At 35.8% G+C, this 288358-nt stretch overlaps 1 protein-coding gene across 2 annotated transcripts; it reads left to right on the top strand.

Annotated features, from left to right (window-relative positions):
* The first annotated feature begins 71548 nt into the window (after positions 1-71548).
* FUT9 (fucosyltransferase 9) lies at positions 71549-240602 on the top strand. Of its 2 annotated transcripts, none has more exons than XR_009522008.1 (3): positions 71549-71737; positions 164737-164825; positions 168232-168273. XR_009522008.1 is itself a non-coding variant. In XM_060030604.1 (3 exons), the coding sequence occupies exon 3, from the start codon at positions 239523-239525 to the stop codon at positions 240600-240602; it is 1080 nt and encodes a 359-aa protein (XP_059886587.1). In that variant the 5' UTR covers positions 71549-71737; positions 164737-164825; positions 239515-239522. The 2 variants fall into 2 exon arrangements, 1 of the variants encoding a protein (XP_059886587.1); XM_060030604.1 differs by lacking the exon at positions 168232-168273 and adding an exon at positions 239515-240602.
* Positions 240603-288358: the final 47756 nt, after the last annotated feature.

Below are 288358 nucleotides of genomic sequence, written 5' to 3'. Positions count from 1 at the left end.
TACTTTTATTAACTTCCAATTTTACTCCTTGGCCTTATCTCAAGAGTTCAGCTTATACACCAGATTTTGGAGTTCAAAGTGATAGGGAACTGAAGCTGCCCGCGTTGGCCAGACACGATGATAACCACTTGCATGAGTTGTCTCACAGCAGGAAGTCCCAATAAGGAACACGGTGTTGCCTCTGAAAACTAACCAGGAGAATTCAGGAGGGGCCAAAAGGAGGAGGGAGGAGACAATACATCCTCCCAACCTCCCAGGAAACCCTCACATTAGAATCCATCTTGGCTGAGAGATGTGTGCGCCACAAGGGAGGACCCTGAGTGGGACCACATATGGGCCAAGCAAGATGATTGGCCAGAGACAATTCGGAAACTAAGCTCATTACCATAAATCCTGAGACAGCGAGGCACGTGGCAGAGCAGTTCTGTGTTCCCTTGCCCTGCTGCTCTCCACCTGGGGGCCCCTTCCCAATACAGTTTTTTGCTTTGACGGTATGTGTGTCTCCTCAGACAATTCATTTCTGAGTGTTAGACAAGAGTCCACTCCTGGGCCCTGGAAGGGGTCCCCCTTCCTGCAATAGAAGTGACCAATACAAATCAGTTGTCTTCTATACATGAGTTCTGAATGAACTGATACATCAAATAAATGAATGGAGAAATGGGAGATAAAATTATCACCTTTATTTTATTGATAAAATTTAGTTTAAAAAAATGCAGCTTAGGGCTTCCCTGGTGGTGCAGTGGTTGAGAGTCTGCCTGCCGATGCAGGGGACACGGGTTCGTGCCCCAGTCTGGGAAGATCCCACGTGCTGCGGAGCGGCTGGGCCCGTGAGCCATGGCCGCTGAGCCTGTGCGTCCGGAGCCTGTGCTCCGCAACGGGAGAGGCCACAACCGTGAGAGGCCCACGTACAGAAAAAAAAAAAAAAAAGGAAGGGGCTAGAAAAGAGGAGTACATATCCAGTTCCTTATCATAATTTACCATCAGCCATAAGCTTCAGTGACCCAGGGTGAAAATCCCATAAGCCTAAAGTTTGATGTTAAATCTACCCACACACATGGTAAAGCAGCTACACTCTACAACATAGGCTGCAGCAAACTGCCAAGGTCAAAAGGCTTATAATAGAACAGTGTTCCCATTGGCTTAAAAGCCACATGTTCTGACTGCCAAAATCTCATCTCTACAGGTTATCTTTCTGCTGCAAAACTCTGCTTCCTTCTATCTTCCCAAGCACCAAATACTGATATTTGAGGAGAACAACACATAACATTCCTCCCTCCTATCCCACTCCTTCATGTTCTTATGAAATTAAAAGATAAAACAAGAGATAAAGGCAGACGGAAAGCCAACTATCACCTTTACTACTGATGAAGCTGATTTTGAAGATTAGGTTGAGGAGGGAAACAACAACACATTTACTATTATTGAAACGCGAAAAGAAGTCAGTGTATCCACTGAGGCTGGCCCTGCTGAGCCCAGAGGACAGACCCCTACTGCGACCCACACTGCTAAGAAGAGGCGGGCACGAGCTCTCTCACCAGGCCAGTTCCCCAGAGGAATCGGGAGGAACTGAATTGACAATGTACCGTTTATTTATCTATCAAATCATCCCTACTTGCCTAGAGAAAGCGAAGGAAGGACGGGAAAAGGGAAAAAACGGAATTGTTTAGAAAAACCTCTCTTTGGGCTTCCCTGGTGGCGCAGTGGTTGAGAGTCCGCCTACCGATACAGGAGACACGGGTTCGTGCCCCGGTCCAGGAAGATCCCACATGCCGCGGAGCGGCTGGGCCAGTGAGCCATGGCTGCTGAGCCTGCGCGCCCCAGCTGGGCCCGTGAGCCATGGCTGCTGAGCCTGTGCGTCCGGAGCTTGTGCTCCGCAACGGGAGAGGCCACAACAGTGAGAGGCCCGCGTACCACAAAAAAAAAAAAAAAACCAAAAAACCTCTCTTTATGAAAGTCAGAATTATGAAAGATATATTACTAGCTACGAGTCCATTTTGTTCAATTTTTCAAATTCATTGGCATGAATTGCTTATTGTCTTATATAAGTTTCTGGAAGCAAAAGCATTTTATATAGTGATGAAGTGCAACATAGCTGTTAAGCAAAAAGACCCTAGAGACACACTGCCCCAAGTTAATTCCTGACTTGTGTGTGACCTTGTCAGATCTGTGACCCTGGGCAACAGTAAATTGAGAATAGTAATACTCTCTAATCTGTTAGGTGTGTGAAAATTAAATGACTTAATACATGTGAAATATAAGATGTTATTGTTTTACTTCACTCTGTATGACAGTCTCTAGGTCCATCTACCTGACTACAAATAATTTTGTTTCTTTTTACGGCTGAATAATAGTGAGTTAGAAAGAGTAAAACAAATACTGTATGCTAACACATATATATGGAATCTAAAAAAAAAAAAAATGGTTCTGAAGAACCTAGGGGCAGGACAGGAATAAAGACGCAGACTCAGAGAATGGACTTGAGGACACGGGGTGGGGGGGGGGAAGGGTAAGCTGGGACGAAGTGAGAGTGGCATGGACATATATACACTACCAAATGTAAAATAGATAGCTAGTGGGAAGCAGCCATATAGCACAGGGAGATCAGCTTGGTGCTTTGTGTCTACCTAGGGGGGTGGGATAGAGGGGGTGGGATAGAGAGGGTGGGAGGGAGATGCAAGAGGGAGAGGATATGGGGATATATGTATACGTATAGTTGATTCACTTTGTTACACAGAGGAAACTAACACACCATTGTAAAGCAATTATACTCCAATAAAGATGTTAAAAGAAGTTATTGTTATCTGCGCATTTTCTCTTAGCTTATTTGTTTCTGTTGTTTTTGCTCAATTTGACAAAAATTAGATCATTTTTTCAAAAAACTTTGCTACTTTTAAAATTTTATTCTTTTTTGCCTCATTGTTTACTTCTATCTTTATATCTTTTTTCCTGTTTATCTTTTTTGAATTTATATATGAATGATTATGTCAATAATTTTCAATCTTTCAAAAAATTTCATTTTAAATACCTGCATTTAAGGTTGTAAATTTTCCTCTAAACTGCTGATTAGATTCATCCTGAAGTTTTAATATCTCATATTTTCATTGCTGTTTAGTTTTAAGTATGTCTCATTTTTTTGACTCCTGAATTTCTTATAAAGATGATTTTTAATTTTTAAATATATGGAATTATTTTACTTTTAGGTTTCTCACTCTCTTTAACGCATTTCTAATTTTACCATTAAGCTCAGAGATGGAGGTACAATTCACATTGTATTCTACGTACTGTATTCTGTAAAATCAAATATCCATTTTTAAAAGAATGCAATTTTTTTGTTGCAGTTATTTTTATCTATTATCAGAGTTATCACCAATAAAGAGATTTATGAATAAATCTATCAACACATACAGTTTGTATTCTCATAGCCTCAAATGTGAGCACATCTAAACCATGCTGCTTATATTGCATATTTTTTACCCAAAATAACTAGATCTGCAGACAAATGATTTAAAAAATATAAAACAGCCTGTGAGCATATTTTGAAAGCAGGTATTAGATTAAATTTTCTAACATTTGTTTTAAAGTGAAAACAAAATAAAGCATTTGCTATCCACAGATAGCAAAGAGCCAAAAATAGCGCTATTTCAAATTGCTATTAGTATATTTCCATTTATTTCCTCAAATCATCATATTCAAGTACTTAATAAAAACAGGTCTTTAATAAGTATTGAGTATAAAGAAATTTTAAAATATTTCTATTACTAATATGTACAACCAATGAGGATATGAAAAAGTGAACTTAATTTTAGGTTCTTATGAGAAAAATAAGTACAATATAAAAACGGAAAATTTAGAATTTTCACATTGACATACTATCCTCGTACAAGTTGACTAAAAGTCTAACATCTTTAGAACTTTATTTTTCTTTTTATAAAATAGGATTAAACTCACCTTTATCGAAGTAGATGTAGGAATAAAGTACATAGGTTAAAAAAATCACTATTGGTGAATGCTGCTAAAATGTAAACCTAATGAGTTTTTTTTTTTTTTTTACTATTTTTATTTTATTTTTTGGCCATGCCACGTGACATGTGGGATATTAGTTCCCTGTCCAGGGATTCAACCTGTGCTCCCTGCAGTGGAAGCATGGAGTCTTAACCACTGGACTACCAGGGAAGTCCTAAACCTAATGAGTTTTAATAATTTATGTTTTTAATTCAAGTTTCTTGTTTAAGAGAGTATAATATGATTTCACAAAATTATACTGGAAAATATATATTTCTCCAGAAATCTTTATACCATTTCAAGCATATTTTTTAAAGGGATTCCTTCAGGTTTTATATTCATGAGAAAAACTTTGTAAGGGACAAAAACTTTTCTCACAATATGATACTGACATGTTAATTTAGCAGAAAAACAAAATAAAACACATTAAATATGTAAAATGCATATAGAAACTCAAATTTCATTTGAGCTCAATCTGCAAAACCCATTCATACAATGTCACTTTTGGATTTTATTTCATTATAAAGTGGTAAATGAGACCTGGTAGAGCATTTACTTCGGCACACCTTGGTTTCCCTAGCACTCTGTTGTATGTGTTGAGTTTTGCAAATGTCCCTATTGTCCATTTCATCAGTGCCTCCAGCTGAACTCTTTTCTATCATATTGCCTATTGTAATTCCCAGCTCTACATAGATCGCTGGTTGCTTAGCTTGTAATCTGTTTGCTTAACTACCAGAAAATCACCTGAACCACCATTTATTCCCAAACTCTCTGTGATATTATCAAAGGTAGTTATTATTCCTGGTAGTTGTCTCCTTTTCTAAATTATCCTCATTGATATCTTTGTTTTGGGCAAGAAATAATTTGTGACCCCATTCAATATTCCATCTTAAAACAACCCACCTGTATTTATTTTTGTAACTCTGTTACTATTTGCCCAGAGGTAAATGAGTATCTTTCCTTCTTTTATGCACAACCCACCCAGTGCTTATATTGTGGTGCTCAAAGGGCAATGCCGAGGACCCAGGCACTCTTCTAGTTTGCAGGAAGCAAAGCTCCTCTGCCGAAAGCAGTAGAAACTCTGGAGATACAGAATGATTATGAGTACTGACATCACAGTCCTACCATATCTTTGTCTCTACTTTGAAACTTTAATGTCTCCAAATCTACATTTGTAAAATGAAGATAATATATTCTTATACGAGAGCAGCATTTAGTCAGCAAAACAGTAACCACTCTAGATATTCCAGGTAGAATGGGCTTTACTTTAGTAAATGATGCACTTACAAAGTGCTCCATATTCTCGTCAGTATACTGGTATTACCAGTATTTTTTTTTTAGCTGCAGCCATTCTAATAAGTATGTAGTAGTATCTTCAATTTGTTTCTCATGAAAAATCCCCACACATCTTATAGCATATTCTCACTGCAACTTTAAATTACAGTGTCTTACAAAGATGGTTTATTGGGCTTCCCTGGTGGCACAGTGGTTGAGAGTCCGCCTGCTGATGCAGGGGACACAGGTTCGTGCCCCGGTCCGGGAAGATCCCACATGCCGCAGAGCGGCTGGGCCCGTGAGCCATGGCCGCTGAGCCTGCGAGTCCGGAGCCTGTGCTCCGCAACGGGAGAGGCCACAACAGTGAGAGGCCCGTATAGCGGTAAAAAAAAAAAAAAAAAAGATGGTTTCTTTTTCTCCATATATTTAAGCTATGTATAAACTCAAAATTAACCCCTATTTTTGCAATCGAAACAAGAAGATAGTGTAAGAACACTGTAGATATCTCAAAGCATGGAGATGATTTTATTGTTCTTTAGGAAATAACTAAAATTTACTCCTACAAGGTTTTCTTGGAATCACATTCACTTTGAGGTTTAATATAAATGACACACTTTGCTTTTAGAAAGAACTAACAAACACCAACTATCTTCTAAGTTTACAATGACTTGTCACCATGGATTTAAATTCAAAGCAAAGAAATTTAAATATTCAAAATTAGAACAAATTTGTTTTCCTTTATGTATTTATAAAGACATGTAACATTTTGTATTGATAACCTTACAGATGAGTGTGTAATTTAATGACAGTAAATAGTTCTAAGGTCTCTTTCTTTGTTTCCCAAAGCACCTCTTAAAAAGAGTAATTCAGAACCAAGAAGATAAATTAAAATTAGGTGATAGATGCATTGAGAAAATCATAGAACTTAATAATTTAATCAAAATATTTACCAAGACTCATTCTGCGAAGGAGTTAGATGGACTGGAAACTCATATTGGCTGCAAACAGTTATTGATGCTAAATGCTGGTGAAGTCCTCATCTGGTAAATCTTCACATGTGTAAAGTGATAAAGCTGTGTTCTGAAAGAGATGAAGTGAAGGGCAATCAATACTCATTCCTTTGTTGTGGATTTTGAGAGAAATCCAGAAATAATAGAGCATGTGGCGCTAAAATCCTCAACTGCTTTTTAGTCAATGAAGAGGGTCAAATTACGAATTAATTTGAACAGAGATTCAGTCAGCGTGTTTTAATATGTTTATTAAGAGGAAATATAAATAGATTCAGAGGCACGTAGACATATTTCATATGTTAATGAACCTAGTATTGAAAGAATTACTACTGTTGGGACTCAAGTATCTCTGGAGATAAGAAGAGACATTTTAAATATCACTGGGCTAGTTACAGTGTCAAGATACTGAAGAAAAAGAAAAAAAAACTCTCAATTTTTAAAAATAAATTTATTTATTCGTTTGTTTATTTATTTTTGGCTGCATTGGGTCTTCGTTGCTGCACGCGGGCTTTCTCTAGTTGCGTTGAGCGGGGGCTACTCTTCGTTGTGGTACGCGAGCTTCTCACTGTGGTGGCTTCTCTTGTTGCAGAGCACAAGCTCTAGGCACGCAGGCTTCAGTAGTTGTGGCACATGAGCTCAGTAGTAGTGGCTTGCAGCCTCTAGAGCGCAGACTCAGTAGTTGTGATGCACGGACTTAGTTGCTCCACAGCATGTGGGATCTTCCTGGACCAGGGCTCGAACCCATGTCCCCTGCATTGGCAGGTGGATCCTTAACCCCTGCACCACCAGGGAAGTCCCAAACCCTCTCAGTTTAAAGGCTCTCCCTCACCTTTACAATCTCAGTTCTTCCCTTTAGATGTCAACAGAAAGAAATTCTGAAAAAAAATGAGGCAATAAGAGTTGAGGCCTGCATTGGATTCTGATTATCAGGAAGACATTTGATGACAATGCAGAATGAGTGGTGTCTGTGTGGGTGGTGGTACCCATGCTGACTAAGAAAAAAGTCTTTGGAGCTTCAGCACTCCCTATATGTGTGGCCCAGATGGGACAATATAATATCACATCACCAAAACCCTCAGGTTCTCCATGTGAGATGAAAGTATCTAAATTATAGAGCTGAGATGAGAATGAAATGAGAGAATTGATATAATTTTCTAGTGTATAGTAAGTGCTCAAGTAATATTAGCAGTTTCTATATTGACATTTATTATTCCTGCAGATGAAAGACAGTCTGCCAGGCTGGATATTTTCCAGTTCCTGTTCCTTTTATTTCTATACTGACAGGTTTATTGTAGAATTCAAACAAATATATATATATATATATATATATACACACAAATATATGTGTGTGTATATATATATATATACACACAACCTGGTGAGCATATGTTATGTCAGCATACCTATACCCAGCATACTAAGCTGGTGCAAATTATGATGCAAAATATGATCAAGAGAAGCTAAAATCAGTAACTACTGTCACTTGAATGTTCTGTTTGTATTGATTTTGTTTTGGCTTTGGCAAACTCATTACATCTGAACCTAAAACTCTTGAAGTTTGAGATTAGGGTTTATCTTCCATATTGCTGTTTCAATTTAGTTTTTCTTCAATTTTCTTTCTCTTTAAGAATCTGTCAAATATCAACTCTCCAAGTGTTCTCTGGTGTCAGCACCTGATCTGAGGTACAAGAGATATTAAATTTGTCCATTAAATCATCAAATATGCAATATACCTAAAATATTCTTATTTTATATAGAAAATGGACATTCAACAGGTAGAGAGAAATGTAATGTGAAAATATGTTCACAATGGTCATGTATCAGACTTTTTGTCAACTCATAGACCCTTCTATAAAACATTAGTCCACTCTATTACATTGGCAAGTATAGTATTCCACATACAAATCAAGCATGATTTCTTGATGGAAAGATATTTCAGTTCTCAGAGTTCACTTTTAGATAAATAAATTATAGGAGACTGTATATGTGGTTGCCAAGATGTGGGGGGAGGGAAGGATTAGGAGTTTGGGATTAGCAGAGGCAAACTATTATATATAGGATGGATAAACAACAAGGTCCTACTGTAGAGCACAGGGAACTGTATTCAGTATCCTGTGATAACCCATAAAGGAAAAGAACATGAAAAAGAATATAACAAAAAAAAAAGCCATAGGAGATTAGACTAAAACTACAAGGACCTATGAGGCATGCTGTTTAACCTGTTTCTGTTTAAAATAACCTTCAGTTAATACTCTTAACTTATTATCATTAAAATTAACCACATTTTAGGAGCATTTGGCAATATGTTTACATTTGTTAAAATACATTTAACAACAATGAAACTAGGAAATCATTGTTTCAAGATGGCTTAGTCACCACATTTTTCATAATTATTTCATATCTCATTTTTCTCTTCATGGTTCTGGAGCACCTGAAAGCAGATTCTGTTGCTTCCTTTGTATTTTAGTGCCTCTTCTCACAAAATGCTTGACTTGTACTTCACACTGACATTCATCATCACCAGTTGCTATATGTAAGCCATTAAAGGTGATGTTTTTGACAGTAAATGATGGCTTTGTGGCTTAAAACTAAGTGATGCCTGAATCTTACTGTGCCAATTGCCTTTAACCATCACTCTACCTCCCTTTCAGCCCCCACCTTCAATGCAAATCTAAAGGAGCTGTTTACAAAGAAGAGTTGCTGAATAGGAATCAAAGTACCACTTTCAAAAGCTACTCAATTTTGGAAACTTCTGTGCATACTTCTAGGTTGGGGGTGTGGGCTGTTCCTGGATAATACTCAAGGAAGTGTTTCTATTTACTCAGATTTAAATCTTGGACCCATCAGGCTCTGCTTTACTTGTGGGGAGAAAGAGAAATATAGATGACTAATATGCATAGAAATTTCTTGAAAAACCACCTCCCTGGAAGAGGGTGGGCTAGAAGTGAAATAAGAGAGTTACAATTCATGGTTCTTGCTGATGGCAGACCTTACATAGCTCTGCTCACTGCATGGATAAAGAATGAGCAACAGTGGACAATACTTGGGCACTGCCCCTTAAGCACAGTAATCCCACTACTTAACTTCATAGTTACATCAGTATTTGACATTCTGCTCAATCAAACTGGAAATGTGTTTTCTCTTGAAAGTGATTTAAGAAGGAAAACATGGAACTTCCCGGAGTCACAAGGGCAAGAAGCCTCTTTCTTTGTGAATTTTATCAGGACTATTATCACTGTTTCTGAGTTAAGGGTAATTTCTTCCTTACCTCCATATATTTTATAATTATTTGAAAGAAGCCAGTTTTTTTTCTCAAGAGAAATTACATAACTAATTAAATTTTTAAAAGGCCATATACTGCAACCCAAACTCTTAGTGTGTTTGGTATTTTTCAAATGGATAACAGGGCCTGGCCTGGCCCAAACAGTTCTGAAACTTCTGAATCATTCTGAAGGGCAAAATGGCATCAGGAAGATATAAGCCTTTGTTGTACAGGAATTTTGTGGCCGACTTACGTGTTTCCTGTTATATAATAACTCATCATAATGGAACAGTAAAATAGTGTTAAGCTTTCTAATATGATCATATATGATTCATGTTAATTTAGTCTCAAACTCCTCAAGTATAATATATTACTAATATTCAAATATTCCCACCAACATTCTGACAAAAAGTTCAGATTTGAAAGTATAGCTGTCCCAATTGAGGAAGGTGCTAAGAAGGACCCACTTTTGTGGATCCTGCATGGCTATATGATTAAAATCCTATTCATTCCATGAGTTCTTACATATGCAGTTGACACCAAATGTTATTCTGCCATTTGACTCATCGGTACATCATAAGCCAAAACTTAAAATGGCCATAGAGTGGATGAAGGACTCAGAGAACTGAAAATAGAGCCTTGGAGACTGATTGAAACAAGGAGAAGAAAATTACTTTTTGATGAACAAAGTATTAAAGAAAGAGAGCAATAATATAGTAACTGTTAGTAAAAGGAATGAAGGTCCTTTACCTTTGGTAATTGGAAAACTAAGAATGTGTAGACAAAATTGAGAACAGACTAAGCAAGTCGTGGTTGCCCCATGATGTGAGGAGTTTCAGAAATCTTGGAAAGTAAAGTATAAGCAGCAGCAACATAGGGCTAGGGGCAGAGAAGGAGAGAGAATGTATGTCAGGTGAGATGAAACAAAGTTTTCTCATCTATATCCATGAATTGATGGGTGCCGAATGTGGGAGAGGGAGTGAGCTACAACTGTAGTGCAAAGTAGCCAAGTTGTGTCTTTGAGGGCATAGAAGTTCATGCATGCAATGAAGTTCTAGGAAAATCAAAATTGTCTATACCTTGAACAGAGAAGGAAGGGTACAAGAGCTCCTGGATGTAAATTCTAGCATCTGAAAGTTTATCAGTGGTTAAGGATGAAGTTAGTACATTTTAAAAACTGAGGTCACTGATGAATTCCAGAAATATATAGACCATACTTATACCTATAATGATGGACTTAGTATATTTCTTCCCATTAAAATTTTTAACATGACTCTGGGTTAAGCAAGTAATCAATCAATCAATAGTACAGAAAGAAGTTTAGATAAGTTATTTTCATGTATGAGAACGTAAATATTAGAAAAAAATATTGATAGTATAAAAAACAAGATTGGATTAATCATTAAAAATAGATTTAGTCTAAGTACTGTTGAAAGTGATGTATTTTTCTTTGACAGCATTTACTCTGACAATTGCTTGACGTATACTAATGGCTGTTCATGTATTGATATATGTATACATACCATTTAGAATGAAATCTTGCCTTGGAGAAAGAACAATAAAATATACAACAAACTTAGGTTAATAGTTTTATGGAAAAAAGTTATGCTATAAATGTTGTAAAGATAGATCTTACAAATAAAATCTTGCAGATTGGATTCCCTCAACTGAGACCAAACTGTTGATAGTCATTTATATTTGAAACTTGAATGTTAATAAATGCCTAAAGTTCATACTGTTAGAGAAGGCCATATGTTATTATTAAGAACAAGATTGATCTGCAATTACACTACTGTATTGAATTTAGTACATGACTACAAATCCTTTTTTCTCTCCCATTTTTAATATGCTTTATGAAGAATAAAGAAAACTGAATGCATTAATAAAGGAGGTAAAATAATCTTGTTCTCTCAACACTAGTCTTTTAAAATTGTTTGAGAAATGACTTGAGTCCCTCGATTAAATCTCTAATATTAAATATCTTATGACCTTCTTGAAATTTAAAACATAGATTGAAAATTCTTTATAGGAATTAAAGATTACTTTAATGATTTTCTCCCAAACTCTCCATGTCATAAATCTGGCTATTTAAAATACAAAATCTACAGTGTATTTAATAATTTATACTTTTGCTATTTCCCTAATGCATAGCTTAATGCCTTTTTAATTCCTTCTTTAGGTTTTTGGGTTCTTTATGCAGAACTATCATTAATGAAGACAATTTCTTTTTAAAAGCCCTTCACTTACTTTATGAATCCAGGATAAAACACAAATAAATTCTATTGTTCATTTAAGTGTCAGGACAATATCTTTGGTTGGTGTAACATATGTTATAGAACAGGATGAGAATTATTAAGTAATGAGTATGTGGGAAAATCAGAGCCCTCTGGCTATCGTTCCAGTACATGGAGAAAGGACAAATAAAATAGGGAGAGAGAGAGAGAAAAAAAAACTGATGATATCATTTGAGTAGCCAGATAGAGTTTTGTCTGAGGCTAGTGCTACTCCTAGACTCTTCAGTTCTGGAAACCAATGAGTTTCTCCTTTTACTTCAGTCAGTTTGAGTTGATTTTTCAATGACTTACATCTAAAAGTGTCCTAATGTATGTGCTTAAAACATTTAAGCCCTTCACATGACAGGCACTTTGTGAAGCACTGAGAGCCAAATATGAACAATGGAGAATCAGTTCTCTAGAACAATGGCTCTTAAGGACACTGTCCCAAGTGTCCAGGTATTTTGTGATAAGTTGGAACTAATTTATTACTGAGAGTAGTTAAATTTTTTATTCGTACAAGAATTTTTAATACATTAGTGTTATTTCAAGGATATTTCTATGTAACATTTTCCCTCTTTTCTTCTAAGAAAAAGTGACTCCAATTAAAAATTATAAAATAGTATTCCTCTGCACCATATGCACCAACTCTGCAGAATACGAACACTCAGGATTCTCCCAATAGTTCTGGGAGTTCCCAGGTGATGCTCTCTCACAAGCAATATCACACATTCTCTAACCCAGGACTTCTTGCTGGGCCATGGTAACCACTGACTTGTGTCTAAGTCATGACAGTGGGATCAATAAAGCATAGATCACTGCACTAAATGCCCAGTGCTGCTGCTAATCATGATAAATGTATGCTCAGAGGCTCTTTGGTCAGCCATTACCAAGACATGAATATCCACTTAACTGTAGTTTCTTCTCCATTCCAAATGGAGGAGATGATCTTGGGATGATCTATGCTTCCATACCTATTCCCAGGATTACATATCAGGACTTCTTTATGCTTCTAATGTGTTACAAACGTTTGTGAGGATTTGATGGAGTAGCAGGAATTCTCCTTCATTGCTGGTGAGAATTCAAAATGGTACAGCTATTCTGGAAGGCAGTTTGGTTGTTTCTTAGAAATCTAGACATACTCTTACCATATGATCCAATAATTGCACTCCTTGGTATTCAACCAAATGAATTGAAAACTTATGCCTACACAAAAATCTGCATACAGATGTTTATAGCAGTTTTATTCATAATTAGCAAAACTTGGAAAGAACGAAGATTTCCTTCAGTAACTGGATGGATAAACTGTGGTACATTCAGACAATGGGATATTATTTAATGCTAAAAACAAAAGTGCTAATGAACTATGAAAATACATGGAAGAGCTTTAAATGCACTTTACTAAGTGAAAGAAGCCAATCTAAAAAGGCTACATACTGTATAATTCCAACTATATGGCATTCTAGAAAATGCAAAACTAAGGAGATGATGAAAAGGTCAGTACTTGTAGAGGGTTGGGGAGGTTGGGATTAATTGGCAGAGCAAAGAGGACATTATGGGACAGTGAAAATTTTCTGTATGTAATTACAATAATGGATATATGTCATTATGCATTTGCCCAAAGCCATAGAAGGTACAACACCAAAAGTAAACCCTAAGATAAACTATGAACTTTGGGTGATAATGATGCGTCAAATATAAGTTCATCAGTTGTGACAAATGTACCACTCTCGTGAGTGATATTGGTAATGAGGGAGGCTATGCGTGTGATGGTGAAAATTCGTTGATAATGAGGGAGGCTATGCGTGTGATGGTGAAAATTCTGTGGAACACAATGTGCCAATATCTAACAAAATTGCATGTACATTTGCACTTTGATCCAGAAATCCTACTTCTAAGGCTCTACCTTGTATATATATATATCCGCAAATACAAAATAACGAATACACTAGGTTATTCATTGCACCATCATTTGAATTAGCAAATTTCAAATAAAAACCAAATACCGGGATAGGGAGGCTGGGAGGGAGAAGCAAGAGGGAGGGGATATGGGGATATATGTGTACGTATAGCTGATCCACTTTGTGATACAGCAGAAACTAACACACCATTGTAAAGCGATTATATTCCAATAAAGATGTTAAAAAAAAAACAACTAAATACCCATTCATAGAAGATATATTCATATAGAACAGCCACACAATGGAGCACTATTCAGTCATATAATAAAAAGGTAATTAACTTTGAAATTAACTTTGAATTAACTCAGATACATCAAGAGTTTATATAGTATGATACCCTTTGTATAAGAAAATATATATACATGTATATCCTCTTATATATGCATATATAATTGTAATATGTAATATATTACACACATAGAGAAAGGATAAACAGTAAATAATGCAAATGGTTAATTTGAAGGTGGGTATAAAGAAAACGGAAAGGATGAAGGGATGGAGATAAGGATTCACAGATGAACAGCAACTAATAAATGTGGAAGGAATGACAGAAAAATAAACATCTTCAACCTCTAATGTAAAAATTAAGTCAGACAAGCATTATCAATAGATGCTGAAACCACTGTGTGAAAAGTTGTTGGAAACAAGGATATTTCTACCTCTTCAAGATATAACACAAGAGATTACTTATTAATTATTAACACAAATAAATGGCTCTTTACAAATGAATGGTTTGGTGGCCAAACTTTGTATCATCAATGATAGGACAACCTGATACAATGTTCCTATTATTGTGAAACAGTAAGAAACATATAATAACACCTCTTTACTATTCTTGCCAAAATTATTAATCTAAATCTATTCATGTGGAAACAATAAGAAAAAACAAGAATGTGATGCATTCTAACAGATCAAAGGCCTGGATTTATCAAAAAAAATTCAATATTATGAGAAATTTAAAAGATAGAGGGACAGTTCAACATTGAAAGAAACTAAAGAGATCAAAAAAGAACAAATATAATTCGCCAACTGCAATTGGATCCTGGAGTTTTACCAAAAAGATTCTTAAAAATTTTAAGAACAATTAAGACATGAATATGGACAGCATATTAAATTGTATCTTTAAAATAGCATTAATTTTTTAGATATGACATTGATATAGTGGTTATATGAAAGAATGCTTTTATTCTTAAGAGATCCATGCCAATATATTCATTAGAGAAATTATAGAATGGCTATAAATTACTTTCAAATGGTTCAGGAAATGAAAAAAAATATGTCCATGTATTTAGAGAAAGAAAAAATTTTGAAGAAAATATTAATGTGTAAATCTAGCTATGTAATGGTTGCATACGTACCTGTTGTAAAATTCCTCCAATTTTTCTATAGGTTTATTTTTGTCAAAGATAGAAATAAGATGCAAAACTTCTTACTGGAATTTCTAATTTGAAAAGATGCCTTTTTTTTTTAAATTAAAACATAAAATAGAGATAATTTATCTGGTGAATCAATATATCCAAAGAAGATTTTTCTAATACAATCCTAATATGTATACTTCTCCACCCCCCACCCCTCAGCCCGCCATTTGCTGAAATCCCTGCAGAAGACATAGTTGCAAAGTTGACATTTAAATTAAGGGACATCACAAAAATTAAACAATTTATGAAACATTTTCTTAATGGTTTTACTCGAATATAGACGTTAGCAGAAAGCCTGTTTGCAAGATACTCATCTCCAAATGCCTCAACCTCCCTCAGGAGTTCTGCATCATTCAGGGATTGGAGTTGTAAGAGAAACAAAAACAAAGGTCAAAGATCAGGCATAACTGGATTCTGAAGGGTCATATGACATCATCAGAACTTGGTCTTGCCCTCTCCATCTCTTAGTTTTGCCTTGTATTGGTGGAGTTGTCAGGCCGGCTGTCCACTTCTGCTGACCAGGTTTATGCCAGCAGCTTGAGTCTGGCTCCTTCCCACCCTCTTGCAACTCCAATAGCTGGAGATAGTTTCCTCTTTCCTCTGATTATTCTCTCTTGGATCAGATACTAATCCTGAAGAAATCCTTGTGGCCAGGGACATGAGACTGATTTCCTGGGCTCACATTGCCCAAATCTAAAAGAGCACAGACATCATAGCACCTGGGCTACCGAAACTGAAAAAAAGAGAATGCTCCCCACCCCCAAGTTAGAATTTTTTAACATGAACAGTGAGAATGAGAGCCGAGCAGGCAAAACCAACAGCTGTCAACTACAAGTGCCATGGCCATTTCTGGCCACCGGAACTGCACACTTTATTTTCTTCACACTTTGTGACTTCCAATAAGCTACATGAATAATATCTGGAGATTTAAATTTTCTCTTCTAATCAGTGTTCTCCCATATATTTTTATTTTTATAGAATGAACTATCTTTGACTACAATTTTCTTGATTTCACACTCATCTTTATTGAGCTGAACATATGTAATATTTGTTCGTTATAAATTATTAATCTTTTCTGTATTAATTTGTTTCTCATTATTTTTTGTACTATTCAATTTCTAGTCATATTTCTACAGAGTTAAATTAATATTAAGGGTGAGATACTAATCTCTAAGGCAAAGAGATTCTGATTCAAGGAGGATACATTTTTAATACAGAACAAAGTTGTCACAGTAATACATTAATTTTCTGGAGCATAAGGTGACTTTTACTCTAGAAGCAGCATATATTCATCACTTTTGCCCTTCATTAGTGAGATAAAATCATTCTTGATGGGCATGAAAGAGCACCATGTTATAAACTATCATATTTCTTTTCATATAAAATGAACAGAAAATATAAAAATCATCTTGTAAATATGCGTTTTATACTCTCCTTATTAGGGTTCAAAATACCCATGTACTTAACAATTCATTATGTTTTTCAATGATTCATATATACTAACTACTGATCCATTGGATCTTTCTGAATTTTTTCTTTTATAGAATTATATCAAGCAACTTTTTCTCCATCAAGAGACAACCCTAAAATCTCAAAGGCTGACAACACTATTTAGTTCTCACATATGTTACACAAATGCTGAGGGTTGGCTTCACTTGGCTGGGTTTTGCTGGAATTGGTGGGCTGCCACTAGGTCTTTCTGTGTTTGGCTTTGCTCCACATGACCAGGACCCAGGCTGAAAAATCAGCCACTACTACAATGTACTGCTGTAATGGCAGAATGCAGAAGTTCAAGGTGATTGACAGAAACCTGCAATACTTCTAACGACTTCTGATAAGATGAGGCATCTGTTATATCTGTTCAAATCCGATTGGCCAAGACAAGTCACATGGCAAAGCCCAACATCATTGGGGCATGGAATTATACTTCTCCCATGAGTGGGGGCAGGTGTAAGTAAGTGGGTGGTGAATATTTGGAGACTAATAATACTATCTACCACAGAAGGTAACCAAGAAGCTGACTTATTTTACTATACTTGTTAGTAGATAGGCAACTATTCATCCACCTACTAATTTATACACACATTGTTTGAATGTCATTCAGATTTACCTTCATCTATTTGTGAACACTGTGAGATGTATAAGCATGTTTGTAGTTGCAAGTGTTCAAAAAACTGCTATCTGTGAGAATCTTAAAAAAATGATAGCAACCTGGCACATTTATATACCACAGGAGTAATGAACAAATGTATTTATTTGTAAACATTTCACCTTCAAGTTCCTGCCCTTCAGCCATACAAACATGATTTGAAGACTTTAAACATACAGCAATTTAATCACAAATATCTTCCAGCTGCTGGCCAGTAATGACATTTCTTATTGTCTCTCTTTTTCTTTTTCTTCTCTCAAGGAAAAGAGAGTATAAGAAAAACTGCCAGATGTCACAAGTTGCAACCCTGATAAACACGGTGCAGTCTCAAAAACAGGTGGAGGTGTCTGAGGCTCACTGCATGCCGTGATTCTGCTCTTTCTCTGGTGTGATTCACTAGAGGTGATTATCGTGGAACCCAGATGCTGGCTCTGCAGCTGCCGCCCAGAGCTGCACCCTCTCTCTGTGTCCTCTACTTTGTACAATGAGTTTGAAAACATTCAGGCCCTGCTGGGCATGTGTTTTTGTTTTCATTTTTTATGATTAGTCAGTAGTGAAGTGAAATGGGCTCTGAAGATAATAAATCAAATTTAACAAGGAAGCAAAGACAATTTTTTCCTGAGGCAATGCTAGCATTTTGTGTAAGTACAACACAGGAGAGCTTGGTAACTATGTAAGATGCAAGTTGAGGCAAATTCCAAGAGATTGAACTGACTTTAATGATAACGGCATTCTAGGATGTAAGCCTAAAAGATAGATCTTCTTGAGAGCAAGAATTTTAGCTACATCTAGTCCACCTAAGATCTATTCTACCACATGAAGTAGGTGTTTTGGGGTCAGATGATTTACATGTGAGAATGGAGAAAAGCAGTAAGAGTAAATTAAATAGTAGTAGACCAGAAATTCCAAGTAGTCAACCAATATTATAATTGGAGGAATCAAGGAAAGATGTTATTGACTCAGGGATGAGACAGAATATTGAATTTTTAATATTACAACCTGTTTCAAGCACCCAACTTTAACAAGTGCTAGGTAGACTAGATGCCCAGGGGAAGTTTAAGGATGAACACAAGGCACAATTCAGTAGAGTTACTTCCCTGCATAACACGTGGAATGTGGCACACACAAGGAGGGGGATTAGATTTGTTAAGGGAATTAGCAATTATTTGCTACTTACATATATTTTTTTGAAGTGGATGACAGGATAGCAGATTAGAGGAAAGGAGAGAAAATCAGCTTACAATCTCAAAGTAACTAACACTCTGATTCAGGAGCTAAGACATATACCCAAGAGACAGTAGCACCCCATAGGAACCAAGTACTTCTGCACAAATATCAATATAAGTTTCTTATTAAGGGCAAGGATCATGTCTTTCTTATGAATATTATGGCTCTAGCACTAGTCTTTATTAGGTAACTAACGAATATTCATTGAATAAACACAAAGTAGGCTAAATTAGAGTAAAATTCTTATTGGTCAATACTTCAAGGAGTAATGAGCATGATTTGGCAGAAAAGAATGGGAGAGAAATCCATGTGGGAGAAATTGTTAGAAAATAAAAGGCGAATTACATATAGCATTTAAATTTGCAAATTCTAAAAAATATAGACTGAATTTCTGACTTTAAATTCAAGACCATAGGGAAAAGGAAGTACCATAAGTTTATTTAAGTGACTAAAGAGGAATAAATGCTACCTCAGGAAAAGTGTTCTTGGAACCAGATGTAGCCTGAGTTGTAATAGGAATAACAGAAGGCAGAAAAACTACTTGAAGACTCATAAATATTCCAGCATTAGTTGAAGACGGGCTAGTGTAGGTCATGGGAAAGGAATACAATGATCAGACATAGTCTGTGAGAACTGATTTACATGTGAAAATTGAGAAAAACAATGAAAATAGACAGTACTAGACACCCTAAGCAGTCCATCAATATTATAATGGGAAGAAATGCGGAAAGATGTGTTATTGACTGAAGAGATGGTTAGGAGAAGACAGCACACTGAATTTTTAATATTACAACTTGTTGCAAGCATACGGATTTAAAGAATGCTATAGTTTTGTCATATTTGTTTACACTCCTCTCTTTTAAACAAATAAAACAATACAGATGCCTTTGAACTTCTTTATCCCATTAATTTCTCCCCATGATCAAAGGCAGGCATTAAATTTGATTCATGTTTACAGTCTATGTTTTTATACTTTTTCTTAAATCTGTGTGATTCCATAAAGTATGGATTATGGTATTTAAAATTTATCTAAATATTTCATTTTGCAGCTTGCTTTTTTACAGTCAGTATCTTTGGTTACCTATGTAGATACTTGTAATACAGGCATATGTTGGCAATGTTGCAGGTTCAGTTCTAGACCACCACAATAAAGTGAATCACATGAATTTTTTGATTTCCCAGGGCATATAAAAATTGTTTACACTATACTGTAGTCTGTTAAGTATTCAATAGCATAATGTCTAAAAACACAATGTACATCCCTTAATCAAAAAATAATTTATTGCTAAAAAGTGCTTACCATCATCTGAGCCTTCAGGAAGTTGTAATATTTTTGCTGGTGGAGGGTCTTGCCTCAGTGTTGGTGGCTGCTCACTGATCAGGCTAGTGGTTGATGAAGGCTGAGGCACTATGGAAATTTCTTAAAATAAGATAACAATGAAGTCAGCCACACCAATTGACTCTTCCTTTCCCGAATGATTTCTCTGTAGCATACAATGCTATTTGATAGCATTTTACCCACTAGAGCTTCTTTCAAAATTGGAGTCAATCCTTCCAAATGCTGCTACTGCTTTATCAGCTAAGTTTATGTAATATTCTAAATATTTGTTGTCATTTTAATAATCTTCACAGTATCTTCACCACGAGTAGTTTCCTTCTCAAGAAACCACTTTCTTTGCTCATCCATAAGAAGCAACTCCTTGTCCAGTAGTTCCATCATGAGATTGCAGCAATTTAGTCACCTCTTCAGGCTCCACTTCTAATTCTAGTTTGTTTCCTATTTCCACCGTATCTGCAGTTACTTCCTCCACTGAAGTCTTAAGTCCCTCAAAGTGATCTATGGGGGTTGGAATCAACTTCTTCCGAATCTCCCATTAATGTTGATATTTTGAACTCTTCCCATGTTCTTAACGGCATCTAGAATGGTGGATATTTTTCAGAAAGTTTTCAATTTACTTTGCCCAGATCCATCAAAGGAATCAATATCTATGGCAGTTGTAGAACTACGAAATGTATTTTTTAAATAATAAGACTTGAAAGTCAAAATGACTGTTTGATCCATGAGCTGCAGAATAGATGTTGTGTTAGCAGGCATTAGAACAACATGAGTCTTCTTGTACATCTCCATTGGCACTCTTGAGTGACCAAGGTGCATTGTCAATGAGTGGTAATATACTGAAAGGAATCATTTTTTTTCTAAGCAGTAGAACTCAACAGTGAGCTTAACATATTCGGTAAACCATGTTGTAAACAGATGTGTTGTCATCCAGGCTTTGTTGTTCTATTTATAGAACACAGGCAGAGTAGACTTAGCATAATTCTTAAGGGACCTACGATTTTTGCAATGCTAAATAAGCATTGGCTTCAACTTAAAGTCACCAGCTGCATTAGCTCCTAAGACAAGAGAATCTGCCTGTCCTTTGAAGCTTTGAAATCAGGCATTGATTTCTCCTCTCTAGCTATGAAAGTCCTAGATGACATCCTCTTCCAATAGAATCCTGCTTCATCTACCTTGAATATCTATTGTTTAGTGTAGTCACCTTCATGAATTATCTTAGCTAGATCTTATGTGTAACTTGCTGCAGGCAGCAGCTTCTACATTGGCACTTGCTGCTTCACCTTGCACTTTTATGTGATGGAGATGACTTTTTTCCTTAAATCTCAGGAATCAACCTCTGCTAGATTCAAACTTTTCTTCTGCAACTTCCTCACCTCTTTCAGTTTTCAGAGAATGGAAGAGAGTTAGAGTCTTGCTCTGGGTTAGGCTTTGGCTTAACAGAATGTTGTGGCTGATTTGATCTATCCAGACCACTAAAACTTTCTTCCTATTGGCAATAAGGCTGTTTGGCTTTCTTATCATTCGTGTGTTCCCTGGGGTAGTACTTCTAATTTCCTTCAAGAACTTTTCCTTTGCATTCACAATGTAGCTGTTTGGGGCAAGAAGCCTAGCTTTCTGCCTATCTTCACTTTCCATATGCCTTACTCACTAAGCTTAATCATTTCTAACTTTTGATTTAAAGTGAGAGATGTGAGACTCTTCCTTTCGTATGAACACTTAGAGACTGTTGTAGGGTTATTAATGGTCCTAATTTCAATATTTTTGTGTCTTGGGGAATAGGGAGGGCCGAGGAGAGGGAGAGAAACAGAGTTATGGCTAGTTCGTGGAGCAGTCAGAACACAGACAACAATTATCAATTAAATTAATTGCCTTATATGGGGGCAGTCCTTGGTGCCCCAAAACAAATTAACAATAGTAACATCAAAGACTGCTGATCACAGATCACCACAGCAAGTAAATGGTAATTTAAAAGTTTAAAATATTGTGAGAATTATGAAAATGTGACAGAGACACGAAGTGAGCCAATGCTGTTGGAAAAATGGTACTGATAGACTTGCCTGGTGCAGGGTTGCCACAAACCTTCAATATGTAAAAAATGCAGTGTCTGAGAAATGTAATAAAGGTATATCTGTACAAGTTTCACTCAGTCTGCTTCATCCTCTGTCATTGATTTATTGACTTTGTTTATGGTATCTTTGGCCATACAGAAAGTTTCAACTGTAATGTCTAATTTATCAATCTGTTCTTGTAGGGTTTGTACTTTGTGTGTCTTGTCTAAGAGATTCATCCTTGGCTTGAAGTAATAGTGCTCTTCTTTATTGTTTGTTTATTGTATTTGTTGTTTCAAATTTACTTCTAAAATGTGGGACTTAGAAATTAATTTATAGTATGTTGTGTGAGTTAGGGATATAATTTTCTGCTTTTCAATATGGATAATCCAATTATCCATTTACTAAACAGTCAATATTTTCTCCACTTACTTTTAATGTCACCTCTATCATACAGAAAGTTGTCTTATATCTGTAGGTGATATTTTCTTTCTGATGTATTTGTTATCCTTGCACTAACACCGCAATTATTTCCATTTTTATAACATCATTAGTATTGGTGAGATCACCACTTGTAAGTATCTACCAAAATCTTGCTGGGAATTTGATTGGATTATGTTGAATTTATGGACTGATTTTGGGAGATATGACACTTTTATGGTATCGTCTTCCCATTCATGAAAAATATCTCTCAGTTTATTTAGTTCTGACTTATAGTCATCACAAATTTTTTATAATATCCTATATAAAATTCTATTATATTTAGCTACATTTATATACAGATTATAACTTTAGTTGCTATTTTTAACAGGATCACTTTAAAATTTCAATTTCTATTTGACTTTTACAGGTGAACAGAAACACTGTTGATTTTTTTGTATTCCTTTCTTATACATATCAAACCATAAAACTCCCTGAGGGGTTCTAATATTTTGCATTTGTTGTTTTTAATTGTCTATGTAAGCAGTCTAGTCATTATGAAAATGTGTAACTTTTAATAAGAATTATGACTTAGACTTTTTATTTACTTATTGCATTGGCTAGAACTGTCCACTCTATTTAGCCACCAACCATATATGGCTATTTAAATATGTCAGTTAAATTTAAATAAAATTAACTACTCAGTTCCTCAATTGCTATAGAGATATTTCAAGTGTTCCATAGCCACATGTGGCTACTGGCTACCATATTGTACAACACAGAAATAGAACATTTCCATCATCACAGGAAGTTTAGTGGGCAGTCCCAGGCTAGAACCTTCAGTGTAATAAGGAATAGCACATACAAGATTCCTCACTATATTAATTTCATATTGCTGTATAATTATCACAAACTTTGTGGCTTAAAACAGCACAAATTTATTATCTCACAGTTTCTGCAGGTCAGATACCTGAGCACAGAGCACAGTGTGATGGGATTCTCTAATCAGTGTCTTACTAGGCTGATATCAAGTTGTGGACCAGGGGTGCATTTCTCACCAAGATAGTGACATCTTCCAAGCTGACTGGTTCTGGCAGCATTAATTCCTTTGCGATTGTAGGAATGAGGGCCCCAGTTTCCTACCAGCTATTGCCCACGACTACTTTCAGCTACCCGAAGCCACGTGCAGTTCCTTGCCATGTGGCCCCCATGGGCAGTTTACAACATGGATGTCTGATACAGTAGTATTGTATAGTATGAGTTAACCACGACGTGCTTATACATTCTCCTCTGTGGGTTGTTTACAGCTTGTTCACATCTGTGAACATTCTTATATTAGTCTTTTAAACATATATTTTTATCTAGCTTGGATAAATATGTAGAAATGGAATGTTTAGGTCACAAGGGTATGGATGTTTAATTTCCTTAAGCTTATCAACGGCCAGTTTTTCAAGGTAATGGTACCATTTTATATTCTCATCAGGATTGTATAAAGAAATAATTCCTTTTTAAATCCTTTAAGATTGTTCTATTATTCATATTGCTTCAAGAATAAATTTTCCTAGTTGTTCAATTTGGGACTACCTTTTATTGCATATATTACACTTATTTTTCTTCTTGTACTTTAAAACTTTAATTTTTATCTCATTTGAGTGGTAGTTATCCCCTCCTCATCGAGCAGTTTTGTAGCCCCTACCTAGCCTCCTGGAGGCCTCATCTTTGAAACAGTTTTTATTGTGACTCTCAGCCCCTGAGAGTCATATACTAATTGAAATGTATCTGGTGTATTTACCAGCTTTGCTAAAGTCTATTTGCGCAACTCTCTGCTTTCTTCAGGTTCTTCAGGTAGAAGTTCAAACTTTAGACTGGGCAAGAATTTCAACTCTTTTCAGCATCCTTTCCCTGGAGGGCTAGAAGGACAGAAGCCATTGATTCCACCTTCAGTCTGGCTCTGGTCCCCTGACATGTGTGGCCTATTTTCCATTTTATTTAATCAGAAGGAAAAAAAAACTCCAGGCCACCTTTTCCTGGGTTCATTTCCAAGAGTCCAGTAAGCACACAGAGTTAGCTGTCAGTCACTGTTCTTTTTATGTTCATTGTATTTCATGTTAATACATTGTCCTTGGAGATGTATAGCTTGCTCTCATACATAGCTATGCCTTTTAAATGTAATTAAACATTTCTATCATTGCTGTTTGTTTGGAGTTGCAAGTAGTTGATTAACGTTTGAAGTCTCAGAATCATCTTGACTGGAATGTCTGTGAAGTTTTTAACTTTAGCTATCGAAATTAATATAATTATGTTCATGATGATTGAAAATGTATATAAGGGAAATACATAATCAACCAAAAACTTCTCATACAAATTTACCTATGTTTACCTGGAAAATTTATTTCCTTATCTTTGTTCTTACTTATGACTCTTTGCATCACTTACACAGAATCTTAAATGGAGAACATTGATAAGATAGATATTTTGAAAAAAAAAGATAGATATTTTGTTTTGATTTATTTTTATTAACCAATTTAATGGAATGAAGACTCAGAGTGTGAAATACGTTTTCAATTATTGTTTTCTTATAGCAGTGACGTAATTGCACTTATCCCTTTATATTCGCTTTCCAAAGACCCCTTATAGCCAATAATAAATACTTTCATAACAGCTAGCTATGATTATGATATACAGCCTGTATAGAGGTTAAACCAATGATTTTGATGAAACAGCTATACATTAATCATCTTGTCACAGAGAACCATGATTAATAAATTGCCGTAAATGGTTTACCCTGATGGTTTCTTAAAATGAAACAGTTATATGAGGTAACAACTGAAATGAATGTTTAAAAGTCCAGAGAGAAAATTGGTTTACATTTGCTATACAAATATTTCAATACAATCCACTTAAGTTTTATTGATTTCTTGCAACATTGATATCGTGGGAAAGCCCTTCTAGGTAGTATTATCCATTTCAAGAAGGTGAAGGTGAACAAGATTTCAATGGACTGAGAGAACTAGAATTCATTACCTTCATAGCTATTACTACTAGAGACTTCATAACATAAAGTCTAATGGAATACTTTTGAGAAACAAAAAGTCTGGGTGAACAAATAAAGATAAAGAAAGGGGGAAAAGACTGTCCAATTCAGTAAATATTTCCAGCCCTACTGGAAAGTTGAGATGCTGGCTAAACCACTTAAAAATTTCATTTGAGTTTTTTGAAAATATTTGGAGACCAAAATCAAAAATTTTTACTAGAGTCACAGTCTAGTTTAGTAGAAAGGAATATAGTAGAAATAGATGAATTAAATGCTCTACAATTGAAATAATAAAAATTATTTAAGACCTGGAAAATATTAAAGGTAATGAGTAAATGACAAAAATTCTAGTGGAGAATGCATGGCAGAGATATTAGTCCTCACTAGACACGTGTGAGCACAAGCTTCAGGTATAGCAACTACAGCTTTGGCTCAGGAGTACGTTGCTGATGATTCCCCAAATGATGCAAAAGTACAAATTATGGATAACCTACTGGAAGGTGCCTTTATAACTAGCTGGAGCAGAGATCAAAGCAGGATGTTGGGAATTCGGAGAAATCAAGTGTAACACTCTGTTAGTGGGTAGTACTCATGAGAGAAGGTGCGTCCTGTGTTCCTGTGTCCCATGGTCAATTCAATATTGGCCTGCATCAGAGACACAAAGCTTAAAGTAGAAAAAGAATTAAGAAGCTGATGTTATAAGGGAGTGTCAAGTAAGACTTCAAAATAATAGATGCCCTGAGGGCAAAATTCTAGTTTCTTTGGAAGATGGATATGTTTCAAATAACACTTAATGAGAGATGATTATACATTAGCAGCCCTTTTTTTTGTCTTCTCAAATGGTAGGCAGAGTAGGGGCTCCACAAATAGATTCATGTCCTAATCTCCAAAATCTCAGAATACATTACTTTATATGGCAGATGGACTTTTCAGATGAGACTAAGTTAAGCGTCTTCAAATGGGAAAATTTTCCTGGATGTATCTGGGTGGGCCCAATATAAGACCCTTACAGGGATCCTTATAAGAGGGAGGCAGGAGAGTCAGACTCAAGAGAAAAATGTTAGAAAAGCAGATGTTGAAGTGATGCAGTCAAGTCAAGCAATGCAGTGGCCTCTTAAAGCTGAAAAAGGCAAGGAACAGGTTCTCTCCTAGGGCTTCCAAAGGAATACAGTCCTGCTGACTCGCTGTAGAATTTTGTTTTGTTTTGTTTTTGTTTTTTGTTTGTTTGTTTGTTTTGCGGTACGCGGGCCTCTCACTGTTGTGGCCTCTCCCCTTGTGGAGCACAGGCTCCGACGCGCAGGCCCAGCGGCCATGGCTCACGGGCCCAGCCGCTCCACGGCATGTGGGATCTTCCCGGACCGGGGCACGAACCCGCGTCCCCTGCATCGGCAGGCGGACTCTCAACCACTGCGCCACCAGGGAAGCCCTCGCTGTAGAATCTGACCTCCAGAACGATAAGAGAAAAATTTGTTGTTTTAAGACATGAAATTTTTGGTAATTTGTTACAGCAACAATAGGAAACTAGCACAAATATGTAGTCATACTTTCCCCAATTGATTTGATCTCACAGATCAAATATTCTACAAACCTAGGACAAATTGATCAGTCTTGTGATGAGGCTGAAAGCCACATTTTGTCTGTCCACCTTTCTTTCTTCATATTCTGCTTTCATCTTAACCAGAGTCTGGGAACTTTATCTTTCCTGTGATAATTTCTCTGGGAGCTAAGATTAACTTTTTCTAATTTTACTATTTGCAGAACCAGCTTTATGATAGTATTACATGCTCTATGAAGAAGTAAAATACATGAGATTCTCTGGAGAGATTGATTGGTTGCATCTACCCTTGCTCTACACAGAGAATCTGAATGAGACCCCTATCCAAGACTAAGAACTAGAAGTTGGTTAGAAACAAACTGAGCTCTTACCCTCCTTTAGGTTTTAATAATGTTAGGCTTTTAATATCTTGAACTTTGACAATAATAAAGTGATTACATTTTTGGATTTTAATTTCTGCCTTGATATTTGGTTATGAGAAGGACATTACCATTTTCAACTTTGGGTCATTTTATGAAACATCAGTTCAATGTCAAGGTAACTGATGTTATGAAAAGATCTCTATAAAAAATACAGAGAACTATCTTGGACCATGCATTAGTCTGCTTGAGCTGCCATAGAAAAATTCTATGTACTTAGTGGATTAAACAACAGAAATTTATTTTTTAACAGTTTGGAGGCTGGAAGCACAAGATCAGAGTGCCAGCATGATGAGGTTCTAGAAAGGGCTCTCTTCCTGGCTTATAGATGACCATGTTCTCATCATGTCCTCACATGGCACAGAGAGCACGTGAGCAAGCTCTCTGCTGTCTCTTCTTATAAAGAACTAATACCACATCATGACAATCCCACTCTCATGACACCAACTAAGTACCTCCCAAAGCCTTATCTCCAAATACCATCAGTTTTAGGGTTAGAGCTTCAACATATAAATTTTCAGGGGATACAAATATTCAAACCATATGGTCCATAACAAACCATATGGTGGGGCACTATTTGAATATGAACTTAGAATAAGGATGAATTTTCAATTTGAGGTACAGTGGGAACATGTATTTACTTTAATTAATACATTTGCCTTAACAATATCAAAGCCTTTTGTGTCAAAAATCTGAACTGTTCAATAATGGGTGCTAGAAAATGCATAAAAGATCAGTGGGTGATATTTGGTGTGAGGGCTACTGAAAGTGGAAACAGGATGTCCACGTAAGAGAGCAAAGAGCTTGTCAGGATTATGAGAAAAGTCCTTATTTTTCATTTCTCATGTTTCCCTTTGTGAGGAAGAATTGTGTCTTCACTCCCAGAAGGAAAACCAGGAAAAATTTTTTTAAAAGTCTAGCCTTTTCTTATCCAAACCTACTGCTCAGATGCTAAGTGAGATTGGGAGAAGGAACTGGATGCCTGCTCATGAGTCTTATCTGAGATCTCTCTTGTTAAAGCAGCTTATCCTCAGAAATTATGCTTTTTCTGCTTATGTGTGATACACTTATTAAGGTACTTTGGGAGGCATATTATTCTGGTAATTTAAGGATTATGAAAGCCTAGTTTTGGCTATAGATCCAAGCCATATTTTCCAGTTCAGCTTTATCAATAATAACTCATTATCTCAGTTTATCTGTGTCTTAGTCCAATCAGGCTGCTACAACAAAAATACCATAGACTGGGTGGCTTAAACAACAAACATTTGTTTTCACAGTTCTGGAGGCTGGGAAGTCCAAGATCAAAGTGCAGGCAGATTTGGTGTCTGGTGCAAGCCTGCATCCTGGTTCACAGATTATCATCTTCTTGTTATGTTTTCACATGATAAAAGGAGTGAAAGAGCTCTGTGGGGTCTTTTTTATAAGGGGACTAATCCCATTCCTGGAGGTTCCACACTCATGACCTAACTATCTCCCCAAGACCCCAGCTCCTAATACTATCACATTGGGGCTTAGGATTTCCACGTGTGAGTTTTGAAGGGACACATTCAATTCATAACAATCTGGTTCTTTTGCCGCTTTTTCACTTTGTCTAGAAATTATATTGGAGAGAAAAGAATGAATAGTTATCACTCCTAAAACTCGGTTCCTAAAATTTGTAAATCAACAGGTTCTGCTGTAAAGAGAAGAATGTTTTATAATTACACAAATAAAAGCACCAGCCTAATTTTTGCTGAACTGTCTTATCGTGCGATGTTGTTCCTTGTAAGAGTAATAATACTTCATATTTGTTCATCTTTTCCAGTTTTTAAGTTGATTATACATCTTTTCTCCCCTGATCTTTCTAGACCTTGTAATATAAGAAGGCAGGTATTTTGCCTCATTTTATACATGAGGAAATGCAATTTTGGAGACTCTAAGAGTGGCATTGTAAGAACTAGAAAATGATTGAGATGGAAAATGGAACCCACACTTGTAACTCTGAGTTCACTGCCCATTAACTCATTAACTCATTAATAAATTAATTCAATAAACTCGATTGATTGTCAGGCACTGTTTAAAGTCCTACAGATACATTGATGAGCTAGAGAGAAATAATAACTGCTCTTACAGAATGTTTACAGTCCATAAGGAAAAAACAGACCATAACATTTTTTAAGTCAATAAAGTTAAAAATGTGCAATCATAGGACAAGCTTGTCATGAGATCATGACATGAATCAGGATGTCATAAGATCATACAATAGAGAATACTTAAGCCAGCCTATACCTTTGACACTTCTCTAAATAATAGAATTTTAATGCTGAAGATGTATCCAAAGGTCATCACTATTAAACATAAAGGATCAGAGTAGCTACTATTTCTGTCTAACAAAAACTATTACAAAGAAACTCTTATCATTCTTCATTTTTTTCATTCATAAAACTATTCAATACAAAGGATACAAAGATGAATATGACATGGTTTCCATCCTCAAAGAATTCACAACCTTGTGGAAGAGACAGATATGTAAGTGTATAGTTGCAACAAAATATGGCACATTTTAAATTAATTTTTGTGCTTTGGAAACATAGAGGAGAGTATGGAAAACTATCTGGGAGTATCCAGAGAGGTATCACTAAGAAAGTAAATTTTGAGCTAGTTCCTGAAAGGTATGTAAAAATTGGTCAAGTAAAGATGATGATGAAATATACAGAAAGAGACAGAATGTGAAAAGACAATCTACTGTTAAGAGTCATGATATATGCAGAAGATGGGAAATGTTTACTTTGCTTTCACTGCTGGATACTTCGAAGGAATATTTAAAGAGGTCCAGAGGTCTATGGGGAGTTATGCTGAGATGAGATTGCAAAGACAATATGATTATAACCTTAACAAGGATGCAACAGGGAGCCATTAAAGCTCTTTAAATATAGGATTATTATGAAGATATTTTAGGATTCTGCATTGTAGGTGGGTTGTAGTAGAAAGACTCGTGCAGGGAGACTAATTAGGAAGCTGTGGCAATAGTTCAGTCAAGAGACAGTGAGGGACTTTACAAAGGAAGTCAATGAGTGTAGATAATAGAGGCAGAATTTAGGACAGTTTCTAGAAGAATTTTCAGCACTTTAGTGCTTGTGATGAAGAGAACTTATGATTAATGCCCAGTTGCTACAAACATTTTAGGTAGAATACATACTCAGGTATGGGGTTGTGGCTACTGTAATAATTTAATTAAATGAAACCATTGAATATTTAGTGATACCAATAATAGATTTTTCCAGAGAGCAAACTGCATCAGTTCAAAGCTTCTAGAATATATGACTTGGTTGAACTTAAGTTGAACTTCAAGATTTGAAGGATAAGAAGATATATGGGTTTCAACAATGGAATTACATTGTATCTTTAGAGACTAAATATGGTCTAAGTATAGGAGTTTTGGAGAAAACAAGTGTCTAAAAAATGTAAACAAATAGAATAACTAGTCTTTGGTTAATCTTACTTTAGGGTGACTAGTGTTCTAAATTTAAATGTTTTATTTTACTAAGATGAGTACATTCTTTGTTTTTATTAGATAGGATATAAAATTTACACAACTTATGTGTGTAAAGAATGCAGTTTATTGCATTTCTTTTATACTTTATTTTTTTTCAGTTAATCGAATAAGTTGCTATTTTAGGAAAAATATTTGTACTGTGTGGTCAAAATCAGAAATAATAATTTAAGCACAGAATTGGTGATCCTCACCGTTTTATTTAATGTATTCTGTTGATCTCCTAAAGGTAAAGAACCATCATATGCTTATACTATATAAATATAATGAATTTCTGTAAATTATTTAAAAATAAAATTTAAAAAATTGGATATTAAAGTCACATAAATAATTATTAATTAATAACACAAAATATTGTGACAATGAATATGTAAACAACTTCATGCTAAGATAAAAATTTAAAACTAAAAAGAGTATTTTCATTTGCGTCTCTGTAAAGTGCAAAAATATAATCATATAAACGTAGGGAACTTAGCAAATAGATGACAATAGCTTTTAGGAATAAATTTTCCACTTTCTAAAAATGAAATTACTAAAACAGTTGTAAAATCCTAGTGGTAGATTTTCAACAACATAATCCCATGACTGTTTCCATCTATTTCTAAGAGTGTGGTTTTTAAAGTGACTCATTTTAGTTTAGCAGGAGATATTCGTTGAATCACACATAAATTATCATCAGAAATACCTAGCCTATTTTAAGCTCAGCTGAGGTTCAAAAGGAGTGCATGAGAGGGCAGGGGTAAAAATTCACAAGAGCGCAAATCTGCTAAGAGTGCAGCTTCTGGAATCAGAAAGACTCAGGTCCCATGCCTGTTCTAGCACTTTCTGGCTGCGTGGCCTTGAGAATTTAACACTTCATGCCTAATCTCCTATTTGTAGAATGAGCCTACTAATAGTAACTCACAGGAATGTCATGAAAATTAATGATATGAAAGAAGTACATATATTGGTATAGTACCTGGTACCTTGTAGGTGTTCATTAATAGTAGTCAGCAATGCGACTTATAGTATTTTTCTTTTTTTAAATGACAAATAAAGTGGAAGAGAGGCAAAGGAAGAAAAGCACATAAAAATAGCAGTGGAAAAAGATAGATCACCCATGAAAGAGTCAATTATTTTGATAACAGACTTGTCAAAAGCAACAATGAAAGGCAGAAAATAGTAAAATATTTTTGAACTACTGTGAGAAAATAACTGTCTACCTAAAATTAGGTACTCAATAAAAGTATTTTCAAGGACAAGGACAAAATAAAGAATTTTTAGATGAATAAATCTCGAGTGTTTATTGCCAAGGATCTTTCAGTAACAGAAATTCTAAAGATTGCTATTTAGGGAGAATGAAAATGATCCCAGAAAGAAGACTGAGGTGGTTAAACACGAAGAACAAACAAGCAAAAAATTGTTAATCAGGTACATATATATCTATAAAAAGTCTATATGTGATGATGATGATTATGATGTCTAATTTATAGGGTTAAAATATCAGGAAAAAAAAGCCTTGATGACAAAATAATGTAAATCCAGTTGCAGTGTCCATCTGCCTGATAGTGTATGCTTCATTAGATTTCTTCCTGCCTCTGTCTTACTAACTAAATAAAATACTTTTATTCAAAATTCAACATCATTAGTAATTAGGATAACTCAAATCAAAGCCACAATGAGATAATAAGGGATATAATTTTAAAGGCAAATAATAAGTGTTGACAATGATAAATAAAATGTGATACATCCATACAATGGAATATTATTCTGCCAAAAAAAGGACAGATGTACTGACATATAGCATTACATGGATGGACCTTGAAAACATTATGCTAAGTCTAAGAAGCCAATTTCAGAAAAAAAGTAGATATTTTATGACTGTATTTATATGAAATACCCAGAATAGGAAACTCTATAAGACAGAATATAGATTAGTGGTTGTTCAGGGCTGGGGAGGGTGGAGGAACTGTGCAGTTTTTGCTAATGAGTATTTTTTTTTATTAGAGTGGTCAAAATGATCTAAAATTGACTGTAATAATGGTTGCATAACTCTGAATACAATCACGATCATTGAACTGTACATTTTGAAATGATTAATTATATCATACATGAATTATATGTATATATTACATTCTCAATAAAGCATACATACATTTAAATATATTAGTTTTTTAAAAATGAAAACAAATTGTCAATGTACTTATAAAGTGTTGTTCAATCATACAAAAAGAAACATAAGATAACAATGAATATTTAGCACCAACTAGATAGGCAAAACTTAATAAATCTGATAACAATAAGTGTTGTTGAAAATGGGGTCAAGTAGAAGGATTATTGCCAGGGGCTGGGCGAAGGGGAGAATGGGGAGTTTGCGTTGAATGGGTACAGAGTTCCAGTTGGGAAACATGAAAAAGTGCTGAAGATGGATGGTGGTGATGGTTGTGATACAATGTCAATGTCATTAATGTTAGAGAACTGTACACTTAAAAATTGTTAAAACGGTAAATTTTGTTATGTATATAATAATAATACATTTTTTAAAAAGCAGAAAAAAAGAAAAGGAAGGAAGGAGGGGGAAGGAAAGAAGCAAAAGTGAAAATCGATGGAAATTTTTATCCACTGGTGACCACAGTGTATATCAGAAAATAAACTAAAAAGCTGAGAACCAGATTGAGAACCTGGTATGTGATGTAGAAACCTTCCCCTCCTATTTCTATCTTCCCACTTCAGCTCATATGTGGTGGACTCACTGGCTTGTTAAGCACCAGAGTGAATGCTTCACTGCCTGTAGCTACTGAGGAAAGTTTTCTCCCTTTCTTATTCAAGGAAGAATCACTGAATTGAAATCAGGGACCCATAGACTTATCTCTCTCTGACTTTGTTCTGTGGACTTCGCTGTCCTTAAGCAAGCATGCTTTGTGCCTTCACTTTCTATCCTCATTTATTAAGCCGATTGTGGAAGGTTAATGAGGGGATACAATGCTGATACCCTCATTCTCCACCTACAGGTATCCCTCTCATTGGCCTGAATTGTGCGGTATCAGAGTTGAATAATACTCTAATTCTTGGATTTCTAGTTGCATCTAGAACTAAAAAGAAAAACAATAGCTCTGGTATTAGAGAAATCAAGGAGAGTAACATCGATCTTTCCCTTCCTATTGCAAGAGGACTGACAAAAAATTAGCCATAAATTTCTTTCTGGTTCATCAAGAAAAACATAAAGCAACAAACACAATTCTATTTTGACTGTGAAGTTTAGAGAGAAAGAGAGCAATTTGGCGAAAGTATTGTGCTTTTGTTCCTATGTATTCTCATTATTGACACATTCATTGTGTTGTAAGAAATTGAAATATTTACTTCTTATAATGTTGCTTGGACCCAATACATTTGGAATTAAACAAGAGATTTAAAGAAAAAAATAGCCATTAAATATCTACTAATATCTGTCAGAAGGATATCTCATTAGAGTCAATAAGTTTCTTTTCAAGAGTTTTAGCATATTTCCTGCAGGTGAGGTTTATAGGGTAGTAAAAATACAGATGAAAATAGAAAGTGACCTTGAAATAGTAAAATAAATAAATTAAAAATTTTTAAAAATAACAGTGAGGCAGTGTTTGAGTTCTAGCTAAAATTCTATCACTAACTAATAATGGGATCTTGGAAAATTTGTTAAAGCTACGTAGGGTGCAAAGTGATCTGTTAGATTGGAAGATATCTAGAGCTTCTTCCAGTTTTAGTTTCATAGTCTTTACAATTTTGTCAAGTATCCAAGTTGATGCTTTCCACAAAGTTAAAATCTACACCTTAGGAAATAACTGCAAGACTGCCATGTTTTCAATCTATTATTTGGAGCTCTGTAGACAAAACTTCAATCATCAAGCAAATTAGTTTATCCTCATTTCTCAAGCAATAAAAATGCTGCTCTGCATAGAATCCATTGTTTCTATACTTCAAAATCATGCTTATGTTTGACTTCCCATTATGACAACACATTCACTATGAATAACTTAGCTTTTTATTCTCTTTCTTCCCAATCTTTCTGATCTAGTCCTTTGTTGTAATAAAGGACTGATCAATAAAAGAATGCTAAGACTGCCTTATATGGTTCATCCCTAAAAAGAACTTTAGAAAAGAAGTGCATTTAGATTTTTTTCCAGAGTTTTTTATCTCTCACTGGAGATTGGAAACAGAATTAACTGCGCTCAATAATATCCTCCATAAGATGTATAGTCCACAGAGTTATGTTTAGTCTAATGACATCCCTCAGGGCTGGAATGAGATTCTCTTCATTTTGGAGTCTCCACTATCTAGCACCAGGCAAAAAACATGACAGATTTTTCTATAAATATGTGTTGAACCGAATTTAAAGGAAGGGATCAAGGAAAAGAATTTAAAAAAAAAAAAACACTTCAAATTAATTGGGCTAGACACTTCGTGAGTACTTTACAAAAGTTATCCCACAAAGGTTACCAACTTTATGTAGATATTTTCAATAAACACACCGAAGCTGCATTTGTTCAGGGAAAAAGGACCCTATTCTCATGGATTTCATTAATGTGTTAGAGCAAAGTCTCATATCTCTGGCTTGATAAACCAGTTTCCCCTTAGATTCAAGGTTTGGTCCCATGTTCACTCTACCTCATAATCTGCCTGTAATTCAATGTTTTCCATAAGCACTTTGGACTTCATTAGAGGGTAGAAAAATAAAACTTGTAGGTTAATAGAAATGAACGTAATACATGCATTTTAAGAATTATTTGTAAAGTTGTAGAATTCTCAATTTATAAGAACTTGACTTTGCCTTCTTTGAGTGTTAATCGGTAACAATCTTTTTCAAAGGAATCAAAGAATAGATAGTGAAAAATGAGTACGGTTCATTCAATCCCAGCAGCATTTTAAATACTGGCTGAACATACAGCCATGACAGGACCACAGATTTAAGTTAAAAAAAAAAAAAAAAGGCATTGTGAAAATGAAATACTGAATATACCAAAGTTTTATCAGGTTAGTACTTAGTTCCAAGTACATTCTCTTTTGGCCTATAATTTATAGAATCATTTGTGGAATATTTGCTTCAGTTGAAGTGTCAATGTATTCTGCAGGAACTTTCTATACAAAGGGCATCATATTTACACTCCTGAGGATCTACAACAAATATTTATAGAGCGGCTTCTATGTGCTGAGTATCGCTTTAGGGTTAAGCCCTGGAGATAAAGCTTCAACTGCACTTGAGAGCCACACTCTAGTAAACTACACTCAAACAGGGAGATATAAACCTCCGAAAAGTAAAAAAAAATGTGTACAATTAAAACTAAAAATAACATAAACAGATAAATAGGATATATTCAGTAAAAAAATAAACCAAGTCTATGGGAAAAAAATTGATCGATGATTTAGAAAGATAGTGATTAAAAAGGTCTTCTCTGGGCTTCCCTGGTGGCGCAGTGCTTGAGAGTCCGCCTGCCGATGCAGGGGACACGGGTACGTGCCCCGGTCCGGGAAGATCCCACATGCCGCGGAGTGGCTGGGCCCGTAAGCCATGGCCGCTGAGCCTGCGCGTGCTCCGCAACGGGAGAGGCCACAGCAGTGAGAGGCCCGCGTACCGCAAAAAAAAAAAAAAAAAAAAGGTCTTCTCTGAAGAGGAGTCAGCCATGTGAAGATCTGGTGAAAAAGCATTCTAGGCAGAGAAAAAACCAAGTGCCAAACCTCAAGTACAGACTAGATTGATCTTGTTTGAAATACAGAACTACCAGTGTTCCTGGAATTTCTCATGTGAGAGGAAGGGAGGTTGGAGATGAAGTCAGTGAAGGAGGCACAGATAAATCAGGTCAGGGACCTCCCCTTTCTAGGCAAAGGGGAGGAAGGTGGATTTTACTTGACTTGAATTACAATGGGAAACCATCGAAGTAGGGTACATTCCAAGCATGGGGGAGGGGTGAGGAGCCTCCAATTGCCCAGGTCCAGCTGGAGGGTAAACCAGTGATCACATCCTCTTGATGACCTCCTCCAACAATATGATTGTTATTCTGTTTCCAAAACAGAGGCAAGTACTAGCATCACCATGGCCCAAATGTATCAAGGGTAGTATAAAGAATCTCCTTTCTCTGATTTTCATGCTAATATAAGAAACTAACAATCATGTGTGACGGAGTCACAGAGCAGAAGATGCAGACAATAAGCATGTATATTTAACTGAGTACTATATAACTGGCATTTAATCAGGTGCTTTGAATGCATTACCTATTTAATTTTCACAGTAATCCTGAGTTAGGTATATTTCTTCATTTGGAAAATAAAACAGAGATCAAGCATCTTGACCCAAGGCATACAATCGATACATGTCAGAGCCAGAATTCAAACTGTGTGTCTCCAAAGTAAAAACTCTTAACCAGTAAGTCATGCTGTTTCCATGATCATAAAAAGAGAGGTAAAGTGATAGAAAAATGAAAAAAAACAGTCACTAGTATCCCAGAGTGGCTTCGCTACATCTAAAGCATTGACAGAAACTGACTCAAAATCAGCCATACTTTTAAGAGGATAGCAGTTTCTCAAATAAAATTTAATGTAACCTACTTTTGTGTTTGATAATATCAAGTTTCTTTTCTCAGTGAGGTCAAAAGACCTAAAAGATCCTTAGTCCTAATAGACTTAGAGTACCTCTGAGTAATATTTATGAATGCATCAATATAGTGTCAAAGTTTAAAAATTAATCAGCTGGATTTTTTTTCCACAAAAATACCAAACGACTTACTTATTGCTTTTGCCTAATTATCTGTTCTGTCCTACTGGTTTGACAAAATTGGCCTTTTATTTTGGCATAAGGTAAACAAGTATTAATAAATTATAGGAAAGTGGAGCCTCCAAGGCATATTTCAGAAGCAACAAGTTCTTTTCACTCATTTATAACCAACTGCAGTGGGATATATCCAGCAGGTGAGACGCCATTACCTACAAGCAGATTAATCACATTAAATATCATGCTTTTATGTACCATTCAAAATATTGCCTGAATAAATCACTTTCAGTATCGGTTAGAAAACAGGTGAACTGTAATAGTTAGCATCTCTAAAATTTTCAGGGATAGCCCTTAGTTTCCTTTCCTCTTGTAGGGATGGTCGAATTCAAACAGACCACAGCTATAAAATAACACTAGAGAAAATTCACAACTAGCACCAGGACTAATATAGTGTTAGTATGGTGAACTAACACTAACCATGAGTATGGTGAACACTAAATATAGGTATGGTGTGACTGCTAGAACCAGAGCTCATAAGTATGTGTAAAAGTCACAGGTCCTCCCTTAAGAAGCTCCCACAAAGTATGAGCTTGTTACCTCTGAAGAAGCCATAGAACCTGATGATAGATGAAAAGTCAGTGATCAGAGTTAACATCACCAATATTGGTACAAACCAATCATATGTGCTTCTTGGTGTGATGCACTGACGATCCAGCATAAGGTCAGTGGTTTTCTTGCCCAAAATTCATAACCTGAACTAGAGAGGAAAACATCAGACAATCCCAAAGTGAAGGAGATTCTACAGAATAACTGGCCTGTACTCTTCAAAAATGTCAAGATAAATAAACACAAAGAAAAGCTGAAGAATTTTTCCTGATTAAATGAGAATAAACAAATACAGTTACTGAGTGCAATGGGTAATCCGATTGAGTCCTGGACCAAGAAAAAAAATGAGTATAGAGGACATTATGGGAGAAATTGATGAAATTTGAATAGGGACTGTGGATTAAATATGAAATGATGTAAGATATAGGATGATGTAAGAACATGTTTTTGTTCTGTAAAATTCAACTACTTCTATAGAAGTATTTAAGGTCAAAGGAGCCTGGTGTCTCTAACTTGCTCTGGAATGGTTCAAAAAAATGTACTTATGTTTTGATTTACATGAATATACATAGTTTTTGTCTTACAAAAATGGGATTAAGTACACTGTTCTGCAATTGGGTGTTTTCACCTGACAAGTATCTTGAAGATATTTCCTTGTTAGGGATACGTAATCTTATTTTATTCCTTTTAATTGTGCCATTGTATTTTATAAGCATTGATGACTAAGTAGTTTTGATTTTTCAATATTATACACAATATATGATTAACCTTTATTATGCCTGTATCTTTATAACCCTGTCCCAGTATTTCTGTGGGATTAGTTACTAGAAGTAGAATTATTAGATCAAATGATATAAGCAGTTTAAATCCTGGTAAATGGTACAAGTCACCCTCCAAAAATTTACCATAGTCTTTAACAGTGTATGAGATTTGCCTTCAGACTCCTCACCACTGAATATTAACCATTTATATTTTATCCAATTTATCTGCATTATTATTGGTTTAATTTGGCTTTTGCAGATTACTGATGAGGTTAAACATTTTTTAATTCATGTATTGGTCATTTGTACTTATTTTCTATAATGTCTGTGCTATCACTTGCCCATTTTTTTCTTTTGCCATTTTCTTGTTGAATCATAAAGCTTCCTGTGTATTATGATTATTACTCTTTTGCAGCATTTAAACTAAAAAAAAAAAAGACTTTCTTCCATACTGTGCTTGTCCTTTACCTTTGTTTATGATGTCTATTAAGAATTTTAAGTTTTGTGTAGTGAATTCTTTATCTTTTATTTATGTATTATTGGTTTGATATCTTGTTTAGGAACTTTTTCCTATCCCTAAAAATAGCCTTCTATATTTTCTTCTATTACTTTAAAAATATTTACATCCTAATCTACTAGTAGTTTTTATATAGTATGAGATAGTAATTGAAATCAAATTTTATTTCCAAATAAATGTCCATCCCTATTTCATTTAATGCTTGCTTAATTTTACTTTCCTTACTAACTTGAAATTTAATCTTTTTCATATATTAAATTACCACATAGATATTGCCTGTTTCTGTTCTCCTTATTCAATATCATCTATGTAATTCTGAAACAATACTGTGTTATTTTAGCTCTGTGATATATTAAAGTTTATGTCAGAACAATACCCTGCCTCCATTCCCTGTCTTATACATGTGATGTAATAATTAAGAATACAGATTCCAGACCCAGTCCTGATCATAGCACTTTCTGCCACTGGCATGTCAGTTGAACTTTCTGTACCTCCTATTCCTTAGCTGTAAAATTTGCAAGAGTATAGGATTACTACCATAATTATAGAATTGCTAAGATTATAGCATTATTATTCACTGTGATAAATAAATGAGTTAATACATGTAAAATTATTAGATCACTATTTATCATATAATAAATACCCTATTGATGATGCCTATTACTATTACCCCCTTACATTTTATTTTTGAAAAATATGGTCATTCTTCTGCAATTCTTGCTTCATGTAAACTTCTGCATCAGTTTTCCAATTTCCATAAATATTACCATGTACTTATACTTTGTTAGGGCAGTGAGCACTAGGTTAATTATACCTGAAATCCTTTTTGTGTAGCTTGGTATTACTGAATAATGGAGCCCTGTCTTCACATGAAAGTATAAATAGAGTCAAATATATCACTCTCTTTACTCTGGACTTTCTATGGTTAAAGCTGCCCCCTCCGACCACTGACGAACAGCTCCCAGGACGCTGAGGAGAATGGTTTGAAAATCTCTGCTCTGGAATAATTTTTGTCTTACTACACAATCTCTCAACAAATGTATGTTTGTTTCAGTGAACTGTGACTTAGTTATTGTGTTTTATCATCTGAGAGGAGTTGCCATTTGGTGTGCTTCATAAGAAAATCATCTTTAGACGATATTCCAGAATTTGCAATTTCAGAAAAGAAAGAAATAAATGACCACCATTCCCATCTGTTCCAAGGCTGCATTTTACTAAAAAGGCATAATAGATTAATGTGCACCATATGAACGAATTTTTGTTTAACCAAATTCAGTAAAGCCTGTTTTTAGGGGTTCTCACTGTAACATATGGTTAGGTGAGATGATATTATAATTATATCCACATCGCTATGGTAAATATGCTAACTGCACTAGTCTTTTTTATAAAACACACTACTGGATTTTGTGGTCCAGTAGGACTGTTATTGGTTGTCTTCTTGATTTAATATAAATAGCTCCCTAAACTATAAGTAATCTAATAAGCTTTTTGTATTTTTATATTTATGTCATCACTTCTGTGAAGCTAAAAATGCAGTTCACTAGTTACTGTCATAACCGTAGTCCACTGAGTACAAGGAATGAAAATAGGCTGCATTTGTTCTATTGTTATACTTTGTTCGACCAAGTGACAGCATGAACTTGCATCTAAAACACAAGTTATTGTATACTGAAGGCCAAAACATAGGCTGGTTTTGGAGTATGAGCTAATAGTTCAGACATGGGATAACAGTGAATGGCTCTCTGGGTTCCAATGAGTAGGGCAACTTTCCAGTTCATCTGAGAGAAGCACAGTCCAGCATCATCACAGCGATGTAGTCATCTGAGAGTCTTAGTAGCTCTGAAAGAGCACATTGCAGAGACTGTGGCTAGTTAGCCAGTTACTGAATGTTGCACACTGCTTTGCCTGTGTGTTAATAAAAGGGAGCACGGATGGGACTATTGTTTTAGGAGGGTACCAATAGTGGGTATCCTGATGCATTGTGTCATCAAAATATACAATGTCACAGAAAAAAAATGGATGACTTTCAACAGAGGGCTATTATGTTGAGCCATGCTAGGTACTTTGAGCCACTTGTGTAGAAGAGTAAATTTCAATTATTCACCAGAGGTAGTCTCCTAGATGTCTTGTAATTATTGGATAGGTCATTATAAATATGACTCACATAACATGCATTTTGCTATGTAGAGATGAAAATCAATGGTTTTTAGTTGAACAATAAACAATAACTACAAAAGTTGAACTTAGAGTCTTTAGAATTCACTGAACTCTTTGAGCATTTTCTTTGCTCTAACTTACAGAAACACATCTGCAATATGATTATATCCCCATGTGACATACAAGATAAATGAGTCTTAGAAGTGAATAGATTTGGCCAATATCACAACTAACAGTTTTGGAGCAAAATTTAAATTGGTTTGTCTAATTTCAAAGTCTTTAACCTAACTTGAAAAGAAAGACATAAAATCTTCTTCAGGTTTTATATTTGAGCTTGAGTCTAGGTACTTCTGTGTTTAATTTTCTAAACCTCAAATATATAGGGGCTTTTTTTGTCTATTTGTTATCAATGTCTAATTTAATGGCATAGTATCCAAGAAAAATATTCTGTGTTATATTAATTTTTGAATAAAATTTTGATATGCAAAATTTGATTAATTTTCTATAAAGCTTCAATTGTAGAAAATAATTTGAGAACATACAAAAAGATTCAGTTGCAAGGACTTTCTATACATTGTTCTTTATAAACACAAAAATTTTGAGGAAAAATATTGTTACGTGAGTTATGAAAAAAAGCACAAAATAGATCACTCTGTAGTTGTTAAAAATCATGATTCAAAGAAATTTAATAACATGGAAATACATTTTTAAATTAAATAAAAATAATACATTTTCAAAACGTAAATTTACTATGGTCTCATTGTGCGTGTATCTGGAAGGCAAAATTCAGAAATGTTAACATTATTGTTTGGCAAGATTGGGAATGATCTTTATTTTTTTTACTTTTCTGTATTTCTAAAGTTTCTAACATCTATTAGTTTTGTTTTTTTAATATTGCTTTTAAAGCCTTATATTAATATAAACTATACACAGAACTAAAGTTTTAAAGTTCCTTTTGATTTGGTTTACCCTGACTTTTTAGGTCAAAGTAATGCAAATAGGAACTTTCATTGGCCCTGAAGAGGGACTGTTGAAACTTTTGGTTCAAAACACATCATAATTTCTGATATATTTAAAACAGAAAACACACACATTTCCAAAAAATTTCTACTCCTACTGCTGAAAGTTGTTTCAATTGGCCAGATATACCCAGCCTGTACTACCCAATTTAATCAGAACTTTGGGTTACTAGAATTGCTTCAATACTACCCCAAAACTTTAAAACAAATGTAGACTTCTATTGTTAATTGATATTGTCTAGCAAACATTAATTGATATTATATCATAAAAATTTAATATAACAATAGAAAATTTTCACAAAGTTCTGCAGAAGTTATATGCTGTAGAAGCCCAGTACAATTTTTCTTGGCATCTCTTCTTATACTGATTAATATTTCTTTTGTGCATCATTACTCTTCTAGAGACCAAATGAACTTAAAATTTATTACTCAGTTTAACTCTATTGCTTGTAAGTCAACAAAATTCAAAATAGAGGAAGAAAATTGTACTTACTTGCTAATCAGTCAACATGACAAAATATAAACATAGGTTGACTTAAAATAATATTTTTGACCTGTAATAAAATGCTTGGTAATACTCTAAATAAAATAGAATTTCAGCTTTTAAAGGGCTTCAAACCAGAAGATTAAATTTAAAAAAATCAGACTTAAAAAAATTATAAAACAGAATGATAGCTTAGATGTGGAGAAAAAAGGCATCCTCATTAAGCTCTTATTTGGAGTTATAGCCTTTCTGACCCTCGATGTCAGCATAGAGAACAGTCAGCTATCAATATGAATAATAGCCCAGGACCATTAGATGAGAAAGAAATAAGCTTTCTTTTAAGGCACTGAAATTTTGGTGTCTATTCAGTCAGCCTACTAATCATTAATGTAGTCTCCATCTCTCCCCTCATCTACCTTTCTCTCTAGCCTCATCTTTTTAAATTAGGATTACTTGTGGTGTTACTCTATGCCTTTTATCTACTTTCCTGAGAAACTATCTGCCTTCAGTGCCTGGAGACTTATAAAAACTCTCATCTGTAATATAGCTAATAGAATTTGTCCAAATTTAGAGTAATATTGGCATTTTCCCCCAGCTTCGAAGCTGAAAAATTATTTTTTACATACTTATTTTTATATGGACATTCCTATTGTTTAATGAAAGAAGACTAAATGCCTGTTCTTACATTGACATACTTTACTAAAACTTTGATTTGGAATTCTTTTTTTCTTCTTTTTATTAGTATTAATTTTTCAGTAATATATGTGAATTATGCAATTTTTAATGAAAAAAGGGGGAAAAAGTTTTGTTACAGTAGGTATTTATCCCACTGCTCATGCACAGTGTTGAATTTAATTAAACTTAAGTTCAGGTATAGACAAAAATTTCTGGCATTCTCAATCTGGCTTTCATTTCTTGGCAAAATCTTCTGCACGGGCCTGTCACAGTCACAAATATTGGCAAGACAGTGTACATCCAGAGGTTGCTCTCTCTTTCTAGTTTTCATCTTCAATTCTCTTTGTCCAGAATTAGGAACTGAAAAGCTATGCCTTACTTCAAAATCTCTCATATGTAACTACTGAAACAATATTCCTGCCCATGGGAGCCAAACTTCCAACTCTGATTTTCCAAAGTCCCTAGATCATTCAAGGTCCATCTCTACTGTTGCCTGCTCTAGGAAGGTTCCGTGACTCCTCAAACAGATGTATTTAACATCTCCATTCATACAATTTTATTTAACACTTGCATGTGGTGCTTTCCAGACCAGGCCTTTTATCAGAGGAATCCTAATCTTTCTGTGCTTCTCAAATTGCAAGCTCCTCGAGCTCAGAGTCTATGTCTTGTTTGTCTTGATATCCTCTATACCCCTTAGACTGTAGAATACATATAAATGATGTTTGCTGAATTTAATTAATTTCCTTGAATTAAACTGAGCAAATATTCAACATAAGTCAATATTTCTGCTGTTTACCTGCCCCTGAAACTCTGCTTTCATGACATTTTCAGGTGATAGGATTACTTTCTTCCAAGAGAAAGATAAGATGATAGTGGGCAAGAAGTACTGAAGTCTTAGATGGAATAAGCGGAAAGAAACTTGTTTCTGAAATCACTAATAGGAATATCTTTAGAAAAAAAAAACTTGAACAGCAGTTTTGGTGGCACAAAATCTAGAATTTTTAGATTTAGTTATGTATCAATTAACAAGATTGCTAGGGAGCCCAAGTAGTTTTTCAGACATTATGTCATTAGGAAATATATTCTAAGCTTCAAATACCTGGCTGAAACTGTGTTTCTGGAATAAAATACTTCCTTAGTAACAAATTATTATAGTAAAAAACAACTGGCACTGTCAGTAGCACAATCTATGAACAATCCTAAGAAGTGTATTCTCTGCAGTTCTCTCAATTTAGTTGATATACCGAGCTATATACAACGATAGATCTTTCTGAAATTTTATGATCCATCTTGAGTAGAAGGTTTTGTAGTGTTGTCAGGCATAAGAGTGATGTGTACTCCACAAATATTTGTCATATCATAGAAAGCTTAAACTTTGGGAGGAAGAATACAACTGTCCTTGTTCTATTTAATCTCACTGAGTCACCATGTTTTGTTCTATATTTCAAGAGCACCTATAACTAACAAGGCAGCACTTTATTAAAATTACAGTGAAAATCCAGAAGTGGTATTTCCTAATCTGGACTTTGTTAGTCTATAATTTCCACCATAGGCTTTTTAAAAAAGTAAAGCAAACGGTTACAATCATTTGTTATTATTCACTAACTTTCACTCCAACAGAAGGAATTTCTACATTGCCCAAATTTAGAGGGATTTTTGTTTTCAAAAATTGCAATTAAATGTATTATATACATACAATGAAATATTATCCGTCCAATAAAAGAAGTGAAGTTCTGATATATGCTACAACCTCGATGAAATTTGAAAATATTATGCTGAATGAAATAGACCAGATGAAGGACAAACATTGTGTGATTCCATTTACATGTAATAGCTAGAAGAGGGAATTTAATACAAGCAAAAAGTAGCTTAGAGGTGACCTGGAGCTGGGGAGAAGAAGGGAAGGGAGTTATTTAACAGTTACTGCTTAATGGTTACAGAATTTCTATTTGAGCTGACAAAGTTTTGCAAACAGATAGTGATGATGGTTGTACAACATGGCAAATGTGATTAATGCCACTGAATTACACACTTAGAAATGGTTAAAATGTCAAAAATTTTACGTTACATATTTTACCACAATTTAAAAAAACTGGAAAATTTCAATTAATGAATGGTGGCATGACCAAAAAAATAGCATAACATTGAATTTTATGCTTGTTACCACTCTGATTACACTAAAATTTTAAAAGTTCTTCCCCAAATATTGGAGTTAAATTTTTGAAACTGGTGGAAGAATTATCAATTAAAGAAATTAAGAATTTATTTGTAGGGGGTGGAATATGAATAATCTTATTAAACTGTTAAAATAAATTTTAAGTATGTACTTATATACCCATAATAAAGAATACTAAATAATTTACAAAATATAAAAAATAAAGGCAGAATGCTAAATAAAAAGGCAATCAGTGATATTTTACTTTTCCTAATTTAATTGATTATTATCCAATATCTCTACTTTGATATTTGATTCCAAGAGATTTCTTTGAAATGATGCCAATAAATTTTTCACGACCATCATGAAAAAGGTAGTAAAGGTAATCAAACACAGCAGAGGGAGAAAAGTAGTTGAGACAAAGCAGTCCTCTCATTGTTCTTCCTCTCACAATATAATGAAAGCATTCAAGATTGTTAGAATCGAACTGTGAAAATTTAATTGTTCAATTATCTGTTTGTGGTTTCAGCCGGTTCATATCCCTTGACCAACCAGTTTTTAGCATGTGAGATGGACGGAGGGCTTCTGAGTGGCCTTTTACTTTTGTAGAAAGTATGATACCCATGCACAGAGGTCATTCTTTTTCTCATTTACAGGCTACTTTGCAGCCACTTACACATGTGTAGAAAATATTTCAAGTCTTACTTAGAGGTCAATGTTTTTCTTAAATCCCACTACTTTGTTAGATAGTCTTAAATTATAGTGTAAAAAATTCAACTATTTTTGTAGTTTTTTCCCATTGATCCCAAAGCTCCTTTCTCTCTTATCACTTGATATAATCAAATCTTTAAGATTTCTTCTAATAGATTCTAAGAATGAGAATTTAACAATTGGAACTACCACTTGGTTCAATGTCACTGAATCTTTTCCAATCAAAAAAAAATTGTTTCGGTCACTATAGTGATATTTAATTTTCTTTTTCCACCAGAGAAAACCTGCAAAATCATTTTAAAGCTTCTGCCATTTTGCATGATAAAAAGATTATTTTACTTCATACATCAACTCCTTTATTCTCTAAAGAATAAAAAATGGAATAAGTATTTCATCCTTTGGATATAAATTGTGTGTTGATTTCAGTGAGATAAGTGATATGATTCAGCAGGTGTCTGGGACAATCTCTCTTTAGTCTTTTTTTGTCATAGGACTGGCTTCGTTGTGGGAGAATTGTTTTTGCCCGTGTTTTTCTGCCAATCCCAACTAAGTAGAGGAGAGTTATGCAATTTTGATACCCTCATCTATTCTTTTGACTTTTCCTCCTTAATGTTAGCATTCCTCACATCCCACCTGTACCAACAGCACTACTTTGAAGAGTTAAAGTAGAAAAGGAAGGAGAGTTTGAAAGAGAGAAAGCAACACAAAAGTTGACAAAAATATTTGATTTTAGAAGGTGCGAGAAAATTTAAAAATGTATCTCTATGAGAATAGTCTTAAATTTACAAATAAAAATTTGAGAAGATAGTGCAGATTTCCAATATACAACACCCAGTTTTTCCCATTATCAAAACACTGCATTAGTATGATATTTGTTATAGTTAAAAAGTCAATATTGATACTCTACTATCAGGTAAAGTCCATTGTTTATTCACATTTTTAAGTTTTTATTTAATATCTCTTTTCTGTTCCAGGATCATATTGATGATACCACATTACATTTAGTTGTCATACCTCCTTAGGTTCTTTCTGACTATGACAATTTATCAAACTTTTCCTGGTTTTAGTGATGCTGACTATTTTGAGTAGTACTGATCAGGTATTTTTGTAAGATGCCTCTCTATTGGATTTTGTTTTATGTTTTTCTCATGATTAGAATCGCGTTATAGGTTTAGGGTAGGAAGGTCACAGAGATAAAGTGGCATTTTCATCACATCAGATCAAGAGTAAAAGCAATCAACATGATTTATCATTGTTGATGTTGACCTTGATCACTTGCTGAGGTAGTGACTGTCAAATTTCTCCTCTATAAAGTTCTATTTTTCCCCTTTTTGGAAGAAAATAAAACTCACAGACTACATTTAAGGGATGAGGAGTTATGGTCTCTCTGCTTGAGGGCAGAGTATGTACATAAATTATTTGGAACTCTTCTACATGGGATATTTGCTTATTTTTCTCACCTATTAAGTTATCCAAACTTTTATTTATATAACTATGTATTCGTAGACCCTTATTTTATACTTTATTTTATTGCTCAAAGTGTTCCAGAATTGGCCATTGGTAGCTCTTTCAGTTGGCTTCTGTGTCCCTTTGATATACCCCATAAACATATTTGTGCTTTTTATTTTTTACCACTTTGTTACTTTCTGATACTTCAAGATACTATAGGCTCATCTTGTGTATTTCCTGCCCCAATCCTAGAAGCTGGCATTTCCCCAGGGAGCCCTGGTTCCAGTCATTGGAGAATGCTATTAAGAAACCAAGATCTGGGCACTAGGTCTACTTGCTACTAAAGGAGTGTCATTCCTTTTAGGCTCTTTCAGCTGCATAAATTAAGCTCTTTCTTTGCGTAAATTAAGTTTTCTTCTTTGGCTGTAAAGTTCTACATGTTTTGACACATGCATAATGTGTCACCATTGTGCCACCATTGTGCCATGCATAATGTGCCACCATTATAGTATCATACAGGATAGTTTCACTACCCTAAAAAATCCCTGTATTTTGATTATTCAGTTCTTCTTCTATACTCCCAACCCCCTGGCAACCACTCATCTTTTTACTGTCTCTATAGTTTGTCTTTTTCAGAATGTCATACAGTTGTAATCATTATACTTCAGACTGGATTCTTTCGCAGAGCCATATGATTTAAGTTTCCTCCATGTTTTTTCATCATGTGATAACTCATCTTTTTATCATTGAATACTAATGCATTGTATGGATGTGCTGCAGTCTGTTTATACATTCACCTTGCAGGTTTTTACATATACATAAATTTTTAATCAATTGGGAAAATACCTAGAAGTTCAATTGCTGAATTATATGGTAAAATTATGCTTCCTTTTTTTATTTCTAAATTTTTCTCTCTCCACTAGCCAACTAAATATGGCATTGTGCGATGTTTGTCTCAGGTGATTTCTCCTTTATGGCAATTAGGACTTCATTGACTTTAACGACTATGTTAAAGGTTAAGAAACTTTTGAAAAAAATTTAAATTAGAGATATCTGGTAAGATATGATTGATGAAAGTCATGCTTATTCTATTTTTTCCTATGATAGGGAAGTCTACCAAAATGAATATAAAGAGAAAAGAATATCTACAATGCAACTAGGAAATTGTTACAATTTTAAAAAGTAGTTTCTCTGGAAGTTATTCACTGAACACATTACAGTTTGGACCAAATTAATAAAGTATACCAAGAGATGATATGTATTTCTCAAGGTCTTTAACAATTACAGATTTACCTCATTTCAAATAGCAAAGACCTGCAAGACTCAAATAATGATATATTTTTGGAACAAGGAAGAATGATAAGAAAGGTGGACAGGCAAAGGAGAAAACAAAAAAATACCTGAGTGGGCCATTTTCACTATACAGAACAAAACATGTTTAAATGAATATACCTAAAAAGGAACAAACAAAGTGAAAATGATGAGAAAGAGATGGTAGATATAGGAAAAGCAAAAGGAGATCTAAAATATAGAGAAGAAAACAGAGTAAATGGAGCAGAAAAAAATTTAAAGATGTAAATGAAGTAAAGGAGAGCTGAGTTTGTTAATCAAAAAAAATGCTGTTCCCCCCAAAAATTATTTTGACGTTATTGAATATCAAACATGGGTATTAGGTGGAAAACTAACATTCATATACAAGAAGAATTAAAAATCAGTTTGTATAAGTAAAACTATTTTTAAAAAGAATATCAAGACTGAAATATAACACTGATGTGAATCTACTGGGAAATATATATATATATATATATATATATATATATATTTCATATTAAAATTAAGGCAACCAAGACATTAATCTAAATAAAGAATTCTGGAATGGAGAATCTTTGTTTTAATCATTTCAGAAAAAAAGGTATTGATAGATATTAATAATGTTAGGATAAAAAAACTAAGAAAATTCAGGTGTTTGGAGGATAGAAGTTGAGAGTATGTGCATACACGTGTTAATATATGCATATTTCAGAATACAGAATAAATCAATACCATCCTAAGTAGGTAAATTTTTTAAAAACCCTCCCCTTCACCCTAGTGAAATGGACTGCAAAGGTGTCAATCACCCAGAAGGCTTCCAGATGTTATCTTTGCTTTGTAAACAACAGTTTTGAACAATCAGTTTCAAGTCTTTGGATGAAACCTCCCCCTGAACAGCTGACAGCTAATCTGAATACTTCTCTATCCCTCACCAAATATTTGCAAGGCCATTCTCCCCCAGTCCTAGAAAAAGTTAGTATTAAGATGATGACAGAGTCTCGTTCCTGGATCAGTGTCCTTTGCAATTTCCCATTGTAGTTTCACTGCATGCCTCTCTGAGAAAAGATAAGAATGTAAAGGAACAACATGCTTCATCTTACTGTCCCTCTGATTATAAATTTCCCCAATAATACCTATTTTTGTGCCTATACAAGGTGGCCTTGTGACATGTGCCTTTGCCTACCACTCTGCAAGACTGTACCACTCTACAGGACAAATTCATGTTTCAGTTCTCTTTAAAATATTTATATCCCTTTAAGCACCAAAGTTCTATTTGGCATATAACAGTTAATTAGGTCATAAATTCACTAGTTACATTTTAGTGTTCTTAATAAGATTTAAGAGAAACCAAATTCTCATCAGCAATACATCCACAAATCACATTTCAGAATGTTACTTCTGAAGGCAATAAGTTCAATACTTTATTGATTCTAATTACATGCAATTTGAAGGGCACAATTTTCTATACTGACAATGAGTTCTGGGGGTGCACCAGATCTAGCCCTCAATATCTCATATATGATGTGGGAAAGTGATCATTAACCTGTCATTGAAAGTCATCTATAACTATGATTCATAAACTGAAGAAAAAGTAGAAATACATAAAGTACAAAAGATAAGCATTCTTTAAATGGTAGTAGAAATATAATATAATAGTTTGCCTAAATTTTAAATTTCTTGCAATAAATAATTATGCGTTAGGTAGTGTACATCTGTGCTACTTTAACTAAGAGAACTTACAACACAGTTCTTCAAGCAAAAATGGAAGCTTATTCTCGCTCATATAACAGCCTCAGGTGGAGGGGCTATCAAAGTAGTTCTCTATGAAGTCATACAAGGATGCAGATTCCATCCTGCTGCTTTGTCATGTCCTCAGTTAGTTTTCATCTACATGATTATAGCAAACTCACACCATAACTTCTGTGTTTCAATTTAAGCCAAGAGTGGAAAAAGAAGTGAATGGTAACCGGTTTCCTCTTTAGAGGCTGTGACTGCTTTAGAGGTTGTGACTGCACACATAACTTACCTTCGCATTCCATGAGCCAGAATGAAGTCATGTAGCTACACCTGGCTCCAGGGGAGGCTGGGAAATATAGTCTGTAGCTGGATAGATGCAGTTGAACTTGAACTTGGAGGTTTCTGTTACTGCAGGGAAAAAAAGAACATATACTAGAGACGATTAATCTGTGTGTGTGTGTGTGTGTGTGTGTGTGTGTGTGTGTGTGTGTGTGTTGAAGATTGCTACCCTGCCTTCTGTGCAGGGAGAAGCAGTAAAAAGGTCTTTTGTATAGATGTTTTCTGAAAATTTTTAAACAGGCCACTGACAAACAGCCAGAATGCAGGATATGAAATGTTTCACCATGTTTTTCTTGTCTAATTCCAATTATTTTCTTTAAGATCTCTTATTTTAAGCTTCGCTTCCTAGTTCATGTTTCCTGAAGAAAACTCAGCAAAAAGCAGAAAGGGTTTACTCCTCAACCCAAATTGACCTCAAAGAAATGAAACTGCTAGAGTTTGGGTATCCCACCCAAGCACCCCACAACTAACCTTCGCAGCAGTATTCCTGTGTGTAGTAAGCTGTGATGACCCAATGACACTAAAGTTGCATTCATTCATTTACTACTATGCATTCTGAACCCCACCACTTCTTACCCTCCACTGCTACAGTCCTACATCAAGCTATGACTGTCAATCACCAGGGATGCTGCAACTGGTCACCCCACTTCTATCTCTCCTTCTAAGAGGAATTTTCCACGTAGTACCCCAAACGATTATGAATCAGATCACATCGCCATCCTACTGAAGTTCTCCACTGAAATCCCCATCACAATTAAGATAAATCCCAAATTCTTTACCATGACTCTCCATGTTTTAGCCCAAGCCTACCTCTTAAAACCCCATTTTCTACCACTCTGCTGAACAACTAGACCTCCTGTGTTAACTCTTCCATTGCATAAAGGATGAAATAGATCACAATATTTCCTCTTCTTATGACCAAAGAACTCATTTCTGTGCTTTCATAATTGAAGATTGTAGTAACCCCAACCTTAAGCCCTGTCATAGACCTCCCATTTTTAACATTTGGAGTATTCTCTAGCTAAAAAGAAATAGGTCAGGGACATCAGCCTGGGTTTGAACTTTTAACTAACTAGTAACCAGGAGTCATGTCTACGGCCTTTGAGATAATCATGTTACAGATAGTTACTCTGTTTTCTAACTTCTTCCTCATATTTCTCTTCATTACTGGGCTCCATTGGAAGTTAAATATTTTCTTATGGAAGAAGTAAAGCTAGGTGCCAATATGCTGTAGAAGGGAAGCATAGAAAATTGTGGACTAGTATAATGAACTCAATCTCTTATGTCTCCACAGGCAGAGCAAGATCTCAGTATGGAGACTGGAGGAGGTTCCACTGAATGTCCTTTACCGCTAATGTAATACATGTGTATTGCTACAGAATAGTTGGTATTTCATAAATGTCACATTGCTTTATTATTTTTATATGTGATTTGAACCCTATTTACCAAGATTACTTTTAAAAATTTCCATGTCAGTAATATTTCTAGGTTGTTTACCACTCTTTTGATTTGGGTTATGCAGGGTCCCAGAAAATGGGGAAGAGCTCTTGTCTTCAATTGGTGGTATCAAGAAAGAGGTCACTCCTCACTTCAGTCTTTGACATAACTTGCCTCCTCGCCAGAACTTTGTACAATCCCAAAGTATAAGGCTTCCAACTACAAAAACCCATATTTTCTCCCAGTGATTTCTTTTTCCAGAGGAGGCAATATATAATGGCTAATAATATAGAACTTGGAATCAGGCTGCCCCAAGATTTGAATCCTGGCACCAGGCAACTTATTGGCTACGTGATCTTAGACATGTCATTTAACCTTTCTTTCTCTCAGTTGCCTCACCTATAAACTGAGGATAATAATAATAGCACCTATCTCAAGGTTTTTATGAAGATCAAATAGGATAAAATCCTTGAAGACCTTCTCAGATTTTGCACAGTGTAAGTCCTCAGTAAATGTTAGTTTGTTATTGTTGTTGTGCTGGACATATTCTGAAACCCAGATCAGAGAACCACCCTATTGTGTCTCCTAGCCCATCCCCAGGGGGAAAGAGGCTCATGAATTTCCCAGGTAGGAGGAAAGGTGGAAAGTGAGCTAATGATGCTATAGTTGGAGAAAAAATGATGAAATTAGATTTGCACTGTTATTCTGCAGCCTTTACCTATTAATAAATGACTTTGCTACATTAATCTCTCCCTCTCCTCCAATACTCCCTTTCATGCCCCCCCAACTTTGTCCTCACTGTCTAAGGTCTTTGACCCCTTCCTCAGGTCAGACACACACTACCCCTACCTAAAGGATAGCAGGTCCTAGTCCCTTCTTATATCTTATAAACTGTAATCTCTGCTGCTTTGAGCCATGTCCAGATGCCACCTTCTCTGTTCCTGGAGACTGCAGTGGGAAGGCATTAGGTTGATTCCCATAGGGTGGGAAACAGAAGGACTGAGGGCTGCAACCCTAGCCTCTCTTTAGCCACTGTGAAGATCTGCAGCTAAATTATCTTTCTACAAATATGACTCAAATTATGAGATTCAAATTATTTCTTGAAAATCAGCCAATCTAGTCTACACATTGTATACGTATTTATTCATTCATTATGTAACATAATGAAAAGGCCAACCAAATTGACTAAATTATTTGCATGTTCACCTGGACAAAAGGCACCATGTCCATATAATTATTTTATAATCTGGTTATTTTTTAACAATAGTTACAGTTTTATGCCAACACACCCTGGAAAAGGCAATTTCACAGTACTTTATATATGGGTACATGTTACACAGTTCATAGTCCTCAATTTTCTCTCTAGAAGGATTGGCCTGAGGGGCAAGGATATGACAGTAGAAGGATTACAAAGGGTATATGAAAACAAAAGTGCAGAAATATCCCTATTTTAAACACCAAGTCACCATTTATAAGTTATATGACCTTAATCATGGTTTAATCTTTCTGAGCCTCAGTTTTCCTGGTTCTAAAAATGTGGCTATTTATATTAATTATTTAAAATTAGATCTAAATAAAAGCTATACGAGCTTACGGGAAGATGGCGGAAGGGTAAGACGCGGTGACCACTTTCCGCCCCACAGATACACCAGACATACATCTACATGTGGAACAACTCCTACAGAACACCTACTGAACGCTGGCAGAAGACCTCAGACCTCCCAAAAGGCAAGAAAACCCCACGTACCTGGGTAGGGCGAAAGAAAAAAGAATAAACAGCGACCAAAGGATAGGGACGGCACCTGCACCAGTGGGAGGCAGCCGTGAAGGACGAAAAGTTTCCACTCACTAGGAAGCCCCTTTTCGGGCGGAGACTGCGGGTGGCGGAGGCGGGAAGCTTCGGAGCCACGGAGGAGAGCACAGCCACAGGGGTGCGGAGGGCAAAGCGGAGAGATTTCCACACAGAGGATCGGTGCCGACCGGCACTCACCAGCCCGAGAGGCTTGTCTGCTCACCCTCCGGGGCGGGCGGGGCTCGGAGCTGAGGCTCGGGCTTTGGTCGGAGGACCGGGAGAGGACTGGGGTTGGCGGCGTGAACACAGCCTGCAAGGGGTTAGTGCGCCACAGCTAGCCGGGAGGGAGTCCGGGGAAAAGTCTGGACCTGACGAAGAGGAAAGAGACTTTTTCTTACCTCTTTGTTTCCTGGTGCGCAAGGAGAGGGGATTAAGAGCGCTGCTTAAACGACCTCCAGAGACGGGCGCGAGCCGCGGCTAAAAGCGCGGACCCCGGAGACGGGCATGACACTAAGGCTGCTGCTGCCGCCACCAAGAAGCCTGTGTGCGAGCACAGGTCACTGTCCACATCCCCATTCCGGGGAGCCTGTGCAGCCTGCCTCGGCCAGGGTCCCGAGATCGAGGGACAACCCCCGCCCCCCCCCCCCCCCCCCCCGGGAGAACGCACGGCACGCCTCACGCTGGTGCAACGTCACGCAGGCCTCTGCCGCCGCAGGCTCGCCCCGCATAACGTGCCCCTCCCTCCCCTCCGGCTTGAGTGAGCCAGAGCCTCAGAATCAGCGGCTCCTTTAACCCTGTCCTGTCTGAGCGAAGAACAGAAGCCCTCTGGCGACCTACACGTAGAGGCGGGGCCAAATCCAAAGCTGAGCCCTTGGGAGCTATGAGAACAAAGAAGAGAAAGGGAAGTCTCTCCCAGCAGCCTCAGAAGCAGCGGATTAAAGCTGCACAATCAACTTGATGTACCCTGCATCTGTGGAATACGTGAATAGACACGAATCATCCCAAATTGAGGACGTGGACTTTGAGAGCAAGATTTATGATTTTTCCCCTTTTCCTCTTTTTGTGAGTGTGTATGTGTATGCTTCTGGGTGAGATTTTGTCTGTATAGCTTTGCTGTCACCATTTGTCCTAGGGTTCTATCCGTCCGTTTTTTTTTCATTTTTTTCCTTTTTTTCCTTAATAATTATTTTTTATTTTAATAACTTTACTATAGTTTATCTTCCTTTATTTTATTTTACTTTATCTTCTTTCTTTCGTTTTTCCTTCCTTCCTCCCTCTTTCCCTCCCTCCTTCCTTCCTTCCTTCCTTTCTTTCTTTCTTTCTTTCTTTCTACTTCTACTAATTCTTTCTTTCTACTTTTTCTCCCTTTTATTCTGAGCCATGTGGATGAAAGGCTCTTGGTGCTGCAGCCAGGAGTCTCTGCTGTGCCTCTGAGGTGGGAGAGCCAACTTCAGGACACTGGTCCACAAGAGACCTCCCAGCTCCACATAATATCAAATGGTGAAAATCTCCCAGAGATCTCCATCTCAACACCAGCACCCAGCTTCACTCAACGAACAGCAAGCTACAGTGCTGGACATCCTATGCCAAACAACTAGCAAGACAGGAACACAACCCCACCCATTAGCAGAGAGGCTGCCTAAAATCATAATAAGGCCACAGACACCCCAAAACACACCACCAGAGGTGGACCTGCCCACCAGAAAGACAAGATCCAGCCTCATACATCAGAACACAGGCACTAGTCCCCTCCACCAGGAAGCCTATACAACCCACTGAAACAATCTTAGCCACTGGGGACAGACGCCAAAAACAATGGGAACTACGAACCTGCAGCCTGCAAAAAGGAGACCCCAAACACAGTAAGATAAGCAAAATGAGAAGACAGAAAAACACACAGCAGATGAAGGAGCAAGATAAAAACCCACCAGACCTAACAAATGAAGAGGAAATAGGCAGTCTACCTGAAAAAGAATTCAGAATAATGATAGTAAAGATGATCCAAAATCTTGGAAATAGAATAGACAAAATGCAAGGAACATTTAACAAGGACCTAGAAGAACTAAAGATGAAACAAACAGTGATGAACAACACAATAAATGAAATGAAAAATACTCTAGAGGGGATCAATAGCAGAATAACTGAGGCAGACGAACGGATAAGTGACCTGGAAGATAAAATAGTGGAAATAACTACTGCAGAGCAGAATAAAGAAAAAAGAATGAAAAGAACTGAGGACAGTCTCAGAGACCCCTGGGACAACATTAAATACACCCACATTGGAATTATAGGGGTTCCAGAAGAAGAAGAGAAAAAGAAAGGGACTGAGAAGATATTTGAAGAGATTATAGTTGAAAACTTCCCTAATACGGGAAAGGAAATAGTTAATCAAGTCCAGGAAGCACAGAGAGTCCCATACAAGATAAATCCAAGGAGAAATACACCAAGACACATATTAATCAAACTGTCAAAAATTAAATACAAAGAAAACATACTAAAAGCAGCAAGGGAAAAACAACAAATAACACACAAGGGAATCCCCATAAGGTTAACAGCTGATCTTTCAGCAGAAACTGTGCAAGCCAGAAGGGACTGGCAGGACATATTTAAAGTGATGAAGGAGAAAAACCTGCAACCAAGATTACCCAGCAAGGATCTCATTCAGATGTGATGGAGAAATTAAAACCTTTACAGACAAGCAAAAGCTGAGAGAGTTCAGCACCACCAAACCATCTTTACAACAATTGCTAAAGGAACTTCTCTAGGTAAGAAACACAAAAGGAAAAGACCTACAATAACGAACCAAAAACAATTAAGAAAATGGGAATAGGAACATACATATCGATAATTACCTTAAATGTAAATGGACTAAATGCTCCCACCAAAATACACAGATTAGCTGAATGGATACAAAAAAAAGACCCATATGTTTGCTGTCTACAAGAGACCCACTTCAGACCTAGAGACACATACAGACTGAAAGTAAGGGGATGGAAAAAGATATTCCATGCAAATGGCAACCAAAAGAAAGCTGCAGTAGCAATTTTCATATCAGACAAAATCGACTTTAAAATAAAGAACATTAGAAGAGACAAAGAAGGACACTACACAATGATCAAGGGATTGATCCAAGAAGAAGATATAACAATTGTAAATATTTATGCACCCAACATAGGAGCACCTCAATACATAAGGCAAATACTAACAGCCATAAAAGGGGAAATCGACTGTAACACATTCATAGTAGGGGACTTTAACACCCCACTTTCACCAATGGACAGATCATCCAAAATGAAAATAAATAAGGAAACACAATCTTTAAAAGATACATTAAACAAGATGGACCAAATTGATATTTATTGGACATTTCATCCAAAAACAACAGAATACACATTTTTCTCAAGTGCTCATGGAACATTCTCCAGGATAGATCATATCTTGGGTCACAAATCAAGCCTTGGTAAATTTAAGAAAATTGTAATTGTATCAGGTATCTTTTCCGACCACAACGCTATGAGACAAGATATCAATTACAGGAAAAGATCTGTAAAAAAATACAAACACATGGAGGCTAAACAATACACTACTTAATAACGAAGTGATCACTGAAGAACTCAAAGTGGAAATAAAAAACTACCTAGAAACAAATGACAATGGAGACACAACGGCCCAAAATCTATGGGATGCAGCAAAAGCACTTCTAAGAGGGAAGTTTATTGCAATACAATCCTACCTTAAGAAACAGGAAACATCTCGAATAAACAACCTAACCTTGCACCTAAAGCAATTAGAGAAAGAAGAACAAAAAACCCCAAAGTTAGCAGAAAGAAAGAAATCATAAAAATCAGATCAGAAATAAATGAAAAAGAAATGAAGGAAATGGTAGCAAAGATCAATAAAACTAAAAGCTGGTTCTTTGAGAAGATAAACAAAATTGATAAACCATTAGCCAGACTCATCAAGAAAAAAAGGGAGAAGACTCAAATCAATAGAATTAGAAATGAAAAAGGAGAAATAACAACTGACACTGCAGAAATACAAAAGATCATGAGAGTTTACTACAAGCAACTCTATGCCAATAAGATGGACAACCTGGAAGAAATGGACAAATTCTTAGAAATGTACAACCTGCCAAGACTGAATCAGGAAGAAATAGAAAATATGAACAGACCAATCACAAGCACTGAAATTGAAACTGTGATTAAAAATCTTCCAAAAAACAAAAGCCAAGGACCAGATGGCTTCACAGGCGAATTCTATCAAACATTTAGAGAAGAGCTCACACCTATCCTTCTCAAACTCTTCCAAAATATAGCAGAGGGAGGAACACTCCCAAACTCATTCTACGAGGCCACCATCACCTTGATGCCAAAACCAGACAAGGATGTCACAAAGAAAGAAAACTACAGGCCAATATCACTGATTCACTTTGTTATAAAGCAGAAACTAACACACCATGGTAAAGCAATTATACTCCAATAAAGATGTAAAAAAAATAAATAAATAAGAAGCTTTGGTATAAACTCCAAAAGAAAAAAAAAAAACCTATACCCAGCAGTAAGTTAGACTTCAGAACATCCATTTTAATCTTGGTAATCTAGATCAGAAAACACTGGTTAAATTCTACAGTCAAAATTAGGTATATTATTACTTTCCTCCCAACCAAACAAAGCAGTTGGAATAGTATTAGTACTTTCCACACAGGACAAGAGAAGCAGGCAGCCCTCAGAAGAGGCTGTATCCTACACATGCTGAGTTCTTCTAGTTTCACTACTTATATATATATGGTTTTTCTTTCCATAAAGAAATGTGAGTGAAAGGGCAGGATGGAAGTGAGACCAGCGACTTTCCCTCCAATATTGTTTTCTCCTGGAAAGAGTAGCTACTCAGCTGTAAAGAAAATTGTCAAGTGAAAGACAAGAACTACTCTCCAATGTCAAGTTCATTGGATACTTCTAAAGACTAAAGAAGAGAGCAGTAAATGTTTAGCAGAGCACTGGTAATACAAAGGAAGCTCAGTATATTATGAGTTTTGTCACTGTGTTGTTGTTACAAGAAAGTCTAAGTCTGAAATGAAGTTGGCCAAGAATTTATTTTAATATACAATGGGCCTGTTGCTTCCCTAATGTAGTAAATCCAACTTTGTTGATCTACCCAAACCATGTTGTAGTCCCTCCACCCTATCCCCATCACTAGCTTCATGTAGCTTTAACTTTAATTTTAGTCAATTTCTGACCTTCTAGAGGAGAACATAATTCACTCTTCCAGTGCCCTACTTTCTCGAATCCTATAGATTTTAGCTACTTAAAAGTTCTACTAAATACAGTTTTAAGCTAAACTTAGTCTTCATTTAATATAGGAGACATAAAACAAATATTCATTATTTGGGAAGGGCCTTGCAGATAATTTAATTTAATTCTACTGTATATTCTTCAGTTTGTATACCCTTTTCTTTTACAGTGATAATATATTTCTGACTCTAGAAATATATATTCATTAAAAACATCTTTCTCTGTGAATATCTCATTTTACCTTGTCAGAACCACAAACCACATTTTTGAAATTAGTTAACAAGAGGTCACCATCACCTCCACCAGTCAACCCAACACTCACTCCCACAAATATCATACTTATAAATGACAATGTTTTTCTATAGTGTTACAGTCATTCATGTAGAGAAAGTAGGTTACTCATAGGAAAAATTATTTAAAATTTTAAGCACGGGTTTCATAGCTGGAAAATAATCTTTAAACTGTAAACTTCTCAATTTTTAGCAAAGAATTATTGAAATACCTTTATCAAGTTCATATCCATTTATTGTTCCATGCTACAAATATTTCTAGAGTACTTCCTCTGCTATTTATTAGAGATAGAGCATTAAAAATGTGCCTAAAAATTTGTTTTTCCTCTGGAGTCCTCACAATCTCATAAGGGAGATAACAACTTATTTACACTACGAGGAAGGCAGTGATTAGTAGTAAGATAGAGTTGTGAAAAAAGTAATATGGGAACACAGAGCAAAGAGCTATTAGTTCTACCTTTGGGGACTGGGTAATATTTACAAAGATGCCATCTGAATTGGTCATTTCAATTGTTGCTCTTCAGTGTCTACTTCTGATGTCAGTATTTTTTAAAACTTTGCCCTACTTACCTTTTCTGTGTTTTCATATTGACACCTACGGCTATGTTCACTTTGAGGATTTCACAAGAAAAATGGTCTCAGGACTCCCAATTGTGCCTCTTGGAAACCTGAGATTTTATGAAGTTGTTTCAAGAATTCTACAACTGTTTGACTCAAGTAGATATTAAATCTGTTATATATTAAGAAACTCTACTAAGAAGTAACCTATCCAAATTTATTATATACTGTAAGCACATTAAGTTTTCAGGCAGGTTATATTACATTTTTTTTCAAATATTGAAATAGGGGCTCTTTTGCTATCTCTGTGTATATATCTGAAAATACATGCCTATTGCCATTGGTTAGAAAAGTTGCATTACTGCCCGTTTTTTAATTAATGACTGCCTTCAAGAGAGAATAAGTGCACTGTTAGAATACATACACCCCATTCTTTCTAAAATAACAGACAAAACTCAGACAATGCTCTTACGATGGTGTAAAAGATGCACAAAAAATAAATAAATGAAATTATAACAATATGGTATAGTAGATAATTTTAATGCTTATGGTCTAATTTTAATATTACAGCTAAACATACATAAAATATAAGTAGAGATGTTTGCTAGCTATTGGTTAGAAACTAGAAATCATTTTCTGAGTAGAAACAGATAATTTATGAATAAATTTGACTACGATAATTATATTGATAAGGATCAGCATGACAAAACAATTTGAAATATACTAGACTCAACTGATTTTTCAAGTAACTTCTAACACATTCACTGTAGTGGTTGGTATTTATTAGAGCCATTCAAAAATCAAAAATAAGCAATGAAAGCACAGTCAAAAATTGTGAAAATCAACTTTTTAAAAACTTTAGAAATTAACCAAAGGCTTGCACCAATCTGGGGAGCAGTTGTTAAAGAACAAAAAGGGTTGAATCTCCATAAGAAGAATTTTGCCCCATTTCAACTTCTCCTATTCCAAATTCCCTCTCTCCAGCTTTGCAGAAGCCTTGAAACCAACAGCTTTGTAACCTTACTAGCTGTGAAAATCAGCAGCCTAGCAGCCACTAGAGGAGGTAAATTGGGTAGGAACTCCACCAAGAATCCCATGCCAAGAGAATTTTTGGTGATTTGATCTGTCTGGCAGCTACCTCAAAAAGTTTCAATCACAGAGATTTTCTTTATTTGGCCTGACTCAGTGCTCACACTAACATGGTGGGAAGTATCTTCACCCCAGGGTATTTGTCAAAAACGAATCACATCACATCACATTTGCCTGAAGCAGTGATACAATTTCAAGCAAGAAGCTGGACAAAAATTTAAAACTGATATCTGGGAATTGAGATGTTCATAGTGATGTTTTAATAGCTTCAATATATTCCTGGGGATCAAAAAGGATCTAAATATGTAGAGAACAAACTTACAGCTACCAAGGGAGGAATTGGGAGATTGGGATTGACATATATACACTATTATGTATAAAATAGATAACTAATGAGAACCTATTGTATAGCAGAGGGAACTCTATTCAATGATCTGTGGTGACCTAAATGGGAAGGAAAACTAAAAAAGAGGGGATATATGTATACATATAACTGATTCACTTTGCAGCAGAAACTAACACAATATTCTAAAGCAACTACACTCCAATAGAAAAGAAAGAAAGAAAGAAAGAAAGGAAGGAAGGAAGGATTTAAATAAACATAAATTAATATATATTACATAGTCTCTCATAAAGCATAATGCTAAAAAAACAGACAAAAAGAAAATTTACATGAATAAGAGATATAAATGTTAAGGAAAATACAGATATAAGCAAGGGCAAATTATACACAGATTTTCTGGTGGTTGAGATGTCACTGAATTCATGGCATTGGTGCTTAACCAATGTTAACAGTTAAACCACAGTTTCCTCCCTCTATTTTCTCCCTACTTCTCCCTTGCAAGGTCAAGGGTGAAACGATGCCACATTAAGTAGCTAGAGATTGCATGGTCATAAAGCCATCACTTCTCATCTTGTCAGTTGTATACCATGAGTTAATTGATTAATTAATTAAGACACAGATATTTTCCAGCAGATTACATCACAACCATCAGACAACAGCCTACATATGAAAAGAGACAATATTCTCGATAAAAGAAAAATTTATTCTTATGGAAATGATAACATCATAATCTGAAAAAAACTTTAAATACCCATATATACTTCTACACAGAGATAAAGTATGTAATTATTTCTATGAAGCAAGAATAGTAAGTGACGTAACAAGCACAAGTGGCTATGAATCAAGAAGAGGCAATTTTGCAAAAGAACCAAAAATTTTGCAAAGAACCAAATCAAGACCCTGTTAATGGAAAACATAATTATTGAAATAAACAATAACAAAACCTTTCAATAGACAGGATAAATAGATGGCCAGATTTGTTTACATGGAAAATTGGCAAACTAGAAATTAAATTAAGAAATAATTTCAAATGACAGCAAGGATAAAAAGAGATTAAAAGTTTGAAAGAAGTCTGAGAGAAAATAGAAGCTAGATTCAAATGTTTCAACATTTGTTGTTTTGGGGGTCTCAATACCACACAAGTTTGATTCACAGAATTCCAAAAAATTTTACTCCTGGCTAAGGCTTATTATAGCAAACAGATACAGAGTAGAAGTAATATGAAAAATATATGCATTGGATGTAGTCCAGAGAGATCAGGTGTAATTTATTGAGTCTTTCTATGTCTCAGCACAAGATGTGCTTTGTGGTGAACCACAGTAACCTGTGTGAAATATCTCTGCTCAAGGAAATCTACTCAAGTCTTCAATGTCTGAGGATTTTAGGGGCCTGTCACATAGGCATATCCTTCTAAGTAACCAATCATGATAACTGAAACCTAGGACCCCAACAATGAAACTCAGGTACACATCTCCAATCTTGATTTTTGTGTAAAGCAATCCTGATGAGGTAGAATAGCATAGTCCACTCCTCTAGGTGTGTAAAAGAATACCTTTAATCATTAACTTGAAAAGCTTTCTGAGGGCTGCATTCAAAGAAATTGTGGGTCAATCATAGAACCAGGTTTACATGGAGACATATGAAAACTGAGCAATCAGAGACGTTATATTAACTCTTTCTTCACATTTGTCTAAGACAATTCAGAAGAAGAAAATGGAAAAAATAGACAAGAAAGTGTTCTAAAAATTGTTGGTAATAATTTTCTAGAACCAAAGATTTAATTACTTTTAGATGGGAAAAGACTACCAAGTATCAAACAGTATAAAACATTAAAGTGACACTTCTGAAAAGAACAAATAGAAATAAATAAATATTCCTACAAGTGAACAACGAGAAAAGAGAGATTGCTTAAAGATAAAGAAAGGTTAGACTAACACGCTAGTGTTAGTATTGGAAACAAGATATCAATAGATCATTAACATTCTGAGGAATGCAACAGTGAACCTAGAATAATAAATTATAATAACTTTCCATAATTCAAGAGCAGAAATAAGGTAAATATCCTTTCAGCTACACAAGGTCATTTAAATGGTATATATATATATATATATATATATATATATATATATATATATATAGTTTATATTACATATAATAATAAATAGCATATGTTATATAAAAATATATAACCATTATATATATAACTACTATTATACATATTAATTATATATAACATATAAAATTATATAAAAACTACATTATATATATATTTCAATGACTCATATATCTGAAAGTATTTTTTATCTTTGCTCTTGAATATATACATATTTTGAATATATATATACACATTTAGAAATTAGTACCCACAGATTCCTTCAGCAAAGACTTTGAAAACAGTAGTATAATAAATAAAAATGGAAAAAAGGAATGAATAAAGGTACTGAAATGATTTAGTAATAATTTAGAACTAAATTCCAAGATAATGGGCCAAGAAGTGAGTTGGATTAAAATGGGGTCTTGAAGTAGTTAAAATGATAGTCATGTTGTCTTCTTCAGGGGTAGAATATTACCAATGATCAATTTTTGTGATTGATATAGCAATTAATTTGACATCAAAGATGTTGATGTCAAAAACTTGAGGATAGACTAGAATAGAAATAAATATAGGAATAGAAATAAAACTAGAATAGAAATAAACATAGGAATAAAAAGAAATAAAATGAAAAGGAAAATAAATGCTAAACCAATAAAAAATGGAAAAAAAGTAATTTAAAAGGAAAAAATAGAAAAAAGGAATAAGCATAGTAAACTATGTTGATCCATAGATAATATACTTCATGAAAATAAAGTTAAACTCATCTACTAAAAAGAACTTTCATGGTATCTTACAAAAGACATTCTGAATATATGTCTCTTATAAGACACCTGTGAAGCAAAAACTCAGAATATTATGCACACACACACACACAATAAGGTATAGTAGCCCCAAATTAGCAAAAACAAAGTTAGTAACAATCTAAATATTTTAAAAAGTAGAATTCAATAGGGGAAAAAAAGCTATGAAAAGACAGGAAAGAATCTTAAATACGTATTACTAAGTGAAAGGAGCCAATCTGAAAAGGCTACATATACTGTGTGATTCCAACTATATGATATTCTGGAAAAGTCAAAACTATGGAGGAAGTGAAAAAAATCAGTGGTTGCCAGGGGTTAGGGAAGAGGGAGGGATAAATTGGTGGAGCACAGGATTTTTAGGGCAGTGAAACTACTCTGTATGATATTCCAGTGGTGGACATATGTCATTATACATCTGTCAAACCTACAGAATGTACAACACCAAGACTGAACTCTAATGTAAACTATAGACTTAGGGCAATGCTGCTTCAACATAGGTTCATCATTTGGAACAAATGTACCACTCTTGTGCAGAATGTAAATATTGAGAGAGATTGTGTGTAAAAAGGGAACACAAGTATATGGGAACTCTCTGTACCTTCTGTTCAATTTTGCTGAACCTAAAACTTTTCTAAAAAATAAAGTCTAAAAAAAAAGGGAGAAAGAAAGAGAGAGAATGCACTCATATATTAGCATTATAATTCAAAATTATTTTTAAATGGATAATTTTCAGTACACTCAGAATTTGCAAATTGGTTTTAATGCTTAACAGTATTTTCATAATAATACAGAAAGAACACAGGACCTAAAAATTAATAATGAAAACCTGAGAAGAAGGGACAAAAGATGAGAACACAACATTAATAAATCAGCACAAGTTTGTTATTCAAGAAAATGAAAACAAGATTTATAGTATTATCACCCACATAGTCATTTTTAATATATTTTGAAAGCTGATAAACACAACAGATAACATTTATGAAGGGCTAACTATATTCCAGGCATGCTTGCTAAAGATTTTGTGTGCAATAACTCTTAAAATCATTGTAAAAATTCCCATAAAGTGGGTACTGATGTTTTATTTTCATTTTATAGGTGAGGGAAGTGATGAAGTGTGTTAATGACTTTTCTAGTATAGAAACACACATTCTTGGGGAAAAAATCACACTTGATGATGACATTGTATTCGTTTAATGTTCTTTTAATCACTCAATGTGTTAGGGTCTATTAGTTAATATTTTAACTAGGATTTTCCATTGATGCTCCTATGTCAGGTTGGGCTGGAAAAAGTAAATAATATTTAAACTTTAATATCTTTATTTATTATCTGTACATGTGAACTCTCATATATTAAAAGTATTAAGACTCCTGCTAATAGTGGGCTTCATGCTATCTTCTTGTATATATTATAATTTCTGATATACTTATGTTGGCGCTATACTATTTGGTACATAGATATTCATAATTGTTTTGTATGCATAGGAAAGTACGCATTACTATAACCATAGAATATCCTTCTTCATCTTGTTTAACAGGTTTTGGGTTTGCATGACATGTAGTTTCCAATCAAGATTGCAATTCCCACTTGCTTTTTGTGTGTATTTGCCTGTAATATGTCTGTCTATCTTTTTATTTTCCAAACATTCTGAGTTTTCTTGTAGATATAAACCATAAAATTATATTTGTTTTGTGATCTAATCTAAAAATCTCTACTTTTTCATAGAGAATGAGATAATCTTATTCACATTTAATGATATGAAGAGTATGTTTATTCTTAGTTCTGCCATATTACTTTACGTTAGGTTTTTGCTTTTTAACTTTGTAAAATTCCTTCACTCTGGTCTATTTTTTAAAATTTATTTCTGTGCGTGTGTATTCTCAATGTTTACGGTTTTTATTTTGTTCCTTGTTACTTTTATTTCTTTAGAAATAACTGCATTTTCCCATTATTATAGGCTGTATCTGTTAGTTTGCTAAAATAAGTAATGATAAAAATTAGCATTTAATATCATCTTGGTTATAGTTTATCCTTGTATTGTTAAATATGTTAGATGACTTAATTGTTCCTTTGAATGATTTTCTTTGACTTTCAGCCATTAGACAATCAATGCCTTTATATCTCATCTTTTTTTGCCCTTCTCATCCAAATTCTGTTTAGACAAATTAGTATTATATTGTCTGGGTCTATGAGATCTATATTCTATTATTTTGTTCTAATTCTTACATTCTCATATTTCAGGTCAATAGTTAATACATTCAATGCTCACAGCCAGTCCTTGATCCAAGATATCTCTTCCATTTATCTCTTAGAAAGCTAAATTCCATTCTCTATTCTGAAGACAGGTTCATGAGGATAATATTCCCTTAGTTCTTGCATGTTCAAAACTTTGTTTACACCTATGATATTTGAAGGACTGGCTAAATAGAAAAAGACTTAACTCTCATGCTGGTATCTTGTGGGCTTTGGTATCTTGTGGGCTTTCCTCCATTGATACTGGATGGCTCTATTCTGCTATGAATGTTATAGTGAGGCCAATCTCAATATTTTCCTTTATAAGTTATTGGTTTTTTTTGCCTGTATACCCCAAATATTTTTTTATTATATTTAAATTCTAGTTACTGTACTAGGATACATCTTGGTGGTGACAATTTCCTTTAGTGATCATTGTGTCCTTTAAAAATGAAATTTCAAGTCTTTCACTTCAAGAATTTTTTCTTTAATAACATTAAAGATTTATTCTTTTCCATTATTTATATTTTCAACTTCTCTAATTATGTACGTGTTGGATTACCTTTGCCTGTCTTCTCCATTTTTCATATTCTCTCTAATCCTGTTCACTTCTTAATTTCCAGTTCATTTTACTAGACTTTCTTATTTTTTGCCCTCCTTCCCTTACTGTGTTTACCTCTGTGTGTATTCTTCCATATTAAGTCTTAATTTGTGATGGTTTTAATTTTAGCTTCACCTTTTTCCTAAGTTTTACCAGCTTTCGGTCATCAGCTCCTATTGTGGCTTCAACCTTGCCCAACCAAGCTCTTGCATAAAGCCTTGTAGTTTTCATTCATGGAAGCAATTCTTTCATTGTTCCCTTATGAACATTCATGGCAGAATGTTAGGACAAATTTTTCAATTTCTCCATGGCAACATTGTTATGGTGTGTGTTTTTCAACAATTTGGTACATTTTGGTGCTCCTCTGTAAGTCTTTTCTTATATTATTTTTGTGTTGATACTGTGCCTGTTCTTTTTTTTGTTATTACTCATAATTAACCGAGTTAAATTCTTCTCCTCCAGTTTCCTGGGAAAAGGAGAGGGGAAAATTGTCATCCGGGATTTACAAAGGGTCTGCATTCCTTTACCCTTAATCTTGTTGATGTCTATAATTTAATTAATAAATATTTCTTCTTTGGGCTTAAAATTTATCATAATCATCATAACACCTTTCTTAGTGATAAAACACTTTTACTGGATCACTAGACTCTAAGCTTCACAAGGGCACAGTTACCAATTTTCTTCACTGTGGTATCCCTGGAGCCTAACATGGTACCTGCCCACAAGGGGTGCTTATTAAATATGTGTTCAATAAATAGATAAATTATATTTTCTTTGCTAACCAATCTTTGACACCAGTGCAGTACTTGTTCAAAGACAGAGTTTTCAATCTTTCTAATTTCAGAAAACTTTAATGTGAGAATTTGTTTTCAACTAAGTAAATACAAGTCGGTGTTTAAAACGAAGCTTTGTATTTTACTTACTTACTTGGCTTCCTAGGTTGTAAAGCAACATGTAGTTCAATGAAACAATGTAATAGCACAATGCAACACTAATAAAGATGTAAAAAGGGAAGGAAATACAAAAGGGAAAGAATGCTGTGGTAGAGGTGACAGAAAAGTTTTCATCCAGCCTGAGAATTTAAGTTGAAATCCAAGTCCTCCAGCAGGAAAACTGGGAGGCCATTCCATCTTTTATCATCCTATTCTTGTCTCTGGTGGGCCAAGTGGGTGGGGAGTAAGGAGTTAGAACCTGGTCTTGCTGTGCTCTATATGTCACCCCGTCTTTTGTTTGGCTTTAAAGCATTTTAGTTTGCTTTTTTTTTTTTTTTTTACCTTTTACAAGCATAAAATCAGACTATACAGATATCGCTATTATAGTTTGATAATCAAATATAGGAGGAAAATAGTAGAAATTTTCCAAGTTGAATTACCTTAGCAAGGGAGGAATGGGGAATATCCTAAACAGGGGTAAGAAAATAGAGATTTAATTCTCCGTAACCACTCTTTGCTCAAATAGCTACTAGTATTTGAAAAATGCACTGCTCACTTCTGTAATACAGACACAACTGAGAAGGCTTAGAGAGTCAAATGAGCTGTAAGTCTTCACCAACCATTTCCTTTCTATGGTCTTCTTTGAAAGAACAGCATATGGCAAATTTGCATGGTACAACAGTGAACACCTGGAGACAGTAACATGCTTTTTAAAGCTGAGGTGTGTTAGGAGAGTTTAATATATCTTGTTCCCTTAATGAGGAGGTGCTTCTCTCATTCAGATTATCAGATAAATGAGAAAACAAATATTTTGATTAGCAGATAAACTCTGCAGGACAGATTCTAGTAAGTTGAGAATACGTAGACCATCCAGTACTACTTTATCACCAACATTTTTTTTTCTCATATGAATGTATATGGGAAAAGCTAGAGGCTTTTCATCAATATTTGGGTATGCCTTATTGCGTTAAAAATGTTTCTCCATACTGCATTTACAATTGAGTGTGAAACTGTTTTAACATGAGTACATTTGTTATAATTGTAAAACAGCTTAGGTAAAATAAAATGCCTATTTCATTTATTCTAATGGATAAGATTCTTTTGGCATTTAAAAGATGACTCTTAAGTAACTGAAAGCCTAATAATTTAAATACATATGAACAAACAAAATCAGAAACTTTCCACAGGGAGTAAATCTGTCACTTTACATGTTATATTATTTGAGGAGAGTTTTACTAAACTTTTTTTTCTAGTCATATCTTTTACACAGATAATCTACCTGCTCCCTGCTTATCTTCAACTAACACGTGAAGATTATGAAACACAATATGGTTCACGAAAATCAGTCAATAATGTCCAGTTGTTTTTATATTTACCGAATGTGTGGATTCACCCCCTCAATCTTATGAGTGAACAGGCGCTAAATACAGTATTTTCATAGGAGTCTTTGTAGTTTGCGATTAAACAGGACTGATTCACAGTCTAATAAAGCCAAGCAAGTCCTAACAAGAAAGCAAGGCCAATCTTAAGAGAATCTGGATAAAAACGAAAAGCTCTGCAATTATAAAAAAATTAGAAATATTTCGATTAAACTGGCTAAGTCGTGTCCTGATTTTTTAGGATATTGAGAAAAGGGAGGAGGAGAGCCAGGACAGAGGGCAATAGACTGCCCCTGTGCCCTTCATACTGAAACCTTCCTGTATCACCAAGAATGGTCCCAAGCAATCGAGTCATAGGATTACTAATATTATTATTTATATATATATATATATATATTTTACCGCGTTAGTTGGTCAACTCGGGAGGCAAATAAACACCGCCACCCGTGCCCAAGCAACTGCTCCAAGGAGCTGGCGATGGTTGCCTGCATTGAGCTTCCCGCCGGCGGCTCCTTCTGGCCGGACACCCTGTGCCAAAGAGCGCCCGGGGAAGCAAATAGCAATGGGGGGGAGGTACACAGATGTCATGGATGCACATGCATGATCATAATCTGACCAGAAAGGAGAGCGAGGCAAGGCGACTGCCAGCAGATCCGAGCCGGGGAGCCGCCGCAAAGGGGCGGGCGGCGGTGTGTGCGCGCACAGGTGCCTAAGGCCGGCGGCGCTGGGAGCTGGCGCGGCCGCCTCGCGGCCTCAGCACTCTTACACGCGCGCTGAAGCCCAGGCTGCTGCCGAGCCTGGCCGCCCCCCAGCCCGAGCCACTGGAGGAAGAGCCCAGGGAAAGGGCGCGAAGGGGGAAGGAGGGGAGAGGAGGTGGGGGGCGGGGGAGAGACCCAACACCTCCTCACGGAGATCTCCTCCCCGAGCCTTTCTGGTGCGAACCTTTGCGGGGGTCGCGCGCGCCTGCCTTCCTCCTCCCCACTCTGGGCGTCCGTCTCCCGTCTCCCCTCGCTGTCCCCCACCTCCCTTCGCTTCCCTCCCTCCCAGCCGCGTGCTTCCTCCCCTCCCCCTCGCCTCCCTCCCTCGCGGAGCGGGCAGCAGTAGCCGCTTCAGCCGTGCTGGAGATGGGAAGTGAGCGCGCGCCGCGCAGCAGCTCGGGATCCTCCGCCCTCCCCGCCCGCTGCTCCCCGCGCCCCCGCCGCCGCTGTCGCCGCCTCGGCGTCCCCCGGCTCCAGTCCCTCTTCTAGGACAGCGCCGCCGCCACCGCTCGGCCCTGCCCGCCGCCTGCGCCGCGCAGCCCTCACGCGCTCCCGGATGGCGCCTTCCTCCCCGGACCGGTGAGTAGCCTGGAGAGCGCAGGGGGTCGGGCGCCCAGGCAGCAAGCTGAGATAACCTCTTTGGCGTTAGGGGGTATCCCCAAACCACCTGCTGTGCTTCTTCAACCTCCAGGCAGGGTCTCGGAAGGGCACTGCTCCGTGATTCCCCGGGGGCTTTTTGATTTCAACTCCACCTGCTGGCGACCCCTCTCCCTCCCGGGGACAGCTGGGGCAGCTCGCGGTCCCGCCTCACCTTCCAGCCCCCGAGCTCCCACTTTCGCAGCAGCCGTGGATGGCCCTGACCCTCCCGTCACCCCATCAGCGTCCCCTCAGCCCTCACCGTCTCCGCATCTCCCCCTGCTGATTTCCCGCTTCTGGAAGCCCGCAGACGCCCGCATCTGCCACCCTGTGCCCGGTTTCGCGCTGACAAAGCCTTCCCCACAAAGTCCGCCCCTGACCCACCTTCCCTCCTTTTCCAAAGCCCGGCTGCGGAGCCCCACCGTCCCGCCGTATTCCTTCGCAGAGGAAACGGTTCTGTCGGTGAATTCTGACCTCATTCCCTCGAAAACGGTGGTACCTTCTCAGCTTTTTCTGACCGTCACCTCAGAAAACTGACACAGACGCGCGGTGGTCCTGGCTTCTGTACAGTTACTTTATGTGTTTCTTAGCACCTGGGCTGTTTAGGGGATGATCAAGCACGAAAAAAAGAAAGACAAAAACCAAACCTATTCCGACTAAACTTTTTGCTATTGTTGCTTTAAAGGGCACAACTATTTACGTCGCTCAGATTCGTTGGATTAATTTAGAGGAGTCAGCTGGGTACAGGGAACGCCCCTATTTTTACTTGTTCCTCCGGAATCGGTCTTAATTCCAGGTTGAGAACCGTGCACCCGGCTGGGTGATGAATCTGCTTTAGCAACAACACTATCAAAAGCCCAGCAACTCTTGAGAATAAAGAAGCTTTTTCTTGAAAGAGAGGAGAGTAGCACCAAACTCACCCTTTAAAATCTTCTCTGAGTTTGCAATAAGCCAAAGCCCTTATTTTTCTTTAGGTGTAGTGGCTAAGAAAGGGATAGAGGAGGATCAGAAAACGTTGCACTAAAAAGCTTCTGCACTATATGGGTGCTTCAGGTGTTGTGAGTATCTTAGCATACAGTCTTTCTGTAGAAGTTTTCTTAGGGCAGCAGACCTTTCTTCTGAAACCATGTTTAATGTTTTAGTATTTCTAGTTGGTTTGACAGGAAAGGGGGTTGTGGTCAATGAATGAATATGAGCAAGGTGATGAGGGGATGAGTGGTGCAGGGAGAGATGATTTAAACACTAAAATGTGTGCTCCTCGTTCCTTGTGTATTGAAATCTTAAAAACAAAGCTACCCACACACAATTTTTGATTTAATTTTTAAAGAAGTGATGAAAGTGTATTGATTTCAGCATATTTTACTCTCTAGAACCCTTGGTCATAGGGCTTGAGTTCTAAGCAATGCAGATAAGAGTATTCAGAAATAGATGTTAGAAACTTTGAAAGCTGTCCCATTTGAGTATGTAGTATGTGAATATAAATTTCCCGGTGATACTATTTTTATTCTTTTAAATAATTTTGAAAAAGTAATCAAATTGGCATTCTTCTTCTTGAAGTTGATGGAGAGAGAATGCTTCCTCATCTTAAACAAGCAAATCTCTGCCTACACAAGAAATAGAAAGGGAAGGTTGAGCAATTACCTAGAGAATTTGTTTAGTGAAGATTGTCTTAAAACCTTACCTTCCCCGATGTCAAGATTTTTAAAAATTTTGTTTTAACTCAAACTGTATCCGAGCCTTTATTCCTCTTTTCTTGTGTAGACATAGGTAGAAATGCATTGAGCAACTCACTGGCAAGGGATGGTTTTCAGTAAATATTTTTCAGCTGCATCTAAAATCAGGAGAGGCTGTGAATAATGACTTTATTATTGGTTTTCTAAATTCAGAAATTTTAGTTGGTTAAATTTAGTGCTTCACTATGAAGAATATTCAAGCTAAGTATTTAAACTTGAAATTACTGCAAATATGCACACATGGTCATATCAGGTAGCTAGAGATTAGGTAAGTTATGAGCTGAATCAAAAGATCATTTAAGTTTTTCTTTAAATACGTTTACCTTTCGGATAACAGTGGAATGCTTACTATATGCAATATGTCCAACAATTATGAAGCTGTATTGGAAAATATACATTTCCATTAAACAAAAGGGAAAGCAAGTACAACGCTGACTTTGATCAATTATTGCCCACAGTTGTGTTAATGATAAGTTCAAAGCAGTATATGCTAATATAATTCTAATTAACATCAAATTCTAAACAATGTCAGAAGTGCACACCTTTTGTAAGGATGTATGCTCATAAAGTGTGCAACGTTCAAATGGCCTTTGATTTGTCTCTGAGAATGCAAATAATCAGTCTGCCATAAACAGTGGCAGGATTTCTGTTAAGAACTCTTGGTGAGCGGGAACTCAGGAAGATCTGCCTAAACTTAATGCCATTGTCATTATTAAGTCTCTGCCAAAACAGTTAAGTATAGCACATGGGGAGACAAGGCATACCAATATTTGAATGGCATATCTTTGCATTTCTTTAAGTTGCATCTTACAATTCTCATAAGAGGATGGGGTGGGTTGAAATTAAACATTTACAGTGGTAAAGAGGAATCACAAATTGGTAAAGAGAAATTAAAAATTGTGGAAATGATATAGATTATTTCACTAATAGACTGCTACTAGTTGAATGTTCCACGTAAAACTGTATTTTGGCTTGTGCATAGTGAAGAGAGAGAGGGAAGGGTGCCTAGCAAGAGAAAGCAGGCAAGAAGGGAGAGATAGAAAGGATACATACCTGTGGATACTTACTTAAATTCTTTACTCAAGTAAAGCTAACTAAATACAAGCTGTATTATTTTGGTATGTGGGATAACAGCTGTTTTCCAACTTGGAGTTTAAGAAATGTCTCCTTAATTACAGCAATAAAAATACAAATATTTTTTAATGAAGTGGCACATTGATTTTATTCAGTAAAACTTGGGGATTATAGGCAAACTATTTTATGTGAACTAATTGACCTAAATAAAATTCTAAACAAATTTAAAAGCAAAACCTTGAAAGAAAACGCACATACTCACACACACCTATAATTACAATATTAGATAAAGAGTCAAGTGATTTTGTGTCTTATGAAGGCAAGAAGATTTGGTCAAGGGACGACTACACAAAATATTTTCATAGCTTAATATATATTTCTCTTATTTTGCTGTTTACATTTGTGGATATATTATTCAATATTTATGGATATTTGCATTTTATTTACAAACTCATGAGTCTGTATATTACAAAATGCTGCAAATTTTATGAATTCAAAATAATCCTGAAATTGTTCTTGTAAGTATCAAATGATTACATAAATTTTACAAATGACTTTGTTTTCTAACTTTATTCTATAGTGCAAGGACTATTTAACAAAAAGCATTCTCAAAGAGCAAATAAGCAAAACGAACTTTTCAAAACTAGCATGATGATTCAACCAAAGTTTTACAACAGTGTTGTCAAAGTGATACTCTCATAAGATCAACTCTAGTGTACAATGAAAAGTCCTACAAAAAAGAAACATTTAGATTCTCTGATTTTACATGTGATTGACTGTGAAATTCACTCTTCCTCATTTAGCTGCAAATGGAATGCTTGGCTCTTACTAGAAAGAATCACAGAATTTAGGTATCAATTAGAAGATGTAAAGGGCATCCATTCCCATCATTTTACTAATAATTTACTCAAGGTTCGTAAGTAGTTAATAGAAACAGAATTAGAATCCAAGTCTCTTGACTTCATCCTAAATATCTTTTTATAAAATAAACATTAGTTTTCCCCCTTATTTTATTTTAGGAAGGTAATAAGGGAGAAATCAGTTTAAGATTAAAGAAAACCCAAAATGAAATGAAGTAAAAGTCTGTGCTTCCTCAGGTAATGCCTAGGTCCCATAACCATCATAGTTGAAAAAAAGGTTTTCTGCTTACTCTTTCCCACCTTCAGGTTAAAACTTGGGAAATATTTTAAATATTTAAACATTTTAATTGTCATTGGTCCACCTAAACATCTTTTAATATTTTTGTTTAATCTTTAATAATTTAATATTTTGTTTAATGATGTTGTTTAATTGGCATTATAAATTCTAATAAGGGATAATAAGGTATACATTTCTTTCATGGTAATCATATGTCATGGACAGTTCCATTTTAATTTTTAATAGAAAGTTCACTGGAAAATATACCTTAAAACAGATTTTTGTTTCAGTAATCAAAACAGTGGAAATAAACTTAGAGTTTCTTATAGTTTCACCTCTATGCATATTCAGTATTTTGCCACCATAGAGAAAGTTAGTGCATACACGTGTTTGGGGTTTTTTGTCACCATAGTTTGTGAATAGCTCAGGTGGTCAGGGAAGATAAATTTGTGTCACCAAGTTTCAAGTTCACAGTTGAAAGTCCTGGCACTTTTAGTTTTCTCTTCACTGATGGCCAGAGAAATTGGTGAAAGTAAATGCCTAAATCAATGGGGAACTGTCATCATTACTGGGTAAAAAAAATAAACATTCAAATGTATTGTTTGGTGATGGTGGCTCATCACTGTCATCTCATCTAGGAAGAGTAAAATGGTAATATAGATTGATATCTCAACTACATTGTCTAGAACAATACTGCATTATCTAAGGGTGCCTGGGTTAATGGAAGTTAGGGGAATCTGCCATCTTGGACTGCTGGGTGGCTGGTTTAAAAGCTGAGGAAGAAGCCTTGTCTCAGGAACTGGCCTTCTCTAAACCAATTAAGATGCAGATTTAACTGAAAGGAGAACTACATCTCTAAGACTCCCTTGACCTAATTTCTTGGGAGTGTAAATCATCCTCCACTCATTGAGGGCCTAGTACATGGCAAGAACTGAAGTGGTGACCATAGACACAAGGACAAACGTGATATAGGTTCTGATCTCAAGCAGCTTACAATATAACTGGAGAGACAGATAAGAGCAAACATGTTGCTGAACAAGGTTGTCCAGAGAAAAATCAAAAAGACTACAGCTTAATCATAATATGCCTTGCCAAAATGGATGGAGGTGTGCCATGGCTAAGTCTTGGCACAAAAATAATCTATATTCTTAAAAAAGCATGTTTCCATTGCTTCCCATATTAATTCTAACTCTGACAAAGATTTTTTGACAATGTGACTATTTATTAATATGAATTGACATAAATAGCCTCATACTAATGAACCCAATGGTTGATTCACTCCTTGTAGGTCCTAAGGTAATTTTTCTAACAGATATGTAACTAATTATCCACTTTTAATATAAGTTTGAAATATCAAGTTTGTCTTTTAAGAAACCTAAATCTTCAAGGAACATTCAAAGGAACAGAATGTAAAGAAGAAAGAAGAAATGAAGGCAGTGGACAATATATGTGATATCTATTCAATAATTAAAAGTTTACAAACTACTTTAACAAAATATATTTAAACACATAATTTAAATCTCTGTACTCTATTTACTCTGATGGTGAACACTTATTAAGTATGACTGTATGATACATAGGGACATAGGACTGTTAGTGTTAACGATGGCTTCACTGCCTTAACCTGTAAGAGACAACTGAGCTATTTCAGTAACCAATTTCTGCTGATTTTCAAGACCCATGAGGGGTCTGAGATTTTACCCTCTAAGTTAGGCATGAATAATTGATTGTAGTCCTTGCTTTGGAGTGACTGCATGAGGGCAGTTAATCTAACTTGCTCTGTTTGTCTACATCAGCAGCCTGGTGGCATTTGCCTACCCCACCGAATGGCTAAGCAGTAGTTACAGAAATGGGAGCAGGAAAGACATCCAGAAGTGTTGACAGGTATTTCACAAGGGAAATGCAGGAGCTGGGGCCATATTCTGCTAGTTCCAGTACATTTCTTGCTAAGATTAAGGGGACTGTAGATCAAATCATGGTAAGAGCTCTCTGGCTGAGGAATGGCAGATTCAGCAGAGAGTTAAATTTAGGATGCTTGCAACAGTTTGGGAGAGCCATTTTTTCCTGTAAAACTAAGATGCCACTGGAGCCAGGCAAACTGAAAGCTTAAACATACCATTTCCATTTCCAGGTAGGTCTGTACGTGAGGTCTGTAGGACCCTTTCTCACATTGAGTCATTGGGTCTGAGTTGACCCATCCCCAAATGAAAAGAGCAGGCTGGACAGTCATCAGACCTCTATGGGTCGGGAGTTCAGTTTTGACAAGAGCTCAATAGCAGGCTAATAGCTGCTTTTCAAAAGAAATGTACCTGGTAGGGGTGTGCCCTGCAAATTAGGGAGGTGACCAGTCCAAAACCCTCAAAAGAACCTACGAATGGAGGCTGCCTCCCTTTTCCAGAGGCTCTAGTCAGCAAAAGTATTGGTCACAGAGACTTGTATCTCATAGCTTTATTCATGATGTGGGGCTCCAAATACAGAGAGCATGCCACAGCCTATTGGAAAACCTCCAACACAATGTATTTGTTTGGTCCTCACTCAAAGGGTGCTAGTGTTGATACTGGCCAATGTAAAGGTCCAAGTAGAAAGTCCAGGTGACGCACATACTGTTACCAGTACTCAAACATTTCAGGAAGATTCTGGTGTCTTTTTTGTTGGTTGGAGTTGAATACACAGAAGATTTGTTTTGTTTTGGGTGTTGTTGTTGTTTGGTTTTTTTTTTTTTGACTGCTAGAGGGATTGAATATTGTGAATCTGCCCATGTAATCCCATGAAACTTTATTTAACAAGCAAAGCCCTGAGTTTTGTGAGGGCTCATCAGCTATCCCGTCCGATGGGAGTGTGTGACACCACAGTCAAGACCTTGCTAATAGAAGCCTCTGACTTTGTCATCAACAGGGTATCATTAAATAGTTAAAGCTTTGTACTATAAAGGGTAGAGGCAATCATACTACCCATTCTATTGATGGCAAATGACAGAGGAATTTAGCTACCTCTGGAGATAACCAGTAATAATTTGAGGGATTACTACAAGTGTATATTGGCGGTCGTGACACATGAATGTGAGTTGGTCTTTGCCCCAGAAGTCACTGACACAGTCCAAGGTAGTATAGCAAACGTTTCCTCTGTGCAGTGGGTTCAGTTACATGAGCAGTTGGAAATAATCCATTCTGAGCTTTCATTTCTAGTCTTTTTCACTGCCCATACAGGGCTGTTAAAGATTCTGTGTCTCCTCCTACCCATGTTGTCTTCAAGTCTGTAATCAGAGCTGTGGTTTCCTTTTCTCCTCTAGGGATTTTGTACTGTTTATGGGGAGAAACAGGGAGAAGATTGGAAAGTGATTTACATGTTGCATTAGCACTTTGCTACATGTGGCCTGTCCCAGTTTTGATCACCTTTTCAGGCACTTAATGGATGATAAAATATGAACATATAAAACATTAATTCCTGCTATACTATCAGATATTGAAACAACAAAATGGTACATTTAATTGGCCCAAAGGTCTGTCTCCACAAGATCGTGTTGGCTTGTCTTTCCCACTGTGAATCCTAAACCTCATTAGCTGAATCTGAGTGTTCTATAAATCCAAGTGGGAGAGCAACTGGGCATCCGTATCCAACATACCCATAAAAGTTTGATTCCTTATCCTTCCTGAAATTTTCCAGCATACTCAAGTGGGTGCATGTGTCCCTTGATCCCTGTTGGGCATAAGGATACCTTGGCCTCTGATCGTGATTCTCTTTAAACGATAAGTCAAAGGATAGGAGAAGAGAGGAATCAGGGAGCAGGGAAAGAGAGAGGCTTCATGTGTACTTTAAAGTGATGTAACGATGGCTCGTGGAATAACCAAAAGAACTTTGAACGAATTTTGACCCATCCAATACTCTATATGGGGGAGAAAGGTCTTCGTGGCTGACACCATCTATTTCAGCCTTGGGAATTCCTAGACTCAGAAAGCGTAGCCACATTGCTTTTTTGCTAGGGCCCTGGGCTTGCAACTTCTGGCTGACTCAATCTCGGCTGCACAGTGGTGACCTTCTTTAAGGAATCCGCCTTAACTCCGGGCATTAGTTTCCCCATTGTCTAGATGACATCTCTTAAGTTCTTGATAGTATCAATATCAGTGCTGGGAAAGTTTTCCTACACAGCGGTGGTGACCTCAGGATTTATCTAGATTTCTTTGGGTCTCTTTCTCATTCTGTGGTGGGTCAACTCCATCAGAATTCTAAACTCAATCCAGGACAGTAAGAGCTCACATACTAGGCAAGGCTTCATCTATGGCTTTCCACAGGAGTTTTTCTATCTCAGGAAAATCTCCTCAAGAGAGCTAAAGCTCCTTTAGAGCTGCCAGAACCCACTGTAAAAAACTGAGAGATTTTACTGTCACTTCCAAGTGGATCTGAGTTTGGCATGATAGAACGAAGGAGAGGTTTAGCCATAAGACAACCCACTACTTGTCATTATTCCTTAATAAGAAATGTGCCCCATGCCTCCTTCTTTCCCATGTGAACCAGTCAAAGTTCTAATGATTTACCTGGTTTCTGGTCATGGAGTTCTCCCTTTCACACTCCATGTGTGTGTCCATCTCTCTAACTATTGTCTGAAGTGGAGAGAAACTGTCTGCTTACCCAGTACAAATCTTAGTACGAAGTTGTAAGTGGTGCGGCAGATCAGAGGCTGGTCGCCAGATTGGCAAGACTGTCCTTTCACCTAGAGGAAAATTCACAACAGAGCAGCATTTTGACATCTGTATTTACCTATTTCCTGTTACTTAGCCTGCGGTAACCTCCTCAATTCCTCTTCATTAACAGACAAAAAAGTGGAGGGCCATTTATTGCTCAGTTGACTGTATAATTTACTACTGATTCCCACAGACTTTTCTTGAATCCCATTAATGGACCTGTGAGGTCCTTATCCTTCATTTTCCAGAAAGAAATCCATGTCTCTGTTAGCATCCCATCCTCATCACAAACATTATCAAAAACTGTGAAGGGCCTGAGATGTTACCCTGCTTGCATACTGACATAAAAGCCTACCACAGATTCATGGATGCTTTTAGAAGACGTTAGACTCCTGGATCAGAGATGAAGGATAATTTATTTTTCACGACAATAGCAGTAGCAAGTGTATCAGCTTTTTTGTATTGGTTCCCTGAGCCCCAATTTCCCCAAGCAACACAAATCAGACCATATGATACCTAAACATTACAAGAAAGGGACCCTGAACTTAAGGAATGCAATTCTTTTATGATGGATGGCAAGTATGCCTCCCTTTGCTGTAGAAGGAGATGCTATTTCTGGGCTGTTTGCTTTACAAACATCTTTTAAAAATAGTTCAGAACAAAAGCAGCCACTGCTTCTTTCATAAGATGTTCAGAAATGTAAGAAATTCATGGGAAATTGTTTCCCAACCGTGACAAAAGACTCCAATAAATGCTTGTTTTGGTAGGCTCCTTATCTATGGTATGATATATGTTCATCCTTGAGACTTCCTAATGATGGAATGCTTTAAACATGTGAGAACTGAGATTGATTAATTTCTCACTAAGACAGAAACCAAGAAGGAAGATTTTAAAGCACATATATTTAAAGTGCAACGTTAGAGTCTTAGTTACTCCTGACTATATAGATTATAGTGTAAGGCAGATTAAGGAATTGAGAATTTCTATGTCAGGAAATTAAAAATTTGAGCCTAAACCACAGGATATAAGAAATGTCTATGATGTGTAATTATAATAGATTTTAAATAAAAATCATTAAACAAAAATGGGGTATATTCATGTTTCCCCATGGCCTTAATGTTTCTCCAATACTTTACAGTTTTAAGGATAAACTTTTCCAAATAATCAAAGGAAAAAAGGTGCATTGCTGTTTTATTTTGCTTACTTGTAGACTGTTGGTTCAAGACTGAGCATAGCTGTCATTTTTCTCTAATAGGCATCTCTTATACCTCATTCTGGGACACATACCCTTTCTCTGTATTGGTATAATGTGCAGGCTTATCTGTACAATATTGTGACCTTACAACGTCACAATGGCCTGATATGTTTATATACGTTTCACCCACTGGATTACTCTGAAACTGGTTTTCTTACTAATCTTCGTAGTCCTAGTGTCTAGCTCCCCAACTAATACATGGTGGGTATTCAATAAGTATTTGTAGAGGTGAACTGAAATAACAATGTCCATTGACAATGAACTTGCAATCAAATATTTTAGAAAATCATGTCCCATGGGGAAGAACTGAATGGAAGTTGTGTAGAATATTTGAGCTGGAATATTCTTTCAAAGTTCTTAGTGACCACTGGTTTAGTTATAGTCATGTAAATATCCAAACTCTGATGCTCCTTCTTAGTTTTGTAACATTCTAGAGCATTTTAAATTATTTCATATTTATATAATATCACTGAAGAACAAATTATAATCATACTTTCCATGACAAAATTAAGTAGACACTTGGAAAATAAATTCTGTACTTCAATTATTATTAGGTTAGTGTGATACAAAACTTTTCCCCGAGAATTACAACTCATCAACTGAAGGATTCTTACTCTACTTAAAGTAAACACTGCTGGAAAGGGTGCGTACCCTGCACTAACAATAAGAAAAAGCCAGGTGAACTAGAAAATAATAACTTTTCTTGTACTCATCAGAAATCTGAGTTCATAGGGCAAATAAATACCCAGAATTTTTAGCCCATGGGGAGATCCCTTCATGGAGAAATTGGTCATGGTGATGTTGTCATATGTGGCAGAGAACAAAAGAATACCTGGCCATAATACAAGGGGCTAAAATGAAATCAGCTAAAATTTTAATAAATTGCTAAAAGCTGTAAGTAGACTATAATGAGAGCCCCTGTGTGTCCCCTGACACAAGGGGGGTTTGAACTCACAAGTGCTTTTATGTGGACCTCCATCAGGTGCTTATGAGAAATATTAGAAGCAGGGTAGGAGACGAGGGAATAATGTACGTGCAGAGTAGAGGATTGGCCACCACTGTAGGAAGTAAAAAGCCCACCCACTCCAAGTCTCCAGCCCCCATCCTAATTACAAAGTAATTTTAGAGGAATTTGAAGCATTTGGTGAGCTGAAGCTCAGCTCCTGAGTAGGTTTACTCAATGCCACAAACTAATGGCCTTAGAATAGAAGAGGCATGCCCTATTGCCAAGCAGAAATAATTTTCACCTGTCTCAATTGTTTTACACTTGATGTTTGGCATTTAATAAAAAGTGACAAGCTATACAGAAATGCAAGGAAAAAACAATCCATTGTCAAGAGTCAAACAATGGAGAAAACCAGATTGAGGTGATCCAGTGTTGGAATTACCTGACAGAGACTTTAATATAACTATTATTAATGTGTTAAAAGACCTAGTGGAACAGGTGAACAATATGCATGAACAGATGGAGAATTTCAGCAGAAAAATGAAAACTGTAAGAAAGGTTTAAATGAACGTGATAGAAATAAAAGGAAATGTTATCACAGATCATAAATTCTTTCAATGTGCTTATTAGTAGACTCAGTATCCCTGAGAAAAGAATCTGTGAACATGAAAACAGGTCATTAGATATTATACAAACAAACAAACAAATAAAAAGAGACAAAAAGAGTATAAGGGAAAACAAAAAGTTGGAACAAGGCGTCCAAGAATTCTGGAACAATATCAAATAGTCTATTATATATGCAATGGAATTCCAAAAGAATAAGAGCGAGAGACAAAACCAGGAGAAATATTTGAAGAGTTAAAAGAAATCTTCTTTACAAAAACAGGCAATGGGCTAGACTTTTCCTGAGAATTTTTTAGAATAATGAAATTCATCAAATCACATATGCAAAAAATCAAGAGAACTCCAAACAAGATAACTAAACACAAAAGTAATTTATTTTTTATTATATTTTACAAAACAACTGATTCATGATGGGTAGGAAACTTAAAAATGAAACTAGCATTTCACTACAATTAGTTTGAGAAACACTGATCCCTAGACATGCAAACTAACTAAATAAAAATAAGATGAATGAAATAGATCTATGGCCAAACTTGGCTGATGCCTTTTCAATTTCCAATCCTGCCTTAGATGTTCTAAATTTGAGACCTATGCACCAGGGATAACATTGTTCTTGCCTCTTCCAGAACTGATTTCACTGAACTATGCTTTACCGTTATGTTTTCAGTCTCCATTAAGCTCTATGAAACGTATTGTTGAATTTAAAACAAAGATGTTATGAAAAACCCAGTTTACTACATTACACAGGGTCCTTTTATGATGATCTACTATAAATGTTTCTCACTTTGTTTTTCAGAGGAGTCATACTGATTTTATTACTGATCATATTGAATGAGTAATTTTCTTTTTCAATGGTTGCTAGGAAGTTGAGTCAAATTTCTGTCCCTAATGACTATAAAGAGACTTACATTACATATATTTTTAATTATATGATTTAATTTATGAATGAATTTCATGTCTCCTACCCTATTTGGTCAGTAAAAGTTTTTTTTTTCTGATAATGTATTTAAATTTGTAGCAAAGTAAGGAGCAACTAGAAAGATGATGGGTAGTAGAGAAGGAAGGAAGGAAGGGACACATATACTTGGACATGTTTGTATATTGTATATTAAATATCTGAATAAATCTAAAGTACAGTAGTTCTTCATTACATTGTACTTGCCTTGATACCTAGTTGAAAAGAATCTATGAAAATATAAGTTAGAAATTTCAATGTAAAAATAAATGCAGTGGGGGAAATTTACAGCATATTTTACACATAAAAGTAGGCAGTAAAATTTAGCCATGTTTCCTCCATTCAGATCTGTCTGTTCTTAACCAAGTATGAAAATTGGGAGTCACTTCATGATTATCTCCATGTCCATGTGGTCTCACAGTATTTTCAGGTTCCCAATTTAAGGCAGGCCCTATCTGTAGGCAGGCTGCATAACCAAAGAGATAATAGCATCCTACTGAGGTAATATGCTTTTATTCTTAATGGCAACCTGAGGAGTAGATGAACAGTACATATTATTACAGCAATTGTAAGAAAACTTCAGGCCAGATTTGCATCCTGTTCAACTCGGCATGACAATTCTGTGATTCCCGGAAAAGAAGTTTTTATGCTGCTAACCAGGGAAAGAATCCAACCTATTAAGAACAATTACATGTGGTTTTCAGCTCTCTACAATGGGAGTTGAAACTCTGTATAATTAATTATACTTTATGCAGATAAAAAGAAAAGTTTAAAAGCAAACTGCTCTGCTGGTAAAAGTATGAAAAATATTGAAAGCCCATTTATTATCAGTAGTTTCATAACCATTGCTAAGCTTTGTTCTAAGATTTTGAATATGTTAGGTTGAATTTTATGGAAGAAAAAGTAATTGTAATACTTTTAGCTTACATGACCTTCCTTTTAAGACTCATTGAGAACTTCTTGATCACTAATTAAAGTTGCTAAACAGTGAACTTCTATTGCATAAGAGCATTTTTCCGGCTGTTGAGACAGAGCCACCTCTAAAACAGGGTATAGCAACCCACAGACAAAATAAAAATTGCTTATAAAAGGAAAGGACTCTTCATTCAATTGAAACAGCAAGGTCCAGAAAACATACAAGTCATAGTTACCTAGTCTGAAAATTGTCCAAATCCTTGGAAAACTGTCCAAAGTCAATTTCTCTTTATCCCATAATTATTCTCCTGAAGCACATGAAATGTTTATTGACATACACGAGGTATAAAGAGTCCAGAATGTACTAGAAAGTTCATTTTTTCAAACCAAACAATTGTATAGATGAGCTATGTACTTTCTTAAATTTATGTGTCTTCTGATACATCAAAATACAGACATATGTATACACATGTAGATATTATGTACATACAAACAGAAACTGCCGAATGAATAAATACACATAAATATACTCTCATGCCAAGGCAATACATATACTTGAAAATATACTTACACATAAAAACACACATCAGTAAACATATACACAGGTACATAGATACACACACATAGGCATGCCTAACTTATTTAAATATTTGAAATTCAGAAAATGTCAATTCCTAAATTTGCTATAAAGACAAACACAAATACTTTCAACTTGGGAGGGGAACCCATGGGACAAACAAAAAGACATGAAAGATAAACCCTATACAAAGCTAGATGAACAAGGTAAATCTGACTTGTTTGTAGTATTTTTTCAGTATTCTCTTCTAATTTCCATCTTAGTTCTTGATCCTTGTGGATTCATTCTTTTCTTCTGTTCCTTCTTTGAGCACATCAGCCCTCAGAATGAAGCAGCCCCAGGAGCAGAGGCAATCTCTGCATCTACTTTAGAAGGGGTAGAAATAGATCATCATTATAATTATTAAAAGTGGTAGAGGAGTACATCATCATTATAACAGTTATTAAAAGATAATTGTACGTGACATTATTGTTAGGCGCTATAAAACTCTATTATTCACTTAGTCCCTGCTTTACCTAGGAAATTATATCCAATATGAAATCAAATCTACAGAGCAAAAAATGTAGAAAAAATAATAAATCGACATCTAAATGGACTGTAAAATATAATTCATGTAGAACAGTGCATGTTCTCACATCATTTGCTAAAATTATTGTCTTTATTCCACAAACATCTATTATACTAGTATGTGAAAGTTTCAGTGCAAGATAAATGACTTGGATTAGCAAATGAATAAACTGGCATGACTCAATTTAAGATGCAACAGAACAGAATGGCTCTTTACCAGATGCTTACTATTCATAAGGGCAGTTTCATTCTGTGATTAGGAAACCACCAGCTACATCCTTTTACTTTTGCCTCCCTGGACCCAAACCTTGCCCTTATACTGAACTCAGTGTGCTTGTTTAAGAGGTGCAAAGAGAGTTCTAAAAACTCTTAACTAGAGTTGAAGTAAGAGAAATTAGCCTTATTTTTCTTGCTTTTTCAACTTTTAAATTTTTAAGAAAGATCTGTTTTGGCAGCAACTGCCCCTTACTTACAAAGCAGAAACATGAGATAAATGGGTTAGAAATTAGGAGGTACTGGTGGCTTAGATAAGAGGAGATAAGCAAGACTTAAATAAAAGAGCATAGGCAAATGAGCTGTAGTTTTCTAAAAGCTCTGATCAGAGAGGGATGAGTAACCATCAACTCAACTCACATAAGCTCATAGAGTTACTACAGATAGAAATCTTTATTGGAAATAAAATGATACAGCCATCTTCTCTAATATGTTATGCCCTTGAGACTGGAGAGAGGGAAGGTGAAGGAGGAGGGAGGGATTTAATTATGGAACATTATTGACTGACTATTATTTGTATGACAAAAGATTCATGAACACTTTAAAAACATCTTATTTCCTCCTCTGTCTTTCTTGGCTCAGTAAATGTCACTCTGCATTTATGCATGAAGGTCCATGCATAAATTATCTGTCTCCTTTGCCACCCATAACTTTATTTCCTCTTTACCTTAATTGTTTTCCTCTTATCCCTTAGTCCCTATTTCTCCCATGCTTCTAATACGTTTAGTTTCTTCCATTTTAAGAAGTCATTTTGGAAATACAGGAGCTCACAGTCTTGTAGACCAATGTGGCATCTACCTAGGAGCACTTTAAAAGTTACCTCAATTTTAGGCAGATATAATGTCAAAATTCAAGTTTAACATCTGCAAATGAATACCTGTGGCTTTAAATTTCTTTTATATGTTTGAACCAAAACATTTACACTTCAGAATAAAGATCTTATATAAATACTAAATAGCTTTATATAAAAAACTAACTTTCATCTTCAACATGTCCTTTTTAAACTAATATTTGCCCTAATTTGGAAAGGTTCTGAGTAGATTTATATGCTGCAAGAGTAGCAAATTATGAAGACTAAATGTATCTCTAAGATTTGCCACTATAATTAAATAAAATCTACAGCAATGTTAATCTAAAACATTGAATCTGTCTATGGATTTCATAATATTACTACACTGCATACTTATTAGGCATAAATGTTGTCATTCACATAAATGACTGTCATTAAGAATTACTTTTGGGCTTCCCTGGTGGCGCAGTGGTTGAGAGTCCGCCTGCCGATGCAGGGGACACGGGTTCGTGCCCCGGTCCGGGAGGATCCCACGTGCCGCGGAGCGGCTGGGCCCTTGAGCCATGGCCGCTGAGCCTGCATGTCCGGAGCCTGTGCTCTGCAACGGGAGAGGCCACAACAGTGAGAGGCCCGCGTACCGCAAAAAAAAAGGAATTACTTTTATACAGCCAAACTAACTTTTTGATTTTCCTCTTTCTATTTTGTCAGTGGGGCCATTAGTGGTGATAGCTTCCCCAAATACCATATGTATTTAATCATGATTATCATTAACACAAACATCATAACATAAATAAACGCTTCTTCCATGAATAAAACAAAATCCAGGATCTTAAGTTTCTTTTATTGGAAGGTTCTTCACGGATCCAGAGTCTGTGATTAATAATCCTTGCTGTGGTTTGTATTTTGAGACATCTTGAAGAAGATGAGAGAGGAAAGCACCTCTAATCCATTCTAACCATCATCATCCTCCTTTCTGCTTTTACATGAAATTTATTTAAACCAAACTTGATAACTGTGCTTCTCAAATTTTAATGTCCATATGAATCACCTAAAGATACTGTTAAGATGCAAATTCTTATTCAGTAGGCCTGAGGCAGGACCTGGGATTTACAGGGAACTCCTAGGTGAACTGCTACTCTGTGAACTACACTTTGTAGAGCAAGGCTCTATGGAACTCTGAAGGCAAAGACCATCTACTTCAATGGCTCCTAACCAGGAGCCTATGAATCTCCCATGTTCATACACAGGTTTTAAAATTCCATGAGTCTCAAGGAATCAAATGCAAAATTTTATAGGTATATGGATATGAGCATTTTTTTCTTTTCTGGAGAGTGAGTTCATAGTTATCAGATTCTGCAGGAGGCCTATGACCTAATTAAGATAAGGGGCAACTGATTTAATCTGTTCCATTTTTAGATGAGTGAACCAAGTTCTAAGGAGGTTAAATGCTCTGGCTCAATTAATCAAAGCTAGGACTTGCTTGCATCCAGGTCTCTGGTGCCTAGACCAGGGGCTTTCAGTGGTACTAGATTGTCTTTCAAGTGATGATTAGAGAGGATGAAGGTTTAATAATTCAGTAAATGAATGAAATAATGAAGGAACAAATAAACAGGTGAATATGAGCACATTCATGCAAATGAGGTAGGTTTTTTAAAATTTTTTTTTTCTTCTAGGGAAAAGCATACTTGGTCTTGGCATAGATTGGAGGAGAAACTGTGGTATCAATGAGATTTAATGGCTTTGATATGGAAGAAGGTGGAGAAACAGAAAAGGGACAGAATTTAAAGATGAACCCCTCAATTTACCTTTATCTCTATCTGGATAAAACTATGCAAATGCTCAATTAACTAGCCTCTAGTGTGAAAAAAATCAATTGTTAAATGTTGAAAATGAAAAACAAATCTTTGAATCTTCAGAGAAATGTACTCACAAACTATACAATGATGTTTTCATTAGCCATTTATGCCTAATTATGAGGACAGAATGGCAGAATTACAGGTTCTTAAAAGAATTACTCCAGTGATGTGTGAGGTGACTGGTACAGTAGTTTAATAATGGATTTATAATATCAGTGAAACCTGCATATCAATACTGACCAAGACTTTACTCTGGGCTATGATTCTAAAGGTGTTAGAAGTTTCCAGATAAGATAGCTAATTAGGGCCTAAAACAGATGCTTGAAGCATACACGGGTTACCACCTCACCATGGGTGGATGGTGCCCTTGAACAGACAGAGAGCAATGCTTCCATGCCTTGCCTAAAAGTCAATGGACTAGTAAGATGTTTAAGATAACAATGGACACTTTCAGATAAAAGAAATGCAAAATTTATAGTCATAAGAGTTTTAAGAAGGTGTGGTTTTCTATTTAAGTACCAATTATAGAATCAAATCAGAAGAGGAGTAAAATTGTTCAGAGGAAAGGTGCAAAAAGATTGCAGATATTCATCACAGAGGATCCCATGTCATATCTGGGTCAGATGAATTCACTCTATCTTGGAATCGAAGACAGTTTTCTAAGTAATATTAGAAAACTAAGGACATCTCAGGCTTCTGTTAGCAGAATGTCTGGCTAATAAGGCAAACAACCACTTTTTTATTTTCCCTCTTTGCCATTCATTATCCATCTAAACTATAAAGTTAATTTGGAAAAGGAGAAATGTTGGAGACTATGAGGAAAATATTAGGTAAGTCTCTTTAAAACTGTTCTATCATAGTTGAATGCTATTTAAAGAATTCAGAAGAGGTTTGGCATTTCTAGAAAAGCAGTTCTCTTTCAAGAATAGTAGCTGGGGAAAAAAAATATGTCCAAGATGTTCCCCATCAGCTGCCAGAGATCTATTTAAATTGCAAATCTGACTAGGTCCAGTCTGCTCTTCAACATCCATCAGTGGCTTCTAATTGACCTCAGGATAGTGTTTGAACAGCTTGAAGTGGCCTTGAAACCTTTCCTGATCTGTTTCTAGTTTATGTCCCAAATCTCATCTCCCACTGGTCCTCAGTTCATATTTTAAGCTATAGTAATACTGACTTGAAAGTTTTTCCTTGCACTCATCTATATGAAAATGTTTTTCTTTTCTTTAGCTTATACTCTCTTTGTACATGTAGCTCCCTTCTTGGCCTGGTTAATTAATTCAAAACTAAGCTATTACCTCTTCCAGGAACACTTCCACAAACAACCAGCCTGGGATAATTGATCCTCACCCCAGGTTTTCAATATCTCTACCATAGCAGTTAATGTATTATTCTAAAATTATGTTAACTGTGCCTGTCTTTCCCTCTACATTGTATAATAAGACAAGAACCATGTTTTCATCTTTGTATCCCTATCCCTAAGCTCAGTGATGGGCACATAGTAGGTGCATATGGAATGTTTGTTTTTTCAGCTTTATTTGGGTATAATTGACAAAATTGCAAGATATTTAAAGTATACATTGTGGTGACTTGATATACCTGTACATTGTGAAAGGATTCCCACCATAGTTATTTAACACACCCATCACCTCACATATTTATCTTTTCTTTCTTTTTTTTTGTGGTGAAAGCATTTAAGTTCTACTCTTTTAGCAAATTTCAATTATATAATTCAGTGTTATCAACTATAGTCAGCATGTTATACTTTAGGTTCTCAGACTTTATTCCTCTAATAGCTGAAAGTTTGTGCCTTTTACCAACTTCTCCCTATATCTCCCATCCACCTAGTCCCTGGCAATCATTTTTCTACTCTCTGTTTCTATGAGTTTTAATCTTAATATATTGTTTAAGATTCCACATATTATAAATCATACCATGCAGTATTTGTCTTTCTCTGTCTGACTTATATCACTTAACATAATGCCCTCAAGTTTCATCCATGTTGTTGTAAATGCAAGGAGTGAGAATTTTCTTCTCCTTCATGGCTGAATAATATTCCACTGTGCATGTGTGTGTATGACATCTTCTTTATCCATTCAACCCTCAATGGACAGTTAGGTTGTTTTGCTATCTTGCCTATTGTGAATAATGCTGCTGTGAACATATGAGTGCAGAAATCTGTTAGATATCCAGTTTTCATTTCTTTTAGGTATATACCCAAAAGTGGATTGCTGGATCATATGGTAATTTTTAAAAATTTTTTGAGGGCTCTCCATGCTATTTTCCATCCTGGCTATAACAATTTACATTCCCACCAACAGTGCCCAAGGATTCCCTTTTCTCCACATCCTTATACAAACTTGTTATCTCTTATCATTTGGATGATAGCCATTTTAACAGGTGTGAGGTGGTATCTCATTGTGGTTTTGATTTGCATTTCTCTGATGATTAGTGATGTCAAGCCCCTTTTCATATACCTGTTGACCATTTATATTTCTTCTTTGGAAAAATGTCTGTTTAGATCCTCTGACTTTTTAAAAATCAGATTAGTGTTTTTTGGGTTTGTTTTTGGTTTTTGTTTGCTATTGAGTTTGTATAAGTTTCTTATATATTTTAGATATTAACCCCTTATCAGATATATGATTTGCAAACATTTTTTCCCTTTCCATAGGTTGTCTTTTCATTTTATGGATGGTTTCCTTTGTTGTGAAGAAGCTTTTTAGTTTGATGTAATCCTACTTGTTCATTTTTGCTTTTGATGCCTCTGATTTTGTCATCAAATTCAATTAACCATTGCCAAGACCTATATTATAGAGAGGAAATGCTTTTTTAATTGAACTGAGCACCACATTATATATGCCATTGATTGAAACCAAGGTGAGGGAGTTCAGCTAGTGCCAATTATGTGAATTGCAGGCATGAAACATGGAGGAACTTCTCAGCCCTCAGAGTTTGTGGTGGTGACTCACCCCTTCTTCAACAACAGTCATGTCCATGCTTACTGCCTACTCTCCACTAGCTTCCCATCAGTTCATTAACATGCCTCTAAGTCCCTTTAATCACTGGACCTAACACTCCATCCTCATTTAATACCATTTACCCTTTTCCTCATTTTTGTTCATTCCATTTCTTGAACTTGACAAGTTTGTTTTCACTACAGGGCCTGTGCATGTGATATTCTCTCTGTCTGGGTTCCTCTTCATGTATCTGGGTCTCAACTCAAGCATTACTTCCTCTTCACAGAGGAGGTCTTAATCACTGTATCAAAAGTAGCCAAACTCCCTGTCTCAGTCACAATATCCTGTTCTGTCATGTTCATATTACTTACACCATTTGAAAGTTTCTCTTGTTTATTATCTGTCTTCACTGCTACACGTTAAGCTCCAAGAGGAGAGCAATCTTGTTCTTTGCTATATCTCTGTCACCTAACACAGTCCAAGCATTAGCACATGATCAATAAGTATGTGTAGACCTAATGGAATAAATAATATATTTCCTTTACATATTGGGTTTCTTATAAAATATTATCTGTACAAGGGGTTTTTGGATTAAAAATATGTGGGAAGATCATACCTCTTGGACTTTTGAATTCAAAGTATTTCTCTGTCTCTTCCTCTCCTTCTTGCTTGCTTCCTTTCCTACTTTCTTTCCTTTTTAGTTTCAAATATTTATCAGATTTACGTTACATGCCATGTACCAATAATTAATACATCATTCTATGTACTGTGACCTTAAATAAGATATTTAAAAATTTTAACTTGTTCAGAATATTGTACATTATCTTGTTAAGCAGCGATTATAAATGATTTGTCCTTGTTATTCAAGTTCATAACATAATGCCTATACATACTTGTTTAAATGGTCCATGTATCTAAGGTTCATTTAGGAGAACAAAACACATACTATTTGAGATCCTGAAAAATGCCAACGGAGAAGGACAACAATAAATTCATTTATTTATCTATCAAGTCGCTAGTGCAGTCATGTGGTCTAAATAGAACATTGCCTACAGCTGGTAGTCCAAAAGTGAAAAGGCACAGCAGTGCAAAGCCATGGCATGTTCCTGGAACTACAAGTATTCAATGTTCTTGGAGAAAAAAGACAGAAGTAGAAAAGGAAAGGAAGTGGTGGGAGGTAAGGTGATACAGATAAGGATCAGATCACAAAATACCTTTAGTGACAGGCAGTTGATCTTAAATTTTATACTGCAGGTGACGACTCCAATTCTGTAGGCTCCTGGGAAACAGAGTAGAGTGGTAGACAGGGTAAACCCAGATACAGTACTCCAAATGAAAGAAATGAGGAGGATGAGAGTGGTGCAGTGTGGATGGAGGAGTGTCCATGTAACAAATACCTATTTTGGAGGTAGTATCATTGGAACTTGAATGATGCAATGTGGGGTTGAAGGTCAAGGAGCAATCAATCTCTGATTATTTCCTGGTTTTGGCTTGGTGGTGACATTTAAAAAGATACCGGAAGGGGGTCAAATTCGTTGGGGTTGATGTTAAAGCACTTTCTCTGTACTTGAACTTTATCATTTTTCCTTGCTTTTAATCTGTAGAAGGTATAGTGAGAGGTGGAAGAGGAGAAACTGATCCACCAGAATTCTCAGGTTTTGAACCAAAGTGTTTGCTCTTTGCCTGCTGCAACTGCCCACTCCTCCGCCAGCTGTAGCCCAGTTCCTTAGTCTTCCTGCTTCTTTCCCCTGTACTTGGCGGGTGTGCATCCTAATGTCTGCCTATTCCTCTCTCCAGTTTTCACTCCCCTGGCCAATCTTGCAAAACACAAGTCTCTAAACACTCTGTCTACACCTGTATCTTTCCCATCTAGTAGATTGCCAACTTCTTGAGGGCAGGGTTTATGTGTACCAGGAAGCAACCACCAAAGTGTCTGACAAAATGAATATTTGATGCACTGAATTCTTATTTAACTGTTCTCAAGCCCCCAAAAAACAGGGAGAAGGATTCTCTATCACTCTTAGTTCTTCTCTATTGTGCTTTGTACAATATATGATTTACGATTTATAATCTGTATGTAAATTGCATATACCTTGTATAAATGAGTCAAAATTAAATATTACCTTGTTGCTAGTCCCTGAATATAAACAGACATCTATCCATATTAAGATAAATGATTTTCATATGGTTTTCCTTCCGAAGTCATGTTTCTGCATAGTAAAATAATGGCAACCCTGCAGAGGCATTGGCCGCATAGGGTGGGAGATATATTACTGGGCCAAGTGACTCTGCCACTAACCTGGCCCTGAGACGGACTTGAGAGGTGCATCTTTTAACAGTCCTGGACATTAGTTTTCTCGTTGATAAAAGCACATTTCTAAGGGCATCTCTAGCTCCAAATTTCTCTGATCTATGTTTTTTTTTTATTTGAATAGGACACTAAACAATCTGTTAATATATTTATAGTCACCACTTCTACCTCTTATTAATCCTGATGAGTCTCTTCTTGTCATAGCCTAACCCTATTGTGGAAAAATATCATTGAAGAACAGTATTTTCCCTGATATTATGTTTCTATGGAAATAAAGAAAAGAACAGCAATTATTATATGGATAATTGAGAAAAAAGGTTTACTGGAAGTGTCCAAGAGATTAAAGCATAATTTTTTTTGACTGAAATTGACCTTCACTTCATTATTTGCTCATAGGGAAGAATACACTGTTGTATTTCATATTTTGACAATCAAAAATAAAATAGTTGGCATCCACAAGAATACATATCACTAAAATATCTAGAAACTTTCTACAGAATGCCAAATATTTGCATAATTGACTTCCATTTTTCTCTTTTTAAAAATTGGATTTTTTGAACATCTGAAGTACTTTTTTCTATTTCTAAAATAAAATTATAATTCTTTCCTGGTGACATTACAATAATTTCAACAATAACTGGCTCTGATTTCACACTGAGTTATTCTTTAGGTTTTAATCGCCATAACATGTCTCAAACAGTTGGGAAAACAAACAAAAAATCTTTAGCACTATTTTGGTTGAGATTATAAAGAGAAAATAATTGTGAAAAATAGCAACATATAAAATATAAGATAGTTACAGTTTCACAGAGCCATTAGGTTTCCAATATATAGATATATACATATTTATGTGTTTATATATGTGTATATATATACATATCTGTGTATATATATTTGTGTGGGTATATATACAAACACATACACACACATATATGTTTATTTTTCTTTAACAAAGGAATAAAACTGTACCATGCCAGATGTTTTGTAGCAAGTTGTATAGTTAGCACGTTTTCATTTTGTTTCACATTTTTGCTACTAATGCAATATTTCTTTTGGGCATTATCATCAAAATTTGTACTTTTCAAGAACCTGACTCCAGACTGGAGACCGACTTACAACTCTCATGCTCACGCCCACACGTCCCCAGGTTCAATCTGGTTGAATCAGAGCTGGATGCCCCATTGTGTCCACAGGACCTAGGGTCTCCTGCAACCTCTGACACATGGCTGAAGTGGGGGTCAGGGCAAACATGGTTATGCCTATAGTGGCACCATCAAAACTAGCAATTCTGGATCTAGAGGCAAGCAGCAGAAATCCTGCCCTTAGATATAAATATGGTACCCCCAGATAGGTGTTAGGAACGATGCCTAAATCTGGTAGCTTCTTATTTTAACGAATAGGTGCTTAAATTTTTAAGATTGTTTCTTTAAAATTTTAAATCCTTTAATTTTTTTTCCATCTTATTTTGAGATATGTAAAACATAGAAAATTTGAAGGAATTTTATATACACCCACTACCTAGATTTTACAAGTAGCATTATATTATATTTATTTTGTGCTTGGGTATCTATTGATTTCATCTTCCTGTTTTGGATGCAAAGTCAATTGGAGACATCACACACTTTACCTGTACACTTCAGCAGGTGTATCATTAACTAGAGTTTTCAGTGTCTCTTGATGGTTCTTTTCTTTCCCTTTTGAGTTATTTAATGTGGATTTGAGAGATGGATACTTTAGAGTTTAACCAAGTCTTAGAAATAATGAGACCCTAAGTCCTACTTTGACAATAAGAACAATATCTAACATTTATTGAGCTCTTACTGTGTATGACAGACCCTGTTTTAAAATTTTATGTATATTACTTCATTGAATTCTCACAAAATCTCGATGACGTGGGTCCTATTATTATTCTCATTTAGAATTAGAATTAGGGAGTTAGAGCCTACAACAGGTATTAATTAAGGCTTCTTTGATTAACCTCTCTTTGTGCAAATAAAATATGCACTCAGCATTTTAGATGTCTCTATAATAGTGGTTATCCGACATCAGTCTGCCATTGTGCTTCTTGACTAAACTTTTGTGGGTGTGACAAAATAAAATACATTTAAAAAGTAGTGAGTTTTGGGCTTCCCTGGTGCCGCAGTGGTTGGGAGTCAGCCTGCCGATGCAGCGGACGCAGGTTCGTTCCCCGGCCCGGGAGGATCCCACGTGCCGCGGAGCGGCTAGGCCCGTGAGCCGTGGCCGCTGAGCCTGCGCGTCCGGAGCCTGTGCTCCGCAACGGGAGAGGCCACAACAGTGAGAGGCCCGTGTACCACAAAAAAAAAAAAAAAAAGTAGTGAGTTTTTATAACCTTTATTTGAATCAGTTCATAAGATTCTCATTTATTCTAATATTATACCTCATAATTGTTTGATGTCAAATGACATTGCTTTTATTAAATTATAATAACAATAGATGGCAGGCATATTTTGTATGGTTGGCTGTTTTTCTTTAATTGTTTTATTGTTCTTACTGGAAAGAAAATATCAATATTATTTTATTTGAAGATTTTCTGGTCCATAAAATCCCCAAATCTGATAACCCTCGGTTTTTAGCACTATATATAGTGCTTATATATATATTTCTATGTATATATTCTCTCTATATATATAGAATATATTCTATATATATATTCTATATATATTCTTATATATTTCTATATATAAGAAATCTTATATATTTAATTTTTGATTTAAGAAAATTAACAAGGTTATGATTATTAGTTATTCAAGAACAAAGTTGCTTTGAATGATTAATCTTGTCTGAATAGCATACTGTATTCTCTTTTAATGGTTGGAAAGAATGATCCCACCGGCCTTTTTATAATCTCCCAGGGCTCAAGTCAAATAGTCTCTTAGGTTCCTGTTCTGACACTTGACTCTCTTATATCCAAGGGATTTCTTTTTGAAGAGCATATGATAGAGAAGCTGCAAATACATTTTTAAATGACAAAAAGGATAGGGATATCAGTATCATTGAAAAAAAAATGATTTAAAAAAAACCCAACACTCTGTTGCTATCTGATCAAGAGTTGGCAGCCTATACAGATTCAGGTTTCAACCACCTTGGAGTAATCTTGTTGTCTTTGACTCCATTTCATTTTGTCTGCTTTAATGTGACTTTAGCTTGGACTTGTACCTTTCAAAAGTAATATTTGATGTAAAAAAAAATAAACCATAACAGTAATTTATATGACTATGTGGGTAAATAGATATGGGGAAGAGGGAGGAACAAAAGTACCAGAGACATTATAACTTACATAATTTTTGTACATATTCCACATTCAAAAGAAAATTAATGTACATGTGTACAAATTAAAGCCTTTCTTCTCAGTGATTTTTTCCATTATCTATAATTTGCTTCTAAATTGAAGGAATGAGCAAAGACCAAGTTAAGGCAGCATGACCCAAATAATTGTCCTTAAACCCAACTTTGATTCCTCATTAAATTTTCTAAATTTAGTCATTTAACTTTTGTTGGCACAAAGAAACAGACCTTACTTAACAGCCCATTTGCATTTACAATTACTTACATTTCAGTGGAAATATTCCAAAAATCCTTATCTCTTGAAAAGCTCAATCATGCTTGATATAAACCATGCAAATAAAGAACCAAACTTTATTTGCCAGCAGTGCTGCTGGATCAAATATTTGACATATTTTCTTCTTACATTGTTTGACATTTTTATTGACACAGAATCTCTCAACTAACAAACAGGAATGAATTGAAACTCTTGGATTAGATCAGTAGTTTGTTCAGTTTATTTTCCTAATTTAAAATCACATTATTAAGAGCCATACTCTAAGTCTTCACGATAAAAATTATTTTATTTGGAAATACTTTTAAAAATTATTTAATTACCATATTGAAGAGTAATATGAGTTTTAAGTTATACTTTTGTTATTCTAGTTCTGAAAGTACTGTATAAATTAATCATTTTAGTTAAACAATAACAATCTTAGCATAAGTCAATTCACCTGTTTATTTTAACATTAATGACTGCTGATGCGTACAGTCTTATATGTTCTACCTGTCATACGAATATTTCAAAATGCTTGATAGGTGACTGATCTCATTTGATAAAGGAAGGCACAATACAGGAAGTCAATCTAGATCGGGTTCATGAAAGGGGCAATATGGGCCAGTCTCATTGGAGGAGAGAATGTTGGGACTCGGCGAGTTAGGCATGTGGCAGATGGATCCTTTGGCAGGATGAGATGGGCCAAATTGTTCCATCAACCATGATAATCAGGGGGCAAACCAAGAGGTAAAAATCAGAAAGCAAAGGCAAATCATGCTGGAACAAAGTGACCAGTGGAAATGTCAGAACAGGGGCTCAGCAAATGGAGACAGTCAAACTGGAAGAAAGATAAGTGGGTACTGTTGGAAAAGCAAGAGCAAAAATCAAGAAGTAAGAGTAAAAAAAAAGAGTAAAAAAAAAAAAGAAGTAAGAGTAAGCTGAAGCAGGTGGGACCTAGATGAACTTTCAGAGTGTCAGGTAGTACTTGGCCTGGCTCTCAGATGCTCTTCCAGATGTCTTTTATTTTAGGTTGTTTCGTTTGCAACCTACGTCTGGTTTCTGATATCATCATTTAATATATTCACTTTTTTGATTCCTAGATAGTTAATTATTCAATTATGTGCTTCATTTTTTTTTTATGTGCTTCATTTTTGAGCATAATTTTAAACCAGACACTATACTCAGTACTGCTGTTGCCTAAAAATCCCATGGAATGAGAAGTAACTAATGACCATCCAAAAAACAAATTACTATTTGGAATTTGACTAGTAAGGTATGAGGCAGAGAAGATTCAGGGGATGTCCAGGGATCCTACATAATATTATATAGTTCCTGCAGGGTAAATGATTAACAAAAAGGAGTAAGGGATAGAAAGGAGAAAAAAGCTACTCCCAAGTTTTTTACTTGGGCAGAGGGTGAAATGGTAGTTCCAGTCATAAATCTGGGAGCTAGAAGACAAGATAATGAAAAGTGAGTTTATTTTGTTATAGTGACTTAAGGTAACTGTGATACTGTGTTGCATCTAGATGAAAAAGTGCATGTTCCCATGGAACTGAAGCTCAGGAAAAAAAAGAATAATCTGCCCTGGAGATTCTGATTAGCATATATTCACTCATTCAGCAAATATTTCTGATCACCACCTGTGTACCTGGTGTGCAAAATCGGGGAAACTAAGCAAAGTACATCGGAGCTGGTCCAAAGTCTGGTTTTTGGGTGAGTGTGGTGCAGACTCAGTAAAGCCAGATGTTAAGACCAGGGACCTTTAAGTCAGATTTCCTGCAACTGAATCCTGATTCTGCTACCTCCTACTAGGGTCTTCTTCAACAAATTATTTTATCTTACTGTGCTTCAGTTTCCTATCCTCTAAAATAGACATAATGATAGAAGTATCTTCTTCGTAGTTTTGTAGTGAGTTAATGTATATAAAGTTTCTAGAAAAGTGCCTGACACGTGGTAGCATTTTAATAAATACTAATGATAATTATGGAAAGGCAAGAAGGCAACCATGACAAGGGTGTTACTGAAGGAAGAGTTCGGTTGGTTTATGCCAGGAAGTAGTGGGTGAGAAGTAGAGGGGGACATACGGAGTCTCAGGAAATAGTCCCTTCTTCACAAGGGTGTAGCCTCGTCATCATTATCCTCCAGAATCCCTAGTTCCCAGGCTACTATCCTGTAGCCTCTAAGAATCATATAAGCCAGTAACATCTTTTCATGAGATACCAGTCACCCATATACTAAAACACATGCTACCCACTGATAAAATTCAGTATTTAAATTACATAATAAAAACATGTATTTATGCACAATTGATGTATTTCAGTCTAATAAAGGAATTATACTTAATCTTATTATTAAGTCAGTAAACAAATCCTTACTTCTTCCTTGTCTCATGTGAATGAATCCATGCTGTTTCAAAGTCAACATCCAAGGGAAGCTATCAGTGATAGATTTGAACAGGAAGGGTGATTTTAATACTTGTCCATGTGTGGTTCAGTGGAAACGAACAGGAGATCTACCAGATTGTTGGCCCCAACATTTTCAAGTTTGGGAAGGAAAAACACTAATTGGAAAATATTTTTTACTTTTTAAAAACTCTCTGTTACACCTATCTTTATTATTTCCTTTGGGTTATGAATTATTTGAGCATCTCTCTATTTTCATTTACAGAAAAGAGAGAACTAGGGACTTGGATTGTAAGAAGACCTTGGTGAAAGGGTGAAATTCTCAACATATTGACATAGCTAACATGGACTGAACAGTTATCAGGTGTCAGACACTGTATGAAATACTATATGTCATTTATTCCTCATAATAATTCTATGAGACAGATATGATATTTATTTTCAATTGAGGAAAGTGAGAAATAAAGTAACTGCCTAATGGAAGAAGTCAAGGTAGGAATCCAGGCTGTACTTGAGCTGTTTTTCATTTTGGTTTATGATTATCATGTTCATTCATTTCTGCCATGTTTATTGAGCACTTAATACATGCCAGGTAATTATGAGTAACAATATCTCTATTCCTATGACATATTCAGTGTTTTATTTTTGTTAATCCGTGGCGAACAGCAAGATCTCCAAAAATTTTAGAAAAGAATTTATGATGCAAATCTAACTATATTGCTCCCATGGAGCAGCCTCTCAATATATACCTGATGGATTTGGAAAAAAATACAGTAATAAAATTAAGTATGTAGTAGGTACTTGGCACATGCTAGAAGATTTAATCTTTATAATCAACATTAATTTAGTCATTCTATTTGCAGGAGAAACTGACATTCAAAGAAGTTAAATAACTTACAGAGCTAATGAGAAGTGGAGACAGAATTGCCCAATATATTCAAGGGAAGGTTTGTCTAAGCAAATGGCTCTGCAAAGGTTCAAGGGAAGGTTTGTCTAAGCAAATAAGGGAGCATATGCAGCCTACTCTAAGTCCTCATTAGTTCTTCACAGTGTATGTTGCCCTGCTGAAGTTGTTAAGAAACTGCTGTAGTAATGAACCCTGTTTAGTATTATTTTAGTACCTTTTTTTTCCTAACATCTTTATTGGAGTATAATTGCTTTACAATGGGGTGTTAGTTTCTGCTTTATAACAAAGTAAATCAGCTATACATGTACATATATCCCCATATCCCCTCCCTCTTGCGTCTCCCTCCCTCCCACCCTCCTTTTCCCACCCCTCTAGGTGGTCACAAAGCACCGAGCTGATCTCCTTGTACTATGCGGCTGCTTCCCACTAGCTATCTCTTTTACATTTGGCAGTGTATATATGTCCATGCCACTCTCTCACTTTGTCACAGCTTACCCTTCCCTCTCCCTGTGACCTCAAGCCCATTCTCTAGTAGGTCTATGTCTTTATTCCCATCCTGCCCCTCGGTGGATGGACCTAGAGTCTGTCATACAGAGTGAAGTAAGTCAGATAGAGAAAGACAAATACCGTATGCTAACACATATATATGGAATCTGTTTAGTATTATTGAAGCTATCATCCCTAAATTTATATAAGCAGATCTAGGCTGAATAATAGCAAATGGCACCATTTAATCCAAGCACCACACATACTGTTTAACCAGGGTCAGCTACATAATTTGTGGAACCAAGTGCAAAATGAAAACGTAGAGGCCCTTGTTCAAAATGTAGGAAAAATGTGCCATTAAAAGTATTAAATATAAATTTTTTCCTTTCTTCTGCAGTCTTTCTCTTGACATGTCATGATGCATATTATTTGTTATTTGGTATTAGTCTAAGTAAAGAAAAATTAAAGTTGTAAATTATTAGCATGAGTTTTACTATTCTTTATATTGTGTAACGCCAGTCATAAATGCAAATGTCAGAATATTTAATTTACATGTGAAATCACCAAAAATCATAATTCATGTCTCATAGTCATACATGCATGTATATTCCATTCTTATTAGAACAATGAAAATTCTGCCCAAAATTATCTCAAGTGTTTTTATTTTACTTTTTGATATGTACACATTCTACCAACACGTTCTTACTCATGAGTAAGAAAGAACTGAAAAGGAAAGGAACTATGGGTTGCCCTATCTTTAACTTTCATGCTGTGTGATCATTTTTAGTGTAGATGATTGGCTTATCCAGAGAAGTAACAAGAATAAGAAGGAATATGATAAGATTTCTTAGTTGTTTGTGTTTCTTAGAATAACATTGCCTCTGTCTGCATTCAAAGCAAGTTCTGGTTCAAATAGAAAACAGTGCCTCTTGGCGTTGTCATTGCCAGCCTCTCCCCTTGCTCAGCCATAGACGTAACACTTTTACCTTGAACTCACTTTGAGTTTTGTTGAACTTCCACATGTTGTGGGTCCACCAAAATTCTGCACTCATGGGGAATCAGGAAGGCTAATGCAAATAGGGTTGCCAGGAATGGTGACCATGCATATCTGCTTATATGAATGCTGTATTGTCACGTTGGATTTCACATGCAAAACACAAGTTCAAAGACAAAGTTCTCAAGAATTTTAAGGCAGCAATAGTGGAGCGTTAAACCAAGTATGGGGCCCTCTGAGAACAGGACTCTGTGTGACTGCGGTGGTCACAAGCCTGTTGACCTTAAACAAATATTTTCAGTTATTTATGTAGCAAGAATGGTTTTATTCTGGATCAACAAAGAATTGCAATCTGGGGTCTACACCCGTGGTGAGCCATGTGTAAGTCCTCTGAAACAAGGAGAGGAGAACTTTTGCAAAGTGGGGGGTGGAGGGACTTGGGAGGGCTATAATAAACAAAGAGTCCATTGGAGGAATTGAGAGTTCAAAATATAGTGGCTTTTCATTGGCTGAATTGTGACAGTCTCTCACTTGCAGAGCTGTTGCCAGGCAAAAAGAGAAAGTCTTTCTTCATCCTGTTGGGTTCTGCTATCATTGTTGGGCATGAGAGCTCCCTCTTCTGGCCTTCTGACTCTATTTTAATGGAAGTTATTTTTTATTAATTTTTACATTTTCCCCTTTTGATCAAGATCTTTCTCTGAAAGCATTGCTAATGAAAAGTCAGGTTTTTTGGATTCTTTGTTCTTCAATGCCAGGAGGACCTCTTCTGGGTGTAGTGTCCCACGTTAGAGGGAAGGTGCACAGACTGGAAACATTTTGAGATCACATTTGAGTAACAAGGAGGGGTAAGAAGGAAAGCACTCAGGCACTTTTTTAAATCTAAAATCCATATATTATCAAGATCATAGACACTGGAGCATTATGTCATCATCGAAGACAAACTTCCAAGAGGCCTGCTCCAGATATCTTGAGAAAGCTGTCTCATCAGATGTGGTCTGTTTCAATTTCTGGGATTCTTTAATTTCAGGTCACAAGATAAATGCAAGTCTAGTCAGTGTTTGGTGCTTTCTTCAGTGTGTCACATGAATCTAAGAGTCTATTCCCAGGATTTTGGTGGAAAAAGTGTTGGTTAACAGTATCTGATAGGGGCCTTTCCAGCAAGGTTAAAGAAAGTCTTTCTGGAGGTGTCTTCCCAATAGAAAAAATCTCCATGGTGCCAGGTGTGATGCTTGACGTCTTTGTGTCCTGTGAGTGCACTGTGAAGAGATTGCTCTATCAAAACCTGCTTATTTTTAATGGAAGCAATTAGGCATTTGAAATATTGGAATATCATTCCTTTTATAAGTTGTGGGTCAAAAACTTGACTTACAGGGGTCAAGTGCATTGGGTGTCCTACAACTATCTCAAAGGCTGAGAGTTTATGAGATCCAAAAGGGGTGGATCTGAGATTTAGGAGGAGTAATGGCAATGTTTATGACCAAGGTATTTGGAGTGCCTCTAAAATGTTGCCAGTTGAGTCAATAATACCTTTAGTACATGCAACTAAACCAGAGGATTGGAGGTGTTAAGGGCAGTGCAGTTAAAGTGTTGAAAAACCAGCGAAACAGAACAGACTTGTCAAAGTACCTGACCAATAAAATGGGTTCTTTAGTCACTGTGCAGTTCAAGAGGAGTCCCCCAGGTAGGGATGATCTTTTAGAAAAGGACTTTACCTACAGAAGAGGTAGTAGCCTATCTTCAAGAGAAGGCCTCAGTCCAGTGTATAAACAAACAAACCATGAGTAAAACATACCTATATCCATGAGATGGATGAAGTTGTATGAAATCCAATTGTCAGACCTCAAATGGTCCATTAGGCAGTTTAAAATATCTGGAAACAATACAAATAGGCTTCCCTGGGTTATATTTTGGACAAGTGAGACAAGTGAGGTAGGCAAATTTTGTGACCTTGTTAATGTTTCCCCACCAATATTGATTCATGGAGTCTATTGTGACCAATGATTTAATGCATGGACAGTGATTAGGAGTGGGGATTTTAGAGTTTCCGGTAGGACTGGGTTGTTATTTGGTCCAAACTAAAACTTTTTCTTTTTACCAGACCAACAATTGAATTTCCAATCTTGTTTTTCTTTATTTGAAGCCAATTGTTGGGCTTCTCTAATCAGTTTTTTAAAGTTGTCATTTGGGGAAATAACTCTTTGGACCATGACACAGATTTGCTGCTGCTTGTTCCTTTAAGGGCAGCATTTCTTACAGAAATGAGAGCAAGATGATTTCCCTTAGCTTCTAGAGAGTCAAGTTTAGAATGCCCCGGAATCCTAACAATAGCTAATATGGCAGGTAAAAGTATTGTATCCAGTAATTCCTAAACATAGGGGATATTTTTAATTTTATTTTGCCTGGTTGTAAGGAAGCCATTTTGCTTCTGCAACATGCCCAAATCATAAGCTACTCTGAAAGCATATCTACTGTCAGTATAAATATTGTCAGGTTTGCCCTTGGCTAAAGTACGAGCCCATGTAAGAGCATTTAATGAAGCCCTTTGAGGTGAAATAGCCATAGGTAAATGTGCTGCCCCAATAACATCAAAAAGAGTTGCAATAGCATATCCAGCACAATATTTGCCGTTGTCAAATTTTAAATAAGAACCATCAGTGAACCATGAAAAGTCAGTGTTACCCAAATGAATTTCCTGCCCATCATCATGAGGAGCCAGGAGGTGATCTGTCAGCATTAAGCACTCATGAAAGACTTTGTTGGTGATGGAAGGGAGAAGAGTAGCTCGATTAAGGTTATACAATATAATAGAGTTATGTGATGAACCAAAGGGCTTCATAGGAGGTGAGCTGGCTGACTGAGAAATGTTGAGTGTGATGAGAATTCAGGAGGGCTTCTACAGCACGAGGTGCAAAAATGGTTAAAGGGGATCCCACAATGGTTTTCTTGGTGGCATTAACCAAAAAGGGCAGTGGCAGTAATGACTCTAAGGCAAGGGCTGTATCCCCATTCCACAGGGTCCAGATGCTAGTTATATCATATGGGTTGATGGTGGTCCCTGGTTTTTTGCTTTGTTTTCTGGTTTGTTTGTTTGTTTGGTGAGTACCCCAAGGTCATTCCTTTCCCTTTCCTATACAGAAAAGGAAAAAGGGAATCTGATAATTAGGCTGCCTGAGGGCAGGGGGGTCATCAAATTCTCCTGTAAGGCTTTAAAGGCTATGTCATCTAGATCCGCCAATGAAGAATTGAGTGAAGATTGTTCTTCTTTAGTAAAACATACCTATATTTGGCATAAGGGAGAAATTTGTAATCCAACAACCAATTAGCCTGAGAAAGCCTCACAGTTGGCACTTAGTTTGGGTTTCAGGAAACTTAGGACACCATGTAGTCTCTGTGGATCTAGGTGTAGCCCCTGTTCTGATATTAGATGCCCTAAATATCAAACCTGGGTTTGGGCGAACTGCAATTTTTCCTTGGTCACCTTAGGTCCCTTTAAGTGTAAAAGCTTTAGCAAGTGGATGCTGTCTTGCTGTGAGGAGGCTTGAGGAGAGCAAACAAATCATCCCCATATTGCAACAAAGTAGAACCTCTAGGGAACTTCATATCATTCAGATCAGCCTTCAGGATTTGTGAGAAAGAAGGAGGACTCTCTTAAAATCCTGAGACATTCTTGTCCAAGTGAATTGTTTTTCTTTACAACTGAAGGCAAAAAGGTATTTGCTGCCTTCATCAACTGGAACACTAAAGAATGCACTGCCTAAATCAGTTGTAGTAAAGAATTTGCTTCCATAGGGAATGGATATCAGCAGCCTATGAGAGTTAGGAACAACAGGGTTTTGGGAGATTACAGTGTTGCTTATTGCTCAGAGGTCCTGGACAAATCTTTACCCTTGGCCCTTAGATTTTCTTAGCAGTAAATGGATTGTTACAGGCACTAGTACAAGGGATAATGAGGTCTTGAGCCTTCTAATCTTCCATTATGGGCTTTATACCTTGAAGGGCCTCTTTACTTATACGGTGTTGATTAGTTCTGGGGAGAGGTTTTGAGGGATCTGTTTGACTTTTGATGGGAGGTGTGCTGTGAATTTTGCCAATATCAGTTGGAGATTTTGCCCTTAAGGAGGATGGTAGCTGATTCAATAGGGACAAATGATCAGTGTTTCCAGAATCAGCTCTTGTATCATCATAGATGGAGCAAATAAAAGAGGTCAAAGCGTTATTTAATTGACCTGATTGGTTACTTTGATGACTGCTGTCAAGTTCTAGAATGATTTTCTCCTTTTGGGAGAAAGAAATTCCAGCATGATACTTCTCTAAGAGTTCTCAGCCTAATAAATGGATAGGGGTGGGGGAAATAAGAAGAATAGGGTGTATATCTCTCAAAAGGCTTAAACAAAAGGGAATAGGTTCAGAGGCAGGGACATCCTGAGGATAATCAGAGATCCACACTAGTTGAAGTGTTTTAGTTCTCCAAAGTAGGGACTGCTTTATAGTAGTGGGGTTGAGAACCAAGAGTGTGGCTCCAGTGTCAGTTAGGACTAGAAGAGACTCATCCCCAATCTGGAGAAATGTTTCTCCAAGTCAGGTTAGAGGAAAGATTGGGAAGAGCCCCTGTAGTTCCTTGGAACCCCTTCATTGAGAATTGGAAGGATGTCAGAAAGGCTGGTTGGAGGGCTGAAGGAACCTAAAGTGCTTAAATTTGTAATAACTTCTTTTCGAATATCCTGGCTCTTTGCAGTAATAGCAGAAACTAGGAAGAACTGAGAGCTCAAAGTATAGTGGCTTTTCATTCACTGAGTTATGACAACCTCTCATTGGCTGAGCTCTTGCCAGGAAGAAGAGTGTCTTCTTCCTGTTGGGCTTTGCTGTTGTCATAAGGTGTGATAGTGCCCCCTTCTGGCCTCCTGACTATTTTAATTGATGTTTCTATTTATTAATTTTTACAAGCCCATGAAGCTGTCTCAGTTTTTAACCCAATTGAGATAAAATTATATATATCTATATCTATATCTATCTATCTATCTATCTATCTATCTATAAAACAGAAACGATGCTCTGTTTAGCATCAATTCCCTCAATTTAAAATGCAATCCACGTTCAGGTTTGTGGTTTAGTGTTCCCTTCATGAGAAACTTCACACTTCATTATCTAATTCAAATGCTTTTCAAGCTCTCTTAACAGGAAGAGGTTTTTCCTTCCAGTCCATCACCAACTAATATTTTTGTAAAACACAGAACCACATATTTGAATATCCTGATGTCAAATTGCTATAAAAGTATCTAAATACTTATTCTCTCTTTCTCAACTTTGTGATTGGAACAAATAGTTTGCATGCTATAACACACTTTGAGTAGCACTGATCTAGGGATATCCCATTGTATTTTAATTGTGAAGATGATTGTTTTATGTCAGTGCCCAGTAAGGAACTGATTAGAAATATCTCAGTCTTTTAATTCACTTATGAATGATAAAGGAATATATAGCTGTCATGTCTCTTTTACATTTCTATCCTATGAAATAGTATGAAAGGATTTTTTAAAATGTTAATTCTTGATCATCCAGATACGGTTACCTGGCTTACTTGACATTCTCTTTTATAAACAAAAAACTAATAGTAAAAGTAGTTAATTAAAATTTTGCAAATCAGTATTATATATTAAATGCATGATTTTTCCTTTGATTAGAATCCTGATGTAGAAAGCAAACATCTGGACCCACTGACTGTCTCTGCAGAAGTACTGGTGATTTCCCAGAACCCTTTGGGAAGTGTGGTGGGATTGGAAAGACTTACTAAAAAGAACTGGAAAGTCTGGCCACCTTTGTCACTCCTTCTCCCACTGATATTGATTCTCGGCAGAGTTATCTGTTGGGTATTCCCACACTCAATCACCCCTGAGCTTTTTAGAAAACTTATCATAAGTTTCCAGGTGTTTGGCAGTTATTGCTATTAAGCACAATTACTTTTTCTCAACTCCCAGTTGGCTAAGTTGAGACAGAAGGAAAGAAAGCTGGATGGCCAAACCTCTTGTGCTCCCTAACATGGCCACATTGCCATAAAAAGGAAACAGGAGCAGGAAGGAGATCATTACAGGATTTTCCAAATGCAACCAACTTGACCTCACTATGGTCATTCAGATGCCAAGTGTCAGAAGATGTTGGGGAGTAATGGATTCCTATTTCTAGCATCATACTTAAAATGAAAGGTTTTCACTTCTTTAATATTTCTTGAAACATCAAGAAAGAATCTCTGAAAAGGAAAGTACTTATCAACTTTTCTTTATGAAGGTGGTGTGCAGAGACAGATACATGGGGAAAAATTAGGCAGTAAGTTAATATTTAATAAATTCAAAAAAATTAAAACTATAAAAATAAAGTCCTGATGATAATCTTCTGTCTTCGCTTAATCACCACTTAGCCAAGCAAACCAGAAAGCCCAACCATGCCTGAAAATTTACCAAGAGTGAAGTAATTTTTAAATTCTTTTAAAACCAAGTACCAAATCAGATTAATTAGCAAGGCTTTTTCTTGGTCCACGGAAGAATATTTTCTACATGGATCTAAAAGATATAAAAATGACTCAGAAGTTTATAAAAAAAAAAGTAAACTTTAAAGTAAAATGAATTTACTTTATACTCAGTCTTCAGGATTGTCCTAGATTTTAGAGATTTTACATGTCTAAGAAGCAGTAAATCAATGCATTTTTCCCCCAACCATTTGGTCATTTCAATTACTTTTGTAGTTTACAAACTTTACAAAAATAACATCGAAAGTACTATTAGAGGTAGACTACATGGGAAAAGAAAGTTTTCTATTCTCTAATAATAATAAAAAAAAAAAGAAGAAAATCCTGAACCATTAAAACCAAGGAAAGTAAATTTGTTAGTAGATACATTTAAATAAATAATCAATTCAGCACTAGCCAAAATATCATGCTTCATATTAATTATCAATTTTGCAAGATTCTCTTGGAAAGCTATTCAGTATTTGGTTGGGTACTCCAGTAGCATAAATTATACAAAATATTTTTTTATTTCTAGTATTAGATTATGCTTCTAGGGAAATTTTGAAGCTGTATTATTTGTGAACACAATATGATATGAGATACAGAATTAATAAATCAGACTAATCAGATGTATTTTTAACTTTTAGATATGTTTAATAGTGCTACATAAAGTACAGGATATCCTAAGGTGTCACAATATCATTTTGCTGTGGTGAGTGTGGTAGCCAGAGGACTAAATCTGCCTGTTTCAGGGTCTACCTCACCAAGTGATCATAGCTGTTAAGGCTTTTTGGCCTGGAGGTCTTGCACTTGGATGATGAGTGGACAAACTCACCAACTCATTCAGTCAATCGGCTCTTCTTTCCTAAGCCCTTACTTTGGGCTGGGTATTGTGCTCAGTGCTGGGTTTATAACAAATATGAAGGAGTTACAGTGGTGTTGGACTTTATGGATCATTACATCTAGCAGCTATTTGCAGTTTACCAGATGTTACAACCCAAGACCAAGCCCACATGCTAGCGTACAACGTGAGATGCGCTCTAGGAATTCATTCATTCACTTATTTAGTCAACAATTTTTTTTTTTTTAAAGAGCCGGACTTTTTAAAAAAAATTATTTATTTTATTTATTTATTTTTGGCTGTATTGGGGCTTTACTGCTGCACGCAGCTTTCTCAAGTTGCGGCAGTGGGGGCTACTCTTCTTCGAGGTGCACAGGCTTCTCATTGCGGTGGCTTCTCTTGTTGCGGAGCATTGGCTCTAGGTGAGCGTGGGCTTCAGTAGTTGTGGCACACGGGTTCAGTAGTTGTGGCTCGCGGGCTCTAGGGCGCAGGCTTAGTAGTTGTGGTGCACGGGCCCAGTTGCTCCGTGGCATGTGGGATCTTCCCGGACCAGGGCTCAAACCCATGTCCCCTGTACTGGCAGGCGGATTCTTAACCACTGCGCTACCAGGGAAGCCCAGTCAACAATTTTTGAGTAACTATTATGATCCAAGCACTCTGTTAAATCTTTGGACTGTTGATACAAAGGTAAACAATTCCTTGAAGGATTTACAATCTAATGAAAAATAATAATTAAAAAAACCCACTACTATCAGCTATTTAAATAAAGGATATATTACACAATACAGGGAATAATATAAGAAAATTAACAAGTGAATGGATTCAAAGGTAAAGCACCTACTGTACCTGAAGAAGTTTAGGGAGAAATACTTATATCAGCACATGGAAGAGCCCACCCAAATATTGCCTTTTGATCGTGGGCTTGGTCCTAATCTCCTTATGTTTCAGAGTTTCACATGTTTAAAAGAGGAAAAAGGATAGTGCCTACCTCACAGGGTTTAAAAGTGAAGCTTTAACAAGATAACTCGATATTGTACTTATAAGACTAAATAAATAGTAAGTACTAAATAAATATTAGTTATCATTATTTTTATTTTTACCTATCCTGATTTTGTACTTTTGTTTCCCTTTTCTTCATTAGTTTTGCAAGGATTCTTTAAATACCTTTATATTGTGTCAAAAAACTATGCCCCTTGATTTATTAATTTAATTTATTGTTTTATATTTCCTGATTCATTAAATTCTGCTCTTATATTTAACATTTTATTTTTCCTAATGGTTGTTTACTTTATAAATTATGAGAGGTCTGCTTAGTGCACTAAGTTATTTTCATTCATGTTTAATAATGAAAACATTTAATGTTACAAATTTACCTTTGAATGTAGCCTTAGTCATATCACATAATTTTGATGTGCAGTATACGTATGCTCATTAATTTATAAATAGATTTGATTATATTTTTATATGATCACAATAACTTTGACCCAATAACTAAGGATAATGATTTAAATCTCTAGTTAATGGCTGTTTGTTGTTTTACTTTTCTTTAACTTTTTGTGGTTGGAAGACTTAGGTTAATATCTAATTTTAATATGTCTTAGTGATAAATTATAGCATGTGCAACTTCTCCTATTATAATTTATTTAGAATTTATTTTTATTTAGATGGTGTGGTCTTTTTCAAACTACATAGACTATAGATATTTGGGAAAAGAAACAAACCTGTGTAGTTCTATGGCACAAAGTTTAGTATACAGTTTTTCTATTTCTATTATAATTTGTTATTTGTCAACTTCATATGCAATTAATAGCTGAAATAGTATGCTGAAGTCTTGCATTTTAGTCCTATTTCTATTTGGTTTCAAGTTTACTTTTTAAAAATAATTTCTGGTTTAGATAAGTTGAGTCTCTGTTAATGCTTGAAGTTTCATGCCTGTCATACCTTCATTACATGTTGTCCTTAATAAAGTAATTTGTGTCCCATTTAATGCTTTTTGTCTTGGAAACTCTCTTGCCCAGGACAGAAACAACAATCAACATCTTTTTTAAACTTCTCAAATATCTGCATACCCTGCTTCCATCCAATGATGGAGTAGGGAAGGATAAATAGAATTTGGTTAACCTCTACGTCAAAGTCATACATATGAGATCTAGAAACTTGGTTTTTTCTTCTGCCAAGGGTATTAAAATAGCAGATGGAGAATCAGCCCTAAAAACATGCATATGGCTTTTAGTTTGCTTTTATTAATTGTTCATGTAATTTAGACTGAACTTCTATTGATTAAAAATAAAAGACATACAAGGAGTTTCAAGACCTTCTCTTTTTCATGACCATCACTGATCAAATTCTCAAGATGTTACTAGCTGAGAAGAAAACGCAACTTTGACGCAAGTATATCTAATGTCTAAAACCTTTACTAAGTAATCATCTAATACAATAATTAGATGTAATTAGATTAATCTCACACAGTTACAATATACATAGTTCTTGATTATGTCTAGTAATAATAAAAAAAGAGCTTGAATAGATGAAAACAGCTGCATTTCATTTCTTTACTATCTTTTTTTTTAAATGGTTAACAAGTTAGAAAAGTGGTAAGCTATTTAGTTTGTGTCCACTTCTTTCCTTGTATGTCTAACATTAGGAAGTGCTAAAGAGCAGTAAACCAGACCGTTCTGGAAGGCAGAGAAGAAAAAGCCCCATCAAACCCCACTATCCACACAGTCCCTGAATAACAGAGAAATAGAAAGGAAAATAAAAACTCAATTGCTAAAGCAATCATATTGCCACTCACTTCTAAGAAACTCAATATTATCCGAGTAATAATGGGCACATTTTACAGCACTGATTTTATAAACTTATACTTGAAAAGTTCTAAATTATTCTCTCTCAACCTCTAAAGCTTGGTGAAAACCTCCTGCTTCCAAATGCCAAACTGGGGGAATTCTTTTCTACAGAAAATTAATTTAATCACAGGATAAAAAAACAATACATCCATGGAAAGCTGCTTTTGGAGAATACTAAATATGAGACATCAAAAGCGGCAATGCCACTCTGGATAAATCAGAAGTCTTAAGCAATGTAAGGAAGACTCCTTGAAAAACCTAGCCTCCCTTACATTCCATGATGTCTGTAAGAAAGCTGATATTAAAGTATATGTCTTGGATTTTAGGAAAGAAAGGGAGAGAAAACAAAAACTACTACAAATAATTATAATTAAACATAAGAAAAACTATGGAAAATATCTAAAGTTAAGATTTCACCTTCTCCACTTTGTACATATGTACTTTAGGTGACCGTGTATGAGGTAATCAGAATGTTTTCTCATTTTCAAGAATAGAACTGACCAGAAAAAGTAGCTTCTTTTGATTCATGTTCACAGAAAATAATATGTTCCTTTTTGCACTGGGAGTCTGTTCAGTATATAGCCAAGAAACTTGATGTGTTTATGCTTTAATAGAAAACACACTGATATTTCTTAGAGTTGACTTTACCACTTACTAATAGTGGGGTCCTGGACAACAGCACCAGAAGGAATCTAAGGTCCCTCCTTATTAGAAAACTTCCTGTCTCTTCTCTAAAATATTCTGTTTGTCTCTCCATATACCCACTATATTCTACTCTTGTCTCACATCTGCTACCACCTTCCTCCCCTGCATTTTTTTGAATTTTTTAAATTGAAGTATAGATGATTTACAATATCGTGTTAGGTTTGGGCATACATAAAAGTGACTCAGTTATATATATATATATTTTTTTAGATTCTTTTCAATTATAGGTTATTACAAGATGTTGAATATAGTTCCCTGTGCTATACAGTAGATCCTTGTGGTTTATCTATTTTATATATAGTAGTGTGTATATGTTAATCTCATACTCGTAATTTATACCCCCCCTTCCCTTTTGGTAATTATAAGTTTGTTTTATATGTCTGTGAGTCCATTTCTGTTTTGTGAATAATTTCATTTGTATTATTTTTTAGATTCCACATGTAAGTGGTATCATATAATATTTGTCTTTCTCTGATTTACTTCATTCAGTATTATTATCTCTAGGTTCATTCATGTTATGGAAAATGGCAATATTTCATTCTTTTTTATGCCTGAGTAATATTCCATTGTGTGTGTGTATGTATGTATATATATACACACACCACATCCTCTTTATCCATTCATCTGTTGATAGACATTTAGATGCTTCCATGTCTTGGCTTTTGTGAATAGTGCTGTTATGAACATTGGGGTGCATGTATCTTTTCAAATTAGAGTTTTCATCTTTTCCAGATACATGCCCAGGAGTAGAATTGCTGAATCATCTGGTAGCTCTATTTGTAGTTTTTCAAGGAACCTCCAGACTATTTTCCATAGTGGCTGGGCCAATCCCTTGCATTTTTTTTTTTTTTTGATCTTCCTTTCTTTATAAGTCCAAGGTCTTTGTAGCTACCACTGAAACCCAACTGTGCACCAGGGAGGGATTAAATGGGAAGGGGAAGGAAGGGGAGAAGTAGGTAAGATGGCCCAGAGAGTGAAAGAACCCCAACCCTGTCTGCCTCTGAGGGCCCTGCCCACTTTTTTTCACCAATAGAATCAAGAATAGGATGAAGTAGCATTGACATATATACACTACCAAATGTAAAATAGATAGCTAGTGGGAAGCAGCTGCATAGCACAGGGAGATCAGCTCGGTGCTTTGTGACCACCTAGAGGGGTGGAATAGGGAGGGTGGGAGGGAGACGTAAGAGGGAAGGGATATGGGGTTATATGTATACAAATAGCTGATTCACTTTGTTATACAGCAGAAACTAACACAAGATTGTAAAGCAATTATACTCCAATAAAGATGTTTAAAAAATTAAAAATAATAAAATAAATAAAAAAGAAAAAAATAGATGAAGAAATTGAAATACTTTCTCATCTAAACACAAACCAGTAGTCATGATGGCTCAATCTAGTGAGAAAGATAAAGCAAAACATTTTTTATTTGTTTCTAATTGGTTCACCTACATCATAGAATGAGAGAGGCCAATAAATAGCTGGAGAGGTTGACACAGATGATATTCATGAGGTTAGTATTTTTTTCAGTGGCCTTTGAAAGTTTTGAGACCTAAATGATATTACATAAAACTAAACTTTGAAGTAACTGTTAAAGCTATTTATATACACTAGACAATTTTCTCAAGATTTATTCTTTCTGTCTCTCAGATTCTCACTAGAGTTCCATCATCAAGTTTTAATTCACACATGGGGCTAAGCCTCCAACCTCTCCAAACATTTTTAAAATCTGTGAATTAAAGACATTTAAAAGGAAGGCGCATGATCTCATCTGGACTGTCGCTTGATCTTGTTTCATATTCTTCAGCGTTCTTCTTTTTATATCGGGTCAATGGCAGAGGGGCTGTAACTGATCCCCTCATTTCAGCGCTGGAAAAACGTGAGGCACTTTGCCTTGGGTTCAGTTCTATTCTGTTATGCTACTCCCATTTGTCAGTAGGTAAAAACTTTTCCCATTCCCCAGAAGGCAGTACCTTCTGTGAATAGTTGCTTTAGACAAGCATTCATTGTTCAGAGGGTTTGATTCCTCACTGAGCAAAAGCTACTGGCATTATAAAGATGCCAGTTAAATTTTTTTTTTAAAGCTTGAATTTTTTAAAGCTAGAAAGGAACTCTCACTGTTGAGGCAGTCATGAAAGAAACCCTCTTTTCACAACCCCTGGAACAAGTAGATGAAGAGAGTAAGAGTAAAAGTGCAAAGACTGGGAAACTGGCTTTTTTCCAAGAAACAGAAAAAGCCACAGTTAGAAGAAGTAATTGAACACTTTGGAAATCTCTTTGAAGACCTAATGCAGTGGAACTTTTTTAAATGAATAAAAGCTAAATGCATAATAATTCCATGTAAGAAAATATAAATGAATGTTTGAAGTACTAAGTAATGAATTTATAAATGTTTAATGTAGTGAGACCTAGCAGTAGCTGCCTTTGTTAATGTTTTTATCATTAGCAATGTTGTTACTTGGAGGAGATCAACGCAAAACCTGACAAAGTTTTACCTCTTGTTATTTTGTGTCTTGAATGCTCTGTCTGGCTCATGGTAATGATATTTGCTGTATTGATCATCCTTATTCAGTGGAATTTTGTGCTTTTGCAAATTGAATTTTGAACATACCAAAAAAAAAGATAAAATAATTAGACTAACTATCAAAATTCTCCACTCTTTCATATTTGTACTGATGACACATTAAAGAGTCTTATACATCAGAATATATATAAACAGTAGGGTCAGTTGCATTCACACGGAAAATGTAGAGATAGATTTTAGCTCTGTTAATGGAACACACAATAAGAGATTTTAATACCTTGCTACATGTGGTATTTTTTATTACAAAAGGTACAGAAATCATTGGTAGTTAAAGAATGATGATATAAAAACAAATGTGTGTAGAGGATAGTGGAGTTTGAGATCTAAAATGGAAAATGCCTCAAGAGTGTTTCTCACACTGAAAGAGAATGTGTTTTCTGCTAAATGTAATAGAAGATGTTACGTATTTAGTAGACAGGATCAGGTGCCGGCAATCTTCCCAAAATATCCTCATGGTTCCTTTGTGCCAGCTTTCTGGAGACTCATTTCTCCATTGTGATCTGAAGTGACTCTATCTGCAGGAAGTCAGAGAACAGGGTTAGGCCCACCATCAGCAGACATGGATACCTGCACACGTGCGTACCCGCAGGCTCATATCGTTCTATTATACTTTGGAGCAATGATTTCACTCTGGACCATGGAGCTACTGCAGAGGAATCATAGTCAACCAGCACACAGGGGTCTAAAAAGAAGGGGGAACTCCGCTAAGGTAGAGTGTGACAGAATCCTGAACCAGACAATAATAATAAAAGAATCTTTGGGTTGGAAGGGATTTTAAAAATCTTCTAAATCAACTGTTCACCTTTACCTCATTCATCACTCTGAAGCCCAGTTCTGACTCATGTTACCTTGGAAGACCACTCATTTCTAGTTCTTGTTTTGACTTTAGCTTGTGGAATGATTTCCCAGCGTGTCCCAAAATATCTCCTCTGAATGAAAAAAATGTTCTCTTCCCCACCCCCACCCCCCGGCCCAAGTGTGAAAATAAAGCAAGGAGGCTGATTTTGTGAGTCATAGCCAATCTCTAAAAGTAGTTGCCAAAATGGAGTTGCCAAAATATTCCACAGCAAGGCAGTGTGGTCGGAGTAGGCTTGTAGGCGTGAGTGTCTCAAATGGTATCTCAGTTCTCACTTTATAGTTTCCCATCTCTGTAATCACATACTGAACTGTAATGCTAAACTTTAGTAACTTTAAAAGGGATACATGAAGACACATTGTGTCTATTGTTTGCATAGAACAGTAGCATAATGTCTTTATTAGTAGGTCTCATTTTGCGAAAGCAGAGTCTGACAAAATTTCATCTTGCTTTCACTCAGTTATCTATACACAAGGAATGATCCTGTTCTGAATTAAAACTCTCTGTTTAGTGTCAAATTGAAGATGCAAACTCACTTATGGGGGGGCTTCGCTTGGAAATAAACTCTTTAATTCAATAACTCTCTAATCCCAGAATATTCCACAGAATATGAATACCTAGTTAAATTCATTTCAAGTACCAAGGAATATTTCAGCAATAGCATTTACATACTAACTTAAATTTAATGACACAACATAAAACATTTAGAACCATTAAATATGCAAAGGTTATTTTGAATTGTTATGGGCTTCTATCATCATTAGCATATTAATATAATATTTAAAGTAATGAATTAAATATTTAAGTAGACCCTTATCATTTTATTTAAGGTTATTTGGAACTTGCAGTACACTTGCCATCTGCAGAGACATTACTAGCTGGACACCTACATCACATAACTCAATTAATAAAAAAGACCTTTTTTTAACATTGAAACAGAGCATTTAAAGAAAGTAACTGTGTTGTCATTTTGTTTTATTTTGCTTTGTTTTGGCAAAAGGGTTATAAAAGGCCACAAACATAGGTGGGTGAGTATACATTACAATGCATTTTATATCTAATGATCATTAAACTTGAACTTCACTAGTAATTCCATGGGTTTTTTAATCATGGAATTACAGGAATAGGAGAGGATATATATCTTTCTCTCATTTTATAATTTACCTATTATGGTACATGAATATTAATCTACTCCATAACAGTGTCGTTGAAGCAAATTCTGCAACAGATTTTATTTTATTTATTTATTTTATGGAGGTATAGTTGATTTACAATGTTGTGTTAGTTTCTGCTGCACAACAAAGTGATTCAGTTATATACATATATATATATATATATATATATATATATATATATATATATATATATATACATTCTTTTCCATTATGGTTTATCACAGGATATTGAATATAGTTCCCTGTGCTATACACTAAGACCTTGTTGTTTATACATTCTATGATATAATAGTTTGCATCTGCTAACCCTAAACTCCCAATACATCCCTCCCAGATTTTAGTACAGGCATACCTTGTTTTATTCTGCTTTGCTTTACTGTGCTTCACAGATCTTGAATTTTTCACAAATTGAAGGTCTGTGGCAACTATTAGTCCAGCAAATCTATTGGTGCAATTTTTCCAACAACATTTGCTCACTTTGTTTCTCTGTGTCACATTTTGGTAATTCTTGCAATGTTTCAAACTTTTTCATTATTATTATATTATGGTGCTCTGTGATCAGTGATCTTTGATGTTACTATTGCACAAAGATTACAACTTGCCGAAGGCTCAGATAATGGCTAGCATTTTTTAGTAATAAAGTATTTTTTAACTAAGCTATGTACATTGTTTTTTTTAGACCTAATACTATTGCTCGCTAAATTGACTATAGTGTAGTATAAACATAACTTTTATATGCACTGGGAAACCAGAAATTTTGCATGACCTGCTTTATTGTGATATTTGCTTTACTGCAGTGGTCTGGAACCTAGCCCACAATATCTTCCAGGTATGCCTATAGATCATTCTAGTATTTAACCATATTTCCTGTTAAGAATGAATTTATCACTAGTTGTTCTTTAAACATCTCATGACACTTCTTAAGCTCCATTCTCTCTGGAGAGAGAGAATTCAATTCTAATAATCATACCATATATTATTATCTTAGAAATCATTAAGCCTTTCTTCTCTAGATATTTTTGGCATTCCTGGTTTCTCATGGATCTAGTTTTACTAACTTTTCTACTCTTTGTATTGCTCTTCATTTCATATTCGCCTTTACCAGAGAAGCATCTGCTGCTTATCTGCTTAGAATCACCACTTCTTATGACCTTAGAATTAGGTGAATTAGGCAAGGTCACAGGGAATTTTTTTATGCTTTTTGTATATTATTCTCTTTTTTTCCTCATTTTATTTTGTGAAACTGGCTTGCACTGTGATACTGAGACCTTTTCTCTCATGCTATATGGCTGCCCACGTACGCCCCGTGTTCCTGTTCCTCATTCTAACAGCGTCCGGCTATTCTTACACGGTGAACGTTATTTATTTGTAATCTTCTCTTCTCAGAAGCTGATGATCTAACCATACTTAATCATCAGCAGACTCAGAAAGTTCTTGGGCTCCTCTGTTTTATAAGAAGCACTCTCTCAGACTATTTCTTTCCAGGAAACTAAAAAGAAAAAGTGAACCAATGCCACTGTTGAGTTACAGAAACAAGAAGCACTGTGGATTATCTAGTAGGCAGAGATGTTATTCTCTTGCTTGGTCTATACTCTGGATGTCAAGTTGATTTTAATCGTTTCCAAGGAGTGGCTGATTTAATTTAATAACTTAATTTCTAACTGTGCCACAGTTATGATAGCGTTATGATAGTGTTCAGAGTGCCTTCAGTTAAATTATCTCTTAATACCAGGAGGAAGGAGTTAAAGTAGCTGACCTATGATCCATTCACACACATGGTAAAGGAGAAGAAATAAGAATGTTGTAAGGAGAAGCCAAGAGCAGGTAATTTATTATAGTATCCTTGGAAAAGAGCTGAAAACTGGCCCTCTTGGTAAATGAACTAATACTATTTGCAGGAAAAAGAGACCTTATCTGTGGAATGCTTTTAGCAAGATATTCCTGGTTTAGGATTGCTTAGTGTAAATAAACTCAGAATCTATGGATTTATGGAGCGGGAGAAATACAGAAGTTTGCTGACTCTCCAGAGTAACAAATTTAGATATTTCATGTCCTAAATGCCCTACTGCTGTGTGAGACAAGTAAAAGCAATGAAGCATTAGAGGGTTGCAGATAGACAATGTTATGGCTACAGTGGGTATACAAAGTCGGGAGCAATCAGTTTTACCTTTGGAGAGAGAAATTAGGCAAGGATCCTGTAGCTGCCATCAGTGCTCTGTGCACAAGGCAGATGCACCAAAGCACCTCAGCCAATTTCATCAATGTACATTCAGGCTGGCAAGTAACCCATAGGAAAAATTCTATATAATTAAACCAAAAAAAATTAAGTAATTCTTTCTGTTATTTAGACTCACTGGAAAAGACTGGAACTGAGACAACAGGATGACTTGACTGTTTGAACCAGCAAACTCTTGGTGACATTTTCAGGGTTGCCACCTATGTGGATCCATTTTCAACTTATAATGGCACAATTGCTGCCACCATGCATAGGAGATTTGGGGTTCGACATCCAGAAATACTGGCATCGAAGAGGAATAATTAGCTCATATTTTTGTTAGCTCAGGTTAAGCACTGGTAGAGAAGTTGCTTGTCCATACCAGCTGTCTATAATAGGAAACTCATCCTGCCTCTTAATATGATTATCATGGAATTTGACTTATAGTCTCATAGCTCCCTGGGAAACAAGTTATCTATGAACTGACTACTACAACCTGTCTAATGGGGATGAGTGCTGAATGGAGGTCACAGGGAGCATAGTACAGGATCATGTGGAAAGTGATGTTGTGATCATACCACAAAGGCAATGCACAAATAGGATGTGACTAACATATAAGTGTATGGTAAGGACAGCAATGAAAAAACAAGGGCTGATGGCATCATTAGAATAAGGCACTCTTAATGGATTCTTCTCGTTCCCTATGGTAGAAGTTGGCACTGACCTCAACTTTAAGTAATCTTTCTTTGGCTCCCAACACACGTGCTTATCTACATTCTAAAAAACTACATATAAAAGTAGTTCTAATATGCAGTTGTTCCTCATTATTTTCAGGGAATTGGGGCCAGAACCCCTGGAGGGTACCAAAATCCATGGATGTTCAAGTCCCTTATATACTGGGGGCCCCCATATCCCCAGGTTCTGCATCTGCTGAACTTGGGTTGATAGTTGGTTGAATCCAAAGACACAAAACCTGTGGATAGGGAGGATCAACTGTATAACAATGTCAGGGTCTTGAATCAATTTGCTTTTTTTTCTCTATGATGGTCTTGGCTTATTTGAGATCAAGGTCCTACCAAAACCCTTCTTCATCTTTAACTTTCACCCCCCCACACACACACAGCACTCCATCCCCTCCCCGCTTCAGTCTGCATTAGATATTTCTAAAGCTGAACGGTTAGGAAGTCCCACTACTGATAAATCTAGCATGCCGGCCAAAGCAGTGAGGAAGATGATCTTATATTTATGAAGTATTTCTCAAATTCATTATTAGACCAGTTACGTCAGAATCCTCTAGACATTAGAATCTCTTGGACTGTAAAACTGTAGATTCCTTGGCCTCACCCCAAATTTGGAGTAAGGATCAAGAAATCCATATTTTTAGCAAGTGGTCCATGTGACTTCTAAGAATAATGATTAGTAGAAAGAACACTGAATTAAATGTTTCTGGAAGAGTCATTAGTTTCACATGAAGGCTTTTCCTTTCTTTCTATCTAAGTAGCCTTAAACATGTTATAAAAATGTTCTGGACTTTAGTTTCCTCCTCGATAAAACAGAACAGTTAAATTGGATGGTCATGGAGCCTAGTGCAGGTCTCATCAGTACAATTCATTGTCTAGTTGTTCTAGTTTAAATGTTTTAAGAGGAATGATCCAAACAAACAATACTCTCTTAGAGGATTTGCCCTACAATTCTGCTGTCTCTGGTGTGCTCCGGTAAGCCTCCTATAGACACAAGAGCAACAGCACTTAAGGAAGAAAAAAAATATGTTTAGTGAGGGGAATGCCAATGGTTACAAATTCTTGGCAACCTGCTCCGTTTTCTAAGGAATTGGCAAAGTGGCTACTCCGTCTAATACAATGGGGTGTGATCAGTATGGTAATAAGCTAAATATTGCTGTGTCTCTTTGAGCTGCCAGACTGTGAACTTTCTGAGGAATTCATATGCAGCTTAAAGAAGTTTGAATTTTTAAAACTGTCAGCATTTACTTTGCTTTGTACCATTTCCCCTATAGAGGTTATGTGCATAAAATGTCACAAAACTGTTCTAGGCCTATTTTTTTTTTTAATTTCAGTTATAAGCCATATGCCTAAAATACTTCATTTGAAATTTTCGGCCTATATGTCATAAATTACAAAATTTATAGGACGTCTTCAATAAGAAGACTTAACAATTATGACCTGCAAGATAACAGAAAGAAATAGATTGTTGTCACAAGATAATGGCCATTGACTGTGAAATAAATGTCAAGGCAAAGTCATGGCAAAGTCTGGCCATTTATCAAACATAAACACTGAAGAAAAGGAGGATACATTTATCAAGCACTGTTCTAGTCCCCCAAATTTTATTTTTCTCGTCCTAGCTGATCTATGATTTAGATGCTGTCATTTTACCTGCCAGATGTTTGAGCAGCTAAATGACTTGGGTCACTGCTGCATTATTTAGGGTTATATAACCTTGATTTTTTTGAGCGATATTTTGTTTAGTCCAAAAAAATCTTATAGTAAGAAAATAATTAAGAAAGTTAACTGATTTGTCTTACTTTTAGTGTCTTTTTTCTTTGTACTTAGAATTTTTATATGCCTTCATTTATTTCCTAAATGTGCTTTAGTAAGGTTCACATTAAAATGCATATTCAATAGATCAGTAGGCTAGAAATTCAAATAAAAAACTAGAACTAAGGAGAATTATACTCAAAATTATTTTAATATTGGTAAAATGATTCTAACAAATATAATGATTGGTTCTTCACCTCTTACTCCCTGATATGTGTCACCTATTGAACCATGGGTCTAATATTATCATTTGATACTGACAGCTCTATTGTCATCCATAGCTATTTATACCCATCACCACTCCTAAATTACTGCTAAAAGAGGCCACCATTCTCCTAATTTAACATATTCTTCTATGTTCTGACCATGATGGTAAATTTGGAATCCATTTAACTTCTTAAAACAATGGGGCCCCCATATGCAAGCTTCCTCAAGTGGAGAGCAAGCCACCAGTAATTGGTAAGCTGAGAAAGTATGGGGAAATCATTGTATAACTGATATAAGTATATATACTGTGTTTCCAGATCCACTTGAGAATGGTGTTACTTGGAGTATATACATGGTAAAGATTTTCCTCATGCTACTCCCTAAATATTCAAAGAGCTGAGTATGGTGTACCCCCTTCCAGAATTTTGCCTAATTCCTGAATCTTACACACTCCTCCTCTCTCAGTTATGAGAGAGTTTGAAACAAATTAATGACTATCATGGACCATAAAAGATGGTTACCTAAAAACTTTTCCTTCCTTCCTTCCTTCTTTCCTTCATTGCTTTCTTAATTTATTCATGTATTCAACCAAAACTTACTCAATAGCTGTCATGTGTGGGGTATTGTATTTTGTTAAAATCAAAAATATATATACAGATGAATAAGACACAATCCTAGCCCAATGAATATATATATATGTATATATTCATGAGGTTGTATAAATACACATATACATATATGTACACAACCTATATATACACACACAACCTAATGAATGTGTATTGAATACATATATACATATATATACATACACACATACACACAAGTGTATATATATGTTTAGGTAAGGACCAGTAGTTCAGTATGACTAGGAACATATATTAGGGGTGAGGTTGAGGAGCAAGTGGGAAATGTCTGGAAACATAAAACAACTTTAGAATATAAAACATCTTGTGTATTTTGCCAAGCAGTTTAAATTCTATCCTGTAGAGAACAAAAGTCATGGAAAGATTTCAAACATAAGAATGATTGAATCATGCCTGACCATGTTAAAGGCATCACTGAGGCAATCAAATATTGGAGATGGTAAATCTTTGTCACATTTCAAGAGCTGGAGGTTGCTTGAAAAATCAAAGGGGCAGTAGAGGTGATGAGAAGGACATTGCCTAAGGATATGTGAGAGACCAAAGTGACATGCCTTGGTAAACTATTTAGGGATATAAGAAGAAAGAATGACTCAGGGATGCCTCTGATGTTTTTAGCTTGGAAGTATAGAATTTTGGTTCAAAAAAGAAAAAAACACTGAACAAAAGAGTCTGTAGTGAGATGACGCTCCAAAACTGTTTTCACCACTTTTGATGTATCAGTGGGCAATTGCTCAAACTCTTTGGGCCTAAATTTTCTTACTTGTAAATTAGTATGATAACTATTTCTACCTCATAGGATTTTTCGGAGGATTCATGAATTAATATATGCAATGCTCTTAAAATGGTGCCTGGAATATAGTAAGTGTTGAATAAAATATTTCTTGTTGTTGTTGTTACTGTTATATCACTGTTATTATCATAGAACATCATTATTATCTAGTGTGGCCATGATGCCATTACCCAAAATAAAGAATTCCAACAAAGATGATTTTGAGAAAAAGATAATGAACTCCATTTTGGACTGATCAAACATTTTTGTCAAACGTCTAGGTAGAAGTGACAAGTACATAATTAGCAATGCAGTTCTAGAAAGAGATGATAGCTAATATAAAAATTTGGGAGTCAGTCATGTACAGGTCACATTTGAGGCTGTGAAACAGTTTGGATTGCTCAAGGGGGAAGTACAGGAAAAGGGGGGAAAGGGAGGAATAATGAGAAACAAATAAACCCCCATGGAAATACCAATATTTAAGCAATGGGTAGAAGATAAACCATCACAGTAGCCTGAAGATCACTCAGAGATATAATGGAAGAATGTGGAAAGATGGGGGAGATAACCAATAGATAGAACCCAGTAATGAAGATGAAGAAAACTGCACTGTCAAGTTCTAAAAATATGATATAGCCTAAAGAGTGCTCATTGGAATTCAACAAGTGATTATTATAAATTAAGTAATTAACTAAGTTGATAATTGGGAAATCACTGGTGACCTAGCAAGCTATTTTCATCCTGTTCCTATCACATTGATTAGCATGCGAATATATTGAAAATAAATATTAGACTCAAAAAAGTAGTTTAAGGGGTGTTAGGTAGTAGGCAGTTCAGATTTCTGAAGACTAAGTTATTAATAGAGAAGTGAGGAAAGCTATGCTTTGGTAAAAAATTATTGTAGACATATTTTTCTGTTAAGGTGAATTATATTCCATCTAAATTTGCTCCCATGCTATTATTTGCACCATTGTAAGAGCAGATGAGACAGCGAATTTTGTCCATGGGCTGAGGAAAGTAAACACTTGTATATGGAAAACCTAAGAAGTTAACTGGAGACAAAAAGAAGTAAAATTTTTGAATCAAGTATACTGTCTAGATACAACAAGCCAAAATCCAAAGATTTCTTTATCTATAGGAACAACTGTGAAACATCACTAAGAATCACCTTAACAAAAAATTAATAAGACCTACAGTATTTTGCTTGGCTTAATGCAATAAATAAACAGCTTTTTGAATGGGCAGATTGGAAAAAAAAATTTACTTCCAGATTTGTTTATATATTTAATTTAATATCAAACAAAATCCCAATAGAATACCTATAGGAAATTTAAAAATCAATCCTAAAATTCACACAAACAACTTTTTTTTTCACACACACACACACACACTGTGTTTTATTTTTACAAGAGATAAATAAACTGACACCAAGCATTGTAAATGGATGACCACAACAAACAACTTTTGATAAGGTAATTTGGAGAGAGATGAGTAAATAAATATGCAGAACAAGTTACTAAAGCACATTTTTTTAAAACAAAATAATTAAAGCTTAGAACTCAATTAAAGAGAAATAAAGAATCTCAATAGGCATAGTTCATGAATAAATTATAAAGTATTCATTAATTTAGAAACATAGTCACTAATGAAATAAAGAATATTTAACTATTAATAATGAAAGATATGCAAGTAAAAAGCACAATGAGAAATATCATCTTACATTTTTGATTAGCTGATATATGAGGGGCACTTATCCTATTTGACAAAAATAATATTTTTTAAATGTTTATATTGTCATAGTAATTATATTTCTATGCTGCTATTTTTTTTAAATTGAAATATAAAAAAGACATTTATTTAAGTATACTTATTAAAACATTATTTATAACATCAAAATATTGGAAGCAACGTAAATGTCCTATAAAACAAAAAATGTTAATTGTGGAATCCATATTATGTAATATTATGCAGGCATTAAAATTATAATTACTTAGGAAATCATTTTTATAAAAGTTTGAGTTAAAAGCTAGATGCAGAAATATATATTCAATTTGATTTCAACCAGAATATTTGTAATATCTCCTAGATATTCTTTAAACCATTTTTCTCTTGGGATCTGAATTATACATTGCTTTGCTAAGAATACTGTAATCTCAATAGAAAAATTGAAGTGTATATAATTAAAGGATTATCAGATAGCTATTCACCTGCACATTTAAATTCAGTGCATGTATTTAATATTACTGCCCAGACTAAAATAAGTATTAGCACTTTCCAAAATTAATTGACCAAAAGTGATATTAAAACAATGTTGGTCAATTAAAGTAGCTAATGTATACAACAAAAAATTCTCAGATTTCCCTGGCAATCCAGTGGTTAAGACTTCGCCTTCCAGTGCAGGGGGTGCGGGTTCAATCCCTGGTCGGGGAGCTAAGATCCCACATGCCTTGTGGCCAAAAACCAGAAACATAAAACAGAAACAATATTGTATTGTTCAATAAAGACTTTAAAAATGGTCCACATCAAATATATATATATATATATATATATATATATATATATATATATATATAAATTCTTTGAGATCTAATTTTGCATTTTATGAATCAATTAAAAGCAAATAAGAAACTTGAAAGGTAGTAGAGGAGTTTCCAGAATTAGAGCAAGTGGTCAAATTCTGAAAGCTGATGTGTCTACAGCAGAAACTGACTGCAGGTTAGGGACTGGTTTAGAGGGACAGGTACTAGAACAGCATCCTTAAGTAAATATGTATGTGGACCTATCTCTGGGTGCAAATTATCTCAGATGGGATTTTTTTCTACTTGTTTGGCAAGAGATAATGTTTTCTGGGAGGTGGGTATGATGGGGAGGCTGAGGATGAAAAACATGATGTGAACTAAAGAACTTACAACAATTTTCACAGTTTGCCCAAATATCATGGTCATTAGTTTTCTGCCACTTTTTTCACTCAAGTAAACCATCACAAAGCAAATAATTCTGGAAGTAAGAAATAGTTTTGTTTATGGCAAATCAATTATGTAGAAAATGAATTTTAATACTTATTTTAGTGAAGGATATAAAGAGTGTCGGCCTGCAATTCTGTGGACACTTGGAAGCTCTGCAGAAGTAAGTTTAACAATTACTACATAAGCAAACTTGAGCAAGACTCACAGTTGTTCTAAATGTCAATTTCCTCAACTGTAAAATAAAGGATTTGTTTTAAAATTATCACTGAGGTCCCTTCTGTTCTTAAATTAGTATGCCTGTAATTCCAATAACAGCCACTCCATAATTATACTGAATAACAGTAACAGTTAATTTCATTTATTGTTACTATTTAGCTAAGTGTGGTGCAAAATATTTTTTATGCATTATTCTATTTAACTGTTGTAATGACTTTATAAAATAGGTTCTATTATTAGCTTTATTTTTAATGAGAAAACTGGACTTTAAAGAGGTTAATTAACTTGCCCAAGGTCACCTAGCTGCAACTGGCAGAGTAATGACTCAAACAACTGACAGCAAATCCCAAACTCAGAACCAATGCACTGTACTTACTTCCTCTGTGTCTCTACCAGTATCTCATTTCTAAGCAACGAGAGTATTTTAACAGCTTGTTGAAAGTGTGTAAGATGTTCATTAAATTCACTTGACAGTATAGAAAGTTGTATCTTATTCCTGTATTCTCTGCAGCATCTCGTAGATTGTCTTACAGGTATGTCTTTGTTGCATACACTGAAAGACAGCAATTTTTTCTCCTTGCACCCACTAGGATGGGATCTTTAAAAAAAGTAGTAGGGAGGATCATGTTAAAAATTAGTAGTCAATAATAGTTGATATACACAATTTTCTATAAGCACATACTTCAACATGGTATTAACATAGTTACTTTAATAATGTCCTTACTACAATTTTTCATAAAGGGACCACAATTTTTTCTGTCTGAATAAAGTTTACTAGTCAATTTATTAGCAAAATACAAAATTTTCTGAAGCTACCATTTTGCACTATATTTTACTTAACATATTTTGCCGTAAGCAATGCACAAATGTAGCTAAGTAAAGTTTATGATTACTCTGACTGTGAATACAATTGGATAACAGATACTTTTAGTATTTTGAGCAGATCATGATTATACATCACATACAAAGCCTTACGTGGCAGTCAGATTGAGGTCAGACCTATGCAGGCAGTGGAATTACAAAGAGGAACTAGAGACTCTTCCTTGGGAGTGTTCCAGTCTAGTTGGATAGACACTCATGAACAATCAATCAGAACAGAAGACAAATGCTATAACTTGTAACATAACAGCACATTATTTCTACCTGAACATGGCAGGGGATGGAAATCAGGAGATGCTTCACAGAAGCTGAGGTTTGTATTGCTCCTTGAAGAAACATTGAAAAGAGAGAGGGTGGTATTACTGATAAATATGAAGGTCAACTAAAGACCTAAAGGTCTGTGAGTGTGTAGTTGTCAATAGAAAATAGGAAAAGTAGGTCTGAATATCAAAAGTGAGATTGGGTTAGAGAAATGGGTTGAGCATCATCAATATCTAGCTATTCATTAAAATCTTTGCACAGCACAAGGAGTCTGGAAAAACTGAGGTTGGAAGGGAAGTGGTGACCACAAACATTAAAGGGGGGATGCTGAGGAAAAAGTGCTAATGACAGGTCGATTGTGCTTTCTCAAATCAATTCTCCTTTTATATTTGTTCTCTCTCCAATGTGACCTCTCTTTAGCTGTGCAACCTTGAACAACCCTCATATGACACTGGCACAACGTTTGTCATCTATAGAGTTAGGGAATGAGACTAATTCATTAATTCCCAACCTGAGTCCCCAAATGTAGTGACAGAGTTCTTCATAAATTAAAACCCCATATGGTTTTCAAAATTACAAATAACAGTATACATTGCAGCTTGTCCACTCATTTTAAATCCTTCAAAATCTCTAGGATCTGCAATTAAAATAATAAAATAATTGTTACTGGTGAAAACATTGCAAACCATTAGCCCAGATGGTTACTAGAGTCCCGTCCATCTCTGAAAACTTATTATTCTAACATCTCAGTGAATACTTGCAATAGTTGGTTTTTCTACATAAAATTTATACTGCACCAAACGATATTCACACTGTCCCCAGCCCTGAGAATGTAGCCTGCCTGGCAGCTGCACATGGGCCATTAGCACTGCAGTTTACATAAAACGCAATGATATCCGTTTTCTTTGGTTTGTTAAAATACGAAATGCAGGATTTAAAATCAGAGTAATTTCTTGAAAGGAAGGCAAATGGCATAATGAAAGACCTAGTTTGGAACATGAGTTTCCTGAAGAAGCCTAGTTTATTGATACCTAGTTAGGAGTCAGATTTTCATTTAATTATAAGATTCTTAGAAGAAACTAAAATTAGCCTTCTGGCATATTACTTCCTTCTTTGTAAAAAGGATGGGATCGTATAATTGCTCTCACCTAATACTTCACGAAGATTTCCTAAAGAGCATTTTGAAAACAGTCTTTTTGCTCTTTCGAATACTGGAGTTCAAAACCAAGATCATTTAAAAATAATGTCATCACCGACATAGCCATATTTATTAGAAGAAAATTATTTTCACCACTAAAAATTTGCTCTTGTAAAAATACCAAATATTGTAACTGTGTAGTATATAACCAATATATTTCAGTTTTAGACAGTGCACTTATGTATATATATATTTTATATATAATATAAATTTTAATTTTAGACATTGCATATATAAATAAATATGTATTTCTGCCTCATTAAGAAGATTCAATTACTATCAGAAAGCTACTGCGTAACATAAATCAGAAACACATCAAAAAGTTGGTGGTGTTGAGAGCCAAGTTTGAAACTAACGATGGTGAAAATTTTAAACAGTAGGGAAACAATGGAGGCTTCATGTTCTCTTTGGATACACAGTAACATAGTTACTGACCAGGAATTGATGCCAAGAAAACTTGAGAAAGTTTGGAGTCCCCAAATTTTAACTTTTTACCATTTCAGACTTAGGATCTAGAGGAAAATGACAGAAATCCTGTGCTCCAGAAATGAATCCCACTTTTCTGACAAATAAATGTGTTAGTTTTCTTTCTTGCAGACACTGGTCTGCCAAATACAAAAACTCAAGTCACATATAATTTTCATTTTCTTAACTTTTAGTAATTCATTCATTTCATTATATTTTGAAAGGAGAATTAATGGATTAAATATTTTATAGACCAGGATATTCTTGTAATATGAATGTTAAGTGAACCTAATGGAAATTAAAACACATTTTAAACCTTTAAACTTTTCAAACTGCCAATCTTATTCAGTCTGTTGCTTCATCAGTTGAATATTAATATCAGCTGCTTCTTTGAATTTCATTTCAACTTAAGTCCACTGATTTGACAGTAGTTCAATAAAAGAGCCCTATAGGATTCTAAAATTTAATATGCACATTAAGTTAATTAAGAAAAATGACATTTCTCCTTTTACATGTTTTGCAGTAGGTATTAAATATTTATAGCCCCAAATAGCCTGTTGTTAGAGCAGCCTTTGTTCTTCTTCCTCTTAAAACATACCAAGAAAGGATACTTACACAAGCTATGCTATTCACGTTGTGTCCCTAGCTTATTATTGACTATAAATAATGAAATGACTGGGTGAGTGTCTGAAGTGAGCTGTGACTCAGGGCAGTCAGTTTCTTGGTGCATAATACTTCCATGGGATTCAAAATAGCTCAGATTTTCAGTATATTTCATTAGGAGTAGATACGAAATAAAGAAAGCTTGCATTTTGTACTCCAAATGGTATTTTTAAAATTGATGTTGAAATTTCAGGAAATATAGGAAGACTATTTGAAGGGGGGAGTCCAAAGGAGGAAAAGTTAATAAGGATTATTAAAATATCTTTACAAAATATCAAGGATGGCAGGTTCACTCCATAAACAATCTTACTGGTAATCTGGAAATTACCTGAGGACTTTCAAGTGGCTGCTGAATTAATTTATCCTAACCTGTGAATATAAATTAGAGTCTTTCTTCGTCCAAGGAGACAAATATGGACATATTTTTTGAGTTTTCGCCTAAAATTTGTTTTTTATTTAGCGCCTCTAGAAGGATGTATTTAGCATTTCACTGTACAGGATATAACTGGCAAAGTGAGCCATTTTTTTTTTATTCGAAAACCGAGCTGCTGAGATGGACTTATTATACTTGGCATTGTCTTCATAAGAATAAAAAAACCACATTATTGGCAATGTAGTATACTATTTGATATATAAAAATATAAATACTTAATCCCCAATAAAATCAAAATTTAGAATGGGCATAACATTGTCTAGTGTTTCTGTTATTATTTTCCCTAGGGCAGTTGAAGTACTTCTAATAGTACCGATAGTTCTTTAGTTCTCAAATCTGCCACATGACGTGCTCAGCAGCAAATACTGTCGATGCTGCTTCACAAGTTGGAACACTTTTGCAGGTTTATAGTCATATAAACATGTAGACCATAATAAGGAAACCTTGATTATTAGTTCACTAATAGCTGTCTTCATTCTTTATTTTATTAATTTGTAAAATTTTGATCCAAGCAATATACTAACATAGCTTTAAAAACCATTAAATATTGGGCTGGCCAAAAAGTTCGTTCGGGTTTTTATGTTACAGAAACACCCGAACGAACTTTTTTGGCTAGCCTCAATAGTACAATTTTTAAAAACCTGCAATCCCTCCCCAGGTCTCTTCCTCCAGATTGGCACCCCAGAGATACAGCACTGACAAATATGTAATACCAGACATAGTTCTGGTACAAGTTTCATATGTTGCTATGAATTAATTAATCAAGGATTAAGTTTATTTTTGACTTTGTTTTATGGTAAATGAGATCATGATACTTACAACCCCCACACACACAAATTCCCTTTTACCCAACCTCCTAAACTATGAATATTACAAACTTTAATCAGTAGTCAGTTTTTATATTATTGCAATGTGATTATGTAGATACACATTACTGATCTAATTCTCTACCATCTTTTCTTATATAATTTTTTATTATTCTTGGAGTTAATAATTTCTTTTTTTATTTACATACATGGTTTTTAATGTAACTATTCCTAACATTTGCAGCATATCAAACCTATCAAAACCCTTTAATATAATTTTTAAACTGATAAAATTATAAATTTTGAATATAAAAAATAAAAATTATCATATAATTTATAAGCTTCTTTTTTCCCCCTTGCAAACTTTCCTCCTGGAGCACTCTACCTTTTATTTTTCCTCACACTCAGCTAATTTGATTGGCTGTGGAATTGCCTGGTAACAATCATTTCTCCTTCGATTTTAGAGATCTATCGATATCTAGTGTTTTCTGCTGCTAATTCAGAAGCTGTTCCTTTTTTCTGTTCCCTTTTATGTCACCTGCCCCTACACCCTTTTGGAATCTTGATTATTTACTCTGTCTCTGGAGTTCTAAAATTTCAAGATGATGCACTTTGGTGTGCATTTCTTTAAAACAATTATTGATTGTCCTAGGTATTCAATGAGCGTTTGCAATCATGCCATTAGTTTCTTGTTTTTTTCTGTTGTTATTTTCCTGTTGTTTTTAAAAATAATTTTTAAATTATTTCCTCTTTGTTCTATTCTGGAATGCTATTGAATTAGATGTTGGACCATCAGAATTGACTCTAATTGTTTTCTTTTTTCCATTCCAATTTTTTTCCCTTTCATTTTTATTCTTAAATCTGGGAGATTCCCTCAACCTTGTTTTCCAAATTTTCTATTGGAGTTTTAATTTGGGTAATATTTCCGAGATCTTTTTCTTGTTCTTTGACTGCTCTAACTTCATTGCCTTCTGTTTTTGTTCCATGGATGCCACATCTACTTTTGTAATTCTGAGATACTCACTATACTTTTTCTCTCATGATCCTTTTTCCAGTGTGCTTGCTTTGATGTCTCTTTCATATTAGAGGCTAACAAGTGTCCCACCATCCCTAATTATGCACTCATATTTGAAGGTAAAGCCATCCAAAGATAATTCAAACTCTTTGTGTGTAGATAGAATTTGTTTGATGTGCTTCGTTTACAGTGATTAATCAGTGAGTTGATCTTTTCATTGGGAGACATCAATATTTAGATTCCTGCTCCCCCCACTCAGCCATTCAGTTTCTGAAAAGAAGACTCCTCAGTCTTCTTCCCTCCTGTGGCTGGAGGTCTGGGATCAAAGGGTCCCATCATTATGTTTTCATACCCTCACTGCATCCTTGTATTTAGCTCTGATCCTCACCTCATTTCTTCACTGTTCTTAGTGTCCTCATGTTTAGAGCCACTGTGGTTTATTTTTTCTTGAAAATATACATGTGGTTTGTTTTCCATGCTGGTAGTCACCTTGTTTTTGAAGGTGGGGAAGGGAGACTAGGAAACACCAGATCCCATATGCATCTTTTTAAGCAACCGTCCATTTTCAATAGCTTGTAATTTCTGTGATACTTGGTATCTCCAGATGCTGATCTTTCCAGGATCCCATGGCTGTATTGACCAGCTTCTTGTTGTCCCTCTGCCCAGGCATTTAGGTGGAGGCTCCCTTCCTGAAGTCTAGTTCAGTTACTACTCTTCCATTTGCCTTCTGATTCCTCCTGAAATTGGTCCCGCTGAATCTCAGCTGCTGATATTTCTCTGTTTCTCCTTCTCTTTGAGTGTTTAAAAACTTTTTGTTCCTTTGTAGTCATTTTGGTAAGGTTATTGAAAGGAGGGAAAGTAAGTGCATGAGATCAATCCAAATTTTAATAGAATATTAGTTTGTTAATTTTCCAGATATTAGCACCATAAGTTTGCCTTCTAATATATAGACAAATGTTGCTGAGGACATTTAGAAAGACAAAGCCTATCATTCTACAGTCTATTTCTCGTGAAAACATATGACCTTAGTCAGAAAAAGGAAGAAAACCAGAACTGGAAGTTCAGTCCGTAACTTGTGTGAAAGAACTAAGAACTGTACAATAAGAAGTTACTGTGGAAGTCCGTTGGCATAAAGAGAATGACAGTGGTGCATCTGAATATTTTAGCAAAAACAAGCTGCTAAAGTTAATGAACTCTGAGAAAATGAAAGGCCATTGTGAGAAAACAAAAATAAATCCAGTTTTTTTAAAAATAGAGAAACAATAATGGTCCTCACCAAAAGAAAGCCCTCATCTTTACAAAAATGTATCTCTCAACTTTATTGCTATATTTTAGGAAGTAGAGTAAAGCAAAGCCATAAATACCAAAACAAACACCAATTTGCATGTATTTGGGTCCTTGAATTGTTTTCAGAATTGTATTTAAACAATGATGAATAAAATATTCATTGAACAAATATTTAGCATTGTATTTATTCTGGTTGCTGTGATCTATTTCTAAGTAGTTCTTACTAATAAAGTTTAATTGTGCTTCTAAAAAGCCAGAAAGAATGACATAATAATTTTTGAAAAATTGTTATTTGTAAGAGGATATATAGGTGTAGTTATGGATAACTTCTTTAATACTTATCTAGAATCTAGGACTCATTATAGTATACCTTACATAAGAGCAGTGAAGAGATCAGTAAAATAAATTCTAAGGTATATTTTTTCATGCCTAAGGCAATTTAGTGACGGAATAAAGGACGGAAGTGAGGTAAAAACAAACAAAACCTATTTGCCTATTTATTAAATGTGTGTACAGGCTGCCTATTCAAAAAACTAATTTAAAGTAGATTATTTCAAATATATCACATACTGAGAAAATTATGATTGACCAAAATAAGGTATTGAAATCTTCCAATGACTATTAAAATGAACACATCTCAGATATTCAGCCTTGAATAGTTGGAGAACCACATCTTGACCATGGACCTACTTCCCTTTCAATCTAAACTTTCCTGAAGTGATCACATCTAGTTCTATGGTTTAATATGAATGCCATCTATCTGCCCTTGACTCCTAAATTTGTATCACCAACCTTGATATATCTCCTTATCTCAAAATTCATGTATCCAACTGCCAACTTAACATTGTGGGTATGCCTATTACACACATAAAAAATTGCATGTACAGGTCAAAAATCTTGTTTCTGGTAAACATGCTCCTCATTTGAATAATCAATGGCAACATGTCCCTTGTTTTTTCAAGTCAAAAATCTGGGATTCGTTCTTAATATCACTTTTTAACTCATTTTGCACATGCAACCCATTCATAAAGTCTTATCTGCTGTAACAACATACATCAAAAATGCCCATTCTCTCCATCCGCATTGCTAACATCATCATCAAACGACAGTCATTTGTTTTTACTTTGTTTTAATATCAGTGGAATATTTCATAAAATAAATGTATAAAATGTATATGTAAAGCTTAAGAAATATTTTTCAATTAACATCCAACTTCAGAAATTGAACAATATCCTTTGAATACCTTGAATGCCATTGTTGATCAGATTGCCCTCTGCTTCTCCAAGAGGTAACCAGCATCCTAAATCATAGGCTCATGATCTCTTGCTATTTGAAAAGTTTTTCTTTCTCTATGTGTATCATAGTTAATACATTATTTAGTTTTGATTGTTTTTGAACTTTTCATAAATGGAGTTGTACGGTATATATTCTTCTGAAATCTGCTTCTTTCTCTCAATATCTTTTTTTTCCCTTTTTACTTTTCTTTTATTGTGGCAAAATATATGTAACATGAAATACACCATTTTACTAACTTTCAAGCATATGGTTCAACATTCACATTGTTGTATAACCGTTACCACTATTTCCAGGACTTTCTCATCTTCTCCAGCTCTGACCATTAAACATTCAGTCCTCCCCCCCCGCACAAGTCCCCAGCCCTGGCACTGATCCTTCTACTTTCTGTCTCTATGGATCCGACTATTCCAGGGATTCCTATGTAAGTGGAATCAAACAGTATTTGACCTTTTCTGTCTGGCTTATTTCTCTTAGTATAATGTTCATCCATGTTGTAGCACGTGTCACAATTTCTTTCCTTTTCAAGGCTGAATGATATTTCATTGTATGGATATACTACGTTTTGTTTATCCATTCATACATTGATGGACAACTGGGTTGCTTCCACATTTTGGCTCTTTTTAATAATGCTGCTATAAACTTGGATGTACTGACATCTGTTTCAGTCCCTGCTTTCACTTGTTCTGACTACGTACCTAGAAGTGGAATTGATGGGTCATATAGTAATTCTACGTTCAACTTTTTGAGGCACCCACACGCTGTTTTCAACAGTGGGTACACTGTTTTCCATTCTCACCAGCAATGTATGAGGATTCTAATTTCTTCACATCGTCACTAACACATATTTTCCATTTTTTTGATAATAGCCATCCAAATGGGTTTGAGGTGGTATCTCACTGTGTTTTGATTTGCGTTTCCTTAATGAGTAGTGATGTTGAGCCTCTTTTCATGTGCTTTTGCTGGCTATTTGTGTATCTTCTTTGGAGAACTGTCCAAGTTCTCTGCCCATTTTTGAACTGGGTTGTTTGTTTTTTTGCTGTTGTTGAATTGAAGGAGTTCTTTATATATTCTAGATATTAAGCTCTTAGATACATGATTTGCAAATATTCTATCCCATTCTGTGAATTGTCTTTTTATTCTCTTGATAGTGTCTTCTGATGCACAAAAGGTCTTCATTCTGATGAAGTCCAGTTTGTCTGTTTTTTCTTTTTTTTAATTAATTAATTAATTTATTTTTGGCTGCATTGAGTCTTCGTTGCTGCGCGACGGCTTTCTCTAGTTGCAAAGAGCAGGGCCTGCTCTTTGTGTGGTGCACGGGTTCTCATTGCAGTGGCTTCTCTTGTTGTGGAGCACGAGCTCTAGGCACGCGGGTCTCAATATCTTGTTTGTGAGATTTGTCTGTGTTACTGTGTGAATTTGTAGTTCACTCACTTTTAGTGCTTTATACTAGGCAATTGTTTCAGTGTTTCACAATTTACATATTAATTATAATTTGTATAAAGATTTGGATGATTTCCCAATTTTTCTTGATGTTTTATTGTTCTCATCTTGAATTAAAAACAATACTGCTATGAACCATTCTTGGAATAAGTCTGTTGTGAATATATCTTAGAGTTTCTTCAAAGTACATATGTAGAGTATAAGAATGAAGTCCTGAGGTTTTCATATGTTCAAGTGCAATGAATTACGCCAAACTATTAAATGTTTGTGCTGCTTTACACTACTACTAACAGTAAATGAGAGTTACTATAGTTTCACTACCTCACCAATACTAATTATAATCTCTAATTTTTTAATTTTTGCCCTTCTGAAGAGTATAAGGAGGCATCTTTTTGTGATATAAAATTTACATTTTCCTGGTTACTAATGTGGTTTAGCATCTTTCCTTATATTTATGTCCATTCATGTTCCCTGTTCTCTGAAATGCATATTTGGTCATTTAAGCATTGTTTTTTCTGTTTTTGGAAATTCTAGTTATCTTTATTTACTCTTTAATCTTTTTTTCCCCCTGTGTTTTCTTTTAACATCTTTATTGGAGTATAATTGTTTTACAATGGTATGTTAGTATCTGCTTTATAACAAAGTGAATCAGCTATACATATATCCCCATATCGCCTCCCTCTTGCATCTGTGCTTTGTCATTATTTAAGCATTTTTATTAATTGTCTTATAATTATTGATTTGTAGAAATTTTATATTTTCAACATTATGATCTTTTATCCAATATGATTTTGTAAATATTTTATTTCAGTTCAGATCTTATTCTTCTATTAGTTTTATGGTATCTTATGATAATATATATTTTAATTGAGTCAAATTTATGAATATTTTCTTGTGAGTTTGGACTTTTTGAATCTTCTTTGAGATAACCTTTCCAAACATTGAATCACAAGGATATTTTCCTATATTTCCCTCTAAAGCTTTTAAAGTTGTGCCTTTTACATTTAAATATTTCACATTTCTTAAAGCAAATTTTGTGAATGGCACCTATAGGGATTTAATTTCATTTTTCATTTTTGAACAAACGTCTAAGCTCCAGCACAGTTCCTGAAGTAGTCAACTCTTTTCCAGTAACTGGTAGTGTAACAAATCAAGTCTCCATACATGTGTGGGTCTATTTTTATTTTTTAATTTTTTTTGTGTGGGTCTATTTTTAGAATGTTTTCTTCCACTGTCTATTTCCTATCTCAAATACAATGTTATCTTAATTATATAGCTATAACTTTATAATATTACATCTTGATGTTTTATAGAGCAAGTTTCTTCACCTGATGCTTCTTCTAGAGAGTCTTGGCTATTATTGTTTCTGTATAAATTTTAAATAGTTTTCAATTTTCTTTAAAGATCCTTTTTCTTCTTTTAGTTGCATTGAACCTATAAGGCAGTTTGGGGAAATTTCAATCTTTAACATACTCAGCCTTTTGGTAAATCAAAAACAGGATATACCTCTCTACTTGTTTAGGGTTTTTTCCTTGTCTTTTAATAAAGCTTTATAATTTTCCCCAAAAGTGTTTTTACATATTTTATTAACATATTTATTTATTTCTTTGCTTGTTTACATATACCTTATGTTTTTGGTTACATTAACTAGGAGAGGTTTTTTTCCTGGTTATCTAGTCTCCCAACGTGCTAGAAATAAAACTTTTTTTCAAAATTTCTTAATTGGAATATTGCAGTAGGCTCTTAACTGGTCCTCTGCTTCCACTTTTGTCTACTTAAGAGCCTATTCTCCTCACTTAACACATTCTGAAATTTTTCTATTTACTTATTGTTTGATGTGTTTGTTACATGTCTTCTCTCACTAGAACTCAGCTTTCTGAAAGTAGAAACTTTCCTTATCAACACTATATCACCAGTGTCTAAGATAAAGTGATCACTTAAAAAAATTGTTGAGTAAACGAGTAGGTGAGTCACATATATTGTTAATATTTCAGATTGCATAAGTCCACACAAAGGCTTTGCCTTCTCGTAAATAAATAAATTGTCTTGGCTAATAATTAACCAGCGTGGGCCAAGATCATGGAATTTCAAACCAAAGGATAATATTTATGGGTAGCAGGTAATATAGAAGGAACTGATGACCATTTGTTTATTCTCTTCTGTTCTCTGGATACATTCACTTGCAATTTATCTTTGAACACAGGGTAGACTATACTGTTGATCACAGGTCACCTAGTTCTACCTGTCATCCAGTGTTCCAAGCCCTCTACTGCATCTTCGTTGAGTAGCCACAAGACTTCCGCTTGAACTCTTTCAGCAACAGGCAACACACTCTTTCCCCAAGTTGCCATTCCATTTTCAAGTAGCCTAATTATATTAGAGTTCTTTATACCTAATGAAATTCTGCTTCTCTTGAAACACCATCATTGATCTGAGCTCTGACTTCCAGATACTCAAAAAACAAATTTCACCTCTTTCAGCTTGATAGCACTTCAAATATCTTAAGTAGGCTATTAGTTATACTAATTTTTTCTTCTAATCCTAAACATCTCTACTTTTTTTTTTTTTTTTTTGTGATACGCGGGCCTCTCACTGTTGTGGCCTCTCCCGTTGCAGAGCACAGGCTCCATACGCGCAGGCTCAGCGGCCATGGCTTACGGGCCCAGCTGCTCCGCGGCATGTGGGATCTTCCCGGACCAGGGCACAAACCCATATTCCCTGCATCGGCAGGCGGACTCTCAACCACTGCGCCACTAGGGAAGCCCCATCTCTACTTTTATACTTGCATTCTTTCAGCTACTGTTTCTTGAGTGTCTACCGCATGCTAAGCATAGCAGAGATGAGCAATAGTAATTTGAGAAAACATTTCTTCTCACATCTCATTATATGACAGCTCCCCAAACTAAGCTTTAACCTTTCAGGATGTACTTGTCAACCTAATAGATATTTAATAGACACTTAGGGCTTTTACTTAATTCTAGTTACAAAGATGGAATTGTTTTTACAAAAAAATGTACGTAGGAACCTTAAACAAATTTTAAAAGAGAGACTAAAGTGTTTAACCACACCAAAAATCAGGCTGTAGAGAAGATCACATATTTCCATTTCCTGTCAATATTCAATATAATTTTGAGTTGATTCTCCAAAGAATTCTGTCAAAAAAATCCTAAATTTCCAGGAAAGACCATCTGGTATTTTGTAAGTGTTATGTATTCTTTTTAAAGGTATAGACTTAGCCCTCTGACTAAGAAGTTTAGTTCTTTGGGTAAAGAACTAAAACCAAAAATTATGCCACATTTCAGTCTTCAATTTTGCCCGCAATCATCCTTGTCAACTGAAAATACTTATCTAAATTTCCAGAGTTCATCACTAAACTTATCAAAGCTTGACCCTAGCTGATTTTAAAGTTGAATAATATTTTTCAGGGAATTTCATCACATAGCCATTTGGGACTGCCTGCTTTAATGTTCAGCTATTAGCAAATTAGACTTAACATATGCAAACCCATGTCCCATTGACATTGGACTGAGCTGACTAGCAGTACAAGAATCTTAAAACTTTCAATCATATACCCAGTGGAAAAAGATATTGTATCCTGTAAACCATAGACTGTCTTGAAGCCCCAGATACTGAGAGGTGCGAGACTCAAACTCATCAGCACACTATAGTCCCGAGTCTCTCCAAGGTTCTGATCATTGACGCCCATTTGTTTCCTCCCACTCATGGTAGACATTCACGCTAATGTTCGATATATACTATATATCCCTGGTTATACATATCTTTGCAAAATATAGTTTTGTGTGTGTGCAGATTTTTTATTAATTTACATAGAGTATATTTTGATGCATAGTATGGTGTCTTGTTCAGTTTCTTGTTTTACTAAACAAGATCTATCCAGGTAGCTAAATGTATGTAAAGATTTCCCCAGTTCAGAAGGACTCACCAGACTCCACAGAGCATCCTGACTTAGGCTTGCATTTAAATGTAAAATATACCAGCATAACCAAAGAGAGTGCAAGAGAGAATTAGAGGTCCAAGAGACATCTCATTTGCAAGGAGCCATTATTAGGCAAACTCAAAGGAAAAGTTCCCAGGGAATCCATTTTATGTCCCTTTGGTCACATAAGCAAGGCAGGCTTATCAGACACCAGTAGACTAGTTTCAACCATTCTTAAGAAACTGGCCCAGTGAGTCCCCAACACATCATAAATTCTACTGTCTCTTATCTTGGCAAAGAATAAAAACCAGACCTCCAGGTGGCCCTGAAATAAAGATAGAGTTCCTCAATACAGTTATAAATCAACTCTACCTCCACAATGCATATTTAGTGTACTGTTTCTAATTTCTCGATAGTATTTCATGGCTTTAAGTGTTATCTTTAAGTACTATTTAATCATTCCCCTGGAAATGGACATCAGGTTGCCTCCAGTTTCCAGCTAGCACAAACAGCACGGTGATGTACATTTCATACCTATTTTCTTTTAGACCTGTGTGAGTTTTCCTGGCAATATCAGGTGTAGAATTGCTAGATCATCAGTAGGGTAATCATTTAACTTGTCATCTACACTAAAATAATGTTCAGACTGGAAGAGGGCATTATTCATAATTATACTGGAACAACTGTATGAACCAGAACCTGGCAAACTAAAGTATATAGTCCTCTGAATCATAGGTGCATGCATACACTTAATATACCAACCTGTTCTCCAGGTAGCATAAAGATACCTGTCTTCACCCTTCCTTGTCAACATTTAGTATTTTCAAATTTCTAATTTGACATGTTCAATGTTCCTTTCATCTACATTTATCTTCATATATGTGTTAGCTATAGTCTTCTCTTTCTTTTAATTTCAAATTCACAGCTTTTTTTCTACTTTAAATACAATTGGATGTCAGATTTTGAGCTAGATATTATATTCCCTCAATTTGTCACCTATCCATTAACTTTACCCTTAATTTTGGATAACAAGTCCTTAAGTTTGATATAGTGAATCTGTTTTTTAGCTTTTAGCTGTGCTATATATAATTGTTTAAGTAGTATTTCTCCATCTAAAGATTTTCTTCTATATTTTCTTCCATTGGTTATACGGTTTTGCCTTTCATAACTAGGACGTTAATTTATAATTAACTTAAACTAGGGACCTGATTTTATTTTTTCTGTATATGAAAAGCCCGATTTTGACTACAGAAGTCTTGACTTTATTTCTAACCCTTACTCTCAACGAAGCAATCTTTATCTACCAAACACCCTTGTATTTTCTCAGTTAGTTAATATTTTTCTCCACTTGGCCACTGTTTTTAGCCCTCACACTAGAAGAAGTATCTACACACAGGTATTTAAAGGCACATGGTGGCAGCGGAACCCTGCTGTCACTGAGTATAGGTTTCCTGCAATTCAGGAGTGTGCAACCTGCCAATTTTTGGTTAGCACCTGTGCCTCCAGTATAACTTGCAGACAGACACATGCCATCTTAACACATGGGTACCAGAAAGGAGCCAAACAATTATTCTTTTGGGTGAACATCAATTCTTAGCTTTTTTTCTCTTCCTGTAATGACCGTTGTTGATAATCTACCTCTCATTTTTAGATGGAGAAAAGTGTTATACACACAGATCCAGAAAGTGAAGTTGAAGGTTTGCGTTTGCCTTCTTTGGGATTATTTGAATAGTTTTTGTCATCTATTATATATTGGCTTATTAGACAAAATTCTTTGATGTTGCTTTAGGATTTATAGTATACTTTTAACTTATCATAGTCTACCTTCAAGTAATGTTATATCACTTTACTTATAGTTGGAGACATTACAGTAGTTAACTTCTGTTTGCCCCCCAAACTTTGTGCTATTGTTGTTATGCATTTTACTTCTCCATATGCTATAAACTGTACAATCCATTGTTTTTATTTTTGCTTTAAACAGTAAATTTTCTTTTATAGAGACTAAATTTAATAGAAAATTATTTTTGATCTACCTGCATATTTACCATTGCTGGTGCTCTTTGTACTTTGGTATAAATTCAAATTTTCATCTGGGATCATGTTCTTCTGTTGAAGGACTTCCTTTAACATACCTTGTAATAAAGATACACTTGTCCTGAAGTTTTTAGCTTCTGTATGTTTGAGAAAGTCTTCATTTTGTCTTTATATTTGAAAGATATTTTCCCTGGATGTAGAATGCTGATTTTAGTATGTTAATGATGTTTCCCCACTGTTTTTCGGCTTCCATTGTTTCTGATAAGAAATCTGTATTCTATTATAATCTTTACTCTCAGTAAATGATATCTCTTTTTCCTTTGACTACTTTTAAGATTTTCTCACTTCATTTTTGAGCAATTTCATTCTGATATGCCTTGGTGTAGTTTCCTTCAAGTTTCTTCTGCTTGTAGCACAAGACTTCTTGGGTTTATATATTTATAGCTTTCATCAAATTTGAAAGTTTCCAACCATATTTCTCCAAATATTGTTTCTATCTACCCCTCCTTTAGGACTCCTATTATCTGTATATTAGGTGGCTTGAAATTTTCCAAGAGCTATCTGATGCCCTATTCATTTTTTTTCTCTTTGTGGTCCATATTAGATAGTTTCTATTGCTATATCTTCAATTTCATTAATCTGTCTTCTGCAGTATCTAATCTGTGGCTAATTCCATTTAGTGTATTTTTATCTCAGAAGTTGTAGTTTTATATCTAGAAGTTAAATATGAGTCTTTTAAAAATATCTTCCATATTTCTAACATGCTCAAACATATGGAACATCTTGTTTTCTTGCTTCCTTGAATGCTTGGTTATTTTCTGTTGGATGCCATGTATCGTAAATTTTTACTTTGTTGAATGCCTAATATTTTTGTGTATCTATGAATGTTATTGACTTAATATGATGCAATAGGAGCATTATCTATGTAGTCTTGTCATAAATGTTTAACCTCAGTTTAACCATGGGAAATTCAAATACAGAACTTGGGATATTTTAAGAAATAAGTTACAGTATTATCTTTAAAAAAATCAATTTTGTGAAAAGCAAATACATAAAGGACCCAAAAAGTCAGTGGTATCACTTTATATAATGAAGACTAAAGAGTCATAACAGCCAATAGCAATGCATGAATCTTGATTGTATCAAAAAAGAAATCAGTTTCAAAAACAGTACACAATTGAAAAAAAATTATATATGAGATTCATATTATATGATATGCCATTATTATTGTCTTCTTGAAGTACGATAATGGCATTGTGGTCATGCAGGGGAGTATTTTTCTGAAGTATTTAGCTAAGAAGTGGGATATCTGAAATATGCTTTCATATAGTTAAGCAGAGAGAAAGAGACAGAGAGAGAGTGAGAGAGAATGAAAGAGAACAAGTGAAAGAGAGAGAAAGCACATATGACAAAATCTTAGCAATCAATAAAGCTAGGTGAAGAGTGTGCAGCTGTTCTCTTTAATAATGCCTCAATCTATCAATATCAGAATTTTTCAAATAAAAAGTTGGTAAGTAGGGACAAAACCAAGACCAGATGGGTTTTTTTGTGTGTGTGTGTTTTTTTTTTGCGGTGCATGGGCCTCTCATTGTTGTGGCCTCTCCCATTGCGGAGCACAGGCTCCAGACGCACAGGCTCAGCAGCCACGGCTCAGGGGCCTAGCTGCTCCATGGCATGTGGGATCTTCCCGGACCGGGGCACGAACCCATGTCCCCTGCATCGGCAGGCAGACTCTCAACCACTGCGCCACCAGGGAAGCCCCCAGATGGTTTTACAAGGAAGTTTCATTAAATCTTTAACAATTTTTGAGTTATAAATTATTTTGAGATATATGGTATCCATACTAATTTCGTAATGTGAGAATAACCTTGAAACTAAGTCACATGAGAACAGTTTGAAAAATGCAAATTTTAGTATACTTCTATAAACATGAAAACAGAAATAAAATTTGATAAAATATCAAATTGTAACTAGAAGTTTAATAACAAATAATACATTATGGCCAAGTAGGGTTTATCCTAAAAATACAATATTTTAACAGTAAAATTTACCAAATTAATGGGTTAAAGAAAAACCCTGCAATCATCTAATAGGTTCCAAAATATTCCACAATATATCGGACTAAACAGCAGAGAAAATGAATGAACTAGATCTGCATGCATCTTAATGGAAATGTCTCTGAAAACATAAGTTTGAATGCATCAATAGGTTGCATTTGATAACACAAGTATGAAATTAAAAAAGGAACCAAGGGATTTCTCTGCTGGCACAGTGGTTAAGAATCCACCTGCCAATGCAGGGTACATGGGTTCGAGCCCTGGTCCGGGAAGATCCCACATGCCGTGGAGCAACTAAGCCCACGCACCACAACTACTGAGTCTGTGCTCTAGAGCCTGCAAGCCACAACTACTGAGCCCACGTGCCACAACTACTGAAGCCTGCATACCTGCTCCTCAACAAGAGAAGCCACGGCAATGAGAAGCCCACGTACCACAGCGAAGAGTAGCCCCTGCTCACCACAACTAGAGAAAGCCTGTTTGCAGCCAAGAAGACCCATGTAGCCAAAAATAAATAAATTTATTTTTTAAAAAAGAACCAAAATAGTACATCAAGTTTGTGGCTACACATATTCAAAGTAAGAGTATAAGAACATGACTGTTGAGAGTATATCTCCTCCTTATGATATTCCAATGGCTTCTCATAACTCCTAAGATGAATAACAAAATCTTTACTGTGGACTCTAAGATTCTACATGATCTGATATCAGCCAACATTTCTAGAATTGTCAGATATTACATTTCTCCTAGCTCTGTGTGTTCCAGCCTTGCCTGATTTCATTCACAGACTTGAATGTGTCATAGCACAGCTCACTAAGGGCCCTTTGCTCATGTCATTTCCTCTTTATGAAATAGTCTAGTCTTACTCCTCCTACATAATTTCTATTTATTTTTCAACTCTCATCTCATTTCTCACTTATTCAGGAGATACATGGTCAGATTCCCCCATTTTACTCTTATAACATTCCATACTATTCTTTCCCTCTGAGGCTCTATATCAGTTGTTATTTCTCATTTATTGATGAGATTGTATGATTAGTATTTGTCTTCCCATTAGGTTTGTACTTCCCCACCTAAAATCAGAGACCACATCTGTTTGCTAACCAGTGTATCCCTAGCACCTAGTACAGTTCTTATACATTAAAGGTGCTTACCAAATATTTATTAAGTTGGTGAATGAATTCGCAAAGTTGCTTTCTTTCATAGGATTCATTTATTTTGATTGTAATCCCTCTAAAATGTTTTTCTTTCTGTGGATTTTTCTGTGTTCTCATTTATCTTTTGCATGAGACTAATGCAGTAGGATATGGTTTGGGTGTCTCTCCCTGGATGAGAAGGAATGGATACCATTCCCTCATGATTGACAACAACATCTAGAACCATGGGGTTCTAGATGGAGCATTTCCCAGACAAATGGAAGGGATATGCTAATCGTGCCTATATTTATATGAAATTGCATGGCAGAGCAAATAATTAAGCTGTTTAGGAATTAGGATATATAACAGAAAAGATATTCTGCAATAAAAATTAGAATTGAAATATGCTTTTCTTCATGTCTACATTATTTAAGAATGTATAATCATCACTCTTCCTGAGGAAAAAATAAAAATGGCTTCAAAGTTATTAAGTAAAAAGATAATGACAGCTCTTTTCAGCATTTCCATCCTTTCAATTTAACAACTATTTATTGAGCATCATGTATGTATAAGACATGGAACTTGTGCTGTGAAGGGCGTTGATAAATAAGTAACAAACAGTGACAGAGCCAGAATTAAAATCCATATTTGTATGATTCCTAAGCCCTAATTTTGTGCACTACAGGCCAAGTATATAAAAGTTTTGGGTGAACCTAGTAAGCCTGGAAATGTGTACATCTTTCTCCTCTAAGCCAGTGTCTCCTCAAATGTGATGCTGTTCTGGGAAAGATACCAAGGTCAAATTAGCTTGGGAAATTAGCTTGTCATATACTTAAAGAGCTCTGAGAAAGTTTTTAGTAAAGAAGCAGGTTTTTCATTGTTTAACTCAGCACTTCCTAAAAGGTACTTAAACAGGGAATTTTTTAAATGTAATGTATCCTGGGAAACTGTTCCAGGCAAGAAGGAGCTCTAAAGTCTTTTTTGGTGGTATTTTTTCTTCTAATGTAGATCTGGGTTTCGGAAACACACTTTGTAGAGCTCAATGCCCTTTCTCACCCCCTGCCTTTGCTCTTTGCCCGAAACACCCATGCCCTTTTTTGTGATACGTGATGCATTCTTATTTATACATTAGTTCAAATGTCAGATGGTCTGTGAAGTCTTCTGTTAACCCTTTACCTACATACATATAAACGTGTGTGCACGCACACACACACAAAATAAGCACTAAAAGTTATAAAGTAATAATATTAAAGACTTTTAACTTTCATAAGCATTTACTATGTTAAGACGATTTAACACATCACAAATTTAATTTAATGCTCACAATTGTTATTTATTATCCCTTTAATTTCCCTGTATCTCACATATCATTTCTCTGATCCTCTGGTCTTCCTTGTACATCACTGACAACTCCTTCACGGTCTACTTTGCTGGTTCTTTTCATTTCCACAAAGTCAAAATGTTGGCCTACCCTAGCCTTTTGCAGTCACACCATTGGTTATTTCATCACATTTCATGTTGAATATTGCGGCTAAGAGCACAGACCTTTGAGCTAAATTTGTCTGACTTTGAATCGCAGCTCAACTACTTTGTTAGATGTGCAACCTTGAGCTAATAATCTTTTCGTTTCTCACCTCAGGGAGCTCATCTGTTAAAAACTGGGATCTTAACAGTACCTACACAATAGAATTGTTGGAGCATTAAATGAATTAATATCTGCAAAAATGCCTGGCACTATATGTGTTTGCTGATATTATTATTTATACTCTAATGACTCATAAATTGTATCTAGTCTGGACTTCTGCCATGAATCTGTGACTCATACATCCAACTACCTACACAGTGTCTGCAACTGGAAATCTAAGATACATCTCAAATTTATTATGTATAAACCCTTTAGCCAGGGTGAACTCAGTAAATGGCAACTACCTCCAGTGGCAAAGGCAGACCACTGAGGCATCCCTTCAGGCATCCTTGAGTTTTCTCTTTCTCTTAGGTCATCCATCCATACATCAAATTTAGATTGCTCTGCCTTTAAGTTATCTAGACTCTTACCACTTCTTGCTGCACCCATCCTAACGATTGGCCCAAGGTCCCAGGATCCCTCATCTGAAGTTTTGTACTAGCTTCCTAATTTATCTCTCAGCTTCTGCCCTTGCTTTCCTGTGGACCATATTCAAATAGAAGAATGGCTATTTTAAAATGTCAGTCAGATAATATCACTCCTCTGCTCATAAACTTCTATGACTTCCTACCTTACTGATTAAAAACTGCAGTCCTTACAAAGGTTTATAACAATTTTCCCAATCTGCCCCACACACTCCCTGAAACTGTCTAATCTCATCTACTATCTTCCCTTCTTTAATTCCACCCTTACTGCTCCTGCTTCCTCCCAGGTCCTCCAGCAACAGACATGATTTTCTCTCAGGGTCTTTGCACTTGCTATTCCTTCTACTTGGAATATTTCTTTCTCAGGGACCTACGTGCCTCTCTCCCTCACTCCTTCAGTTATTTTCTCGAAGTCTACCTTCCCGAAGCCTTCTTTGACTACCTTATTGAAAATTGCAACTCCACTCTACCTGAGCTCTCTTTCTCTGCTAAATTTTTCTCCAAAGAATTTAAGACAAGCTGACACATGATAGCTTTTAGTCATTTGTTTATTTATTGTTCAAATTCCCCCTCTAGTTTCTAAGCTCAATGAAGAGTTGAGTTTTTATTTCATTTGTTCACTGCATATCCACAGTGCTTAGCAGAGTATATGGCACATAATCGGCACTTGAGAAATAGTTATAGAATAAGTGACTCCCCTGCACATGATGGATGAAGAAAGTGTGACGCACAGAAATAAGTAATTTGCTCAGAGCATCCAAAATTTGCCTAAGGCATCCAAGGTCAAACCCAGAATTAGAAGATGCAGGTCAGCATCTAGGGTGCACATGCTCAACCAATATGTAATTTACAAAGAATATTATTTGAGTAGTCATGTACATACTCCCTTTCCTCACCAGAAGCTGACTTTCTTGAGAGCAGGAAGAGTTTTAGTCATCTTTATAGCCTTGGTACCTAATACAGAATTGGGATCATAGAAATAGTGATGTGCTGGAGCAGCTACCCCAGCTTGAGAGAGTCTACTGTGTGCCTCTCTTCCAACTCTGCTTTCAGTGATATATTGATACATTGGTACCTTGGAATGGGCCTAAGGGCCATGGAAATCATCAAACACTACACCTCAAGATGTTTTCCCCAGAGAGCTGGTTGTTAAATATTTACTTGCATAAATGCATACAATTACATAAAAGATACTTTAAAAAATGTTTGGCGCATGAGTGAATGTACTGGTGAATGAAATGTGTAGGGGGGAGTTATATGCCAAGACATCTTTTAGTACACTGGTGATGCAGGGAATGTGAAAAGAAGGTGGAGGCTGGTGATCAATAACTTTCAATGAACATAATAAAACAATCACATTAAGTAATAAAATCCTTGTGATAGAACATAGTTCAATTTCCTACTTTATGAGGGAATTTTATATAAAGAATCCTTTAAAGGAGATATCCAGAAATTACCAAAATATAATCTTCCAATGAGAGGGAATCCAAGGAAATCAGGTAGAGCTCTATTTCTTTCCAGGATAAAAAAAAATATAGATTCATATTTCTTTTCAAGTATAGTATCCCACATAATGTATTCTCATTTTGTATTTTATCATTGTATGTCTGTGAATATATCTGACTCTCCCATTGGATAAGTGCTTCCTAAACATTTTAAACCACCATTTCTTTTAAGAGAATCACCTTCTGATAAAAATCCAAAGACGTATAAAATTGTGCATACAATTTCCAGAGGAGCATAAACCTTCAAATTACCCTCCATAAGCCTCAAGTTAAAGAATAGGAGTATTGTGCTAGAATGAGAGACCCCTAGGAGCTGACTTTGCCTAATTCATTTCCAATTTCCAGCAAGTGTCTGGCACACTGATACTTAAAAAGAAGAAAACAAAGGGAAAAAAGGACTTGTAGATTGAGTAAATGGGTGGAATGAACAATTAGTCACTTTAGATGCCTATTACTGTCCCTTAGATCGTTTCTTCAAAACACTTTCCATTTTGTCAACTATTTATATATATAGTTTCCAAAACCTGTAATTTTCAAATTATCCTCTTTTCATAATTCTCCACTTTTTACCATTTATAACCCCAAACTCAATGTTCTTGATTGGTGATAAAGAACATCAAGCTATATTGCCTTTTTTCCACCTGGGATATGTAGTTCTTTCAGTTCAAGATTCCATTAACTTTCCAGGCAACTTTATTATCACCCATGATCCACAGTGATATTTCATTTAGCTAAAAAGCTAGATCTTTTCCACCTGAAAGACTATTAAGCTAGGCATTCCATTTTTCTGTTTCCTCAGTGGAGTTTTAAACCTAACTCTACATTTTTACTATTTAATTCCATTGTCAGTTTCAATCCACTTTCCAGTCTGTGAAATTCTTTGTAAACTATATAGCATAGTAGTAGCTTGAGCTCCCCTTTTAGAATCATTCCTAAATTTATTAAATATGCCTTAAATAACATCATGTTATCAAATAGTTGGTTAAAAAATGATATAAAGAAGGGTCCAATCATGTAAACCAGAGGCCTCCTGCAGTTTGACATTGATCCATTAATTAACCAGTGTTGTTTGGTAGGAAAGGTTTATCAGCTAAAGATTCAACAAACTGCCCAGCAATCTTACCCGTATATATTCATCTTAACCACAAGGGTATCTTAGGAATTATTTCCAATGCCTTGTTGAAATCCAGTTGATTCAGATGAGGCATCACATCATCTGTGAAATTTTTCCCTGAGACTCAAATGTACATCCCTCCTTTGTGTTCCCATGAAATTTTGTGTGAGTTCCTATCACAGTCCTTACCACAATATACTAAAGTTCCTTTTGTATCTGTTTCCCTAAATATTGTAAGGTCTTTGGAGAATGAGTCTGTGCTTTCTTTACCTTTACATTCTCAGAACCTTGTGCATAATAGTTATTCAATAAATATTTCTCAAAATGAGTAAATAATAAATTCTCATATGCCACCTTAAGATGTGGAGTCCTGTATAAAGTGTGCAGTTTTCTCTGGACTTACTCTAAGATGTAAATCATTAAAAATAACTCACAATAACTCGTGGGAATAGACAAGCCAGTTCATCTCTTTGTGTGCCTCACTTAAAACATTCTTACTATTTTAAAATCACAGACATATGGAATGTGTGGCTTGTTTTTATTACAAAAAGATAATTTCATCCTTTTAAGCTAAAATTGTCCGTGCTATCGTGGTTATTTCTCTTTTCATTCTTTTATGTTGCACCTTTTGTATTTTTTTAAATGTCAGAAACAGTATCTCATTAACACTCTTCAGAGAACAGTTGCCAATGTTTCCATTCATAGAGTTAATACCTGGAATGCCTCCTTCAAAATAATATGAAAATGATAAAGTACAACAAAATCATAATGTTCCTGAATATTTATGCACTCCAGTGTATATAATTTACATTGAACTTTCTGTTCCTTGCCTGATCCTAATAAACTTTTTCATGTATTTGGAGAATAAAATGCCATTATCTCATACCTGCCTTTTGATGGCCAGAGATAGATCCATTTTTTCCCAAAGCCAACTTGTAAAAGGAAATACTCACTGATGAAATACCCAGTGTTCCTGAACACAACTTGAGTAATTAATATCTATTATAGCCTGAAAAACTCAATGAAAGGACCGCAAAGTGACCTTGTACCTGATGTGCTATCTTTATTAATTGAACTCTAAGCTAGCCCTTGAGATTTTTATGCAGTCTGTAACAGAAGGGTCAATGTAATACCAGTAAATCCTGTTGTATTTGTTAGTTCATTCTGCAAATGCAAAAGTTGGGTGAACATTGATTCCATTCATTTGTAATCCAATATTAAAGAGGGAAAAGTGATTTTCTTCTTACCGTCTTATCCATTTACATTTACATGGGAAATAACATTTCCAAGGAAAATCAGAGGACTGTTTTAATAGCAGTGGTACATTAGAGGTTGAGCATGTTTTCCATTTTTTAACATCTTATAAAATGTCCAGAAAGAAATTACTATTTTGAACTAGAAACTAATACATATTTATATTGCACAAAAACTATGTTTAAGGTGCTTTTATAGGTTCCAAGAATACATCATAAATAATTTAGTCAATGCCCTAAAAAAATCGGAATCTAATGGGAAAATAGAATATTGAGAACTCACTTATAATAAAGGGTAAAGTAAGGGAAATACTTTGATATCCATATGAATTAATGCTGTGGTAGCACAGAGGATTCAATGATATTTCCTTTCTTCCTCTCTGCTCTCAATTTCCATTTCCCAGGTGAACAGATTCTTATGCTGCCTTCTTGTTATTCAGGAACTCATCGCTACAACATTGCCCCAACTACCCTCCTTATCCAAAATCTAAATTAAATCTTGAGGAATGTGTAAATTTCATAAGGCTGCCATAACAAATTCCCACAAACTGAGTAGCTTAAAGCTTGAGAAATTTATTTTTGGAATATTTTGGAAGTTAGAATTAATTTTGGAAATTCTGGAAGTTAGAAATCCAAAATCAAAGTGTTGCCAGGGCCAGGTTCCCTCCAAAGGCTCCAGGAAGAATCCTTCCTTGACTCTTCTAGCTTCTGGTGCTTTCCAGCAATCCTGCTATTCCTTGGTTTGTGGCTGCCTAACTCCAATCTCTGTCTCTGGCTTCACATGGCCTTCTTTCTTATGTGTCCCTGTGTCTCCAAATTTTTCTGTCCTCATAAGAACACCAATCACTGGATTTAGGTTCATCCTGATCCAGGATGACCTTTTCTTAATTTCATTACATCTGCAAAGGCTCTCTTTCCTGGGAGTTACTGGGAGTTAAGACCAACAGATCTTTTGGGGAACATAATTCAGTCCACCATGGGAGCAGGCAGCGGTGTGGGTGGCTAATCTCAGCTAGGTGGCTAGGTGTTTAAAAGGACTACCAGCTCCGTCGAGTAAATCAATTTATACCAAAGTCACAATAACTCTGTGCTTCATTTGCATTTTTAACAAGGACTCTGTAACACAAATGTTTCCATAATGAATAGACTGGTAGGGATCAGAGCATTCCTGGTACCTGCTTTCTGTCCAGAGCTTCCAGCTCTTCACCTTGAGCAAACCCAAGGCCAAGTGTACACCTCCCTACCCACTCATCACAGTGGATCAGCTACACGATGAAGAGGAGATACTTATGTAGAAAATTTAGATTGTGTATCTTATTTTCCTTTACCTTGAGTTATGTTTTCACTCATGATAAATATATTTTCCTTGGATCAAATTATATGAATAATGGCTTTATACTTCATTTTAATTTTTCCATATGAATGTGGATTTAGATCTTCATATTTCCCATATATGGTCTCTATATAATGGATATATATTAAAAATATGAAGGACATTCATGCAAAAATGTTGGCAACAGAAACTACACAAATGGAAATGTTTTTGGTAGGCATGGATTTCTTTTCTTCCAAAATGCTTCCCAAGTGTGAGTAAGAAGAATGAATAGGAACAAAGTAAAAGTCTTTACAAAGTTTAAAGCAGGTAATCTGGGTTCTTCTGTGCTTAGTAAAGTCAATGTTCATTCGCAATCGTGGCGCACTCACCCCAGATAGGGTAAGGACAAAGGGAGGTGGTACCTTTATTTAAGCCATTAAAATCCTGCAATTCAGCTTTTAAAATGATTCAAAATGTGATGAATGTATTTTTTTAAATGCTTTTCCTCGTACTCAGTGAGTCAGAGTACAGCTTTATGGTAAAATCACCCCACATTCTGAACAATATAATGTATTTCATTTTTTTAATAACTTGGTTTATTCATAAATTACATGCTATCAATACACAGCTCAAATCATTGTATTTAATGTAACATTTACAGCTAAAATTGGAATAAATTCTTCTTCTTTCCCAGAACATTATATATTTGAGAATTGAGAGTTTAATAAGAAATTCTGATTTTTTAAAAATCTTTCATCATTTAAACTTTAGAAAGAGAAAATACATTTTTCTAAATTAAGTTACCATGGTATAAAATATCCACTTACATTTTTCTTAGGATTAGCTTTTTTTCTTTGTTGATTATAAAAAATATTATGCTAAATATTATTATTTTGATTATTGATTTCCCAAGAGACTTTAGTCTGAATTAGAAAGCTGCAGCTTAAGTCTTATCATTAAAATGTATAGCAAAACATTTATTTTTCACGCAATTAATTTACACTCAAGAAAAAAATTTAATGGTTATTTAAATAATCATGAGTTTCTATTGTCCCTTTTATTCAACTGTTTTGAACACTCTGGAACTGACCCCAAACATCTGCCACAAATTCCACTGAGACGTAGAGGGCCCGTTACATACAGAAATTCTGAACCCTACCCCACACCCACTTATCAACATCCCTACAAATGTATAGTTCATGGGTCTGCATTTAATAAGCCATCTAGATGATTCTTATGCCTATTAATGTTTGAGAATCCAGGATAAAAGGGGACAGATTAGTGGATCTTAGCCTTTTCAACACTGGTGATCTCTAGGCTCTGCAGTACACTGGGAGAACCTGTTCAGTGACTGTCAGCTTCTTCCAGAGGAAGTCATCCAAGGGGCAGAAGAAGAGAGAAAGCCTAGCCACCTCCCAATGCCCCCAGAGTTCTGGAGGCCTGGCCAAAGACAGCAGGCAGCGTGTTTAGAGTCATAGACTTCTCTTCCATTCCTCCCTCCCTCCATACCGTCCTCCTTCCCTCCCTTTCCTGCTTCCTTCTTTCTTGTCAATGCCTTCTCTGCTATTGTTAGAAAAAAGGTCTGTATGTGTGAGGGGGGTGATGGGGTTTCCAGAAGACAGCAACAAAAACCCTCTCTTATCACATCTACCTGGCTCAATCTCATTGAACGCTCTCAAAACAAGTTCTTACAAAGGAAAGTATCCATTTTTTTTGGGGGTTGTTATTGTCATAGACAAAACAGAAAAAGTGTCATCAACCATCTGTCCCTGGCCTGTCTCCCATCTTTGGTCCCAGCGAGACATCAATCTCCCTCTGGATGAGTGTGACTGAGGATGGATATAAATATCATACAATCTTTATCAGGACTTTACTTCCTATCTCCCATTTTCAGACCTCTCTTCCAGGGAAGGTTTTAACAAGTAGGATCAGAAATCAAAACATCATCGGAACAAGCAAGAAGTGTACTTGCTTCTTGGGAGCAATCATTGGAGCTCAGCCCAATGCTCATCCTGTCCATCAGAAGCCCTTGGGCTACTACCTGAACTGCCTCTCCCAAGTCTGTAACATCACAAGTCAGGGCTTCTCATTCATTGTATTAATTATCCCAGACACCTCCCAGAGCTAGAGAAATGAGGAGATGGAGTGCTTAAACTTTATCTATTGAACTTAAAGATAGGAAAAATCAAACCATTTTAGATCCAGTCTCAGTGAAATTAAAAAAAAAAGATTTATTATGGTCTAAACCAGAAGGTGGCAAACTATGGTCATGGGCTGAATCTGACCTGCTGCTAGCTTTCACAAATGAGGGAATACAGCCACAGACATGAGTTTACATATTGTTTGTTTTCACACTGTAACAGCAGAGTTGAGGAGTTGTGACAGGAACTGTGTAATAGATGAGTAGCTATAGAACATCCTTGACTTTACCTCTTGGCCTGTAATGCCTAAAATATTCACTATCTGGCTCTTTAGTGCACGGTTTACTAGTCCTCGGTCTAAATCAAAATGCTCATGATTTTTTTTCTACAGCTTCTAAAGGCAAAATATTCATAAATTGAATTCCACAAAAAATTCCCCATAGAAATAGAAAATATGAATAGACCAATTATTAGTAAAGAGGTAAAATCAGTAATCAAAAATCTCCCAATGAAGAAAAGTCCAAGACCAGATGGCCTCACTGAATTTTACCAAACATTTAAAGAATTATTAAAACCAATACTTCTCAAAGATCAGAGAGAGGGGAACACTCCCAGAGTCATTTTACGAGGCCAACATTATCCTAATACCAAAACCAGAAAATGATGCTACTAGAAAAGAAAACTATAGGCCAATATCCCTGATGAATATAGATGCAAAAATTCTCAGTAAAATACTAGCAAACAAAATTCAGCAGTACATTAAAAGAATTGTTCACTATGATCAAGTGGGATTTATTCTTGGGATGCAAGAATTGTTTAATATATACAAATTAATCACTGTGATACACCACATTAACAGAATGAAAGAAAATAATCATGATTATCTCAATAGACACACAAAAAAAGCATCTGACAAAAGTCAACATACTACATGAAAAAACCTCTTAACAAATTAGACATAGAAGGAACATATCTCAACATAATAAAAGCCATATATGACAAGCCCACAGCAGATATCAAACTCAATGGTGAAAGGTTGAAAGATATTCCTCTAAGATCAGGAAAAAGACAAAAGTGCCACTCTCACCACTTCTATTAATCATAGAACTGGAAGTCCTAGCTAGCGCAATCAGGCAAGAAAAAGATATAAAAGGCATTAGAATTGAAAAGAAAGAACTAAAAGTATCTCTATTTGCAGATAACACGATTTTATATACAGAAAATTCTAAAGACCACACCAAAAAACTGTTAGATTTAATCAACGAATTCAGTAAAGTTACAGGATACAGAATTAACATGCATTTCTATACACTAACAGCAAGTTTTCTGAAAAAAATAAGGAAATTGATTCCATTTACAGTAGCATCGAAATCAATACAATGCTAAGAAATAAATGTAGAAAAGCAGGTGAAAGATCTCTACTACAAGATGTTAATGAAAGAAGTCAAAGGAGACACAGTTAAATGGAAATGCATCCTGTGTTCATGGATTAGAAGAAATAATGTTAAATGACAATACCACCAAAAACTATCTATTAATGACAATACCACCAAAAGCGATCTAAACCTATAGATAGTTTTGTATTTCTTACAGAAGTAGAAAAAACACTTCTAAAACTTATGTGAAACCACAAAGAACCCCAAATAACAAAGAAATCCTGAGAAAGAAGAACAAAGTAGGAGGCATCACACGTCTGGATTTCAAGCTATACTATAAAGTTATAGTTATCAAAACAGTATGGTACTGGCATAAAAATAGACACATAGATCAATGGAACAGTATTGAGAGCCCACAAATAAACCAAAGCATATATGTATGGTCAACTAATATTTGACAGGCTATCCAAGAATACTCAGTGGAGAAAAGACAGCATCTTCAATAAATGGTGCTGGGATGATTGGACATTCACATGTAAAATAATGAAACTGGACCCCTGTATTACACCACTCAAAAAAATTAACTCGAAATGGATTAAATGAAAATGCCAACTTGAAAAGATATCTGCACCTCCATATTTATAGCGGCATTATTTACAATATTGAAGATATGGAAACAACCTAAGTGTTCACTGATGGATGAATGAATAAAGAAGTTGTGGTGTGTATAGATATAGATATAGATAAAGATATATAATGGAATATTATTAAACCATAAAAAATCAAGAAATCTTAACATTTTCAACAACATGGATGGAACTTGAAGGCATTATGCTGAGTGAAATATGCCAGACAAAGACAAATACTATATGATCTCACTTATATGTGGGATCTAAAAAAAGAAACCTCATAGAAACAGATGTCAGACTTGTGGTTACCAGAGATGGAAGGTAGGGGGAGGGAGAATTGGAGGAACTTAGTCATAAGGTACAAACTTCCAGTTATAAGGTAGATAGTACTAGGGGTGTAATGTACAACATGATGACTATAGCTCACACTGCTGTATGATATATAGGAAAGCTGTTAAGAGAGTATATCATAAAAGTTCTCATCACAAGGGGAAATTTTTTTCTTCTTTCTTTTCTTTTTATTGTGTCTATATGAAATGATGGATGTTAGCTAAACCTATTGTTATAATCATTTCACAATATATGTAAATAAAACCATCGTGATGTATGCCTTAAACTTATACACTAATGTATGTCAATTATTTCTCAAAAACTGGAAAAAAGGTTCCCCATACACATGTTAAAACAATCTGTGTCTTTTCTCACTAACCAGCATAAGATCACCATAAATATGTGGGAATAACTGCTCCAATCCCAATAACAGAACAGCACCTGTCATAGTAGGTATTCAATAAATGTTTGGTAGGGATATATGTATGCATATGGCTGATTCACTTTGTTGTACAACAGAAACTAACACAGTATTGTGAAGCAATTATACTCCAATGAAGATCTATTAAAAAATAAATAAATGGTTAAATAAATAAATATTTTAAAATGTGTGTACATTCTACATTACATTTATGATATATCTCTATTTTGGAATAAAAATTTTTAGTCCCGAGCTGTGAACTGTATTATCTCTCTCCTCCTTATCTTTGCTCATGCTGCACTGCTTAGTTATCATGCAACGTTCACTTTACACAGCCTATTTTCCATTAAGCTTCAGCCAAGTGAAATTGAATGCTGGAACATTTGTGACCCTAGCCAGACATTTTGTGCAAATTTCTTCATTTCTTTCTTCACTTTCTCCTCTTGACTATGAACACTTCAAGGGCAGGAGAGTGTTTTAGTCAGCCTTTTAGCCATAGAATCTAGCAGCTGTTACATAGAATGCATTTAGAAAAATGTATGTTGAATTTAAAAAGACTTAAAGACCCAGTCTAGTAATTCTGAAGTCAAAAAATTCTATTTAAAGTACAGCCATAGGAATTGGCTCAACAACCTCTTCTGGCAGCAAATTTCATTTATTACTATAAACTGCATAAAGTAATTGTCTTTATTTGTTCAAAATTCAATGTCCTTTAATCACATCTGGTGAATCAAATTAAGGAACTTACTCTTATTAAGGGAGTTCAATTTTGAATATAACTGAGATGTTTCTAGAGCATCACTCAGAGTCCTTTAAAATTTTTTTCTTCATAAGAAAAGTAATGCTCCATTTGGCTATTTTCCTATTCTTTCATTTATAAGAATTATATAGTGCTTTTCTTAATCATTTATACTATCTTTAATCAATTGGCTCAACAATTATTTTAAAATATTACATAAAACAAGTATGTGTCCATATTATTTCCCCTTTGGCGAATTTTACCCTAAGTGACAAAAGTACCCTACATAATATATCTAAGTAATTTTAATTTTTCTATTCATCCTTTGTTAAAGAAAAAAAAAAACTGCTCTATAATGAAAGCTCCAAAATGCATTTGAGTTTGTGAAATGGTGAAATTAATGAGTAGGATTTTATACTTTACTCAAATATATCCGAAATCCAAACACTTCTCTTCATTGTCACTGTCCCCAAATTTACAACCACCATCATATCTCAACTCAACTACTGCAATATCCTTTGGAGGCTACTGCTTCTGGACTTGCTTTTTCTACTATTCGAAGTGATCTTTTTATTTTTATTTTTTTGTTTGTTTATTTGTTTGTTTGTTTTTGCTGTACGCGGGACTCTCACTGCTGTGGCCTCTCCCGTTGCGGAGCACAGTCTCCGGATGCGCAGGCTCAGTGGCCATGGCTTACGGGCCCAGCCGCTCCGCAGCATGTGGGATCTTCCCGGACCGGGGCACGAACCCATGTCCCCTGCATCGGCAGGCGGACTCTCAACCATCGCGCCACCAGGGAAGCCCTCAAAGTGACCTTTTTACATTTTAATCAGATTGTGTTAGTCCCCTGGTCAAAACTCTCCTATCTCCATTGTATCACAAACAAAGTCTGAACTCATTACAGTGGTCTCTGAGGCCCAGTGTCACCTGGTCACTATCTACCTATCAACCCCCAGCCCCACCACCCCTCCCCTACCCCTGGGCCCTGGGTCACTACACTACAGGCACGCCGTTGTTGTTTCCCACCCCCTACTTGAATATGCTGTGCTTGTTTCTGCCCTGGCCCTTTGACCTAGTGTCCCCTCTGTTTATCTTCAGTTTAAATGTGACCTCCTCCAGGAGGCCTGCCTTCCCTGACTATCTCTGCTCAGGGAGACACCCAATCCTGTTGTTGTGGCCACTCTCTGCCGACACCTCTCACAGTCAGTTCTTTTGCAACTCTATCTCTGCCTGATGGCCCTGCTATTCGGTCTGCCCTGGATCTTGGCTTCCAGGCCCATCAGAGTCTCTGCTGTTACATACATTGCTACTTCCCACTTCTGACACCTGCTTAAAGCTGAAAACCTCACAAATCTCTGTGGCTGTCATTTTGCTCCCATTTAGACCCAACTTTTCTCAATTCATTGTCCATGCCGCACTATAGCCTAGGGAGTCTTGGGATTCTAAACTGTGCCTGTTCATGCCCTGGGACTCTCATGACTCTACTGGGTCACCATCGAGTGTTGGCATGGGATTACACAGCACAGCAGTCTCTTCCCAAATCCATAAACAAAAACCCTTAGAATTCCCTCAACTTAACTAGGAGTTTCTAAAGCTTCTTCCCTGGGAGGTTTGGACTCAAAAAGCTGGGAGGAAAAAACAAGAGCTGTGGTAGCCACTTTCTCCTTCCGCTGTGGTCTTCTTCACTCCCCCTCTTCTGGCATTTCTCATAAAAAGAGGCAAAGAAGGCTTTCTTCCTAATGCTCTTTCTACAGGATTGAAACTGCTCTATATAAAATTTTATGCAGACTTTGTCAAACAAACATCAAGATGAAAAGTAAAAATCAGTGAATCATCTTAAAGTTTCATCTTAGTGTTTCATCCTCACTAAGCCTCTGGATCTTGGCAAAACATCCAAATAACCTCTATATGTAAAAGAGCACTAAAGGAATTTAGAAATCCTTCTCAAGACTGCCTGACTTTAAGCTGTACATCAAAATAATGCTTTAAATGACAGAAACTGAGTGTCTGTCCCCACCTCTACCCCAAGTCAGGCAGATGCCTTGACTGTTCTATGAAGAAAAACACAAGTATGTAGGAATGCAAAAGAGAAAAATATATTGTCATTGTTTGACTGGGTTAGACATAAATGTAGGAAACTTAAGAGAATAATAGTGTCCTCGCATGTAACGCAGGAAGAACAGAGATAATAACTTTATTCAGATAAAACTTTACTAACAAAAAATAATAGCAATATAAGAGTAACTCCATAACTTGAGTGTTATTTATTCAGCATGCTGAGTCATTATTAAATCGTAGCCATGATTTGGGAAATACACACATGCACGCATGTACTTGTTGGCTTTCATTACTTGCTCTCAATATAGATAGGATTCTAAAGGTTTGATTTTTTTGACTTTCCAGCCAAGTTCATTTCAAATGCATCAGATGATATATTGGGTGGTAAAAACAGAGCAAGAATGGCATTTAATGCTGAGATAAAAAATCATAAAAAAACATTCACAGATGCTCAAATATCATAAGAGTCTGGAACCAGTTGACATAGATGTAAATCCCCCTTCTCTGTTTTTCTTAATTTATTCGATATATTGATCCTTTATGTCAAGATTTATAACCAAAACGTTACATATGTTATATGCGATGATTTTATTTGTGGTTCTACTCACTTTACAACTCTAAGCACAAGATACATACAGTTTCAACAGAGAAACTTAATCTACCTTAAAAAAATCTCAATTTTTGTTTCAAACTGGGGACTCAAATAGTACTGAAAGTAAATATCAAGGCAGAATTATAAACAGTATTTAGGGAGCCATGTGCAAGTTGAGTAGACACTTTGAAGTTAGGGCTGTATTTGACTCCCAGCTATAATACCTTTCAGCTCCTTAATGTGGACAAGTTGTTTGAATTATCTGAACCCTATAAGATGAGGAAAATAAAACCCACCTTACACTATTGTTGTGATGATTAAATGAGAATTACATACGCCCAGAAACGTCATTCAACTGCTATTACAAAATACAGACAAGTTTTTCATCTCCTTTCTCATACCTTTGAAAAGATAATAATTAGGTAAGATTTGATGTTAAAAATAAGCAGAAATGCCACGTCTATCCTCCACATTTTGTTTGTCTTTAACTGTGTTTGCATACAATATTGAAGTGTAAGTAAAGGGAGAAATGTACTAAATTAAGGCAAAAATTAAACTCTTTTTTTCTATTAAGCACAAGCCTAGGCTATGTGTAAATCCAGAAAGAAATCTGGCTGAATTTTGCTTTAAAATCTACTGAATTCAGGAAGAAAAAAAGAAGTTAGGTGTTTGGGGGGTATGCAGTGGGAGCAAGAGATATGGGGAGTGTGTGTGTGTGTGTGTGTGTTTGTGTGTGTGTGTGTGTGTGTGTGTGTACTGAGTACAAGATAGCTAACCACCATTTTTAGTAACCTATAAGTATGAGGCTTCTTTGGGTATGTTTTACAGCAAAAAAAAAAAAAAAAAATTGACAGGTAATAAATTCCCATAAGAGTTTTAGGAGGCACTATCTTAAAGAGAAAAATAAATCCACTTTTTATTTTACTTTAAATTATTCCATAGTTTGAAGATATTTGCTCTTGATTGGGGTGATGAATGTCAGTGGGTCGGTTTCCCACTTTGTATTAGATATAATCTTCATTCATTACTGAATAAGTAATTCAATTAGGTTTGAAAGCACTTGCTCCATTTATACCCAATCATGTATGTGGGCAAGTGTCTTAGTCCATTTGAGCTGCTATAACGAAGTAACACAGCCTGGGTAGCTTATCAACAATGGATATTTATTTCTCACAGTTCTGGAGGCTGGCAGATTGGGTATTTGGTGAGAGCTTCCTGGTTCATAGATGCTGTCTTTTCACTGTGTTCTCACATGGTGGAAGGGCAAGGGAGCTCTCTGGATTCTCCTTTATAAAGGCACTAATCCCATTCATAAGAGCTTTACCCTCATGACCTAATCACCTCCCAATACCACTACCTTGAGCATTACGATTTCAACATATGAATTTAGAGGGGGAGGGGAGGGATGCAAACATTCAGACCATAGGAGCTGGCATACATCAACATGGTCTTTACTCTGTTAAGCATCCAGATGATAATAAACGTCCAGATGATTTAGTAACGTTTTATTTTGGTTTTTGTTTTTTGTGCTATAGACACAACTTATTCTTTAAGTGGAAAACATGAAAAATAGAGACCATAAAATATATTTAGTTAACAAGATATACTCATTTCCTTAGAGTTTTAAAGACACCGTTTATTCTTTTTAGTAATATCTCTTTTATTATACAGGCATAGCTCATTTTATTGTGCTTCATTTTATTGTGCTTTGCAAATACTGAGGGTTTTTTTTTACAAATTGAAGGTTTGTAGCAACCCTGCATCAAGCAGGTCTGTCAGCGCTGTTTTTTTCCAACAGTATTTGCTCCCTTCATTTATCTGTGTCACATTTTGGTAATTCTCCCAATATTTCAAACTTTTTCATTATTATTATACTTGTTAGGATGGTCTGTCATCAGCAATCTTTGATGTTACTATAGCAAAAAGATTGATTCGTTGAAGGCTCAGATAATGGTTAGCATTTTTTAGCAATAAAGTATTTTTAAATTAAGGTATGTACATTGTTTTTTAGACATAATGCTATTACATAATAGGCTACAGTATAGTGTAAACATAACTTTTATATGCCCTGATACACCAAAAAAATTGTGTGATTCGCTCTGTTGCAACATCCACTTTATTGCAGTGGTCTGGAACCTAACCTGCAATTTCTCTGGGGCCTGCTTGTATTTTGAAATGACTTATGTAATTCAATAACATTTTCTCCAAAATTAAAAATATTCATAAATTAATATAAGAAAAGGACACAATAATACATAAAGATCTATGTTTGTAAGATATATTATTTCTTTTTGTTTTCTTTTGGTTATTTAGCTTCATATATATTACATCCAGCACATTTAACTAACATACTTATTTTTCTCTCTCTATCCTAACAGGTTTATAATGTAATAATTCAAGAATTTTATCATACCGTGGAGTAGCTTAACAACTGTCTATGTGCTTCCCATGATATGTTCTCTACATTGTAAGTATATACTTACTTTCTCAAGCTGGCTGGATTTTGAGAGAAATGTGTTCAATTAGAACTTATAGGTAACTTTGATTGTTTAAGAAGATTACAAGCTAAAATTCATCCAAAGTAAAGAATAGTTTTAGAAATTTATCTTATATGAAGAGATGTTCTGTGAATTTAGGTTTAACATTGTATCAAAGTTAAAACTTAATATAGTATGTCATGGTAGGTAGAATAATATACCCATGACATTTAGTTGTATTTTTATAAATATTATACTTAACATCCTTAAGATTTCTATACTATTCTTTATTTTTCTAAAAGAAACTTTAAATATTGTACCTGTGAAATTTTATGCTAAGATATTAAAATTTCTTGAAATATCTTTTAAAAAATATAATGTGTAATATTTCAAAGTCAGGGCAACTTCTTTCTATATTAGTTATCTTTTTGAAAACTAGTTTCAGTTTTGGTAAGATGATACCTATACCACTAAATCTTTCATACTCGTGGTGTTTGTATGTGTGTGTATGCATGCATACACATATATATGTGCGTATATGTACACACACAATTTCATTAATAAGCTATATAAAAAGAAGAAAAGTTGTCTTTGCTAAGTAAGGAAACCTCTTATTATTAATTTCACACTGCTGAAAAGTAAGGAGAAAGGTGAAAGCTTTTTGAGTTAAGAAGTACTAAGTACTTTGCTTTTTGAGTTAAGAAGTACTAAGAGAAGTGGGGAGGAAAGGAGGCAGCCCAACCCCTTTTTCCTCAGAAGAAAGTAAGGCATGAACTGGAGCCCTTCAGTAATCAGAAGTGTTGCCCACTTTACGGCGTGTTTAGGGCACCAGGAGATACTATCAGACCTGCAATACCCATCTTGAGCCTTACTATCCATTCTTCCAGCCCTTTCCTTGCTGGAGCCCCTGAGGATAAAAAATCCATCAAAGGTGACTTGGGGGGTTTCCCTGGTGGCGCAGTGGTTGAGAGTCCGCCTGCCGATGCAGGGGACACGGGTTCGTGCCCCGGTCCGGGAGGATCCCACATGCCGCGGAGCGGCTGGGCCCTTGAGCCATGGCCGCTGAGCCTGCGCGTCCAGAGCCTGTGCTCCGCAACGGGAGAGGCCACAACAGTGAGAGGCCCGCGTACCACAAAAAAAAAAAAAAAAAAAAAAGGTGACTTGGAATTTAGTGACCCTTGATCCTTCTTCAGGAAGGCAGGAGAACAAGGGTGCCTGATTATATTGTGGGACTTGGAGTTAGTTTTGGTCAGGTTATTAGCATGCCATTTCAGAACACTTAATGCCTTCTGACATGAAATATAATTTTAATACATAATATGTGGTTCTAAAGCAGTGCTGTCTAAAGAAAACATAATGTGAGACATATGCAATTTCATCTTTCTTGGGGCCACATTTAAAAAAGTGAAAAGAAGCTAGTAACATGGGTTTTAATAATATATTTTACTTATTTAAAATATATTTAATAATATATTAAATATATTAAATATTAAATATATTTTAAAATATATTTTATATATTCAAAATACAGTCATTTTAACATGTGATCATGTTAAATGTAAATCATGTAAAAACTATTAATGGGCCTTTTAACACCCTCTTTTTCATATTGTCTTTAAAATCCAGTGTGTACTTATAGTACATCTCAATTTTGATACTAACTTCTTACTGGATATACTTGATCTGTATTTAGATTTCATAAACTTTACAGTTGAAAAAAAAAGACTCACAAAGCCAAGTTGTCCCATATATACTTGAAAGTTTTTCAGTAACTAAATTGAGTATCAGTTTTTAAACTTAACTAATCAAAATTAAAAGCCATAGCCTCAGTCACACAGGCCACATTTTAAGTACTCGACAGTCCTATGTGACTAGTAGCTACCAAATTGCACCACTCTTTTCCAAAGAACTATTGATATAATGCTATAATTCTGCTACCTAATGGATTTTGTAGGCCAATCTCAGGACACCAAAGGAGCATATAACTTTACAATTTTAATGAGAAAAAATGTCAAATCCTATACCTCTGACTTAAAATAAATTCTATAGAACCAGCTATTTATGAGAAATGATGGATAAGAAAATATACAAGGTCTAAACCGTCAATCTGTGATATATTGGAATTTGTTTTTTTCTTACTTGCTTCAATGTACGTGCTCTTTTGTCACTAAAGGAATTAGCTGAGCACAACCCTTTCTATTACAATGAGTGAATCAAAAGCAAAAAAAAATTTTTTTAAATGGCTTTGTGAAAGGCACTGTTAAAAGAATGAAAATATAAGCTTCAGACTTGTAAATTACATATTGATAAAAATATATAAAGAACTCTTAAAAATTAATTTAAAAAATTGGTGAAATACCTGAACTTTATCAAAGAAGATATATGAAAGACTAATAAGCATATGGGAAGATGTTTAACATCATTAGTCATTAGCAAGCTACAAATTAAAACCACGATGAGATACACTAGACAACTTTTAAAAGGGATACATTTTTTTAAAAATCTGACAATACGAAATGCTTTTGATCACAGAAATTTTAATTTATTGTTGAAGGAAATTCAAAATGGTACTGCACTTTGGAAACCTCTTTGTCAGTTTCTTTTAAAATTAAACATGCACTTACAATATGGTTCAGCATTCTCACTCTTAGGTATTTACCCAAGTGAATTTAAAACTTAGTTTTACAGAGGAACCTATATGTAAATATTCACAGCAATTTTATTTATAAAATTGTCAAAATGCCAAAATAACTAAAATATATTTCAACTGGTGATTGAATGAACAAACTTAGTATACCTATACAATAGAATACTACTAACCTATAAAAAGGAAAGAATTATTGATTCAGGCACTATCATGGATGAATCTTAAATGCATTTTGTAAGTGAAAGGGGGGAGACCCAAATGACTAAATATTGTATGATTGCATCTGTATGAAATTCTAGAAAAGGCAAAACATAGAGATAGGAAGCAGATCAGTGGTGGCCAGCGTTTAGAGATACAGGAGGATTGACTACAAAGTGATAGTGTGAGGACATTTTGGGGGTGATGGAACTGTACTGCACGGTACTGTGGTGATTGACAAGTGACTGTGTGCTCATCAAAACCCATAGAACCACACAACACAAAGAGTGAGCTATATAGTATGCTAATTAAAAATAGGGAAACAAATGGGATGCTGGAATATTCCAAGATAGAGTAGGGACTGTGTCAAATGAAACTAGCCAAATTACAAACATAAGCCATAACTGAAGGCCATGGGAGAAACAAATCTACCCTAAGTAACTCTGAGAAACAATATTTTGGCAGGATAAAGACTGAAAAGCATAATGCTATAGAGAAAAATAACCAAACATAGACATACTCTATTTGATCTTTTTTTTTTTTTCTCACAGGAGTACAGATGAATTCTGAAAATCACTTTGCATGTATACTGGGGTGAAACATACAAGTAAATAAATTGTTGAAAATGAAAGCTGGGTTTCTCATTGTCACGTAAACAAAGGGAGATAACAAAAACTAACTTTGCAGTGATAGAGGTAGTGATATCAATATGAAGTCATTTTAATTTACATACAAATAGATACAAAAACAAATATAGATATGTGTGCATACATGGGTATATATACATAGCATTTACTAGCTCTACCTACTGAAGGTCCTAGAAGCAGTAATGCCACAGGAGCAATGAACACACCTCATGCCCAGAGTTTAGTTTAAATACCATTCTGCAATAAAAATGGAACCAGTGCCCTCAGGAAAAATGGCTGATTCTAGAGCTAGGGCTGGAAAAATGCAAGATGAACCTGAAGCACTTTGTAGTGGCAGAAGGTGAAATAGTGGCAAAAAATTATTGAGGCATGTCAAAATGATACAGGAGCCAACCAGAAAGAGTTCCCAATGACCAAAGCTGAAACATTTTAAGCAAGAAAATAAAAATCATATTAGATGTTAACCTAAAGGATAAAATGTATTAATGATCCACACTGATGTAAATAAATGGTTGAATAGATAAATGACAGAGAAGACAAAAATCTTTCTTACACAAAAAGTCCTATTCACTCACGTCCCATATTGAAGCTTAATTCCTCTCCCCTTGAGTGTGGGCTAAACTTCACTACTCAGAGAGTATGGAAATGGGGAAAAAAGGTAACTTTTCTGTGGCAAAACATGGCCGCCTTCATTGAGTGATCAATGTTATCATCTCCAAGATAAGTCATGTTGATACCAAGTACCTTGGTCTGATATGATGAGGATATTCTACTTCTGTGATATTTTTCCCCCAAACCCATAGCCGTATTCTAGTCTTGAGAAAAATATGAAATAAAGCCAAGTTGAGGGACATGCTACAAAATGCCTCACAGTACTCTTCAAAAGTTTCAAGATCATGAAAGGAAAGACTGAGAAACACAGCTGAGGAGATGAAAGAGATATTATGACTTAATGCAGTATGGTATCCTAGATACCATGCTGATCTTGAAACACAAAAAGGGCATTAGTTGGGAAAACTGGTGAAATCCAAAAAAGCCTGTAGTTTAGGTAATATTGTACTAGCTTTTCTTGTTTTGACAAAGGCACCACGGTTATGTTAACAGTGGGACAAGCTGGGTGAAGGAAACTATCTGTACATCCTTGAAACTTCTCTGAAAATAGCAACTTATCATAAAATAAAGAAATCTTTAAGATGAATTACAAATTTTTAATACTTGCTCAGCAATAAATCTACTTTAGGAAGAGTCCTCTCATATGTAATCTCATCGTTTCTACCCTAGTATATTTTGCCATTTTTACCTATTTAAGTCATTAAGAACCTCTGTTCTTTTTTTCCCATAAAATGTTCAATCATGACTTAAAATTGGAGAATTATAAGAGCTCTTCACATACATTTGCATAATTAACAATTCATACCATTTGAACCATTCAAAGTTATGATTCAATTTTAATTCTTTTGTGGCCATTTGGTTCCATATTCTTGGCAATACTGTCTTGCTCGTTATATAGGCATTAGTTTTTATTACATAAATGGCTGTGTGTTCAGATACCAGATAAACCAATAAGTGGCCAAAATAACTCTAATGCCATTTTAAAAGTAGGATAATTAAGGACTCGTGTACTTTATCCAACACAATAATAATATTGTATTATAAGGCCCAAATTCTCTTACACTTTTTTAAGAGTTTAAAGGTTTCTTTATACACATCAACCTTCAGTAAGCATGTAAAGTAGGAAATTCAAATCACATTCCTTGCTTATAAATAAAGAAAGAAGTCTCTGAGAGGTTAAGTGATTTGCCTAGAGACAGGTAGCTTGTAAGGATTGAGCATCTACACAGAACACACCTTGCTTAAATTAATCCTTTGGCTTTTGTAGCACTTCATAAAGTCCACTCCATATGGAAATATTCTTGTTGGCTAGAGTATGTCATTGTTTTTAGTTTTTGTTTTTTTAACTTCCAGAGATGACCAAGCTCTTTTCCTTAATTTAAATGAAATTATAACAAATTTTATTTCATTTAAAAAATATATTAGTCATGTGTAAAGCCAAAAATCTCACCTGGAATATCTTTCTGTTGAACTTCAAAATCTGACCTAGGCTACTAGACTGGAAATCACTGTTGCTATATTACTTATGTTGTGTTAGATACAGTATGCTTTCACTTTAAGGAAATCTAATATATGAGAATCAAAAAAATCACAAAATACATAAACTGAGAAGTGATTTTTTTTTAAATTATAAAATGTCTCACAAAAACATGTATCATGGCTTTTCTTCGATAACAATCTTCCCTGGGACAATTTCGTTACAGTTATACATAGTATTTAAGAAAAAATAGATTCATTTTATAAAGCAAAGCATATACCCTTGGACATTGTGATTCTTTTCTTTGGTACTTGCATCACTATGCCTGTCTGCTGCAATTTCTCTAAGTAAGAGTGATCTCATAATCTATAGGCAGTTTTAAAATGGAAAAAATTTATAGCATACTCTCACTTATCAATAAATCAGGCTTTCTCCCTATTGCTTTCCAATCACAATGCAGACTTCTAGCAGAACTTATTTTATTAGGTAATTTGAAAATACTTTATTAGGCTAGTTGAAAAGCTTCTTGAATATGAGAGGATGATAAATAATAAAAGAAGATACACCAATAGAAAACATGTTTTATACCTTCGAATAATAGTATAGTAGGTACAGAAGACAAATGCAAAATCAATCTAGTTCATCCTATGCCTAAATCTCATTTGATATCTGTTACAATGCATAAAGATGCATTGAAAGGAAGATCCCCAAATCTCTCTCTCTGCCATATTTGAATGCTTAGAGCATTTGATATCTGTTACAATCTCATTTGGTATCTGTTACGATGCATAAAGATGCACTGAAAAGAAGATCCCCAAATCTCTCTCTCTACCATATTTGAATACTTAGAGCTCTCGCTATTTTCTTTCTTATAATTTAAATTCCTTCTACCATAGTGAAAGCCTTATTTCATTTTTGTTTAGTTGTTGTTGCTGTCCAAGAGGCTATTCAGAAGAGTTTCTTTTTATAAGACCTGTCTCATTTATACTAAGCCTTCCTACTATACTGCCTGGTATGTAATAGGTACTTAAAAACACTTGCAGTATTGAATTTCTAAAAAAAAAAATGCCATCGAGCACATTTGTACTCAAAACACAGTCGGGTGTTAATTTAAAATTTGCGACTTTAAATTAATGTCACTTAACCCCCCCCAAAACGAATACAGTGACTTCTCCATTCTTATGTTTGGAATGTCATAATCTATCTCAAAGTAAATCTCTATGTTGCTAAAGGGTGAAATCTGGCATATGCCCCTTTGGTTTTATGGATGCACAATATCACGTATTCATTATGTTCAGAGTCGAGGTTGAAGATGGAAAACTTACGTGATATCTTACATGATAAAGTGAGGGGAACTTATCAGTAAATCTTCAAGGAGTAGAAAATAAGTGATGTGCTGGATAGCCAGAAGAATTTTAGGAAAGTAGTGATCTGTATTCAACATTAACTTGTTTACTTTGCTGTGATAAAACACCTCCCCATCTAAAACTTCAGAAATACCTGCCAACTATGTCTTGTTTGAAAGTTTCAGGGGAAATTAGGCGACCTAATCCCACATCCAGGTCAAAGCAATCAGAGGGAAAGAAACATTTATGATAGATAAGACATGAGTGGAATTGGAAAATCTCCAGTGTAGAAATTCAGAGCACTAAATAATCAGGAGTTTATAAAACCCCTAGAAATCTCAGAAATCTTTTGGGACATTGAAATTATTATGGAGCATGGAATAATTGCTTAGAAAAATCAAATACAGAGACTGCTATTTACACCTGTGTTACTTTCTTTTTTCTTACATCTTTATTGGAGTATAATTGCTTTACAATGGTGTGTTAGTTTCTGCTTTATAACAAAGTGAATCAGTTATACATATACATATGTTCCCATATCTCTTCTCTCTTGCGTCTCCCTCCCTCCCACCCTCCCTATCCCACCCCTCTAAGTGGTCACAAACCACCGAGCTGATCTCCCTGTGCTATGCGGCTGCTTCCCACTAGCTATCTATTTTACGTTTGGTAGTGTATATATGTCCATGCCACTCTCTCACTTTGTCACAGCTTACCCTTCCCCCTCCCCATATCCTCAAGTCCATTCTCTAGTAGGTCTGTGTCTTTATTCCCGTCTTACCCCTAGGTTCTTCATGACATTTTTTTCCCTTAGATTCCATATATATGTGTTAGCATACAGTATTTGTCTTTCTCTTTCTGACTTACTTCACTCCGTATGACAGACTCTAGGTCTATCCACCTCACTACAAATAACTCAATTTCATTTCTTTTTATGGCTGAGTAATATTCCATTGTATATATGTGCCACATCTTCTTTATCCATTCATCGGATGATGGACACTTAGGTTGTTTCCATCTCCTGGCTATTGTAAATAGAGCTGCAATGAACATTTTTGTACATGACTCCTTTTTTTTTTTTTTTAGCATTTTAATGAATTTATTTTTCATTTTCATAATTTTTTTAACATCTTTATTGGGGTATAATTGCTTTACAATGGTGTATTAGTTTCTGCTTTATAACAAAGTGAATCAGTTATACATATACATATGTTTCCATATCTCTTCCCTCTTGCGTCTCCCTCCCTCCCACCCTCCCTATCCCACCCCTCTAGGTGGTCACAAAGCACCGAGCTGATCTCCCTGTGCTATGCGGCTGCTTCCCACTAGCTATCTACTTTACGTTTGGTAGTGTATATATGTCCATGCCTCTCTCTCGCTTTGTCACAGCTCACCCTTCCCCCTCCCCATATCCTCAAGTCCATTCTCTAGTAGGTCTGTGTCTTTATTCCTGTCTTACCCCTAGGTTCTTCATGACATTTTTTTTTTCTTAAATTCCATATATATGTGTTAGCATATGGTATTTGTCTTTCTCTTTCTGACTTACTTCACTCTGTAGGACAGACTCTAGGTCTATCCACCGCATTACAAATAGCTCAATTTCATTTTTTTATGACTGAGTAATATTCCATTGTATATATGTGCCACATCTTCTTTATCCATTCATCCGAAGATGGGCACTTAGGTTGTTTCCATCTCCGGGCTATTGTAAATAGAGCTGCAATGAACATTTTGGTACATGACTCTTTTTGAATTATGGTTTTCTCAGGGTATAGCCCAGTAGTGGGATTGCTGGGTCATATGGTAGTTCTATTTGTAGTTTTTTAAGGAACCTCCATACTGTTCTCCATAGTGGCTGTACCAATTCACATTCCCCCCAGCAGTGCAAGAGTGTTCCCTTTTCTCCACACCCTCTCCAGCATTTATTGTTTCTAGATTTTTGGATGATGGCCATTCTGACTGGTGTGAGATGATATCTCATTGTAGTTTTGATTTGCATTTCTCTAATGATTAATGATGTTGAGCATTCTTTCATGTGTTTGTTGGCACTCTGTATATCTTCTTTGGAGAAATGTCTATTTAGGTCTTCTGCCCATTTTTGGATTGGGTTGTTTGTTTTTTTGTTATTGAGCTGCATGAGCTGCTTGTAAATTTTGGAGATTAATCCTTTGTCAGTTGCTTCATTTGCAAATATTTTCTCCCATTCTGAGGGTTGTCTTTTGGTCTTGTTTATGGTTTCCTTTGCTGTGCAAAAGCTTTGAAGTTTCATTAGGTCCCATTTGTTTATTTTTGTTTTTATTTCCATTTCTCTAGGAGGTGGGTCAAAAAGGATCTTGCTGTGATTTATGTCATAGAGTGTTCTGCCTATGTTTTCCTCTAAGAGTTTGATAGTTTCTGGCCTTACATTTAGGTCTCTAATCCATTTTGAGCTTATTTTTGTGTATACACCTGTGTTACTTTTGTTATTTTACAAACACTAAAGCAATATTTAAAAACTCATAAAAATGTATTATACTCAGAATCCAACCCACCCCAGAAATTCACATAGCTTTTCGTCTGTTTCCTTTCATTTCTAATCCATATGTATACGCAATTTTTACATAGCATAATTATAGTTGTGTGTTTTGATTTTGTACTCAATGCCAAATCATGAACACTTTAACATATTCATTATTTTATGTGTCCTTATAATGACTGTTTACTTAGCTCTTTTCTTATCATAGATATTTGGGTGTTGGTGGATATATATATATATAACACTTAGTTTTAAATACCTGTATTTATCAAACATTTTTGTCCTTATTTTGTATCTTTTTCTCTTGCAGAGGAAGTAGAATTCTGGCTTAAGGGTCATTCTCTAGATACTCAGAGTATACTAGGTATGTAGCTATGGAACAGGTTCTAAATTTTCCTAGTCTTGCTTTCATCAAATGACAAATGAAAATAAAAATAGGATTTCTATTGTAGAATTGTTAAGAGGATTAATTGCAAAAATGTATAAGATTATGCAGAGCATCTATTTGGGCAAATTCCTAGAAATTAAACTATCGAGGTAAAGAATATGACTACACATATTCTTTCCAAAACTGTTAGACAAGTTGTTAACTTCCAGAGTATTCAGCTGCCAAAAAGATGAAAACCAGTGTTCAATACCTTAAACAAAAAACGACAAAGCTGAATTGATTGCTAACTTAAGGAAGGGGGAAATATATTGGTGGGGCAGAGGCTCTCAGAGCAGAGAGGACTGCTGAAGTTTTGAAGTTTGAAAAATGCTCACTCAGTCAAGCAGAAAAATATTTATGCCACCCCTTACACTCTTCTGTAGATGTAAGACATTGAAAATTATAAATTACATGCAATGAGTTATCAGTGTTTGAGGCATTTGAAATCAAAATGTTCTCTGCCTCTGCTTTCAACTAGGAGACTGAACATATTTACATGTGTTCATAATTTCAAACTACACTTTGAACTCATGTCATTTGCTATTATAAATGTACTTATTTGATCTAAATAAATTCTATGGAGCAGAGGCAATGCCATCATTGCATTCTTTAATTTTCTTGTCGGGCTTAGAGCGTGTCCAGGCAGACAATGAGAAACATAAATTGATTATTAAAAGGGAAATGAACAACAATTATTATCTGTAATAATATTAAATAACTGAGTAGGGAATTTAAATCTAAGGGTCAAGTCTTATTAACCTAAATAATACTTCATATAAAAACTGTTTTTATGAAGTTTCAGATTATTATTTAGCCTGAGAATCAATAATTTCTCTTTTTGGAAACTACTTTTTCTTTAATAATTGTAAAGGACTTCTTGAGACAAATTTAAATCAATATATTTTAAAAGTAACAGACTCAACTACATAATTATCAAAAACTTCAGGATAACAGAACAAATACTATAAACAAGTAAAATGTTTTTTTAATTTGAAAACTTGGGAGATTATATTTACAAAAATTACATTAGACAAGGGCTTAATTTTATAAAATGAAAAGAGTGTCTACAAATTAGTTACAAAAAGAGACAATACAATAAAAGGGGCAAATAAAGTCTGAATAGTCATTTCATAATAGGGGAAATAAAAATGACCCACAAAAAAAAGGAAATAATGTCCAACCTTACTAAATATTTAATAAACAGGAAAATGCAATTTTGTGGTTTCATGAGATATTTTTTAATTAACATAATTTTAAACGGTTCATAACATCCATTGTTATCAAGGGTTGGTGGAAAATTAATTCTAGGTGGAAATGAGGTGAGCCTTTCTGGACATCATGATGGTGGCATTTATAAAATTTAAAGAACATGTATCATTTGACCCAGTAATTCTACTTCTAGTAGTTTATTCATCAAAACCATTTGTACACACCACCAGGAAACCAGCCCCAAAATGTTTATTGTAAATTTAGAATGAGAAAGGATCAAAAACAATCAAATTAATATGGGAAGACCAAAATACATAATGGTATATCCTTACTAATTAATACTAAGCAACCATTGAAAATAATTTGGTGACTATATAATGACAGAATAGAGTATCAAAGTCAAGTTATTCAGTGTAAAAAACAAGTCTCAGAATAATGGGCTCAATTATCTAGCATATGTATGTATATATCAATATATCTGGACACATACCAGTATATATAAAGTTAATGAAAAAATTCTAGAAGGATATATGCTAAACTGAGACAAAGATGATTATCTATTGGAGAGGAAAGTGGGTTGAATAAGTGGAAAAATAAAATTGGGCATTAACTTTATTCCATGTATTCTTGAATTGTTTCAATTTTAATAATAAAAAATATATTACTTGTATACATTTTATTATAAGTCAGGCAAATATAGATACTACATAGTTAAATGTTTTCAGAGAAATTTATTGATTATCTGTTAATAATTGATTAGAATTTTTGAACCTTTTGTTAAATAATTAAACCTTTGTTATTATGTGTTTCTGAAAATCATACTGATAGGGCTTAGTTTTGGCTGGAGTCAAATCTTATGAGTAAATTAGATATCAATTGGAAGAAAAAAAATCAGGCCCTCCTCAGTAGTACCACATTGAGGGTTGGAAGAGGTGGTGAGAATCTCAATCAGTATATTTGTTGGAAGGCTAATTTCTTTGATTTGAAAAATCATTTTTATTTGAAAAAGAAGTGAAAAATTTAAATTTTATTTTCTCTGCTGTGAGATAAATTCTTGTTGTATAAATTTGTAAAATATTACAAGACTTCACCTGTATCCACCTGGTTATAGCACTTGTATTAAATAAGAAAGAAGAAGAATGAAACCTGGTGTGAATGCAATGTCTCATTAGAAGACTGTGCCTACACCATTAATTATATGTCCTCCCCACCATCCATCTTGAATGGCTAAGTAACACAATTTCTGAGTCTCCATGCCTTGAAAAACTTAATAGCTTTCTATCTTTTGTGAAAGTACCTCTCGAAAAGGCAGAAATGGAGATGTCCTAGTTCTTGGACATTAAAACATGCTGTAGATTCACTGCAAGTATCTGAAACTTTCAGATACTTCAGTTGTTGCTACAATTATTAATACTCAACCTGGCTTTAAATATTCCTCCTTAAAGGATACAGAAATCATTATTTTTTCCCTTAGGAGTAATGCACTAAATATTTTTTCTTCAATACAATTTTAATTGAACTACATATACAAGTTTTCAAACTTAGTGCGAGGATAGAACAGGTGTTCATTGTCTTTCTGACTCATTTTAAAGCTGTCTCTTGTGCAGTGTCAGAGGAAGCCCTTGGAACTTTGTCTTTTTTCTTCCTTGATAATACAACTTGTCGCATGTTACTCTCCAGCCATTTCTAGACCCACTATTTTAGAAGTTCTTCAAAATTTAATCTTTTTGTACTCTGACTCTATTCAGGGAATCAGTACATCAGAGTGGTTATCCTTGCTTGTAAAACTGAGTCAATAATAGTACCAACCTCATTGTGTTGATTTGAGAACTGTATGAGATGACATATATTAATACAAGACCCAGTGCCTAACTTACATGAAATCATTAATAAATATGAGCTGCTAGTGTTATTTTCTTTCCATGAGTTCCTAGATACCTTCTGTTCGAAAATGTCACTACAAACTGCTACACTTTGCTCCTTTTCCATTTTAAATTTTGTGTTGCTTCAGTTGCCTACCAAACACCTGTATGAAGAAAACTGAAAAAAAAATGAGTAGCATACCATGAATGACTATTTCCCAAAATTCAGCTATCGAGAATTGTACGGATAATACTTGAAAAGGTGGTTTGATTTTCCTCATTTTCCAACTTGTTTTTCCCTTTCCTTCTTCTTCCCTATTTATGTTTGAAATGGCTGCTAACACTAACCAGTAAAGTTGTGCAGACTACGGGTGTGGTGATATTACACTCCCCCAAATACAAACACACACACACACACACACACACACACACACACACCCCTTTGTTTTGGATCATTGTTGAGCTTAATCATAATTCTTTAACCAAAAGAAGAAATCAGGCATTTGTTTCAAATTCCCATCTCTGAGGAAAAAGCTCTATCAAGACAGCTTACCTCTCATTCTACTGCTTCTTGACCTTTAGAGGAGGTATGTGGTTGTTTCATAACCTGGGGATACTTCAGGGAATCCCAGCTTCCACACATGCATTCCCTGAGTCTTCTGGGAGTCCCTCCCACAAATCCCCTGAAGAAATCAAGATTGAGAAAAGATTTCCTATTACTTTGCAGATATCACAGAAACCAAAAGAAGTCATCTTTCTCCTTTACCTTATAACACAGAAATTTTCTCTCCTGTTCCCAAACAAGTAAACCATTTCTCTAATGTATGGAGAGGAATTAGGAAAGGGCAGTCATCTAAAATTTACCAATTGCCTAAAACATGTCAGTAAATTACAATGATTATTTTTGAGTATCACCATAGTCTTATGAAGAGGTTATTATAGTCTCCATTTCTCATCTGAACAAGCCTCCAAGTCATTGGAGATTTGCCTAAGTCCCAACATGAAATGGAGCAAAGACAAATGATGCCATTTATCAATTGTTTGTATTTCCCTCCTGCCTCCCTACAAAATCCCCAAATTCCCTGTAATACACTGTTTGTCCTCTCTATCATTTGCATCACTTGATGTTGGAAGAAATAGGAAAGTCTTTTGTTTCTTATGTTACAATTTTTTTAACATTTTTTTCTACAAGCTTTAATAATTTACTTGGGGTGGGAATTCTTTTCCTCTTCATTTAAATACTCAACATCATTCAAGGAAATTAGCAAAAAAAAAAAAAAAAAAAGGTTTCGAGAACTTACATATCTACTATTCTTTTCCTAACAAACATTTATAAGCCGTTTCTGAAAATGAGCAAAGTGTCAGATTTTCTGCCCCAAATAGAACGTGTCCTTCTCTGGTTTCAGCTGCATGTTGCAGTGTATTTGTTATGTGTAGGTGTGCATTCCGCAGCAGAACCATCGTTCACATAATAGAGGGAGATGAATTAAAGTGTAGAAGACACATAATATGGGAGAATATCTTCAGTATCTTCTCAAAAAAGCTGAAAATTATCCCTGGACTGGTGAATGGGGAGGGGTGAAAATTTGGGGGCTTATCAACACTCCGCTAGATACTTTTGCTGGTAATTTATGCTTAGTCAATTTTGTTTTGTTATTTTCTGTTTTTAGTAATTTGGACACCTTTTCTTTTGATGTGAGGAAATACTTTATAATGTGTTTTGAGATACTTTAATAGAATTTGTGCTGAAATGTATGAAGCACATATCAGTCCCTATAAGCTCTCTTAAAAATCTTGTGAAACACAATCACCCTGAGCAAAGCTCTATTTGCAGACTCTTATTCTAAAAATGAAAAGCAGATATGCAAAAAAGCATATCATTCTGTTTGGTTCAGAGCATTTTTCTTTTTATTAATATCCTTGCACATTCATGGACAGTATGGACCATTTGTGTATGTGGTGTGTGTCAGGGGTGTGTGTGTATGTGCCTATGTTGGGTAATGATATAAAATGTATATCTTATTGTGGGTCATAGTCAAAAACTTTAAATGCCATTTTGCCCCCAAAGAATAGCACTGAAGAAGTAGAACTCTTAAGAAACTTTTCCCAAATCTGGAAACCCAATCCTTTGCTTTAAACACAATCTTCACTCCTGTGATGCTTTACTTAAATAGCCATGAAAGTAGCTAGAAGAGTACAGAATGAAGTAAAACTAAGAAAAGGAAAAGTAATGAAATCATTGCAAACACTTGAGTAGCCAGTTGATTTTTTTAATAATACAAACATATCTTAAAATTCAGTAATAAATGGTGAAAGCAGATTAGTAAGGCTCAGACCTCAACCCTACAACTTGCTGTTTGAGGAACCCTGGACAGTTATTCAAACACATGAAGCTGTACATCCTCATCTATGATATGATGGTTAAATTACCTCTGTATCTTTAGACAGTTAACAGAATTAAGGTGTGTAATTCATATATTGAACTTAGTGCCTCACAGGTAATAAATTTTCAACAACTATTAACTGATATTTCTACAGGAGGGATTACAAAGTACTAATTTATAGACAGACCGACCTAAGATTGTTTGTTTTGTTTTGTTTTATCTGGTTTTGTATGCTTGTATAGTTTATATGCTCTTAAAATTATTTGCAAAATTAGTAGTCTCTTAAGTGAAATGTAAATTTTGCTCTTTGATCTTTGAAGAAATATTATTTTTTGTAAGTTCTCTATGGTCTAATGCGATAGTTTCACTTAATTTTTTACTCTAAAAACTTGATAGTTGAACTAAATAGGAGTGATTTTTAAAAAGATTTCAGACTGATATGAAGTTCTTCCTTTTTCATGACTTCTAAATAGAGAAGGCCACAAAATATGAGACTGGCAAATTTTTAAAAAATATATCAGACACATGAGTTTTGGAGAGAGTTGCAAGAGAAAAATAAAGAGATGTGAACAGATAAAAACTACATGTTTAAAATACGGTATTTTTCTGATTATAAATTAACATATGTTCATTATAAAAATGCAGTTAATACAAAAAATAAAAAGAACAATGTTAATATCTTGGTGCATGGGTTTTAAAGGTATTTTTGTGCATATATACAGCTAATAGATTATTTTACTTGGATTATACCATACATAGAGTTTTTTACATTTCTTTTGTCTTGTTACTACATCTTGGATGTTATTCTATTGACATAAGTCAATAGCATTGTTTTAAGAGCTGATAGTATTCTATTCTTTGTTTGGATTATAATTTTAATCAATTACTTATTCAAGAACATTTACCTTATATCTAATATTTAGAGATTATAAACAATGCTTCTATCCTTGTACAAAACTCTCTGTGTCCTTCAAATATTTCTCCTCTAGTTCCCAAATGTGGCCACCAATTATTGTATGGCAACTATGTGATAATCACAAGTGTTAAGAACATTTTGTTTTAATTACAATAACCATGCAAGACAAGTACCAGCATTAACTCCATTTTACCAAATAGAGTAACTGGGGATTCATACACTTGAATAATTTGATGAAAGTTCGCACAAAACTAGAATTATAACCAGCACAGGCTGATTTTTTTAAAAAACAATGTGTATAACTATTACATATGCTACCGCTCTCTTATAACACGTACATCTTAATTTTTTATAATGTTTATTAATGTTTCCAGAAAATTTAATTGATTTTTGATGAATAATCTAAATTCTGTTGTGTAGGACAACTGCAATTCTTTTTGATGAATAATCTAAATTCTGTTTTGTAGGACAACTGCAATTCATTTTGTCCCTAGTCCCTAGTGCATGGTCTATTATGGAACCTCATCAAATAACAATGTGACACATCCACATTTCATGGCATTTGCAAAAAAAGACAAATCACACAGTTGCTAAGGAGTTTATAAAACTAGTTGCAAAGTTAAGAACTTATATGTTGCTTGGAAAGAAAGCAGGACAAGTTATTGGAAATTACTTTATCAAATGACTTTATTGAATATCACATAACATGAATGGCAGACAATGTTGAAGAGAAACTATTATTGTCTGAGTTTGCTAGCTGATAGTTTTCTTTGCAGTTACATGAAAGCTCAGATGTGGGTAGTATAATCAATTGTTAGCAGATATATGGTTGATATACATGTGGGACATTTTGTTCACTGTAAGTGCGTGCTAAAAGAGAAGAGATATGTCTTTAGTTACTGCTTATTATTCTTTTGAAAAACGTAGCCTCAGACAGTATTCTACTGGGATTAGAAATGAATAGGCGCCAGTTATTGTGCCCCAGGCAATGGTATTAATAAGCAAATATCAGAGGTTGCACCTTAATGCCAATACTTAAACTGCTTTGGGTCAGAGACCAGTTGACCAGCCAGTCTAATTAATATTGACTACGGTTCAACATCAATAATAATAATAATATTGAGCATTGGGAATATAATAAGATTATGAACAATAAGTGTACTGTCTAAAGATATGTGCAGCAAATGTAAAACCCTGGCTTTCTCTTCTGCAGTATACTCGTTGTTGAAAGGAAAAGTACTTTTGAAATGAAGGAGAGGAAACAAACATTTCTTCCCAAGACCAATATTGCCATCTCTATGATTTCAGGTGACTTCCTCAAGCAGCATATCTTAGCGATATATTCAGTATCTAGCATAGCCAAAACCAGTACTCATTGCCAGAAAAATGACTTTTCTGAGATGAAGATAGTAGGATCCCTTAATAAGACCAAAAGAAAATCATGAGAAAGACCTGATCACTTATAGATCGACTTTTTCCCCAAAACTTGAAGATTTTCTTTGTCTCCTATCTTCTTTCTTTATGTCTGTATCACCTGAGAAATATATTGATGGTATATCATTGGGCATATTTAAAAACCACATCCATATGCTGCATTAGATCATAAAGAAATTATTTCAGAGTAAAGTACCATCAAAGAGTAAATTAGAAAGTAATTTACCCTTGACTTCCTAATAGCTGAGTGAGTTGAATCATTTAACATTTTAGCTTTGAGCATGGTATGTTGACTTAATATCTGATGAAGCACAGGAGGCTGGATCTCAGTATTCAGAACTATCTAAGAGAGCCTCTGAATTCTTGTTGTAAATCTTAATAGATATAATTGAAAGTTTAGATTTAATACTAAGAAATGAAATGTATTAGAGCCTATTTATCATTAAGTCAGAAATAAACAGTATCACCCTTATTGCAGTTATAATAGTATTATGTTTTATTATATTTTATCTTTGTATTTTAACTGTGATAAGCATTTTAATGTATCTAAAATTGGCAATATTTTTTTTGCTTGCTAAGTATCGATTAAGTGGTCTGCAGATGCTGAAAGATTGATGTCATGCTTAGAAATATCTTCTTCACAGCCCTTGGATGCTATCCCAATGCTTTTTATATTCAGAAGAGAGCAAATTTTATTCCAGAGAAGTGTAAAGAATCACTTAAATGTGGCAAAGTTGTGTATAGGAGTTTAGGAACATTTGGGGGTTTTAAAGCTATAGGAGAAAAGAAATAATTATGACAAAAGCTATTCTCACATTTCACAAATAATCAGTTTACAATCAATCAATGCAAAAAATTTAGTATGACTTTTCATATGACTCATGAGTATAAACTTTTCATATGACTTATGAACCAGATTTGATCTTTACAGCATACAGACTACATAATAAAAAAATAGAATAGAGTACAGGAACATGGAAGCTTAAGACAGTTTATAAATCCTTGACATTTACCTTTTCTTGTTTTCTATATGCATCAAGACAATATTTAGATTCATGGTCCTCTTAGATCGATCAGCGAATATCTATCAAGAACTTATTAATTCAAGGCACATTCTGAGGCGCTGTAGAGATAGAAACCATGAGACGTGACTTCTTTCCTCAAAGACTTAGTAGTTTTATTTGCCTTTTTTTTTTGTGTCCTATAGTCTTCCTGTCACATAAGTTTTCATTTGGGAGAGTACAGTTATCTTAAAGTATCCCATGGTAGTCTGTTTCCCTGACAAACAGATCATTTGTCAAGGGACATGTTTTTTTGTCAATTATCAATCACAGCTTCCTTTTCATACTGAAACATCTAATCAAATGCCTGTTCAGGGGCTTCCCTGATGGTCCAGTGGTTAAGAATCCACCTTCCAATGCAGGAGACGCAGGTTCGATCCCTGGTCAGGGAACTAAGATCCCACATGCTGTAGGGCAACTAAGCCTAGGCACCACAACTACTGAGCCCGCGTGCTCTGGAGCCCGCGCACCGCAACTAGAGAGAAGCCCACACACCGCGATGAAGGCCCAGCACAGCCAAAAAAAAAAGGACTTCCCTGGTGGCGCAGTGGTTAAGAATCCGCCTGCCAATGCAGGTGACACGGGTTCGAGCCCTGGTCCGGGAAGATCACACATGCCGCCGAGCAACTAAGCCCGTGTGCCACAACTACTGAGCCCGTGCTCTAGACCCCGTGCTCTGCAACAAGAGAAGCCACCCTCAGTGAGAAGCCCACACACCTCAACGAAGACCCAACACAGCCAAAAATAAAATAAATTAAAAAAAAAAACCTCTTCATTCAAAATGTAAAGACATTCTAATATCATTCTCCAATAAAATCAAGGAAATGTTTAAAAAAAAAAAAAGATTGGGGAACCTATCAAAGGTACAAAGGAGCCAGCCGAAAGACCTCCTCATGGCCAATTCTGAGTAGCGTATAATGAAGCAATTTTATCAACAAAAGAAATAGTGTAGTATCACAGTATAACCCAATGTATAAAATGAATACCCGTGAGTATATACTTATATGAATAAATGATTAAATAAATGCGGGAGGGCTTCCCTGGTGGCACAGTGGTTGAGAGTCCGCCTGCTGATGCAGGGGACACGGGTTCGTGCCCCGGTCCGGGAAGATCCCACATGCCGCGGAGTGGCTGCGCCCGTGAGCCATGGCTGCTGAGCCTGCGGGTCCGGAGCCTGTGCTCAGCAACGGGAGAGACTACAACAGTGAGAGGCCCGCGTACCGCAAAAAAAAAAAAATAATAATAAATAAATAAATAGGGGAAAAAAGACATCTCCTGTTCAGAAGAATTCCAAATAATTTATGTAGATGTTTCACCCTCAAGGAGGGAGTTCATAACTCCCAACTCCTTAAGTGTGAGTTGCATGTAATGACTTCCTCCCAAACAATACAGTATAGAGATGGGGAAAAGGAACTTAACAGTGTTGAAACCCGATAAGCCCTACCTCCAGCTGATAAAGGTTAACAAAAATAGTGGTAAGTCAAGTTGATAGACTGTATCCTTGGAACGATGTGATAAGAATGGCACTTTACCTCTTTTGTCATCCTCCCAAAACCCCATAACCTCAGTCTAACCAGGAGAATAATATCAAACAATCAAATCGAGAGATCTTCTAATCTGACCAGTACTCCTCAATACCTTCAAGATCATTAAAAATAAGGAAAGTTTGAAGAAATTGTCATAGTAAAGAATTGCCTAAAGGAACATGATGATTAAATGTAATGTGGTATCCTGGATGGGATCTTGGAACAGAAGAAGAAGATTAGGTAAAAACTAAGGAAATCTGAATAAAATATAGAATTTAGTGAATAAAAATGTATCAGTATTGGTTCAATAATTGTGAGAAATGAACCATAGTAATAGGGGAAACTGGATTTGGAGTATACAAAAGTTCTCTGTACTATCTTTGCAACATTTCTATAAATGTGAAACCATCCTGAATTTAAAAGTCTGTTTAAAAAGTTATACATAATGGGCTACCGGAAGCTATAATCTAAGATCTATGGCGCATCCCAGAGACAACTAAAAGAAGGAAAATGTGTCTCTGTGTGCTTATAACTGCTGGACTGTTCTCTCACTTCATTCTGTTAATGGAGATTCTACATACTTGTCTACATTCTTATTGTCTCTTTCAGTGATAAGCTACTAAAAGACACAGACCTTACCAATTTTGAGTTAGTTCAGCCCTCTCTTGATTAAACAATAGGGCAGCAATAGTTTTCCAATACAGAACTGGGTATTACTATATCTTTGGGGAAAATGACTTTGCAGAGAAGGAAGGAGGTATTTAAAGTCTTTAGATAAAAGAGGCAGGATAATCTTAGCAAAGGTAGAGTTTTGCTTGATTTTTATTCTTTACTCTTGCATTTATGCACTTCTATTTTTTTCCTTCGTTGCATTATAAAAATAGATCTGAATGCTGACAATGAAAAATGAGAGCTTCCAAAGAAAGATATGTGAAGGAATATTCTTGGGTAACAGAGTCCAAGCATCTAACGTGTTCTTTTTTAACACTTTAATGTTACCAAAAAAAAAGTGAAATTGAAATGGCACTTCCTAAGTCAAAGAGAGAGAGAGAGAGAGAAACAAGAACTGTTAGCACAGATGGTTAGCAACAAGGTTGAGGACACAATTAACAGGCTGAAATTATATCAGTGTAGAGTATCTCAGCAATACAGAAGCTCTGGCAACAGCAGTCAAGACTGAATTGGCTTCATTAATAAGTTATCCTTTCACTTCCTTTCTGTCTACCTCTTATATCACTTATCCCTGTAATATACAGACATTTTTAGGTATCTGCAAGTGAATTCTACTAATCAAAAAAGCCTCTCCTTTCTGCAACATACGTTAGCTCCTTTAAAGTGGAAGTTTCTCCTTCAGGAATATTTATTCTTAGTTTGAAGCATTCAGATAAAATTTCAGAGAAAAAGTGTAGCATAAATTAGACAACATTAAAGCAGAAGGTATCCTGTCAGAAAAATTCATCAGTTATTGATCACCTTTACTGTGGAAAATGCAAATCTCAATTTAATCTCCATGTTTAAAAAAAATTGTCCAGTGTCTAGAAATTAACATTATACATGCTAGACAGCAAGACTTTGCCTTACGAGTTACTTTCACCACTGAGAATGATCACATTCTTCATTTTACTGCTCAAATATCTAAGGTATGCTATGCATTACATACCTAAAATCTTGACAAAAATGCAGTTACATTTGAATGATAAAAGAAATGTGTTTTATGTCCTATCAGGTAATAATTAAATTAAAACTTCAATCTCTGAGCAATAGAGAGCTTTTCTGGAATATACCTTTTTTTTGTTAAATCTAGACAAACACAGATTTTTTTGTTTGTTTCTTTGATTAGAATTAAAGAGACTTTCAAAGTATCCCAAAGTTATTATATTTATAACAGGTTATCTATAACACAATATGGAAGCAATTCTTTAATCAGTTTCTTCTGAAATGTGTTTTTTCTTATTTGTTTCCATGTTTTAACAATCTTTATCCTGATGATAAAGTCTAGACAAAAAATATAGGCTAGTGGATCATTTTACCAAATATTGGAAAACTACTAGTTCTAAGAGATTTTTAATTACATTTCTATGAAAAAAAAAAGTGTTCCATGATCAAATAAGTTTCAGAAATGTTGCCTACTGTAGTCTCCTCTAAGTTTCTTTCGATTAGCATATGAAAAGTTCTAGTAAATTCTATAGAAAGAATGTCTGCGAAAAATATTATGAGAGCAGGAGGAGTAAGACTGCAGAAGCAAACAGCATCCAAATTATGAAGGGTCCTTTTATGCTTCTCTGAAAAGTTTGGAAATTTTCCAAAATTTCTTTTTAGAATGACCACTTTGGCAGCAATGTGAAGGATGGATTCAAGACCTACTCAGGGAATTTTTTCAGTAATCAAAAGAAAAGAAAAAAACTGAGCAAAAGTAGTTATAATCATACTGAAAAGATACAGAAAGATTAAAAGTATATTAGAAAGGAGTGACAGGATTTGAAGCCTGGCTGAATGTTAGGGATTAAAATTCAGGACTGAGTCAAGTTTACGGTTCTGGTACTTAGTGGATATTGGAGCCACTTACTAAGATCAGGCACATAAAAAGGAGCATCAGAAACAGAAGAAAATGGAAAATCTGTTTCCATGTGTGCTGAGTTTGAGTTACCTGCAGAAAATCAAGAAAAATATTCATAGTGTATAATTGGATATAGAACCATGGAATTCCAGAAAAAGACCTAAGCTACAGATATATACTAGCAAATAGATGGTAAAATGATGGGAATGGATGAAGACACTCAGAGGCAGTAGTCAGAATGTGAACTATAGGGAACACAACAGCAACAAATTAGTATTAGATAACTTATCAGACTCTTCAGGTGGAAAAACATAAGTGAGCAGGGTCATAGAACCCAAGTGTAGGGAGAGTATCGAGAAAGAGGGAGTAATTATCAACAGGACAGAAGGGTTCAGTAGGAGAGCTATAAAAAATATCCATGGGGCTTCCCTGGTGGCGCAGTGGTTGGGAGTCTGCCTGCCAATGCAGGGGACACGGGTTCGAGCCCTGGCCTGGGAGGATCCCACATGCCGCGGAGCAACTAGGCCCGTGAGCCACAACTACTGAGCCTGCGCGTCTGGAGCCTGTGCTCCGCAACAACAGAGGCCGCGATAGTGAGAGGCCCGCGCACCGCGATGAAGAGTGGCCCCTGCTTGCCACAACTAGAGAAAGCCCTAGTCGCACAGAAACGAAGACCCAACACAGCAAAAATAAATAAATTAATAAAAAAAAAATATCCATGGGATTTAGTAATGAATCACTTGTTAGTGATCATAGCTGTGGTACCTGTATGAACACTACAGTTGCCCTCAAGGGAAAAACCAGATAAAAGATTAGGTGGGAGATGCAGAAGTGGAGATAACAAATGTGAGCTTACTTAGGAAGGACAGTGCCAACAAGATAGTAAATAACAGATACTTAGGTAGAGAATATGGTTTTGTTCCTCCTTTATTTTATATTTAAGGTGGGAGAGGGCCAGTAAAGAGGAAAAACACAGAAAATACAGATAAAGTGATCTTTGATTAACTCAGATTCGTGAAGAAGCAGGGAGGCATGGGATCTAGAGGGATCTGTCTTTCACAATGACTAAAGGAAAAATGGTAATGATAAATACACATGCAGATATCTTGCTAAGTTTAAATGCATAATATTGAGGGATTTCCTATCTGTCAGATTTTATATTCTCTTTGGAGTAGAAGGCAATTTCTTCTGCTTAGAATGAAAAGAAGTTTAAACCATAGAGGGTTTAGGAAAGTTCTGAGGATTATGAAGGAGCCATTCTGAGGAATGGATGAGTGACTAGGGACTTTTTTGTCAGGCTATTGAGGACCCAGTTGAGTTAGGAACAATGGATCTGTATCGACACCACACTATTTGGTCGCATGATTTTCTCTATAAGTGATCAGCGGTCTGAGTGCAGTAAATGAGAAAACAGTTGGATTGACCCAGGATCAAGGTGTCAAGGAGTTGAGAGTTTTGGTGAGATAATGTCTAAGTAAGGAATGGAATAGATAAGAAGAGGATGACAAAGAAATCAGAAGGTTTACAGCTCAAGCAAATTCAATAGCACATGCAGTGGAAGCAAGGAAGTGAGAAAAGTGGGAGTCTAAGAAAGTTATAGGATATTTGAGTGTTAAGATTTCAGAAGTAAACCTGTAGGTCATGGTAACTGGCCGTAAGGATGATGCTTAAAGGAGCTTGCAGATGGAGGTCATTGGAGGTGACATGGTTAAGCAACCAATTGGCCATCAGGTTGGATGTGTTATCTGTATGAACACTGTGGTTGCCCTCAATTAGGGCAGGATTAGTTTAAACAAAAAAACCTGATGCTTATCTATTTTATGTGTAGTAGTGTGTATCTGTTAATCCTATACTCCTAATTTATCCCTCCCCCTTCCTTTCCCCTTCGGTAACCATAAGTTTGTTTTCTATGTCTGTGAGTCTGTTTCTGTTTTGCATATAGATTCATTTGTATTATTTCTTAGATTCCACATATAAGTGATATCAAATGACATTTATCTTTCTCTGTCTGACTTACTTCACTTAGTATAATATTCTCTAGGTCCATCCATGTTGCTGCAAATAGTAATATTTCATTCTTTTTTATGGCTGAGTAGTATTCCATTATATATACACATATATATACCATATCTTCTTAAACCAGTCATCTATTGATGGGCACTTGGGTTGTTTCTATGTCTTGGCTATTGTAAATAGTGCTGTATAGCACAGTGAACTATATTCAATATCTTGTAATAAACTATAATGGAAAATAATCTGGAAAACATACATACATATATATATATAACTGAATTACTTTGCTGTACACCTGAAACTAATACTATATTATAAATCAACTATACCTCAATAATTACTTAATTAATCAGAGCTGAGAGTCACATGCCAAAGAATTCAGAGGTTGTTAGAAAAAAAAAGCAGGAAGTGGGAAAGTAGATGGTGGAGGGGAAAAAATAGAAAGTTATCTACCTGGATAGGCAGAGCATCAAATATATAAAATTTTACCCAAAGATTGAGGATAAAAAGTAGAGGGGTATTGAGGAGAAAGGATTCTAAGGCTGGTAGCGTATAGGAAAATGAGGAGCCTCAAGTACAAACCTGGAACTTAAGGCAAGGGTTCCAGAGGGCACAGAGCAGAAGCAGGGCTTTGGGTCAAAAGACAGGAAGGGAGTAGCAGAGCAGTGCAGGGGTAAAAGGAAAAGTAAGGGTGGATTTTCACAGGGGCTTGCATTTTATGTGGCAATCCAGGATGGCAGGGATAGGAAGCACGGTGAATTAACTCACCCCAAATTTCAGAGAGAGCTCTAGGATTATGTTACAAGCTGAGAACCCAGGAAATCTGGGGAACTTGACAGTGGTCGACCAGTTCTTGCTGGGATCCAACTCATGGCATACTATCAATATTACTTCTCCAGATCCTCGTTGTACTGTCTAAGATCTAGCTGGTTATGATTTGACTACTTTTGTTTATTACAATTCATAACGTCCGTCTCCCTGTGTGCTAGCTTCCCCTCTCCAAGTTCTAATCTCATCCCTCCTCCACTTTACATCCCAACTCTTCTGTAGGAATTGAGTAGTCCAAACATCTAAACAATATATGTATATCTGCGAAAGGATATTTTAATGGCAGTGTCAGGGGTGAGGCCAACAGTTTGTACAAATAGCTCATAAACTTGCCTACAAAGCTGTAAAATCCTTTTAAAAACTAGAAATTTCAGGGATGGAGCCAGGTGTTGGAAGACGGCAAAGACAATCAATCCCATTAGAATTTTCTATTCCTAAGGCAAATTTCTAGTTCCTAAATTCATCTGTACAGCTTCCTCTTATATTAAAAAATGATACTAAAGGCAAGATTGATCTGTGCTTGTAAAAGTAATCAAATTCTCTTCTTTCCCACCATAAATAGGAAAAAAAATGATGCTGTAAATAAGGTCAACAACCAGAAAAGGGCTGAGCTATGTCAGTGTCCTCTCCAAAGTCAGAATCTGAGAGAAAAATCTGGCTGCGCTTTGCCAAAAGTGAACAAAAGATCAAATTCCAGAAGATCTGCAAGGGAGGAAAATGATCAGACTCAAAACAGACTTGGATTAGGAGCTACTGAAAGGTTCATCATGAATGAGCATAGCACAACTAAATGAATCTTATCCAAGATCAAAGGCTGTTTGTCATTTTACTCTTTTGTGTTTGTCCCACCCCCAATTGAGTGGTTTATTTTCTCTGTATCTGTGTCTATTATGGGATAAATATTGCAGGTTATTCAGAAAATTTTACAGAAAGGACTAGCTTCCAGAAGGATCATGATAAATTATTTCGTATATGAATCCTCAAAAATCTCATTAAAATACACATATCATGTGTAGGGAGGAGCATGTAAATATCACCACTCTCTTCTCTCTCATGAGAAGACTCAAGAATTTGGGCTTGTAAAATCTCCTCCTGAAAATGTCTGTCCGAAAGCCTGTTCAGCCAGTTTTTCCCAGAGCACAGAGTGCCTCATTTCTGATCTCCACCCTGAACTCCTTTCCGGGTGCGCTGAAGGTCAGCGGCTGCAGTGGCTACTAGTGACTTCATTCTTGTAGAAACAGATGGCAAGTGCCAATTTTTAGTTGGCATTGGCATAAGTAGTCAATGTCACAGCTAATAATGATGCCAAGACCATTTTAACCCCGAAGATTGTGCTCTTACGTGCTACATTGCCTCCTGACTTAATTTCATGCATTGTTTGTAGTTGTATGACCTTGGACAAATTACTTAACTTCTCTAAACCTGAGGTCCCTACCTGGAAAATGCAGATCCTAAATGACATTTCCTTGTAAGTTGGTTATGAGGGTGAAATGATGTGTTGAATGTAACTGCTCAGCTCAGTGCCAAGGAGCACAGGAGCCCTCACAAATGCCACCTATGCTATTATCTCGCCTATAAAATAGAAAAGTCAAGGATTCCTTCACAGGCAGTAATTCAATAAGCATTCACTGAGTGTATATTATGTGCCAGGCACTGCACTAGGTACTGGAGAAACAAGAACAGAAAGATAAGCCTCTTGCCTCAAGTGGGTTCTTGCCCAAAGAAGGAAAGAACACAGGCAAACTAATACTTGCCAAATTTATTTCAATCATTAAGATCGAGACGTGGAGTGGGGATGGTGTAGGCATCAAGCATGGAGTGGGCAGGAAAGGTCTGGAGATTTAGGAAGTGTTTGCTAGAACGTGGCATTCCAGACAGAGAGAGGAAAGTGAGCAGAGGCAATGGAACAGGAACAGCTTCCATGTGCTTAGAAAATGGGAGGCATTTCAGTATGGCTAGAGTGCAAGGATGAAAAGTGCCCCAATAAGATAGAAATTAATGGTTAGACAAGGAGATAATTTCTTAAAAGCAGGTAAGTCATGTAGCTCTTTCTTTCCTTCTTTTCTTCCTCCCTCCCTCCCTCCCTTTCTTCATTCCTTTCATTCATCCCATCTTCCCTCTCCATCCATCTTTTTCTCCCTCTTTCCCTTGCTTTCTTCCTATATTCTTTCTTGCTTTTTAGTACACCCTTTTCTTCCTTATGCCTCAACTTTTAGTCTTCAGGCATGTCATAGCCTTAGTCTTTGTCAGTGCTGAGTACAGGGCCATTAGCAGCTGTTGTACCACCAGTATTTTTTTAACAAGATTATTTTAAACTATAAAGATATAAACCTGGTGGGTGGATTGAAATTTTAGACAAGTTAGCCTAGTCATGGGTCTTTTTTTTTTTTTTTTTTGCGGTGTGCGGGCCTCTCACTGTTGGAGCCTCTCCCGTTGCGGAGCACAGGCTCCGGACGCGCAGGCTCAGCGGCCATGGCTCACGGGCCCAAGACGCTCCGTGGCGTGTGGGATCTTGCCGGACCGCGGCACTAACCCGCGTCCCCTGCATCGGCAGGCGGACTCTCAACCACTGCGCCACCAGGAAAGCCCCAAGTCATGGGTCTTTTTGAACAAAGAAGGTAAGTGGGAACCATACTGCCCTGTTAGAAGCCAGGAAGGAGCCTTATGACTGAGGATAGTGAAGGGACATCATTTAAATAATTTAAGCAGATTCCTTCTCCACCTCCCCACCTTCTCTGTTTTGCTTTTTTGCCACTTGGAGATAGCTAACTCTGGTTGTGCACCTGTCTCAGAAAGCCTTGATTTAGCCAGTGATGAGGTGAGGCTTTCCAGATAAACAGTGAAATGTACCTCTTAATCAGTGTGCTTTTCCCCTCCAAACTGGGTCTCCTGTTTACCCCTCTCTCCTTCCATACCCTCACCTGGCTATGTTTTCACAACATGGGACCTTTAGCCATACACGCATGTGTGCCCACCTACACACACACACACACACACACACACACACACACACACACATACACACAGTAAGGGAACTTGTTCATTACATCATCTGTGACTTTTACTTTTGTGGGAAGTTAATTTCTAATCCTCTTTCTTCCTTAGTGATTGTTCTTCAAATTAGTTGAACGAATGATGATATTTGTTTGCAGCTTCCAGTGTTGCCTATAAAGAACACCAGTTATTCATTTAGGGAAATTGCTTGATCAATGCTATGCAGAGCTGTTGTAAGTTGTTTCTGCTGGGAGGAGAAAAGAGTGATATGCCAGATTGAAACAACTGGAAAAACAGATCGCTGAATTACAAGTGAAGATATAATTAGATGCACCCTCCAATAATTGGTTAGAATTGGAAGCATTTAAGTCTGTACATAATCAAGTATTGCCTGGAAATGTTACAGCATCCTTATTTTATGCTAAATAGATTTTTATGGAAGGGCAATAAAGGAGGAAATCTGCTTGCTAATTTGATTAAAAACACGATGGATCTCTGTTATTTCAGCTATTAAGACTCCAAATAGGAGGAGGCTGATTAGAAAAGAAAAGAAATTAATTTCATATTTAATATCTATTATCAAACATTGCATATTTTTTAAGTGGAGTTATTCATAACAGTTGAAGATGCATTTTCATAATTACTCTCAGGAAAGAATAGATATATTCCTACCTTCTCTTTAAAATGAAAAAAGATCTAAAGAAATAATAACACTCTGCCATTGGTATTTATGGGAGAGAGAAGGCAGTTTATTCACCACATAAGCCCATTTCATAGAAAATGCAACATAGATTGAAAGGATTCCACTTGCTGAAGGTCATCCCCAAACACAGATCTGTAGAGTCCCATAACTTGCAGACTAAATCCATCCTCTGCTTATATATTCATAATTTCTTTATTTTGTCATAGCTATTAGTGAACACACTTTTTTTGTCTTACTATTCATCCATTAAACAGATATTTACTGAGCACCTACTGTGTGGCAGGCAGTGTTTCAGGCACTGGGAACACAGTAAAGAATGTGAAAGGCAAAGTTTCCATGAAGGATCGTGCAATCTATTTGAAAAAGGTCAATGTTAGTAATAAAGTACAATATATAGTATGTTGTATGTTAATAAATGCTAGGGAAGGTATATATGTAGAAAATGTGAAGTGTGGGGTTGCGTTTTTATTTTAAAGATAATGGTCAAAAAATACCTCACTGAGGAGAGCTTTGAGTGAAGATTTGAATAAAGTGAAGGAGCTGCCCTTGTGGCTATCTGAAGAAAGCCCTTAGGCAACGTGCAAAGGCCCTGAGGCAGGCATGTCCCTGGTTGGTTGCAGTACAGGGAGAAAGCTTATGATGAAAGAGCACATCAGAGAGATGGCAAGGATGGGATGGGGCGTAAGGGAGGGGTGCCTATTCTATTAAGCCTGGTAGGTCTTAAGGTCACAGTAAGGATTTGATTTCTAATCATAATGACATGAGAAACTGGCTGATTTTGAGCAGAAGAGAAATGATCTGCCTATTTCATTAGATGTGCGCTTCTAAATGGCAGGGGCTACTGTGGACCATGCAGCTTGTACCTTTTTCTGAGTAGCTTAATATGGTCCCTCTTATCTAGGATCCAGAAATATGTTTTAAGTAAATCATAGTTCCAAAGACAATTCCAATTTCCTTTTTTGTTTGTATCCCATCACTCTACTGGTTTGTAGACAACTCAAGAGCTTTTTAATCTACTTTATTATTTAGCATGCAATCAACACTGGAAAGTATTTATTAATGAATGATGGTGGTTAACCTTTACACAACAAATCTAAAATGTGGCTCTAATTTAAACACAAAATGACAAATTTGGAAACTGCAAAGGAAAACATGAGGGATCCTGTCTTTATAATCCAGTTTAAATGCCTATATTTCTTAAGAATAGACTAATTTAATATAGTAAAAAAAAAATTATCTTGATGCAGCACGAATATGGTAAATATCCTTTGCTTTTTCTCCTTTGGAACTACATTAAAGAGGAATACATCAATTCTGGAGCCACTTTGCTGCAGAAAGAAGCCGAAGGAATATCTATAAATGTCTATTTTATGTACCTTCTCATACTTTTCCATGCCACCATAGAACAGCATTACTACTTGGTGAAAGTTTTATTTTATTATAAAATGATAAAATGAATTTTAAACTTATTTCAAAGGATGCATCCAGGAGCCAGCTAAATATGCTCATGCATCTGCTCCAACCATGGTGTTATTACTGTTAACTGACAGGCCCTATTGTATAACACTGAATTTGGAACTGAAAATTCTCTGTTTTGGATAGCTATAATTTAATCAAACTTGCTTTAGCGCTCTTATTATTTCATAATGAAATATAAAATATCTTACAAGCAAATACCTCTCTTCCAGAAATTAAATAGAGAGGAAAGAATTCACAGGCCAAAGAGTAACAATCAGTACAAACACAATTACCTTCTCACATAGGAGATAAATCAACTCTCCTTTTCTCTTCTTATCCAATATCAGAGCAGCACAATCTTTTCCCAAACTTGTTCAAGTACCTACAATTCCTATCTTAATGCTAAAGCAAAACAAGAGGATAAGCAACCTTTGGATGTAGAAACACTAAAGACATTGACGTGTCTTCTGAGAAAAACTAAGTTTCAGGAAGCATATGATTATAGATCTTAAACCTAAAGACAGAAGACTTCTTATGTCTGAAAGCAATATGAAAATTTACAACTACTAGTACCCCAGGTGAAGATTTCTTCTCTCTCCAGTCTTCCTGTACTAATTGAAATGATGGAAGACACCGGGGTGTTAGTCAAACAATCATCTTATACAAAGTGCTAAAGCATCACTTGAAGATGGCTAGTCACGATGGATCCAGGCTTGCATAACTCATCTGCAGGAAAGCTTTGAAGATATCACAGCCGAGCTAGATAAAAGATATTCTGTGGCTGAGATATAGTTAATATTTTAGGGGAAAAAAAGTACATTTGATATGGTTTTACATGAGATAAAGGTAAAAGAACCATTGAACATGGGATAAAGAGCACTGAAGGAGAAATTAGTTTTAGAGACAACTACAAAGAGATGCCTTCAAAAGAAACATTTATGTTGGAAAAATAGTGTTGAAGCTGGGCAGCACATGTGAAATTAACTGAAGGCCGGTCCTTCATTAAAAACCATTTTTAATCTACCACATACCTCACGAAGCTGATGATGACTAGAATTCTTTCTAACCGCTTCTCCTAGAGGACTAATCAATCACTAAGCTAGAAATGTGAGAAGGTAAGTTCTAGTCACAATTACAAATGACCTTGAGCAATTCACCACTGTAGGTCTCAGAATCTTACCTGGAGAAAGAGAAATTCGGGCTAGATAGAGCACCCAGTCCCTCCTATTTCCAAAATTATTTCCTTCTAAGAGCTCCATAGAATTCTTGGGAGTTTGTAGGATAGACGCTAATCAACAACTCCCACCAAATCCAAATAATCAAAACACAAATAAACTATCATCAAACAAGTCCCATCATTGAGGTGGATGAAGTATGAGTTCTCTGTTAGTGCATCAAAAACAGACTCAGAAAAATAAAAATAAAAAAGCAGACTCAGAATGCTAGCTTTTTCAAATTTTACCGTTTTGCTTTTAGTAAAAATTACATGGTATAATCAGTTGAGCTATGGCAATGTGCTATGAAGGCTATTTATTCCTGGGTTCCTGATACCTTCATTGACCCAATGAGGACAGTGAAATATTTCAAAGCTCAGAGTAGCCTTGGGGAAGCTCAGGTTGTAACAATTTTGTATTGCTTAAGATCTAGATTGCTCTAGGTACATATTTTGCAATAGGGTTGAAAAGATGTTTAAATATGAAAAAAAATCAAATAAGTACTCCTACAATGGTATAAGTAAATGAAAATTTAAACAAATGTCTTTATTCTGACTCAATACATCCCACAAATCCTGACAAAATGTTCTCCAACTGCTTTTTTGTGACTGCCTTAAAACTTGGGCTGTTAGATTTTGAACCACTTGAATGAATAGACTACTTTCATTATGTAATTTTATTCCCTAACATCATCTTACACAGTCAGTACTCCATGCATTTTTGCTAAATTGAATTTAATTCTTCTACCACCGACAGAGTGCATTTGTTCTAATGAGCAACATGATTACTAATTTAGATGACATGCAACCGAGTTCAAGATAGACAAAAAAGACTCTATTGGAAACCGCAGTGGAACATTTTGGGTATAAAATGGAAATATTGACTTAAAATTTATCCCACCATGCCTTACAACCCAAAATGGGCAATTTTTTTTAATGCCTAAAACACATGTCTTCTCAGTATAACCCTTCTTGAAAAAGTACTCTTATTTTACTAAGTTGCTGAAATTTGATTGCCTCAGATCAGGTCTATGTTATCAACATCAAGCATAACTAAATTATTCACAATCCTCAGCAGAGCCAAGAATAAACCTTATTGAGATATAGACATTGCTAGACAAAAATGCAGCTGTAAGTTCCATAGAAAGCAAACCTTTCTTTGCCTGAATTTTTAATAATTATATTTCTAGAGCAAAAGATAATCTCTGCCCACCTAGACCTTGATTCTTTTAGGAGGGATAAGAAATAATCCAATAGTAACCTCAACATAGGAGAAAAAATGGTGTAAACTAGAGACTTTCAGATAAAGCACCATGAGAATTCAAAAGAAGTGATCAGGGATCAAGAAGTCATTGTAAAAGCAAAAACAAAAACCACTGAATCAAGTAAAGAGCGATGCGCCTAATATACTTATGTACACATTGTTAGAGGGCACATTCATTGTCATATATTAAAATCTGTATTTCCTTATGCCAAACAAAATCTGAATTAAAGATGTTGCAGTTTTATATTAAAAGAAGTCATTGTATAGAAAGTAGCATTTTTGATAGGCTGGACTATCAAAGTGTGAGAATTGAGGGGTGGGGAGTTGAATCCAGCATTCCAAGTAGAGACCACAATGTGAGGAAAAGCCCGGGGTGGGGGAGGTATGAGGCACTTACTGAGCGGAGTGCTTGTTTCACCCAAGTATGTCAAAGAGAACAGTGGGCAATAATGCCCCAGATGATGGAGCTCTTTGGATACCTGTCATAGCCTGTGATCGTCGGCCTTGGACGGGCATGGAGTATTTTGAGAAAGGGAATGACAACACAAGAGCTGCTCTTTGGGGATTTATTCTGGCAGCCGTGTCTAGGATGGATTGAAGGGGGTGGTGCCGACACCAACAGCTCAGGGTAGCACCTAATCCATGAGCCACTGAAAATTGACCTGTACTCCACCTGCAACACACAAAACCTGTTTCCAGAATACTCCAGATACATGATCAGTTAAAACCTTTCTGTACTTGAGACTATACCTTTCTGTATTACGTTGGAGCACGTAATTCCCTAGGATTGGAGTAAAAGGCAAGATAACACTTGGACAACTCCCACTTCGTTCCTGTTTTAAATTTTGAAGTTTTATAATAGTAAGGTACTTAATTCATCTTGAGATTTGAGCTGTGCCACTGATATCAGCTTTCTAATGACCTTATCTTTATCAATGTGGCTACAGAAAGGAAAAGTTTGATTCCATAATTTAGATTTGCAGATATCACATAGAACACTAATTGATATTTTGGATATATGATTTTCAAAGTCAGCAGACTTGGTAACAACAAGAAAACGTTTTAACCTAAAGTCATTTGAAGGCTGAAATAGTTGTTAAATTTAGACTCTAAAGGAAAGTGAGGAGAGCCCTGCTTCCTTGAGGCTTAACTGCTTTGAATAAACTTGATAGTGAGTTATCCTTGGGGTAACTTCTACTTCAGATGAGCCTCATTCCATGGGTCTGGTCATAGAGTATATATAATAGAAATTTGGGACTTTTTCCCCCAAATATATTACACTGTCTGAAGGAGATAATCTCATTTTAACAGAGAGAAAAGAAAATCTGTCAAAGAGAATGAGAGAAATTATATTTTCTTTCCTTGTCTTTGCTTCCTAAGGTGAAGTGAAATTGTTTGCCTGTTATCAGATCAAATGCAGACAAACTTTAAGGAGAGACTAGTCTTCTGAAATATTTTATCAGGTAAACGCATCAATCTTGCCTTCCTATTTGCTTCAGGGTACTGAAAAATGGCCTCAGAGCACAAGTTATGCAGAACAAAACTCACCTAAATTCTCAAGAGACCTGTTACACAAAGCAATGAACAGAGTCTTGTTATATACAGATTCACTATCTTCATCAATCATGAGCTTTGAGTTCCAACCAGGAGATTCTGGACCTAAGGAGTAATTTATCCTTTTGCTTTCTCCAGGAAGCAACCAAAGATATAAAAGGAGTTACATAATTGAGACATAACTGTGAGCTTTGAAACTATTTTTAATCACCAGAGCCAGCTTCTTATAAAAAAAAAAAGAAAGGATCGCTCAAGCTTCATAATTGGAGATAGAAAACAATAACAATCTTGAAAAATACAAGCAATGAATTAGATGAAGTTGAGAAGCATTCATAAAAGATCAAAGGGCACTCTTATTCACAGGTCCACATTATGCCAAAGCCTGTTGAAAAATTATTAGATATATTTTTTGACATTGAAACCATTCCCATCTTTACTTAGGGTGAGATCAGTATAATGTTTTGAGAAACCACAGGGAAAGAGCCTGTATTTTAAAGTCTGGTGCCGCCCAGGATTCTCTGTTTGGATACTGGCCCTTCAGTGGGTCATCCTCTTCCTCTGTCATGGTTTTAGCAATTACACACTGTGTATGCTGGTGACGCCCAAGTCTATACATTCAACTCAGGTCTGATCCCTGAAGTTCAGATTTGAATAGTGAGAACTAAAAAATTTGCTGCCACATCAGTAACCAAAGGATGGTGCAGCCATCAAGCCATCACATTACAGCTGCCTGGAGGGTGAGCCCTGAGGGAACTTGGGATGGAGACTAGACTAATGGGCTTCAGTCTTACAGCCACACCTGACGGTGCACCCTGAGGAGACTCAGGATGGGAAAACACAGTATACTGCCCCCAGATAGCTGAGGTGCATATCAAAGGAAGGATTTCAGTGAGCCCAGACTCTTGCATCTTCCCATACATAGAAAAGCACTAAATTCCTTAACTTGAGATATCTGGTTTTCTTTTGTTAACAATAATCTTTTGATGTTCCAACTACCTGGTCTTTTGTTGCAAATACTCCTATATATCCTGGCTCCCCCCCTCATCCTTGCCTCTTCAGAACAGTTTCTCAGCATTATGTGAGATGCTCTGTCCCGGGCTTGAGTCCTCAGATTTGTCCACCGAATAAAACATAACTCTCAACTTTTAGGTTGTGCGTGTTTTTCAATCCACAGTAGTTACCTAGATATGCACATGGATGTCCTTGTCTTCCACACACGCCATCTCCACTCCTGCTGCTCCTCACATTAATTTCTAAGTGCTTATTTCACTGCCCATCCCTCTCACTGGACCAGAGCCCTAGGAGGGCTGGAGCTACATCTCATTTTTTATCTTTAAATGTCCTGAGACAATATGCTCTCCAGCCACTGCCATTGAAGATGCAGGGACTGCATTAGGACTTACCTATGTGCCTGTCTACTTATGGTCATAGCACCCTGAGTCACTCTGTATGGTCTTCTTAGACTATGATTTGCTGTGTGACTTTGTCTATGAATATTCTGCCAAGTACAAATAATTTAATATTACTGCCCATTCAGTTGATAGAGTTGTAAATGGGGAATTATTGCCTTTCAGAAGAATGTTGCTAAAAATGCATTCAAAGTCATACCTGAAGAGAATAGTATAAAAAGTGTTTTCATTCCCACATGTGTGGTTCAGTGAAAGCTGAACTTTGCCTCACAGAGGACAGGCAAAGTGCATGTGGGTACCTTCTGGGTAAACTATAGAAATCTAGTTAGGAAGAATGCTAAATGAACGTAGAAATCTATATATAATAGAGAGGCCATTGGTTCTTCTCATTTATAAAGAAAGTAGAGTGGCTTAAAACAAGCCTATCGTTTCTTTCCCATCTATTACTTGGTTATCCAACGGTGGTACTCACAAAAGTATTTAACTATATTATATATTTAAAAGTTGATAAGAAAGTAGATCTTATAAGTTCTCACCATACAAAAAAAATTGCAACTATGTGAGGTGATGGATGTGTTAACTAACTTTATTTGGCAATCATTTTGTTATATACACATATATATCAAATCGTTACATTGTACACCTTAAATGTATACAGTGTTATATGTCAATTAAATCTCAGTAATGCTGGGGGGAACGTATTTAATTGTGGCAAGTAATTGGTAGGATAAATTTTTAAGAATCCAAATTCCGTAAAGAAATACATGTAATTAATTTTTGAAGAGCATCAAATCAGACCCTCTCGATTCCTCTCAATTCACCCGGCATGTCCTTTGTGCCCTCTCAGAGCCCACTGCTTCATTTCTCCCTGCCCGCTCCCTAAAATCACAAAAGGACATTGAATGTTGACTGATGCCTTGCGTTAATCTATATTTGGGGGATACTAGAAAAAACTGGTGTAGTATTATTTTTTATAAGTGTGTAGGAGTCCCTATAAGTAGATAATGTGAGAGAGAGTGATGAATAATTTTCACATATCTTCCTAAATATGAAATTGAGAAATATCCTGAAAAGTCAGAGAAGTCAGACTGAATTGAGCTAAGAAAATACAGTCATATGATTTTCACTAGAAAGTTGTCCTTATCCTGATTTTGACGAGCACATTACAGGTCTCTACAAAGGTCTTCACTCAGACAAGACAAAAATAGTAACTTGTAAATGAGAGTATGGGAAATGCTGCCTACCTCCTAAGGTCTCTCACTTATTGCTATGTCTTGAATTTCATTTTTCCAGTTTCTTTATAGTTTTCAATTATGAATGCTAGAATCACTGCTGTCATTTTAAAATTATGTATAATGTCTTTATATCTATGTGCCATAGAATTTATTTCCTCCCCGTTTTAGAAAATTTTCTTTTGCTAGTAATGACCAGGAGCCAAGCTCAATCTGGAAAGGGAATGATTGAATTCTTAATTTTCCTGGAGGGGAAGTTCCTACATTTGTCGTTCATTTCTGCCTTTGATTATCAAACTCTGTATTTCTACCTCATTAACCTTATTTCAGGACTTGTTGTCAATGAGAATAGTGGGAGAAAGGGGAACAAAGGCTTTCAATCCAATGGTTAATCTTGTTTGACACAATATTTACTTCCATATACTAAGGGGTACTTTATATTACTCTGTAAGTCATAATTATAAATAGCTTAAAGTACTTTACAAGTCATCTGTCTTGGATATTGGCAAAAATAAAAGAAGTACAAGGGCACAGAGTAGTGAAATCATTTTCCCAAATAATGACCCACTGTTAATCCTGAATTTTTAGTTCTGGTTCTCTTACTGGTGCATATAGCTACAATTATCTAGCCAAGTTTTATTTTTAAAATTATAATTTTTCTTGGATTTCAACAGGGATAAAAAAGAAAACGAACAACACTTAGGTTGTTAGTTGGAAATTATAAGGTATATTAGTAAAGACGGTTTGGGTTGCAAATCACAGAATGTGCATCTTAAGCTCTCTTAAAAAGTAAAAGTATTAGTTTACATAATTTAAGAATCAAGAGGTGGGGGGCTTTGGGTAAAATCTGATTAAGTCTAACTCAGTTTTTTTTTTTTACAATTCTATCAGCTCTTTTTTCTTCTACCATAAGCTTCATTTTTAGACTAACTTTTCTCATGGTAGCAAAATGAATACTGCAGTTGCAAACATTACTTCCGCCCACCATATTGTTCAGAAAGAAAGAGAATGTCTCTTTTCCCAGTAGCCAAAAATGCTGGGCTTCATCCTGCTTGGACCAAATTAGTTCATATGTCCATTTCTGAATCAATCACTGTAACTGAACTAGTTATGTGTACACAGATTGGAAAATAGGAGTTGGCATTAGTTTAGGCTTCATGGAAATTGTCCCATGGGGTAGGGTCAGTCCTCCAAAATGCTTGCCTGCAATGCAATGAGGAGTCCATGACAGTCTCAGTACTTACCCACACTTGTTTAACATGCCTATAGGCTCTTTTTTAATCGTGAAAGTGTCCTCTCTATTGTAGAGAAAAATTGCCCACAATCAGCAGAGCAAAGGATCTCTCAATTCTATAGCAGTTGAGGTTCACTTTCCTATAGCACCTGCCTTTTTTTGAATGTTCTTAGCAAGCTTAAAAAGATTTTAAAAACCTTATTTCTAGATTTCTTTGAAATCTAGAAAGTTACTAATTAGAAGTTAGGAGGGAGAAAAAGACAGGATCACATGATTTACTGTAAAAGGTTTTTCTTTCTTCTGGGGGAGAAGGTGTTACTGGCTGTATTGTGTCCACCCCAAATTCATATGTTGAAGTCCCAACCCCCAGTACCTCACATAGAACCTTATTTGGAATTAAAGTCTTTAAAGAGATATTAAGTTAAAGTGAGGTCATTAGGGTGGGGCTCTAATCCAATATGATTAGTGACCTTATAGGAAGAGACAACAAGGGCACACACAAAGGAACAACCATGTGAAGAGGCAGCAGAGGGTGGACGTCTGCAAGCTAAGGAGAGGGGCCTCAGAAGAACACAACCCTCCTGGCACTTATTCTTGGACTTCCAGTCTCTAGAATTGTGAGAAAATTAATCTCTGTTGTTTAAGCCACCAAATCTATGGCATTTTGTTGTGGCAACTCTAGCAAACTAATATAGGAAGGTTGTTTGCTTTCTGTATCTGATTGTTAAAGCAATTAATTTCCAGTTTTGTTGCTTGATATGCCTTTGTTAGGTTCAGTCTAACCATTTCTGGTCTAGAACTTTCTCCTGAAGCTGGCTATCCTTTTTTATATAGCTGGAGACTCTAAAACCAAGCTGTCTCTTCCCTCCTTTTAATTTAGTGTTTTGTGGTTGCAGTCAGGGGAGCTAATTTCACGGAAGGAAGTAATTAGTTTGCTGCTGTTCAAGAGATACTTCTCATCCTTGGGGAGGTGGATGTATTTCTCTTCACCAATGGAGTATATAATGCTGCCAGAAAGTTTTTAAGTTTTTGCCTTGGTCCAGGACTGGTAATTTTCCTTCCAACCTGCAAATACTTTGAGAATCAGATCTATGAGTTAGCATACCTATCACTATGATTTCTTTCTGATTTTGTTGTTATTAACTCACCTTTTCTCCATGGAACCTTGGGAACATTTTTTGTGTGTGTGTGTTTTTTAAATACTATATCTTTTCATTTCATCTCACTATAAGCTCGGTTCTTATACAATAGAAATGAAATATTTCCTTTTTACAGTGCACTGCGATTTGGATCTTAAATTGGACTGACTATATCTAAAGAAATGAAGTATAATATGTTTCCTTAAAATTATGGGCAGGAAATGCTAGTTTGAAATGTTCTTTTTTCCTTCAGTTTCCATTAAGTTGGGTTGGCTTGTTGTTAAAGAAAAGAGAGAGAAAAATTAAAGGCAAAGCTTCCACCTAGAACCTTGTCCCCAAAGGAACTGATGTAACTATACCTAGCCCTAGAGAAAACATGACTAGCTATGAGGGCTAAGCAAAATCTGGTTATTTCTATTCATTCTCTGATTCTATATAATATTACCAATTACCTTCACCTTAATTTCCTTATGGAATTGTGAAATGTGTGTGACAGTTCTTCTGCCTATAGTAACTCAGTAGTCTGTTACCAAAATCACTGAAAATATCTCAGAGGAGGGCCTTGAGCTCCTCAAGATTTGTTAAATAGATGTTAAATAAGGTAAAATGAAAAGATGTTTGGTTCTTTTTATAATTTTTCTATTATTCTGATGAATTTCTTTTTGTGTTTTTTTCTTGGAAGGGATAACTTAATAACTACTTGGGGACTGTGCCCTGAATCAGACGAAACAATATTAGATTTGGGTGGGTATATGTTAGTCGTTTTTTAAAAATTCTAGTTTAGAATTTGTTCTAGATAAATGATGACATTTAAAAATCATTCAAGATTTTAATAACTCTTTAAATGAAACAAAAATGATGTAGAAGGATTTAAACATTTAGACTTCGTAAATGCCAATGATGACTGTAGAGCCAATTCAACTAATGATTTCAAAATATTACATAAACTATTTTTATATACATATTTTCCAAAACAGGAAATGAATCCACTTGTTAGTGAGAACTACTCAGTCCTGTAATTATAACTTGAATCAATACCATATTAATATAGAGCAACCTTGCCTTGCATTTTTTCTCTTTTGATAATCCAAAGATTGCTTGTCTTCAAATTTACTACTGTGTTCTCTTAAGAGACAAGCTCATTAAAGAAATATAGAGATTTTTCCATAATGGTATGATGCAGATAAAGGGATTGTATTTATAGCAAATATGATTTCCACAGATATTTATTTTTCTCTCTAAATCTGAAACTTCATTTATATCAATTATACTATCCAGTCTTTAAGTATCAATTTATGACCTGACAGTTATTAACATCTCTCAGATGGAAACCATTTGCAACAAGGCAAAAGAGACTGCTCTCAAATTCCTTAATGACTCCTTCTGTGACTCTCAGGAACAGACATTCATTAACTGGCCCTCAGATGAGGAACTTGCTCTGTTCTTTGATTATCAAATATTCTGGGGAGATTTAAAGTATCTCTAACCAGGTCTGGTGTTTCCATGACAATATTTGCTGGTTCATCACCCTAAGTGTCCCTGACTGTATTCTACCACTAACAACTAAACTTCAGGTTCTCACTCCTTTTTCCTACATAGGCTTGAATCCTCTGTACTTTGTACTTTAGCATCATTTGTTAAATTTATTTTTAAGCACTTGTTCATAGAATATCTGCTGCATCCTTGGCTTTGCACTCTGAGTGATGATGTACTAACCATTAAGTTGAGCCAAAAGGAAAAAATAAATAAAAGCAACTTTTCTCTAGAATCCCCTTCCAAAAATCATAGAATGGAATACGACATGAGAAATTAGAGTATACGTTATTAAGATGGGTTCTATCAGACCTAATACATTGGTAGAACTATTTGTCTGTAAGATGTTTTAAACATATATAATTTGTAGAAATGTCTCCCCAAATTGGCTTTCAAAACCAGGCTAAATACACTGACTAAATCTTTTGGACTTGTTCTTTTTCACTCATATAAAATCTTCCCATGACATTTCAAATTACTCTGTGCTTTAAACTGTCTTCTACCAGAACCAGAATTCAAGTTCCAGTCATCTTTCTGTCATCTCAATCCCCAAGCATAGTACTTTAATTTAGGGCTTAATAGGAGGCCACTATCTGTTGAATGAATGACTGGATGAATCAAGCATTACAGTTTCATAAATGAGTCTTGCATCAACAGGATTCCAAACACATCTATTATTGGCTTTAGAAGTAATGGATAGTCTTGGTGAATTGTATCACTAACTCATGCTTTCTTGATGATAAAGTTAAACGTATACTTTTTGTTACTGCCTTCCCTACATTTTACAGTTCTACTTTGTATTACTGATTATTCCTTGGATATATATTTTCACTGGTTTAAATTTATATGATTTTTAAAAAGACAAAATTGAATTAGGCGAAAATTATATAACATTAGAGAAGTGTAGAAGAATCATAGGGATACTCTTAGTTACCTAGAGATAAAAGATCTGTTTAGTTTTTTATCCATACAGGCTTTCTGGCTTATCTTTTAAAAATAATGGCATACTGTGTTTCCAACTTAAAAGATGGTTCAAGCTTAAAATGATGCAGATAGCATTAATTTAGTTTTTGGCACATTGGATTAAAATTGGAAATTCTGAAATTTGTGTCAGTGATGAGATTGTGTCTCTATGAAGTGTTGGGAGTGGGGAAGGAACTTTGAATAAGATTATGGATTGTACAATCCTTGCAGCAGCTAATTATTTGTCTAATGAAAGATATACAGTTATGCTATCTGGGTTTGCAGAATAAACAGCTTTAATTTCTATCACTGACGGTTTCTAGTTGAATAACAAAAGCGTTGTTCACTGATTCGGGTAATAGTCACTGGATCAACCCAGTGAAATAATTGGTCACTGTAGTTGGAATAATGTATATGAAAGCTTTCAAAATGTATAAAATACTATAAACTTTTAAGGCATTATTTATTAGATCACTCATATGTAATGGTAAAAATTTGTCCAACTTGATGATTCACTGAATTGTCCCAAATCAGTCAAAAATGTGGGAAAGACAACCTAATAATGTATGTTGATGATTTTTAATAACTTTATCATCATAGATAGTTAGCTCTTAATTATTTATGGAAATGGGCTTTGGTGGTAGCATGGGAAAATGAAAATGCAGATCTATGTATAAATACATTTGTATTACAAATATCATCCTTTTCCATGGCAAAAATTACTACATTTGGATTTTTCTCTAGTATTGCTTATTATTTACTTAATGTGATAGAAATAATAATAATAAGGTGATGATGATCGTGTGTGTGTGTATGTGTGTGAGAGAGGGGCAGAAAGAGAGGGAAGGAAGGAAGGAAGAAAGAAAGAAAGGAAGGAAGGAAGGAAGGGAAGAAAGAAAGGGAAGGGAGGAAGCAAGGAAAAGAAAGAAAGAAAAGGAAGTAAAGAAAAACTGAATATTAATGTTTCCAAATTAGGTTTGTAGAAATTGTAATCACTGGATAACTTCCATCTACTTCTACAGAGTAAATTAAGATGAATATATTCCTTCAGTAAAGGAAAATCTGGATCAGTTTAATTTTTTGACACCAGAATAGAAACTACAATTGGCACAAGAAAGATCAAGCTCAAGGAAGAGGTTTTATAGCTATAGCTATATAGATATAGATAGATATGGATATGAATATACAGATATAGAAGATATAGATACACACATGGACAGATTGGATTTAACTTATTCAGAAAGAGTAGTAAATAGTTTCAGTACTGGAGGTGACTACGTGAATGTGGACGTGAATACTGTGGACCCTACAAGTATTTGTAGGTTCTAGAGACGACTTCACGTACTTAGCTATACAATGAATTCATATTTTCTGTTAAATAAAAACCACATTGTGTAGACAAAAAAAAAAGCAAGAGCAGTAGCTATAACTTCTGTATTACAGTGAATGCCAGATATCTCTAAGAAAGTGCCTCTAGTCCTCTATGCCTTTTATCATGGGAAATGAAGGAGAGGTGTTCACCATTCCAAGAATTTGTGCTAGCAGGTTTTTTTAGTTATTTTCTCCAAATACAGTGTACCCTTTAACATATCAAATGAGTTTTTAATTTCAGACAGTGTGTATTCAGTTTTAGAATGTTCATTTCGTTTTCTTCCAATTGTTGAAATTCTGCATCTTTTAATCCAGTCTGTCCATTTTTAACCATAAAAATGACCATCCTTTTGACACCCAAGAAGACAACGAGATTCGCCAAGCTTTTCTTAACACTTGAATTTAAACAGAATCCCAGGTACAAGTAACATTTGAAGATTGTCACTTTAATGTTCTATATTTTTATATGTTGCCTGCATAATGTGTTACATTTCTTATTGAGTCTCTTCTGTAATAAAATTGTATATTCTCAGTAACATCCAGATCTACAGGCTGAACAATGAGGTCATACAGCAAGACAGGGAAATATCACAAAGTACTAGCACTGTTTCCTCTGAGCAAGCTCACCAGTTGATGCAGCAAAAGAGTGGACTTGCCAGATTGAAATAGTAAGAGCATTCTACTGACAGAATCTTTTATTTGGAACATAAATAACCGGCCATACCAATTAGAAAACAATGTCTTTATCTTTCAAAGCATTTGCTTGTATCCACTACACCTCCAGTAAAATATGCCAAAAGTCCAGGATGAAGAAATATTTTCAATCAATAAATGGATTTTTTGAAGGCATATAAAAATATTAGCATGTTGAAGAAATCAACCAAATCCTTCTGCTTAACCTTACAACAACTGATTTGCAAATATTTGCTGGGTAGAATGTTTAAAGATTTTTTTTTTCCAGACTGGATTATCTGGCATTATACTACTCTTCAGGGACACTATTTAGAAATGAATTCTATCTAAGAAGCCCTAATATCATTCTGTAGTATCATGATTTGCTGATGGTTTCTTTGCAAGTACACCCAACAATCTAAAGGAGGTCTCAATGTAAAATACAAAAACCATTAAGACCCAGGAGAATAGGCTCAGAGTTACTTGGTTATTAAAATCTTGGGCAAAAATTGTGACAGTGTACAAAAATGAGGGTACCTTTTGATCTGCTCAGAGGGAAAGAAAGGCTGTAGACCTGTGGCATCTCTGGAGGATTGGCTGGGCTTTGCTGCCAGTGTAGGCTCCCGGGTGTCAGGGGAACAGGCTGGGTGCTTGATAAATGGCAGTTTCTCTGGTTCACTTAGCCTGAGAATCAGTCACCAGAGCCGCCTTCAGCATGCCCTTCCAAAGGCAGCGATGTTCTCTGAGGCAAGTCAAGTGTTAGGACGAAGTTTGCTTACTTCACCAAACATTTTCAGGATCACTTAGGTACTACAGAACTTTGAGTCTAAGATTCTGCAATTCCCCTGACGATGCTGGGGTTTTCAGGGCAGTTTGCTCTACTGCATAAGTTTTCAACTTTTCTCATGCCTCCTCCCAGCTCTTCAGAGTGTGTGCTGCCAGTTCTTTCTTGTATTTGTACCTATTAGTGAGGGCCAAATGCCGCAATTTCTTTATTTTTCCCTGTTCCTTATTATCTTATGACTCCATTCTCTTTTAGTTCACTGAGTGGCTTGACGTTTCGGTCACAACCACTCACTAAAAATATCCCTTTTCTTTTTATTTGGGAAATTGTTCACTGATATCATATTGTGAGTATTACGTGGGTCATCTGCTCTTCTACATTTCGTGATTTATAATGTTTTTTATCACTCCCCCACCCACGTGACTCTCCCTCTGACTCTGATGCCACTCTGCATATGTGTGATTATTCAGAAGATGCACTCCATATATCTGAAGTATTACCACATATAAAATATGATTTGAGCAGGAAGAATGTATATAATGTTTGTGCATAATCTACTATAGGCACAGCTATAGGCAGTTTTCGGTAGAAAGTATTTTTAGAAGCTTGCAAAGATGATTGCCCTTAGAAATAAAGATGTGTTGCTTCAAACTTCCAGAAGATGCCCATACTGCCATGTTGTCACTATTTCTTATCTCTAAATATGAGCCAATGATATTTACCAATAGATAGCGATAATCATCAGAATGATACATAGTAATAGATGTCCTCATCTAATCCTGGAGAATGTTTCAGTTTTCTCATAATCAGTGCTTCTAAAACTTTAACCTGCATACACATCACCTGGGTGTTTTGCAAAAGATGAAAATTCTGATTCAGTAGGTCTGGAGATTTTGGATATCTAACAAGCCCCAAAGCAGAGCAATGCTGCTGGTCCCAAGACCACTTTTTGAGTAGCAAGAGACTATTATTACTTTAAACAGTTATCTTTTAGCTTAAGAGTAATATAAATAAAAGATTGTATTTTACCTTCATTTATTCCTTCTTTGACACTCTTCCTTTCCTTATGTAGATATGAGTTTCTAACATAGTCATTTTTCATAACCTTGAAAGCACTCTATTCACATATCTTGAAGGGCAGTTCTGCTGGCAAAGAATTCCCTTAGTTTTAGTTTGTCTGAGAATATCTTTATTTCTCCATCACTTTAAAAAATAATTTTTCAGGATTTAGAATTCTAGAATGGTGGGGGGTTTTTTTTAATAGTAAATATTTCACTTCACTCTCTTCATGCTTATATGGTTTTTGGTAAAAAGTCCACTATAATTATTATCTCTGTTTCTTTATAGGTAAAATATTTTTTTACCCCCTCTGGCTTCTCTCAAGATTTTTATCTCTGTCTTTGGTTTTCTGCAGTTTGAAAATGATATGCCAGGTGTAAAATTTTTGTTATTTATCCTACTTAGTGTTCTCCAAACTTCCATGATCTGTGTTTTGGTTTCTGTCATTAATTTTGTAAAATTCTTGACCATTAATATTTCAGTTAATTATGCAGCTCTGTTTTTTCTTAGTTCTTCATCTGACATTCTAATTATGTGTGTTTCACTCCTTTTGAGATTGTCTTGTCCTGTAGTACTTGGATGTTCTGTCCTTTTTTTTTTTCATTATTTTTTCTCTTTGTATTTCAGTTTGAGAAGTTTCTATTGACAAATCTTCAAACTCACTGATTCTTCCTTTGGCTATGTTTAGTCTACTGATGAGCCCAGCAAAGGCATATTTCATTTATGTTTAGTGGTTTTGGATCCTTTTGATCCTTCTTAGAGCTTTTGTTTTTCTGCTGAAATCTGTGTTTTCAGGTTATCTATTTTTTCCATAGAGCCCTTAACATATTAATCATTGTCATTTTAAATTCCCTGTCTGATAATTCCAAAATCTGAACTATATTTGAATCTGGTTGTGTTGCTTGTTTTTCCTCTTCAGAATGTGTTTTTGTTGCCTTTTAACATACTTTATAGTTTTTGTTGAATACTAGAAATGGTGCATCAGTGAATAGGAACTGAGGTAAATAGGCCTGTAGTCTGAAGTTTCATGTCAATCTGGCTTGGAGTCGGACTGTTTAATGATTGCTATAGCTGTAGGTTCCAGAGACTTTACATTCTGCAATGTCCTTGTTTTGCCTCCACTGTTGTCTTTGTGCTCTGTTTTCTCTTGAACGTTTTCTCTTAACGTTCACTTAGAACTCTTACTACATGGATCCTGCATCCTGCAGCTCTTTCAGCTGCAATCCACTGATTTTATACTGTAGTCCTGCTGGCATGGTGGTAAGCTGTAGCTCTAGGAATGGGATGGCCCTTCAAAGAGGGCCTGCACTTGCAAGGGGGCCAGGCCGTCATACTCTTTCCTTGATAAGACAGTAGATATAGGAGCAAACTTGGAAGAAGCACTCAGCTATGGAGGGACTCAGCAGTGAGCTGCCAGTAGCCAACAGGCCCAGCAAGTGGGGAAATGAGTGAATGTCAAGGTCACTGGAGGAGGGAGCTGAGTGGTGCCCCACAGTGTTCACTACAGTGACCCACCAAGTAGTGAATAAAGATATTTTAAACTGCTGTATTATGCTAGTGAATAAACTGATCTGCTGAGGGGCAATTTAGTATTATTGCCCATGGAAATTCTGATGAACGTGTAGCAAGTATAATCATGTCAATTCTAATTTCAAATTAAGCTGTGCTGATGGTTTCAGTTGCATTTTAAATTCACCCCCAATTAAAGATAGTAAAATATGCCATTATCATGGAGGATAGAGCCCTCTGAGGATTCAATGAAGCTGTTTAAATAAAATACTCAGCATAGTATAGCCACATAGTAAGTACTTGATAAATGCAAGTTAAGTTAAATAAATGGAACAAAATTGTAGCTCTTAGGAAGTCATAATTTCTTTTTTCTATTATTGCTAAGAGTGCATACATGTGTGTGTGTAAGAGAGAGAGATTTAGTTTTCTTGTTGCTTATGGTTTTGTTTTGCTTTGGTTTATTTTGCTTCGGTTTGTTTTTTTCTATTCAAGACTAGAATTAGACTTCTGTTTCTCAGGAAGAAACTATTGATGAAGTACACAATCTTTTAAATTTAGACATTTTATTTCTCTCTTTAGATTTTTTAATGAAGAACTATTCCAAAATGAGTAGGCATTATAAATAAAACTTTTTTTCATGTTCAAATTTCTTAATGCTGTATATTTACCACATTTTTCTCTTTTGCTCTTCAAAATTGTTTATGATTTTGTCTCTTTTGAGGAAATTCATATTAAAGCTTTTCATTGTGTTGAGAAAGAGAAATTAATTTCTTATGGTAAAGGTAAGTGAAAGATTACTTCTTTCTGCCAGCCAAAGAAATTCGGAATAAAGTTGCGTGAGTATTTTTTTCATTAACCTGTGAAAACGCTATTTATTTCTACATGTAATTATAAAACAAGTAATTCTGACTTAATGAAATAAAACCATCGCTGAAAACAAATAGGACTCATTTTCAGTTCCAACTGAATTAGATACTGAAAAATGTTTTCATTTTGATGTGTTTTGAAATGTCTAATGAAATTACAAATAAAATATTTCAAAGAACATATGTGCACAGATAGTATCCTAAAAAGCTCAAATTCACCTTGCCATTTTAAGATTTATCTTAGTTATAAGTCAGTGACATGGAATAATGCAGGAAAATTGAGTTTACACCCAAATCTCATGGAGATGCTAAATTTCCAGGGAATCAAGTATAAGTAGTTGGCAATGTGCACAGTAGGTCGAACTAATGTTGTAATCTATGAGAGTTAAATGCTTTATTTGATAAATGCAGAAATCTAAGATTGCTTCTTACAGAAGTTTAAAATAGGTTATAAATAAGATTTCATGTTAATAGCAGGGGTTTATACCAACCATAAACTGAAAACAAACCACATTATTATGTTAGGGTCATGAACTACATTATATCAAAATCAAACTCTTTTTTTTCTTAAAAAGAAAAATAGCCAAAGAACTAGTTAAAAACAGTTAAACTAGAACAAAATCTTTCTTTCTCTCTCTCTCTCTCTCTCTCACACACACACACACACACATATATACTGTTGAATAGGAATAAAATAAGAAAATAATATTACTGTCACTTAGAATCATTTCCTTATAGGTTGAAGATAATGGTTTCCCTATGGTTTCTATTAATTAATAAATAAGTAAATTAATAAATTAAGTAAATTAATAAATAAAGTAAATTAATAAAATTCATAAAGTGTGTAATAATGGCAAAGAGTCTTAGGATTAGAAGGAAATGTATTTTTCTAGCTCTCCATTCAAGCAACACATTTGAAACCCTGTAGAATGGGGCATTTGGGGCTTGTGCTCTGAGTCAGTTAGAAACTGAAAGAAAATCCCAGTTACCTATAAAGCCCTCTCACTTTCTCTAAGTTACTCATAGCCTTAATTGGGACATAATCAGTTGTCTACTCTTTGGAGACAATACATGGTTTACTCCTCCTGCTTCTTTCCCTTCTTTCTTCCCCTATATCCCCACTGTTTTCGTTTCAGTCCTTCTGAAAGAGCCTGACACAAAGACTTGATTGCCAATAATTGTAAGGAGCATTTGAGCCTAAGGAACAGGAGCACAGAACAGGACAGGTAAAAGAGGAAAGATGCAAAAGCTGATTCCAGGGTGTATATCAACTTGACCAACAAACAGGTGACTGTTGCTGAAGCCTATGACACATTCTGAGAAGCCTTATGAAATGTGTCAGAGCTGTTTGCTTAGGGGATGAAAGACAAAAGCATTTATCTGTCAGTTCCCACCCCTGTATGGACAGGCTGACTCCTCAGATATTAAGTGCCCAGCACTTCTGAATGCTTTGCAGGATCCCAAGAATGTCCCACACTCAATGTGTCAGAGAAGTCTCTGGGCAGTAATTGGTAGTTACGTGACCCGAGGAAAGGCACTGTTGGGTTGCATCTGCCACAGCCAATGGAAGGCTGTGTGGAGACGGTCACCTCACTGTAGCAGAGGTTGGAGTTCCAGGTCGGGCTCTGAGCACGGTGAAGTGGGGCACAAGAGTTGTCTGCAACACACATCTTCTTCCCCGTGCAATCTAGACTCTTTTAAGCTCCACGTCAAGGGCTCCCAAACACTTCATTCTTGTCATTCTCTGTATCTCACTGTGATTTTATCTCAGATGCATGACCCTATTTTTCTGGAATCAGATAAAAACAAAATAGAGATATCTTTAACATTAAAGACTTTAAAAACCTAAATAGAATCTTTAAAGAGGGTCCATGCAGCAAAATTTTGAATCTCTCTGCCTTATTCAAGGGCTCCCATCAACTCAATGAATGCCCATTCTTGGTTTTCCCCTATTCATCCCAACCCATAAATTAGGCGGGTGACCTGAAACACCATCCTGAGATCCTCCCCTGAAACACCTAGCAGAATAAATATTTTTTTAATACTTAAGACCATTTTTGGTTGACTATCATTTGATGATTCTAAAGGTAAAAAATGTCTCCTCAAATCATCACTGGGAACTAACTGGAATGAAAGTTTTCCTTTAATGTTTTTCTTAGGGACACTGCCATTTGCCACTGTATGCATTTTATATGCATTTTGTTCCTGCCAATTATGCTTGTTCATGATTGGGTATGGATCTGACTACAATTTCAAATAATTGTTTTGTCTCTGTACTTGGAAAACAACATTACATCATTGAGACATGTTCAGTTTATTAACTACGAAACCCCTGTAATCTTTTGTCCCCTTTTTTAAAGATTAGATTCTCTACAATGTAAGTTTCTGTATAATACTACCAATGTTTAGAGATCGCTGCCAAAAAGCAAGACAATAAAGAAAGGAAATTGTTATTGAAAAACACTGGAAAATCATTGAAAGTTTAAGGCTGAGAACTGACAACTAGCAGTTAAGAGGCAAGTTTAAGTCCTTAAACCAAGGATTAAGTCTCTAGGGTACACTGGTAAATATGACCAATCTGAGTAGCTTCAACTCCTTTACTCTTATTTAACTTACTTGTGTCACTATTGTGTGAGGTACTATGATTATTACCTGCCAGAGGCTTTCCTCTTTTCTTTTTTTAAAAACTGTTTTAGCGATAGAAAATCTAATGAGTAGTCAGAATTCCAGGGTTAAATGGCAAGTCCTGGTAGATCTTAAACAAGCCTCAAGATTCTTATTTTGTTTATATCATATGTCCATAAGGATTATCACTATGGAGGACAAAATATGTAAAGAGACATGATTCTCATTCTTGAAGAGATAATTATATACTCTGAGGACATAAGAGAGCTGTGCAGAAACATTTACATAATATATAATTAGGTATGAAGTTTCCCAGTACCGTTGAAATATATTCAAAAAATTTAAGGGAAAACATTTTAAAGGGCTACAGGCAAAATATTTAGATGGTTTTATGAATTTGGGAAAGGATTTGTAGAAAATGGGAGGTTTGAATTTGGTCTGGTGGAGAGGAGCCGGAAACGTATTCCTTGTGAAGAATGATACAGTTCCACAAGGTACACAGCTTTCTGTCCAGTTGCAATGGCATTTTTCTATTTCCTTTAGTTCGTCTCTGCTGCTTTTTCTTCAGCTCATTGAAGGGCTGGCTCCCACTTGTCATATAAGTCTCCCCTTAAATATTCCCATGTCATCTTATTTATGTAGGCACCAGTCACTCTCTACTGGTATATTTTATTTTCTCCAAATAACTTGCCTTAACTGATATTGTCTTGTTTACTTGTCTTTATTGTGTTGTCTGCCATTCCCCCACTAAAGTATTAGCAGAATGAGAGAAGAGAATTTGTTTGTCTTCTTTACCTGCTGTATCAACAGCAACTTGAATAGTGCTCAATATGAACTTGGTAACAAATCATATGAATTGAATTATCTGATGAATCTACCACGTATAACCACATGACCTTACCTCTTTCTTGGTGGTAGGCGGGCAACCCTCAGAATGGGAGAAAATATTTGCAAACGAATCAATGGACAAAGGCTTTATCTCCAAAATATATAAACAGCTCATGCAACTCAGTATTAAAAAAGCAAACAACCCAATCCAAAAAATGGGCAGAAGACCTAAATAGACATTTCTGCAAGAAGACAACAGGTGACCAAGAAACACATGAAAAGTTGCTCAACATCACTAATTATTAGAGAAATGCAAATCAAAACTACCATGATGTATCACCTCACACCAGTTAGAATGGGCATCATCAGAAAATCTACAAACAACGAATGCTGGAGAGGGTGTGGAGAAAAGGCAACCCTCTTGCACTGATGGTGGGAATGTAAATTGATAACAGCCACTATAGAGGAAAGTATGGAGGTTCCTTAAAAAACTAAAAATAGAATTACCATATGACCCAGCAATCCCACTTACTGGGCATATACCCAGAGAAAACCATAATTCAAAAAGACATATGCACCCCAATGTTCATTGCAACACTATTTACAATAGCCTAGTCATGGAAGCAACCTAAATTCCCATCAACAGACGAATGGATAAAGAAGAATAAGATGTGGTACATATATACAATGGAATATTACTCAGCCATGAAAAGGAATGGAACTGGGTCATTTGTAGAGATGTGGATGGATCTAGAGGTTGTCATACAGAGTGAAGTAAGTCAGAAGGAGAAAAACAGATATCGTATATTAACGCATGTATGTGGAACCTAGAAAAATGGTACAGATGAACCTGTTTGCAGGGCAGAAATAGAGTCACAGATGTAGAGAACAAATGTATGGACACCAAGGGGGAAAAGTGGGGGGGAGGGATGGTGGTGGTGGGATGAATTGGGAGATTGGGATTGACATATATACACCAATATGTATGAAATAGATAACTATTAAGAACCTGTTTTATAAAAAAATAAATAAAATTAAATTAGAAAAAGACTAATTTGTTTGCAAAATAAGCCTAGTTTCAATAAACTTGGCCTGATTATTTACATAAGTGTAATTAATCACGTAGGCTCTTTTAAAATTGGCTTTGGTGAAACTTTTAAAAAAGAATCTCAGATTGAATTTTTAAAAGGCCTCTCTAGCCCAGGAAAGCCAGGCCAAGGGCTTGTCATCAGATTCCACCTGTGATAGCTATAGATTTGGATGAATTCCTCTCTTCTCCAGATTCTCCAAGTCTCTTGAGATTCCTGCACCTGTCAGGAGGTGGCCTTCTTTATTCACTTGATAAGGCTGTTGGAAACCTAAGAGTTTCCAATCTCTGGAGGGATTGGGTAGAGAGAAAAGATATATATTTCAATTCTGCTTACAAAGGTAGAATTTACCAAATTGCTGTTTAAGTCATTATTAGCTTGAGGGGGAGTATTTCCTCATATCTGGAAAATATAGATTAAAAGCCAGTAATATTTCAGACAGAAACCATAAAAATGATAACCATATTTATCAGTTCACTCAGTCCTATATAACTAATCCTTTTTGGCTAACAGTTTAATGAATATTTCAAGTTTCCCACTGGAATTCTTTAATTTCTCACCCAGTTCAGTGGTATGATTTGAATGGTATCAGAAACGTGGACTTAAAAAAAATAGTCCTTGCTATGAATCTTCTTGAAGAGGAAGGAGTTTTGCAAAGGCATCAGAGTAAAACAATAACTGTCTATGAATGACAAAAGATTTAAGAAGGCACAGTTAAAGAACTGATTACAATGCAATTGGGAAAGAAACTTGGTTACTGCTGTTACCTACAACATTTTAAGATAATAACTAGAATTATGACTCAAAACATTTTTCTCGGACAAAGCAGATTTTTAGGAAAGCCATATAATTTCTAGAATATCTAGATAAATAATGTTTATTTACTAAGAAGAGTTATTACTCACTTGACAATTCTTCCCATGTAATTTAACATGCCAAATTAACTAATTAGTTTAACATCTCTCTTTGGAATGCCTTAGGGGCCCTTTGAAGCATCCCGAAGTTAGCTAGAGGTCAAAGGAAATTCTTTAGAATTTGATTTGGGGAAATTCATCAAAAAACATCAAAATGGTTTGAAACACTAGTCAAATAGTATCATAGGTCACTGTGAAACAATGCTTATTCACTTAACCAGAGTGACAATAAAAGATTTCAGGGCTTCCCTGGTGGCGCAGTGGTTGAGAGTTCTCCTGCCAATGCAGGGGACACGGGTTCGTGCCTCAGTCCAGGAGGATCCCACATGGCGCGGAGCGGCTGGGCCCGTGAGCCATGGCCGCTGAGCCTGTGTGTCTGGAGCCTGTGCTCTGCAGCGGGAGAGGCCACAACAGTGAGAGGCCCGTGTACCGCAAAAAAAAAAAAAAAAAAAAAAAGCAGATCAATATTTTAAGAAAACTTTGTCCTCTTAATAGAGAGAGAATCCAAATTCAGGTTTGTACCACTTTACCTTTAACATTAAAACTCAATTAAATTTATTCTAATCTTAGTCAGTTCTGACCACACATAGAATACCATTCTAAAGACCTTTTTTCCTCTCACAAACCTTCTACAACTTTCTATATGCATATTAATTTGTCCCTTATGTTCTTTCCTATTTAGAAATAACAGGCTTTAAGACAAATTACTTTCTTTTCCCTTAACAAAATGCTTTTTCATTTCTCATACTTTCTTTTACTGAAAACACACATCCTACACTCCTTGTTTACTGAAATGTCTCCCTTATTGTTTCTAGTAGCTTTAATTACATATTCAAATTAGAATCTTCAACTCTTAAAAACCTTAATTTCTAGTGAAAACTAAGAAGTAATTTTACATTAGCATTCTGTATATTAGCAAACTTATAAATATCAATAATTTCTAAAAATATGTGTTTTCTTACAGAAAATTTCTGTGTGGCACCAAACATATTTATTAATAGTCCTAAATATCTTTAGTCTTTCTGTAAAAGAAAGCTAGTGTTCAGTGATTAATATTTCAGTATCTTATTTTATTTGGGAATGACCTAGATATTTGATAAACTTCAATCATTTAACTTAATTTAGCAAAACTCTAAAGTTTCAAGTCACCAAATATCTAGAGAGAATAATTTTAAGTAGACATTCCTAAAACATAGTTATTCCTAAGGACCTTACCTAAAAACTTTTTTCTCATTTACACTTAAAATACTTATAAAAATTTTCATCATACCAGTTTATTTTATATTTGCAACAGATATAATAAGATTTTATTTGACTTCTAGTAAACCTAGATACAATAAAATTATTATATTTACTACTGATGACTCTAAAGACATAGCTGTGTTATTTAAACCAACAAACTTAAACTGACTTCAATGCCAAATATTAATTTAATACTAAATATTTCCCAGTTCACTTGAAACTGAAATTCATTTGGGTTAGTTTCTTTTATATTTCTGAGAATTTATATAATTGCTTAATTTTCTTTAAGCCAATTAAATAGTGCTCATTTACAAATTAATTTTGGTAATACCTGCTGGAGGTAAAGACATATATTTACAATGCACACATAGACATACAGACAGACACAATCAGAAATCTCATAGCTTCATTTTTTTAAACTTAGTCATGAATCAGGTATTATAATATAAAACTCACTAGTTTATAGTAACAGTTGGAATAAGCCAAGTTTAAAAAGACCTCTTTTCTCTCTTTTTTTTCCCCCTCAATCTCAGGAATTAGAAATGGTCTAGATAAGTGTTCCTGAGACCTCTGTTAGAACATTTACATCTCAAGGCACAGGGAAAGAAATGCAAGTTTCCTCTAGAAGAACTTGTTCCAGAATTCCAAAAAGATGTTTTATAATGCCAGCTTTCTCTAACTTAACTGCATATGCAATAAAAGAGTCCCATATTGGCCATTTTCAGTGTAAGATTTTCTTTTAATTCTCAATTAAGTAAGTATTTGTAAGTATAAATTTTGCAAATACATAAAGCTGACTGGGCTTTTAGGTGGAGGCTGGCTTTCTGATACCCCCTCATTTAGGAAAGATGTTAGGCCAGCCTCTCACCTATCACCCAGTCTAGACTGTTCAGCGTCTCTCAACTGAGCAAAGGTGCACTTTTTCCCAGCGTCTTTCAGCTGGACTCCCCCAGTATCTTTCAACTGGAGGGTCACTCTGGAGTATCTTTCAACTGGGGGGCCAGATACTATTATACATGGCCAAATAAAACTCAGGTTCATCAACCGATAATCAGAAGATCGGAGAACCAGGAAAGACTCACCCAAATTCTTTTGGACTCTCCGAGGAGGTGAATGGGCACAAGAGGCCTCTGCTGATACCAAGGCTCAGATCCTCACAGAGTTCAGGCAAAGGAGGGACGTCTGCTCTGTTTCGCTTTGTGGTTGCCAAAACTGTTGACTGGAAAAAAAACGTACAACGTGAGAGCTGTGAGTTCAGTTTTATTTGGGGTTTACTGAGGACTATAGCCTGGGGGACAGCCTCTCAGATATCTCTGAGGAACTGCTTTGAAGAGGTGGCAGGGGAGGTCAGTATATATATGGCTTTGGCAAAGGGGGTATGCCTTCCTCCAAGGCACACATCTTGGTAGAGGGTTGCTACCAGGCACAAGAAACTTGCTATTAAGTCACAAGGAACAGATGTCTCCATTAATGACTTTAGTGCTTTTCTAGGTATGAGAAGATGCAAGAAATTGGGTTCATAAAATTTTCTCCAGAAAGTATCTAACTATCTGAAGGCTTGTTCTGCCCGTTTTTCCCGGAGCACAGAGTGCTTCATTCCTGAGCTCCACCCTGAACTCCTTTCAGGGTGTGTTAAAGGTCAGCAGACTGCAGTGGCTAATGATTTCACTCTTGTAGAACCAGATGGCAAGTGATTATTCTTTAGTTGGTAAAAAACTGAAATTCATGTCCTAAAAATCACAGCCTTGTACTTAAGGAGCAGCCCATCATTATGAAGAGATGTTAAAGAAACTTAGACTACTGTTGAAGAAAGGATAGCTGAGGGTTGTTAATAACTATTGGGTTGGCCAAAAAGGTCATTTGGGTTTTTCCGTAACATCTTACAAAACACACTGAATGAACTTTTTGGCCAACCCAATATCTTCAAGGATATAAGAAATTCTGTAAAAAGATTGCTCAAATGTTTTCCATCTACATAGAGAAATTATCAAATTAAGTGGTTTCAAATGACAATAAGAAAGATGTAAATTATACCTAAAAAAACCTTCACTGCAGAAGTCTCTTGAAATAGAACAGTTATCTTTTACCAGTTAAGTATAGAATTACTTAGAGCCAGGGGTTAAACAGCATCTGCCAGGGTTTTTCTCCTGGTTAGAAATAGATGCAAGGGTCCCCAAATTTTAAAAAGCTGATCAATGCCACAATACCAAGATATACACATTATAATCTTATTTTTCTCCTTTTATCATTGTACTTTTATGTGGAACCAGGAAAAAAAGTGATAAAGTGAACACAGGAATTGTGAGTAGGTTAGAGAGGTTGAAGAAGATGAAAATAAATGGGGAAGATAAGTAGAACTCACAGAAAGTGATCTGTGAGTAATGGAAACCAAAGACTACTTCTATATGTGCCCAGGTCTGAACAAATTTACCCACAATAAAATCATCCCACAAAAAAATCCCTTGAAATGGAAAGCAAAGCATTTCATACACATAGTTTTTTCCTTCCTTTTTTTAATGATAAATGTCTAAAGTTTTCATTTATCCAGAGTTTTTGATTCCAAAATGTTTCAGGATCTTACACAAAACTTTGCCGTGGACTAATTATGTTTTATGACAGTCATGACTTTTGCCTTAAGAGTTAGGAGTTAGCTAGGTTTTAGGACTTCTTCCTTGAAGCGGGACTGAGAAAATGTATCAACAAGGTATCAGGACTCTTACAGGGACTATTTAAAGCTAAAGGAATGCCCTTTTGGCTCCCACTTCCCTGAGGCTATGGTTTCAGAGGTAAATCTTAGAGCTCATCAAAGAGAAAAACTACAGTGCCTCTAGGAGGCCATGGCCCCATCTCCTTCCCAGCCAGCAGACTCAGCTCTGCCTTCACTGAGTAAAGACAAGGAACTCTATTTTCATTTTCTGCCTGCCCCACTCTCAACTTCTGTCTCAACTAAGTACATCTCCAACACTACAGTATCTGCTAAGAAATATATAAGAAATGTATTTACTTTGAAAAAGGAGAGAAAAATTAATATAAATTCAGTCATCAAATATTGTACCTACTCTGTGGCTAGCAGTGATAATTACTTATATACAGATGTCATGGGCACTTCATTTAATGTATATTTTACTAGCAGTAAAGGGAAAATACAGAGTTCACTGCTGAACTCTAGCATTCCACTTGAGCCATCTAATATCAAGATAAATCACTCACATTACATTTTAAAGTAAGTTCTATCTGATAGTAGATATTAAATATTTCAGGCTCTGTGAGCCAGAGGATCCCTGCTGCAGCTATTCAGCTCTGTCATTATAGCACAAAAGTGGCCATAGACAGTACATAAATGGATGGGTGTGGTTGCTTTCAGCAAAACTTTATTTACGAAACAGGCAATGGCTAGGTTTGGCCACCAGGCATGTAGTTGGCTGCCCCTTAATTGAAACAGTTCTTTGTGATCATTTAAAATTTTTTTTTCTCTCAGATATTCTCTCCTTTCCCCTGCTTTTCTCAAAACCTCAGATAAAACCTTCTTGCAAGAGAAAATGGGGAAGCATCTTTCTGTCTGACACCTTCCAACCTCAGGACCACGCTTCTTGTCTGCCTGTTTCTGGCTTGCCCTGATGGTTTAAGTTTCAGGCTGGGATAATTGTGACCTGAGACTTTCCAGTGTTGACCAAAAAGTTAATCAATAATCATCTAAGAAAGAAATGGAAAATTTTATTTGGGCCAACCTGAAGATTATAAGCTGGGAGGCAGTCTTTCAGAAAGCTCTGAGAACTGTTCTGCAGAGGTAAGGGCGGGGGAGGGCAGTGTATGTGTGATTTTGACAAAGGGATACGTACCATCAAGCACACATCCTGGTAGAAGATCGCTGCTATTCTTGAGGAACAAATATCTTAGTTAATGACTTTAGTGCTTTTCTAAGCATGGGAAGACATAAGAAGCTGGGTTCTTAAAATTTTGTCCTGAAAACAGCTAACTATCTGAGGGCCAGTTCTGCCAGTTTTCCTAGAGCATTGCCCCCTCCTGATCTTTGCCTTGAAGTCCTTTCAGCGTATACTGTAGTCAGTGACTGCAGTGGCTAATGACTTGATTCTTATAGAATTGGATTGTGAGCAACATTCTTTATTTTATAATTCTTTTCCTTTTCGGTGTTGATTTCATTGAAGGTTTGGGAGGTGTTTTGTGACAAATTTGTCCGACAGCCCTAGGAATGCTCACTCCCAGGTCAGGCGAGAATTCTGTTGTTAGGCCACTCAATGTGCTGTTACTGGACTAGGCCCTGTTAACAGCAGCCAGAAAGTCTCTGGACCACCTGTCTTACTAGCCTGTTATGGTCCTAGAAATGGCTCCCTCTTGTTGTTTCTTCCAATATCTCGAGTTACAGTATTTCAATCATTAATATTATAGGATTATATATTTGGTCAATCATATCAAGTAGCCTAATCATCATTAATTTTATCAGAGGATCAGTCACACATTTGGTAATGCAAGAAACAATAATGTTGTAAAATAGATATAATACAATATAGCTAGTAACATTAATAAGGTCATAAATTAGTATTTAAGCTAAGAACTTCCATTAGGTGCATCCCAGTATCTCCCCAGATCGTCTGACCAGTCTATTCTGCACCAATTGCTGTCTTTAAGGGAAATGATATATTGGCATTGTACATAAAGTTCACCAAAGATGTCTGCACGTAAGGTGGTCATTATGACCCCTTACAGGGTCATTTTACATAAAGTTCACCAAAGTTGTCTGCTAAGGAGTTACATGTCTGGCCCCAGAAAAAGAAAAATTGATCTTTATGGTTGAGCAGGTATTTCTGCCATTGGGCTGGTCTGGTCAATGCATAGTGCAGATGCACATAGCACACTGGAGGGGAGGGAGGATGCCCAAACAGGCAGAGAAAAATGTTGACATTTTTCTTGTCTTAAAATATGAATTTTTGTCTCATCACCCGTAATGACACACAGTGGAGCAGCCTGGTTGCCATGGGTTCCCTTCAGCTTCTTGAGTGCTAAGACCTTTCCGGGATCTGGCTGTGGCTGCCACCCAGTCTCAGGCCAGGCAGTCAGCCCTGCAGTCCTGCAGGGCCACCTCACCACATCATGGCACCCCCACACACACAAGCTTCCCACCCATATCTCATCCACCCATACCAAGGGATGCTTGCGAAAGCTGTCCCTCAAGATCTCAGGTGTCTGACCACACTGGCCAAGTTGACTTTGACACTTCCTGTGGTTTTCAAGGGGCCTCCCCACTCCTCTCTTTTTAATATCAACCTTAATGATCTGACATCCCCGACTTAGGCCAAAGACCAGAGAGCTTCCTTCAGTCTTAGACCTTGATATGTTAAAAAGAGAATAAATGCATTTGAAAAATCTCCTCTCAAAATAGTAACTGAGCTTGCATCTGGTACTACATGTCAGAAGCTGAAAAGTACATTCTCCTTTCTCTTTTTATTTCTTCTCGAATAAATCCTAACTTACCTACCCCACTTCAGCCCCAAGATAGGTTAGATAGACAGGTCAGCTAGGATTAGGGTCATGCACTGAGAAAGTTCAAAACGAAAAATGCGTACATAGCTTTCAAACTATTACTCTGTTTTATGTTACCTTCTATTTCTTCATAACCACCCTTTTAGGTAGGTGGTACCATGTTGGAGAGATGCAGAGTGACTATGAAGGCTCAGAGGAGGAAAGTCTCATTAAGATAAAATCTTTTAAAGTATATATTATTCAACAGGATTTGTATCTTAGTTTACCACTTCTTTTTTTTGGCTATGAGTTCTTTAAGGCAGTTTACTTATATTCATTGTACCACCCATTTATGACACTGTGTCACTTAAATGAGCATTTGCTATATGCAAAGCTTGGGGTCAGTTAGTTTGCTGGCTGTAAGAAAAAATGGAATTTCAGTACAGAAAAACAATAAGTAAGAAAATGAAAAAGGGTGAAAAATCACTTCTAAAGAGAACACCTGAAAAATATGTTTTTAGAAATTGAAGGTCAAAGAGGGGCAAAGCACATCAGAGAAAATGAGTTTCTTAATCACATGGAGCCAGATCTGCCTATTGAGCATTCAGCTTATGTCAAAATAATTGTCCAGTAATTACTCTAAAAGATGGAACAAAATCAGATTAAAATGGAGCAAATTGCCTTTTGCATTGTGGCCAGTGACACATTCATGCTGCAAAATACCACTTTCTTTTTTGTGAGAGGTGATCGATTGCTTAGTGGTTAAGTGACTAGGTTATCCCATGAAAAATCTGCAACCCTGTCTTTCAGAGAAGTGCAAAGTATCTTATTGCTACTGCTATATGTGGCAATTTCATATTCAGAAATGAAAAAGCATACATCTTAAGCCCTACACGTGTATATGTGGCAAATATTGCAGTTCATAATTACTGAATGCTTGCTATGCACCAGGGGCGGATCCAGGTAATTTACATGTATCAATTCATTTAACATGCACAAATCTGGCAAGTAGGTATTCTTCTTATTTTGTAGATGAATAACTGACACGTGGAAAGTTTGAGGATATTTCTGGAAAGCTTCACAGAGAGCCAGAGGTAGATTCAGGATTGGAAACCGGCATACTGTGTGCAGAGCAGGTGTTCTCAGTCACAAAACAACATGCCATATGCCCCACACAGTCCACAGCCAGTGGATGGTCTTCCTTTCCACTTTTGTTTAAAGATATAATCTAGCACTTATTTCACATAGCATAAAAGTAAGAAACAAGTTTGAGTCATGGATGAACATAAAGTGAGTGAATCATTTGTTACCTTTGTGTCTACTACATTTGGACTATTACTTTTAACGTTAGAGAGAGACAAATAGATAACATTGGTACTTACTGACCCTCAAGCACCAAAGGGAAAACATTCAGGATTTGTTTCTGTCCTTTCCAGCTCAGAAAAAAAGATTTTGTCAGTGTACCTAGAGATAATCGGTCACATCAACCTAACATATACACACAGGTAACTGAATGGTGAGTTTGTTCATTCAAAAGGAGGGATATAACTTTTTGTTGATTTCATCCATGTAAGAAATACTTATTGAGCAATACAATAAAGTGCTGTGACACACATTCATGATAAAAGGAGTGTCAAAATATAAAAGACTTAGATGAGGAGGTGCATTAGTTTGCTAGAACTGCCATAACAAAATACCACAGACTGGGAGGCTTAAGTAACAGATATTTATTTTCTCACAATTCTGGAGGCTAGCAGTTCAAGATTAAGGTGCCTGGTGAGAGCTCTCCCCTTGGTCTGCAGATGGCCACCTTCTAGCTATGTGCTCACATGACCTCCTGTTGGTGAGTTTGCAAGAGCAGGGAGAAGAGCAAAAGCTCTCTGGTGTCTCTTCTTATAACACTAATCCTTTTGGTCCAGGGTCCCACCCTTGCAACCTCATTTAATTGTAATTTCTTCCTTAAAGGACCCATCTCCAAATACAGCCACATTGGGAATTAAGGCTTAAACATATCAATTTTGGGAGGACATAAACATTCAGTCCATAACAGAAAGTCATGCTGCATCTGATTTCTTTAAGGATAAATAAACAGAATTAGACACAAGGGAAATGACATAAGAACAAAATCAGAGGCGGTCGTTGTTGTTGTTGCTCTGCTGTTGCTATTTTTAGAAAGTACTACATGCAGTGAGATGTTAATATACTTATAAATCTTGTTGCCATGGACAATTCTGGGATAATGCAAATGATCAAAATTAACTCAAGTAATAGAAAAAAATTAAATATATAAATAAAAGAAATTGGAAATGTTATCCGATAACTAAAAAAGAGAGGGATCAGGACCAATTGGTTTCAAATTCTCAAGGAAAAATAATCCTCATGCTACAAAAGCTTCTCAGTAATACTACCTAATGCCCAAAATAAATATTAATAACAACAGTTGGCATTTATTTTGTTCTTAGAATATGTTAGGAACAGTGCAATCTCATCTAATCCTCTATATAGATAGTCTAGCCTTAATATCAAAACTTAATTAAGAGGGCCCCATAGCTATCTACCTTACGTTTGGTAGTGTATATATGTCCATGCCACTCTCTCACTTTGTCACAGCTTACCCTTCCCCCTCCCCATATCCTCAAGTCGATTCTCTAGTAGGTCTGTGTCTTTATTCCTGTCTTACCCCTAGGTTCTTCACGACCTTTTTTTTTTTTCTTAGATTCCATATATATGTGTTAGAATACGGTATTTGTTTTTCTCTTTCTGACATACTTCTCTCTGTATAACAGACTCCAGGTCCATCCACCTCACTACAAATAACTCAATTTCGTTTCCTTTTATGGCTGAGTAATATTCCATTGTATATATGTGCCACATCTTCTTTATCCATTCATCTGTTGATGGACACTTAGGTTGCTTCCATGTCCTGGCTATTGTAAATAGAGCTGCAATGAACATTTTGGTACATGACTCTTTTTGAATTATGGTTTTCTCAGGGTATATACCCAGTAGTGGGATTGCTGGGTCGTACACTATCAAACATAAAATAGATAGCTAGTGGGAAGCAGCCGCATAGCACAGGGAGATCAGCTCAGTGCTTTGTGACCACCTAGAGGGGTGGGATAGGGAGGGTGGGAGGGAGGGAGACACAAGTGGGAAGAGATATGGGAACATATGTATATGTATAACTGATTCACTTTGTTATAAATCAGAAACTAACACACCATTGTAAAGCAATTATACTCCAATAAAGATGTTAAAAAAAAAAATAGAGGGCCCCAGAACAAAAAATACATACTCACTTCTGGATATGTATGCAAAAATACCTAAATAAATATCAGCACTAATTTGTACAGAAAAATAGTGTTATGCCAATAATTTAGGGAAGATTTAAATAAGGAAATATATTAATATCATAACAAATCAAAGACCTAATACAAAATCATAGGATACTATTAGTAGAAGAAAAAATACTTAATTAAAACAAGCAAATGAAAAAATAGAATCAGTAATTGATTTAAAGATATAGAAAGAAAGTTCCTTAACATGAGAACAGTATCTCTATCTTATAAAATGGTGAGAAGTGACACAGTCCTTACAAATAGAAAGTGCCAAAGAAGCCAACTATCACTCTTATTATTTAATGTCTTTTCAAAAATTCTAAGCCATGAACAATGTATTTTACCTACTGAAATTGTAAAGAAAATATTATTATTTACAAGGGCCATGCCAATGTATCTCGATAACTCAATAAAATCAACAAAAAATTCTTTAAATTGATAGGAGTTCTGTAAAGTGGTACAATAAAATATAAAAATGTAAAATCATTAGTGTTTCTCTATTTCAGAAATAATCAGGAGGTATGAGGGAAGAAAAATACGTTAACAGTGACAAGGCCAGCAAAAACATGAAATGCCTCAGAAAAATAAATATTCTATACATAAGACACCATCAATCTTTACCCAGGATATGAACAATTTTAAAAGAATGGCATAGCGTGTTTTCATTGAGAAGAACAAATACTTTTGGTATGTTATTTTTTCAAATAATTTAAACAGACATAATGAAATATTTCTCCAAAATACTAACAAGAGGGCTTCCCTGGTGGTGCAGTGGTTGAGAATCTCCCTGCCAATGCAGGGGACACGGGTTCGAGCCCTGGTCTGGGAAGATCCCACATGCCGCGGAGCAACTAGGCCCGTGAGCCACAACTACTGAGCCTGCGCGTCTGGAGCCTGTGCTCTGCAACAAGAGAGGCCGCGATGGTGAGAGGCGTGCGCACTGCGATGAAGAGTGGCCCCTGCTCGCCGCAACTAGAGAAAGCCCTTGCACAGAAATGAAGACCCAACACAGCCAAAAATAAATAAATAATAATTAAAAATGAATATCTGTTTATAAAAAAAAAGATTTTTTTTTCAAGGATGGGCTTGATGAAAATTATTCTGTTGTTATTTGGAAAAATAAGCAGGTTATATACAATTAAAGAAAATAATTATGAGGAGGAAAACTACATAAACAATTTAAAGCATGTTATAATCAACAGATAGATCAGTAGAATAGAATAGATAACCTTGAAATAAATCCAGACATATACCTGAAAGTGTTTTGGTAAATAAGACATCATATAAGGAAAACATCTCCATTTTATACTCAAGAGAATTGTATAGCTTATACAATTGTATAGCTTATGTAACATTCTCCAGCGAGCCATACCTCATAAATCCATACAAGTATATGTTTGTTTACAGTAAGCAATTCTAAACCAAGAACATCTTCCTTAAAGTATTTCATAGATAAGAATTCTCCCTTCCAGCAAATATTAGTCTGTTGACCTGGAGGTCAAGTTATCATGTTTTCAAGGACATTGGACCAGGTGCCTGCATTCTTCCTCCCACCCCCCAGGATCATCTCCCTGGTAATAGGCGGGATCTCAGGCCAGCTGCTTTAACACCTTCTTCCCCAACACAACTTCTATAATAAAACTTTTTTGAAAGAGAGAGAATGAAAGGGAAAAAGGAAAAAAAGGACACTCAAGTCACAGTTTTTACTATGAATCGAAGGAAAGCAAGACCAGTATCAGTGATAACAGTTAATGGTTCATTACAACAATCCAGGAAATAAGTGATGCAGACCTAAACAATGAAGTGGCAAAAAGATGGAGAAAGAGAGTGAGATTTAACAAATGTTCTGGCATTTCAGTTGACTAATTGTGGTAATCTATGGAAGTCAGGTTAGGGAGTGGAGGCAGTAAATCATGCTTTCCAACTGGAGACTTAGGCAGGATGATGTGACTATCTGCAAGGATAGAACAGAGGAGCGGTTTTAGGAAGGGTGAAGTTTCTTTAATAGAAGATAAGAGAACAGTGTTCATCAAATATGGTGTTTTCTTCTGAGTATTCAACTGCTTGGTAAAATAAATATTCAAAAGATTATTTATTAAGAACGGTATCAGAATAAGACACTTAGGTGACCCTTGACGATGTTTCATTCAGGTTACAGATAAAGAAGCCAAAGGGGCCAATTGAATTCCCACCAAGATATGATAGAAATCCTCCCCTCCAAGGACTGTAGCACTTGTATCTCCAAGATTAAAAGTTTCTTACTCTTGGAATTTTTACTCCTAATTTCTCCATTTCCATCTTTCTTCTAATAATATTATCTTCTGTTAAGTATGTTAATCAATCAGTTCATTTTCAGATTACTCAGCTGCAAGTTGATTAAACTTGCAAGTTCTTTTTTTTTCCCTACAATCTTCTTAACCACACTTCTATCATATTGTCTCAGGTTCTTGACTTCTTGTGGCTCATCCTTTCTATTTTAGTTCTTACTGGCCAATTCTTTTATTATAGATTTAAGTTGAAGTTTCAGAAGCTCCTCATTAACTACAGTAATTGGTTTTTATTTAACCCCAGTAAAGCTGGTGCTAATTAGCTTCACATGAGTTCAAAAGATGATCAGCCTTCAGAATTTAGTCTGATGCAGAAACTGTTGTCATGGCAATGCCCCATCCAATGTTTCTCTCTGTAGGTAGATATTCTTTCATTCAGGCAGCCTCCTTCTTAGTATCTGCTAACATGCTTTGATATGCATGATGGTGTTTTGTTTTTTTGTTTTCATTTTTGCTTTTGTAGCTGGAAGAGCAAGAATTTAATGTTGGGGGTAAGGGTAGAGGAAAGAGCCAGAGAAGGTAAAGTAGTTTATTTCCTGTGGATTCACTCACTTGCCCTATAATTGAGAATAAAGCCTGTACTGTTAGCAGATAGAGGACCAGACATTGAAGGAAAAGTTCTGGAAGAGATGTTGTGAGTGTCCCAGCATATTCAGAGTTGCTGGAATCAGTGACCAAGTTTGATCAGAGAGCTGGTTTTTCACCTGTGACGTGGACCCAGAAACTCTGGCACCCTGAAGGTTAGAGGTCAGGGAAAAGCTGCATTTGTGTTTCTAGGTCCACACATTGAATGGTTAGGAGGAGAAGGACAGCTGCATTAAGTGGATTCTCAGACTAGTGGAACCACGTGATGAAGAAGGACAAACAGTGGATGGGGACTGTTGCTGCCAGACTGGTCGGGGTCCAAATGAAACTTGCATGGTCTTTCACAGAAACAATTGAGGGACACCTAAAAGAAGAGACATTCCTGGTAGTAAGACTGATGGAAATCCAACTATCAAACTGGTGATTCAAAGCATATGGCCTTATATATTCAATAGTAGTCTGGTGAGATCCAGGGAATTAAGAATGCAAAAATTTATAGAGAAGGAATTCCATATTAAGTTTTAAGGAATGGTAAAAACAAATACTTGTAAATCCTTTGAAAACATTAACTGATGACATGTGGACAAACTCTGGGATATAACTGAAAGTTTTATTTAAATGATTCCTTTTCTCTGCCTTTATTGTTTTTAGGCAATTTAGCTCTTTGAGGTTAGTTGAGTTTCAAAATTGACTCAACAAAGCAGCATATAAAGAATTCATCTGAAAGAAAATGTGACTAGCAGGAATATAACTCTCAGAGAGACCTTGGATTAGCAATTACAAATGTGTCAATATCCTTGGTATTTCTTGAATTGCTTTATAAACACCAAAATAATTTTTTAAAAAAATCAACTAGATTCATCCCTGCTCTGATTTACCTCTCCAAACTCTCTTGCTCTCCTGGGGACAGGAGGAGAGTTACCTAAAATTCTAGTACTCTGGACCCACAGTTCCGGCCATTGGTTTCTAGAGTAAGAGCCAGGAGAGAAGTGTTGATGAATCTAGTTTGTTCTTATGAACAATGGCTCCAGAGTAATATATGTTACACTTGGGCTCAGTGTCAGATCAGATCAAATAAAACTTTATTCCTATAATTCATAGCATTCTCTGCAGTTATATGCTTGAACCTCAATACTTAACATGTTTTTAAAGCAACACACTTTGGAGTCAAACCACTAGTGTCCACATCTTGACTGACCACTTGCTGTAAGACATGAGACAGATAGATAGACATCAGTTTCCTCATCTGTAAAAATGAATATAATTGTAGAGTATATTTCATCTGGGCATTATCTAAAGGAATTAAAATTCGTTAAGTGCTTAGAACCATGAGGTCACAGAGAAAGTGATGCATACTTATTTGTTAAATGAACAAAAGGAAATATATTTTTCCTGAGGTTTAAATGATAAAATCTACATAAACGTTTTAGCCTGGTGTCTGGAACACTGCAAATGCTCAATAATTGTTAGTTATGCAGTCACTCCAAAAACATTTGTTCAGAGCAAAGATATGTCAGATCTGACTAGGCACTAGGGATTAAATATTGAGGAAAAACACCCAATATCTACCATATGAGACTAGTTATGGTGGAACAGAGGCAACAACATTAATCAAATACCCACACAAGTATAGGTAAATTTGCTTCTGTGCTAAGTGCTATGCAAAAATGGTTCTATGAGACACGTACTTGGGACCTTTGATTTACTGTGTGTGTGTTGGACAGTGGGAGGGGTCAGGGATCCTTCCATAAGCAACCACCAGTGGAGCTGAGACCAGAAAAGTGAAAAGGAGTAAATCAAGGAAGAGAAGGAGGGCTTGCCTGGTGGCGCAGTGGTTGAGAGTCCGCCTACCGATGCAGGGTACGCGAGTTCGTGCCCCAGTCCGGGAAGATCCTACATGCCGCGGAGCGGCTGGGCCCGTGAGCCATGGCCGCTGAGCCTGCGCGTCCGGAGCCTGTGCTCCGCAACGGGAGAGGCCGCAACAGTGAGAGGCCTGCGTACCGCAAAAAAAAAAAAAAAAAAGAAGAAGAGTAGGAAACTATTCAGGGAGGGGGAAGAACTGGTGCAGTGACCCCATGCAAGACGGCCAAGCACAGCATTGCAGAGAATGCAAAAGAGAGTTTGTCAACGCACTGAGGCTGGAGGCAGAGGCAAGGTCCTCATCATCCAAAGCTGTTTAAGCCACGTTGACTTTTTTACTTTATCTTAAAAGCAACTGGAATTCATACTCTTAAACAGAAGGGTAACATGTGATGTGTGGTTTGAAAAGTGTATGTCGGAATCACTTGGAGGACTTTTTTAAATGGACTGCTGGGCCTCACCCCAGAGTTTCTGCTTCCATATGTCAAGATTTGGGTGGGGGGAATTTGCATTTCTAACAAGATCCCAGGAGATGCTGATGCTGAGGCAGTCTTGGGAACACACTTTGAGAATCACTGGTCTACTGCAGTGTGAATGAACTGAAAGGGTCAAAAGTGAGTGCCAGGTGGACCACTTAAAAAGCGATGTTAGTAGTCCATACAAGAGATGATACACATTTTAACCCAGGGAAATGGGGAGAAGTCAGCTAATCGAAGAAATATTGAGGAGGCAAAACTGGCAGGTCTCGTGCTGGGTTGGGTGTGGATTTGAAGGAAAGGGAAATGTCAAGGCTCCTTCAATGGGTTAATTGATCTACTTTGTCATCAAAAAGAAAGAAACTCTCAGAGTCAGGAACATATAGTAATATTTTGGCCCAAAAATGAGAGGTTTCTTTTTTTAAAGGCATCCTTGACCTTCATTACCTGGCTGCTATGGTCCAACACCTGACAATAATCATAGAAAGCACTATGAAATTATGAAAGACTGCCTCAAGGGAATCCAGAAAGCATGTTCTGGGAAAATGACAGAAACTACCCCCTGTCCTGTCTGGGGTGTTCCTATGTTTAGGTGGCACATGGGCCACGTTACACTTGGGCTCAGTGTCAGATCTGATTGTTCTAGCTACAGCCAGAGCTGGTAAATAGAGCTTCTAAAGTGAATTGAGACAGTGATTAAGAACTAGTGATTATGAGTAAAGAGAAGAGAGCAGATAAAAGATCAGACTAAAAAAGGTTAATCCCTGAATTGAAAAGAAAATTTCAGAGACTGAATGTAGAAACTATCCAAGATAAAGAAGTGTGCAGGGCAGGAGAAGTGGCAGTTGGCAACTTGCAGACCAAAGGAAACAAATGTCTGAGACAAAAGTGAAAGCAGAAAAAAAAAAGAGGTTTTTGAGCATTTAGAGGTAATAACCCTAAAGATGAAACCACTGTATTAATAAGTCAGGAAATTGTCAGTTATGCCAGAATGTATTCTGAGGAATATTCAGGAAAAGCATTGCTGACCAAAGCTGGTATGTTTTGGTGGCAGCTTCTCTGGTGTTTGGAGGAAGTAAAACAGAGGATTTTGCCTGGAAATACCAGAGATTGCATCCAAAGGTCTTTGAGAAATGTTCACAGACACAAATTTGATAGCATTCTAGAGATCAACCAGTGTCTTCTTGCCAAAAAGTAAATGGCATTTCTCCCAAAGGCACGAGGCATTTGGCTCAGGAGCTAATGGGGAGAATTGTGGGAACTCAGAGCAGGAATGCCCACAAGAAAGGTTTAGTGGAATGTGAGGTGTCAAGGGAGTCTTTGAAAGTAAAGCCATGAATATATTAAGTCTTACAGTGCTTTGAGACAGAATATAATTCGGTGTACAGTGTAGAAAGTCGAAGGCTTATATTTTTATTCTTGTAAAGGATTTTAGCATAAAAGTTGTAGGAAAGAGTAGAAGCAAAACAAAACAATACCAAACCCCCCCCAATTTTTTTAAAGGGGCAGTTTAAATTACGAACATCAATGGAGTATTCAGAAGACTTTTGCAGAATTCCAGATACTAACATCATGACGCTAAACACCATAATGATTATATGGGGAAAAATTGTTCTCTGAGCCGGCCTAAACAGATTACGAACTGTTAAGTTAGACACCACCAAATAGCTAAACTCTAGGTGCAGTCTATGGCTTAATGTAAAGTGAAGAGATTTGTTTGCTGTTTTTAGAATTTATATATAGGTTTTTTAAATCCAGATAATTTTTTGAAAGATTTAAGTTTTATACTTAACCTACTGCAGGAAGGAAAAAAAAAAAAAGGAGAGATAATCAATTGGGTTTTTGTTTTTTCATTTTGGGGTTTTTTTTTTTTTTTGGCTTGATGAGGGTTTTGTTGTTGTTGTTTGTTTGGATTTGTTTGTTTCAAGCAATAAAACCAATTATAACTAATGTAAACAAAAAGGAAATGATTGCAAGTTTATGGAGTAGCTCTTAGAACTGAAGGAATATCTGAAGAACCAAGCACAGGAAGGCAGCATCATGGGGAGCTCCTTGGACCCAGATAGCAGAGTTTATATAATTGTCTTCTCAGGGGACCCCACTGTGGTTAATCAGCTCCAAATATTTTCCCTCCTGGCCCTTACACTCAAGATTTAAACACCCAGAGAGAGAGAGAGAGAGTTTGAATGATCTGGCTCCCCTGCTCAACACTGGTTAAGAAAAAGGGAGTTATTGTTCTCTGCAGTCCCAAAGATTGCACACAGGAGAGGAGAGGTATCTCGATAGGAAATTCGGGCGCTATTTTCAGAAGATGGCAGAGCAATTACCAGGCAGTAAAAACTAGCAAATATCTGCTACAGAATCCTCTAAGTATAATGTGCTTGTAGAGCAACGTTTTGTGAAAAGACTCATACCGTGACTTATTGAAAGACCTGCTTATATTCATTATACTTTGTTTTCTTATGTATTTTATCCAGACATTATTAATGAGTTATGTTTTGTACTTAGAGGAGACTGTAGGCGTGTGTGTGGTTAGAAATGGTAATAATTTGCATAAAATCAGAATCTATTAGTCCAAAAGACTTTCAGCTATGATGAGAGCTCTGATTCTTGACTGTTTAACAAGAAATAGTAACATAATAGCAAACACCTAGTGCTTTCTATTGTCCAGGCACTGTAAGAAGCACTTTACAAATTTTATTTCATTTAACAGGAAAGAAGTCACAATGTGACTATATATGGCAACCCTTCTGCTTTTTTAAACCATTTCTAATTTTAATCCACCTATTAATTTGTCAGTGATTCATTTCAGGTCTTTGGGGTTGATTTGAGTTGATCTCAAGATCCCCGAGTAGATCCAAAGTTCTGTTCAAAGGGCTTCTGATTTTTATGCTTTTTTAACTGAGGATTAAAACGTCTTGCTTTATCAGGAGTGGTTTGATTATGAACCTGGACAACATATAGAGAGTAAGTGTACCACACAGTGATTGTCAGTTCAAGTTTTCATCTTTTCCAGATATATGCCTGTTTCTTTCCATTTAAAATAAGGATTCAAAACACACACACACACACACACACACACACACATCTAGAATTACCACACCTTGAAGAAGCCTTCTGTTCTTCTTGGTTTCACATTTCTCTACATAATACCTTGAAGTGTACTTATGGTTTGAGAATCACACCTGAACCGCTTCTATTCCAGGCTCCTCCATTCTTTAACACTTAGAGCATTCTTAAAGTATGACTGAAGGTCTCTTAATGGAAAACACAATTATACACATTCAAATTCTTACAAATCTTTTACTAAGACTCTTATTTTTAATGCTAAAGTCTTTAAATTATATTCCTTCATATTACTTGAAACTATTAAAAAATGATGTCAAAAACTTTAATTATCCTGTTTATGATTTGCTTTATGCTATAAATTTATTGCTGTCTCTCTTGAGAGCTATAGTGACACAGCTGCGGGTCCTTCAAAAATAGGTTGTATAATAATTCAAGACACGTTGGGTATCCAACTGAATTTTAGTAATGAGGAGTAGGTGAAAAAGTTCCTGTCAAGGGGATGTCAATTTGGGTCCAAGAGACAAACTTTTCTGACAGTTTCTGTACAAAGCAGGGGTTACTGAGTAACTGCCCCTGTTGTTTAGTAATTGACCCCGACAGCAGTGGAAAGTTGAAGGGGGAAGGTGTGCAGAGAGTTAACAAGAAGAACCTCAAGAAACTCAAAATGTCCAGGAAGCAGGAGAACTGAGAGGCACTCAGTGGAAAGAATGTTGTTTCTGCCTAGCAACCAATTCTTCCCGTTTGGCCAAAAAAGTGTTGTGGGATTAAAACATACAATATGCCAACTTTGAGTTGCTACAAAGAGAATCAAAACTAGGAGATTTTGCTCATCTACTGGTAGGAATACCTGTAAGTCAATTTAAAGGTAGTTATTCTGTAGAAGGATATGTGTTAAAATACACCAAGAAAGCAACTAAGTATAATTTCATTCATTCACACTTGGTTCACTTTTGTTTATCTAGTTACCAAGCATTTTACGTTGGGCATAGTTGGTACTCAGCAATCCACCCATTCATTCATGCAACATACACAGCATCTATTAAGCATCTACTGTAACCTGGTGATGAGGATACAGCAGTGAGAAACAAAGCCCCTCATGGAGTTTACATCCTGATATCATTAAGATGATTGTATCCTCTGGCTGCAACCAGGGGAATCAATGATTATAAAAATGTAGTCCTCGGGCTTCCCTGGTGGCGCAGTGGTTGAGAGTCCGCCTGCCGATGCAGGGGACACAGGTTCGTGCCCTGGTCCGGGAAGATCCCACATGCCGCGGGGCGGCTGGGCCCGTGGGCCATGGCCGCTGAACCTGCGCGTCCGGAGCCTGTGCTCCGCAACGGGAGAGGCCACAACAGTGAGAGGCTCGCGTACCGCAAAAAAAAAAAAAAAATGTAGTCCTCAAGTGCCCAGACTCTGGAGCCAGAGCCTGAGTTTAGAAGTGTGTTCTGCCACTTACTATATCACCTTGGGCAAGTTTCTTAACCATTTGGGGCTTTAGTTTCTTCATGATTAAGATGGGAATATAATGAGTTAATATGTATGCTTACACAGACACACACACCACACATATGTATATACATTAACACACACACATATGTATATATATATATGTTCATGTAAGTCCTCAGATTAATGCTTGGCCCTAATGAGCACCAGATAAGTGTCAGATACTGTTCTTGTTATGGGAAATGGATCTGCATTTAACTCCTGGGTAAATAGTCCTCACTCATATAAAGGGTAGAGACTAGAGAAATCAAGACAATAAAACCTGAGGTGCCAAATGCACCTCAATGGATTATTGATGTTTGTATTATTTGTTCAAAAAAGATTGTAGAAGGCAAGAAAGAGCATAACTCAATGGGTAAGCTAGTTAGGGTAAGCTAGTTACTTATATCTCTGGCCCTCAACTTCCTCATTCTGCAGAGAAGAGGTGATAAAAGACCTCCTTGATAGGGGTTCTGTGAGGATCAAAGGAAATGAAGTATGCAAAGTGCTTGGCACAAAGCCTAGCTGAGAATGAGCATTTAGGAAACGGGTACTGTTAAAGTTACAACTTGATTTTATTGCACTGACATCCTATATTTAGTTTTTGCTAAGACTGGAAAGGAAAATGCAGTTGATTTTGTGATTAAGTGTATTTTAGGATGTATCACCTGTTTATCTCAAAATGTATTTATGATTAACTCTTCATCCCTACCTCTACCTACCCCTCTATCTTTCCTTTTCTGTTTCACAGGAAAAATTATGACCTCGGCATCCAAAGGAATTCTCCGCCCATTTTTAATCGTCTGCATTATCCTGGGCTGCTTCATGGCATGTCTGCTCATTTACATCAAGCCCACCAACAGCTGGATCTTCAATCCGATGGAGTCAGCCAGCACTGTGCTGAAAATGAAAAATTTCTTCTCCACCAAAACTGATTATTTTAACGAAACTACGATTCTGATTTGGGTGTGGCCATTTGGGCAGACCTTTGACCTTACATCTTGCCAAGCAATGTTCAACATCCAAGGATGCCATCTCACGACGGACCGGTCCCTGTACAACAAATCGCACGCGGTTCTGATCCATCACCGAGACATCAGTTGGGATCTGACTAATTTACCTCAGCAGGCGAGGCCACCCTTCCAGAAATGGATTTGGATGAATTTGGAATCACCAACTCACACACCCCAGAAGAGCGGCATTGAGCATCTGTTCAACCTGACTCTGACTTATCGCCGCGACTCAGATATCCAAGTGCCTTATGGCTTCTTGACGGTGAGCACAAACCCCTTCGTGTTTGAAGTGCCAAGCAAAGAGAAGTTAGTGTGCTGGGTTGTAAGTAACTGGAACCCTGAGCATGCCAGGGTCAAGTATTACAATGAGCTAAGCAAAAGCATTGAAATCCATACCTATGGGCAAGCATTTGGAGAGTATGTGAATGATAAAAATTTGATTCCTACCATATCTACTTGCAAATTTTATCTTTCCTTTGAAAACTCAATCCACAAAGATTACATCACAGAAAAGCTCTACAATGCTTTTCTGGCTGGCTCTGTGCCTGTTGTTTTGGGGCCATCTAGGGAAAACTATGAGAATTATATTCCAGCAGATTCATTCATTCATGTGGAAGATTATAACTCTCCCAGTGAGCTAGCAAAGTATCTGAAGGAAGTAGATAAAAACAATAAATTATACCTTAGTTACTTTAACTGGAGGAAAGATTTCACAGTAAATCTTCCACGATTTTGGGAATCACATGCATGCTTGGCTTGTGACCATGTGAAAAGACATCAAGAATATAAATCTGTTGGTAATTTAGAGAAATGGTTTTGGAATTAAAGTTTTCCATCATTTGCACACTTGGCAAATTATTTTGATGAGATATTATTGAGGTTTTGAAGATGAGAAGAGACATCATTCAGCTTTTGTGTCATAATTTATTTGTATCACTCTCTCTTGGGTGACATATATATTTTGATGAGATATTATTGAGGTTTTGAAGATGAGAAGAGACATCATTCAGCTTTCGTGTCATAATTTATTTGTATCACTCTCTCTTGGGTGACATATATATTTTGATGGAGATTTTTGAGAGCGCAGCCTCAGCAATCACTCCACTTGTTTTAAATTATCTTATATATACCTAATTATGTGCACTGAAAAATAATTTATTCTTCTCTATCATTTGTAAACATTATTTTTTTCATATTTTTGTAGTTGTCTGTAATGTAACTTTGTGATTCGATTGTTGTTCCTACACTGATCAGTTGTTTAATCCATTTGGTAAATGAAGATGCACATCTTCAAATATGAAATATTTTCATTAAATATTATCATCTCTAGTTCCAAGTTGGCATAATGTAACAAAGGAAAAGCATTTGTAATTGAATTCTAACCTCTTTGACTTCGAAGTTGAACAGTGTATAACTGTCTTTATTTGATCTATTTTTTACCTGTTTACCACATTTGTGAATGCCACATTTGTGAATTATTCACTTAGTGAATAAGCCAGATAGTGGAGCAGAACTATTCTATTCGGGAAGCTATTAGGCTTTCCAATTATTTTCATTAAGTTGACTTGCACATGCAGCCACTTGTTCTCATGATCTTAAGTTAAATTATGATGTATTTTTAAATATCCAATTTGTTGGGATTTTTAGTACCTGGGAAATAATCCTAGTAACACTTAAGAAAATCTAAGATAGTTTTCTTCCTGATCTTAACACTCCTTTTTATAATGAAACAAATAATCTTATCAAGTGACAAGGGAAAATGTTATGTATAGATACAAGTCATATTTATAATTGGCACATTTATGCATCAATATAATTTTTAATAACATATCAATTTAAAATATTTTTTCCAAAGGTCCAATGTCTAAAACTATTTCATTTCATCATATGAACATAATATGTGAGATGTTTGTCCTATCATTTAAAAGAACCTAAATAAAATTATTATCAAGGTGTTAAGTATAAGATGATAAACATAATAAAATGGCGTTCTGTAGGGAACACAGAGTGATATCTCAATGCATATTTGTTGAATTAATAAATGAATGACATTGAAAGTCATCAGAAAATTTTTGTTTGTTCCAAAAAAGTGACAGTTCTATCCTAGAGGTACTAACTGGAGATGATGTTTTATATTCCATTTTTGTAATTATTCATATGTGGCACATGTGACCATGGCCCTCAGGGTTTTACAGAACCAAAATAAACTTTCATTATACTATGTTTTTGGAGAATTCACCCCTGAACTTGCAGTTGCTGTACAGTGTTTCCCCCTCCATAATGTTAAGGGCTGGATATAAGCAGAGAACAGTGGGTGAGAAAAGATGGGAAGATAAGGATTCTTCAAAGAAAGCATTTACCAAAAGAATCTTTAATGACTTTATTCTAAACCCATCAAAAGTGTTAGAACGTTCTGATGACATCCATTTGTGTCTATTTGTGACTTAGTCTAATAATCCTCTACATGTTAACATCAGTAGAACTCAACTCCACAATTTTCTACATCAGATGGAAATTAGAGAGAGAGGCAAATTTAAATTCAGAAAGCAGGAGCTATGTCCAACAATCCAGACTGCCTTGTGAGGGAATGAGCTCTTGGGACCACTAGAAGGATCTGAGCAGAGGAAGATTCCTACATTGGATGAAGGCTTGTTTGACCTTCAGGTTCACTCCTTTACCCATGATTGAACAGGCTCCCTGTGTCAGGCAATGCCCTAACCAGAGATAAAGATGAACAGACCTGTTTCTGAGCCACATACTTTGTTTACTTATTTGACCTAATGGAAGATTACCTCCATATTATCTCTTCTAACCACACTGCATCCAGAAATGATGTCTGTGTAGATGCCCTCCTAGATAAGGAGAGATCTCCACCACATTTATTTCATGATGTTCAAATAGTCAAATTCATACATTTATGTTTACTTTATTGTCTTTTTGGCCAAAAAAAAGTATAGGGATCTAAAGAGGATGCATTACTAACCAATTTAGAAATACCTCCTTTCTGCAGAAGCAGAAAAGCATTCAGTAAAAAGCCTTTGCTGTGGTGGGTGCTCATGATTTCAAAGAACCGAGAAACCTGAGGGCATTGCCTTTATTGTCAACTATGAATTTGGTCTCTTTCTCAGTGTGAGACTATAATTATATGCTGATAATATGACTGAAGCTAAGGCAATAATACTGAGTGACTAACTAGCACATCTGTATATTAAAAACCCATTACCAAGTCCCAGAAGAATAAGTTTTCTTAATATGAAGTACCAAAAATGAATGAGTCAGCTTCAATTCTGGGTCCATTGATCAGTGAGTTTTAGGGCTGGAAGAAATTATAGCAATGTTTACGAACCAATCTCTTCGTTCTACTTATGAAACAACTAGATTCAGAGATAATATTTATTTAAGACATATGTTCACACACACACACACACACACACACAGGCACACACACTCGTACATCCCACACCTATATTGACATAGCCAAGATTAGAATTAAAGGGTACTATCTCTCTTGATCCTGTTTTCTTCTTCATTGTATTCTCACCTTATCATTGAAATACATCTCAATTCTAAAAATGTGAATGCCTTATTGGTGTTATTAGGGCCTTTAGGATGTTACACTCTCTGTGGAAGCACTTTGACTTTTGAAAAAGTATACATAAGGTAAATAAAACGTGAAACTTGTTAGCATTCTTTCTGGTTTAAATATTTTAGGAGTTGAGCTTTAGTAGAAGGAAATGGGCTTTCACTACATTTGAAGTGAAATGCAACCCTCAAGATGGTTCTGTTTCTCTGCCACTTCTTTAATAAATCCTGTGGATTGCAATTTTTTAAGGATATCACGTGGTGAAAGATAAATATTTGACAAGATTGGCTTGCTGCTGGTTACAAAAACAAACAAATTTTGCCAGGAGGTAGATTGTGAATATAAAAAAAGAACAGACCACTTAAAACGTTTTATTTAAAAATATCAAAAATCTTTTACTTTCAATGGTCTAAATATTATTTATTGCAGGCCTTACTAGTAAGAATATATAAATATAATTATTATAGGCCTTATTAATAAGAACATATACTAAATTCTCCATATCTAGCAGTATGTCATGTCTGAAAAAAAAAAGACATGACAGTCGTAGTTTATGACAGCCATAAATATGACAATATGAAGTAGAAACGGAAAAAGTTATCTAAATAGGAATCCACTATCAGCTTCAAAATTGTATATTTACTATACAAATTCTGATAATCCCAGAATGTGCAGAAATATCTTCTGTTGTGAGGGCTTAGAAAGCTTAGAGTATCTGAGGTATAAATTGACCAACTATTTAGAAATTATTTGCTGAGCCTTTATATTCTTGCCTCCAGTTGGAGGTTAAATATGGAAAGAATAGGAAACTATACTATTGAGATCTTTTTGCCTGCCAATTTTCAGACTAGATTCCGTTGAGTCTTAAAGGCAATCACCCAGAAAATGTCTCTGCATGAATTAATGTTACCAAAACAAGGTTTAGATCCTTACATTATGACTTTGTGCTTAATCATATCTTTGAGTGCCCTTAAACTCTATCTCATTTAAGGGAACTTCTTAATAAATTAATTGTAATCAAGCTGTTAAACAAAATAAATTTTAGAATCTAAAAGATAAATCCAGTGCCTAACCCAGAGGAGGATCTCAACAAATTCTTGTTGAATGAATAAACAGGTTGCATTAGAGATCATGCAAAATATTTTTTAAAGTGTGATAACAGTTCCAGCTTCTTGGTACCTGTTAGACATGATGTATTTATTTCATTGGTCAGTTTGCTGCCTGGATGAAAAGGAAGGCATTTTATGTCTTTCCAGGCTTACTGCATTCTAAAACCCCAAAGAAGTAACATTTCTAGAAAGATTAAAAAGAATTTGCAACATGTTAACAGTCTATTCAAATATTAACATACCAACGGTTTATAATAGAAAAAAAACAAGTAGTATTTAAGAAGAATATAAAGTGCAAGCACTGTAGGGGGCACATATTTATTACCAAACTATGCGTGGGGAGAAATATCTTTTCTTTCCTCCGGAACTAACACTTCTTTGTATTGCAAACATCAGTCAATGAAGATGGCATTTTTTTTCTGGACATCTCTCATCTGGAGATTTTGTAGCATTTTGCAAATGGATAAGCTCCACTACTACCCAAAGCGTTCTTCCTCTTAGTAATTCATATTGAATGCATCCATATCCGTAAGCATTATATAGAGCAGTTTACAACATAAATGAGAGATAGCCTGCTAAACCAGAAATATGAGTAATGCTAAGCTGGGTTATTTATTCAAAAAACTGTAATTTTGAGAAAGCCACTTAACCTCTCTGGACCTTGTTTTTTGTATGTTCCTTTTAGCACTGTTACTCTCTCATCTAAGATCTAAATTGATATATGCACGTATTTGCAAATGCACTTCCAATGACCATCACAAAATAATATTTTGGAGGTAAATATTCCAACAGATTTCCCTCTTATTTCTCTGAATAGACAAGTAAAGTATAAAACTGATTATTAATCTAATATTTGGAAAGAGACTAATCCAGTGAATATAGCAAATGCTCAATTAACTAACCCTCCTCCTTTAACTCCTTCCACCCCTTAGTTCTCTACCTACTTCCTTTGCAATTCATATACTCACCTACGCACTGAGATCTTAATTGCCTGCAGAAAAATAAGCATATATTGAGCATTATTTTAAAATATTTTAAATTTTTCTACACCATCCACATTCCTATTACAATTATCTGAAAATTTTTATGTATGCAAACATTTCAGGGAGGTAGTGGAGGCGCATAGTCAATCCCCAGATGATAGTAAAATGGGGAGGCTAATTAGAGTAAGCCAGATTGAACACATCTGGACAACTCAGTTATTTTTAAAACTCACAGCTAATATATATTTATTCATTTGATTTAAATTAAAAATATTTTTAAGAAGAATTTAAAAAAAAACCCTCCAACATCAACTGCCTTTTGTCAATGTTAGTGAAAAGCCTGGTTCCTGGGTCACCTCACCTCGAATCACCAGAGGTGTTCATGAACAATACTGATTCCTGGGCCCGGCTCATGCCGTTGGAATATCTTCACATAAGTCCAAAAAAACATGCTTTTAATGCATGTCCTAAGTTATTCTGTTTCATGCCATAGTTTGTGAACCATCCTAAGCCAATGATTCTCAAACACACGCCTTTGGAACTTGCTGGGTCAGGTACGGAAGAATCATTTGAAAAAGTGTTAATAATACACAGCTTCTGATTCTCTGGATCGGAGATGGGAGCTGGAATCTGTATTTTTAAAATCTCCCCAGATAGTTCTGATGTGCTGTTAGTTTTGAGGTCTGAGTCTTAGCCACCTGTTAAATGGGAAGTGTTCTATCGCTCAGTTGAAACGAGCTATCACCTTTCTTGAGTTAACCTGGAATCTTTCAAATATGTCAGTAAAGTATTCATTCCCCTACTTCAAGGTCCAAAACAATGTCTATGCCTAATTATTTCATGAAAAGGCTCCACAGCTGATACTAACATGGGGCCACCTCTGGGAACCACCAGTCTACACAAAAGACATGAACAATTCTTGGCCTGGAGGAATTAGTAGGACAAGAAAAGGTTATATACCTTGAAAAAAATGCCTCTCATTCTCTTTCTGGTTTCTAACTTCATGTTTATATTTTGCAATGGAAGGACTAGACTATCCAATTACTAAAATCCTTTACAGCCATAAAATCCTAAGCTTCTGTGATCTGCTTATCTGCTGTATGTGTTTAAGAAAACTCTTTCCCAGATTCCAAAGTCCTTGCTTGATGGGTTGAAAAGTAATTTGCAGTCGGGATATACCAGCAAGCTGTAGCATGTGGATTTTTTTAAATTGAAGTATAGCAAATTGATTTACAATATTATATTATGTGTACAACATAGTGGTTCAATATTTTTATAGACTGTACTCCACTTAAAGTTATTACAAAATAATGGCTATATTTCCCTGTGATGTACAAGAAGCAACAAGGTTATAGCATACAGCACATGGATTTTTGACGACCACAGATTTAGAGTTGAATCCCAGCTCTGCCCGTTCACTGTGTGCAAGTTATGTGACTTCTCTTAGCCTCAGATTTTGCATATGGGGGTAACATGCATGTGGAGGTAACATGGGGGTAACATATTCATGATGTGTTTTTTGTGAGGACAAATATAATGACGTTTAAGTGACTAGACAATATGTCCAATTAGTATGGTTTACTATAATGAAAGATCATTGTGAGGGATCCAAAATTATTTCCACAATTTCAGTCGTGAGGCTCTGAAAGCGTTAAGCAGTTTATAAAAATCACTGCAAATTTAAATAAGCCAAAGGAATAATCTTCAGGAGAGGAGAAACAAATATAGTGTGGAAGCGTACATTCACGTCTTCTGTAATCACTAAGTAACGCAAGGGGTGTGGGGAGCTGACAGTCATAGTGCATAGGCATTATTTGCATTACTAAACACATACATCATTTCTTAAAATCATGGAACCCAAAGCAGACCTAATTTTACCTCCATGTTATGAGCAATCAGTAAATTAATAGTCAATTTAGCATATTATCAGTTGGTATAGCTCAAGTCACAGACGGAATAGCAGGAAGATTCTCAGAAATCATTTTCTGGTAACGAAAGAGGCCTAGAAATAAATATTCAGCAACTTGACTTAATCCCTCATTTCAACTGTCTAGTAGTTCAGCCACAGAACTAGTTAATGATAAAAGTTAGGAAACAGAATCAAGTCTCTACTTTTTGTAAAGTTTAAAAAGAATGCTAAAATTTACTTTTTAAATGTTAAGAGTATACATTCAATGAGCTGGGACGTATTTGTTTACTGGTGCAGAAATAAAATAATTCTTAGCCAGACTGCGATTGACTACTCTAATTACTAGTTACTAATTACTAGTTGCATAATAAAAAGAGTTTTGACATGAATATTCTCAACTGTTCATGTGCACAGTTTCTAAGTTGTACTGTAATAAAACAAAAAAGTAGACTTAAGGACAACTTTTATTTTCAGTGTGTAAAAAAGGAATGATATTCAAAATAGTATTTTTAAGTAGTTCCTAGTTGTGTTGCTTTAAAAAATTTTAGAAACATTTATTATTTCAGATACAACCTTAGAAAACTTCAAAAACTGAATTAAGTCATTTTTCTGAGTTCTCTGGCAACCAAACTGTTGAATTAACTATATATGGAAAGTGTGTTAAATTAGAGGTTGCTGGAATTTCATTGTGAAAAACGTAAGTTTTATCAGAAAAACTTTAAGAACGATTTCTACAGAGAGGTATGTTAACTGTTGTGGCTTTCTACACACAACTGCATTCCATTTTGATTAATGAGAGTGAAGGAGAGAGAAAAGGGGCTCGGCAGAAAGAGGACCCAGACTGAATTAACAACCCAGTACTACTCATTATGCAAGAAATATGTGCCAGAGTTACAACGCGCATCCCCTGACCTCAGATGGGATTTATTAGCCACCTTGGTCTCTCGGATGAGACAATCCTGAAGAGGCCATCTTCATCCGAGGCAAGATTGCCAGAAGAGAGCTCACTATCATGTTGGGTAGGACGCGTGTCTCTAGGGACTGTAATGAGATCAGGCCTTTCACATATTGATTTTCAAAAGCCCTCAAGCAAATCGAGAATATCTGGTTGCCTGTGTAAAACTGGGAGCAGTGCACTTTTTAGATAACAGGTGACCTATCTCAAATATTTTATATGTTATTTTAAAATAATGAATCAAAAGACTTGTGACCAGGAGTTTACTTAAAAGGAAAACAAAACAAAATTAAAAATCCCTTTTAGCTTGTAGATGCTCTACACTCAAATCAATGAAGGCTCTTGCCCTGGAAGATTAACAGCTTATGTGGCAGTGGAAATAGGAATAGGAAAAAAAAAAAGCTGTGAAAATAGCATCACGCTTTTTTGCTCTTAAAATAAAAATTTAAATCTCTAGAGCTATCAGTATGATGGCAACCTTCACAAACAATATAGCTATTCATGTGCCTTTTTTTCCCCTCTTTTACCTTTTTCTCTCTTTTTATTTAAGGTTGGGTTTGGTAAGAGTCAGGGTTAGCGGAGTAATTGTGACAATGTAAAAAACAACATTTCCATAAATCCTGTGTCAGATGAAGATAAGAAGTAATGTTTGCTGGAGGAAATGCAACTGGTCAAAATTATTTGAATGAAATTATTGAGATTTATCATCTTCATTGGAATACTGTGGTCTATTCTAAATCCAAAACAACGTGTGTGTATAATAGATGTTTTTTAAAGGGAAAAGGTAAAGAGCTAACACGTCTGCAGGTAGATTCAAGTTCAGAAAGCTGCAGAAAGGAGAAAAATGGCGACAAGAAACAAGGAAAGGAGCAGTAAATTAAGGATCAGAATTCAAGTTCTAGCTTACATAACCTATTGTATAATTCACTAGCTTTTCTGGGCCATAGATTTCTCATCTGTCAACAGAGTGCAGTGAACTTTACATTATCACCACCTGAGAAACTCTTACAAATTTTGATTTGTTGATTAGACATCCTGGTTTAATTAGCCTGGCACAGGGCATGAGCTGTCATATATTCGTCTAGAATTTTTCTTCTTTTCTTCCTGCTCCCTTCCATGTGGTCATGTGGATTCTCTGTGAGCCATAAGAAGGAGGGAAAATAGGTTGACAGGCAATTTCTTTAGGAGCTCTAACTAAAGCATTGCTAATGAAGAAAGCTGCAAGGGAGGTTTACAGACGAAGAGTAGGGATGCCATATGCTTCCTCTTATCTCATTTCCTCAAGAACACACATATAGACTCACCCATGCCTATCCTTTTTTTTATGTAGTTCAAGTGTAACTTTGAATAAAACGACATCCACTCAAGTAAGGAAGGTCAAAACTATCATGCTGAAAAAAATTGTGCCAATTCTAGCCAATGTGTGACTTGTAAGGGTCAGTAATCCATACACTATTGGGATGGTAATTGTATGTTTTATTTGTGTAATGTGATTTTACACTATTGTATTGTCATATTTAAACAGACTCAAAAACACCCTGAAACCTAAATGCCAAATGTACAGTTTTTAGGTTCATGTTATTTCTGATACGGATACTTGCATTGTGCTAATAGTTGTTTAATGCTCTTAACTTTCTGTATGTGTATTATTGCCATGCAGACCTGATAGGGTTGTCGTAAGCACACTAATTAGTCATCTGAATTTTTATAGATAAAATCACACATTGATCAGAAATCACTTTTCTACTTATTTTTTTGTAGAGTATTTTTCCACACTTGAAAAAACATGATTATTTTATATCAAACATCAGCTTTTCTTTAAAATCTTATTTTAGTAGCCAGTGCATGTTTGAAATAAGTTGTGCTAGAAATTATATGACGATATTACGGTTGTGTTATATTAGGTGAAAAAGTGCATGCCATTAGGGAATCGTGCAACTTTGGGGGGATTCACACTGCCAACTCACCCACAGGCTTCATCTCATCCCATGTGCATGATTCATGTTCTTTCAGAAGTCCTTTTTAAACTTTAGTAGTGAAAATGTTACTCTCAGTGTGAATGAGCCCACAGACGATGCTACTTTGCTTATTTTCTAACTTTGCAGCATATTGTGGTAAATTCCACTCCTCCCAATTTTCTTCTTGGCGTTTCTTGTCGGCAATAAAATACAACAAATAAAATCATTTGTTGGCAAATGATACAATTTACTGTATAGCAATTTCCTATAATGAAGCATGAAGATGTGAAAAAAAAAATCATCTCAATCCATTCCGTACTATGAACACAATATTCTGGCAGCTTTTTCTACAATCAAGAATGGTATGTCTTTTTTTGACACTGCCAAAATCAGTACTACTGCCCGTGGGGTTAAAAAAAATAATTAATTTAAAAAAAAAAAAAAAAAAACTTGAGGCCAGGTCTGCACAACACTAAACTGGGCAGTAACGTTTACAACCCCTGGACAGTATGGACAGCCAATCAGTATAATTGGTAGGAGGAAAAGAAATAAACCCAATCTTTTTCTCAGTAACTTGAGTAATTAAAAAAAAAAAAAGATGATTGCACAGAAAATGTGAATTTTGGCTGCAAGACCAAGCCTTTACATGCTGAAAATTTGCAGCAATCCATGTGAGCAGAAATTACTCCGTTCAGCAAAGTCCTGTCTTTATTTTTGTCTTTGAGTTCTTTTTTCAGAAAATATACTTGTGTTTTTGGAAGGGCTGAATTCCAAATGGATAATATATGTGGACCAATAACCACCCCACCCACGAATGAAATTAGTCATTCACCATGATATAGTGAGGCTAGAACATAGCACTTGGTGACTTGAACACCAGTATAGCATTTACACTGTTGGAAGCTAATTTCATTGCTATGTTATTAAAACAGTGGGGATCCTATTTATACATTTATTTATTTATTTATTTGCAGAAGTTTGGTTCATTCAGGTTATTTTAACAGCTTCAGTGAAGTTAGTATATTGGTAAGAAAAGCTGACTTCAGCTATTATTCCAAGTGAAAATCATGCAACTGAGTCTTGCTACATCCTGGAGTCAAGCATTGATCCAAATGATGAGTAGCCATTCCCAGCAATGTGGAGGCCAACTTCCCAGACCAGGATGTTATATGTTTATGACAGTCAGCAAACATCAATCTGAGCTCTTAGTTCGCTACCATACTGTTCCCTTCATTGATTCAGCCTGTAAATAACATAACATATTATGGCAGCTAAGCAAATATTTTAATAAGCCATGAGAGGCAAAATGCCATTGAAGATCTGTATATTCAGCTATCTGGAGAACTTGTGTTTTCCACAAATTAAACTGGAGATGTCATTTGAAGTTTCCTTCCCTTAAAAATACTATTATAATGTGGGTTCCTTGCCATTGATGTCTTTCTGGGCTTATAAATATATGATGTGATTGCTATAGTTATAATTTTGTGAAATTTTGTTCAGCAACTAATAGTGACTTCAATCTGTGCTAAGATCCCCAGGCAGAAATAAATGTATAAAAGATTTGAGCCTGTATCTGTAAGAAGAAATCTCTACAATCATATTTCCTATATTCAGTGTAAGTATTTCACTGATTTACCGCTGGAGTTATCCCTTGGATGTGTAAATAATGATGTTCTATTCAGGCCTAATAAATTCCTGTACTGTGAATATTTAAAATAAAAATTTCAATTTAAATGTGCAATGCTTACTGCTGGTTATTTATAATGCTTACGTTCAAAATCATTCATTCGAGGAAGTTCCTTTCCACTTACATGAAAATCTAGATTCCCTGTATACATTGAATTAAAATTTTAAAACTAAATAAATACATCTTACAGATTATACATTCATTACAAAGACCAAGTCAGAAAATGACATGAACCTCGGCAGTGCTCTACAATGAGAGTATGTCTTGTGTGAGTTTGGATGCCTGCATATGTGTCTCCATGTGTGGGTCTGTTTTGTGTGCTCATGTTTATGTGTGTATATCTCTATTGTTTGTGGGGAGAAGGGCAGGTTCTTTTCTTTCTCTGGGCTTCATGTTTCTTTCTTCTCTCTGGGCAGATAGGATGGTAGTACATCTCAGCATACCTGGAGGGAAATGAAAACTCCTCAGTCCAGTTTACAAATTGGATCCAACCACATATAGGTATTAACTGGCCATTTCTTACTTAAGTTAGCTATCCCTTTTCCAGGTAAGTACTCAGAGATAAAAACTAATCCATCTAGGCACACTTCCCAGGAATGGCTGCTATATCAAATATGTCTGTGACAATCCTCCCAAAATCTCTGTAACAGATCCCACAGTGATCCCAGTAGTTCTTACTCCAAAATAAATTCTGTGGTCAAATATAAATGATAATAATAGTAAATATAGATCAAGGGCTTTCAATAAGCCAGGCTATATTCTAAATACTTCACATATGTTATTTCATTTAATCTTTACACCACTCTACACTTCCACAATTACCTTTACTTTTCTCAGCCAAAAAGTTGGGACACACACCTGAGTTTACACAGTTTAAAAGAGGTAGAGTTGGCATTTGAGGCCAGGCAATTAACCCAGGGTCTCAGTGCTTAACCACTAAGTTCTACTGGTTGGAAACACTGGGTTAAATGAGGTTGAACCAATGATTGATTGATTTCTGTTATAGAATTCCTTACTAACCTTAATGTGTTACTGTGAATTATGAATTTTCCACCGCAGGATATACCATAAAGTTTCCAAAGCTTATATAACCACCAACTTTTTTATTTTCATGGAGTACCTAAAAGCACTAGTAGAACATTCTTTGGAGAATGTTGCTATAACTTGAGTTTTGTTCTGGGTTAATAAAATAATACATAAGAAACAATTGAACCATAAGGAAAATTGAGCAAAACTTAAGTGTATTTATTTTCAGTTTAATATCAATTGGTTTTAGAATTCTTTTCCTATTGATTCTAAGATTAATGAATATGTCAACCTGGGTAGACAAAATTGAATTGTGTGATACAACCAAATTCCTTAAATTATTTTTTTAAAAATCAGTTGTAAAGAAAGAGAACGACTCATTTTCAGATAAATAAATGAAAGCAAAATGTTAACTAGCAAGTAGTCCATCTATGTGTCATACTGATTCAAGAATTAATATATTCAAAGAAACAGATACTTAGCAAGCATATAATTTAGTTAAATTCTTTGGTAATAAATTTATAATGAATTCAAAATGGAAGCTAAGGAAGCAGTCTCTTTCTAGAATTACTGTATGAAAGACAATCACTACATTTTCTCAAAAAAAAAGTGATATATTCATTCAACTTAGTGCCTCCTGGATGCAGGAGACTGTTGTTTTATCTTTTAGAAGACAATAGATGATTAAGACACAAATTCTGCCCACATATATTTCATAATTTAATCCTCAGATAACTCACACCCTCAAGGGAGAAATAGCATTCAGAGGAGGGAGAAATGCACAGGAGAAGATGAAGAAAGATACAGAAAGGAATGTCATTTAAACTGGACAGGCAGGTACTAGGAAGGGAAAGACATGAATGACAGGAAAGGGGACAGAGTGACTTATGTACAGAGAAGGAGAAGTACAGAGAAGAAGAAAAATATAATTCAACTTAATTATATCTTTGTGTCTGTGAGGGGAGGAATAAGCAGTGAGATATGTAGGTTTTGTGGAAACCAGGGTAGAACTCTACCTACCCTAGGGCAGAACCTACCAAGTAGACAGGGCAGTGTGATGATTATGAGCATGGGCTGTGAAGCCTGAAGACTTGTCCAGATTTCAGTAGCCGTAGCTCCCCACCAGGAGCAACTGTGCTGCCTAGGGGTCATTTGGCAAAATCAGGAAAAGTTTTTAGCTGTCACAATTATTTTAATGTTGGATATAGTATTGTGATCATGTAAAAATGTTTAAGTAATACTACATTTAGCTTTTAAGACAGTGACATTATAGCTGTAACACACTGCTTATTGACATTTAAAGGGAAAAATATCATTAGTCAGTGAGCTAAATATTTCAGAAAAACTCTTCTGATGATCATAGCTAAAAAAAGATGGAGGAAACATAAAAAATTATCATCCAAAAGTTATCAAATAGTTGGGTGGTAAGGAATTAAAATGCCGAGACACTGGAAAGGATGTGAATCCAGAGATTTTTAACAGGGCAATGGGGAACATTTTTGCCTGGGGCATTATCCAATTATAAGTTGATCCCCACCAAAAGCTGAGCTACTTCTTATTTTATACATTTTTAACATCATCACAAGTCTTGGGTGACAAAAAACAGCCTTCAGGACACATGACATGTATAATCCTACTAAGCTTCACTGTCTGCTTTGGGTTGGCTTGAAAACGCCACATCCCAGGATTAAGAGGAAAGAAGGAACCACCCTTGCACAGACAGCAGCCAGGTCATCTGGGTAGACCAGAAAACTTCAAACCCAAATCTCAGTGTTAAGTTATACAGACTAATAGTGACCCCAGAAATCAGCAGTAGCAATAAAAATCTTTAGAAAGATTTTAAAGAAAGATAAATCATCCCCAGATGTCTATTATTTCTACTAATAATTTTCCTCATATAATATCCATTACTCAGAAATAAACAGACAAATGAGAAAACCAATCATCGATGACAAGCAAGCAAAACCACTTCTGAAACATCAATAGAAACACATACAAAGGACCCCCGAGCTGAGGACACAGAGAGACAGAGTTGGTAGAATGGAGGGGCAAGGAAAGGCATATTTGTAGGGTAGAGTACCAAATGGGAAAGAGCTGGAGAGAGAGAGACAGAGACCCATATAGACAGAGAGATTCAAAGATTTGCAGAGGGGCCCCCTGTTAAGAATTCAGCTGAGTGCTGATCGAAACATGTGTGTGAGGAAATTACCTGAGATCAGAGGAAAAACAACCTGAAAGGATTAGAGGGAACAATGCTTGGAAATAATATAAGGCTGGGATTCATTTGTGTTCCTACCAGAGAGAAGAGAAAAACTTTGAAGTTCACAGGTTTTTGGATAAAGGTCTCAGAATGTAGTGCCTCAGTAAAGGGAAAAATTAGTCCTAGACTAAGGCTGCTCTGATTCCACCTAACAAAACTTCAAGCAAATCTCCACAAAATCAAACTATTCCCAAGTAAATGTGTCCAAAACAAAACTCAAGAATATCTGTAAGAATAAAAAATACCTATGACCCACAATAAGAAAAAATACACAATGTCTAGCATCAAACCAAAAATTAAATCCAAATTAAGCAGAAGAAAGTAATAATAAGATAGCTCAGAAATCAAAGAAATCGAAAATGGAAAATTAGTAGGAAAAATATCAATTAAACCAAAACTGGTTCTTGGAGATGATTAACAAAATTGAAAAATTTCTAGCTTGACTGCTTATGGAAAAGAGAGAAGATATAAATTACCAACATCAGAAATGAGAGAAGTAACATAACTACAAATTTTAGAGGCACTAAAAGGTTAATGAGGGAATACTATGAGCAACACTATGCCAATAAATTTGACAACTTAGATAAAATGTACACATCTTTTAAACGCACAAGCTACCAGAGTTCATTCCAAAAAACAAAGAGGAAGAATCTGAATAAACTCAGATCTGTTTTCAAAAATTAAATTTGTAGTTTAAAAAAACTTTTCCACAAAGAAATCTCCAGAGCAACATGGCTTATTGGCAAATTCTACCAAACATTTAAGAAAGAAATAATGCCAATTCTATACAAATTCTTCCAGAAATTGAAGAAAGTATGTTCTTTTTCTTGATTACAGTGATGGTTTCACAGGTGTATACGTATATCAAAACTTATAAAATTTTACACTGTAAATATATGCAGTTTATTGTATGTCAATTATATCTCAATAATCTGTTTTTAAAAGGCTTAAAAAATTATGTGCCAATAAATAGGCAACAGAGAATTTCCCTAGGAAAATGTCCAACATTAAATAAAAAATGCAAATAAAAGCAATATTGAAATATAGTTTTGTACTTCTCATCAATTTTGAACATAAAAAAATCAAATAAATTTTGACAAGGCTGTGGTGAGACAAGCATATATATGTACAGCAGATGGAATTCTAAACTTTTCACCCACTATGGAAAACAATACTGTAAAATACAGCAGCTGTCGTAAATAGTTTTATTTATCTATAAAGAAATATTCATGTATTCAGTAATCTTTGTTTTTATCATAACTTCTAAGAAAATGATTTAACAATAAAGCTCCCTTGACCAGATGTTTTCTTCATTAAGTATAATAGGAAAAAATGGAAATCATTCAAATACCAAACAGTAGGAGAAGTTTTATAAATCATGTTGCTGATACATTATGAAACTACTTGTAAGTCAAAAAATAAATAAGTAAGTAAATGAGAGAACAAGTGAAAACACAGATGTCAATATTATGTGTGGTATAATTACAACTTTTTTTTTTTTGGCAGTACGCGGGCCTCTCACTGTTGTGGCCTCTCCCGTTGCGGAGCACAGGCTCCGGACGCCCGGGCTCAGCGGCCATGGCTCACGGGCCCAGCCGCTCCGCGGCATGTGGGACCTTTCCAGACCGGGGCACGAACCCGCGTCCTCTGTATCGACAGGCGGACTCTCAACCACTGCGCCACCAGGGAAGCCCTACAACTATTTTTAAATGTATATTTATTAACGAGAAAGACAACAAAGTCTGGATATAACATGTCAAAATAATCATAGTTTTGTTATGGGAATAACATTGGTGATTTAACATTTTTTAATGCCTCTGTTATTTGTTTTAATAGAAAAAGGCATTCCACTTGATCTAAATGTTTCTTACAATTTAGGTTCTTTTTCTTTAAAATTATTAATTCTTTGAAGTAGTTTTCTATTAAAGAAACTAATGACAAATTCATCTACATTCTTTTTTTCTTCTAATTTCATCAGGGATCTTAAGTACAGACTACAGCCATGGAACAGTGTGAAGCCCTGAAGTAGATGATAATCTCATTAACCTGACATTTATCAACTGAGCTAAGTGGCCATGAATATGAATGCAACAGAGAGATGATGACTGAGGAAGTTTCTGCTGTGCTGGTTGCATTCTGCCTTGTGCATAAAAAATAACAAGGCTTAATGAAAAAAGTGCCAAAAACAATAACCATAAAAAAAAATCTTTGCATAGCTAAATAGCCACAGAAATTTGCATCCAGCATCTTGATCAATTAGTCCTTCTGGAGATGTAGATCTTTGAATGTGTTTGCTTCCTAAAGAGTCTTGTTTGATTAAAAGTAAAAATGAGTCTCAAGATTCAGGTGTTTTGTTTTTTTTTTTCCATTTCTCTGTTTCTCTCCCTCTGTTCCTCTTAACAAGAGGGAAACGTCTTTGCAGTTTCTTCATCTGCGCACATAGTGGCGGCACCAAATAGCTTAACTTTGAAGAAAAACTTGGTGCTTCTGGAAGCCACTACCTCTGCATATTGCTAAAATTTTCTCTTTGTGAGAATGCTTGTTTCGACATGCTTCAAACATGTTTGCACACTAGGAAAAAATCACTTGTCTATTTTTAAATTGACAATATTTCCCTGTTGGCCAATCACCTGTTACCTAATTTGTATTACAGAAATACACATTCAAATCACTTCAGCTTTTCTAATAGATTATTTATCTAAACATGCTACAACATAGTGCATTATAAGTCAATGGATCCTTTTGCAGACTTCATACAAGTTTCTTAAACCTTTCCATTTGTAAATGTAAAAATGTTGAGCATTACCTAATAGGATTCCTGGAGAACATGTGTTTATAGTATTAGCAGAGTAATGTATTTATTATCATTAACTTCTGTAGACAAAAGATGAACTTCTCAGTAAATCAAACCTATAAGAGCTAACTAGCTATTTTAAACATTATAATATGGATGTTGATTGTTTTTACATTTCATTATGAAGTTTAAGTTTTGGTTATCAACATTATTAAATTTGCCTTTGTTAGAAATATAATGTTAAACAAAAACAGTTGCTTCCAGTATTTGGAAGAAGTTGACTTTGAGGGGAATGTATAGACTCTAAACTAATACTAACATTAGTGTTTATCTACTAGTGTGACATAAAACTACCATTCACAAATTATTATTAAAATGAACTGAGAACCTAATTTGAGATTACAAATAACTTAGAAAACAATGATGAATTCCAATATGGAGTCAAGAATAGAGTCTTTACTACAAATGGAATCTCAGTAGAACCTTGACACATTTACAAAATATTTTGATGCCAAATATATCTCACAAATTATTCTGTCAGAGGTTATCATGGAACAAATTCAAGTAAAGGGAAAAAAGAACAAGTAACATAAAATACTAAGTGGTCACATTAAAACAGAAATAGATACTCACTGCTTCACAAAGCCAGAAATAGTCTCAGCCATCTAGTCCAATTTCTTCATTTTACAAATTAGAGCTCAGAAAAATCAAGTAACTTTCTTAAGGTTATATAGTCCATGGTTGGCATAGACAGTACTAGTCTCTTAATTTCTAGTGTTGTACCCATTCATCTTCTGTATCATGTTTTCATATCATGTCAAGTAAGAGGAGGCACAAAATGGAGCATACTATAAACATATATACCACAGTCAAGGCCAAATGTTAGCTATAAGCCAAAGCACAAAAGATATTTCAAAAAGAATTTTTGAAATTTTCCATTGGTTAGGAAATCAGTTATATCCATGAGCGGCCAGTGGCAAATTAAAATATCTTATGCATTACACATTGACTGCCATTCTTCTTTTTGTCTTTCAAACTAAGTTCAGCCAAAATTTCAATGTAAATACAGTTATGACAAAAGAATAACACCTTGGGCTTCCCTGGTGGCGCAGTGGTTGAGTGTCCGCCTGCCGATGCAGGGGACACGGGTTCGTGACCCGGTCCGGGAAGATTCCACATGTCGCGGAGCTGCTGGGCCCATGAGCCATGGCCACTGAGCCTGCACGTCTAGAGCCTGTGCTCCGCAATGGGAGAGGCCACAGCAGTGAAAGGCCCGCGTACCGAAAAAAAAAAAAAAAAAAAGAAGCAGTAAATTTCATTAATGAATCAGAATGAAGGGACAATATCAACACTGATAGATATCCATCTGTCTATCACAGTCTTCTTTCCAACTTTAAAAACAAGTATTTAATATTATAACTCATCCATGACTGGATTTGGAATAACTGGAAACTAATTTATGTTTTCAGATATATAAATAGTGGGTTATTTTATACTACATTTAATTTAGTCATTAGCTTAGAGTTAATAAATATGTATTTTGTCCAGATGTTTACTGGTATTATAGTAAATTATAATTTATGTACTTACAGATTGTCTTCACATGCAGGCAGCAGGATAAACAAACCAGGTACCATCCATTCTGGATTGCTCTGGAATATGGAAACCCAATCTTCTTCAGCTCGGGATGGCCTAGGGTACACCACTTCATCAGAAGAAATTGCGTTCATCATCTGTCATCATGTATCACTGGGAACGCACAGCACTTCCCCATATTATTCATTTTCTTACAAACAACCCTGGAAAGTAAATACAAACAACTCATTTTCAGATGAAGACATTGAGGTCTCTAACTGGAGGATGATGTAGACTCCACAAGTCAGCAACAAAAAAGAGATTAAAAACAGTCTCTTAACCAAATTACATTGCTTACCTGCTGATACACAATACCTCATTCAATGACTCACATTATCCAGTATGTGGTTGAGTTTTCCCATTCACTTTTGATCTAGTAACCTTGAGATTTTACACCACTTAAGTTTTATTATTTGGAAATTACATTTAATTTATCCCCACAAATACATTGGAAGCGAATAAATGTAATGTAAATCAGTAATCAGGTGGCTTTAAGACTGCCTTTTAATTAGACCTGGGTAATTTGTCTAACAAATATATCACTGTGCAATAAAATTAATGTGTACAATAAATTCTAAAGTGACTCTTCTGCCATTGGAAGACTGTAAAGCATGCTGCATACCAAGTAGTATCAAAGTGTTCCCTGGGCTGCAGACTTCCTGCTCTGAGCGTTTTTTCTCATTAGGGAGTTAGACCTAACTCGACTTGCACACATGTTCTCCTGGTGTCATGAGTAACCCAAAGCAGCAGTATGACCAAAGATTTCCTGTGGAGAGATTTAGTTATGCCTCCTACTGTTAATATCTTGCCCAGTCCTCAAGCCTTTCTGTTATTAAAAATTATCATGGGCTTATTCATGAGCCATCTCAAAGGGGTTCTTTGTCAGCCACATCAGTATACCTGACAGAGATGATGATAGAAGCTGGCAGAAGGAGAAAAGGGATCAATGGCTCCTCCTTGTTCAAGAAACTCCAACATAGTGACAAAAGTATCCAGTAGGTTAATCCTTTCTAAGCACATGAAGCTTCATAAACCTGCAAAAAAGTAGGGTCATATTGACAATGAGCAGGTCTGTCTTCAGCTCTCAAATGTGTTTGCAATCTGACTTTCCATTCCTCAGAGGCATCGTTAGTAAAATGGAGTTAATACTAGTATCTTTCACCATAAATTAATAACTCAGTTCTGTTCTTCAAATACTTTCTTCCCCCAAATGTTTAAGATATTACACTTTGTCAGCTACTGATGAATTTGTTGGAAATTTTGGAAACTTTCTTCAAAGAATACCACTTGGCTTTATTTTCTTGAATTATTCAGATAAATGTCATTGCCCTGTATTAAATTTTAGTGATTACTAGCAAAGTTCATTAACTTCAACATAGAGCTTTTAAACTCAATCTAGAATATTATTTATTTAAAGTATGCTATTATTAGTAACATTACTGTTATTACTATTGCCTGTATTTAAAACTATCACTTATGGCATACATACCATAGGACACACTATGCCAGGCCTTTCATTGACATTATCCTACTTAATACTAATAAAACAAAAATTACATGGAGAATGTTTTAGCCTCATTTTTCAGATTTAGAAACTGAGCTTCAAAGAGGATAATATGTCTAAAGATACCTTGGCTAATTACCTGGCAGAGCAGAACTCAGCTTTATCTGAGTCCAGTATCCTATCTATTCAGAATGTGATCTTATCTACAAGGGTTTTGAAGAGTCTTATGTTAAGATTTAAAAGCTCTGCTTTTCCATTTCATTCAATTATAAAGTCAACGAGTATTTTCTGAGACTCCTAAGTGCGAGGCAAGAATTGCCATGCAATGGAGAGGAAAACAGACCTGATTCCTACCCTCAACGAGTTTACAAACCTATAATCACACCAATAAATAGAAATTGCCAACGGTGACAAGCGTTCGTAGAGTTTCAGAAAGATAGGTATTTGCAGCATCTCTGGAGTAGGGTGGGGTGCAAAAGCCATTTTCAAAGAACAGAAAAACATTCAGTAACCAAAGCTACCCTGGGGCAAGATGAGGCTGAGTGAAATCACCTTTGTGACCAGGTATAGAGAAGGACACTGCCAAGGAGAAGAATGGAGTCCTATTAGGTTGCTAATATGAACCAGCATAATTAACTCTCACAACTGTGTGTAGAGAGGATGAATCATTAGCCTCATCTTATCCACGTGGAAATGGAAATTATATGACCATCCAGGCACAGAACCAGCAAGCAGAAGGGCTGAGAGTTGAATTTGGGTGTGCCTCTCCTGAAAGCTGGCACATTTTTTCACATTACTCTGCCCGGGGACGGCCTGCTGGGCAGGCTGCTTCAGAAAAACACATGTCAGTGACCATCAGCTAAAACTTCAAAGCTGATGAAAGCTGATTAAGAACTGCTTCATGATAGAGCTCCATTGAAAAGCCTCTTGGAATGACAGGAGCCAAAGGATAGGGATCTATCAAAAGTGAAAATCATTTATTTAAATTACTCCTGACACAAAATAATGCTTGGATGTGAATTACAACAAAAATACCAATCCTTGACTGTATTTTTTGCACTCTAAACTCCAATTCAATGCACATCTTTGAAACAATGCATTCTAATCACCTCAGTCTCAGGAAGTGCTACCAGTTTCACTGTGCTTCTCCCAAATGGCTGCAGACTAGGAACCTAAACACATACAGAGTCATTGTGGCAATAAGGATGAATATTTGCTAATGTTTCCACAGTACCTCTGTGTAGTTGCTGGAATAAATTCATTTGTCCTTGCACTATCAAGTTTGAATTAGGAAATGTGACGCAGTTTTACATAGATTCGCAGCATATCCTAAAGCTAAAATAAGTGTTTCTACAAGACCCATATCCTAAAGTCACATAAGGTTCCTTGTTGGAAATCCTGCTCTTGTTTGTGCAAATATCTTCTAAAGCACAGCACAGGAATGTTGAGATCATTCAAACTCATTGCTGATTCAAACTCATTGCTTGAGTCCCTCTGGAGACTCTCCAGCAGGCCCCCCAGTCTCTCTAGAGTGCTTGCTGAAATAACCTTCCTTCCTATAGTCATTTCTGAAAGCCTTCCTCATTCTTCAAAGTCCAGTGTAAATAATGAATATTTTAGCAAGTTTCCCAGATGTCCTGCTCAGAATCATTTTTCCTCCCTATACTCCCATGGGTACAGTATCTCTACTGTTATACCTGTTTCAATGTGACATATTAGAATTGTGTTCTATCTCCTCTACTCACTACATTTTAAGTTCCTGAAAGTCACGGATGACATATTTCTTCTCCTCCCCTCCCCACTGCTCAGCAGAGGACACGGTACAAAGACTGTATTTGTTGACTTATAGACTCTCCTTATCTTAAGAATCTAATTCTATACAGTCACACATTTGCTTTATTATTTACAACTATTTATTATGATTTTTGGAGATATGTCCTATAATGAAAAATGTAGGATATTTGGCTATCTCTGAGATAGCCAAATTCTGTATTACCTTCACATAGTGCCTACCATAATGTCTTTGGCACACTCCAAATTCTGAATACACACACACACACACACACACAAATGCAAAACACTATTATAGTCTAACTAGACTTCTCCCTAGATTGTGGGCACCTCCACATGTTCTTACTTCTGTCCCTCTCTCTGGACAGTTAATTGACTAATGTTGCTTGTCTAACTGTGGAGTAGATTCTCCAGAAGTCATGGAGGACAAAACAATATTATCTCTAACAGAGTTGTATCTAACTACTGTATAGCTGATAGAACCTTGAAAATTGTAAGAACCCCTTTGGTTTGTAGACGATAAAATTGCAGCCAGTGGAACTAAGAGAATTGCTGAATACTCATTCAATGACAGAATCAGGACTCCTTATTCGCAGCCTGCTGATCTCAAAGGTCTGATATTTACAAAATATAAAATGCTGGCTTTAATAACTCAAGAAGATGTTTCCACAATTCTGGAATATTTGTTTTACATATTTTTTAAGTCAAATTTATTGAGGTGTGATTTATGTGCCATGACTTTCATCTATTTTAATTGTACATTTATATGAAGTTTGAAAATGTGGACAGCTATGTAACCATCACAAAAAAGATATAGAGCATTTCCCTCTCACCAAAACCTTTCCTCAGGCCTATTTTCGGTCAATTTCCATTCCATTTGCTGGGTCCAGGCACCCACTGATGTGTTTTCTGTCATTGTAGAATAATTTTGCCTGCATTAGATGTTCATGTAAATGGTATTATTTGGTATGTGGACAAAAATGTCTGGCTTTTTTCACTTAGCATAATTTGAGATTCATCAATGTTGTTGCTTATATCAGTAGTTGATTTTTTGTTAATTAACAAAACTCCAGACTTGATTTGGATTTCACCAGTTTTTCCCTTTATATTGATTGATCACTACAGTAAATTTCAGAGAAAGGATAAATAAACTGCAGTGGGTTTCGTAAAGAATATACAAAATGAATGAACTGAAGAGCCAAGTCATGATTTGGGTGAAGAACATTCAAACTCAGAGAAAAGCAGATTAAAATGCCTCAGTGCTGATGTGAGCATAGTATGACAGAGGAAAATCAGAGTTCTGAAGAGAGAGGCTGAAGAAGACAGAAAAAGAGTAACAGTAGTGGGAAATGAGATGGAGAAGTAGCCAGAGATCCATCCATATAAAGTTGTACGTGCCGTGGAAATGTTTTAAATTTTATTCTAAATAGGATGAGTCACAATAGAGTGTTTCAGTAGGAGAGTAACATGATCTGATTTGTTTCAAAGAACACCTGCATCTTCCATTTTAACATAATGGCAGAAAAGATATAAAGAGAAACATATCCAAGTACAACACATTATTTTTTTTTAAGCTGTAGGCAAAGGAAAGGAAATCCACTAAGGTCAGAAACAATAAGAATCTATACTTTAAGTTTTGGTCCTGCATTAAAGCTAGAAATGTCTGTCCTTCCCTGGTAGATGAGAGCTGGGATTTAACAAGCTGAGTGCACTGAGGACTTTAAAGAGAAAAACCTAGGAAGTCTGATTAGAGAACACTGATAACATTGGAGACCCTGAAACACAGATGTTCAGTGGGTGAATCAGACTCCCATAGAGGGAGACGGTGGAGGAAAAACACAAAACTTGAACTTGACTTTGGGTTTTATGATAACAATGAAAAAGAATTACTCATTGAAATTTCAAGTCCCCGTTCACACAGGTTTGCTTCTGATTTCATCTTAGCCAAATGGTCCTAAAATAATCCAAGCTGAAAATTTACCACCCATGTCTCTGTTATTTCCATGCACGGGTGAAAGCAAATGAATGAAGATACATACAACTCAGGACTCAAAGAATTGCCACAGAGTTTCAAGGAATGTGAGCTCACAATAAAAACTTGTTAATGTTAGGAGGAGACAAGCTGATATTAAGATCATTAACAAAAACAAACTACAGAATCTGCCCAAAATAGAAAGATGATATTAGAATTTTCCAGTACTAAATATAAAATAAACATTTTAAATATATACAAACAAAAAAGAAAATATTTAAATGTATGATGAATGAATAAGAATTTATCAAAATTGACAAGAATATTTGAAAATAAAACAACTATGAGGTACAAATATGCAAATAAAAGTAATGTTATGGGTTAACAGCAGACTAGAAAAAGGTGGAAAAAACTGATAAATGGAATTATAAGAGTACAAAACAGGCAACACAAAGATAAACAGGAAATTTGAAGAAAGAATGAGAAGATGTAATATAAGACTTACTAGAGTATCAGAAGGAGAGAATAGAAAAGAGATAGTAGTTGAAAATTTTCCAAAACTGAAGAAAGAGTGAAATTTTCAAAATTCAGAAACTTGAATGAAACCTAAGGAGGGGAAATTGAAAAGAAATCTATACAAAGTCATATCATACTGAAAATGTAAAATATAAAAGACAAAGAGAAGGTATTAAAACAGCAATCAAGTTTTAAGAGATTATAAACAAAGTTAATTCAAAGAAAATATAATTAGAATGATAGCTAATTTCTCAATAACTATAATAAAAAACAGAAGAATGCTATTTTCTGATACGAGAGAAACTAATTGTCAAACTAGTACTCTGTATTTGGCTAACAATCTTCAAAAGTAAGATTGAAATATAGATATTTTCAGAACCCCAGAAAGAGAATTTACTATAACTGGATCACAAAACAGAGTTCTAAGGAATCTACTGATACTTAAAAAAATAGAACTTATTGATACTTAAAAAAAAATAATCAAGAAAAAAATGTCAGGGATTAAAAAACTGATAAGCAAAGAAAAACAGTAAGCTGGGTAATTAAGCTATACAATCATTAACTACACTATAAAAATTATTAGATAATAAGAGAGTATTAAAGTTTGCTGAATGCAAAATTACATTAAAAGACAGTTAAAGTTTATTAACCAGGAGGAAGAATTAGAAAATGCAATTTGCTCAGAATAAATTCCACCTAAAGATATATAAGTTTTTATGAAAAAATTATAAAATTTATTAAAATTAAAAAGACCTAAAGGGAGGCATATACCATTCTATGGATAGTAAACATTCAATGCCATTTCTACCAAAAACAAACAAACAATTTTTCGTGGTACATGGGAAGCTGATTCTAAAATGTATGTGGAAGAATGAAGGGCCAAGAATAGCCAAGACCCTAGAAGGAAGAATTATTTTGATAGTGAAAAACAGAAAATAAGCAAATTTTCCAATGATAGCACAATGCCTAAATATATTATTATAGGGATCATAAAAAAACCTCTCCTGGGCTTCCCTGGTGGCGCAGTGGTTGGGAGTCCGCCTGCCGATGCAGGGGACACGGGTTCGTGCCCCGGTCTGGGGGGATCCCACATGCCGCGGAGCGGCTGGACCCGTGGGCCATGGCCGCTGGGCCTGCGCGTCCGGAGCCTGTGCTCCGCGGCGGGAGGGGCCGCGGCGGTGAGAGGCCCACGTACCGCAAAAAAAAAAAAAAAAAAAAACCTCTCCTTAGGATCTGAAATTCCCTCCATGTAACTCCCTATCACCATATAATAATTTTTTCTTGTTATGGGAAGAGCACTTTATCTTACTCCATTGTGCTAGGTAAATTTGGCAAAGTTCCTTTTTTTTTTTTATCCCCGTGTAAGATGTTTATATATTTGCACTGAGGAGGGATGAATAACATGTGTAAATTCTCTTGGTTTATGTTCTTAGGGACTCTGCTGGCTCATCATATTGAATATATATTTCCCTAACCTAATTATAAAACATCAATACAGTTACTTAAGATCTGATAGAATTCTTTAGGACTTGACCCTGGAAAGTTTTAATGTTGTAGATATTCACTGCTTGTTCAGATCTACCCATCAAACTTCTCTGCTCTCCAGAATGAACTCTATGATCTACTTCAGGCCTTTGATTTTTCTTTACAGTGTTTTAACATAAACTTCAGCTCTACACATTTTCCAAGCTAGCCATTCATGCCAGTTTATGTTACATATTGAGATATATAATCACTACCATTTAATTTGTTTTATTTATTAAACCTACTGAATCATCTTATATAATAAGCAGATCAATGGATACGGGAGCTCTTTTAGTTAGGATGGCTAAGCAAGTCCTATTTGAGGTGACATTTGAGTACAGACCCGAATAAAGTAAGGTATTGAGGATTGTGCAACGCTGGGCAAGAGCATTTCAAATAGGGAAAACAGCAAGTGCAAAGAACTTGAGGTAAGAATTTTTAACATGGTGCCTTTGAGGGACACCAAGAAGGCACCGTAGGTAACAGAGTGAGGAGGTAGGAAGTTGTAGGATGTAGAGTTAGAGATGTACTCACGGGCAGATCATGTAAGGTCATGATGAAGACTTTAAACTTTGTTCTGATTATAATGCACAGGAATAGGAGGATTCTGATGAGGAAACTAGCAGGATTTGATTTACATGTTTGAAGGTTCACTCTAGTTCAGCTGCAAAGCGGAGAGCTGACATTAGAGAGGTAAGAGAACAAGCAGTTAGATTACCATCAATCTAGTTCAGGGTAGAGATGATTGTGGATTAGAGTGTGGGGTAGCAGTGGTGAGAGGTGGTTGAATAAAGGATATATTTTTAAGTTACAGCCAATAGAGCTTTTTGGTTGATGGGTGTGGAGTCCTGACACCAAAGTTATACAGAAGTACTAAGCCCCTGGGAGAATTAAACTTCTTTTAGTAATGGAGGTAAATGGGGATGCCAGGTACGGTGGAATTATTTCTGAGGATCTTTTAAAGGCAAGTGGACACCCAGTTCCAATTCCAGCCTCTCCTTTGAGAGATGGATTTGCCTAAGCAATTTTGTTAAATAATTGATACAGTGTTGTGGTAGATACAGAACAGAGCATGGGAATATGAATTATCACTCAGAGTGCATGAGGTTCCAGGGCCTCAGTGAAACTGCTCTGAACTGTGCTGAGCTCAGAGGAACAGGTGTACTATAAGGCACTCAAAGAGCATCTTGAGACATCTTTTTATCCAAATAAGGTATTTCACTGTCTTACCCCTACAAAGAGTTGATTCAATTGTCCAACCTGTGAAACTTTTGTTTGCAAACCAATTTTTAACATTCTATCCAAAGAAGCATTATCAGATGCCTTATCAAAAAAGTCATATTGCTTTTTCTTTCCCAGTAGCACATACTAAGTGTTCCTTTAGAGAAAATAATACTTTCCCTCAGTCTCTGCAACCTGACAATTAGCTGTCTTGTCTGAAGTTTCCTTATCCTCATAAACATATAAAAAGCATCAGAATAACTACACTTTTTTTCTCCGTATGGAGTGACACCTATCCTGTGATTAATGTGTATTGTTTGACCATCCAGTACCCCTTTCTCTGGGGAACTTCCCCACCTTTATTCAGTAAGACTCCAGCAGGACTCTCTATAACTTACCTGTTTTCTTCAGTGGTGGTGGGTCAGCCCCATGATGTAGACCTGACCAAGCATGGTACTCAGATTCCTGCCCAAAGTGGTCTATAAGGTGGCATGTGTCCCAAATAGCACTATTTGCAGTCCTATATAAGATTATATTTATCAAGGGGTAGGAAAGAGAGGATGTGATTTTTACCTAAATTAATTAAATTATAAAATTAATTTATCTAAAATTAAAAGCTTAAATTTAATGTGAGCCCAATCTGTCAGTGGTCATAATTTCTCCCACATGGGAGAGAGTCTGAGAATAAAAGCAACACAGAGAAATGAAGAACCAAGAGATGAAGTTAAATATAGCCCTGACCACAGCTTTCAACATACGACTCCATATGTACCTCAGCAAGTTCTCCTATTTGTTTTATTTGTCAGTTGTTTTATTAGGAATCTGTTTTTCTCTAATAAGTTAGCCTAAAACATTGCAGCTTAAAATGACAAACATGAATGACCTTACACAGTTTCTGAGAGTCAGGAATCCAGCCGTGGATTAGATGGGTGGTCTGACTTAGGATTTCTCATGAGGTTGCAGATAAGATCTGCTCATCTGAGCAGATCATTATCTGAAAGCTTGACTGGGGCTGGAGGATTTTTTCCAACATGACTCATTCACTCACATGGCTGTTGGCTAGAGGCCTCAGTTCCTCACTGCCTTTTCTCAGAACGCCTCAGTTCCTTATCACATGGATTTCTCCACAGAGTGGCTTGAGTGTCCTCATGACATAGCAGATAGCTTTCCTTGGAGTGAGCAGTTCAAGAGAGAGCAAAGTAAGAAACTACCACGTCCTTCATGATTTATCCTCAGAAGTCACATACCATCACTTCTGCTATCATCTATTGGTCACAAAGACTAACCCTGACACAATGTGGGAGGGGATGACACAATAGCTTTAAGAAGCAGGAAATGTGGTCACTGAAGCCATCTTCAAGGATGAATGCCCGATTCTGCAAACACATATACATTCCTTTTTATTTTTTTCTTCTAAGCTACTGTGTTTTGGGTTTCTGTCACTGGAGGCCGAAATAGAGTTCTGCCTAATATATAATCACCAAACAATCCTCCCACCCAGCAAAATCTACTCTATTTTCAAACATTTTAAAAATAGAGGCCGTAGGGAATATCCTAGAAAGAAACCCCAAACATATAAGTAGTGTTATTATATGTGACATTTTGACTTTCTGAGCTTCATTTCCATCTAAAAAACATCTGGACCAGACTTTCTACCACTGTGAAAATCAAATGAACACAAACAATATAGTTGTTACTTTTAAAAATGAATATTTAAAAGTTTACAAATCTTTCATGTATCTTTTTTTTTTTTTTTTTTTTTTTGCGTTACGCGGGCCTCTCACTGTTGTGGCCTCTCCCGTTGCGGAGCACAGGCTCTGGACGCGCAGGCTCAGTGGCCATGGCTCACGGGCCCAGCCGCTCCGCGGCATGTGGGATCCTCCCGGACCGGGGCACGAACCCGTGTCCCCTACATCGGCAGGCGGACTCTCAACCACTGCGCCACCAGGGAAGCCCATGTATCTTTTTTTTTATTCAATGATTATAATAATCCTGTGAAGTAGATAGGTCAGGTATAGCTTTCAGCAGTTTTCAGATGAGGAAATGGAAGGGAAAGGTTATTATTAACCCAAGGTCAATGTAATCCAGTTGATAGAGCGGCATAGCTGTGCATCTATCAATCTAGTTTGTGCCATATTGTCCTTCTGCACTCTTGCATCAAAGTCATTCCAACCATAATAAATGTCCTCTTCCTGTTTCAGCACTAGCTCCCTCCTGAAAATGTGACTTAGCCTCAACTGTGCAAGTTTAATAAACTAATATGGACTGTCCTCCAGTCTGAATAGTCATTAGTTTTAAGCCCTTCATTTATGAGAAACTGACACGTTAGCTCTATTTCCAAGGCTATACTTTCCCAATACCGTATTCTGAGGTTTTGTTTCTTGTTTTTGTTTTTTTTTTTACAAAGAAAGAGAAATGTGCTGGTACATCACAGAAACAAGGACAGGGAAATAAAACTTCTTGCTTTACAGTATAAGGTGTTACAATTTAACAAGAGTAATGCTGTAATAGGAAGGTATCAGAAGTGGGGAGACAAAGAAGGCTGCTGTTTCTCCTGCAAGTCCTCAGAATGTCTCCTTGCTCATCTGCTTAACAATCAGATGCGAATATCTACAGAATGAAGCCCCTTAGGTACAAGAAGACAGTGTTACAGATTCATAGGGCAGCGTGTGACAGCCTTTCACTCCCAAACACAAGCTTTTGCCTGTGCTTTTTAAACATAAGTAGCACGTAAGAGCACATTAAAATTACACAATGTAAGACATTTTCATTTTAAGTCTCATTGAATCTATTTCTGACACATATAATGCAGTAAATGAACCGATAAAGAAAAATCATAAATTCTCAGAGAGGACTTATGATATGAGCCATGTTATCTCTTCTGTGAAGTTAATTACTTCCTCTGTTTTTTGGCTAAAATCTCAACCCTTTTTCTAACGTCCCTTAAAAATTCCCTTCACTTTCTCCCCAAGATAGCACTACATTTCCCTGATCCACAATAAGCTCTTACTCATTTTATAAAGTATTATCATCCCTTCTCAGAAAATCATTGAAAATAGAAAAGAAAAAGTGCTGATTGTCCTTCTCTTTTGGTGGCAATAACAATTTTTCCCCATTGAATAGAAGTGATAAAAAGAACAAAATTCAGGTCCTCCCAGCCAGGCGAATGAACTCACAGGAAATTATATAGTAAATTATACAGTAACATCTAAGCTTTGTGTATTTATATATGAAAAAGGCATCAGACTAAGTGAATTGAAATGACCTATCACCCAGACATTTTATTTATTTAAAAATACTACTTGCTGAAATTGAAAAAGCAGAACATTTTGATAAAGATGAAATTTTACTCTTTTAAAACATTATTATCAAAAGATTACCCAAACTCCACTCCTGACTACCACCCTTTTTTTAGCCTCAACCTTCTCACACATCATTGTCCTCAGCAGTGTACAGTAAGGTGACATAACATGTATGCCTGGAATGGAAGGATGCTCAGGACAGAAGGGAATCAGAGAGGGTGTGATATTAGAGAAGGCAATTCAATAGCAATCTTAAAAGGCTCAAAGTTCAAAGACTTAGCGTTTTGAGATATGAAATAAATGAAAATGAGAAAAAGTCCTGAGTATGAAAGTAGACAAAAAAATTACCTTGTCAAAATGCCATGCATCCATCAACGGTAGAATCTGTAAATAAATGGTTGCAAATGGTTGCAAATGGAATCCAATATAGCAGAAAAAATAAACAAATTGCAGCTAAGTACAACAACATAAAAGGATCTTAGGAAAATAATTTTGAGTGGCAAAAAAATTGTAGAAAAATATATAACAGAATGATTCAATTGAGTCACATAAACTTCAAACACTTAATCTAAACAAAAGATTGGGATATAAACATAAAATTAAGCTATATAGAAAAACAAGGGAATAATAAACCCGAAATTCAAGACAGTGGTTACATCCGAGGGTGAAGGAAATGGAACGAGGACTCAGAGAGGAGTGTTTATGACCTGAAGGGAATGGATTTCTTTGTGTGTTGGGTGGTAGATACACAGGTGTTCCTCGTGCATTGCTTTTTAAAATCCTTGCATGTATTTAAAAGTATCCTTTGGATTTTATTTATATCTAATTTTTTTTTTTTTTTTTTGCTGTACGCGGGCCTCTCACCGCTGCGACCCCTCCCGCTGCGGAGCACAGGCTCCGGACGCACAGGCCCAGCGGCCATGGCTCACGGGCCCAGCCGCTCTGAGGCACGTGGGACCCTCCCGGACCGGGGCACGAACCCGTGTCTCCTGCATCGGCAGGCGGACTCCCAACCACTGCGCCACCAGGGAAGCCTATTTATATCTAATTTTTAAAAAACAAATTTTAATAGTGTCATGTACCTTGATACTGACTAGCCCTTGAACAAACACTGACCATCTAAAGAGCTAGTTCCTGAAACTGAAACTCAAACTGAGAAGACAGGCTTTGGGTCCCATGCTTTTGGATCCGAATGTTGAGGAAGGATGTCTAAGATATACTTCTGAAGGTTGTTTGCTGATGTGGTACCCAGCACAAGGAGGAAAGCCAGAAATGGAATTCTGCTAATTCTGGGAAAGCCAGAAAGTCAGGAATTCCTAGGGAGAAAGTCAAGTCCTAGTTTAGACAGTTATTTTTAGTAGTTTGTTTCTGAGAGACTATTGTTTTTTAATGAACATACTCTAGAAATCCATATTTTCAGCACCACAGAAATAAATAGCCCCTTATCTTGACCTGTGTAAAGTCAGGAGTGTACTAGAAAATCTTTAGTTCCATGCACTAATCACAGATTTATCAGAAATGACTATTGCATAATGTATACTCAAGCAGAGGATGTAGAACTGACAAGTGATAATGCATATATTCCTGTTTTAGAAATCAATCTCTAGATAAAGTTCCTTTTTTTTTTAGCTGAACATTCAGAGTTGCTTCTGATGGAAGGTGATTTAAATTTATGACTAAATTTCAGGTTACTTCTCCTGAGACTGCTATCAAATTTCCCTCCAGTATTGAACAATATTCTGGAAGAATATAATCTTTTAGATATTGAGAGAAAAACCTTATCAATAATATAGTTAGCATAATTCTTTCCATATAATGTCTATCCTAGATTAGAATTCATGAATTCCCACAGCAATTTTTTAAAAAAGGGAAGATAAAATCCAATTTTATGTTGGCTAATTTACTCTTTATAGTTATAGTTTATTGGAAGCAAAGAGAAAAAGATAGTACAGGCATACCTCAGAGATACTGTGTTCGATTCCAAACAACTACAACAAAGCTAATACCACAATAAACAGATATGCACAGATTTGTTAGTTTCCCAGTGCATATAGAAGCTATGTTTATGCTCTACTGTGGTCTATTAAGTGTGCAATAGTATTATGTGTAAAAAACAATGTACATACCTTAATTTTAAAATATTTTATTTCTCAAAAATGCTAACCACCATCTGAGACTTCAGCGAGTCGTAATCTTTTTGCAATAGTAACATCAAAGATCACCAGTCACAGACCACCCTAACAAATAACAAAGATTAAAAAGCTTAAAATATTGCAAGAGTTACCAAAATGTGACACAGAGACATGAAGTGAGTAAATACTGTCAGAAAACTGACGCCTGCAGATGTGCAGGATGCAAGGCTGCTACAAACCTGCAATCTGTAAAAAAAAAAAAAAGCAATATCTGTGAAGCACGATAAAGCAAAGTGCAATAAAACAAGGTATGCCTGTATCAGTTCCAAGCGATCAAAGAGAAATTTCTGGAGTTAAAATATATATGTATGATTATACAAATATATGATACATATATGCATAAGCATATATATTTATATATAAAATATATAAGAGAACAATAAAGATGGAAAACCAAAGACAAAAATCACAGAATCTTAAGGGAGGGTAATGAGCCAGATTAAAAATGTCACAAACATTATCTCGAGGCATACAACATTCTGTTTACAATGGAAGAGTGGGAGGGTGATTAGAATGGAAGCGTCCATTTAATATATATGTACTTACATGTATGATATATACATGTAATACTCTCACATACATAGGTAATATATAATATATTTTTATATTATATATACATAAACAATCTCACACACTACAACAGTTAACTAAAAGTTTTTGCCCTTATATAGAGCCAACATAATTAATATCAATCACAATTGGCTTTTCTTTTTGCTGATTAGCAGGCCCACCTGGACGCCAATCAATGTTGCTGGTCTATAGGATGCTACCCCTGTTATTCATACCGAACACCTTCCAACGATTCTTTAAAATCATGTATCAAACACAAAAGCCATAGCAGTCAGAGGGGTACATTGCAGATGAGAACAGTGACAAGTTGGGAGAAGGAACAAATGGATATATTATTTCCACTAAAATCTCATATTTACTTACTTTTTTAAGAAGCATACCCTCCGCCCAACCCAGAAGTCTGCAGAGAGAGAATTCAGATCTAAAATCTTAACATGCTTCCTAGGATCAAATCAAGTCCCAGATGAATGGAATGGTCAACCCAGATTTCTGGGTTCTTTAAACACTGGAGTCCTTGAAGAGAATGAGGTCTGGACTGAGGCCAGCTTGGAGGTCCTCCAGGCAAATCTGCTTTCTGCTTTCAGAGCTGATTCCTTAAGTAGTTGGTTCTAAATATGTAAGGATTGTTAAAACTAGGAACACCAATGAGGCCCAGCCAGACTTTATTGCAAACATAACATCACTCCCTTTCTGTATTGCTTTCATTGTTTGCATGACAGTAATCCAGAAATAATTTTCTCTCAACAAAAGATGTGTAATATGTGTTTAAAAAAATCTTTGTGAAGAATATCTGGTTTCACAGTTAAGAAAACATTAATTTTATGCCCATCGGCATTCGGAACAACCTCTTTTGTTAACATATTTGACTGTAGGATTATGCATCTATTTATTTATTTCACTAAATGCCAAAGCAGAGATTTCCAGAATTTCCACAGAATTGTTGTTATATAATACAAATATCCCTTCCTTCTTGATGAAGACTCTTTAACAATTACACATTAATTAACATGAAAACAGAGAGCAGGGATAAAATGGAATTTGTGATTTTAATTCTTACCTTACTCAGTCACCAGGTGAGCCCCACAATTTCTCTAAAATAACATTTAAGCAGAGAAAAAGTAGAGGTACAGTACCAACAAAAATCTGGGTGTGTCGAAAAAGAACACATTCCAAAAACTTCCTTCCAGGGATGTAGCCTCTATGATACCAAAACCATACTTTAAATCTAACAATTCCTCCAAATGAAAGCCTACAGTTAAAGGTATAATAAAGATGTCTTCAAAAGGATTGTACTTCACTACCTTCAGACCTCATTTATCATAAAATCAGAATGCTTTGTCCATCAACGGCTAGCAGAAGGTAATCCCAAAATGTTTGCAGAGAGAAAGTAAAAAGTGCTTTTTAAGCGCAGGTGTTCAACAAGTGTGTAAGGGTTTATGTGTGAGAATGAATGAATCACCGACCTGCCTCTAATGGCGTGGCTGAGAATTTGTGGGTAACACTAGGAAACAGAGGCATACCTCTGGCACTTGGTTACTCTACATCTTCTGGGTAGAATTAGAACAGAATCAGAAAATGATGGGCTAGCTCACCTGCCTCTACCCACAGCCTAACGAGGCACATGCCCAAATATATCTTTTTTGGAAGTAACAGTAAGATCACCGTGAAGTAGGTCAAATACCTTTGAAAATAATTTTCATAGAGGAAGGGTTCAAAAATAAGTGGAAAGGGATAAACTTCTAAGGACTCTTATTGCAAAGGTGTCTATGTCACAGTATCTATGAAAAAGGATCTGGAACAGAAATCCCACACACTTAGTGTATAGTAATTTGAAACTTAACTGTGAAGTGATTCTGATATACACAGCAATTTAGCCTATAAGAGAAAATGTATTCTGTTTCATCTTAAAAAAAAAATCACCTTAAATGTTTGTCTCACCCCACTACAGAAGGTAGTCATTGGGAATGCATAAGTTACTATTTAATGGGTACATAATTTTACAATAAGTCCCAGCCATCTGCTTCTTCCTCTAATTATGAGCTCAAGAAGGACATAATTCACTACATATGGTACAAAAGGCTGATGGAAAGGATTTAAGTATCATGTATAGCTTCTTTCTAAAATGTTCCTTTTCAAGACAACACAGTTTTCAGACTTAAAACACAAATCAGGGGAATTACTAGCTCACTTTGAAAATTAGCAAATGCTTCTGAAGGAAAATGGGAATTGATAAGAAGATTTTAATTATTTCATACAAAGACTCAACATTTTTGCATCCCATGTATTCTTTCATTGGAATCCATTCAAAGATGTGTTTTAGCAAAAAGAGGGAACTCGCCAAGAAATATAAGACAATGGGACTCAGAAAACAGAGAAACCAACACAAAGACAATAAAGTCCAAGAGGATAGATGCAGCAGTCTTTGAAAGGTCTGAGGCTAAATTGTACCAGGAGGATGGAGGATTCCTGGAGGTAGGTCACCAGGGAACAAAATGATACTGATAGATCACATTTGAGAATGAACAGATATACATAAATATAAGCAAAAGGTGAGGCCATTATTAACTCTAGGAAAAACAAAAGAATGCACAAAAAAGGAAGCATAGCATAGCACACTACTGTGGCAGAGACTATGGGTAGCCAATCCAATATTCACCTTCCCCTTGTTTCTTTCTAACAGAACTTCAGTTTATTTGGGGGCAGAAATGTGTTCAGCTGAAGAACATTTCCCAGCCTCCCTTGCAGGTATGGGTGGTCATGTGAAACTATTATGACCTATGGAATTTTAGTAGAAGCTGCTGTGTAAGACTTCTGGGAAAGCCCTTTAAAGGAGACACAGACTGTATGCCCTTTGCCCTTCCCAGACTTCCTCACCAGGAATACGATCGCCATGCCTGATGTAGTGGGACAATTCTGTCGCCATGAGGATGCAATATATGGTAAACCTGGAAAACAGGAAAGGTAGAAGGATCTTAGCTTGCTGATGACGTCTTGGAGTCTCCTAATGAGCCCTTAACTTCATGTTTTGTGAGAAAAATAAACTGCTAATTTGTTTGAGCTAATGTTTTCGAATCTGTGTTACTAGATGAACACAATTCCTAACCGAAATGATTATATTAAGAGGAAGTGGGGTGGGAATGTGTAAGAGAGGTAAGTCCTTTTTAATATATGTAGGATGTTAAAGATAATGTCTAAAGTTCATAAACCAAGAAATAGTGGTAAAAACACATTATGGAAAATATGAAAGTACATACCTGGGGAAATTTTACAAGTTGAAAGTGATTACTCCTAGAATGGAGTGGGATGGGGTAGGAATAACTATTTTTCATTACATGTCTTTAGTATATCTGTACTTTGAACATGTATTACTTTGATAAAAATTAAACTAATTAAAAAGAAACAAAAAGATAAAAACAAAACAAACAAAAAAAGAAAAGAAGATTTTGTTTAAATCTATGTTTTAACTCTCCAACTCAGAAAACATTTTTAATATCAAAAGTTGCAACGATAAGCTTGATTTAAATGTTACTTTCAGTTGGGATTTCTTTTTTTAAGGGAGAGGGGAATGCCAGAAACATTTCTCCATTTGTTCTGCACTCTTTCCCAGTGTGAAATTGATAGGAAGAAGTACAAAGCTAATGACAGGGAAAGGTGGGAATTAACAACACAGGAAGAGTTTTTGTTTGTTTGGTTTTGGTTTTTTTTTTTAGCGGTACGCTGTTGTGGCCCCTCCCGTTGCGGAGCACAGGCTCCGGACGCGCAGGCTCAGCGGCCATGGCTCACGGGCCCAGCCGCTCCGCGGCACGAGGGATCCTCCCGGACCGGGGCACGAACCCGCGTCCCCTGCATCGGCAGGCGGACCCCCAACCACTGCGCCACCAGGGAAGCCCCAGGAAGAGTATTTCTGAGCTTTTATTTTGACTAAGATGAATATTTACTGCTATTGTCTTGCCTTTCATTTGTCACAGTGACGATACAGCGCATACTATAAACCCTCGCATGAAGGATTCATTGTCTTTAATAAAGTGAGACAGCAGTGCCTACATATATTATCTTCAAGATCCTCTTCTGCTTGTAGAGGGGATGGTTGATAAATGGAAGTAAAGCTCCACGGAACAAACTGAGGAGAATGGCTATGCTATTCTATGGGCAACATTAGAAATAGTCTTACCGAGCTAATTCCCAAAACAGAACGGCATCATACACCTTTAGTGCCACACTTTGAAGAATTTCACACTTCAGTTCTCAAAATTAAGAAAAGTACCCCGGAGCTTTCTAGTGCTCCTTTTTCTTTACATTTCAATCAACCAGGATCACATTTATCAAATGGGGGTAGGGGTGGTGACGGAGGATCAATACAGTTTTTAAAAGGATACACAAGGAAATTAAAACTCTTCTGTTCCTCTACATGTTTTATCACTGAACAAAAGGAGGTGAGTGGGTATTTTGCTAGTATCACATGCTGCCAGCCGAATTCTTTCATCAGGTCTCCAGTTGAGACCTCTAACTGTGGAACACGCTGTGATCTTCCTGAGTGCAGGTGTCCAGGAAGATTCCTGGGTAGTTTTTACAAGTGATGGTGTTGGTTCTTTTTTAGCCGCTCGCTCTCATCATTTCCCATCTTCCTCAGGGGTGAGTACAAATCTCCCTGGCCTCTTGTTAAGTAAACAGATAAAACACATTCCATAGAAAATAAGCTAGAGAGGTGACATGGAAAAGGTAAGGTGCCCTCCGTTTTGTTCTGACTGTGAGACAAAATAAGGAGTGTAGTTTCTTCAAAATCTTTCCTGTTCATCATGTTGAAATGAAGAGAAACATTATTTGAACAATAAGGAAATTCTGGCCCTTCAAGTTGAGGATTTTTTTAAATATAAAAATATTCACTGTAATAGAGGGTGTGGCAAGAGAAGAACCTTGGAACAGGTGTGCACAGGCACTACTAGAAGAAAAGCATATTGGTCCATTTTGTAGAGACAACAACTTGGCATTATGCATGAGCCTTTCAATAAATTTAATTGCCTTCAATTTCACTTTGAAGACTCTGTCCTAAATAAAGTGGGAAAAATCTGATGTTCAACAAAGACATATGCTATTGAAAAAGCTAAAAGCAATATAAGCACTCAAAAATGTGAGTGACAAAATGCATCATGGAGCATTCAGACATGCAATAAAATCGTATTTCTTGAAAGAACAAAGGACTTAGTTATATGCTCATAGAAAATATTAAGTTAATAAAGATGGGATACAAAACTATGTACAACATAGCTATACATATAATATATTCCCATATATATTTATGAATACATCGTACATATGCATATAGTGTTTTCTAAAGAGATATGAAACACATAAACATTTACCTATATATGTATATTAAATGATATATGTAGTACAATATATTATATATGTCTAATATATTTGAGGTAGTTAGAAATACCTCAAATATTATTAGTTTTTGTTTCCAGATGTTAGCATTATAACTATAGGTGGATTTTTTTGCTTTCTATTTTTTGTACCATCCTGTATTTTTATAATTGGGTTGCATTTTTTATATTAGAAAAATAAATGTTAAAACTGTCTGGTTTAGTAGGCTGTACTTGAGAAGTCAGCATTTTTCATAGTACAAATCACAGTAGTTCCATAACTTTGAACAACCCAGTTAACTCCTCCAGGTGGGAGGGACTAACGTCCAGAACTAGATTCGTTAGCAGGAACAAGGCAAGCACTACGGAGTATACAGATATGGAAAGAAGTTCAGAAAGAAAATCACACGTGGGACACTATGTATATCTGGAGACTAACACTAACCACAAAATGGTGCCCAGACAGGTTGTCAACTTTGGGAAAGTCCCACCCTGAAGATTCCCGAAAAGATGGGAAGAGCAAGGAAGACAGATGTGGCTCCTAGAATAGGGGCTCTTCAGCGACCCAAGCAGGCCATATGGACAACAGCTACACAGTAGACTATCAGCAGGTTGCCACATTCCAGACTCTAGGACAGAACTTCAATCTCCAAAGATATGGATGATAGGAAAAGCAAGATTAAATAAGCATTGGAAATAAAATAAGGCATTAAATTCCTAGAAGTGTAATTCAAAGTAGAGATTGAGTCCCAGCATTAAGGGAGAAATGCAATACGGTCCTGGAATTAGAATAGTGGAACTTGGAGACAGGTCAGAGTAAATTCTAAAGCAAGCATGGCATGAATTGAAATATAAGGCCAGTTCAGGGTCAGGTTTATAAAAACAAAAGAAATGGTACTTGCTTTCAGACATATTATGTTTGATGGAATAGCAAAACATCATATGGAAATAGCCAAAAGACAGCTGACCTGGACATTAGATTAAGGTGAGCAATCCAACAGGAAAAAATATTTATAGTCATTGGCACAGAGATGATACACTGTTGTCTTTGCCCCCTCCCAAGATCTGTCAGTCTCTGCTCTTCTCTGCCCACTCTGCACGTTAGGAAGCTGATCTCTGTCGAATGTTTACCCAATCTTGCTTACCAGCTGGCTTCAGGTTACGTTTAGCCAGAGGAGGCAGAGACAGGGAATTACAGATGGTGGTAGGAGCAGGAAGTGGTCAGGGTACTTCTTTCTTTTTATTTCTTTTGCCATTTGATTCTTTTTTTTTTTAAATTGGAATATAGTTGCTTTACAATGTTGTGTTAGTTTCTGCTATACAGGAAAGTGAATCAGTTCTACATATACATATGTCCCTTTTAGATTCCCTTCCCATTTAGGTCACCACAGATCACTGAGTAGTGTTCCCTGTGCTATACAGCAGGTTCTCATTAGTTATCTGTTTTATACATAGTAGTGTATATATGTCAATCCCAGTCTCCCAATTCATCCAACCCTTGGTAACCATGAGTTTGTTCTCTACAGCTGTGTCTCTATTTCTGGTTTGCAAATAAGTTCATCTGTACAATTTTTCTAGATTCCACATATAAGCAATATTATACAATATTTGTTTTTCTCTTTCTGACTTACTTCACTCTGTATGACACCCTCTAGGCTTATCCACGTCTCTGCAAATGGTACTATTTCATTCCTTTTTATGGCTGAATAATATTCCATTGTGTATATGTAGCACATCTTCTTTATCTATTCCTCTGTTGATGGACATTTAAGTTGCTTCCATGTCCTGGCTATTGTAAATAGTGCTGCAGTGAACATCAGGGTGCATGTGTCTTTTTGAATTATGGTTTTTCTCTGGGTATATGCCCAGGATTGCTGGGTCATATGGTAGCTCTATTTTTAGTTTTCTTAGGAACCTCCATACTGTTCTTCTTTCACATCTTTCTTGCTTCTTCCTTGCTTCCACGTCTGGCTTCTGACAGTAACTGCCTCCCTCCATGACTATAGCTCCCACTTAGCAGTTACCTCCTGCCAGGTTTGAAGCCTCACTAGGCTCTTATAAGTTAGATTACCCACTTTTTCCTTCAGCCCTTGAAGTGGAGATAATTTCCCACCACCATTATTCCCTGAGTACTGCACCATCATTTTGTTGAAACTTTAACCCTGCCAATACCTCTGAAATCCTTTTATTAAAGACTTGTATTAAATAACCTGGGGATAAAATTACTTTTCTAATAATATCATGACTAAATCAGATGATGGGGAAAATTTGATGGGGTGTGTGGAAAGGCGTTTATATAAAGAAAAGATTCTTCTTTGATCTAGAGGAACTAGACAGTATTGAATATAGACACTTGGTATCTTGGGGACATAGACAAAGAGTGGTGAGGAATCTTAGAGAAACGAGATGTGACAACGTCACAGAAATGATGGGAAAAGAGAGGATGAGGAAAGTTTCAGTCAGTGACGTGAAATGCTTCAAAGAGGCCATAGAGAGTAAGAATAAGGGAAAGGGCATTTAATTATCAAGTAGGCATTCAGCGACCTTTAAGAGAAAAGAGTGTAAACAACAGAGGGCATATTCTCAGGGGGTGTGAAAAACGAGTAGTGAAGAAATTTGAACAGAAAATAGACTCCATATTTGTGGAGGCTTTGGAAATAAGGAAATTCAAAGTAAATGATAACCATAGTACAAGATAGGTAAAAGTTTGTTTCTTTGTTTTCAAAACAAAAGAGAATTAAGTGTTTGAAGGCAGAGAGAAACGGAAAGGGAGAAACTGAAGAGGGGTGGGGGTGGGAACAGTAGAGAGGACATCACTGCAAAGGTGAAGGGTTTAGCTTTGAGAAGAAAACACGGTTAAATGTAAACGTGCTACTCTTCAATTTCTTTTTTCTTTTTTAATTAATTTTATTTATTTATTTATTTATTTTTTCACTGTGTTGGGTCTTTGTTGCTGTGCACAGGCTTTCTCTAGTTGGACGAGCAGGGGATACTCTCCATTGTGGTGCACGGGCTTCTCATTGTGGTGGCTTCTCTTGTTTTGGAGCATGGGCTCTAGGCGCATGGGCTTCAATAGTTGTGGCTCAAGGGCTCTAGAGCGCAGGCTCAGTAGTTGTGGCGCATGGGCTTAGTTGCTCCTTGGCATGTGGGATCTTCCCGGATCAGGGCTCGAACCCATGTCCCCTGCACTGGCAGGCAGATTCTTAACCATTGTGCCACCAGGGAAGCCCCAATTTTTTTTTTTTTTTTTTTTTTCAGTACGCGAGTCTCTCACTGTTGTGGTCTCTCCCGCTGTGGAGCACAGGCTCCGGACGCGCAGGCTCAGCGGCCATGGCTCACGGGCCCAGCCGCTCCGCGGCATGTGGGATCTTCCCGGACCAGGTCACGAACCCGTGTCACCTGCATCGGCAGGCGGACTCTGAACCACTGCGCCACCAGGGAAGCCCCCAATTTCTTTTTAATGCAGGGTAATGCTTTCTTCTAAACTAGAGGAAAAAGTAGATAAATAATATCACATAGAAATATTTTATATTCTGTTCTGAAATGAACTATTGCAGAAGCTCATCGTGGATGGTAGAAGGACCCTCTCCCCTACCCCCATAGGATTAAGTCTCATCTGTGCCATTAGCTCAGTTCTGGGGCATCTTGAAGCAGGAGCTATGCATAGACCAGTGGTATCTGGATATTTTCATCCTGAACTCAAATGGTAAAAAAGGAAAATGTGAACATATACCCCAATGTGCAATATTTAGAAATTATTTGCATTAAGTTCTACAATGTATTAATTCCGAGGTCTGGTTTATAAATTCAGTGCATTTCCCTGCTTGGTTAATTGGCATATATGCCTGGGAAAGACACTCTATAAAAACATCTAGATCCAAATAAAAAAAGTGTTTCACTAGCTGCTTCTACTAAACCATTATACCTTTTTCTGTATCTTGTTCATCAGAAAGGATAACTATGAAACTGAGCTGGTGAATTTTACCTTTCCTGATATCAGTCAGATCTTACAAAACAACGAACATAATATTCTATTTAAAACATAGAGATAAAACCTACAAAAGCTCTTCATTTGGGAGATTTTGAAGAGATTAGAAAATTCTATTTTCAGATATGCAGACTTTAGAGTTTATAGGTGATACGCTTACCACTGTTTTTGTCAAAAAAGCTACATAACGATGGGAACATTTCCAAGCACCTATTTTCAAAATTCTCTTGTCATAACATAAGGCTCTTTAAAAAAGCATTCATTTTCTCAAGTCTTTGCTACAAGTAATAAATAAATGAATTTCAGTTGTGAAGATATCTCTATAACCATAACCAAGAACCTTGTTTATAATTCCAAACAAATCGGCAATTTTATCAATGGTTCTATGTATATACTTGTCCATAAAACAAATAGTTTTCAGTTAATGTTTTTCTAATCTAGTTATTTATACTGAGAATATATCTTCTATGGGACATCTTCCTTTGTTTGTCCACAAAAAGAAATATAATCTAGCAAGTACCATGTAGTCTGAATGTTAGAAAAACCTCTACAGTTATCCTCTATATAGTAAACTTCCACAACTACATGAAATATATTTAATACAGTTTATTTTAATCAGTGTTTCCCATGCATGTTCCAATAGAATTTTCTGACAAATATGTTTTAGTTTATCCCAGTATTAATTTCCACAAAATATTTCAACTATTTTTTTTTTAACCAGGGCAAGAATCAATGTTTCCCTAATGGTACATGGTATTTTTTCTTCACTACTAAGAAACCTCAAAATTGTCATCCAAACATTTATTATATTTGATTAAATTTTATAAAGTACTGGATTATCATATGATTCTAAACATTACTGAAAAAAATGGTCATCTTATTCCAAATGCTTAGTTTTTCAATGTCCTGCTACTCATGATGGCTTTATACCCTGATTAAATCAGGGCTAAATAAACATGACAAGATTCATCCTTAATGACACTAAATGTGTAAATTTCAAATGGTCTCTGATAATTTCAATTATTTTTTATCAACATCTCAAATATTGTTACGATCTTACTGTTTTTAGTTCAAAATGTGGCTGAAGAGGAGCCGGTGTTAGAAGTCTGAGCTCTGCCATTTTCTTGTTTATTTTCACCTGTGTTATTAGTAATATATTCAAGCTATGATTTCTTTGCAGGAATCCTTTTTAAACAATTTGTTCACTTTGAGAGGCTTAGTTTCACCAAAAGTAATTAATATAATCTGCAAATCCACCTAATCAGGCCCAAATACATTGCAAAAATCACAGTATGCTGAAATCAAATGAATGCACGGAGGACTTGTGTCAACACCTTTGTCGTAAGACACCTAATCCTGCCTCAGTATAGCTCATGATGGCTGAGTTATGACACACATGCCTGCGAGGGTGCCAGCATCGATCCTGAAATTAAATATTAGCAAATCCCGACGAATAAGCTCACCTAACCCCATATTGGAAACCACTGGTATAAATGACCCCTTGAATTTCATCTCATCACAGTGACTGCGTCTGTAAAGATGTTCATATGGTTCACCGACAGTCAAGATTTCACTCTGACCCAGTGCCTTTAAAAAAACTCTTCTAGGGCTTCCCTGGTGGCGCAGTGGTTGAGAGTCCGCCTGCCGATGCAGGGGACACGGGTTCTTGCCCCGGTCCGGGAAGATCCCACGTGCCACGGAGCAGCTGGGCCCGTGAGCCATGGCCGCTGAGCCTGCGCGTCCGGAGCCTGTGCTCCGCAACGGGAGAGGCCACGACAGTGAGAGGCTCGCGTACTGCAAAAAAAAAAAAAAAAACTTTTCTAATCATTAGTACTTTTAAATCAGTCACTAAATGATTTGCAACATGCTAAGTCAAAATTATGTATGTACATGAACATAAATCCAGTATTTTGAACAGAATGTACACATTATATTTTCGTTGTTTATAAGAGATATCTTAAATACAAGAGAGTTCCAAATTTGGGGAAAACAATATCAAAATCACATACATTAGTAAGAAAATTATTTCCAGATCAAACACCTACTTTTAATATACTTTTCCTCCCTTTTTCTTTAACATAAGGAAACATCTTAACTGATTGAATGATATAGCTGGCCATTTCTTTTGTTCTTTATTCAAAGTGACAGATTAATTCCAACTAGACTATAACTGGCAGCCATCTTAAAGGTGATTTTTTTTTAAACCTTCATGTAACTGTATCATGGTAGTTGAAAAAAGAGTTCATTTTTACACTTATTTGTTTAAAAACACAAAACTTTCTTCCGCAGACCTAGGGGAAACTATATGTCATTTGCTATTTCAATTATAACATGAAGATATTTCTAAAATATATTCGAATCCACATCCATTTCCTGGTAAATTGATATGTATAAAACAGAAAATGCAATATTACAAAAGGCTCTTATGTGAATGCTACAGAAAAGTCTATCACCTCTAGGAAACCTGGCAGTGGAATTAGTCTGTGCCTAAAATAAAGCTTCCCACTCAGATAAAGCCCTGGCTCCCAGATTAGCACAAGTGTTTCTGCTACCTTAGATTCAGTCAGCTAGGAGTTCTTTTGCTTTAAAATTCACTTATTGAAAACCAAAAGCCTAACTACTCATTCAGTCACATTATCATATTGCTCCCCTTATGTGAGCGGCATAAATAAACCAATTTACTTCACACATTTCAGTCTTTACATTTTAGCAAAGATATCCAGTCACCTTACAGCATCACAGCTCTACCCAATTAGATTAAATTCATAGGGATCAAGAAGTAGGGCAGGTTCTCCTGTTGCTTGCTCTTGTGCCCCTGTAGCCAAGTAGCGTTTCAAAAGGCTAAAAACAGCCAAGCTTCAATTCAATCCAATTGTTGGAAAGCCTGAGGAAGTTGGCACCTTAGATCTTAGGTAGTTAGAAGCCAATGAGTGCCCTTTCTAAGATCCTCTCCCTCAATACTAGACAAGGGGAAATTTTTCAACAACTTCTCCATATGATCTCTGAAAAAGAAAAATTAAGTTACAGCATAAGAGGCTGTATCTGCCTTTGATAAAGTATAAGTAATTAAATATTAATAGTGCCATAACCCAGAATTTTGACAGTCAAAAGTCAGATTATTTTCAGTAAAGTATGCATTCCTAGCTTTCAGTTGAGGAGTTTTTGGACAAAGAACAATTCATAAAATAGTCTTTTCTCAATATTATTTTGATCAGGAACCTCTAAGGAATCATAAAAGTTGCTACATAGTCATTTAATTTACAAAATTGCACATGACGTTTTTAGGTGAATTTTCATGGAAGTTTTTGAAAGAATATTCATATAAAAACATTGCTTTATTTTATAAAGTGCAGCTAGGGTCATGGCTGCAACAAATTCCCTCTGGCTGGGGCAGGAAACATCCCTGAGAGAAGCAAGCAGATGGAGGACAGTAGAGCGAGATGCGGAATGAGTCCCATTTACAGAGGTGGTTACTACTACTCAGCTCTAGCTGACTGCTGGCCCAGGCTTCTCATAGAAGTCTTCTGATTTTTCAAGACAAACTAAAAATCTAGTTAGACCAGCTAAAAGAATCCCAAGGTAATAATTGAAGTGAACTGTGATGGTAAGTTCGACTACCTGGTTAAGGTAAGGGTAATGTAAAGTGGCCAGATCTGGGCATATATTGAAGAACAAGCTAACAGATCCCAATTCACACAGCATTTGTTCCAACAGTTTGAAATGCAATGAAAAGATGCTGACCATTTTTATAAAACTCAACCTCTCTAGTCCTGGTAATAAATAAAATACGATGTTGGCTTCAATTAACAGAAAAAATAAAAACACCTAATGTCTTCCAGAATCTGGCCCCGAATCTCTCTCATCACTTATTTATAAACGACCCCTCCCCTGCACCTCCACTTCCATTCTAGCAAATGACGACTGTCTCCTGAACACACTGTGTTTAATTTTGGTCGAGACTTTCTTGATCAGACTCTGTTTTTCTTCTGCATGGAATATCCTCCGCTTATTAAGTCCCACTATTCTCTCAAGTTTACGAGGACTTTATTAGCAACCCAAGTGATCTCTCCCCATTTCTTCCTTAAATTTGCAATGTGTTTAAAGAAATAGGACTAGATAATGAGAGAACTTTGCATTTGTTCCCACTTCTGCCTCTTTGGAAAGAAAATGCCTAAAACTTGCAGCAATATATTTCTTACATCCTCTTAAACCTTTCTTCTTATTCAAAGACCCAAGTCCTATATAAATCAGAAAACAAAATTATTATAGTGGAAGCAGATGCGGGAAGAACTCTGTAACCGTGCATATAGCATAGTGCAATTTTTCAGGGACTAGTGACTACTGAGAAAAGCAGATAACCAGAGACACAGGTGGGTGGAAGATAAACCTGCAATAGGGCAGAGGTGCACCTGTGAGTGCTTACTGGCTTTTGGAATATGAAATAGGAAGGGCACATTGAATCAACCTGTTCTCTGTCAATCTGAGAAAAAGATTTAACCACCACTCCTGAACAGCAGCAAGACCAAGGACAATTTATTCAGTCTGTATTCTAACAATCAAGTTTTAACACATCTTCAATGGGGAAAAGAGAGTAGCCATGGAACATAAAGGAAAAAATACTGCATAGTAAGGGAAAAAAATACAGCATCTGGAGACTCAAACTGCATATGTCTGAAAAAGATCTACTCAATGATTTGGAAGAAAAGTTAAGGAACTTATGCAGTGTGTGTACGTACATAG

The sequence above is a fragment of the Delphinus delphis genome, chromosome 14, assembly GCF_949987515.2.
Source record: "Delphinus delphis chromosome 14, mDelDel1.2, whole genome shotgun sequence".
Taxonomy (NCBI): Eukaryota; Metazoa; Chordata; class Mammalia; order Artiodactyla; family Delphinidae; genus Delphinus; species Delphinus delphis.
The sequence above is the reverse complement of the archived record's forward strand: the minus strand, read 5'-3'. Positions and strand labels throughout refer to the sequence as shown.

Coding starts and splice junctions, on each gene's coding strand:
- FUT9 (XM_060030604.1), top strand. CDS start 239,523: ATGACCTCGGCATCCAAAGGAATTCTCCGCCCATTTTTAATCGTCTGC.